Source organism: Salvelinus alpinus, chromosome 19, assembly GCF_045679555.1.
Source record: "Salvelinus alpinus chromosome 19, SLU_Salpinus.1, whole genome shotgun sequence".
NCBI lineage: Eukaryota > Metazoa > Chordata > Actinopteri > Salmoniformes > Salmonidae > Salvelinus > Salvelinus alpinus.
In genome coordinates, this window is record NC_092104.1 from 35803723 (window position 1) to 36090121 (window position 286399).

At 43.5% G+C, this 286399-nt stretch overlaps 14 protein-coding genes, 1 long non-coding RNA gene and 1 pseudogene across 22 annotated transcripts; 10 read left to right on the forward strand and 6 right to left on the reverse strand.

The window, feature by feature from the left end:
- The first annotated feature begins 21474 nt into the window (after window positions 1-21474).
- On the forward strand, window positions 21475-49138 carry LOC139545456 (serine/threonine-protein phosphatase 2A 55 kDa regulatory subunit B alpha isoform-like). 2 transcript variants are annotated; one of them, XM_071353243.1, is made up of 10 exons: window positions 21475-21885; window positions 22391-22468; window positions 40805-40902; window positions 41017-41182; window positions 42271-42383; window positions 42531-42708; window positions 42983-43147; window positions 43367-43536; window positions 43844-43935; window positions 46139-49138. In XM_071353243.1, exons 1-10 carry the CDS (start codon window positions 21879-21881, stop codon window positions 46413-46415), a joined length of 1344 nt encoding a protein of 447 aa, XP_071209344.1. In that variant the 5' UTR covers window positions 21475-21878; the 3' UTR covers window positions 46416-49138. The 2 variants fall into 2 exon arrangements, with proteins under 2 accessions (XP_071209344.1, XP_071209345.1); XM_071353244.1 differs by lacking the exons at window positions 21475-21885; window positions 22391-22468; window positions 40805-40902; window positions 41017-41182 and adding an exon at window positions 41320-41393.
- A 354-nt stretch (window positions 49139-49492) lies between these two features.
- On the forward strand, window positions 49493-65363 carry LOC139545458 (BCL2/adenovirus E1B 19 kDa protein-interacting protein 3-like). Its single transcript, XM_071353248.1, has 6 exons — window positions 49493-49629; window positions 60198-60453; window positions 60564-60645; window positions 60776-60882; window positions 61083-61232; window positions 63112-65363. The coding sequence occupies exons 1-6, from the start codon at window positions 49548-49550 to the stop codon at window positions 63158-63160; spliced, it is 726 nt and encodes a 241-aa protein (XP_071209349.1). The 5' UTR covers window positions 49493-49547; the 3' UTR covers window positions 63161-65363.
- Window positions 52375-56105, reverse strand: LOC139545457 (putative nuclease HARBI1). 3 transcript variants are annotated; one of them, XM_071353247.1, is made up of 11 exons: window positions 55719-56100; window positions 55359-55429; window positions 55095-55271; window positions 54943-55004; window positions 54774-54860; window positions 54645-54686; window positions 54403-54576; window positions 54288-54323; window positions 53635-54189; window positions 53242-53353; window positions 52375-53147 (listed from the first exon to the last, which is right to left on the reverse strand). In XM_071353247.1, exons 1-8 carry the CDS (start codon window positions 55874-55876, stop codon window positions 54288-54290), a joined length of 807 nt encoding a protein of 268 aa, XP_071209348.1. In that variant the 5' UTR covers window positions 55877-56100; the 3' UTR covers window positions 52375-53147; window positions 53242-53353; window positions 53635-54189. The 3 variants fall into 3 exon arrangements, with proteins under 3 accessions (XP_071209348.1, XP_071209347.1, XP_071209346.1); XM_071353246.1 differs by having other exon boundaries at window positions 54288-54576; window positions 55719-56105; XM_071353245.1 differs by lacking the exon at window positions 55719-56100 and adding an exon at window positions 53450-53565 and having other exon boundaries at window positions 54403-54686; window positions 54774-55004; window positions 55359-55432.
- Window positions 65364-67602: 2239 nt separating the features above from the next.
- On the forward strand, window positions 67603-87602 carry LOC139545455 (dihydropyrimidinase-related protein 2-like). Its single transcript, XM_071353242.1, has 14 exons — window positions 67603-68017; window positions 75564-75652; window positions 77247-77431; window positions 79092-79256; window positions 79436-79497; window positions 80277-80357; window positions 80654-80722; window positions 81010-81130; window positions 81361-81517; window positions 81719-81860; window positions 82110-82280; window positions 83046-83225; window positions 83372-83561; window positions 85346-87602. The coding sequence occupies exons 1-14, from the start codon at window positions 67976-67978 to the stop codon at window positions 85435-85437; spliced, it is 1746 nt and encodes a 581-aa protein (XP_071209343.1). The 5' UTR covers window positions 67603-67975; the 3' UTR covers window positions 85438-87602.
- Window positions 87603-92981: 5379 nt separating this feature from the next.
- Window positions 92982-93038, forward strand: LOC139546023 (U7 small nuclear RNA; annotated as a pseudogene).
- Window positions 93039-98693: 5655 nt separating this feature from the next.
- On the reverse strand, window positions 98694-120089 carry LOC139545460 (alpha-1A adrenergic receptor-like). The gene is made up of 3 exons (XM_071353251.1): window positions 119853-120089; window positions 106892-108624; window positions 98694-100643 (listed from the first exon to the last, which is right to left on the reverse strand). The coding sequence occupies exons 2-3, from the start codon at window positions 107793-107795 to the stop codon at window positions 100132-100134; spliced, it is 1416 nt and encodes a 471-aa protein (XP_071209352.1). The 5' UTR covers window positions 107796-108624; window positions 119853-120089; the 3' UTR covers window positions 98694-100131.
- Window positions 114033-117743, forward strand: LOC139545459 (myb/SANT-like DNA-binding domain-containing protein 4). 2 transcript variants are annotated; one of them, XM_071353250.1, is made up of 11 exons: window positions 114034-114393; window positions 114689-114759; window positions 114847-115023; window positions 115114-115175; window positions 115258-115344; window positions 115432-115473; window positions 115542-115715; window positions 115795-115830; window positions 115929-116483; window positions 116765-116876; window positions 116971-117743. In XM_071353250.1, the coding sequence occupies exons 1-8, from the start codon at window positions 114236-114238 to the stop codon at window positions 115828-115830; spliced, it is 807 nt and encodes a 268-aa protein (XP_071209351.1). In that variant the 5' UTR covers window positions 114034-114235; the 3' UTR covers window positions 115929-116483; window positions 116765-116876; window positions 116971-117743. The 2 variants fall into 2 exon arrangements, with proteins under 2 accessions (XP_071209350.1, XP_071209351.1); XM_071353249.1 differs by having other exon boundaries at window positions 114033-114393; window positions 115542-115830.
- Window positions 120090-141774: 21685 nt separating the features above from the next.
- On the forward strand, window positions 141775-143642 carry LOC139545462 (transmembrane protein 230-like). The gene is made up of 3 exons (XM_071353254.1): window positions 141775-142220; window positions 142516-142638; window positions 142777-143642. Exons 1-3 carry the CDS (start codon window positions 142125-142127, stop codon window positions 142915-142917), a joined length of 360 nt encoding a protein of 119 aa, XP_071209355.1. The 5' UTR covers window positions 141775-142124; the 3' UTR covers window positions 142918-143642.
- A 136-nt stretch (window positions 143643-143778) lies between these two features.
- LOC139545461 (uncharacterized) lies at window positions 143779-183989 on the forward strand. 2 transcript variants are annotated; one of them, XM_071353252.1, is made up of 22 exons: window positions 143779-144965; window positions 151932-152027; window positions 158344-158550; window positions 167778-167924; window positions 168923-169074; window positions 169202-169319; window positions 171411-171552; window positions 172065-172210; window positions 172322-172464; window positions 172560-172700; window positions 174134-174250; window positions 174355-174505; window positions 174622-174733; window positions 174835-175010; window positions 175122-175360; window positions 175535-175619; window positions 175866-176036; window positions 176787-176823; window positions 177092-180655; window positions 180812-180981; window positions 181116-181325; window positions 181599-183989. In XM_071353252.1, exons 2-21 carry the CDS (start codon window positions 151967-151969, stop codon window positions 181307-181309), a joined length of 6273 nt encoding a protein of 2090 aa, XP_071209353.1. In that variant the 5' UTR covers window positions 143779-144965; window positions 151932-151966; the 3' UTR covers window positions 181310-181325; window positions 181599-183989. The 2 variants fall into 2 exon arrangements, with proteins under 2 accessions (XP_071209353.1, XP_071209354.1); XM_071353253.1 differs by lacking the exon at window positions 181116-181325.
- A 255-nt stretch (window positions 183990-184244) lies between these two features.
- Window positions 184245-190772, forward strand: LOC139545467 (uncharacterized). Its single transcript, XR_011669074.1, has 2 exons — window positions 184245-184502; window positions 187210-190772. It is a non-coding gene; the product is annotated as an uncharacterized lncRNA (long non-coding RNA).
- Window positions 189666-192086, reverse strand: LOC139545466 (transmembrane protein 127). The gene is made up of 3 exons (XM_071353257.1): window positions 191843-192086; window positions 191584-191748; window positions 189666-191443 (listed from the first exon to the last, which is right to left on the reverse strand). Exons 1-3 carry the CDS (start codon window positions 192084-192086, stop codon window positions 191133-191135), a joined length of 720 nt encoding a protein of 239 aa, XP_071209358.1. The 3' UTR covers window positions 189666-191132.
- A 535-nt stretch (window positions 192087-192621) lies between these two features.
- Window positions 192622-195636, forward strand: LOC139545465 (probable cytosolic iron-sulfur protein assembly protein ciao1-A). The gene is made up of 7 exons (XM_071353256.1): window positions 192622-193153; window positions 193235-193383; window positions 193477-193588; window positions 193716-193804; window positions 193972-194164; window positions 194257-194329; window positions 194411-195636. Exons 1-7 carry the CDS (start codon window positions 193015-193017, stop codon window positions 194643-194645), a joined length of 990 nt encoding a protein of 329 aa, XP_071209357.1. The 5' UTR covers window positions 192622-193014; the 3' UTR covers window positions 194646-195636.
- Window positions 195362-226464, reverse strand: LOC139545463 (U5 small nuclear ribonucleoprotein 200 kDa helicase-like). The gene is made up of 44 exons (XM_071353255.1): window positions 226093-226464; window positions 225528-225691; window positions 225243-225414; window positions 224874-225066; window positions 224598-224752; window positions 224337-224489; window positions 224159-224258; window positions 223928-224064; window positions 223679-223759; window positions 223326-223499; window positions 223056-223193; window positions 222727-222882; window positions 222409-222579; window positions 222033-222226; window positions 221782-221905; window positions 219546-219695; window positions 219301-219411; window positions 219054-219185; window positions 218723-218911; window positions 211335-211532; window positions 211007-211159; window positions 210785-210865; window positions 210264-210347; window positions 208081-208187; window positions 207829-207947; window positions 207565-207719; window positions 207283-207472; window positions 206814-206987; window positions 206495-206655; window positions 205979-206206; window positions 205651-205842; window positions 205328-205506; window positions 205047-205198; window positions 204839-204947; window positions 204613-204721; window positions 204308-204497; window positions 201889-202053; window positions 201579-201700; window positions 201278-201421; window positions 197176-197352; window positions 196895-197055; window positions 196599-196680; window positions 196397-196489; window positions 195362-196206 (listed from the first exon to the last, which is right to left on the reverse strand). Exons 1-44 carry the CDS (start codon window positions 226135-226137, stop codon window positions 196057-196059), a joined length of 6414 nt encoding a protein of 2137 aa, XP_071209356.1. The 5' UTR covers window positions 226138-226464; the 3' UTR covers window positions 195362-196056.
- A 942-nt stretch (window positions 226465-227406) lies between these two features.
- Window positions 227407-234575, reverse strand: LOC139545468 (sodium-dependent phosphate transporter 1-A-like). The gene is made up of 11 exons (XM_071353258.1): window positions 234358-234575; window positions 232705-233410; window positions 232421-232561; window positions 232081-232166; window positions 231785-231881; window positions 229741-229860; window positions 229393-229605; window positions 228726-229197; window positions 228457-228642; window positions 228191-228275; window positions 227407-227923 (listed from the first exon to the last, which is right to left on the reverse strand). The coding sequence occupies exons 2-11, from the start codon at window positions 233054-233056 to the stop codon at window positions 227768-227770; spliced, it is 1908 nt and encodes a 635-aa protein (XP_071209359.1). The 5' UTR covers window positions 233057-233410; window positions 234358-234575; the 3' UTR covers window positions 227407-227767.
- Window positions 234576-253195: 18620 nt separating this feature from the next.
- LOC139545470 (transcription cofactor vestigial-like protein 4) lies at window positions 253196-258150 on the reverse strand. 2 transcript variants are annotated; one of them, XM_071353261.1, is made up of 5 exons: window positions 257468-258150; window positions 255753-255876; window positions 255416-255641; window positions 254784-254871; window positions 253196-254672 (listed from the first exon to the last, which is right to left on the reverse strand). In XM_071353261.1, the coding sequence occupies exons 1-5, from the start codon at window positions 257532-257534 to the stop codon at window positions 254362-254364; spliced, it is 816 nt and encodes a 271-aa protein (XP_071209362.1). In that variant the 5' UTR covers window positions 257535-258150; the 3' UTR covers window positions 253196-254361. The 2 variants fall into 2 exon arrangements, with proteins under 2 accessions (XP_071209362.1, XP_071209363.1); XM_071353262.1 differs by lacking the exon at window positions 257468-258150 and adding an exon at window positions 256821-257402.
- Window positions 258151-259524: 1374 nt separating this feature from the next.
- On the forward strand, window positions 259525-286303 carry LOC139545469 (synapsin-1-like). Of its 2 annotated transcripts, none has more exons than XM_071353259.1 (13): window positions 259525-260552; window positions 262710-262767; window positions 264252-264343; window positions 264909-265065; window positions 268532-268621; window positions 271150-271212; window positions 271334-271476; window positions 271659-271733; window positions 271821-271923; window positions 272048-272197; window positions 272386-272455; window positions 272610-273207; window positions 283528-286303. In XM_071353259.1, exons 1-13 carry the CDS (start codon window positions 260236-260238, stop codon window positions 283661-283663), a joined length of 2052 nt encoding a protein of 683 aa, XP_071209360.1. In that variant the 5' UTR covers window positions 259525-260235; the 3' UTR covers window positions 283664-286303. The 2 variants fall into 2 exon arrangements, with proteins under 2 accessions (XP_071209360.1, XP_071209361.1); XM_071353260.1 differs by having other exon boundaries at window positions 259528-260552; window positions 283566-286303.
- Window positions 286304-286399: the final 96 nt, after the last annotated feature.

The following is a 286399-nucleotide window of genomic DNA, read 5'->3' on the forward strand; positions in this document are numbered from 1 at the left end:
ACTGACTAACCTGTGTCCTCACCAAACCTGCACCTAACAAGTCATATGCTAAACTGACTCAAAAACTGAAGTAAATTACAGATTGAGAAATCACATTTTTCTATGCATATATCCATACAGCAGACAATTGAAACAAGTCTGTCAATCACTTTTTTTTTATTGTGTTTTGTTCTCCTTCAGTTTTTACCATTGTTGTCATACAAGGCCATGTCTGTTCAGTAAACAATCCAAAAATACATGAACAATGATGGCAAAGGGAAAAAGCAGTTGCCAGCTATAACAGAATCTCCAGGCAAATAACCTTAGCCAGCTCACTCAAAACATTTCTAACATCAATGCACTGAATCTAGCTTCCCGTTTTGCAGTATAAACTCCCTAATCCTAACTTCAGCACCATGGGCAAGACCTCCTCCCCCAACAGCATGTGCAGTGCCAAGTACAGAGCAGGTAAATGCCAAAGGCAAGTTGACCTAAGCTTCTTCTGTTACAAGTCAGCTGGCTAAAGTTGCACATAGCACAACATGATATAACTATTTCATTTTACTCTTTTACTCTGTAATATAATACATCATATTTGAAAAGAAGCCAAATCAGGATTAGGCACATACAGAACAATTGTGGCGTGAGCATATGGCAAGGGTGTTGTGTACAATTAACCCTAATACTGTACTGGCTGCATCTTCTGATGAGAAGGCTGTTAACTCCTGTGGTGTAAACGTGAAATAGTCCATGAAGATTGAGAGAAGAAGAGGGCATTTGTCTTTTAGGGAAGAGGGAGACATAAAAGTAGCAAGGACATGACTTTGACGTAAAGTAAATCCCACTGCTACCTAAGGCAGGCAGTCGGTGGTTTACTGTACATCGAGCTGGATATTAAAAACCTCAGATGTTCTGCTGTTCAGCTGACATTTTAATCCATTTAGAGCCACCAAGCGGGGAGTCATAGTAAGCTGACCCAGGGCCAGTGTGCACAGAGCTCTGTCATATGTCACAACAGGCACAGTAAAAGACTACTGAAGGATGAACTTCACAGATCACTAATCATTTCTTTATCATTTGCTCTTTGGTCATATTTTGCTCGACTCACCCTCAGGACAGCTTCCTTTACTGTTTCTCAGTAGCTGCCATATGACATTGGGGACCAAATGGACAGTGAGAGGAGTGCAAAGAGAAAATTACTGAAGATCCTTCTCTCTTATGTGTATCACACGGGCTGTTTACAGAAAGAGAACCAAGAGCATAGTTTAAAGAAAGATAATGCCAATAGATACATCTCTCCTTATCCACCTAGCATTTTGCAGCTGCAGATGACTCCAAATAAACCCTCTGTTTAACTATAACTGTTGGATAAATGCATTGGATAAGATCACTATGAGCCGTGCGTCTTCAACATACAGGGGTGTCATGCACCCATTATTTTATAGGGTGCACAAAGTATGTGAGGATGGATGGGGGGGGTTCTGGAATTTTGGATTGTGCATTTGCAAACACCTGAAACAACTTTTACTACAATGTACAGTTGAAGTCGGAAGTTTACATACACCTTGGCCAAATACATTTAAACTCAGTTATTCACAAATCCTGACATTTAATTCAAGTAAAAATTCCCTGTCTTAGGTCAGTTAAAATCACCACTTTATTTTAAGAATGTGAAATGTCAGAATAATAGTAGAGAGAATGATTTACTTCAGCTTTTATTTATTTATTCACATTCCCAGTGGGTCAGAAGTTTACATACACTCAATTAGTATTTGGTAGCATTGCCTTTAAATTGTTTAACTTGGGTCAAACGTTTCAGGTAGCCTTCCACAAGCTTCCCACAATAAGTTGGGTGAATTTTGGCCCATTCCTCCTGACAGAGCTGGTGTAACTGAGTCAGGTTTGTAGGCCTCCTTGCTCACACACGCTTTTTCAGTTCTGCCCACAAGTTTTCTATAGGATTGAGGGCACGGCTTTGTGATGGCCACTCCAATACCTTGACTTTGTTGTCCTTAAGCCATTTTGCCACAACTTTGGAAGTATGCTTGGGGTCATTGTCCATTTGGAAGACCCATTTGCGACCAAGCTTTAACTTCCTGACGGATGTCTTGAGATGTTGCTTCAATATATCCACATAATTGTCCTTCCTCATGATGCCATCTATTTTGTGAAGTGCACCAGTTCCTCCTGCAGCAAAGCACCCCCACAACATGATGCTGCCGCCCCCGTGCGCCACGGTTGGGATGGTGTTCTTCGGCTTGCAAGCCTCCCCCTTTTTTCCTCCAAACATATCGATGGTCATCATGGCCAAACAGTTCTGTTTTTGTTTCATCAGACCAGAGGATATTTCTCCAAAAAGTACGATCTTTGTCCCCATGTGCAGTTGCAAACCGTAGTCTGTTTTTTTATGGCGGTTTTGGAGCAGTGGCTTCTTCCTTGCTGAGCGGCCTTTCAGGTTATGTCGATATAGGACTCGTTTTACTGTGGATATAGATACTTTTATACCTGTTTCCTCCAGCGTCTTCACAAGATCCTTTGCTGTTGTTCTGGGATTGATTTTCATTTTTCACACCAAAGTACGTTCACCTCTAGGAGACAGAAGGCGTCTCCTTCCTGAGTGGCATGACAGCTGCGTGGTCCCATGGTGTTTATACTTGCGTACTATTGTTTGTGCAGATGAACGTGGTACCTTCAGGCGTTTGGAAATTGCTGACAAGGATGAACCAGACTTGTGGAGGTCTACAATTTGTTTTCTGAGGTCTTGGCTGATTTCTTTTGATTTTCCCATGATGTCAAGCAAAGAGGCACTGCGTTTGAAGGTAGGCCTTGAAATACATCCACAGGTACACCTCCAATTGACTCAGAAGCTTCTAAAGCCATGACATCATTTTCTGGAATTTTCCAAGCTGTTTAAAGGCACAGTCAACTTAGTTTATGTAAACTTCTGACCCACTGGAATTGATATACAGTAAATTATAAGTGAAATAATCTGTCTGTAAACAATTGTTGGAAAAATCACTTGTGTCATGTACAAAGTAGATGTCCTAACCAACTTTCCAAAACTTTAGTTTGTTAACAAGACATTTGTGGAGTGGTTGAAAAACGAGTTTTAATGACTCCAACCTAACTGTATGTAAACTTCCGACTTCAACTGTAGATACATAATTATGCCTAATTCTATGTAAAAAATACATATTTTTCTGTGTAGGTTTTCGAAGCATGCGTCTTTACCTGTTCAATTGTCATTTTAATTAATGATACACATTGATTCTTTAAGAACTTTTAGTACAATGGCCACACTGGTATATAGTATCATAACCCAAGAATTAAAGTAATTTTGCCAGCTAAGATAGTTAGACAAGCTACTCTAACTTAATTGATAGCCTGAAATGGCTTGGTAGCTAGTTATGAAGATGGGAGATCTACCTGGCTAATTGCTAGGTGGCTAGTATTACGGAGAAACAACAAAACATTTTCATTATATTCATTCATCAAGCAGGAATCAATGGAATTCATACAGTAGCTTGATCAAATAAATTTACAAACGTACCTCCTGGAAGTCCTGTCCATCACCGGCAGCTAAAATCAAATCAAACGGTCACACAACACTCTCTCTCATCCTCCACTGACAATCCTGTCTGCACACACTAGAGTATCTAACGTCCTGCCCAGCATATCTAAGGGGGGTAGTCTTTGTCTGGTCCAGTCAGTGTGCCTCCTCCACAACTACAACTGCTAGTGTCACGACTTCCGTCGAAGTCGGCCCCTCTCCTTGTTCGGGTGGTGTTTGGCGGTCGACGTCACCGGCTTTCTAGTCACCACCGATCCATGTTTCATTTTCGTTTTGTTTTGTCTGTATTACACACACCTGGTTTCAATTCCCATATCATGTTCCTTATTTAACCCTCTGGCATACATTTCTGTTCTGTCCGTGATTGTTGGTGTCTTAGTGGTTGTAGTAGGTGTTAGTTTGTATGTATTTTCCTATTTGGAATATTGCTTGTATTTTTGTGAGTAAACTCAGTTGTGCTGCTCAAACCTGTGTCCTGCGCCTGACTCCGCTACATCTCTGCATCCAAACGTTGACAGAATCACGGACCTTTCAAATGGAGTCAGCAGGTGCAGCCAGCCCTTCTCTCCCAGTAGAGGAGCGCGTCCAGCAGCATGCGACCATGTTACAAAGTCTCGGGACAGCCATGGATCGCGTGCTGCAAACAATGGACAGATGGGAGAGAGGAGGCTTTCCTGTAAATACAACATAATCACCTCCACCCGCACCTCAACCTACACCGATGTCCACCCCTCCGCCGTCAGGACCCAGTGGGATTCGGCTCTCGCTCCCGGGAGCGTATGACGGAACAGCTGCCGAGTGTCAGGGGTTCCTACTCCAGCTGGAGCTCTACCTGGCAGCTGTTCAGCCGGCCCCTTCGGGACGCGAGAGAGTGAGCGCCCTCATCTCCTGCCTGACTGGAAAGCCCTGGAGTGGGCCAACGCCATCTGGGGAAGGGAAGGCCCGACTCTGGATGACTACGAGGACTTCTCCCGCCGCTTCCGGGCAGTTTTTGATCATCCACCTGAACGGAGAGCGGCGGGAGAGCGATTGTTCCATCTGAGACAGGGGATGAGGAGCGCACAAGAGTTCGCACTGGACTTCAGAACTCTGGCAGCTGGTGCGGAATGGAATGAGCGAGCCCTGATCGACCACTACAGGTGTAGTTTACGAGAGGACGTTCGTAGGGAGCTAGCCTGCAGGGACACCACTCTCAACGTGGACCAGCTGGTGGACTTGTCTATCCGGCTGGATAACCTGTTGGCCTCCCACGAACGTCCGGATCGGGGTCCGTCCGTTCCATTACCCAGCACCTTGGATCCAACACCGATGGAGTTGGGAGGAGCTGCTATGAGGGGGGCCGGAGGGGGGACCATTCCCTGCACCAGCTGTGGCCGCAGGTCGGTGCTGGGGTGGTTCTCCAGGAAGTCGAGGTAGCAGGCGGAGCACTGGTGGGTCATCCCAGGTGAATAGGCACACAACTCACCCAGAGCCCCCTGTTGCACACATGTGGTTACCTATAGAATTTCCTGAGTTTTCCCCGCATTCCCAGCATAAGGCGCTAGTAGATTCAGGCGCAGCTGGGAACTTTATTGACCGCTCCTTGGCACATAGATTAGGGATCCCTATTGTTCCTGTTGATGTTCCCTTCCCTGTACATGCCTTAGATAGTCGTCCTTTGGGGTCGGGGCTAATTAGGGAGGTCACAGCTCCCATTGCTATTAGAACGCAGGGGGGTCACGAGGAGAGAATTAGTCTCTTCCTGATCGACTCTCCTGCGTTTCCTGTTGTGTTGGGCCTTCCCTGGTTGGTCTCTCATGATCCTATTATTTCGTGGCAACAGAGGGCTCTCAAGGGATGGTCCTGTCAGTGTTCAGGGAGGTGTGTAAGTGTTTCCTTAGGTGCCACTACGGTGGAAAGTCCAAACCAGGTTTCCACCATGCACATTCCCCCCGAATATGCCGATTTGGCACTCGCCTTCTGTAAAAAGAAGGCGACTCAATTACCACCCCATCGACAGGGGGATTGTGCGATAAATCTCCTGGTAGGCGCTGCACTTCCCAGGAGTCACGTGTATTCTCTGTCACAGGAGGAGACGGCGGCAATGGAAACATATGTCGCTGAATCTCTGGAACAGGGATACATTCGGCCTTCCACTTCACCTGTCTCCTCAAGTTTCTTTTTTGTGAAGAAGAAGGATGGAAGTTTACGCCCGTGTATTGACGATCGAGGTTTAAATCAGATTACGGTAAAATACAGTTACCTGCTACCTCTCATCGCCAGTATGACAGAGTCATTGCACAGGGTGCGCTTCTTCACAAAATTGGACCTCAGGAGCGCTTACAACCTGGTGCGTATCCGGGGGGGGGGGGGGGGGGATGAGTGGAAGACGGCATTTAGTACCACTTCTGGGCACTATGAGTACCTAGTCATGCCGTATGGGTTAATGAATGCTCCATCAGTCTTCCAATCCTTTGTGGATGAGATTTTCAGGGACCTGCACGGACAGAGTGTAGTGGTGTATATAGATGACATTCTAATATACTCCACTACTCGCGCCGAGCATGTGTCCCTTGTGCGCAGGGTGCTTGGTCGACTGTTGGAACATGACCTATACGTCAAGGCGGAGAAATGTCTGTTCTTCCAACAGTCCGTCTCCTTCCTAGGGTACCGCCTTTCCGCGTCAGGGGAAAAAGAAACTAGCTCCCTGGTATACAGAAAATACCCGAGCTCTGAAGCAAGCTTCCAGAAAATTGGAACGGAAATGGCGCCACACCAAACTGGAGGTCTTCCGACTAGCTTGGAAAGACAGTACCGTGCAGTATCGAAGAGCCCTCACTGCTGCTCGATCATCCTACTTTTCCAACTTAATTGAGGAAAATAAGAACAATCCAAAATGTATTTTTGATACTGTTGCAAAGCTAACTAAAAAGCAGCATTCTCCAAGTGAGGATGGCTTTCACTTCAGCAGTAATAAATTCATGAACTTCTTTGAGGAAAAGATCATGATCATTAGAAAGCAAATTACGGACTCCTCTTTAAATCTGCGTATTCCTCCAAAGCTCAGCTGTCCTGAGTCTGCACAACTCTGCCAGGACCTAGGATCAAGAGAGACACTTAAGTGTTTTAGTACTATATCTCTTGACACAATGATGAAAATAATCATGGCCTCTAAACCTTCAAGCTGCATACTGGATCCTATTCCAACTAAACTACTGAAAGAGCTGCTTCATGTGCTTGGCCCTCCTATGTTGAACATAATAAACGGCTCTCTATCCACCGGATGTGTACCAAACTCACTAAAAGTGGCAGTAATAAAGCCTCTCTTGAAAAAGCCAAACCTTGACCCAGAAAATATAAAAAACTATCGGCCTATATCGAATCTTCCATTCCTCTCAAAAAATTTTGAAAAAGCTGTTGCGCAGCAACTCACTGCCTTCCTGAAGACAAACAATGTATACGAAATGCTTCAGTCTGGTTTTAGACCCCATCATAGCACTGAGACTGCACTTGTGAAGGTGGTAAATTACCTTTTAATGGCGTCAGACCGAGGCTCTGCATCTTTCCTCGTGCTACTAGACCTTAGTGCTGCCTTTGATACCATCGATCACCACATTCTTTAGGAAAGACTGGAAACCCAAATTGGTCTACACGCACAAGTTCTGGCCTGGTTTAGATCTTATCTGTCGGAAAGATATCAGTTTGTCTCTGTGAATGGTTTGTCCTCTGACAAATCAACTGTACATGTCGGTGTTCCTCAAGGTTCCGTTTTAGGACCACTATTGTTTTCACTATATATTTTACCTCTTGTCATTCGGGATGTCATTCGAAAACATAATGTTAACTTTCACTGCTATGCGGATGACACACAGCTGTACATTTCAATGAAACATGGTGAAGCCCCAAAATTTCCCTCGCTAGAAGCCTGTGTTTCAGACATAAGGAAGTGGATGGCTGAAAACGTTCTACTTTTAAACTCGGACAAAACAGAGATGCTTGTTCTAGGTCCCAAGAAACAAAGAGATCTTCTGTTAAATCTGACAATTAATCTTGATGGTTGTAAAGTCGTCTCAAATAAAACTGTGAAGGACCTCGGCGTTACTCTGGACCCTGATCTCTCTTTTGACGAACATATCAAGACTGTTTCAAGAACAGCTTTTTTCCATCTACGTAACATTGCAAAAATCTGAAATTTTCTGTCCAAAAATGATGCAGAAAAATTAATCCATGCTTTCGTTACTTCTAGGTTAGACTACTGCAATGCTTTACTTTCCGGCTACCCGGATAAAGCACTAAATAAACTTCAGTTAGTGCTAAATACGGCTGCTAGAATCCTGACTAGAACCAAGTAATTTGATCATATTACTCCAGTGCTAGCTTCCCTACACTGGCTTCCTGTTAAGGCAAGGGCTGATTTCAAGGTTTTACTGTTAACCTATAAAGCGTTACATGGGCTTGCTCCTACCTATCTTTCCGAGTTGGTCCTGCCGTACATACCTACACGTACGCTACGGTCACAAGACTCAGGCCTCCTAATTGTCCCTAGAATTTCTAAGCAAACAGCTGGAGGCAGGGCTTTCTCCTATAGATCTCCATTTTTATGGAATGGTCTGCCTACCCATGTGAGAGACGCAGACTCGGTCTCAACCTTTAAGTCTTTACTGAAGACTTATCTCTTCAGTAGGTCATATGATTGAGTGTAGTCTGGCCCAGGAGTGTGAAGGTGAACGGAAAGGCTCTGGAGCAACGAACCGCCCTTGCTGTCTCTGCCTGGCCGGTTTCCCTCTCTCCACTGGGATTCTCTGCCTCTAACCCTATTACAGGGGCTGAGTCACTGGCTTACTGGTGCTCTTTCATGCCGTCCCTAGGAGGGGTGCGTCACTTGAGTGGGTTGAATCACTGACGTGATCTTCCTGTCTGGGTTGGCGCCCCCCCTTGGTTTGTGCTGTGGTGGAGATCTTTGTGGTCTATACTCGGCCTTGTCTCAGGATTGTAAGTTGGTGCTTGAAGATATCCCTCTAGTGGTGCGTGGGCTGTGCTTTGGCAAAGTGGGTGGGGTTATATCCTTCCTGTTTGGCCCTGTCTGGGGGTATCATCGGATGGGGCCACAGTGTCCCCTGACCCCTCCTGTCTCAGCCTCCAGTATTTATGCTGCAGTAGTTTATGTGTCGGGGGGCTAGGGTCAGTTGGTTATATCTGGAGTACTTCTGTCTTATCCGGTGTCCTGTGTGAATTTAAGTATGCTCTCTCTAATCCTCTCCTTCTCTCTTTCTTTCACTCTCTCGGAGGACCTGAGCCCTAGGACCATGCGTCAGGACTACCGGGCATGATGACTCCTTGCTGTCCCCAGTCCACCTGGCCTTGCTGCTGTTCCAGTTTCAACTGTTCTGCCTGCGGCTATGGAACCCTGACCTGTCCACCGGATGTGCTACCTGTCCCAGACCTGCTGTTTTCAACTCTCTAGAGACCGCAGGAGCGGTAGAGATACTCTTAATGATCGGCTATGAAAAGCCAACTGACATTTACTCCTAAGGTGCTGACTTGCTACACCCTCGATAACTACTGTGATTATTATTATTTGACCATGCTGGTCATTTATGAACATTTGAACATCTTAGCCATGTTCTGTTATAATCTCCACCCGGCACAGCCAGAAGAGGACTGGCCACCCCTCATAGCCTGGTTCCTCTCTAGGTTTCTTCCTAGGTTTTGGCCTTTCTAGGGAGATTTTCCTAGCCACCGTGCTTCTACACCTGCATTGCTTGCTGTTTGGGGTTTTAGGCTGGGTTTCTGTACAGCACTTCGAGATATTAGCTGATGTACGAAGGGCTATATAAAATAAACTTGATTTGATTTGATTTGAGATGGAAAATGACCGCATTTCAGCCGTGCGTAATTGGCCGACTCCAACCACGGTAAAGGAGGTGCAGCGGTTCTTAGGGTTTGCCAACTACTACCGGAGGTTTATCCGGGGTTTTGGTCAGGTAGCGGCTCCCATTACCTCCTTGCTGAAGGGGGGACCGGTGCGACTGCAGTGGTCAGCTGGGGCGGACAGGGCTTTTGGTCACCTGAAGGCTCTGTTTACCTCGGCTCCCGTACTGGCTCATCCTGATCCCTCCTTGGCCTTCATAGTAGAGGTGGACGCGTCCGAGGCTGGGATAGGAGCTGTGCTGTCTCAGAGCTCGGGTACGCCACCGAAACTCCGCCCCTGTGCTTTCTTTTCGAAGGATCTCAGCCCGGCGGAGCGAAACTATGATGTGGGGGACCGGGAGCTGTTGTCAAGGCTCTGAAGGCGTGGCTAAACACCCTTTCCTCATTTGGACTGACCACCGCAATCTGGAGTACTTCCGGGCGGCGAGGAGAATGAACCCTCGCCAGGCAAGGTGGGCCATGTTTTTCACCCGCTTTGTTTTCACCCTATCCTACAAACCAGGTTCCCAGAATGTTAAGGCAGACGCACTGTCCCGGCTGTATGATACAGAGGAGCGGTCCACGGATCCCACTCCCATAATTCCAGCTTCTCGCCTGGTGGCACCGGTGGTATGGGAGGTGGACGCGGACATCGAGCGGGCGTCACGTGCAGAGCCCATTCCCCCTGAGTGTCCAGCTGGGCGTCTGTATGTTCCGTTTGATGTCCGCGATGGTTTGATCTGTTGGGCTCACATGTCACCCTCCTCTGGTCATCCTGGCATCGGTCGGACGGTGCGCTACCTTGCTGGGAAGTACTGGTGTCCCACTTTAGCTAAGGACGTGAGGGTTTATGTTTCCTCCTGTTCGGTATGCGCACAATGCAAGGCACCTAGACATCTGTCCAGAGGGAAATTAGAACCCCTTCCCGTTCCACAACGACCGTGGTCACACCTATCGGTGGATTTCGTGACGGATCTTCCCCCGTCGCGGGGTAACACCACGATCCTGGTCGTTGTGGATCGGTTTTCTAAGTCCTGCCGTCTCCTTCCTTTGCCCGGTCTCCCTACGGCTCTACAAACTGCGGAGGCCCTGTTCACCCACGTATTCCGGCACTACGGGATGCCTGAGGATATAGTTTCTGATCGGGGTCCCCAATTCACGTCTAGAGTCTGGAGGGCGTTTATGGAACGCCTGGGGGTCTCAGGCAGCCTTACCTCAGGTTTCCACCCCGAGAGTAACGGGCAGGTGAAAAGAGTCAACCAGGATGTGGGTAGGTTTCTGCGGTCCTATTGCCAGGACCGGCCGAGGGATTGGGCGGTTTACATCCCCTTGGCGGAGATGGCCCAAAACTCCCTCCGCCACTCCTCTACCAACCTATCACCGTTTCAGTGTGTGCTGGGTTATCAGCCGGTCCTGGCACCATGGCATCAGAGCCAGATCGAGGCTCCTGCGGTGGATGAATGGTTTCGGCACTCGGAGGAGACATGGAACGCTGCCCATGTGTGGCTACAACGGGGTGTCAGGAGGCAAAAGGCGAGTGCCGACCGCCACCGCAGTGAGGAGCCGGTGTATGCAACGGGGGATCGGGTCTGGCTCTCGACCCGAAACCTGCCCCTTCACCTGCCCTGCCGGAAGCTGGGTCCGCGGTTTGTGGGGCCATTTAAAGTCCTGAGGAGACTGAACGAGGTTTGTTATAGGTTACAACTCCCCCCTGATTATCGTATTAACCCCTCGTTCCATGTGTCTCTCCTCAGGCCGGTGGTGGCTGGTCCGCTCCAGCAGTCTGAGGTGCGGGAGGTTCCTCCGCCCCCTCTGGACATCGAGGGGGTCCCGACGTATACCGTACGAGCCATCATGGACTCAAGGCGTCGGGCGAGAGGCCTTCAGTACCTCGTGGAGTGGGAGGGGTACGGCCCGGAGGAGAGATGCTGGGTACCGGTGGAGGACATCCTAGATCCTTCATTGCTACAGGAGTTTCACCGTCTCCACCCGGATTGCCCTGCGTCCCGTCCTCCGGGTCGTCACCCGAGGCCAGTGTCGGCGCGCTGCTGGAGCCGCGCGTCAAGGGGGGGGGGGGGTACTGTCACGACTTCCATCGAAGTCGGCCCCTCTCCTTGTTCGGGTGGTGTTCAGCGGTCGACGTCACCGGCTTTCTAGTCACCACCGATCCATGTTTCATTTTCGTTTTGTTTTGTCTGTATTACACACATCTGGTTTCAATTCCCATATCATGTTCCTTATTTAACCCTCTGGCATACATTTCTGTTCTGTCCGTGATTGTTGGTGTCTTAGTGGTTGTAGTAGGTGTTAGTTTGTATGTATTTTCCTATTTGGAATATTGCTTGTATTTTTTGTGAGTAAACTCAGTTGTGTTGCTCAAACCTGTGTCCTGCGCCTGACTCCGCTACATCTCTGCACCCAAACGTTGACAGCTAGATTTTTTAAAATAAATAATGATGATGAAATGTGGTCTTAAAAATGAAGTTTAGTAATTCATTCAACATTTGGATTTTTTTTTAAACAGAACAAATCTGAGGGGGTACGTGCCATTGTGCCTCCTATTGGCATGACACCTCTGTCAACAGAGATGCATACTCCTCACCCACATGAACAATATTGAATAAGCTATCTTCCAACACTCTCAATCGCTCCTTTTGTGCCATCATACTATTAAGGATTTATGGACATATGGACATACAAGATATGCCTCTTTTGTTGGAGAATTTTATCAATACTTTGTTTAATACTATGTCATCCCTGTTTGTGAACTGGGTTGTGGTATGGCCCACTTGAAAACAACATTCAAATATGCAAGAGAATACATTAGACAATTATAATTCCAAGGATGAGGTTGAGCACATGTCATGTAAGTTCTGCAACTCCAGGAAGTGATTGGATGTTTTAGCATTTCATTTCCATAGAGAGTGGCAAGTCTTTTCTGATGAATAGGTAATGCCATCCCTTCCAGGCACCGGTCGGATTGTGGAAGGATTGCTGTAAATTCTGTTTTTTAAATAACTACGTAGACTACACTTGCTTGCTCCAATTTCAAATTACCACTTTTTCTTGGGGCTACGGACAACCAATTTCACCATAAGATGTTTAGTGACTGTTTTTACTTCAGCAGTTCCATACAACATCTGTGGATGTGAAGAAGAAAAAAATCCAAAATGCATTTTTCAAGTCCTTAAAAAATGTCTCTAGTAGGACATTAACTATACATCACATGGACTACAAAGTTCTGCACAGGAAAAACTCTGAAGGTCAAAGGCAAAAAAATCTATTTTTATAAATGGAGTGACTCAATTGGGTAATTAATAAGAACATGTTCTAATATCATACAGTACAGTAATATTGGCTGGGAGCAAAGGAGTCTGGGGTGACCTTGATGTCGCCTTACATTCAGTATAAGCAAAGAAGGCAACATAAACCAAAACATATGGAAGAAGCAATAGATTTGTCTTTTATTAAAAACATGTATTCAAAAAGTAACTTTCATAAAGGAAACAGAGTCAAACAAAGGAAACTTATTCCAGAAAAGTCATTGATTTTCCTCTCCTTTCAAAATGACACAAAGACATCTTGTTTAACCATTAGCAGTTGCAGGGCTCACTGTTGAGTCTATGTTAAAAAAAACACAGGACAGGCAGATGGAATATCCAGAGGATATCTATTTGTAACGTTTGTCGTCGGGAGAAGGAGAGGAGGACCAAAGTGCAGCGTGGTACGTATCCATAATTACTTTTAATCAAGATGAATACACGAACAAAAACAACAAAACGACCAACGAACAGTTCTGACAGGTGCAACAAACACTAACCAGAAAATAACCACCCACAAACAAAAGTGGGAAAACAGGCTACCTAAGTACGGCTCTCAATCAGAGACAACGATAGACAGCTGCCTCTGACTGAGAACCATACCAGGCCAAACACATAGAAATAGAAAAACTAGACCTACAACATAGAATCCCCACCCACATCACACCCTGACCAAACTAAAAATAGAAACATACAAAGCAATCTACGGTCAGGGCGTGACACTATTTCAACGATTTTAATAAAACATAACATTTTGCCAAAACCTTTAACCTTCGGCAGCTTTTGCAATAAATGTTGGTAACTGTGAATATTTCACAAAAAAACATAAATTGATACAAAGCTTTTATATATTACATAATTGTTGCTTATGGATTTAATATCACTGATAGAAGAAAATACGTGAGCATGTGAAAAATGTTGTTGGCTACAATACTTTTACAATGTTGTTGTTGTAGTTGTTGTGGTAGTTGCTGTTTTTGTTGTTCTTGACAGTCCTTGGAAACCAACAGAACATATGATTTTATTCAGTAGAGATGGACAGTTTATGAGTTGCATCTTCTGATGAGAAGGCTCAGTGTTTTCTTGGATTTAGCCTATGAAATGTGCCAGAAAACAGCATAAAAGACAACAGCTGTGTTGTTACAACATCTTCATGGTGATTTTGTCTGGGGATGATATCAATGAAGGTTTGGCACATATATCTATTAATAAAAGCTGATTTTACAAGTGTTTTTGTCATCTCTGGAAAAAATAATCAGTACATTTGTGACTGCCTAAAATGTCAGATGACATATTCCCTTTGATTATCTGTTATGTGCCTCCTAAGAGGAGGGAGGTGCAGGAGTCAGGAGCAGGAGAGCAAGGAAGTCCCAGTAGAAAAATCGTTTATTAGAAGTCCCAAACTACACAACAACAGGTGGAGGAACACGCCCAAACGAAGTCGCCACACACAGGGAATAAACGCAACACACGGAGGAGAAACCTCTACTCCTAAACAGTCCAAAACGGTACAACGACCGTAAGAAAAAAAAAACCTGTGGCGCAAACCCGCACCTCTAACAGCAACAACAGCAAATAATCCCGCACAAAGAATAGCAGGCAGCGGAGGTTAATAAACCCACCAAATAAACTAATAGGACACAGGTGTAAGGAAAAACCAGACAGTGGCAGCTAGTAGGTGGCAGCTAGTAGGCCGGCGACGACGACCGCCGAGCACCGCCCGAACAGGGAGAGGAGCCACCTTTGGTGGAAGTCGTGACAGTACCCCCCCCCCCCCTGACGCCGGCCTCGAGGACGACCCGGAGGACGAGGCTCAGGGCAATCTGGATGGAGGCGGTGAAGCTCACTCAGCAGAGATGGGTCCAAGACGTCCTCCGCCGGCTCCCAGCATCTCTCCTCCGGACCGTACCCCTCCCAATCCACGAGGTACTGCAGGCCCCTCACCCGACACCTGGAATCCAGTATGGATCGCACTGTTTACGCCGGGGCCCCCTCGATGTCCAGGGGGGTGGAGGGACCTCCCGTACCTCAGTTTCTTGAAGCGGACCAGCTACCACCGGCCTGAGGAGAGACACATGAAACGAGGGGTTAATACGGTAATAAGGGGGGAGCTGTAACCTATAACACCTCGTTTATTCTCCTCAGGACTTTAAATGGCCCCGCAAACCGCGGACCCAGCTTTCGGCAGGGCAGGCGGAGGGGAAGGTTTCAGGTCGAGAGCTGACCAAGACCCCCAGACGTTCCATGAATGCCTTCCAAACCCGGGACGTGAACTGGAGACCCCGATCAGAAACTATGTCCTCAGTTACCACGTAGTGCCGGAAGACGTGAGTAAACAGGGCCTCCGCAGTCTGTAGGGCCGTAGGGAGACCGGGCAAAGGGAGGAGACGACAGGACTTAGAAAACCGATCCACAACGACCAGGATCGTGGTGTTGCCCTGGGACGGAGGAAGATCGGTCAGGAAGTCCACTGACAGGTGTGACCAAGGCCGCTGTGGAACAGGGGGGGATGTAACTTCCCTCTGGGCAGGTGCCTAGGAGCCTTGCTCTGAGCGCACACCGAACAAGAGGAGACATAAACCCTCACGTCCTTAGCTAAAGTGGACCACCAGTACTTTCCCCTAAGGCTTCGCACCGTCCTATCGATACCCGGATGACCAGAGGAGGGTAACGTGTGAGCCCACCGAATCAACCTGTTGCGAACACCAAGCGGGACGTACTTCCGTCCAGCTGGACACTGAGGTGGAGTAGGTTCTGACTGAGATACCCGCTCGATGTCAGCGTCCACTACCCACACCACCGGTGCCACCAGACAAGAGGCCGGAAGTATGGGAGTGGGATCGATGGACTGCTCCTCTGTATCATACAGACGGGACAGTGCGTCTGCCTTAGCGTTCTGGGAACCTGGTCTATACGATATCGTAAATCTGAATCGGGTGAAAACATAGCCCACCTTGCCTGGCGAGGGTTCAGTCTCCTCGCCGCCCGGATGTACTCCAGATTACGGTGGTCGGTCCAGATGAGGAAAGGCTGTTGAGCCCCCTCTAGCCAATGTCTCCACACCTTCAGAGCCTTTACCACTGCCAGCAACTCCAGGTCCCCCATGTCATAGTTTTGCTCCGCCGGGCTGAGCTTCCTCGAAAAGAAAGCGCAGGGGTGGAGCTTCAGTGGCGCGCCCGAGCACTGTGAGAGCACGGCTCCAATTCCAGCCTCGGATGCATCCACCTCCACTATGAATGTCAAAGAGGGATCCGGATGAGCCAACACGGGAGCCTCGGTGAACAGAGTCCTCAAGCGACAAAACGCTCTGTCCGCTTCAGCCGACCGCCGCAGACGCACCGGTCCCCCCTTCAGCAGTGAGGTAATGGGAGCAGCCACCTGCCCAAAACCCCGGATAAACCTCCAGTAGTAATTGGCAAACGCTAAAAACCGCTGCACCTCCATTACCGTGGTGGGAGTCGGCCAATTACGCACGGCTGCAATGCGGTCACACTCCATCACCAACCCTGATGTGGCAATGCGATACCCCAGGAAGGAGACGGCCTGTTGGGAGAACAAGCATTTCTCAGCCTTGACGTATAGGTCATGCTCCAACAGTCGCCCAAGTACCCTGTGCACCAGACACATGCGCAGCGCGTGTGGCGGAATATATCAGAATGTCATGGATATAAGCCATTACACCCTGCCCGTGCAGGTCCCTGAGAATCTCGTCTACAAAGGATTGGAAGACGGCTGGAGCATTCTTCAACCCATACGGCATGACGAGGTACTCATAATGCCCAGATGTGGTACTAAACGCTGTCTTCCACTCGTCTCCCTCCCGGATACCCACCAAGTTATACGCGCTCCTGAGATCCAGTTTTTGTGAAGAAGCGTGCTCCGTTAAATGACTCAATCGCCGTGGCGATGAGAAGTAGCGGGTAACTGTACCCCATGGAATTTAGACCTCTATAGTCAATGCACGGACGCAGACCTCCCTCCTTCTTCTTCACAAAAAAGAAACTCGAGGAGGCGGGTGAAGTGGAGGGCCGAATGTACCCCTGCCTCAGAGATTCAGAGACATATGTTTCCATAGCCACCGTCTCCTCCTGTGACAGGGGATACACGTGACTCCTGGGAAGTGTGGCGTTTACCAGGAGGTTTATCGCACAATCCCCTCGTCGATGAGGTGGTAATTGGGTCGCCCTCAAGACAAATTGGCATATTCTGGGGTAATGCGCACGGTTGAGATTTGGTCTGGACTCTCCACCGTTGTTGCACCTATGGAAACTCCCACACACCTACGTGAACACTCCTCTGACCACCCCTTTAGAGCACTCTGTTGCCACGAAATAGTGGGGTTGTGAAAGGCCAAACAGGGAATCCCCAGCACCACCGGAAACGCAGGAGAATCAATGAGGAAGAGACTAATTCTCTCCTCATGACCCCCCTGCGTAACCATGTCCAGTGGAGCCGTGGCCTCCCTGACCACCCCTGACCCTAATGGTCGACTATCTAGGGAGTGCACATGGAAGGGTTTGTCCATCTGAACCAGGGGAATCCCTAACCTATGCGCGAAACCGTGGTCCATAAAATTCCCCGCTGCGCCTGAATCTACTAGCGCCTTATGCTGGGAATGGGGGGAAAACTCAGGGAAAGAAATCAATACATACATGTGACCAACAGGGGGCTCTGGGTGAGCCTGGTGCTGACTCACCTGGGGTGTCCGAACAGTGCTCGGCCTGCCGTCTCGACTCCCAGACGAGCTCCTCCAGCACCGGTCGGCAGTGTGCCCTCTCCGACCACACCTAGTGCAGGAAGAGGATCCTCCTCCGATCGCCCTCACTGCAGCACCCCCTAACTCCATGGGGGTTGGAGCGGAGGCGCTGGGGGTTGGAACCAACCGGACCCGATCCGGACGCCCGCGCGTAGCCAGCAAGTTGTTCAACCTTATGGACATGTCCACTAGCTGGTCCGGGGTGAGGGTAGCGTCTCTGCATGCTAGCTCCCTGCGGACGTCCTCACGTAAACTGCACCGATAGTGGTCAATCAGGGCCCTGTCGTTCCACTCCGCGTCGGTGGCCAAGGTCCTGAACTCCAGAGCGAAGTCTTGTGCGCTCCTCGTCTCCTGCCGTAAATGGAACAGACGTTCACCCGCCTCTCGACCCTCAGGTGGATGGTCGAACACGGCCCGGAAGCGGCGGGTGAACTCTGGGTAGTGGTCCCTCGCCGAGTCTGGTCCATCCCAGACCGCGTTGGCCCACTCCAGAGCTTTGCCTGACAGGCAGGAGACGAGGGCGTTCACGCTCTCACCTCCCGAAGGAGCCGGGTGAACGGTTGCCAGGTAAAGCTCCAGCTGGAGCAGGAACCCCTTGCACCCGGCAGCCGTCCCATCGTACTCCCTCGGGAGCGCGAGCCGAATACCGCTGGGGCCGGACGACGCCGGAGAAGGTGGTGGTGCTGGTTGGAGTGTGAATGGTGGAGGGGTAGGGAGGCCACCCCTCTCCCATCTCTCCATCGTCGCCATCACTTGATCCATGGCGGTCCCCAGACGGTGGAGAACGGTGGTGTGGTGTTGCACACGCTCCTCCATGGAAGTGGAGAGCGCGTCAGCTCCTGCTGGTACGGGTGCAGGATTCTGTTATGTGCCTCCTAAGAGGAGCGAGGTGCAGGAGTCAGAAGCAGGAGAGCAAGGAAGTCCCAGTAGTAAAATTGTTTATTAGAAGTACCAAACTACTCAACAACAGGTGGCGGAACACGCCCAAACGAAGTCGCCACACACAGGGAATAAACGCAACACACGGAGGAGAAACCTCTACTCCTAAACAGTCCAAAACGGTACAACGACCGTAAGAAGAAAAAAAACAGTGGCGCAAACCCGCACCTCTAACAGCAACAACAGCAAATAATCCCGCACAAAGAATAGCAGGACGCGGAGGTTAATAAACCCACCGAATAAACTAATAGGACACAGGTGTAAGGAAAAACCAGACAGACACAAACGAAAAGGAAAAATGGATCGGTGGCAGATAGCTTGCCGGCTACGACGACCGCCGAGCACCGCCCGAACAGGGAGAGGAGCCACCTTCGGTGGAAGTCGTGACATTATCGAAACCTTATGGCCTCTTCATCTATTCTAATCATAGAGGGGGCTAAGTCTTCATTAGGATGAAGGTGGCTGTGTATTTGAAATTAATATTTCAGACAACAAAGCATAGGCTACAGGTACTGCTGTAATCTAAAAGGTTTGAAGGATTAATCCCTGCCGTACCAAACATCACACCTGAAAGTATTTTCTCACGCATATTGGAACTCGTTTCAGAAAGTCAATAACTTGGCTAATTAAGTGTACATACTCACAAACAGTATGCATATATTTAGTGACAAAACAGTAAACTAAATTATCTTTCAAGCTTTACTGAAGGAGAACCAAAACTGTGCTGTGAATGATCTAACCCTTCAATCCAGGGGTCCCCAACTACGTTTTTTCCTTGAGCGGATGGTCGGGGGCCAGAACATAGTTCTAAATCATTTGTACACTGCAAATTGACTACAAGAATCCCAAACAGATATAGAATAATTTATGTAATCAATGTAATCAATAATTCTTGATTACATTGGGATCCAATCAAATATGTCACTTTAAGCTGATTTCCTGGTGATTTTAGTATTTTATGTCCAACAACAAAAATGATTTGCGGGCCGCCTATTGGGGAACCCTGCTTTAATGAAATAACCATAGGCTCTGGGAAATGAAGGCTGGTTTTGGTGCACACCAGGTAGGCCTGGATGCTATGTGGTTTCCTGCACTGTCATTTTCAATTTTCTGCTGAATACACTCACTTAATGAGTCCTCTATCAAAGTTATCTATTTAACTTGTAAAGTTATCAAAAGTTCAATCAAATGTGATTGGACATTAATATTTAATTCCCAACATGCAGGTCTATCTTCACTCTCATTGACATTTAATGACTTGCATAGATGGGGAGATCAGGATAATGAATAGATTTGGCAACATGAGATTGCGGTATTGCAGATTACAACCAATCAGGGGTATTGTGCAGAAGAAACATTATGCAGCCCATTATAAGAGAGTAGGCTACAGGCAACAGTCTCAGTCATGTTATCTGTCAGACTTTACCACAAGGATAACATACATCACCACACTTTGAAGCAAACAAATAATATATATTTTTAAAAATCTTTATTTAACTAGGCAAGTCAGTTAGGAACACATTATTATTTTCAATGACGGCCTAGGAACAGTGGGTTAACTGCCTTGTTCAGGGGCAGAACGACAGATTTTTACCTTGTCAGCTCAGGGATTCAATCTTGCAACCTTCCGATTACTAGTCCAACGCTCCAACCACTAGGCTACCTGCCACCCTATTGGTGGAATCAAACTCATAAATATGATTTAGGCATATATTTTATCATTGTACAGCAAAGAGAAATTGTCCGAGCTGGAAATTAACTGGAACAAAGATAGATTCCACATATAAGTAACATGCTTTTCGAGTCTGTAGCCTACCTTTCTTTGATAACCTTAGTGAAATGGGATTGTTGGGGAGTGTAACAAATGATTTACATTTTTATCAAGAAGAGCCTCCTGGATTGAAAAGGTATATGACATATGGATAATGGCTGGCATCTATGTTACTATGGTACACACAGCTTTTATCTACTAGGGGAAGGTAGAGCTGTGTTGAAGTGTTGTTTTGCCCTCTTTTTTCAAATATGCAGGTTGCCTGCCAGGCATGGAAGAACCAGTTTGGAAACACAGATTACATGTTACATTATTGCCATCTTGTGGTTGAAGTTGTTCTATTTTCTCCCTGATGGAAATCAGGAATCAGGATACTGGGTTCATCGCATGAGATATATTATATAGAATACCTTTGACTAATAGTTAAACGTATTTACCCACATTCATTTAAATTAGCGGAATGTTTGGAAAGTTGTTGTTCACCACACCATTCTAATACCATTAATAACATTAAACAATAAAATAGGGTTGTTCCATTTGATTTCAAGAACTTTTTGACCACACCCCTTTTGATTGGAACAAAACTTTCCATACATTTTTGTCCATGGTAGAAGTGGTCAGAAAGGACCTGAATGCCAAAACATTTAGAAGATAGAGGTGCTCAAAGTTGACCCGTATGCCATGAGACATAATTGTCTTCATCACAAAGCTTGAGATTGATATAATTTAAAAGCTTAGAAACAGGGTTATCAAACTATTTTATAATTTATTGTTTTTTAAATAAAATGTGGTCATTTTTTGACCTTTTACATCAATTATCTAAAAATGCATAAACTCAACAACAACAACAAAAAATCTGCAAATGTTGTAGCTTAGACCCTATTATTTTCCATCATCTGAAGTGTTTGTGTTGTGCCCCCCATCGATAGAGACACAGCATACTCTTGAATACAGGGTGGGTGTCATTTCAATCATAGAAATAGAATTCATAGAATGGACATATCTATTCAGACCAGTGTAATTTAGCTGGTACATCATTGAATTTTAAATTGCATTAACATTTTAACTTCCAATTACTACCACAAAGATGGCCGCAGGTTATTTGGATGACCTGTTTGAATCATAGCTGGTATTATTTTTGAATGCTTTCGAATGCATTTTTCTGATTGGTGATAGCAAAGATGGTCGCTGCTCTTTCTGGTGATAGGCAACTATGTAGTGGATCTGTACTATAGGAGTGGATCACCGACCATTTGTCAGATCAGTGATTCCGTCAAGGAAAGGAGGAAGGATATTATTTAGTATTCGAAAGGGGCCTGTTTTGGATATGGAATCACTTTAAACTGTTGGGAAGCGCGCACCTGCCTCTCACTGACGTCAGTGCAGGACCAGGTTGCGCCATTTTGAAAGTAGAAGCAGTGAGAGGGAAATAATAGTTGCAAAGTGATCCGAGGAAGCGTTGCTGATTGTCAAAGCATTGCTTAGCAAGATAAGTGACAGGAGAAGTTGAAGAATAGCAGGGGAAAAGAGCCACACCCTCCATTGCTTCACTTGCACTCTCAGCGAGATTCTGCTTGTACACACCCTAGCCCGGCAAACTGGAAAGATAAGCAAGGGCCCCAACCAAGCCCTCGACAGAGATTCCCTCTCACCATGGCAGGTAAAGTTAACTAGCAAGCTAATAATGTCTGATGCATGAATTGAAGGGGCTTGTTTATCGCCCATACATTTGCTAAGTTGTTTCTGTGTATATTGTCCGCTTTCTTGCCATTTGGAGAGAAGCTAGCTAGCTAACATTAGCCTCCCCCGAGTTGGGCGTGTACTCTGCATGTTCTCCGGCGTATCGGATGCTTCCGCTAGATATAAAGTTATAGTAGTTAACTGCACCACCAACAACATTAGCTAGCTAGTTAATGTTAACTAACTAGCTAACTAACTTTCTATATTTGCTATCACTTTCTCTGTATTGAAGCTACCAAACAATGATGTCAATAAATTGCTTAATGGTGGTCTTCTCTGATTATGGAAAGTTAGTCAGTAACGTTACTAGATTAGATAAAAGCTTGCTAACTAGATATAGAAGATTCACATTCATCTTTGACATCAAAGCCATGCACGATGCAGCTTTTGAGTTCTAAAGCGTTGCTCTGTTTGTGGGGTTCCAGGAGCCGGCGGCGGGGGCAATGATGTGCAGTGGTGTTTTTCTCAAGTCAAAGGAGCGATTGATGACGATGTTGCTGAAGGTAAGACTGGTGATTCAGGCTCTCAAGACAGCTAGCTACGTTAGTTGATGTAGTCTAGCTAGGGTGTAGTCAACAATGCATTTAGCTAGCTACTGTACAGTGCCTTCAGAAAGTATTCACACCGGTACTTACAGTTTGGATTTAAAATTGATGAAATTGAGATTGTGTGTCACTGATCTACACACAATACCTCATAATGTCAAAGTGGAATTTTGTATGTAGACATTTTTTTTAAATTATTAACCAATTCCAAGCTGAAATGTCTTGAGTCAATAAGTATTTAACCCCTTTGTTATGACAAGCCTAAATAAGTCCAGGAGTAAAAATGTGCATAACAATTCACATAATAATTGGCATGGACTCATGCAATAATAGTGTTTAACATGATTTCTTAATAACTACCTCATCTCTGTACCCCACACATACAATTATTTGTACGGTCCTTGTCTTGTTTTGCATGCTTTGTACAAAATAATAAAATGCAGTACTACAGGATATGTATTTATTAGCTAGCTATAACTGGCATGTTCAGTGTCTCATACCATGATCAAATTAAGATGACCTCTCCACCTGGGTGGTCTTAACCAATCATAGCGCAGTATGATACGGGGGTAAAATGCATCCAATTACAATTCAGTATGTTTACACATTAATATTACATCCCCCCCCTTCTTTTAAAATAAAAATGATTGTTTCTTTTGAATACACGCTCTGTAGTTTGAACTCAAGGTAAGTAATCATTTATACTGCACCAACTGCACCAACTGAATCAACATAACAGTTTACAGTCTGGAACTCTTTTAGGGCAGCGATCTGCCAACACCCGTTGACATTTCACAGGTTTAGGACAGCTCTGGCCTCTCTTCCTGACTTTGTGTGATATGATGCTGAGCATGCTTCTGTGTCAGTCAACAGTTCTTGTGGTGTTGCAGGTAAGTATGTTGTATGTGTGTGTTTAGTCCATCACTTTCTCTGTCAGGGGAACAGTTCATCTCGTCAGTGTATTGTTCTTTTGTGTTAAGTAGGCGACGACGATTGCGGCGGTACACCGCTCCTCCTGCGGTGCGGACGTGATATGAACGTTCAGTGTCAGCTGGCTGGATGACGACTGATGGTTTCCAGTGGCCTTGCTCCTGGGTTCTAACTGACTCTCCGTCGATCAGTGGTGGCATTGGTCTCGCTGACCTGTCATAGTATCGCTTTTGTTGTTGTGTCTGTGTACGTTTTTCATGCATTTCCTTGTAGCTGGCGACCTCAGGTTGCAGCTCTTGGTTGGTGCTGGGAAGGATTGAACGAAGTCTGCGGCTCATCAAAAGCTGGGCTGGTGATTTGAAGTTGTCAACTGGAGTGTTACAGTATTCAAGGAAACTGAGGTAGGCGTCTCTCGTCTGCTTTTGCTTTGTCCTTGAGTGATTTAGCAATCTGCACCGATTTTTCAGCAAGGCCATTACTTTGAGGGTAATGCGGGCTTGTGGTGATGTGTGAACTCCCATGCTTTTGTGAAGGATTCAAACTCATTTGATTTATAACAGGGGCCATTGTCAGATATTAAAGTCTCTACAATGCCATGCCTGGCAAAGATTGCTTTCAGCTTGTGTATCACAGCTGCAGATGTGCTGTGAATCTTGTCGAGTTTGAAGTATCTGCTGCAGTAGTCCACTGTTACGATGTAGTCCTCGTTTCCATGGTTGGTCTGGGATACAGTGAGGTAACGTTGGCTCTTTGGTGTTTGAGGGGCGTCGTTCAAGACAGGTGGCACATTTACCAACAATGTTCTGTATTTGTTTGCACATTCCAGGCCAAAAGAGTGCTCTCTGTTTGCACTCTTCCAGGCCCATGTGTCCAGCATGGATCTTTTTCAAAATCTCTTCTCTGAGACTGGCAAGAATTATGATTTTCTCTCCTTTGAAAATTATTCCGTTGATCTGTGATAGTTCATCACGATGGTTCCAGAACTCGAGAAGCTCTGAGGGCATTTTTTCCTCTCCTCAGGCCATCCATCCTGTATGACTTTCCTCAGCTGTGTGAGTTGAGTCCTTTTCTGTTTCTGCTCAGATCTCCTTCAGTTATGGTTCACTATATTGGATCACTCCAATATATTGGTATCACTCTGCGGCGGAGGGATACATTTGAGGTGAGGATTTACAGATGTACTCCTGTGTACACCTGTGTCACGGCTGGGGTCCGCCACTATATACACACAGTGCCTTGCGAAAGTATTCATCCCCTTGGCGTTTTTCCTATTTTGTTGCATTACAACCTGTAATTTTAAATTCATTTTTATTTGGATTTCTTGTAATGGACATACACAAAATAGTTCAAATTGGTGAAATGAAGAAGAAAAATACTTGTTTAATTTTTTTTTATAAAAATGGAAAAGGGGTGTGTATGTATTCACCCCCTTTGCTATGAAGCCCCTAAATAAGATCAGGTGCAACCAATTACCTTCAGAAGTCATATAATTAGTTAGATTGCACACAGGTGGACCTTATTTATGTGTCACATGATCTCAGTATATATACACCTGTTCTGAAAGGCCCCAGAGTCTGCAACACCACTAAGCAAGGGGCACCACCAAGCAAGAGGCACCATAAAGACCAAGGAGCTCTCCAAACAGGTAGGGGACAAAGCTTTTTTTAAATGGAAAGAATATGGCACCACAACTAACCTGCCAAGAGAGGGCTGCCCACCAAAACTCACAGACCAGGCAAGGAGGGCATTAATCAGAGATGCAACAAAGAGACCAAAGATAACCCTGAAGGAGCTGCAAAATTCCACAGCGGAGATTGGAGTATCTGTCCATAGGAGCTGTAATTGCTTCAAAAGGTGGCTCTACAAAGTATTGAATTTGGGCGGTGAATATTTATGCACGCTCAAGTTCTGTTTTTTTGTCTTATTTCTTGTTTGTTATAAAATAAAATAAATGCATCTTCAATATGGTAGGCATGTTGTGTAAATCAAATGATAAACCCCCCCCCCCCCAAAAAAAATCTATTTTAATTCCAGGTTGTAAGGCAACAAAATAGGAACAATGCCAAGGAGGGTGAATACTTTCGCAAGCTACTGTAGACCCCATGGCTGCGACACACGTTCTCTTTCATTTTGTCGGTGGATGTCCATATGGTTTGAGGTACAAACTTTCTGATGTTCGCTTGGTAAGTGTAATATCTTGCGTGGAAGTATACTCACTGGCTGTTTGCAGCCTGGAGCAGCTGGCCTAATGTCCAGACCCTCTTGAGTGCTCCACCCGCTGCGCGTGGTTGATCTGTCTCTTCCGTCCGTGGTTTGTCTTACTTGTGTTTTGTTAGTGTTACACTATGACTCCGTGTGCATTCATTAGTATGGTGGCTCTTGCTTTCATAAACTGTAATTGACCATGCTCAACTTGCCGACTGGCTTGTTCTAGGTGTTTGTTGTGAATTGCTTTAACATGCTGCTAATTATCCTGCAGGTTTTTTTTCTTGTTCTTACCCCTGCAGAGTGTAAGTGTATTGTGGTGAGCTTCCACTATATTGAGACATTAACTTTGGAGTTTCTTAAGGGAGTTACTCCATCATATAGTGCTGTTTTTACTGCTTGAATATTAAAGGTAATATTGTAGTCAAAAAAACAACATATAAATCAAATCTATTACCTGGTTGCTGTTTTTTTTTGTGTGCCTGTTTATCCCACACGGGTCTTCCCCGGTTTTTGCAGAGTTACTGGGTAATTTATCCCTCACTGGGTTCCTATTCCTCCAAGAGGGTCACGACATAAGCTCTCCCAGGGCGTCGGACCCCTGCTCCGTGGCCTTGTTGGCTTGACTGAGCTTATTGCTTCCCTTTGACAGGTGTGATGGTGGCATTCCCCCTGGGGATCTGCATACTTTGTGTGTGCACTGCCTGGGTTTGAGCCACACGGAGAGGGTGGTGGAATGCCCTACTGGATGCCTGTTTTGTGTGGTCTCAGAACGCCTGCGCCTCGCACGATTTGGAGGCCATGCGCGAGTGTTAGTCCCTCTACTGGGCCCAGTACCCCTCCCAGGAAGCATGGCCGGAGCCACCGCAGGCCTCTACTGGACTGCTGGGACCACCTTGAATGGAGGGTGCATGCCCTCAGTCAGGAGGTTGCTAGCTTCGATGGTGACGACAGCTGTTCCCTGATGGCCAGTGATAGGCTGTTCCTGGGGGATAATGCTGGCGCTGTTTACTACCGTGAGCGAGGCTGACAGGCCATCAGAAGCTGGCAGCGGTGCTTCATCGCCCCCAGCAGCTTGAGAGGCTATGAAGAGCCTACTCACTTGGGTAGCCACTGCACTGGACATCAAACTGGTGGACAGTGATGACTCTCCATCTGTCCCCATCTCTGCTGAGATCTGCGAGGCCTTGCAGGAGAGCTGGGCCTCTGCCATGGGGTGCTTCCGACTCACAGCAGAGACTAGACCATGGAGTTATGTTGTGGGCGTGGAGTCACTCGGCCTCCTGGAGTTCCCGATTATGAATACCATGATAGCTGCCATGGTCCTCCCGGACTCGAAGATTATAGGGCGGAACCCGCGACTGAAGACGGGATCCCCCCCCCCAGGGGAGTCTTTGATATGGACTTGAAAGCCACATATGGGTCCCTCTGCTCTCTTGGAAGCTTTACCAACACAACCATGTTGTTGGCTTGGCTGAGCTTATGGCATCCCTTTGTGACAGGTGTGATGGTGTCAACCGTCACCGCCATAGGGGCGTGCCTGAGGGACCCAGGTGCTCGGAGCGCCAGAGGAGAGGTGGGCCCCGGCAGGACCTATAACACACCCTTCCCCACCCTTGGTCACTTCTCCCGGTCTTAAAGGGCAAAGTGGGGTACCCACAATGCTCGAGGGGTACCGACTCCAATTCCGGCGCCGGCCACTGTCCTTTAGGGGCCTTCGTGTCACCACGGTGGCCGACCCCCTGAAAACCCTGCGGCTAGAGATCTCCTCACTCCTGGACAAGGGTGCTATCCGCAGAATCGAGACATCAGAACGGCTAATTGGGTTCTACTCCACTTAATTTGTGGTCCCAAAAATAGACTGAGGGTTTTGACCATCAATACACTAGAGTTCTGAGCTGTACTGCTGGCTCTGCGGTGTTTCCTTCCACATCTGAAGAGAAGACATGTCCTGGTGAGAACGGACAACACTACAGTGGTGGCTTACATCAACCATCAGGGTGGCCTGAGGTCCCACCATCTCCATCTTTTGGCACTGGAGCTCCTTCTCTGGGCTCAGGGATGTCTAGCATCTCAACGTGCAGCACACGTACCTGGCATCCTGAATGTGGCAGCGGATATGCTCTCGAGGGAGGGCCCGCCACCTTGGGACTGTAGCCTACATCCCCAGGTCCCCAGCACCTGTGGGACAAATTTGGGAGGGTGCAGGTGGATCTGTTTGCCTCCCTGGGCAATGCACACTGCCCCCTGTGGTACTCCATGTCGGATCCACCAGGGCCTCTGGGCTTGGATGCTCTGGCTCACGATTGGCCAGGGCTGGAACTTTACGCATCCCCCCCCACCTTGGTATCTGCTCCTGAGACCCGACCTGCCGGGGGAACTCTGTGGCGACCGAGAACGGCTCCAGTGGTCCATGTTAGGACTACAGGAGTGAGTAATGAACACCATGCAGAGCGCAAGGACACCGGCTACAACCGTGGCATACCAGTTGCGCTGGTGGTTGTTCTGCTCTTGGTGCACAGGTATTGAGGTTGTGCAGTATGTTCTCCAATACCTACAGTCTCGCTTGGATGAGGGCTTGGCAGCCTCTACTGTGAGAGGGTATTTGCCCGCTATATCTGCCCGCCGTGTACCGATATAGTGGAGTGATCCAATATAGTGAAACATAACGAAGGTTACGTATGTAACCACGGTTGTGTGAGCTATATGGATCACTCTAATCGTCTACGGCGCTATAGATGCCTCAAATTATGTAGAGAACTTGTGTCGCGGCCATGGGGTCTATATATAGGGGCGTACCCCAGCCGTGACACAGGTGTTCACGGGAGTAAATCTGTAAATCCTCACCTGGGATGTATCCCTCCGCCGTGGAGTGATATCAATATATTGGAGTGATCCATATAGCTCACATAACCGTGGTTACATACGTTACCTTCGTTTTGTGTCATTAACTGGTAAGTTCCTGTACACAGTGTGCACTTGCATGTTCATGCCTTCACTGAGGCTGCTGTCCTTGTAGGTAAGAAACTTCCTGGAGAGTGTGTCTGTGACAGGGATGTCTTTGCCTAAACGGTGAGTGATTGTAGTCGTATTTGTGTAGTTACAGGATCATTCTCTGTAGCCTTGGCAGGGCTGCGGGCTAGCGGTTTCCTCATGATTGACTCGAGGGGCTTGTGGTTGGATTCCACAATGACTTGTCATTCATATACCTACTGATGGAAACGCTTACATCCAAACAGAATGGTGTACAGCTCCTATTCGGATTGAGCATAGTTGATTTCACAGTCTGAGATATTTGGAAGCGTAGCCCATGGGCTTTCCTTATTGCAGTAGCACTGCACTTAGTCCATACTTTGACGCGTCCACTTGGAGTCTGAGCTCTTTGTTGGGGTCGTAGCAGGCAAGGATTGGTCCTGGTAGATGAATCTGCTGTGCTCTTGATAGCCCAGTAGCCTGATCTGGCGTCCATGACACTGAAGTAGCATGCTCCCGCTAGCTTGTGATGCCATCTAGCATCGGTAAAGGCTAATGGGGGTGTTTGATAGCCTTGTTCAAGTCTCTTGGGTCGAGACATACTCTGAGCTTGCCTGTGTGTGGTTTCTCCAGCACCACAAATGCGTTTACCCAATCTATCGGTTCTGTAACCTTGGTGACTATGTCAGATTGCTCCATGCTATCCAACTCTTTCTTCAGATGGGTGTGGAGAGCAAGGGGAATCTTTCTCGGTGGGTAGACCACAGGGGTTGCGTCTGGGCCAAGATGAATGGCACATTCCCCTGAAATAGTCATATTCCTTTAAAAACATCAGCAAACTCCTCCATTACATTTTCTGTCTCTACTGGTGCTTTCACTAATATAACTAGCTTGATGAGGTCCATGTCTAAACATGCTTTAAGACCTAGCACTGCAGGTGCTCGAGTGTCAACAATGTAAAAGTCCAACATGTCACTTTACTTGTATTTGCATTTGGAAGTGCATGTGCTTTTTAGTAGGAGCTCTTCACCACCATAACCAGTCAGTCTGCAGCTCGCACTGATGTCAAGCTGCAGTACTTATTCAGAGGAATAATGTTTACTTGTGCACCAGTGTCTAGTTTGAACTTTAGCTCTGTGCCTTGTGTTCCTGTCTCAATGTCAGCAAAGGCTTGCTCTTTCTGATATTAGGTTTTACTGTGTCACTGAATCAAACAGTTCATCAGCATTTGACTCTTTGATTGACATTTCATCTTCACTCACTACGTGTACTGTTTTTTCCACGGTAATCTCTGCACACTTTTGCAAAGTGATATCATTTTCAACATTTAGTACACTGTTTGTCATTAGCTGGGCAATTTCCCTGTTCGCCATGCACTTTGTATCCACGATATCCACATTTTTTGAGTCTGTGTCGCTGTGTTTTGGAGTTCTCTCTCTCCGTTCTGAAGCGCGCTCTCTGGGCACCGGAGGTGTGCTTTGATGTCTGCCTGACTGCGTGCACTGCTTGTTCAAGTGATGTGCTCTTGCTGCCGCACTAAATGGTTTTCATCTGAACGTGTGTTAGCTCGTGAGATCTGGCTATGTCGATAACTTTGTCCAGCGTTAGCTCAGACCCAACATTCAAACGTTTCTCTCTCACTCGCGGTGAGTGTATTCCAAATACAATACTGTCCCTGACCATCTCATCCTTGTTTGCATAATCAGTCTTTCACAAGCACACAGCTCAGTCACAAACTGTTCAAACGATTCGCTAGCTCCCTGTACTTTCTCATGGATTTGTACCTAGTGAAAATCCTATTGGTCTATGGCACAACATATGCTTCAAAACGATCGTAGTATGTTGTCAGTACGTTTTTTTTTGATTCAGTCTCGGTAAGTGTCCATGTGTTGTAAATATCTCTCCCTTTTTCACCGATCCAGAGGAGCAGGTATCTGCACTTTTCCTCTTCTCTTTCCTTCAGCGGACCCGTGAGCATTAGCTCCACATGCTGTTTGAACTTACGCCATGCATCGGGTAAGTTTGTAGGCTCCCAGTCCATTCGCTACCTGCCGTTGGTGCGGCAGGTAGCCTATTGGTTAGAGCGTTGGGCCAGTAACCAAAAGGTTGCTAGATCGAATCCCCAAGCTGGTAAAGGTAAAACTCTATTCTGCCCCTGGACAAGGCAGTTAACCCACTGTTCCTAGGCTGTCATTGTAAATAAGAATTTGTTCTTAACTGACTTGCCTATTTAAATAAAGGTTAAGTTACAAAAAAAATTGAGGTGAACGAACTCCAGCAAAGTCCATCTGTTAGTCATTTTACTCTAACACCATGTCTTGTTTTGCATGCTTTGTACAAAATAATAAAATGCAGTACAACAGGACTGCATTTATTAGCTAGCTATAACTGGCATGTTCACGTCTCATACCATGATCACGTCTCATACCATGATCACCCGAAGATGACCTCACTACCTGGGTGGTCTTAACCAATCATAGAGCAGTATGATACAGTGGTAAAATGCATTCTATTACAATTCGGTATGTTTACACATGAATATTACAGTCCCTCAGTCAAGTATTGAATTTCAAGCACAAAGACAAGGGAGGTTTTTCAATGCCTTCCAAATTAGGGCACCGATTGGTAGATGTTTTAAAAATCAATACAGGCGTCCTTCCTAACTCCGTTGCCGAAGAGGAAGGAAACTGCTCACCTGTCAGGTGGATGGATTATCTTGGCAAAGGATAAATGCTCATTAACAGGGATGTAATCAAGTTTGTGCACAGAATTTGAGACAAATAAGCTTTTTGTGAGTATGGAACATTATTGTTCAGTATAGTTTTTCCACAATACGAACCTAAATAACAAAATGAAAAGAAAGCCTGTATAGTATACAAATATTCCAAAACATATACAGTGGGGAGAACAAGTATTTGATACACTGCCGATTTTGCAGGTTTTCCTACTTACAAAGCATGTAGAGGTCTGTAATTTTTATCATAGGTACACTTCAACTGTGAGAGACGGAATCTAAAACAAAAATCCAGAAAATCACATTGTATGATTTTTAAGTAATTAATTTGCATTTTATTGCATGACATAAGTATTTGATCACCTACCAACCAGTAAGAATTCCGGCTCTCACAGACCTGTTAGTTTTTCTTTAAGAAGCCCTCCTGTTCTCCACTCATTACCTGTATTAACTGCACCTGTTTGAACTCATTACCTGTATAAAAGACACCTGTCCACACACTCAATCAAACAGACTCCAACCTCTCCACAATGGCCAAGACCAGAAAGCTGTGTAAGGACATCAGGGATAACATTGTAGACCTGCACAAGGCTGGGATGGGCTACAGGACAATAGGCAAGCAGCTTGGTGAGAAGGCAACAACTGTTGGCGCAATTATTAGAAAATGGAAGAAGTTCAAGATGACGGTCAATCACCCTCGGTCTGGGGCTCCATGCAAGATCTCACCTCGTGGGGCATCAATGATCATGAGGAAGGTGAGGGATCAGCCCAGAACTACACGGCAGGACCTGGTCAATGACCTGAAGAGAGCTGGGACCACAGTCTCAAAGAAAACCATTAGTAACACATTACGCCGTCATGGATTAAAATACTGCAGCGCACGCAAGGTCCCCCTGCTCAAGCCAGCGCATGTCCAGGCCCGTCTGAAGTTTGCCAATGACCATCTGGATGATCCAGAGGAGGAATGGGAGAAGGTCATGTGGTCTGATGAGACAAAAATAGAGCTTTTTGGTCTAAACTCCACTCGCTGTGTTTGGAGGAAGAAGAAGGATGAGTACAACCCCAAGAACCCATCCCAAACGTGAAGCATGGAGGTGGAAACATCATTCTTTGGGGCTGCTTTTCTGCAAAGGGGACAGGACGACTGCACCGTATTGAGGGGAGGATGGATGGGGCCATGTATCGCGAGATCTTGGCCAACAACCTCCTTCCCTCAGTAAGAGCATTGAAGATGGGTCGTGGCTGGGTCTTCCAGGATGACAACGACCCGAAACACACAGCCAGGGCAACTAAGGAGTGGCTCCGTAAGAAGCATCTCAAGGTCCTGGAGTGGTCTAGCCAGTCTCCAGACCTTAATCCAATAGAAAATCTTTGGAGGGAGCTGAAATTCCGTATTGCCCAGCGACAGCCCCGAAACCTGAAGGATCTGGAGAAGGTCTGTATGGAGGAGTGGGCCAAAATCCCTGCTGCAGTGTGTGCAAACCTGGTCAAGAACTACAGGAAACGTATGATCTCTGTAATTGCAAACAAAGGTTTCTGTACCAAATATTAAGTTCTGCTTTTCTGATGTATCAAATACTTATGTCATGCAATAAAATGCAAATTAATTACTTAAAAATCATACAATGTGATTTTCTGGATTTTTGTTTTAGATTCCGTCTCTCACAGTTGAAGTGTACCTATGATAAAAATTACAGACCTCTACATGCTTTGTAAGTAGGAAAACCTGCAAAATCGGCAGTGTATCAAATACTTGTTCTCCCCACTGTATAAACAATTCCTGGTTACAAGCATCCTGTTTGTAACCAGGAATTTAGTAATACTCCAAAAAATGTGGCAAAAATTAAGTTTTTGTCCTGAATGCTCTCAAATCAAATTGTATTTGTTACATGCTTGGTAAACAACAGGTTTAGACTAACAGTGAAATGCTTACTTACTAACTATTCCCAACAATGCAGAGAAAAATAATAATAATTACACAGGGAATAAATACACAATGAGTAAGGATAACTTGGCTATATACACGGAGTGCCCGTACTGAGTCTGTGCAGGGGTGCAAGGTAATTGAGGTGGTTATGTACAAATGGGTAGGGATACAGTGACTAAGCAACAGGATAGATAAAAAAGTAACAGCAGCGTACGTGATGAGTAAAAATATATATATTTTAACTAATCATGTAACAATTAACTCATTAGGAATTTGGGGCACCACGGAAGAACGTGTTACCATCTCCCGAATTAAACTCAAGATATATTTAAGATATGTTGATAAATAATTTACTAATCATTACCTCATATATCAGTCTTATGAGGTAATGGGGGGGCCCCGGTGCACAACTGAGCAAGAGGACAAGTACATTAGTGTCTAGTTTGAGAAACAGACGCCACTCAAGTCCTCAACTGGCAGCTTCATTAAATAGTACCCGCAAAACACCAGTCTCAACGTCAACAGTGAAGAGGTGACTCTGGGATGATGGCCCTTTGGGATTTGGCCCCTTTAGATATGCTTTTAACGACTCCCACACAGTAAAGTGAGACACGTCAGGGGTGCGGTTGATCTGTAAAAGACATCAATTGATTTTTTTTTTTTTTTTTAAGGCACTACAGGATAGTAGTAGTGGGTCAAGTCGCCACACGCGTTGCGACACAGTACTATCCGGAAAGCAGATATCTAGCTGGACAGGGCTATGGTCTGAAATAACGATACTGTGATATTGGCTATTAGTTACAAATGGAAGAATTCTATTGTCCAGCAGGAAAAAGTCAACCCTAGAGTTTGAGCGGTGGACTGGAGAAAAAGGGAGTACTGTTTGCCAGTGGGATTCCTCCTCCTCCATGGATCAGACAAATTATAGTATTCTAGAAATGAGTTGATTACTGCGCCTGATTTTGAAATTAAATTGTTCAGCTTTGGTCTGGATCTGTCTAGACTTGGATGCAATACACAATTGAAATCTCCGCCCAATATCAAATGATGAGAGTTAAGGTCGGGAAGTGTTGCGATGAGGTCAGAGAGAAATTGAGCGTCATCCCAATTAGGACCATAGAGGTTGGCCAGAATAACCTGTGTGCTAAACAATTTCCCCATCACTATAATATATCTTCCATTAGTATCTGAAATTACTTTGGAGACAAACGGGGTGCCTTTTCTGATGAGGATGGCTGCCCCTTAGCACCAAAGTTGGAGTGAAATATTTGGTCTACCCATCCTCTTTTAGTTTGACGTGTTCACTGGACCGAAGATGCGTTTCTTGGAGAAAAACAATGTCCGGACTTAAGATGAGCATACACTCGGCTATGCTTGACCACCTGGTTAATTCCTTTCACGTTCCAGCTGATAAAGCATGTGGAGCCTAGAGTATGTGAATTAGGCAGTCATAGTAATCAGAAATGAATGTTAGTACGATCACATGGCCAGTGTGCTGAAAGGTCAGAGTAATAAAATATAAAGGAAATAAAAGATTTAAAAAAGAAGCTAAAAACACCCAGAAAACCTTGGACCCCTGGAAGGCTGCATCTACCTCTCCTCACACTAGCATTTTGCTCTAGTCCAGAAGACAACATGGGGTACATAATCAATTTTAGAATCTTAAAGGGGCGGTAGCATAAATTGGGTGTCAGTTTTCAATTACAGCATTATTTAATCTGCAGTTAATCTTCTGGTATTTATTCTGTTACCAATAATATTTACATGTTAATAGTATCTTCTGATTGCGTTTAGTTTAATGACAAATTGTAATCTATTAGCTACCAATATGTAACTACTGATGATAAATCATTTTGATGCAATGGCTTATCCTGCACTTTGTAAAAACCCAGAGTTCATTGGGTGAATGTTGGGAAAAAATCTTGGTTCCTTTCTAAACAGCAATGTGAATGCAAAGAGGACTCAGACCACCAAATAAGTGAAGTGGACTGGCAAAAGAGTTGAGTCCTCATTCAAAGGGAAGTGTGAATACAAAGATAACGCCGTTCTTTAGCTTTTTCTTACCCCAGAGTTAACTTTAAAGAACACTGAGATCGGTTATTTTAAAGAGGATGATATGTGAAAACACCCTATGACTTGGGTGGCTGGAGTCCCTGACAATTTTTAGGGCCTTCCTCTGACAACGCCTGTTATAGACGTCCTGGATGGCAGGGAGCTCGGCCCCAGTGATGTACTGGGCCGTACACACTACCCTCTGTAGCGCCTTGCGGCTGGATGCCAAGCAGTTGCCATACCAAGAGGTGATGCAGCCAGTCGAAATGCTCTCAATGGTGAAGCTGTAGAAATCTTTGAGGATGCCAAATCTTTTCAGCCTCCTGAGGGGGAAGAGTTGGTGTTGTGCCCTCTTATAAGCACAGGAAAAATCCTAGAGGAAAATCTGGTTGTCTGCTTTTCAATAGACACTGGGAGACAAATTCACCTTTTCAGCAAGACTTTTAACACAAGGCTAAATCTACACTGGAGTTCCTTTCCAAGATGACATTGAATGTTTGTCATCTATGTTTGTCAAAAATCTATGGCAAGACTTGAAAATGGCTGTCTAGCAATGATCAACAATCAACTTGACAGAGCTTGAAGAATTTTTTAAAGATTGGGCAAATATTTTACAATCCAGGTGTGCAAAGTTCTTAGACTTACCCCAAAAGACTCACAGCTGTAATTGCTGCCAAAGGTGGTTCTACAAATTGTTAACTCAGGGATGTGAATACTTATGTAAATGAGATGTCTGTATTTATTTTCAATAAATGTGCAAAAAGTTCTAAAAACATGTTTTCACTTTGTCATTATGGGGTATGGTATGTAGATGGGTGAGGGGAAAACATATATTTAATCCATTTTGAATTTGGGCTGTAACGCAACAAGATGTCGAATAAGTGAAGGGGTATGACTACTTTCTGAAGGCACTATGTTCAGACTGGCAATCAGTCACTGATTCACTTCTCCTCACCAAACACCATATACCCACCAAAACATGTCCACAAATAAAGGGGCATGACACTTTTTCAGATGTTTGAGGATGCATTAATTGTGTGGCTCAATGGAAAGGTAAGATCATGTTGGGTGATGCTCGTGACTGATCTACAGTCTCACCCACTACATGCGGTTTTGGCATGTAGCCTACTTCATCCCATGATGCAGGTAAATAAAGCATTGGTTAAGAGCCAATGGTAACTGTTGTAGTTTTCCACTTTTTAAGATGATGGTACCACCATGGAAATATGCTTTTTAAATTGAGAGCTTGTAGCCTACTTGGGTTTCTAGGCTGCATAGACGGTGCGCTTAGTTGCCCATAAGATAAAGGGTAAGGACTAGTAGGTTCCTTTTTGGCTGACCTCCGTTGAAGTGTATTAATGGCTAGAGCTGAGTGTGCTTGATTATGTGTGCACTGGAGGTCGACCGATTAATCGGAATGGCCGATTTCAAGTTTTCATAACATTCGGAAATCGGTATTTTTGGGCGTAAATTGTGCGATTTAAAAAATATATATATATATTATTTTATTTTAATTTTTTTACACCTTTTTTTATTTAATCTTTATTTTAACTAGGCAAGTCAGTTAAGAACACATTCTTATTTTCAATGACGGCCTAGGAACATTCTGCCTCGTTCAGGGGCAGAACGACAGATTTTTAACCTTGTCAGCTCGGGGGATCCAATCTTGCAACCTTACAGTTAACTAGTCCAATGCTCTAACACTGATTACATTGCACTCCACGAGGAGCCTGCCTGTGCCGCGAATGCAGTAAGCTAAGGTAAATTGCTAGCTAGCATTAAACTTATCTTATAAAAAACAATCAATCAATGACTGTCATTGCTCCAATGTGTACTTAACCATAAACATCAATGCCTTTCTTAAAATCAGTACACAAGTATATATTTTTAAACCTGCATATTTAGTTAAAAGAAATCCAGGTTAGCAGGCAATATTAACGAGGTGAAATTGTGTCATTTCTCCTGCGTTCATTGCACGCAGAGTCAGGGTATATGCAACAGTTTGGGCCGCCTGGCTCTTTGCGAACTAATTTGCCAGAATTGTACGTAATTATGACATAACATTAAAGGTTGTGCAATGTAACAGGAATATTTACACTCATGGATGCCACCCGTTAGATAAAATACGGAACGGAATAACGGAATCATTTTGTTTTCGAGGTCATAGTTTCCGTATTAGTCAAAGGTATATGGTTTAGAGAGAAATAGTCGACGCGTTATAATTCCTGTAATAACTTGCGGCTGAACTTGAAAGGGGTTCCTTCGTTATTTTACCGTTCATGTCTTTCATAGAGAATGTCTTGACCGCTTCGAAGTTTTGATACCCGTGTAAATCTCACTAGGATAAGGTAACGTTTGTCAACATATTTTCATTAAACCACTCTACAAAAAAAATGATCTTCGCTTATTTGGCCAATATTGATCAGAGTTACCTTGTCCTATGGATATCTACACAGTTATAAAATTGGCAAGGTGGTGTAAGCCTACACGAAACACAGACGTTATTTTAAGTGAATCTAAAAATATCCTATGGAATAAATGAAGGAACCCCTTTTCAGATTTTGCTAGAAGGTGTCATGGGAATTATGACTCGCACTTTGGTCGTCAATTCTTACCATGCCCATTATTAAAATAGGATTTCCTGCATATAGAAATGACAGTTTTTGTTTTCAACATTCATCACAGGTAACTTAAACTCTATTTTTATTCAAACAGTTGAGAGTATTTGTCTCCTAAGCAGACTCTTCAGTATCATTGTCACTTCAGAGCTGTGTGTGTGTATTTATGTATTATATTAAGTTAAAATAAGTGTTCATTCAGTATTGTTGCAATTGTCATTATTACAAAAATGTGTATGATATATATATTTTTTTAAATAAATCGGCCGATTTAATCGGTATCGGCTTTTTTTGTCCTCCAATAATCGGTATCGGCGTTGAAAAATCATAATCGGTCGACCTCTAGTGTGCACATTACAAGATTCTGTTTACAGTACAAACTTTGCCACTAACTTTGCCATAACAAAACAGATTAGATCAGAATCTGAGAACAAGCAAAACAAAATGGATTAGGTCAGAATCTGAGAACAAGCTAAACAAAACGGATTAGGTCAGAATCTGAGAACAAGCATAACAAAACATATTCGTTCAGAATCTGTGTGTGTGCCTGTCCCTTTTTGTTAATCACACACTTTCAGACATACAAAAGCAAGACTCAGACTGGCTATGTGGGTTCTTCAACGGTGTTCATGCTGCTGCAAAATAGTTTCTTTCTGCTTGTTTCCTTTCCCCTTTGTTTATTGGAGGTGTGGGGAGGCAGTGTGTGGCTGTGGCAGGAGCAGAGGTCAAGCACCTCCATAGAACTCCTATTATGTGGGGGATAGCACTGCACAACCCTACATTATCAGGCTTGTGCCAACCTCGGTCAACAAGGGAGAGATTGAGTTGAGCTAACAACTTCTATGGAAGTGGTTAGCTGCAGATATATATATATATATATATTTTTTTTTTTACATTTTCCCTCTGGGGTGGTTATGTACATCTTGCTTTCCACAACTTCACAAAATCATATACTTTAGTAGTTAGGCTCAGTAGTTGTGAAATCAGTGTGGCACAGCAGGGAGCTAGATTACAGTGCATTTGGAAAGTATTCAGACCCCTTGACTTTTTCCACATTTTGTTACATTACAGCTTCGTTCTAAAATTGACTAAATCGTTTCCCCGCCTCATCAATCTACACACAATACCCCATGATGACAAAGCAAAACGTATTTTTTGTTTTTTTTGCAAATGTATTAAAACTTTTTTTTTTTTTTTGTAGTCTTAAGTATTACATTTACCTACGTATTCAGACCCTTTACACAGTACTTTGTTGAAGCACCTTTGGCAGTGGTTACATCCTCAAGTCTTCTTGCGTATGACACCACAAGCTTGGCACATCTGTATTTGGGGAGTTTCTCCCATTCTTCTCTGCAGATCCTCTCAAGCTCTGTCAGGTTGGATGGGGAGCATCACTGCACAGGTATTTTCACTCAGACATGCAGAGACTTGTACCGAAGCCACTCCTGCGTTGTCTTGGCTGCCTACTTAGGGTCATTGTCCTGTTGGAAGCTGAACCTTCTCCCCAGTCTGAGGTACTGAACACTCTGGAGCAGGTTTTCATCAAAGATCTCTTTGTACTTTGCTCCGTTCATCTTTCCCTCAATCCTGACTAGTCTCCCAGTCCCTGCCGCTGAAAAACATCCACACGCATGATGCTGCCACCACCATGCTTCACTGTAGGGAAGGTGCCAGGTTTCTTCCAGAAGTGACGCTTGGCATTCAATCTTGGTTTCATCAGACCAGAGAGTGTTTCTCATGGTCTGAGAGTCTTTAGATTCCTTTTGGCAAAGTCCAAGCGGGCTGTCATGTGCCTTTTACTGAGGGGTGGTTTCCGTCTGGCCACTCGCCCATAAAGGTCTGATTGATGAAGTACTGCAGAGATGGTTGTCCTTCTGGAAGGTTCTCCCATCTCCACAGAGGAACTCGGGAGCTCTGTCAGAGTGACCATTGGGTTTTTGGTCTCCTCCCTGACCAAGGTCCTTCTCCCTCATTTGGCCGGGTGGCCAGCTCTAGGAAGAGTCTTGGTGGTTCCAAACTTCTTCCATTTAAGAATGATGGAGGCCACTGTTCTTCCCCAGATCTGTGCCTAGATGCAATCCTGTCTCTGAGCTCTACGGACAATACGCACTGCGAATACGCACCGCATCGATTATATGCAACGCAGAACACGCTAGATAAACTGGTAATATCATCAACCATGTGTGGTTAACTAGTGATTATGATTGATTGTTTTTTATAAGATAAGTTTAATGCTAGCTAGCAACTTACCTTGGCTTCTTACTGCATTCGCGTAACAGGCAGTCTCCTCGTGAGTGCAATGTAATCAGGTGGTTAGAGCGTTGGACTAGTTAACTGTAAGGTTGCAAGATTGAATCCCCGAGCTGACAAGGTAAAAATCTGTCATTCTGCCCCTGAACAAGGCAGTTAACCCACTGTTCCTAGGCCATCATTGAAAATAAGAATGTGTTCTTAACTGACTTGCCTAGTTAAATAAAGGATACATTTCCGATTGTTATGAAAACTTAAAATCGGCCCTAATTAATCGGCCATTCCGATTAATTGGTCGACCTCTAATGGAAACAGGATGCACCTGAGCTCAATTTCGAGTCTCATAGCAAAGGGTTTGAATACTTGTGTAAATTATTTATTTTACCCCCCAAAAATAAAAAACGTTTTTTTAGTTATGTAGATTTAGGGGGGAAATAATGTAATCCATTTTAGAATAAGGCTGTAACATAACAAAATTTGGAAAAAGTCAAGGGATCTGAATACCTTCTGAATGCCCTGTACCCCCAAAACATTACAAATGTTGTTCCTTCTATTATTTAGCAATAAGCAATTGAACCTACTAATTGCCATGTTATCTGTGACAGCTGACATCATATCCACTGTGGAATTCAATCACTCTGGGGAGCTACTAGCCACTGGGGACAAGGGGGGCCGTGTTGTCATCTTTCAGCAGGAGCTAGAGGTAAGTGGAGGTTACTGCTCAACACAGTCCACTGTATTTAAACACTGGACAGAGTCTCGTGTCAGTAGTGTATTTATTTTTGACATGACTGTTATGCATGTTGTCATCGAGCAGAGTAAGAACCAGCCACAGTGCCGTGGAGAGTACAATGTTTACAGCACCTTCCAGAGCCACGAGCCTGAGTTCGACTACCTGAAGAGCCTTGAGATCGAGGAGAAGATCAACAAGATCCGGTGGCTGCCTCAGAAGAACGCTGCACAGTTTCTCTTGTCCACGAATGGTCAGTAGAGCATTGTGTGCATGTAGCCTTAGCCTCCCCAGCCCTTTCCTCTGTTGGGGACGGGGCGCACCTGACAGGACTCTAGATAAGCTGTTCATTACGTTGACTCATTTGTATGTTTTGAATAGGAGAGGGATCAACGGAAATACAGACCTGCCAACATGCACGCATTTTGCGTACGAACTACGCACTTCTCTGTCCATGTACGCAGGTACGAGATCCGAGTTAAAAGTACGCAGAATTGAATAGAATTGAATATATATATTGAATTGAATATATATATATATATTTTTTTTTATTGTGTGTTTTAATAAATAAAAGATTTACTCAGCGGATTTTAACATCCTGATTCTCGACTGCAACACACATACATGTATTGTGTTTGTGTCTACGCACATGGAGATTAATACATCATTATTCGACGTAGCTAGTACCCGGTGTCTGCCCCTCCTGTTTGTTGTGACGCTGAGTTTGCCGAATGTCAGCTATACATAAACACATGGACAAATCCCTTTTTGACTCTGTGTGTTGTGGGAAGGTAAACACATTGTCTCAAGCTAACGTTATCGAACATAATATGGACATTCAGTGGGCTCTAAAGTGCCAGCAGTTCACTCGCATTTGCTAGTGAAAGAAATTAAATGTAAATACCAAAAATAACTGGCAGGGTTTGTGTGAGTGTGATATTTAATTCTGCGTCCCATTAGTTGAATTTTCCACGCAACCTGATAGACTGTAACTGTAATTATGATCTACTTCACAAAAAGCATTACAAAAGTATAATCAAAAACAAATATAAACATCTTGGCATTAAATGGAGTCGGGAGTTTAGAAGGCCGCGCGATGAAGAATGAGTGTCCGGTATTAGCTATTCGGTCCTATTCTGTAATTGAGATCTGACTCAAACAGCGTGCGGACGAGCGGGCGGGGGAAAGAGAACCCCGATTCGGCGTGTGCGATCCGTGCGAGTTGAATCTCCAATTTGCAGAGCGCGTCTGGGACTCTAAAAAGTTGGCCAGGGTTGGCAGGTCTGGAAATATATTGCTGGTGCAGAAGCAGCGTTGACATGCATATGTGCTCTCTTGCAGATAAAACTATAAAGCTGTGGAAAATCAGTGAACGGGACAAGAGACCAGAGGGGTACAACCTGAAGGAAGAGGATGGGCGTTATAGAGACCCCACCACTGTCACAACACTACGGGTGTGTAGACTTTCACGTACATATACCCTGCACACTCAGATGCCCCAACATTGACTCATTCTATACACCTCATCCTATACACTACGCACAACTCGTACACCTGGCTAGAGAGAACCTGATACATCTCCTCCTTCCTCTTCACCATAGGTCCCAGTGTTTCATCCCATGGACCTGATGGTGGAGGCCAGCCCCAGACGAGTGTTTGCTAACGCGCACACCTACCACATCAACTCCATCTCGGTCAACAGCGACTGTGAGACCTACCTGTCTGCCGATGACCTTCGCATCAACCTCTGGAACCTGGAGATCACTGACCGCAGCTTTAGTATCCTCTCTGTGTTTGGTTCCCATCACTTTTCCTTTCTGTATCTGCTGAGCACTTCAGAAGGTCTTCTTGGTGATCTTGTTCCATCTTGATTTAATGCTTTACATTTTTGTTAATTATGTGTTGAGTTTGCTTGAATAGCACTGTAACTCATTTTACTGAGACAGTTCAACAAGGCACAGTTAGTCATTTTTGGGTCGAGTAGTTCAGGAGCACCATTTCTTATCTGTGGTGTCAGAGCTGTTATGTTTGCCCTTGACCTCCCTGACCTCAGACATTGTGGACATCAAGCCAGCTAACATGGAGGAGTTGACGGAGGTGATCACAGCAGCAGAGTTCCATCCTAACCAGTGCAACACCTTTGTCTACAGCAGCAGCAAGGGCACCATCCGCCTCTGTGACATGAGGACATCAGCTCTCTGTGACCAGCACTCCAAGCGTAAGTGGCATATGACAGTGCAGTCCATGATATTAGTTTCAGACAGAATTCTGTGCCCTGTGGAGACAACTAGGTAAAGTTTTTCAGAGACAGATTAAAAGTACTGTTTAGCCCAGCAATTTCAGAGACCTCGGAAGCAGATGCTTCAACAGTCCATTGCTGTCTTTGACTACTCCAATGAAATGACTGAGCTAGCACACCTCTCGTTGTTTCATTCAGTGTTTGAAGAGCCTGAGGATCCAAGCAACCGCTCATTCTTCTCTGAGATCATCTCCTCCATCTCTGATGTCAAGTTCAGCCACAGTGGGCGCTACATGATGACCCGGGACTACCTCACCGTCAAAATCTGGGACCTCAACATGGAGTCCCGTCCAGTAGAGACTTATCAGGTCAGCTGGTGTCTGTGTGGTGGGATGTAGTGACATCATCATGGATGTTGCATCCAAAATTCAATTTGCTTGTCAGCTCTAAACTTCTAGTTTGATAAGTACATCCTCCACTAGGGGGAGATGTTATGTGTAAATGTGTCCTGTCCTGTATTGGGCCCTGTTGTATCTTTTATTTATTTATAGCAAAGATACATTCTCTTCAATGTTATCATTTGAAGGTATGCTTATATTAGACTGAACCAATGTGTTTTTTTGTGCAAATATTATGTATTCGTGTCTTGATTCACTATCATTTTCCTCCCAACAGGTTCATGAATACCTCAGGAGTAAACTGTGCTCACTCTATGAGAATGACTGCATCTTTGATAAGTTTGAGTGCTGCTGGAATGGAAACGACAGGTGAGGGTTGTCAAGTTTTGCCATCAATTCTAAACTTGATACTGGATCTATGAATTGAGCCTGACCGATACGGATCTGATTTTATGGTGAAAATATTCACGATAATCGATCATATCTGCCGATGTATTTATTATTATAGCTGGAATGGGGGGGGGCGCTTTCTGTATGCATTTTGCTTAAAACAACCCTACAAAGATGCTCTTAAATTTGAGGAAAGAACATTTGGAAGCCGAGCATTTATGAAAAATGGTTACTATTAACTTTTGTTTTTGACAAATGAGGCTGTGGTGTTTGCTTATGGTCATTCTGTGTATTCTTAAAGTAGATCATAAATAGTACGTCTGCACAGTATGAATGGATCATGATTTTTTTTTTCAGGTAACAGTGCCACTGCGGACTCATTAGGGGTCATTATCTAAATAATTAAACAGTAAGCCAAAATAACATAAAATACAGATAGCTGGACATAATAGAATTATGTAAAATGATTAAGGAAGCTTTGGATTTGTGCCCTAAAATGTTACGGACACCACATAAAATTTAAGAGCATCAGATAGATTAGGTTTTGTTATGGAAAAACTGTTACTCTAGTGAAAGGAGGATAAACTGCACTAATTCCAGCAAAACATGAGCTTCTGAGAACTGAGCTGCCTCATGCTAGCCAGCTGGACAACAATGACATAGCACAGATTTTCAATGTATTGCTATTTATCTATGTTTTTATTGATTGTAGGGCTGTAGCCACTGAATTCTGGGAGTTGTCACTTTAAGGAAAAACATCAATCAAAAAATGAACTGCTGGCACCGCGCTGCCTCTCGCTCCAAGCGTTGCCTCAGTGAATTGTCCTCGTTCTCCGGCATCCTTGGGACATCCCTACCCCATTGAAGTTGACATTTAAAATGGTTAGGGTAGGGATGTCCCAAGGATTCCAGATGGCACTAACCCTCAGTGAACGGCGTCAAGTACTCTCACTCAGCTAGTTAGTGCTTGTCGTAGAAATGGGGGTGGTGAAATGTGAATTTGGACCAGTCCTTGACAAGTGACAACCCATACATCAAAACGTAGCAACGAAGCGCTACTTTGTAACCTGATATGTTGTTTTCTTGGTTTCTGAAAACATTTGAATGACAAAGGCAGAGCTTGAGGAATTCCCTTCGCAAAGAGCAAATATAACACACCAGATTTTGTGTGCTTCACTAAGGGGCTGTAACGGTAACATTGCCATAGAGTTGAACGTTCTTAGCACATTTGGGCATAGCATCCGTTGTTTGTCATGACATCCAACACCCTACCATGACACTTCACGCAACAGTGTGATTTTTGGCACTTTATTGAGCTGGCGTGCTTCTATCTACTCACCGTAGAAGCAGTAGGCCTAACAGTTAGTTCACAGTATTTCACTCTCTTCTCCAACTGGTATAGTTGCTTTGTGAAAAGTGTCCAGTCTGTACCGCGCCAAGGCAAGATAGGCTTATAGCCATATAAAGAGCTCCCTCTTCGGGGCAAGTAATAAAATGCCCAAATAATTCTATCAACAGCTTTTTTACAGAGCGTTTTGTCCGCATCTTAAATCGGTCCTTTTCGGTGGATTAAACGCTGATACAAAAACATCCTCATATCGGTCAGGCATTAAATATTAATAGATGTCTGACATTTATCAGGAAGTTGATGCGGTACGATACATTAGATCAATGTTTGACATCGAGGACACTTACTCATCAAAGTAATAGTTGTATTAATTTATAAGTATATAGTCACTTTATGTTCGGCCTACAGAAGAAAGGCTGTAGCTACTGTAAGACACTATATTGGGATGTCCCCTCATCTGAACTTAGCAGCCCAGCGCTTATCAAAGGCTGCCTTTATCTCTGTCAAACAGAACTCAAGGCTGCCCCTTGCATTACGTCTGTAATGGTGGACTCAAGGTGGATCTGTCTGTATTAGCTTGTTAATACATGTTTTTTTTACTCATTCACCATACACGTTTAGGTTTCCCATCCTGCACAAACCACTGGATTGCCATTATACAGACTGTTGTTCCTGTCTCTTGACCTCATTGTATACATGCCACAGTACACTTGAATGTTATAAGGGCTGATTTAATGAATGTGTTGGTTAGATTCTGTGATTGAAAGACTCTAATTGAAACCACTAAGTCTGCCACTACCTCTGAGTCTCATTCCCCACCCTTGTCCTCCTCAGTGTTGTGATGACGGGCTCGTACAACAACTTCTTCCGGATGTTTGACCGAGGCTACCGGCAGGATGTGACCCTGGAGGCGTCTCGGGAGAGCAGTAAGCCTCGCTCTGTGCTCAAGCCCCGCAAGGTGTGCACAGGTGGGAAACGCAAGAAGGACGAGATCAGTGTAGACAGCCTGGACTTTAACAAGAAGATCCTCCACACGGCCTGGCACCCCCAGGACAACATCATTGCCGTGGCCACCACTAACAACCTCTATATATTTCAGGACAGACTGTAACTAGTATTCAATGAACCCTTCAGATCCCACTTTAGCCTCATCTGGAGAAGTGCAGAAAAACACATATGTTTTGATGGCTTTCTTAGTCTTATTTCCTGTTCAGGGGGCTCCAACAGTACCACACTTCTCCTGGCACATTGCAACTGATGTCCACTACATCCCAAAGGGAACACTTTTCTAACACTCTAGTCTTTTGGTGGGATATTGTTTATTTTGCTAATTTCCTATGTTGCTAATTTCACGGTTTTGGTGCCACAAGCATTTTTATATGAACAAGCATTTTTTCTTTTGATAGGGAGTTATTTCAACTGGGTTCCCACCTCCAACCCTCTATTGTTGACACCGATTACAAAATGCCATTCTGCATTGACCAAATTGGCAAGCTGTCAGCTCTCCATATTTGTCCCAGGCTGTTTGTCAAGTTGCCAAGTTTCCTCACCCTCATCTTTCACATACAGTACACACTCACTCTTAACATCGATGTAGACACACACAAAGCTCAACTCAGTTGGTGGATTGGTTTGGGGGTTATTTCGAGACAACTATGCCAAATGCACAGTTATCCAGTCTGAGACTACAGACAAGGCTTAACAGTCTGGTAAACACAGATTCCTTCTCCAGAGGTAACCTGCAGTATGAAGCCGTTGCTTTTCCAAGTAAATAGTAGTGGTCAGAGGTGCTGCAGGCAGCCTAATCTCACATGGAAGGGACTGGTCCCTCTTGCACTTAGTGCCACCATGTACAGCTCAGCACAGAGGCGCCAGTGCAGTTATTGTAAGAGAGTCTTCAGGCAGAGGCATGCCTTGGCCATATTGTGCTGACCTGCATGACTTGTCAGTTTAAATGTGAGAGGCACTCATTTGTACCTCTGCTGCTAAGTTCCATGCATGTGTCTTGGCTTATGTTTCTTATGAATTGTTTCCCTCTGGATCAAGTTTTTTGTTTGTATATTTTTTAATGATATTTTGTACTTCAGATAAATAATAATCACTATAATTAGTTTATTTTTGTATGAACTAAGACAGAAATATTGATAACATTTAACCCCCTTACACTACTTGGTTTAGTCTGATCACTGTTGTCTGTTAAACTGTAGGTTTTGGACTGATCTGTAGACTGAAAGATTACTTGAACTGGTGATATTTAATGTGACTTGTGTTAAATTCAAGTGGGCCGCTGGTCTAAATATGGAGTGCATATTAATGTACCATTAAGAAAGGCTTAATGCATGTTGATGTCCAAAGAGCAGTCTTTTCAGGTATCGGTGCCACTGCAGACTCATTAGGGGTCATTATCTGAATGTTTTTGTATTTAGGTTACTGTAACTGATATTGACTGGAATGGATTCGGTTGCTTCAGTTTTAGTTCATTTGCGCGAATTGTTTCAACTCCATTTGTGTGTGCCATGGCTATGTTTTCTAAACATTTGCACTGAGTGAAAGATAATTAATAATAAATAGGCCATTGTACAGTGAGAATGGGCAAGGCATTATCTGTTTTCTCTGCTTCAGTTTGACTGAAGAAACACTCTTAACCACATTCACTCTGAGGAGAATCAGGTTGATTGACTAGACAGGTTTACTGACATATTTTATAATGAGATGTTTTCTCTTCGATTGTGCATAAGTTCTTTATGCAGGAAACAAAGTAACTGTTAAGTGTATCATTGGATGAAATTACTGGTTAATGTCAGCTCAGGGCATTGGAGACAGTATTTCAAATGTATGGCATGTCCAGCATTTGTACTGTATTTAGTTGATGTGGCATTATTTGTTAAGGATGTTTTGGGAGGTTGTGTCTGTAGTACATTTGTTTATGTATACACTTGATTGACGAGATGCCAATTGTGAGCCATTGGATCATAATAAGTTAGCATTAAGCTTAAGAATTGAGGCTCACTCACAAGTAATGCTACCAATAAGCACGATTGCAGACTGTCTGCAATCAAGGTCATTAGCTCTACTGGTGTTGTCACTTCCTGCCAATGTCCTTGTTGAATACTTAGATTTTCTTATGTTTTGTGGACAGTTTATAATGGCTGTCAATTTGTTAGCTGTTGTGAGAATGTGTCATGACATGAGGAACAAGAGTAGCCTACTGTACATGTTTTGTCATGGTTAAGATGTCAAATGCTCCATAGGAGAAGCCACACGTTATACCCCTGACCCCATACCACTAACACACACTTGGCATCAGAAACATCAAGGCTCAGTTACGGTACAAATATAGTTGTCAAAATGGGCTTTTTTATTTTTCTTACATTTACTGTCAGTTATTCTAAAGCATCAATACATGGAGACACCTAAACAAAATAAATGAGTACTTTTCCCCCAACACACTCCTGTCTTCACAGCTCTTGTGCGAAGCTACCAAATGTCATTCAGAAGGACCTAATTTTTCATAGCAGAGGAAATAATGAGATAATCAAGTATGTTTCCTGAAGTGACTGGTGGCATTTCAGGCACGAGACTGCTCACGGGAACTTAAATATAATGTTTTCACAGAACTCGAAACAGAATGCACTTTTTTATTTTTGTGAATTTCATTGATTTGTATGTTTTGTTTTGAGGGGCTCTTGATAAAGATTGGGGGACATTTTGGGTGATTAAAAAAAATATCAATATAGCAGTTTTAAAGGTTTACTGTATAGGTCTGTTTGCCTTTGTCAAATGGAATAAAATATAGTTTAGATTTAATGAGTAATAAAGTATTTCAAAACTGAACTATGAATACAACACTTTTTATAATTAGTTTTGACTATTAGATGCTGAGTTACGTTGTAGTTGTATGTCCTCATAGTGTATTATCATACAGGAAATTATCTTGGCATTACATGCACAAGCAACATGACTATTTTTATATATTTTTAAGGATCAAGGAGACCAGAATATTGATATGTGAAATACAAGGAATATGCAATGCAAACATACATCAAATATGATTGGTATTTGTGCTAGGCTACACATACTCAAATAACTTGTGCCCAAACAATATGCATTATATTGTTTTCCCTGTTTTATTTGTTTTGTTGCATATTTTGGGACTAGAAATTAAAGTTTGTGAAATAATTGTGATAAATCTCCCTCGGTGCCATTAAATAATTATGCGCCTGCGCGCGCCATTGTTTGCGTCATGTTGACGAACACTAAGGTAGGGAACATGTCCACCACCACTGCTGCTCAGCAAAACATTAACGGGGAGCCTGGCCTCAACGGTAAGTACAATTGTAAACCTTTTTGAACAATCTCAAGAGTTTTAAATACATTTGCAACGAATGGGCTTGCTTTTCGTGGCATGTGTTTATAAACAGAAGGATATAGCAATATTGACCATACGTAAACTTTGCTACTCCAATGGATTGACTTTAAATATTTGAGTGACAGGATTTCAACCAATCATGGATAACTAAACGCTGGTTTGCCTGGAGGCAGGCTTAACCCATATCAAAATAAGTCCAAATAAAATGAGAAAAACACAAACCAATTTCGTCGAATCGGAGCCAATTCTTAGTTTTTAATTGTGTAATATATTTACTTAACTCAATTTCCAGCTATTCATAAAGTTTTTGGGTTTATATTGTCTGTTGCACTCTGCCTGCATTGTCGATTTTTTTTTTTATCCACAAGGCGAACGATATTCTTTGGAACTGCTTGTCTCCTGTGTAAAGAATGCAGTGCAACACCACTGACTACTAGACAATGTAGATTCCAGATTAAATATTCTAATTCATTCTAGAGTAAAAAATAATTTGAACAACTATAGGCCCATCAAATGCCCATAATACTCGGTGATACTGAGTGTCATCATACCATATCCTTAGGTTTTCTCATAAAATGTATACTAAAGATAGGCTATTCAATGTAATCCGTAAGAAAAATAAACTATTTCAAATGTATAGCTAGCATTGAATTATTTAACGCAATAGGCGTATAACCTACTTCAACCCCCAATGACAATTACTGTATGCTGAACAGACTCAATATTCATATGACCATCAGATGCAGTCTCAAAACTGCCCAAGAAGTCCACTTTGGAGGAAAAAGCACAAGGTTAAGATGGTATATGTTTTTATTATCGGTGTCCTTGTATAGTACTTTCTGTCACGGAGGCTCTGTCCCTTTACACGGTATGGCGATGCAGTCGGTTTCTAGTAGCATGCACTGGGAATTTCCAAGAAGAGGTTTAGTGAGTTGAATGTTGCTCAGGCTAAACTGGTTAACAGACAGGGGTGTGGGGAATGGAGCTTTGATTTGATGCTTTAGCTTAGCTTCCAGAGATTGCATAACTCTCCTCCCTCTTTCCTACCTGTCTGGGAGCAGTCTGAATTCCATTAGGGCAGGCTGCTGTGAGAGGCAGTACCACTATCATGAAATGCAGGCTATCGGCTGGATGCGCTGGATGGTGTGTTATTTATAGACAAACTGATAATGGTAAATTATGAATGATATAATAGGCATACTACTACAGATAATGGACCTTACTCCTGCACATTGATCTGCTACTGGGACTCCTTATATATAGCCTCATTCTTGTGTATTGTATTCCTTTTGTGTTATTTTTCTTTTTCTTATCATTTTTTAACTGCATTGTTGGGAAGGTCTGGTAATCAAGCATTTCACAGTAAAGTCTACACCCGTTGTATTCTTCTCATGTGACAAGTAACATTTAATTTGTTAATGGATATATATCCTCTGTATTAAATAAACACATTTTGTATGCTATGTCTACATTTGATAGAATATGCAGATTATGTAAGGGCCTATATTGGAAATTGAACAACATAACGTCACTGGTACAGTGGAATTTAGGCCACCCAATTACAATTGATGTCCCTCAAAGAGAGGAAATAAGGGATATTTTAGCTTAACCCTCCTGCTGTGTTCTGGTCGAATTGGACCGATTTACAAGTTTTCTCTCTGAAAAAATGTAGTTCATTTAATCTTATTGTTTTATGGTTCCATGACTTTGTCCACACAGGGCATCTGAACACACAAAATACATTTTGGTGTTCCCTGTCAAAAATGACCGATCATTAGAAATGAATGGGTGAGACTACAATTAGTGTATGAAATTGAGGTCAGGCACATGCCCATTCATCAGATGGACACACTTCCTCTCCCAGACCCTCACATGCATGTGTGTTTGAGCACACACACACACCTCACTCCCCTTCTTGGCTACCATGGCAACCCCCACGGGAAATAGAATCTTTCCCCCAAGGGATTCACACCTGAGGCCTGTTGCACAAAACTAGGATAAGGGATTAAGCCAGGATATCTTGGTGATCCTGGCTCAATTGATCCGTAATCCGGTTGCACTAAAGATGGATAGGGGGCAGAAGGATATGTTATGGTATAAATTACCATGGAGATTTATTCTGTGGAGCTAGCCTGCTCCAGACCAGGCTAAATTCCAGGATCTATTTAATCTCATCCCTAATGTCAGTCAGCAGTCACCACAAATGGAAACCAATAGTTATTTCACTGCTCACTATACATTGTTATCACATATAACTAGACCCACTGTTATTATTTAAACGTTTGTGATCATTAATTTCAATGATTTGGGATAAAAAATGATTTTTAGATGATGTTGCTATCATTAGATAATTTACAGTTTCCCATAGACTATAAGGCTATATATAAAATGATAGAATATTAGGGCCACAGAGGGGAAAAAAACACAAGTCATAATATTGTAATCAGTTGTTTTAAAGGAGGACAGTTGTTAAAATGACAGATGTGGGGCATTTCGTGAAATTGTACTTCAGTATGGTTTCATAAACAAAGACATGCTGATGTGCCAGAATATTAAGTATCACATTGTCATAAGTATCAAAACTGTAAAAACAATATGTAGCTTTTCTGCAGAAAGAACCAGCCTCATAAATTTATGACTTTATCCTTTTTCTTCAGTGTGGCCCTAGTACTCTGTCATATAAACAACTACACATTCCATATGAATATAAAAACACAATGTGTAACATTATGTTCCTTTATTGAATAAGGACAAAACAAAGCAGGTAAACCATCAGCTCCTTTCGAAACTGAAGTCACAGTGACTCTACAAGATGGAAAGCACAGAATCCAAGCATATTATACAAAATGATACATACACATTCAAAGGTCTGTATATAACACACCCTGCATGTCTGCACACTAAAATAAATGCAGGACAAATCCATACACATCAACTGAACAGACAAATGAATGGATGCAGTAGCCTCCCTGCAGCCTTGTATTACACACAGTATACCGCACAAACATCATAAGAGGCCAAATTCGTCAAAAAACGAACCCAAAAAAACCCAAATTCCTCTGCCACCGCAGGACATATTTAACCAAAATTGAAAGCACACATACTAACTAAAATAATTCAACACATATTGGTCCCTCAGCAGCCGACCACTGTCGTCATCAGGGAAGATTGCCGGATTGTCCCAGTCCATGGCTGGTGGCACTCTGGGGGCCCTCTCCTTCCTCAGGCAGGCCACATTGTGGAGGACAGCACAAGCCACAGTAATATCACATGCCCTAACAGGGCTGACCCTTAATTTGTGAAGGCAGTGAAAGCGTGCCTTCAGGAGGCCAAAGGTCATTTCAACTCTGGCCCTGGTCCTGGCATGGGCATGGTTGTAGGCCTGCTGTGCTTCCTGGGGGTCTGTGAAAGGTGTCAGGAGAAAAGGCTGGCAGCCATACCCCCTGTCTCCCAGCAACACACCAGAGAATTCACCTGTCAACACAAAATCTCATCATTACTACCTCATAAACACAGTGATATTCTTGACACAGCCATGATGGTTATAAATAGGGGTTGTGTGGCTTACCTTGTGATAGGCACTGATAGATTTCAGAGGCCCGAAAGATTCTGGAGTCATGGACTGAGCCAGGCCATTTTGCCACAACATTGCTGATCACACAGTCAGCATTGCAGACCATCTGAAATCATAAGATGAGGAATATTACACCAATCAATGCACATCACTGGCAATGCAGAGTGTTCGTCAATGGACAATATCAAAAAGTTATGTTCACCTGAACATTAATGCTGTGAAAGGATTTCCTATTCACAAAATCGGCCTCATGGGCACCTGAGGGGGCTTTTATCCTTATGTGTGTGCAGTCCACTGCACCAATGACATTGGGGAAACCTGTCACACAAAGTAATGAGTATCCTACTATGTGTTAACAGTTGTCCTGTAATTTGTAGATCCTCTTACCTGCAATCCTATAGAACTCCTCTTTGATGTCACAGAGTCTTCTGTGGCCAGGGAAGGAGATGAAGACATCTGCTAATGCTTTGATAGCCAGACACACACTCCTTATTGTGCGGCAAATTGTGGCCTTGTTCAGCTGTTCTGCATCCCCCACTGAGTACAGGAAGGCTCCACTAGCAAAAAAGCGCAAGGCCACACAAACCATTTGCTCCACACTCAGTGCATGGCTCCGTGCAGTGCGGTGCTTAATCCTGGGACCCAGTAGTCTGCATAGATACCTGATGCCATCTGCAGAAAACCTGTATCTTTCATATAGATGGTCATCAGGGAAGGCCAGTGGGTCCAACCGGTCCCTGAAGACCCTTTCTCGCCTGAAGGCTCTCCTCAGCACAAGTGCTTCTTCATCCACCACATCTCGCACGAATGGGCATGCCATTGTCAGAGCAGAAAGGAACACACAATTTTGGCCCTTCATATAGGCTAGTGGCCACACCTGGTGCTGGGGGGGTGGGCAAAAGAGGGCGATGCCTTATAACGATGACTTGGTTGTACTGATTGCTGGGAAAATAAAAAAAACCTTAGAAAGATGCCACCGTCCTGTGTGCTCACAATAAGAGCTCATATGTCATGGCTCACTTGACTTTACGAGAATATACCTAATTTTTATTTTGAGCTGTGTCATCTTCTTGGAGCTGGGGGAGGAAAGAAAAATAATGATTAATACATTTGTGTTACAGTTAGCATACAGTGTACATTGAAGGCATATCTCACCTCCCTCTCAAGTTTTTTTATTTCAAGGTCCAGTTTCCTAATTGTCCTCTTTTTTATTTCGGACTCCAGTGCAAGATTTTCCATCCTTTTCTTCTTGTACTGAATGTCTATGTCTGCCAGTTCTATTTGGCGCCGGAGGTGGTTGCCATACAACTTTCTGATAGCTTGTGAGCTCTGTGAACACAATACAATTAGCGCAGCTGGAATTTGGCAGGATGTGGTGTCCTTTTATTAATACGCACTATGTTGCCAGGCTGGTTTTCCCACTGTATAGCATCTGGGTCCTGTAAAATAAATTAGATTTTTTGATTTTGATGAGGACTCCTCACCATTGTAGAGTAAATAGTACTTTCACAGTCTTAACATGATACCTCATGCCTTCTGGAATCCAGAGAGATGGTCTCCTCCTCATCATCGTCTCCATCATGTGCTGTTGCTGCTGCACTGGGGCCTTCACCCTATCACATTTAATCGGATTCATATTGAAGCTAGTAGACAAGACATGCCAGGCCTACAGTATGCCTTTGATGGAGTACTCACTGGATCAGCATCGTCTGGTGCTTGTGCTGGTGGCTCTAACAGGAACACAGTGCTGCCAGACACTGCAAGGCAATAGGTAAACCAAAGTCAGACAGTCCAAATTGATTCAATATGAATGTGGTTGTATCCCATGTAGAGATGGAAGGACATACCTTGAATGAAGCGGGTGGCATCTTGGGAGGAACCTATGCTCGTCTCTTTCCCCCCAGGGATCCCCTCTAAGACGGGCCTGCCTTTATTTAGCTCCAAGGCCATGTCCTCTGCTGGGGTAAGGTCAGCCTTTGGTGACCCACCACCCGTGCCTTGTCTGTGGGTATTCTTTTTCACTGCTAAAACAGTACAGACAATGTGTGAGCAGGCACCTTCTGGGTACAATATATGCTTGTGCTTTGTTAAATATTAGTCAGGGACCATACCATTCTGCAGAATGTTCTTGTATTTGATTTTGACCTGCTGCCATGTCCGTTTTGGCCCGTTCATGTTTAATCTACACACACACACACACACACACACATTTAATGGAGTCACACTGCAAAAAATTACTTGGTATTTTTGTCTTGTTTTCAGTAAAAATAAAAAATAAATTATCATAGCTTTATACAGTGTGATGGAGTTACTTTACACAATTTCACTCATATCTGCAGTGCATTTCAATTAAAAATTTAACCGTTTCATAATTACAGTACAACTGCATTTTTGGAGATGTGAATTAAATATTTGAATTGTAATTGTGATGTTTCAGCGGAGCGGTGAGTGTGTAATTGTGCACTACTTACGCATTCAGGCGGTCTGCAATACTTTGCCACGCTTTTTCTCTTTGCTTTATCACTGTGGCGGTGTTGCCTTTCTTCTTAATTATATCTTTTACCTCCTCGTATGCCTCCATGAGGATTTGTGCTTCCGACGGGGAAAAGTACGCGGCTCTAGTTGCCATGGTAAATCAGTTAATCTGTGATCTGTGGCGGGGTCTATTTGAGTGAGCCGTGAGCGCGCACCTATCCAGGATTGGTTTCACCTGGCTTAATGAATCCGTGTCTGCTCATCCTGGCTTGGTCTTTGTGCAACCAATTAAGCCTGGACGCACATGTTTTGGCTTCATTGAGCTCAGCTGAGTCATTTATCCCGGATGTCTTAATTCTACTTTTGTGCAACAGGCCCCTGTTCGCATTCTCACAAACAATCGCAACATTGTTTTAATAATATATAGAACTTTTCTTGCAGCTCTGGTATATAAAGCTTTTTTGAGGCCTTGCGCACAATTCATTCTGTGGCAGCACAATGACCAAACGATATACTGTATGTGAGGATCTTGATCATATCTTTGATCATGACACTTGTGAGGAGTCCTTGTTAAACTTTGACACAAAGTAGTCTGAGATAAATAGCACTATGTTTAATCTGAGTATTTGTTATAGTCAAAATAATCCAAACATTTTTTTTTTACTCAAAGAAGTATGAGCTCAGGTGAATGAGCCCTACAGGCCACAAATAGAAGTTAAACACTTGTAATGTTCAAAATAACTTAAGTTGATAGAAAGATCTAACACAACATTAGGTGATAATATATGTATTATTATGGATTTATAATCAGCTATAATGGGGCGGTCATTTTGGACCGGGAACAGAATTAATTAACATGAAGCGAACACAACAGGAGGGTTAAAGGGCAACTCCACCACTCCACTTCTCAATCTCATTTTCATTAACTCCAGCACAATGCCAGCGTCTGCATATGTGAAAACAGCGCATTTCTACATGTTGTAGAAACTAATATGAAGGAAAAAAGTTTAACATCAAAAGTTAAAAATGTAAAGAGGATGCTTTTCAAACACTGAGATTCATGGTTATGTCGGGACTAAGAAAATACACTCACTCTGGCTAGAAACTCGTTGCAGGTTTTGAAAATCACTGCTTTTCTTACTTTTAATCCTGCCTTGAGATGTCACAGAGATTTTTTAGGACCTTATCTTTTTAACCACAGATCATAGAAACGCACCGTTTTCACATTTGTAGACACTGGTATGGTGCTGGAAATAATGAATATGAGATTGAAAAGTGGCGGAATTGCTCTTTAATAGGCATGGGAGCTTGTTTATGACTTGAGCAAAGACAGAGCATGCTTTGTTCCAAAGTTGCAGCTTAAAGCAGGCTAGACTTAGTCCAGGGCCATGTTTTAAACTGAACTCTCCTGAAGTACAGTATGTTTGTTTTTATTCATGGCGTCACTTGTTTCAGTAATATGCACATGCAGCCCTAAAAAAAAATAAAAAAAAATAATAATAAAATAAAAAATAAAAAAAATATGCACATGCAGCCTTTTTGTACAGAGAACCTCTACTGGTGTCTTTGACATCTAAAAACCTTGCATCCACATCCATTTTTAGTTTTACAAAATGATTCTGCTTTTGTGCATGTGCATAACTTCAGGGAAGTTAGGAACCAATATACACAGGCAGTTAGGAAAGCAAAGGCTAGCTTTTTCAAACAGAAATTTGCATCCTGTAGCACAAACTCCAAAAAGTTCTGGGACACTAAAGTCCATGGAGAATAAGAGCACCTCCTCCCAGCTGCCCACTGCACTGAGGCTAGGAAACACTGTCCCCACCCATAAATCCACGATAATTGAGAATTTCAATAAGCATTTCTCTACGGCTGGCCATGCTTTCCACCTGGCTACCCCTACCCCCAGTCAACAGCCCTACACCCCCCTCAGCAACTTGCCCAAGCCTCCCCCATTTCTCCTTCACCCAAATACAGATAGCTGATGTTCTGAAAGAGCTGCAAAATCTGGACCCTTACAAATCAACCGGGCTAGAGAATCTGGACCCTCTCTTTCTAAAATTAGCAGCTGAAATTGTTGCAACCCCTATTACTACCCTGTTCAACCTCTCTTTCGTATCATCTGAGATCGCCAAAGATTGGAAAGCTGCCGCAGTCATCCCTCTTTTCAAAGGAGAAGACACTCTAGACCCAAACTGTTAGAGACCTAAATCCATCCTGCCTTTCTAAAGTCTTCAAAAGCCAAGTTAACAAACAGATCACCGACCATTTCGAATCCCACCTTACCTTCTCCGCAATGCAATCTGGTTTCCGAGCTGGTCGTGGGTGCACCTCAGCCACGCTCAAGGTCCTAAACGATATCATAACCGCCATCAATAAGAGACAATACTGTGCAGCTGTATTCATCGACCTGGCCAAGGCTTTCGACTCTGTCAATCATCACATTCTTATCGGCAGAATCAATAACCTTGGTTTCTCAAATGACTGCCTCGCCTGGTTCACCAACTACTTCTCAGACAGAGTTCAGTGTGTCAAATCGGAGGGCCTGTTGTCCGGACCTCTGGCATTTTCTATGGGGGTGCCACAGGGTTCAATTCTCGGGCTGACTCTCTTCTCTGTATACATCAATGATGTCGCTCTTGCTGCTTGTGATTCTTTGATCCACCTCTACGCAGACGACACCATTCTGTATACTTCTGGCCCTTCTTTGGACACTGTGTTAACTAACCTACAGACGAGCTTCAATGCCATACAACTCTCCTTCCGTGGCCTCCAACTGCTCTTAAATGCAAGTAAAACTAAATGCATGCTCTTCAACCGATCGCTGCCTGTACCTGCCCGCCCGTCCAACGTCACTAATCTGGACGGTTCTGATTTAGAATATGTGGACAACTACAAATACCTAGGTGTATGGTTAGACTGTAAACTCTCCTTCCAGACTCACATTAAGCATCTCCAATCCAAAATTAAATCTAGAATCGGCATCCTATTTTGCAACAAAGCATCCTTCACTCATGCTGCCAAACATACCCTCGTAAAACTGACTATCCTACCGATCCTTGACTTCGGCGATGTCATTTACAAAATAGCCTTCAACACTCTACTCAACAAATTGGATGTAGTCTATCACAATGCCATCCGTTTTGTCACCAAAGCCCCATATACTACCCACCACTGCAACCTGTATGCTCTCGTTGGCTGGCCCTTGCTTCATATTCGTCGCCAAACCCACTGGCTCCAGGTCATCTATAAGTCTTTCCTAGGTAAAGCCCCACCTTATCTCAGCTCACTGGTCACCATAGCAGCACCCACTCGTAGCACGCGCTCCAGCAGGTATATTTCACTGGTCACCCCCAAAGCCAATTCCTACTTTGGTCGCCTTTCCTGCCAGTTCTCTGCTGCCAATGACTGGAACGATCTGCAAAAATCACTGAAGCTGGAGACTCATATCTCCCTCACTAACTTTAAGCACCAACTGTCAGAGCAGCTCACAGATCACTGCACCTGTACATAGCACATCTGTATAAAGCCCATCCAACTACCTCATGCCCACACTGTTATTTATTTTCCTTTGCAACCCGGTATCTCTACTTGCACATTCATCTTCTGCACATCTATCACTCCAGTGTTTAATTGCTATATTGTAATTATTGCATCACTATGGCCTATTTATTGCCTTACCTCCCTTATCCGACCTCATTTGCACACACTGTATATAGACTTTTTCTATTGTATTATTGACTATGTTTGTTTATTCCATGTGTAACTCTTTGTTGTTGTTTGTGTCGCACTGCTTTGCTTTATCTTGGCCAGGTCGCAGTTGTAAATGAGAACTTGTTCTCAACTAGCCTACCTGGTTAAATAAAGGTGAAATAAATAAAATAAAAATGTGGAGTTAGGTCTAATCCTCAAGAGCATAAGGCAGCCATCCACCATGACTCTCCTTGTTAACATGCACTGCTGTATGTTCCATACAGTGACTTTGCTTTACACTTACTGTGAGTGGCTGAGTGCCAGACAAAGCACAGGTCTCGTGCATCTGAGATAAAGGGTCCTAAACAGCAGAAGGGATGCATTGCTCTGCCAGGGGCTCTCTGCTGTAGACCAACCTGAAATGCAAATGTCTGCTGATTCAGGATCTATAGCCTAGATCTCCATTCAGGCTGAGTAAGTATTTTTGTGTCATGATGATTTCTGTCTTCGTTGACCACGTAACTTCAATTGCAAGCACTTACAGCAGATATTTGGCCTTTTCTGAAGTACCACTGCCTTCTTTCTCCAGCTTGCTCATTTGAATTACAATAGCCACATAATAAAACAGTGCTACAAGTTATCTTTTTAAAATGTCAATGTTTTGGTGCATTGAGTTTGAGAACTTGTCAATGCATCTTTACCATGGACTTATGTCACTATTATCAACATTTGTACTGATACCCACACTTAATCTGATCCCAATTCTATGCTTGTGTTTTCAGGGTCGTGGGTAGAGCTGGAGCTGAATGGAAACAACAGGAACCAGGCTCTGCTGCCAAACCCCAACACGGAGAATGGGAATGAGGGGGAGAGTCAGGCCCCTCAGGCTCTGGAGGTGGTGCCAGAGGAGGTGGAGGAGAGTCTGACAGGGGGGCTGGGGCACGTGCCCTCATCCTCCTCTATCCACAATGCAGACATGAAGAAGATCCTCCTGGATGCCCAGCACGAGTCCAGCCAAAGCAGCTCCTCCTGTGACAGGTAGGAAGGGAGTGTCATGTTTTTGGTGAGCCCCCTCCCTGAGCTCTTTTCTCCATGTTTGGGTGTTTGTATAATTTACGTGTTTATTTTCTTCCTGTGTTGTGCCTCAGTCCTCACAGACCTTCCAGTCCAGATCAGGATGACAGCCAGGTCACCTTTGACGTGGAGATGTCCAGTAGGCGAGGGAGCCAGGTACGTAAACCCAGTCTGCTCTCATGTGTCTGTTCCTCCATCCATGCCCCTGACATCACTGTTACAGTATAGGCCTACAGGACCTCTCTGCTCACTCACCTGTGTGCTCTCTCTTTCTCCACATCTACAGTCAGAGGAGGAAGGCCTAGAGAAAGACAGAGAAGATGATATCCTGATGAACAAAGGTGCGGACTGGGTTGCAGATTGGTCCAGTCGGCCCGAAAACATTCCCCCCAAGTAAGGAGACACTGCATACAATCTAACATAAATAAACTTGTAGTCTAAATCATAGCGAAAATAGACTAAACGTATTCAATTCCATATCAGTCCATGTAGAACGTTAAAGCATATAATAGAAATTATCATTTTCTGTAGGAAGCCAGTATAATTCAAAATTGCCAACATGTTCAGTGATATTTTATTTTCTTTTTTTGTAGGGAGTTCCACTTCCAACACCCCAGACACTCAGTATCCCTCAGCATGAGAAAGAGTGGAGCCATGAAGAAAGGGGGTGTCTTCTCTGCTGAGTTCCTCAAAGTCTTCATCCCCTCCTTAGTCCTGTCTCACATCCTTGCCCTTGGTATCGGGTGAGTGACTGTACCATCTTACACAACTAGCAAATCAATTGGATGTGTGAGTATTTGTACACTGAAGAAAAATATAAACGCTACATGTAAAGTGTTGGTCCCATGTTTCATGAGCTGAAATAAAAGATCCCAGAAATGTTCCATACGCACAAAAAATATTATTATTTCTTATTTCTCAAAAATGTTGTTCACAATTTTTTTTTTATCCCTGTTAGTGAGCATTTCTTCTTTGCCAAGATAATCCATCCACCTGACAGGCGTGGAATTTCAAGAAGCTGATTAAATAGCATGATCATTACACAGGTGCACCTTGTGCTGGGGACAATAAAAGGCCACTCTAAAATGTGCAGTTTTGTCACACAACATAATGCCACAGATGTCTGAAGTTTTGAGGGAGTGTGCAATTGGCATACTGACTGCAGGAATGTCCACCAGAGCAGTTGCCAGAGAATTGAATGTTCATTTCTCTACCATAAGCTGTGCCTCCGACGTTGTTTTAGAGAATTTGGCAGTACGACCAATCTGCAACCCAGTCTGCACCTTTGTTCATCAGGATATCATCTTGTCTGTCTTTCTCTGGGCCTTCCTCCTCTGACTGGCGGCTCCCGAGTGGTGCAAAGGTCTAAGGCACTGCATCTCAGTGCTGGAGGCGTCACTACAGAATCCAGGCTGTATCACAAGCGGACGTTATTGGGAGTACCATAGGGCGGCGCACAATTGGCCCAGCGTCGTCCGTGTTTGACCGGTGTAGGCCGTCATTGTAAATAAGAATTTGTTCTTAACTGACTTGCCTAGTTAAATTAAGGGAACATTTTAAATTATACATTTAATTTCAAAAAAGTCAAACCGGCCTCTCAACCACAGACCACGTGTAACCACGCCACGTCCGGCTTCTTTCCCTGCGGGATCATCTGAGACCAGGCCACCTGGACAGCTGATGAAACTGTGGGTTTGCACAACCGAAGAATTGCTGCACAAGCTGTCAAAAATCGTCTCAGGGAAGCTCATCTATGTGCCTGACTGCAGTTCGGCGTTATGCTCACCTTCGATGTCTACTGGCACGCTGGAGAAGTGTGTTCTTCAAGGATGAATCACAGTTTCAACTGTACCAGGCAGATGGCAGACAGCGTGCATGGCATTGTGCGGTCAATCGGTTTGTTGATGTCAACTTAGTGCCCCATGGGTGCGGTGGGGTTATGGTATGTGCAGGCATATGCTACGGACAATGAACACAATTTTATCGATGGCAATTTGAATGCACAGAGATTCCATGATGGGACCCTGACGCACATTGTTGTGCCATTCATCCGCCGCCATCACCTCATGTTTCAGCATGATAATGCACGGCCCCATGTTGCAAGGATCTGTACACAATTTCTGGAATCTGAAATGTCCCAGTTCTTTGATGGCCTGTATACTCACCAGATATGTCACCCATTGAGCAGGTTTGGGATGCTCTGGATTGACGTGTATGACAGCGTGTTCCAGTTCCCGCCAATATCCAGCAATTTCACACAGCCATTGAAAAGGAGTGGGACAACATTCCACAGGCCACAATCAACAGCTTGATCAACTCTATGCCAAGGAGATGTGTTGCACTGCATGAGGCAAATGGTGGTCACACCAGATACTGACTGGTTTTCTGATCCACGCCCCTACTTTAACAAAAAAGGTTTCTGTGACCAACAGATGCATATCCGTATTCCCAGTCATGTGAAATCCATAGATTAGGGCCTGATGAATTTATTTAAATTGACAGATTTCCTTATAAGAACTGTAACTCAGTAAAATCTTTGAAATTGTTGCATTTATATTTTTGTTCAGTGTAGATGATGTCTGCTGTTGAATCATTGTCATGCTGTACTTATTCTCTCCTTAGGGTCTACCTTGGAAAGAGACTCACCACGCCTTCCACCAGCTCTTTCTAAACCCAAACTAAAGCAGTGCCAGGAAGTTGTCCTGTCTAAAAAAAATACTTGTACCTCTGCATCCATTGTTTTCCTAGCTAGCTTCCTCCTCCCTTTTCCATTCTATTCATCCATTCTATTCATCCATTCTATATTCTGTTTACTCAGATTTTTTTCCTATGTTTTTACCACTTTATCTGACACTGACTCACCCCAGTTTTTTTATGTTGGGTGCTTTTGGAAGGTTCACAATTCGTCAACGTTTGGGACCCTTTACCTTTTGACACAGATTGGGCACAGTGCGAACTGTAGCATCGGACAGTAATGACCACTATCAACCCATAATAGTTCACAGCCCCTGCCTGAACCTGAGTGTGGTACTTTTGGAACAAATGATTCTCAATTCAGCTATTGAAATCCTATACTGCACAAACACTGAGGTGGCTGGTATTGGATGGCAGGGGGCCTGAACCTTTGGGAATCTCTTTGAGATTTCCATATAGATGCCTTAGCTTAGACAGAGATTGTGCTGTGAGAGGTCAAGTGTCTTGGAGTGTTTATCTTCCTGCTCCTTACTCCAAGTCAGTTAATTGCATAGTGACTTGCACCTGAACCAAAAATAAGCTCCATATCTGAAGTACACCTTTCAAGAGTTGCAGTGACTCTGAATCAAGTGGTATTATTGTTCCGTTTTTTTTTTTTTTGCATGGAGTTTTGATATTTTTTTTTAACCCAGACTTTAATTCAGCAGAAGTTTGGTTGTAATTCCACCCTATTCTAGTTATACCTAATTTTTGTCATATTTTAGTAGCTCCAATTTTCTCTAAAGAGGGTGGTCTCTTGGTGAAAGGATGTGAATATTTATGCTAGTGGCTACTGCAGGTTTCCATTGATTATCAGGAAAACAACTGAGCAAATAGTTATACAGATGGGGGTGTTGATGCAGAAAGAGTAGCATGTCTAAATGCTATGCAGTACATGGTGAAGTACTGCAGTAGTAAGGAGAAGGGGAAAGTTTGAATGAAGATGTCATTGTTTTATGTAGATATAATATAGTAGATACAAATATACACAACCTGCCTGCCTGCTGTTCAGTAACTCAAATGTGTCAATGCTACACATTCTTCCTCTCTTTTGTCATATCTTATTTGTTTTTTTCAAGCTGATTCTAGAAACCTTTGAATTGAAGTTTTCCTGTTTGGCTGCACACCCTCAGAGTGAGATCCAGTGTATAGGTCCAGCCACCATACTCAGTTGGATGTGTTAGCGGAATTATGATATAACTGGCCACAAATGACTACTGCATATTGCCAAATATAGATATATTTTCATCTCAGCGCTTTCATTGCATTGGAAAGGTACCACTGACACTGATCTCTCAACTATTGGAGAAGTTGAACTATAGGGTTAGACAAACTCAAACAGCAACATGCACTCCTATCTCCAGCAAAGTCATCTACCTTGTTTTGACCTGTCCTTTGGTGGTCTATTTTATGTAAGCATGGGCTCTATTCAGCCATTACCAATAGGCAGACATTATCTACCTTATTAGGGTAACGTAAGTAATGCTTTTTGTATATGTGTTTAACACTGACCTATTTTAAGAATTATGATAAATGACCCTTTTTTGGCAATGGTAAAAAACATGTTTTCTTTTCATCACACTAGGTAATTATCCCAGGAACTCCCGGGAAAGTGGCTATACAGAACCAGCACTCCTCCACTGTATTGGGTTGCTTGGTGATTTAGGGTTTTGTATTGTATCTTTAGGGGGAAGGTTGGTGGGCAATGGGGATAGGTGTGATGACATGAGTGGGGTATTTTTTTCTTCTTCTGAGTGGGATTTTTTTGTGTGCCTTTTCTTGGTTTGTACCAACTCAAAGTAACTCCCGTTGCATGCATGCCCTTAGTTTGTAATTGGCATTTACGTAGTATAATTCACGAGATGCCAAAGGTTGTTATAGCTTTCATTAAAATTGTGAAGTCCGTCCTTGTTTGTAAGGCAGAAGAAGTATGCACATTATCATTGATGTTTTTTTCTTCTGATAATCCAAAATACAAACTGAAAGATGCTTTTCTTGTTTGTATGGAGGGCAGGGCCCTCAGGAATTCATTGAACATGCTTGTAAAAAATTATTCCAGAAGCAAGAAGTTTCAGCCATGTAGATGGATTCATTGTAATCATATTGAAAAAACTGACATTAAAATGAGAAATTAACCACAATACTCTCAAGCAGAGTTTTTGAAAGGAAAAAACAGAGAACATAAATGTACTGTAAAACACAACATGTTGTACAACAAAATGATGGAAATAATATTGCTTGTTGTGAAACCCCCTCCTACCAAATACACACCCACAACTGCTTTTCATGCTCCCATTTTAGAATACCTTTTCCAGGGGAGGGGGGTTATAAGTGGGAAGAGCATATTACAACCTTTTGAATAGGAAAAAGCAGGAGGGCAAAATTCTGTGCTCTCATATCAAGTGAGAATGAGTGAGCAGTAGAGGATTGATGATTTCCAAATATTTGAGTTCCTTATAAATGCATGTCAACAGAAGAGGAAGGTAGGTGATAGATTAGTGTTAACGTGTTTTTTTGGTGGCTTTACATTGCTGACCGGGATGCATGAAAAGTACAAAGAATAGCAAGGACATGTGCAGAGGTCTCACATTATTAATTGGCTGATGTTATTGAACCTAGACAGCATAGACTGGGTAGATGTAACGGTGCCTTCTCTCCATATTTTCAAACAGTGATGCACAAAATCAATAATATGGGTCAAATGGGCCAGTAACCCAAAGGTTGTTAGATCGAATCCCCGAGCTGACAAGGTAAAAATCTGTCGTTCTGCCCCTGAACAAGGCAGTCAACCCACTGTTCCTGGGCCGTCATTGTAAATAAGAATTTGTTCTTAACTGACTTGCTAAGTTAAATAAAGGTTAAATAAAAATACATTAAAAAAATTGACCATTAAGCATTTATCTTAATATCTGTGAAAGGTTATAGATTGTTGCAAGGTATGTCGCCGTTTTGTCTGTCATGTAGGCCTAAACAATGTCAATTTCTCCCCTTTTACCACGTTACGGAGCAGTTTATGTTGAGGTTTAGAGGAATTATTATGTAAATAGAAAAGTACTGGATTTGGATGTGTCTGTCCTCTAAGCTTCAACATGAAATGTGACTAAATTCATGTTTACATTTCTTTGTGATTTTTTTTAAATCTGTGTGTATGCCGGAACAATGTTTTGTTGGAAAGAGATCCCTCTTGGTTCATCCCATTCATGTTTCCATTGATTATTGTATACTCCATTAAAGGGACAAATACCGGTCATGGCTAGCTGGGATACAGTTTATGTCAAATTGAAGTCAAAAGTAGATTTGTTTGCATTTTAGCTAACCATAACCTTTTCCTAACCATAAGTATCCTAACCTGCTACCTGCATTATCCTAACCTGCTGCGTAAGTTCTAACCTGCTACTAAAAGTCAACTCTGACATAAACTGTAAACCGGCACTATCTAGTCAAAACCACAAATCGTAAATCTCATCGTAAATCCATGGCAACAGAGGGGTTTGGGGATTTCAGACATTTTAATTGGCTAACCGCTAACCGTAGAAGTTCTGAGGTTGAAGTAGGTGTTATGTGTTGTGAGTATTTTTTTCCCACCCGATTAGACTACAAGGGTGTGATTTGTTATGATGATTTCTACCTTTTAATGGGGTAATTAGTCTAATCGGGTGTCTTTCCTGGGGTTTGAGACCAAGTTGTTTGGATTTGAAAATCCAACTGTTGTATTGGAAGGGGGCGCTCGAGGCTGTTTGTGCTGGTCCATGTTGGTGTTTGAGTGAGAAAGACACAGAGAACCAATCAGTAAAAAAGCACATCCTCTTCATTATCGATGCATCGTGCCGACAACATCAAAATAGCCTTTCCAGACTGAAGTCAGGAGGACTTCGAGTTAGGTGTTAGGCAGACTAACTGGGCCTATACAAGTGAATGGCCTCCTTGTTTCATTTAATTTGTAAGAAATAAATGAAATTGCTTTTTTTAAATTAAGGAATTAATTAAATCAACATGCACTTCACTTTCATATTGTTTAGTGAAAAATAACAGCATTTAATCCATAAGGCTTCCACACACAATATGTCTTACTAAATAAGCACAACATTGGTTTCGATCAAAGGTGGTGGTTAACTTTAAACCTGACAGTACCATGTCATAATAGTTGCTATAGGAACATCAGTGTGTGGGCCTTTTCCTCACTACATTAGTAACATAGTAACATTCATGTTGACCATGCACAACTTGATTATACAGGTTAGGGTTATTCGTAACACACAGCCCTTTTGACTTTGTTTGTCCTTTCTGAATAAAGGAAGTTGCATTGTTTCAGACAAGTCAAATCAGCATCAGTGTTACTGCTACTTCTCTCATGCTCCAGACTTGCTGGTAGCAGGTGAGCTGGAGAGCGAAGATGGGAGCAGGGTGGGGCGTTGCGCATGCACGGTGGCCATGGCCCTCATCACCAGTTATATTCTCGCTCCGTTTTGGTGACTGACTGTCTGGACAGGCTTGGCTCAGCATTGGAACGTGAGGAAAGACTGTCAGACCGTTTAGGTTCATTCAGCAAACCTCTTTGGACGTTGGAACGGATAGAGTTATTTCACGAATTTAGTCATTGGTTCTGTTGCAGGCGATAGCTGCAGACACAATTTTGTCTGGGCGTGGACTGGTCTCAACACATCTGAGCATCCATTCCTTTCATTGCTAGCGGTCTAGTTAACATAAGTGTGGTGACTACCATAATCGAGGAGGCTGACAACGCGCGGCTAAAATGTCCGGGTACCAGGGAAAGAAAAATATCCCACGCATTACAGTGAGTATTGTGTTTTAAATGCTCATACTTTTACAAAATGGTATGTAAAATCTAGACCGGCGATGCATGGCTGAACAAGCTAGCAGTGGGGATTACACAGTTAGCTTGCTAGCTACAGCCAGCATAGTCTGAGGAGGAGTGGGTCCATTTGTACAAATGCAATGTCACCACTTGCACTGCTATAATAAACAAAGGCACGGTAATTGGTCATACGAAATTGAACGCATTGTAGCTCGCTCTTGTCATTGGAATACTCATTGGGACGCGGATTTTGTGCATCCTATTTTGCAGCCATTCCATATCCTACCATGTTAGACGATTTAGCCTAGCGGCAGGTTTAGGGAAATAAATTGATGATTGGGACATTTTGTACTTCTTCCTCCTTATATTCAGATTGATTATATTATACTTTTAATGCAGTATTGGTAATACTGTAGTTATAGACGTTGGGAATACTATCATATAAAATCAAATGTGAGGAAAATCCCAGCAACAATAGCATTTCTTTTAGCTAGGCCTCATTATTTTCCAAATTGTTTGGAAATATATTAATTGAATAAATATGTATTTGTCACAACAATTCGTCTTATCAACCCTAGACAGCAAAGGGTTGATTTGCCATGATGACATTTGGGGACGGGGACAGTAATTGAAAGGGCAAAAAACATTTCTGTAAAGTAGGTCATTGGATGAAATCCATCCTTGCTTTTTGCTGTGATCGTGAAGGCCTGGCTTTTGACTATATGCTGAAATATACTGTAGATACAGTAATGACATTTAGGCATTTAATGGCTTGAATCAAATAACAAACCACACATTTGTGTGCGTTCCTCTCTAAAATATATGAATTATTGAAATAAAAAGGTTCTTGATAGCTGTCCATTTTTGTTTCTGCAAGGGCAGCATGGAGGGGAACTGGGATTGAGGGGGTGTTATTTTCAGGCAGCTGTCAGATCTCCCTCACAACTGGAGGAGGCCTATCTAACCCCCTGACATCTCAGGCATTGCATACAAACGGCTCAATTCCAGCAGCCCCCAGCCTTCAGATGACAGCATGGTGTGGCTTTAAAAGGGGGCCCTGTTATTTGCATGAACTAGGCTACTCTCTCACCCCACCTAAGCAAAGAGATATGTTATGGGATGCTGGTAATGTACATGGATTTGGCTGTGGGGAGGTATGCTGAGGAGTAGTTTTCTCCGCTCTGCTGAAAAGTAATTATTATTTTTATTGTCTTTATATTTTATTATCAGGGGGTTCTGCGTAACCTGATTAGGGAGTCCTCCCACAGAGCTCAGAATGAAAGAATCACATTTGATTACGATAATTCATATTAACAGAACATGCAAGTCGAGGATGCAATGATGTGCGGTCCTTCTTACCAAATTCTGATGTGCACATTGAAGATGCTAGAGTAACGGGCCACATTTACTTTTTCTCAGCCAACAACACGAGTAACGAACAGCAAAATCACTAGCCTATGTCAATCTACTATCCCCAATAGTAGAAAAGTTTACCTATTCTATTGGTCAGCTTGTCGAGAAGGAAATAGCCTATTCCAAACAGACTTTGGGACAGTTGTGGGATGATAGATCAGAATGTTTAGCTTAAAATGTTGATAAACTATTATTTCCTCACATTATAAGAGTAGCAATGTGCACAAGGCAGTAGGCTATGGATGAATGTTTGTTCCACAATGCAATTAGTGGGAAAACACAGATGTCAAAGGCACATGCAAGCGGTTTCATGTGACAGAGATGAAAATGTCCGTTAGAAATTTAGAAAGAGGGGAGTTCTAATATTTAACAACTAGCATGGGTTGCTAATATGACTAGGATTGTGCCTTTAGCTACTGGACAATGAAAAAAAGTTTATATAAAATAATTGCCTCCGGATATGGTCTGATTTTGACTGGGCTACTTTGAAGCAAGGTCAAACATGCCTCATAATATGTAGTAAAATGTTCAGGTTTCAGACAATTAAGTGTATGGTTTCAAAATGCACACTGTCTCCAGCCCAATGCAAAGCGGTGTGTGATGCGCTGAGGAAGCCTGCCTCCCGTTGCCTAGGCATTTTCTGTTTGAGATGCTGTAGCAGCTGCTCTCGCGCTGTCTGACAGATTTTCAGCTCAAAGCCTCTGTATCTGCATTTTGTACATGTGTGATAAATAAGATACTTAACGAATATACAGTACACATGCGCCAATTTAATTCCTCTTATGCAAATTAAGCTATAGACCAATAAGCATGACCAGTCAAATGTATTTACATTGACTGGTATTTCCATCAATGAATAGGTTAAAAAGCATTATTTCGAAACACGTTTTTTTTCCTTCTCGGACAATCGGTGGACGCCAATTTTATCGACTTTTCTCTTTTTTTTATCGTCCAAAAGCCGTCTATTATCGGCTAATAGAAACCCTGTGTTTTACCTCAATTAGCCACAAAATCCCTAGTTTGAAAGCAACTGTTTTTCTGGAAGCTGTGCGGTGCCATTTTCCCTAAATTTTCCCCCACATGGGCCAGCCCCCTAGCAATTTGAGTTCAACCAATGAGCTTCAGCCCCTCGCCATTTGAGTGCAGCTAGCCAGATGCACATCATTCACACAGCAGAGACAGCAGTGACATAGTTCACCTATCTGCACATATGTGACGTAGTACGCAATTTTCAGGGACCACATTATGCTTGTGAGCGCTACTTTCAGAACTACTGGCTAAAATGTATACAAAAGTACCAGAGAGAAGGTTCCATCCAAGTCACCAGAAGGGATCAGCCAATAAATTATACTAGTGAGGAAACATTCCATAACTGCAGGGGGCAGTAAATTGCCAACCTTGGCTTCATACCTATTCAAACAACACACTCTAGGTGGCAGTGTGCACCCTTTCAGTTTATTTGCCAACTCATTTATTTATTTATTTTCACTAGGCAAGTCAGTTAAGAACAACTTCTTATTTACAATGACGGCCTAGGAACAGTGGGTTAACTGCCTTGTTCAGGGGCAGAACGACAGATTTTTAACTTGTCAGCTCAGGGATTCAATCTTGCAACCTTTCTGTTACTGGCCCAACGCTCTAACCACTAAACTACATTTACATTTAAGTCATTTAGCAGACGCTCTTATCCAGAGCGACTTACAAGTTGGTGCATTCACCTTATGATATCCAGTGGAACAACCACTTTACAATAGTGCATCTAACTCTTTTAAGGGGGGGGGGGGGGGTTAGAAGGATTACTTTATCCTATCCTAGGTATTCCTTAAAGAGGTGGTGTTTCAGGTGTTTCCGGAAGGTGGTGATTGACTCCGCTGACCTGGCGTCGTGGGGGAGTTTGTTCCACCATTGGGGTGCCAGAGCAGCGAACAGTTTTGACTGGGCTGAGCGGGAGCTGTACTTCCTCAGAGGTAGGGAGGCGAGCAGGCCAGAGGTGGATGAACGCAGTGCCCTTGTTTGGGTGTAGGGCCTGATCAGAGCCTGAAGGTACGGAGGTGCCGTTCCCCTCACAGCTCCGTAGGCAAGCACCATGGTCTTGTAGCGGATGCGAGCTTCAGCTGGAAGCCAGTGGAGAGAGCGGAGGAGCGGGGTGACGTGAGAGAACTTGGGAAGGTTGAACACCAGACGGGCTGCGGCGTTCTGGATGAGTTGTAGGGGTTTAATGGCACAGGCAGGGAGCCCAGCCAACAGCGAGTTGCAGTAGTCCAGACGGGAGATGACAAGTGCCTGGACCTGCGCCGCTTCCTGTGTGAGGCAGGGTCGTACTCTGCGAATGTTGTAGAGCATGAACCTACAGGAACGGGTCACCGCCTTGATGTTAGTCTACCTGCCGTCCCAAAACTCATAGAAGTAGCAGAATAAGAAAATTGACTACTTCAAAATGGAGATGGCTTTAATGGCGCTGCCCATGCTCTCACATACACCATAATGGGACAGATACAATGATGCGAAGTCTATGGCTGTAGCCTAAATAATTCCAGGAGAGTGTTTGGTACAGAATAATTTCCGTGTCACAAAGATTACCCATCCACTCATCCACAGAGCCCATCCAGCTCAGCATTTTACTGGGCTGGGCTCACTGTACATGAGGCAGGAGGATGCCTTTTTAACTGAGGATATGGATTTTAATTACCTAACTAGTCATAATGCATGTTCTAAATGCCATTCAGTGGAGTGGTTGTGTTTAATTTCCCTCTCACTTCATCACTGTGTCAAGCATTTGCACAGCATGGAGTTGCTCAGATTTTTCACAATTATACCCTGGGCCCAATTGTTAACACCATTACCATGACATAAATCAGTTATATGCTTGCCCTTGAGGCTTTCAATCTCAGGGATGTTTATTTCTCTGAATAAATAGTTTACCTCCACTGGTGCTTTTAGGTGGGACAGAGATTCATGAAGTTATTCTGTTTGTGAGGTGTTTATTTAAAGATGCTTCAGTTATCACCTGCCTCTGCAGTGGCAAGACATAGATTAAAACACAATACATCAGTGTTTTGCCTAGATCTCCTAAGACTATTAAAGATACAGGTATTACTATGGATGATGAACAGAGGACGATAAGTAAGACAAGATCACTCATGGTTCTTCAAAGACATATAAAAGAGGATATTGGAACCAGTGGGCTTTATTCTCTGCATTCAGGCCTGTTATTAAAAAAATTCCAGTTTGAGCCCAGAAATGTAGCATAATCTGATGTCAATTGACCCACTTGACAATAGTATGTTAGATCATGATGGAAGAATGCCATTTTGGATTGCCTTTAATATTCTGAGGTTTGTCTAAAGTCTTCTCTGCGGCCATTAGTGGTTGGCTATAGGTCACTGTCTGAAGGTGGAAGTGGTCAGGTCAGGGTGCTAGCTAGGGGATACTAACATCCTACATCTTGTGTGCTGCTGTGCAGTCTGGAGAGAGCCTATGTCAGCCTCATTACAGTAGCTACCCAGCCCACACTCACCGAGGAAGGCCTGATGAGAAGTAGGCCAGCCCGAGCCTACACTAGCATGCTCTCCTTAGATGGAAATGGGATTATTTGTCCTACTCTTAAAGGTGCATTGTGCAGAATTCACTCCTCCATTTCCTTGTTGCTAAAATTGTAATATACTGAACAAAAATATAAACGCAACATGTAAAGTGTTGGTCCCATGGTTCATGAGCTGAAATAAAAGATCACAGAAATGTTCCATATGAACAAAATGCTTATTTCTTTCACATTTTGTGCACACATTTCTCCTTTGCCAAGGTAATCCATCCATGTTATACATGTGTGGCATATCAAGAAGCTGATTAAACAGCATGATCATTGCATAGGTGCACCTTGTGCTGGGGACAAAAGGCCACTCTAAAATGTTCAGTTTTGTCACACAACACAATGCCACAAATGTCTCAAGTTTTGAGGAAGCGCGCAATTGGCATGCTGACTGCAGGAATGTCCACCAGAGCTGTTGCCAGAGAATTGAATGTTCATTTCTCTACCGTGAGCCATCTCTAACGTCATTTTAGAGAATTTGGCTGTACTTCCAACCGGCCTCAACCACTGAACACGTGTAACCATGCCAGCCCAGGACCTCCACATCTGGCTTCTTCACCTGCAGGAGACAGCTGATGAAACTGTCGGTTTGCACAACCAAAGAAGTTCTGCAAAAGCTGTCAGAAACCATCCCAGGGAAGCTCATTTGCGTGCTCATCATTCTCATCAGGGTCTTGACCTGACTGCAGTTCGGCGTTGTAACCAACTTCAGTGGGCAAATGCTCACCTTCAATGGCCACTGGCACTCTGGAGAAGTGTGCTCTTCACGGATGAACCCCGGTTTCAACTGTACCGGGCAGATGGCAAACAGTGTATGGCGTCGTGTTGGCGAGTGGTTTGCTGTTCACAACCTTGACATCAGAATGCCCCATGGTGGCGGTGGGGTTATGGTATGGGCAGGCATAAACTACGGACAATGAACACAATTGCATTTTATTTATTGCAATTTGAATGCACAGAGAAACCATGACGAGATTCTGAGGCCCATTGTCATGCCATTCATCCGCCACCATTACTTCATGTTTCAGCATGATAATGCACGGCCCCATGTCTGTACACAATTCCTGTAAGCTGAAAATGTCCCAGTTCCTCCATGGCCTGCATACTCACCAGACATGTCACCCATTGAGCATGTTTGGGATGCTCTGGATCGACATGTATGACAGTGTGTTCCAGTTCCCGCCAATATTCAGCAACTTCGTACAGCCATTGAAGAGTGGGACAACATTCCACAGGCCACTATCAACAGCCTGCTCAACTTTATGCAAAGGAAATGTGTCGTGCTGCATGAGGCAAATGGTGATCACACCAGATACTGACTGGTTTTCTGATCCACACCCCTACCTTTTTTTAAAAAGTATCTGACCAACAGATGCGTATCTGTATTCCCAGTCATGTGAAATCCATAGATTAGGGCCTAATGAATTTGTCAGTTGACTGATTTTACTTATGAACTGTAACTCAGTAAAATTGTTGCATGTTGCGTTTATATTTTTGTTTAGTGTAGTTCGCCTAATGTAGAGAATCATTGTACCATCTACACTGCTGTGAAATATATTTTCAATAACCATAAATATTGTATTTTCAGTTTGAAGCTGGTGTACAAAACCAAAAGTAAAAGATGAATTTGGTCAGGTTGCCCAAAAAGTTACGTATTGCAGCTTAAGTGCATGCTCTTGGTCTTCCATTAACCCATGCTCTAGTCTACACAGCACTTTCCTCTGCATCTCAGACTGAACTAAGCTACCCCTCTGATCTAGGCTATTCTCCATGATCTGAGCTGTTTGTGATCGGGGTGGAATATCTTATGACTTAATGTATAAAGCCTGATTCTATATGAAAGATATTGCCTAGGCTAGTAAAAATGTACAGTCCGAGTGCTGTCTGAGTAGATTATGGATGTGGTTGCTTTAATAAGGCTTTTCTGTTGGACATTAGCCTAATCTTTGCACTCACATAATATGGAGACACGTTATGAGTATGTCTTAACTGGATCACTAGTTTGACAGAGAAAGAAACAGCTCTGGTTGGGAATAGTTGGTTATGAAAACTTTGCAGAAAGAGATAAAGAAAGAAAGATGTGGCCATAAACCTGTGTCCTTTTGTTTGAAATTATCTGTGTAAACAAATCAAACTTACATTTTTGAATACCGTTGTGTTACTTTGTTTTTGACTTAGCTCTGCTTATGCATTGTTGTTTGGGGTTTCTTGGCAGACAAGACAATGGCCATGTCTTGGCAAATCCCTAGTGCTGTTCTATACAGGAATGCGTGCTGAGGATTCTATCCTTGTGTGCAGCTTGTTCGTTAGCTACTCACGGAACACCTCTGTGCTTCTATTCAGTGTGGTTCTGTTAAAGCTCTCCTGGACGGATGGATGTGCCAGGGTTGAGTATTGGCTAGCTTACCTTTTCATGGCAAATTTGTTCAATGTGCAATATGCTTTTTAATCAATGGGTTGTGGTGCTCATTGCTATAAACACAATCAAGTCAAATGTAAATGAAATCCTGTCTCTTCCCACAGAGTGATCGTCTCCTAATCAAAGGTGGGAAGATTGTGAATGATGACCAGTCTTTCCTTGCTGACATCTATATGGAGGATGGAGTCATCAAGTAAGTCCTATTAGTTAGAGTGCCCTTGTCCTGCCTGCACCTTTGTTGGTTATATAAACTCAGCAAAAAAAGAAATGTCCCTTCTTCAGGACCCTGTCTTTCAAAGATAATTCGCAAAAATCCAAATAACTTCACATATCTTCATTGTAAAGGGTTTTAACACTGTTTCCCATGCTTGTTCAATGAACCATAAACAATTAATGAACATGCACCTGTGGAACGGTTGTTAAGACACTAACAGCTTACAGACAGTAGGCAATTAAGGTCACAGTTATGAAAACTTAGGACATTAAAGACGTCTTTCTACTGACTCTGAAAAACACCAAAAGAAAGATGCACAAAGGTCGCTGCTCATCTGCGTGAAAGTGCCTTAGGCATGCTGCAAGGAGTCATGAGGACTGCAGATGTGTCCAGGGCAATAAATTGCAATGTCCGTACTGTGAGACGCCTAAGACAGCGCTACAGGGAGACAGGACGGACAGCTGATCGTCCTCGAAGTGGCAGACCACGTGTAACAAAACCTGCACAGGATCGGTACATCCGAACATCTCACCTGCGGGACAGGTACAGGATGGCAACAACAACTGCCTGAGTTACACCAGGAACACACAATCCCTCCATCAGTGCTCAGACTGTCCGCAATAGGCTGAGAGAGGCTGGACTGAGGGCTTGTAGGCCTGTTGTAAGACAGGTCCTCACCAGACATCACCGGCAACAAACCTACCGTCGCTGGACCAGACAGGACTGGCAAAAAGTGCTCTTCACTGACGAGTCGTGGTTTTGTCTCACCAGGGGTGATGGTCGGCTTTGCGTTTATTGTCGAAGGAATGAGCGTTACACCGAGGCCTGTACTCTGGAGCGGGATCGATTTGGAGGTGGAGGGTCCGCCATGGTCTGGGGCGGTGTGTCACAGCGTCATCGAGCTTGTTGTAATTGCAGGCAATCTCAACACTGCGTTACAGGGAAGACATCCTCCTCCCTCATGTGGTACCCTTCCTGCAGGCTCATCCTGACATGACCCTCCAGCATGACAATGCCACCAGCCATACTGCTCGTTCTGCGCGTGATTTCCTGCAAGACAGCAATGTCAGTGTTCTGCCATTGCCAGTGAAGAGCCCGGATCTCAATCCCATTGAGCACATCTGGGACCTGTTGGATCGGAGGGTGAGGGCTAGGGCCATTCCCCCCAGAAATGTCCAGGAACTTGCAGGTGCCTTGGTGGAAGAGTGGAGTTAACATCTCACAGCAAGAACTGGCAAATCTGGTGCAGTCCATGAGGAGGAGATGCACCGCAGTACTTAATGCAGCTGGTGGACACACCAGATACTGCTTGTTACCTTTGACCCCCCCTTTGTTCAGGGACACATTATTCCATTTCTGTTAGTCACATGTCTGTGGAACTTGTTCAGTTTATGTCTCAGTTGTTGAATCTTGTTATGTTCATACATATATTTACACATGTTAAGTTTGCTGAAAATAAACGCAGTTGACAGTGAGACATTTATTTTTTTGCTGAGTTTATATGAAGAAAATCTGTATATTTTTTTGTAATACCCTTTGATAATTTCTTTCAATCCGTTTTTCCTTCTCTCAGGCAAATTGGAGAGAACCTGATTGTTCCTGGTGGGGTGAAGATCATTGATGCCCATGGGCGCATGGTGATGCCCGGGGGCATAGATGTGCACACACGCTTCCAGATGCCAGACAGGGGCATGGTGTCAGCAGATGACTTCTACCAGGGCACCCGAGCTGCTCTGGCTGGGGGAACCACCATGATCAGTATGTACTAATGAAATGCTTCATCCCCACTGGCACACTTGACAGAAACCCATAATACATGTGATGTCTAGGTAGATTCTGACTTACTGATACTTGGTACTAACATCCTAGATGGTAAATTGCTGAAGTTGGTAATGGAATAATTTTTTCCCCTGTTTGCCGCATCTTCAATTTAAGCTTAGAAGACGGTGTGTGCCCTCAGGCCTGGAGGGAGGCAAAGGTCATTCCACTGCCAAAGAATAGCAGATCACCCACTGCTGTTTGAACCATTAATCAGCCTGTTAATAGTGTTTAGCAAACTTTTGGAAAAATTGCTTTTTACCAAATACAATGTTATTTTACAGAAAACAACAGACTTTCAGCATGCTTATAGGGAAGGGCACTCAACATGCTCAAAACTGACATAAATGACTGATGATTGGCCGAAAGAAATTGATAATAATAAGATTGTGGGAGCTGTTTTGTTAGATTTCAGTGCAGCTTTTGATATCATTGATCATAACCTATTGCTGACAAAACGTAGGTGTTATGGATTTACATTCTCTGCCTTATCATGGATTGAGAGTTACCTATCTAATAGAACAGAGGGTTTTCTTTAATGGAAGCCTCTCTAACATGCTGACCAGACGGCATGCGTGTGTCCGTCCGTCATTGTGCGCATGTTGAGTTGAGGAGAGATTGACTGCATCACTATTGGTCTTTGTGCGAGGTGTTGGTGGGTTAAAGGTACAGAACTGTCTGTTCAAGCAGTTTGCACACATTTCGGGCACTCATCAGTACAACACAAGACATGCAGCCAAAGGTTTCTTCACAGTACCCTGGTCCAGAACAGAGGCTGGGAAACGCACAGTATTAAATAGTCATGACTGTTTAAACAACATGTCCCAGACCTGCTGTTTTCAACTCTCTAGAGACCGCAGGAGCGGTAGAGATACTCTTAATGATCGGCTATGAAAAGCCAACTGACATTTACTCCTGATTATTATTTGACCATGCTGGTCATTTATGAACATTTGAACATCTTGGCCATGTTCTGTTATAATCTCCACCGGCACAGCCAGAAGAGGACTGGCCACCCCTCATAGCCTGGTTCCTCTCTAGGTTTCTTCCTAGGTTTTTGCCTTTCTAGGGAGTTTTTCCTAGCCGCCGTGCTTCTACACCTGCATTGCTTGCTGTTTGGGGTTTTAGGCTGGGTTTCTGTACAGCACTTCGAGATATTAGCTGATGTACGAAGGGCTATATAAAATAAACTTGATTTGATTTGATGACTACATGGAACTCTCTGCCACCCCGCTAACAGTAAAATAGATAAAAGAACACCTTACGGCACGACAGGGACAATATTTGGACTGTATTTTTAATTGTGTTATGTATTTTATTTGTATTGTTTTGTTTCCTGTTTGGACCCCAGGAGGAGTAGCCACTGCCTTGGCAGCGGTCTAATTGGGGATCCTAATAAAATACTAAATACCAGATGTTCACGTTGTCTCATGATTTTGAATATATCTGGCCTCTGTAAAATGTGATAATGTTACTGCTAGTGTGTGTGTGTGTGTGTGTGTGTGTGTGTGTGTGTGTGTGTGTGTGTGTGTGTGTGTGTGTGTGTGTGTGTGTGTGTGTGTGTGTGTGTGTGTGTGTGTGTGTGTGTGTGTGTGTGTAGTTGATCATGTGGTTCCAGAACCTGGTGTGAGCCTGCTGGCAGCGTTCAACCAGTGGAGGGAATGGGCCGACAGCAAGTCCTGCTGTGACTACTCTCTGCATGTGGACATCACTAACTGGCACAAGGGCATGCAGGGGGAGATGGAGAGCCTGGTGAAGGACCACGGTACGCCGCTAACACAATTACACAACCCATTCTCCCTACATTCACTCATGTCAGGGGGTTGGGGCAGTTATTACTTCTACTAAGACTCTTTCTGGTTTATTTCCTTCCTGTGACTGTCCTTTCCTCTCCCTTTTCTATCCTTTTATTGCTACTATTGCTCATAAGTTTTCTATCTTTAGGTGTCAACTCTTTCCTGGTCTATTTGGCTTATAAGGATGTTTTCCAACTTTCCGACTCCCAGGTACGATTTGAAGCATTTCAGATTGGTATGATTTACTGGCGACGGATGGAGGAGTCAACATTTCTGGAGGCTTGTGCCTTTTTAAAGTAATGATTGCATTGCACTTTGTGTAACTAAATTGCATGACAGAATTATATTCTGTATTACATTTCTGATAAACTCTTTGAAGGCTGAATCCTAACTATAGATTAGCAGGCGTTAAAAGTAGTTGTTGACGTAAAATGAGAGATTTGCACGAGTGTTCAAGTTACGCCTGCGTATCTTGCTTGCTACAGTACGTCACTGCTCCAAAAATTCAGAGATTATTGAAGACCTCTTCACCTCTTCTGGAAAGTCTACTGCTTTCTGAATGCTAGGTAAAGGATTGTCTGTCTGGGGTGAAGGATCACTCCCATGTGCCTCATGTCTTTCTGTGAGAGCTTTGTTGTGGGCCAGTATTGAGTTTTCCCACTCAGCACAGGCTGGTTAGTGTTTAGGACTGACTGGGGATGACTCTTGCAACACGTGCTGAAAGATTGCCTGACCGTTTCCTGTGGCCTATTGCAGCTGTGAATACCTAGTTGATTGCCGTGTGAATTCGGAGTTGAACAAAGTGGTCCAAGCTAAAGAGAGAAGTGGAGTAAATGAACTGATCTGTGCATTTAGCGCTCTCCTTCTGATTCTCATCCAAGACGTGTTGCTCTGATAAAGAGATCTCCAGTCATCTTGTAAATGTCCTCATTGCTAAAGCCTCTGGTTTCCTGCCCTGTGTGTGACCGGCTGCTCTCCTCCTCCTGTAGATGTACGAGGTGTTCGGTGTCATCAGAGACCTGGGTGCCATCGCTCAGGTGCACGCAGAGAACGGGGACATCATTGCCCAGGTAACAGAACCTCTAATAAACCCTAGCACCTTGTCCCAGCTTGCCTTCTCCGCTGGCCAAGTGCAGGTAGCCTAAGGGTTAGAGCGTTGCACCTGTAACTGAAAGGTCGCTGGTTCGAATACCCGAGGTGAAAAATAGGATGATATACCATTGAGCAAAGCACTCTTATCCCTAGGTTGTTCTAGGGGTGCTGTACTACTATGGCTGACCCTGTAAAACAACACATTTCACCGTTTTATTGTATGTGACAATAAATTATATATATTTTTTAAAGCTGTTGTCTGATGTGTTTGCAGGAGCAGTGCAGGATCCTGGAGCTGGGCATCACTGGCCCTGAGGGTCATGTACTGAGCCGCCCGGAGGAGGTATGACCTCTGGCCAAGTCCTGTGCTTCTATCAGACTTCTGCTTGTATTTGATGTGTGCCTTTGTTTGCTTTACATGGACGTTAGGGAAGAGGCTGTATGATATTAACAGAATTCACTACAGATGTAAAGTAAATGAGTGAGTCAAGTGTCTGAGTGTTCTTTCCTATCCTTGCTGCTTCCAGAATGCCTAGAAGCATTAAAGCTAGTCTCTAACTCAACATGAAGGTCACTGAGTCTGGTCTGTTTGGACTGAAATCCCTCTCTCTGTGTCTGTCTGGTGTGTAGGTGGAGGCAGAGGCAGTCAACCGGTCAGTCACTGTGGCCAATCAGACCAACTGCCCCCTGTATATCACCAAGGTGATGAGCAAGAGTGCTGCTGACGTCATCGCCCTGGCCAGGAAAAAGGGTACTAGTAAAAAGGAGAAAGAAGTGTGGTGATGGACTACTGCAACACGTTTTTTTGTATTGATTGCTCTCTGGTTATAGATACACTAAATGTCAAATCCCACATAAATGATTCCACTTGTAAATCAGTCCTGCCTTGGAGACAGGGCACGAGCACTCTGAGGTGTATAGAACACTGACTCTCCTTGCCATGCTGACCTCGTGTTTTGCTGTGTTTCTGTGGTACTCTAGGCGCTGTGGTGTATGGAGAGCCCATCTCTGCCAGCCTGGGCACGGACGGCACCCACTACTGGAGTAAGAACTGGGCCAAGGCAGCTGCCTTCATCACCTCCCCACCCCTCAGCCCCGACCCCACCACCCCCGACTATCTCAACTCACTGCTCTCCTGGTAGGTACACCATTTACACTATGTACCTCTACTCAACACAGCTATGCAGTAATCATGTGTTACTTACACACATCTTCCACCAGAGGGCGGTATGTCATCCTAGCCTCCTGGAAAGTCATATCACTCAAGACAAAAAGATCAAACATAAGACCTGTCAGTAGTCTCTCTCCCTCTTCCCCTCCATCCTTTGTTCCTTTCCAGTGGTGACCTGCAGGTGACTGGTAGTGCTCATTGCACGTTCCACACCTCCCAGCGTGCCGTGGGTAAAGACAACTTCACCCTCATCCCAGAGGGCACCAACGGCACTGAGGAGAGACTCTCCCTCATCTGGGACAAGTGTGTGGTGAGGCACACTACTGACTTTTCTGCCGGGTCTCCTACAATCAAACATACCCCAATCACACATGCTTCTTTTAAATGTATCCTGTTATTGTAAATAGACACAGATATTGTGGTATTAACAATCAATCTACTTTCCCTGTTTGTGCCACAATTATTCATGTCATCAAGCGGTTGTCTCAGTTGGTGGTGAATGTTTGCAGCTGTTTTGTTAGAAAGGAAGTGACAGCGCCTTGTCTTCTGATTCCCTTAGGTGACTGGAAAAATGGATGAGAACCAGTTTGTGGCTGTGACCAGCACCAACGCAGCTAAGATCTTCAACCTGTACCCCCGTAAGGGCCGCATCGCTGTGGGTTCTGACGCCGACCTGGTCCTCTGGGACCCAGACGTCAGCAAGATCATCTCTGCCAAGAGCCACAACGTGGTAAGAGCCTGGCCAACCCACACTGTATTGACCATGTCATGGTATTTATACATGGTTTTAGTCACACCTACTGTATGTAGGACTCATTTTCATATGAAACATTGAAGCTCTTTTACCAACAAAGCTTTGATACAACCTAACAAGTAAAAATCTACTCACCTGAAATGACTTGTCACAGAACACCTCATGCAGACTGTTTGGTAGCCTAGCGGTTAGAGCGTTCGGCCAGTAACTTGTCGGTTTGGGTTTGAATACCCGAGCCGACAAGGTGAAAAATCTGTTGATGTGCCCTTGAGCAATGCACTTAACCATAATTTGGTCCGGGGCGCTGTACTGCTATGTCTGACCCTGTAAAACGTCACATTTCACTGCACCTATCTGGTGTGACAAACGATTAGTATTATTATTATTTTTATCGCTCACTGAGTCATCACTACTCTTCATTTAGAGGAGCTAGCTGGCTACATTAGCACTAGTTTCCCATTAAGATGTCAGCTGAATGTCAGTGACTCACTGTGTAACAGTAAGTCTTTCTCTCTGGGCATCTATATTGATGTGATTGATGGCCATCACCATGCTGGCACAAGTCATTGAAAGACTAAGGCCCAGACTGAAGTTCATATGGAAAAAGGCCTCAACTTGTTTAAATGTGTTGTTGTTGTGTGCATGTGAAAGTAGTCTTGGTGTTCTCTTTCTATGTTATTTGCCCTCTTGTACTGTGTCAGTCTATTTGTCACTGTTCTCATCAGAGCTGTTCTTCTGCAGGCTGTGGACTATAATATCTTTGAGGGCATTGAGGTGCGTGGAGCTCCCCTGGTGGTGATCAGCCAGGGAAAAATCGTGTTGGAAGAGGGCGACCTCCATACCACTGAGGGATGTGGGCGCTATGTGAGCCGCAAGCCCTTCCCTGACCATGTCTACAAGAGAATAAAGGCTCGCAGCAGGGTGAGTCTATAGTGCTGTGAACTTGACACAGAATAGATTGTTGATTGTTTATGACCATTCCCACTGACAGTGATGATCGCAGAACTAGAACAGCCGAACTGATGCTGTCATCTTGTCTGTCTGTCTCTCTGTTTGTCTCCTCCAAGCTGACGGAGCTGAGGGGGGTCCCCAGGGGTCTCTATGACGGGCCGGTGTGTGAGAATGTGACACCTAAGGTAATGACTCCGGTCACCTCGGTGAAGACCTCTCCAGCCAAGCTGCAGCAGCAGCAGCAACAGCATCAGCAGGGTCCTCAGCCAGTCCGCAACCTGCACCAGTCTGGCTTCAGCCTGTCTGGTGAGTACAGCTCAAAATGTCTCTCACAGCTCTTACATGGAACATCAGTAGGAATAGCATAATCCTAAAACATGTACAGTCATGGCCAAAAGTTTGGAGAATGACACAAATATTAATTTTCACAAAGTTTGCTGCTTCAGTGTCTTTAGATATTTTTGTCAGATGTTACTATCGAATACTGAAGTATAATTACAACCATTTCATAAGTGTCAAAGGCTTTTATTTACAGTTACATGAAGTTGATGCAAAGAGTCAATATTTACAATGTTGACCCCTCTTTTTCAAGACCTCTGCAATCCGCCCTGGCATGCTGTCAATTAAATTCTGGGCCACATCCTGACTGATGGCAGCCCATTCTTGAATAATCAATGCTTGGAGTTTGTGGGTTTTTGTTTGTCCACCCGCCTCTTGAGGATTGACCACAAGTTCTCAATGGGATTAAGGTCTGGGGAGTTTCCTAGCCATAGACCCAAAATATCGATGTTTTGTTCCCAAAGCCACTTAGTTATCACTTTTGCCTTATGGAAAGGTGCTCCATCATGCTGGAAAAGGCATTGTTCGTCACCAAACTGTTCCTGGATGGTTGGGAGAAATTGCTCTCGGAGGATGTGTTGGTACCATTCTTTATTCATGGCTGTGTTCTTAGGCAAAATTGTGAGTGAGCCCACTCCCTTGGCTGAGAAGCAACCCCACACATGAATGGTCTCAGGATGCTTTACTGTTGGCATGATACAGGACTGATGGTAGCGCTCACCTTGTCTTCTCCAGACAAGCTTTTTTCCGGATTCCCCAAAAAATCGGAAAGGAGATTCATCAGAGAAAATGACTTCACCCCAGTCCTCAGCAGTCCAATCCCTGTGCCTTTTGCAGAATATCAGTCTGTCCCTGATGTTTTTCCTGGAGAGAAGTGGCTTCTTTGCTGCCCTTCTTGACACCAGGCCATCCTCCAAAAGTCTTTGCATCACTGTGCGTGCAGATGCACTCACACCTGCCTGATGCCATTCCTGAGCAAGCTCTGTACTGGTGGTGCCCCGATCCCGCAGCTGAATCAACTTTAGTAGACGGTCCTGGCACTTGCTGGACTTTCTTGGGTGCCCTGAAGCCTTCTTCACAACATTTGAACCTCTCTCCTTGAAGTTCTTGATGATCCGATAAATGGTTGATTTAGGTGCAATCTTACTGGCAGAAATATTCTTGCCTGTGAAGCCCTTTTTGTGCAAAGCAAGGACGACGGCACATGTTTCCTTGCAGGTAACCATGGTTGACAGAGGAAGAACAATGATTCCAAGCACCACCCTCCTTTTGAAACTTCCAGTCTGATATTCGAACTCAATCAGCATGACAGAGTGATCTCCAGCCTTGTCCTCGTCAACACTCACACCTGTGTTAACGAGAGAATCACTGACATGATGTCAGCTGGTCCTTTTGTGGCAGGGCTGAAATGCAGTGGAAATGTTTTGGGGGGATTCAGTTCATTTGCATGGCAAAGAGGGACTTTGTAATTCATCTGATCACTCTTCATAACATTCTGGAGTATATGCAAATTGCCATCATACAAACTGAGGCAGCAGACTTTGTGAAAATTAATATTTGTGTAATTCTCAAAACTTTTGGCCACGACTGTAGGCACTCCAGTATTATCATTTGGCCTGCAATTTTACAATATATTTAATCTGTTACAAATAAACAACTTATCATGTTTTTTTGTCCGGGAAATCAGAGCGATGTCTCATTCAAATCCCCTTTAAGATTAGACTTTTTTTCTCTCTATCTCTCATGCCCAGGTGCACAAGTTGATGATAATATTCCTCGCCGCAACACCCAGCGCATCGCGGCGCCCCCTGGTGGGAGGTCCAACATCACCAGCCTGGGTTAAGCTCTCCTGTCAGCTGAGCTAGGGAGGAGATGAGCGGGAGAATCCACCCCAACTCCCAGAAAAACCTTCACAACCAACAGAGGGCGCTTCATCTAATGTGATCCTTCTCCCTGACTCAACTGCACCCTGGTCAAAAACACTTAATCTTCATCCATATTTAACAGCTCTGTCACCTCATTCAAAGAAAAAAAACAAGTGGTAGCACTCAATGTTTTGTTTTGTATGACCTACATGCCACCTTCATTTTTTTTTTTTAAAGGAAGAGTCAAGTGAATTTAGACAGCGCTTGATGTTTTACAGTTTTGTGACAAATATATTTATATCCAATTTAAGTTTGGGCTTTGTTTACATTTTGGCTTTTAATTGTACAAGAGGAACTGTGGATTGCAGTCGTGGCATTTGATGTATCTGATATTTAATGGGCCTTGACACGCATTGTTTCCAAGAAGTGATAAATGTCGTTATGAACTACGGAGACACTGAATTGAATCATTGTCAAAGACACGTGGCATTTTTTATTAAAATACATCTTTATTGTTTTCCTTCTATCCTATAAGTGAATGGAATGGTTTCTTGCATTTGGCATATTTTTAAGGCTTTAGAGTAGTGTTGTTTAAGTAACTGAGAGGACCTTTTAACCTCTCTGTCAGTTTGCAGTATTTGAATGACTTTAAACAGCTGTGAGTTCTTGGTATTATCCTCCCAGTCTTTCTGGTCAGCATTACCACAGAAGTTTCAGCTGGACAAATTCACTTTAATCTTCCTTTCTCTCATTGCTGCACTTTTTGTATTGTTGTAATATTTTTGTTGTTAATATTCTACATTTTCAATCGTGTCTAGAGCTAAAACACTACTGTAATCTCTGAAATATTGACTATTAGATCTTAGCTTGTTTGCTGATGGAATGCACAGAAGTCAAAGGTGAGAGTATTGTAGGGTTAAACCATTCATCTCCTCACTCAGAACACCTTTGACTCAAAGCATGCACAATATGACAGCAGGGAGAACCTTCGGCAAAAAAAACAGACGAGAGATATTTTGCCTCTTATTTCATCCCTTTTCTTCTCTTCTCTAGCTGTCCAAAGTTAAAGCTCGCCAAAACACCAGGCTTCCTATAATCACACTGCTGTTTATTTCTAATGACACTGACAGCCATGCTGGATAGAAGGTTGCCCTTAACAACCTCTCTGGTGCTATTTGATCAATGCTGTGTATGTGCAGATGGTGGTGCCTACTTTTTCCACTCAACCACACAAATTCAAGCTTTGTGAAAACCACTTTACGGGGGAAGCGGGGTTAGCTCTTAACATTCCTCTATCATGGTCTCATACGTCACAGGTCTTCATTTTCTATCTGCTAAAGTGCAAAAGGTGAATCTGTGAAAATGTTGATTTGTATTAGATGTTTGTTTTAGTTATTCTTCAGAATGTTTGTTCAATATCACTTGCCTGCCTATTCTATAAAGTATTGATTGATTGCACACTATATGAACCATGTATTTATGAAAAATATATCTTAAGCACTGTCAGTGACAAAGCTAGTACAAGTGGTGCTTTGAGATCCAGTGAAAAAAGCTATGATAATGAAATCCATTATTTACAGTGTGCCGATTATGTGGTTTGACTCCTGTCCTTATTGTTGGAGACATTAGAATAGCATCTCCTTGTAGCTCTGTGAGTGTTGACGATGGGAGCCACTTTTAACAGGTGCTCCATCATCACTCTCTTTACCCTCTTACCTATTCACATTAGACCCCACTGTTAGTGCCACTCATCAGGGTATGGACAATGTTAGTTAACCACTCACTAAGCACTCACTGTGTGAAAGGTACAGTAGGGACCTTTTACAGTAGGCTCCTTATTCATCTGATCAATTTTCTGTATAGCATTGTATTCTTTCCTCCTTGACTTGTTTAGGTATAGGTCATTATGCCAAGCTTGTATGTGATGTAAGTGAATTGCAGATGGAGAGGTTTCCTATAGTGTTTGTTTTTATTTCTGAAGTTTAGCACTGTCATTGCCCTCCCTCCCCTGCCATCTAGTGATAAACTGTTGACCATGTATGTTTTGTAGGCTACTGGGATTTTGGGGTACTTATTCCTTGACGGCATTGAATCCCATCGGTGTTGATGTAAATGGTTTTAAACATTAAAAAATTCAACAAAATTCTGTGTCTCTAACAGTTATTGTGCTAGTAGATACTGGTTTAGTTTTGGTCATAAAATAGAGGCGCAACTTTAGTTTTAGAATTGGGGGGGACATACACATATATATCAGTCAAAAGTTTGGACACACCTACTCATTCCAAGGTTTTTCTTTATTTTTACTATTATCTACATTGTAGAATAATAATGAGGACATCAAAACTATGAAATAACACATATGGAATCATAACCAAAAAACTGTTAAACAAATCAAGATATATTTTAGATTCTTCAAAGTAGCCACCCTTTGCCTTGATGACAGCTTTGCACACTTGGCATTCTCTCAACCAGCTTCATGAGGAATGCTTTTCCAACAGTCTTGAAAGAGTTCCCACATATACTGAGCACTTGTTGAGTGGAGATCAATCTCCCCTGACGTGGGCATGTTTTCAATACAGACTCCTTTTGTCTAACAGTATTCCATATAAGGCATCCAAACCTAATGAAAGTTGCACAGTGTACCCTTAATCTTAAAACAAATCTAGTGATAGTGTACATAACTTGACATTTCTTCCATACATTGTGGGAGGATAACATTCCTTCCAATTACTGACAATGCATTTATTAGCCACTGTAAATGCTAGGTTACACAGTTTCTTCTTTACTGTGTCCAGTATCAACATTTCCAAGTTAACAGGGAGAAGGGAGAATCTGTAGACATGCTGAGATAAAAGAACATACTCTTTGACAGAATTCAGCCAGCCTTCACAAGACCACAACATATGCAAAAATGTCCCCTTTTGTGCTTTACACCTCCAGCAGAATAATACAATTTCTGAGTGTATGATATTCAGTTTCCCTGGCATATAGTACGTTCTATGGATGTTCTTAAACTGCAGTAATTTATGTCTGAGATTCTATGAACATGACTGTGCATTCAAATATATCTGTATCCATTCATCATCATCAATAGCGTCTCCCGGGTCTTCCTCACATTTTTGCTTTACATGTTTTGTGTCATCAGGAAAAGCCTCTATCAACACTTGATACAGTTTGGAAATCAACTTTGGAGGTTTGTTAGACTACCTTAAAATAGCATCTGGCTTGTCCAGTGTTTGCTGGACAGAGAGAATAAAGTGTTGTGTCTGCAAAAATTAACCTCACCTCTGTCACAGACTGGTCTTCCCTGGCTGCCTTACCCTGCTGAGAAACCCTGTCACCATTTGATCCTCCTAAAAGTAGGCATGACAAAGAATTACCTTCGTGTACAATTATGCATTATATTATCCAAGAATATAATAAATGGTTCAATAATTGAAATGATGATTATACTCAGATCTCAGACTGTAGCTTTAAGCTTAATCTGCTGTCATGTAGCTACTGTAGATCTACCCATCAATTCAAGATGGAACTTTGTATCATTCACTAAACATACTGCGAAATTCACCTGAGCTCCATAGACTGGTCTTCCCTGGCTGTCTGACCCTGCTGGGAATTGTCCTACTCCTTAAAGGTAGACTATAAAAATAGCTCAAGATAAAGTGCAAGACTCCAACTTTGCTCTCTTCAAACTGCATCTATCATATTGGCTGATATAGCCCAGTAATACAATGTAAGGGCCATGTGAGAATCTCTTGTAATTTAACTTATTTCATAAGTTATTTGTGCGCATTTGATATTGCCTATAGGGAGCAAAATTGCTGGGACCATGGATGGCAAGTGAGCTGCGTCAGATATGCCTAAAATAACATTGCAGGACTGCGGTCGGTTCTGGGACCAGTCCTAGCGGTAGCGGTTGAGAGTGGGACAGAAAGCCAGCGGGTGGTTTCATCATTTGATTCAGGTCTAGTTGATTGAGGCCAAAATAATAGCTAATGAAAGCCAACTTTTGGTCAGTTCTCTCTCTAATGGTACATCAACTGGCAAAAGCTTGCCAAGTTAATTTACTCCTGAAACAGGACAAAACAAAGGCTACAAAACATTTACATACCAACAACTGCTGTTAGATAGTAATAATTGCCACCTCATATCGCTATCTGACAGATAGCTAGAGGCTAGAGCTAACCTGGCTGTGGTAGCTACTCACTAGCATAGCTTATTCATTCACCTCAGTCGAGAGGGGATGAAACATTAGCTAACATTACATTTCAGTTACAATACTAGCTCAGCACTCCAAATAAACACTAGTTTAGTTTTTTCTGTTAAGTTAAACAGCAGTTACCTTGCCAGCCTCATCAGTCAACTGAAGAGTAGCCAGTTTCTGTTCTGCTACCTTTTACAACTTGGTGAAAGAGCACTACACGTACACACTATACCATGCTCAACTCTCCTATGCTGGTCCAGCCAGCTTTCAGAAGCTTTGCCTTCACACAACCTGTCAGCCCGCTCTGTGGGGTCCGAGTGGTCCTAAATCCAGTCGGTTAAACACTCCAAACAGCCTACCTGACTGCTCGGAGGCGTCCGCATGGTCCTAAAGCAAATCGTTGCCGCATTTTGTATCACATTTGAATGCTAAACCTGGGGATGACAAAAATGCAATTTCAGAATGTGGGGAGGACATCCCCAGTGAAAGCTGCACCCCTGTTGCGCCCCTGATAAAACCAGTATGTATGTATATGAATATGAGAGGATAAATAAACACATACATTATATAAATATTACAATAAATAATGACAATAATCTCATGTTCCCATTGTAATGACTACTATTTCAAATGTATTTTCAGCGTTACATATAATCCTGTAATTATAAATCACTGTTCTCAATCTAAAGGCGAATAGTCAATGTTGTTCATTGTAGTAGTTTGCTGTTCATTAGATTTGTCTTGAATTATTTTGATAAATCATGCGCTTTAATTATATTTATTTGCTAATAACATCTCTGAGATGCTAGAGTTTCAGAAATTATGTAGAAAAAATGGAAGTGTAGGCTACAGGAAAGAACACTAGGTGGAGATAGTCCGCTTTGTGTGGTCAATCTCAGAATAGCCTCTCTACAAGCTCGTCATAGGGCTGCAGGTAGCCTAGAGTTTAGAGCGGTGGACCAGTAATCGCAAGGTCGCTGCTTCGAATACCCTGTACTACTATGGCTAACCCTGTAAAAAAATACATTTCACTGCACCTATCTGTGACTTTAAAACTTTATTTTTATTTTTTCAAGGGCGCAACTTTGTTTTTGAATCGGGGGGGGGCATATTTATTATTTTTGTCGGATAAACACTCCAAACAGCCTACCTGACCGCTCGGAGGCATCCGCATGGTCCTGAAGCACACCGTTGTCTCGTTTTGTATCACATTCCAATGATGAAACTGGGTGGGAGAAAAATGCAATTTCAGAATGTGGGGCTAAAACAACATGGGCTATTTACTCCACCAGCAGTTTCATGATTATCCACGACCATGCAGTTGTCCAATTACAACTGAATCTAGTTATGTGAGGGCACACTAATTGATAGTGTAGTGGAGAAGGGAGAGCATCAGGTCGATCAATCCACCCCCACAGACGAGAGGTTCTGAAAACAGACACTGTAGAAGAACTTCAATGGAATAAAGCTCCAGGGGAATCCTATATGTGCACATGTAGTCATCATCAGTGAGAACTGCAAACAGTGAGAACGTGACAGTCACTATTGACCAGCATGTTCTCTCACACACACATTTCTCATTCATTGCACATGCAGTGCCCATATGAAGATAGACTACACCGTTTACTATATAATACTACAGTACATACTATAGAATTGTATAGTAAACTAGTATACTGTAGAATACTATGCTACCCACTGTAGTAACCCTAGATCATGTGTAGTACTTACTATAGAATGTTGTAGTATATTGTAAAATACTAAATACTTCCATATTATCCCTCAAAAAACTGTTACAAAATACACTTCATTTTTTATATATGAATACTACAGTATTTAATTTGCATATACACCCCCACCAATGTTCCAGTTTGTGTCACCCATAAGTGAGAAACCTACATGCCAAGTATAGACCATATACACTACATGACCAAAAGTATGTGGACATCTGCTCATTGAACATCTTGTTCCAAAATCATGGGAGTCAATATGGAGTTCATCCCCATTTGCTGCTATAACAGCCTCCACTCTTCTGGGAAGGCTTTCCACTAGATGTTGGAACATTGCTGCAGGGACTTGCTTCCATTCAGCCACAAGAGCATTAGTGAGGTCAGGCACTGATGTTGGGCAATTAGGCCTGGCTCGCAGTCGGTGTTCCACTTCATCCCAAAAATGTTTGATGGGTTGAGGCCAGGGCTCTGTGCAGGCCAGTCAAGTTCTTCCACACCAATCTCGACAAACCATTTTTGTATGGACCTCGGTTTGTGCACGGGAGCATTGTCATGCTGAAACAGGAAAGGGCCTTCCCCAAACTGTTGCCACAAAGCTCAGAATCGTCTAGAATGTCATTGTATGCTGTAGAGTTTAGATTTGCCTTCACTGTAACTAAGGAGCCTTGAAAATCAGCCCCAGAACATAATTCCTCCTCCACCAAACATACATTCGAGGAACTGACTTGTTGGAAAGGTGAAAGTTTAGATTTGAAAGTAACTGAGCTCTCCAGTAAGGCCATGCTACTACCAATGTTTGTCTATGGAGATTGCATGGTTGTGTGCTCGATTTTATACACCTGTCAGCAACGGGTGTGGGAGAAATAGCCGGATCCTCTAATTGGAAGGGGTGTCCACATACTTTCGTGTATTGTGTTCCCTACAGATTATAGTAAAGAGCAGGAATGCTGAACTATTTATTCAGCAGTGGTGGAAAAAGTTCTCATTGTCATACTTGAGCAAAAGTAAAGATACCTTAATAGAAAATGACTCAAGTGGAAGTCACCCAATAAAATATTACTTGAGTAAATGTCTAAAAGTATCTGTTTTTAAATGTACTTAAGTACAGTGGTGGAAAAACTATTCAATTATCAAGTGAAAAGTACAAGTAAATGCTATTCATCAAATTCCTTGTATTAATCAAACCAGATGGCATGATTTTCTGGTTTGTTTCAATTTACGGACAGCCAGGGGCACACTCCAACACAGACATAATTTACAAATGCAGTATTTGTGTTTAGCGAGTCCACCAGCTCAAAGGCAGTAGGGATGTCAACATGTTATATTGATAGGTGTGGAAATTGGACCCTATTGCTGTCCTGCCTGAGCATTGGAAATGTATCGAGTACTTTTTGGTGTCAGGGAAAACGTATGGGAGTAAAAATAACATATTTTCTTCAGAAATGTAGTACATTTAAAATGTGTCAAAGATATAAATAGTAAAGTAAAGATACCCCAAAAAACTACTTAAGTAGTGCTTCAAGGTATTTTTACTTAGTTACTTTACACCACTGCCATTCAGACCCCAGTCCTACCTACCTACAGGTTATAGAAAATGTGCTCTTTTAGTATTTCTCTAGTAGGTTTCTTCAAGGAGAAAGCCTCCACTTCTATGTCAAAGATATATTAAATACTACAGTAATGTCCGCAAAAACACTACAGTAAATACTACAGTATACTACAGTCAGCAAAAACACTCCATTAATTACTATTATGTGTACTACATATTATTTTATTACAGTATTTATGCTATAGTTAACTATAATTACTACAGTATACTACAGTGAATACTACAGTTAAGTCTGTAAAAACACTACACTGAATACAAAACAAATTCAAATTAAATAAAAAATATTTGTCACATGCTTTCTAAACAACTGTCACGACTTCCGCCGAAGTCGCTTCCTATCCTTGTTCGGGCGGCGTTCGGTGGTCGACGTCACCGGTCTTCTAGCCATCGCCGATCCACCTTTCATTTTCCATTTGTTTTGTCTTATCTTCCTGCACACCTGGTTTACATTTCCACATTAACATGTGTATGTAGCCCTCTGTTCCCTCCATGTCTGTGTGGGGTGTTGTTGTTTTTTGTCAAGGTTGGTACGCTTCCGGCTGGTTTGCGCCGGGTTTTGTTTTATACCCGTGCTTTGTGGCAGCCGGTACTTTGTACTTGGGTTTTGTACTTTGTGCTGCCTCACTTGTTCTTTGGGCATTTGTGTTGTGATGCGGTTGCGTTCTGTATTATGATTGCCTAAGTAAAGTGCTTTTTCATCTCTGCTCTCCTGCGCCTGATTTCCATGCACCAGCTACACCCACCACTGACAACAACAGGTGTAGACTAACAGTGAAATACTTACTTAAGGGCACTTTTCAACAATGCAGAGAGAAAGAAAATAGAGAAATAATAGAGAAGTAAAACACGTAATAATGAATACATAATGAGTAACGATAACTTGGCTATTTACACGGGGTACCAATACTGAGTCAATGTGCTGGGGTACGAGGTAATTGATGTAGATATGTATATATAACTAGGAATAAAGTGACAGATAATAAACAGTAGCAACAGCGTATGTGATGAGTAAAAAAAAAGAGTCAATGCCGGTTAGTCCAGGTAGCTATTTGGTTAACTATTTAGCTAACTATTTAGCAGTCTTATGGCTTGGGGGTAGAAGCTGTTTAGGGTCCTGTTGGTTCCAGACTTGCATCGGTACCGCTTGCCGTGCGGTAGCAGAGAGAACAATTTTATGTCTTGGGTGGCTGGAGTCTTTGACAATTTTGGGGGTCTTCCTTTGACAGCGCCTGACATAGAGATCCTGGATGGCAGTGAGTTCGGCCCCAGTGGTGTACTGGGCCGTATGCACTACCCTCTGTAACCAATTTTCAATTTGGGCTGTAACAGAAAAATTTGGGAAAAAGTCAAGGGGTGTGAATACTTTCAGAAAGCCCTGTATATACTGTATACTATAGTATTTTTTTCATGTGGGTGAAAATGCTTTGGCAGTTTTTTGGAGTCTAAAGGTTATTTCAGGACCATGGCAGTTAGGCGTGTGTGTCTGAGTCTCAGTCTCTCTCAGAGAAGGAATAAATTATTAACAGCGTCTTTGCCCTCGTGGGAACTTCGTATCGAAGTATTTCTATGGAAGTCTATCCTTCGTATGTCACAAGCACGTCACATTGGGCTGAGTCAAAAGTAAAATCAGCAGGGTCTGGTTCACATGTCATTGCAACAGAGGATGGAAACTTCTATTTTTCCACTCTGATCCCTTTTCAGCCAAAGCTCTATTAGTGGAATTCATTAGAAGTGTTGTATTTCAAAGACCGTAGAACATTGAAAACCAGAAGCAGAGGGTAGAGCAAAGAGAGACTTAAAAATGTGTAATGCCTTTCTCAGTACTTATTTTTGGTATTATTTGATTGACGATACTAGTGTGCTACCTGCATGACTATTTTATCCTTCTTTGGAAGCTGCAGCCCACGCACCCACACACTTCTTATTCAGGAAACTGGGAGCATCTGCATAGGAGGGGTATCTACTCGGTACTGGTTGTAGGTTTTTACCCACAACTTTTCTATGATCAGAAAAAAAGCAATTGTGTGCTTTTAATAATGCAGGTTCGATTGAATTGGGCTCTTAGTCTCTTTGTATCTCTCTTTATATCTCTCTTTGTATCGCTCTTTGTATCCCTCTCTCCAGCCCAGAGAGCGAGAGACAGTCAGTTCATCATCAATACCATCTGTGTTTTGAGCCAATAGCCTCTCGATTACGTCAGCACTGAGACAGTATGACTCACAGAGAGAGAGGCACATTCATGCCAGCCAATGTCAATGGGGACAGAGTGTCTGCTGGCTCAATAAGTATTTCTGGCCACTCCCTCAGGTCAGCCTGTCCACTTGGCTGCCAGGACTTGCTGGAGATACTCATCTTCATGCCGGGAGTGACGATTGTCGTTGCAATGCCATTCACATTCCAAACGCACAGAGGAAGTACATTGTAACACCCAAGAGAAAATAACCATAGGAAAATCAACCAATACTGCCTGCGCTCCATCCACTGTTCACTACCATGCTTCTGCCTTGATGTAAATTACAGATAACCCCTCTGTAGACATTATTATTATTATTATGCCCACAATGTGGTCAGTGCATACCCACATGAGGAAACCTGGTTGAGAAAATACTCAGAAAGCAAATTTTCTGTATCAGGTAGGTGGTAGGCAGGTCAGAATGGAAAGTTCAGTGCTTCTGCTGTTTTCTATAACCTGAAGGGAACACAATATATGGTCTATACTTGTCATGTAGGTTTTTGACTTATGGGTGGCACAAATTGTGATATGGGGGAGTGGAATGGGCAAGGTATATGAAAATTAAAAACTGTGGTATATACTAGTAATTACTGTAGTGTTTTTGCGGAGATCACTGTAATATTTACTGTAGTGTTCTGCGGTCTGTAGTATACTGTATTATTTACTGTAGTATTCTACAGTATACTACACAATCCTATAGTAAGTACTACACATGATCGGGATACTACAGTGTGTAGTATAGTATTCTACAGTACTGTATATTACAGTTTACTACAGAGTTCTATAGTATTTACTGTAGTATTCTATACTAAACGGTAGTATTTTTTCACGTGGGTATCCATGCAATCACTTTTATTTGTGTGCTTGTGTAAGTGGCGGTCGGTGCTGTTTAAGATGAGGGAGGACATTATTTTTTCTTATGAGCATGGCCTTATTTCTATTACAGCATATTGGATGACTGTCATTCATATTCCATTCACCCAGCTCGATGTAACATCGATTGGTTTAGGCTACTAAATTATACTCTAATTTTCCCTATACCCATCATGAGGTTGCTACAATCTAGCCTATGAATGAAAGTTTACAACGTAGGTGTACAGGTCGAGAGAAAAATGTGAGTAGTCAAGGTGACAGACAGTGACACATTCAATACCGCCTTGCACGCTCTTGTCCGCATCTAGCTAATCTAGGGTGTAATCATTAGTCCAACAGTTGCAAACAAGGGTTTCTATTGGTAAAATTCAGATACGTTTTTTCCCGTTTTGTTCCGTTTGCTTCTGTTTAAGAAACGTTTTGCAACAGAATCGGTGGAATGAATACACCCCTGATCACATGCAAACACAGTTCACTTTCATAGCAGCCACACAGAAAGAGCATTATATTTTTGCTCGTTGTAGAATTCCTTCTCGCATCTACGCACTCTACTCCTCTCACCTTTTCCCTCCGCTTGTGGACTTCAGTGCACAACACATCAGCTGTCTGTCACCAGGCAGAAAAACTTTTCCAAGCAAAACATAGCTACTAGAACTAACGCATTAGTAAATCCGCTACAATCATGCAGTAAAGTGTACAGTCAGCAAGAAGTTTAGCAGTTACATCAAGGGGCCCTGTTGACAATAAATGTATAAAACCAAAAGCTTGCCTTGACTTGAAAGCGTTCCAGTGTTGGACAGCCATAGCGTTGGATAGCCATCCCTCTCCAGTGTTGGATAGCCATCCCTCTCCGTTTGAGGTGGGTGTTTGAGTAGTCTAAACTAGCTAGCTGCATTCACTAGCTAAGTGAAAGTGAAAGAAATTACAATGATATATACAGTGCTGTAAAAAGGTGTTTTGGGCAATTGGAAATTGCTAAATTTCTCTACTTTTGCATATTTTTCATACTGAATGTTATCAGATCTTCGAACCAAAACCTAATATTAGATAAAGGAAACCTGAGTGAACAAATAACACAACAATTGCATACTTATTTCCTTTATTTCATAAACAAAGTTATGCAACACCCAATACCCAATGACCCTGTGTGAAAAAGTAATTGCCCCCTTACACTCAATAACTGGTTGTGCCACCTTTAGCTGCAATGACTCTAACCAAATGCTTCCTGTAGTTGTTGATCAGTCTCTCATGTCGCTGTGGAGGAATTATGTCCTTGTCACGCTCGTCTGACGAAGAAGGAGTGGACCAAAGCGCAGCGTGGTACCTGTTCATAATATTTTAATAAGTTAGAACACTTGAACAAAAATAACAAAGAGACAAATGAACAGTTCTGTAAGGTAACTAAACTAAACAGAAAACAACTACCCACAAACCCAGGTGGGAAAAAGGCTACCTAAGTATGATTCTCAATCAGAGACAACGATAGACAGCTGCCTCTGATTGAAAACCACACCCGGCCAAACACAAAGAAATAGAAAACATAGAAATAAAGAAACTAGAATGCCCACCCTAGTCACACCCTGGCCTATCCAAAATAGAGAATAAAAACCTCTCTATGGCCAGGGCGTGACAGTCCTATCCTTCCATGCAGAACTGCTTTAACTCAGCAATATTTGTGGGTTTTCAAGCATGAACTGCCACAACATCTCAATTGGGATTAGGTCTGGACTTTGACTAGGCCATTCCAAAACTTCAAATTTGCTGCTTTTTAGCCATTTTCATGATTGTGTGTTTTGGATCAGTCTTGCTGCATGACCCAGCTGCGCTTTAGCTTCAGTTCACAGATGGATGACGTTCTCCTGTAGAATTCTTTGATACAGATTGGGTGGACAACATGTCAGTTCATGCTGCAGGAACTCTGATAGGTTGGAGGAAATCATCCAGAAGTTGTCATAATTACTGTGTAAGTCTATGGAAGGGGGTGAGAATCATGAGCCTCCTAGGTTTTGTATTGAAGTCAATGTACCCTGAGGAGGACGGAAACTAGCTGTCCTCCGGCTACACCATGGTGCTACCCTACTGTTGAGTACTGTTGAGTACTGTTGAGGCTACTGTAGACCTTCAATGCAAAACAGTGTGTTCTATAAAATTATTTGGTGACGTGAATATATTTAGTATAGTTTAATCTGAAAAGGATCACCTTTTTAATTTCACTATTTTTATGAAATTCACTGAGGATGGTCCTCCCCTTCCTCCTCTGTGGAGCCTCCACTGTGTGGATGCAATTTGCAAATGGTTCCATAAAACTGGAAAGCCTGAGCTACAGTATGAAGGCAAATTTCTCACTGGCTTATGGTGGATTTAGAGGCTTGGGAGCAGTTATGAGGTCAAAACCCATGAAATGATCCCTCAGAATTCCAAAGTAGGAAGTTAATCTTCTGTCTGGCAGTGGAGATTGGAAAGTGGTATCGTGGGAATGTTGGAGTACAAAGCAATACTGTTCATGCGTGTTTATGAAACATGTGTGTCCATGAAATCACAAAAAAAGGATTCTCAAAGTGATGTTTCAACTCCCAAACTGAGAATATCTCATACTCTTTTTATTGGAATACGTGACATGGAGGAACAGTATCCTCTTGGGTTCCAGCCTTCTGTGGACAGTATGGTGTGATTCATTTGTGATGGGCATTGTGCCTGCCCTCTGACTCCCCAGGGAGACTGGGAGTGATGTCACAGTATCACACAGTCACACACTATTCTCACAACGGGACAAGAGCTTGGTAAAGGGTAAGACACTGGGAGAAAGATTACAATTTTGAACAATTTGTGAGGTTACCACCAATTACATATGTACAGACTTCACCTATTATGCATTGGTAATATTCTTTGTAAGTATACAACTTGTAAACATTACACAAGGAACATACAATTTGGTCCTTCTTAAGAAATACCTTCACAAACCCCAATATCTTATCAGAAATATCTGGAATAAATAATACATATATTGATATAGCTAAAGTGTAGATCCCAGTAAAATTACTGAGCTCCCCATGGAAAACTTTTTTCTAACATGTATATTTAAAAGGGGAGGGGGATATATTTTGCTCTTGGGGAACTATCACTTTTGGCATTAGATTGGAATAATAATTTGGACTATTTTCTTTACTATTCAAATCAACTGGATGCTGAAGTGTGAAGAGTGGCAAAGACCACCTGAGAGAATGTGCACTTGTCTTAAAGGCCCAGTAAAGTCAACAATGTGATTTTCCTGTGTTTTATATATATTTCCACACTATGAGGTTGGAATAATACTGTGAAATGTGAAAATTATGATGATGCCCTTTTAGTGTAAGAGCTGGATAGAGTTGTGGCCTGTCTGGTGGCATCACCAGGTGGTAAATTAGTTAATAGACCAATAAGAAAGAGAGTTCCAATAACAGCTAATTGTCCATTTTCCCCTTCCCACTCAGACCACTACCAGACAGCCTTAGCAAAATTCTTGCTTGAGAAATTGCTCTTCGCCAAGAAGCTATTTTAGTTTCTCACTAGTGTAAGACGCTATGATTAAGAACATCTGCTAAATGACTAAAATGTAAATGTAATGTTACTTTTTGATCATTTTAATTTAAAACAATCACAGCAAGGTACTTAATTGTTACCCAGAAATGAGTTGATATGTAGATAATAACTGCTGCATTGGACCTTTAAAGAGTGTCAATATCTCAAGGTAAAACCTTGGTTTAGTGTGTAAAAACAAACAGTCATTAATTTAAACACTGCCATTGTGTATCTGCAGTCAGTGTATTCCAAATATTTGAGAATTTCATCGACCATCTCCACCAGCTATTATTAATGTTCCATCGTTGTAAACTCCACTGGGCTTAGAAATGTATTCACTATTCACTTTAGTTTCCTTTAATAGCACTGGACCTTGAGGGTAGACCATGCTTTGTTTAAGAGAAGATGAGATACAGTATTCATACCAGAGACATTCAAAATAATCTACTCCATCATTATCTCTGGTTATACGGCCTCTCCATTTTCACATAAAGACAGCTGGTGGATCTTAATGGTGGGCAGGGCCCCGTGTGGAGAGGGCTGGGGATGGCTGGGCTCCTGGTTGAGGCTCCCGTCTCTGATGCAGCAGCAGGTCTTCAGCAGACTCCTACTGCACAGTTGGGCCACCTTAGCCTGTCCTGTCTCTATCTTCCACTCTCTGTCATCCCTAGAGGAGGGTGTGCGGGACAGTGCTATGGAGGAGGAGGGGCTAAGACGGGAGGGGTCACCTCTGCCATCTACTCTCAGAGTGAGAGAATGACCCTGGACCTGGGCTTGACTGAGGCCTGGACCTAGGTGATGAGTGGCTCTGGGCTGGGCTCTCAGACAACGCACTCCCAGAATACTCTGGAAGGCCTTCTTAAACTCCTGGTTGGAACAGGGGTAGATGATAGGGTTGATGCAGCTGTTGAAGTAGCCCAGCCAGAAGGTGATCTTGAAAACGGTGTCCGAAGGTCTGTATGCCGGGAATATGGAACCTACAATAGGCCACACACACACACACACACACACACACACACACACACACACACACACACACACACACACACACACACACACACACACACACACACACACACACACACACACACACACACACACACACACACACACACACACACACACACACACACACACAGAGAGAGAGAGAAAGAGAGAAAGAGAGAGAGAATTAGACACGGACACACATGCCACACATACAAAGGGAAGAAAACTGATTAACATCAAGGTACTGACGTCAAGGTATCAGTTGTATTAAAATTGCCTTCATAAATCCTACTGCTTCTGATTACAGGGGCTCATGGGAGAAAGTGTGAGCTGCACACTTAATAGTGAAGTAGATTAAATGGTTTAACATGCACATTACATGAAGGACTTTTTACAGCCAATGCTCGACACATTAAAATAATTAAATGGCTAATGTCTTGGATGGACTTGAATTTGAGCATCTATCTTCAAAGGTAGGCTGGGTGAGCTTGTGAAATTCTTTAATGGAGAAGCTGTTGGAGAACTTTTAGTGATGTGGAGATGGATAGAGAGGGGGAGAGAAAGAAAGAGACCGAGGGAAAGAAAGGAGGTGAAGTTTGAGTAGATATGATTCCGTGTCAAGTACATCTCAGATGACTACTGTGCAACAAGCAACAGTTATTCTACTACTCTTCTTACTACTGAATTCATACATCCTGGAAACTTGATTGCCGTTACTCAGGAAGCCTAATTTTTCTATGAAAAGTTGACACAATAAAGACATTGGTGCAAAACATGTTTTTTTAAAGAAAGCTAAACAAATCATTTGGTGTCATTCTCTCCCTCTACTTCACCAAACAGAGGGTATACAGTGATGTATAGCGACGGAAAACAAGATAGAGTGAGCAATAAATAATGGATGACCAATAAATGTGCTCACTTCCCAAGTGAGACGTTGCCATACATCCAGGAAGACAAAGAAGCACACTACTGCTCTAATACTGTAGCTCACTACCAACACCCCCAAATATAATTCATAATGTCAATAATGATTTAAGATAACAATACCAAAGATGCATGGTAGGCACAAGTGCAACTACCGACTAACGACCGCAGCACCAGCAGACAAAATGTGAGTAAACAGTTGCTTAGCTCTTGGCCATACCTTTTTAAATAGCTACTGGAACAAACCAGTCTCAAAATAAACACACTGCCAAGACAGTGATAGCCCTCTTAACCCTTTTGACCCACTCAAATCCACACATGGGTAAGTTTCCCTCTTGAAGAAGAAATAAAGCCTGTCCCAATAAACCAAAGCAAACAATAATAACCATCCCCAGCCGAACACAATCAATCTTGACTTGAAAACCGTTCTGTGATTTAACAGGATAATAATACATAACATTGTGACATGTTGTCCAGACATGGTAAGGGAGTAGAATCACCACCCTAGCTCTTGCTATATTTCTGAGCATGAGAGTGTATAATAAATCGGAACCCTGAGGGGTTAGGAAGGAGTTGACTTGATCTTAAATTTGATTTGATTTGTATTTTCTTCCCACATTCATCCTATACTGAAATGATTAAACTAACAAGCAGACTGTATCTTTCCTTCCTGCTGTGATCACATTGATGAGAATGCCTCTATGTGCAGGAGAAACAGATGCCGAGAGAGAGAGATGGAGAGTGAAAGAGAGAGAGAGAGAGAGAGAGAGAGAGAGAGAGAGAGAGAGAGAGAGAGAGAGAGAGAGAGAGAGAGAGAGAGAGAGAGAGAGAGAGAGAGAGAGAGAGAGAGAGAGAAAGAGAGAGAGAGAGAGAGAGAGAGAGAGAGAGAGAGAGAGAGAGAGAGAGAGAGAGAGAGAGAGAGAGAGAGAGAGAGAGAGAGAGAGAGAGAGAGAGAGAGAGAGAAAGAGAGAGAGAGAGATAAAGGGAGAGAGGGAGAGAGAGAGAGAATGGTTGTCTGAAAAGTGTGTGAAATATGACCAAAAAAAAGTTTCCGACAGCATGTGCTCAGCACTCCTAACTTCATGCAGCTCACTCCACCCATCCCCCGATGTTGCCAGAGAGACTAGGGGATCATAAACTGGCTCCCCAAACTCCGAGTGACCTCTGCTACCAGGCCACCTATAGGTTGCTAGGGAGGTTGCTAGGGGGCAGGACAGCAAACAGTCCTTTTGCCTGCTCAGGTCAGAGCCTCATCAGTCTTTCTCCAAGTGGAATGCGTGGACAGACGTGAGTGATGTTGTTATTGAAACTTGTGTGCATTTACTGTTGGTTGTTACTAATGCCAGTCATTAATAGTAGTTACGTGTTAAACAGTCATTGTCATGTTATGTTATTATGTATAGTATATTCATTCATATTTCTCTTTGTACAGAACCACATACATTGCATATGTCCTCTGGAAATGAATAGTTTCATTCCAAAACGCTATACCAATTTTCAGAAATGTTGGTAAATTTGCTTGTATTGTTTAAAGACGTTATGAATGAGATGAATGTGTTTTTTTTTCACTATCAAATCATGGCATGGGGGTTGTTCAATGACAGATACGTATTTGTTTAAAATCTGTCATGTCATGGTTTAATTTCAGAGAGACAAATAATCGTGTTTTTTTCTTCTAAATGCTATATATTCACCTCACTCTCAGAGAAATAAGTAGTACTACTAGGTTTTACACAGTCACATGGAACAAATAACTACATCTTTAGTAAAGAAATGTACAAATTATATTTTTGCGACATCAATATCAAAAAAAAATAAGAAATATAATTAAAGACAGTAATATGAGATCTGTATGTAAAACATTTACATTTGACATTTTAGTCATTTAGCAGATGCTCTTATCCAGAGAGACTTACAGTAAGTGCATTCATCTTAAGATAGATAGCTGAGACAACCACATATCACAGTCAAATATAAAGGACACGAACATTCCATTACAGCTAAACAATGAATATATAGCGTTTAGCAAAAAAAACGTTTTCATACTCAAATCTATGAATAAAATATCTGACAACAGTAATATTTTACACACACATGAAGGTACCCATAAGAAATCATTTCTGGTGAAAAAATACAAATGTGTGGATATAGCTTTCAACTCTTCAAATACAGTTTCTTATGTGTAACTCTCTGTGAGGTTGCCTTATTCACAGACCAGCCAAACTGGAAAGCCGCTCTCTTTCAACCACAGCAGCTCTTTGATCACACTGAGAAGATGACTGGGACAGAGGCTGACTGAAAGTGACCACCCACCCATGCTGAGAGTATCTCTGTTGTCTGAAGAATCCTATGATGACCCAGTACCAGACCCGGTCAGACCCGGTCACAGCTTTTACCTTTGTTGCCTGCACTGCATCACTGAGACACCTGGCCCAAATTGCAGTAACTCCTCAGTGGCCTTCCGAAAAATCATTAAATTAACACCAAAAAGTATTAATCTCACAAGCACTTATGGCTGGATAACAAAAATCGACAATGGCGTCTTGGAAATTAATGAATGGAAATGGATGTTCCAAACGTACTCGATCTTTCTCTGTAGCTCTCTATCTCTATCACTTTCTAATGCGTGTGTGTGTGTGTGTGTGTGTGTGTGTGTGTGTGTGTGTGTGTGTGTGTGTGTGTGTGTGTGTGTGTGTGTGTGTGTGTGTGTGTGTGTGTGTGTGTGTGTGTGTGTGTGTGTGTGTGTGTGTGTGTGTGTGTGTGTGTGTGGTTGAAGTCTCTAATATTGGATCATTTCTTGAGACTGGTATTTTGGCTTGCCTGAAAATCCTCTCAATATTTTCTACACAATAGTGTTACGTAAACACGATAATGTCATCAAATGAAATGATGAGGATAATGGGCCTAATCTGAAACGTTCATCAATCAGTTTTCTTTTAAAAGAATACTGACTATTCAAAGATTGTGATAACATCAGTAAACATTTATGGCAATTATACTTGTTATTGGGCATTGTGTCCTCTGAAATAAAAGCTACTGAAATTACTTTTTTATTTCATTATTTCCACATGAAATACCACATTATTGGTAAGTGTATGTACAGTTGGGGTTGGACGTTTACATACACCGTAGCCAAATACATTTAAACTCAGTTTTTCACAATTCCTGACATTTAATCCTAGTAACAATTCCCTGTCTTAGGTCAGTTAGGATCACCACTTTATTTTAAGAATGTGAAATGTCAGAATAATATTAGAGAGAGTGATTTATTTCAGCTTTTATTTCTTTCATCACATTCCCAGTGGGTCAGAAGTTTACATACACTCAATTAGTATTTGGTAGCATTGCCTTTAAATTGTTTAACCTGGGTCAAATGTTTCGGGTAGCCTTCCACAAGCTTCCCACAATAAATTGGGTGAATTTTGGCCCATTCCTCCTGACAGAGCTGGTGTAACTGAGTCAGGTTTGTAGGCCTCCTTGCTCGCACACACTTTTTCAGTTCTGCCCACAAAATTTCTATGGGATTGAGCTCAGGGCTTTGTGATGGCCACTCCAATACCTTGAATTTGTTGTCCTTAAGCCATTTTGCCACAACTTTGGAAGTATGCTTGGGGTCATTGTCCATTTGGAAGACCCATTTGCGACCAAGCTTTAACTTCCTGACTGATGTCTTGAGATGTTGCTTCAATATATCCACATAATTTTCCTTCCTCATGATGCCATCTATTTTGTGAAGTGCTCCAGTCCCTCCTGCAGCAAAGCACCTCCACAACATGATGCTGCCACCCCTCGTGCTTCACGGTTGGGATGGTGTTCTTCGGCTTGCAAGCCGCCCCCTTTTTCCTCCAAACATAATGGTCATTATGGCCAAATAGTTATATTTTTGTTTCATCAGACCAGAGGACATTTCTCCAAAAAGTACGATCTTTGTCCCCATGTGCAGTTGCAAACCGTAGTCTGACCTTTTTAATGGCGGTTTTGAAGCAGTGGCTTCTTCCTTGCTGAGCAGCCTTTCAGGTTATGTCGATATAGGACTCGTTTTACTGTGGATATAGATCATTTTGTAGCTGTTTCCTCCAGCATCTCCACAAGGTCCTTTGCTGTTGTTCTGGGATTGATTTGCACTTTTCACACCAAAGTACGTTTATCTCTAGGAGACAGAACGCGTCTCTTTCTTGAGCGGTATGACGGCTGCATGATCCCATGGTGTTTATACTTGCGTACTATTTTTGTACAGATGAACGTGGTACCTTCACGCATTTGGAAATTGCTACCAAGGATGAATCAGACTTTTGGAGGTCTACAATTTTTTTTCTGAGATCTTGCCTGATTTCTTTTGATTTTCCCATGATGTCAAGCAAAGAGGCACTGAGTTTGAAGGTAGGCCTTGAAATACATCCACAGGTAGACCTCAAATTGACTCAAATGATGTAGCTTCTAGAAGCTTCTGAAGCCATGACATCATTTTCTGGAATTTTACAAGCTGTTTAAAGGCACAGTCAACTTAGTGTATGTAAACTTCTGACCCACTGGAATTGTGATACAGTGAATTATAAGTGAAATAATCTGTCTGTAAACAATTGTTGGAAAAATGACTTGTGTCATGCACAAAGTAGATGTCCTAACTGACTTGCCAAAACTATAGTTCGTTAACAAGTAATTTGTGGAGTGGTTGAAAAACGAGTTTTAATGACTCCAACCTAAGTGTATGTAAACTTCTGACTTTAACTGCATATACTACTAAAAAAATGTCTGGTAGTTAAGTTAGACAAAAGCAGTCATGTATGACAAGTAAAATAACATCAGGGTGAGGAGAAGATTGACATTTTGCACGGTTCAAACAAATACTTTGATTAGTGTACTCTTTTTAATGATACATTTGAGTTACTTCAGATGGTTTCTATTTGTAAACAAGTTTTAATTCGTACTTTCATCAAAGAAAGTAAATCTTTGCAGATGCAGCCCATTATTGATTAATGCGACAATAGACTACATTTTACATCATCCACATCCAACAACCTCACATAACCTAAAATAACTGATTTATTACACACATAAATAAACTTGTTCTATTTCTATGGTTGATACCGAATGACATAAGAAAGGCTTGCATGAGACTGTTGTGAACATCTATTTTGGGAGTCATCCCACACTCCCTCCTACAGCCATCTCTGCAATGCAATTTAATTATAAACCCTCATAAATTATTTTGCCAAGTGTAGACACAAAAGGTGGTGGCATTAACAGCATGACACAGCAGCTGTGGAGCACGGTCTACAAGGTAAGGAGCCTGGGTACAATGGGTAACACTCACCTATGGGCAGAACCAGGAAGAAAGGCAGCCAGCAGAGCACGAAGCAGCCAACCACAATGCCCAGGGTCTTGGCGGCCTTCTTTTCTCGGGAGAACTTGAGGAGGCGAAGGGCGAAGTGTGTGTGGCTGCGCAGGGCCTCGTCCTCAGACACAGCCATGTTGCCGCGGTGGATCCTCAGCGTGATGCTCTCTGAGTCTGACTTGTCTGTTTTGTGCCCCTCCCTCAGGCCCCGGCTCTCCTGGCGGGCCACCACATACACCCTGCAGTACATAGACAGTATGATGGCCAGCGGGAGGTAGAAGGAGCCCACAGCAGAGAAGATGGCATAGGCAGGCTCCTCTGTGATCTTACAGATAGACTCATCCTCAGGCGCCGGCTCCTTCCAGCCAAACAGAGGGCCGATGGAGATTGTGATAGACAGAGCCCATAGGCCCACCAGGGCTAGCAGTGCCCTGCGCTCTGTCACGATGGCTGGGTAGCGCAGCGGGTAGCTGACCCCGATGTAGCGGTCCACTGAGATCACACACAGGCTCATGATGGAGGCTGTGCAGCACAGCACGTCCACCGCTGCCCACACGTTGCAGAATGGCCGTCCGAACACCCAGTACCCTAAGATCTCAAAGGTGGCAGAGAAGGGCAGCACGATGGAGCTCAGCAGGAGGTCTGCCACCGCTAAGTTGACAATGAAGTAGTGTGTGACTGTGCGTAGGTGTCGATGACAGACCACCGACAAGATAACCAGGATGTTCCCAAAAACCCCAAATATGATGAAGGTCCCAAGTATCAGTCCCAGCGCCACAGCCTTGATCACATTGAGCTCTGGGACAAATGCCTGGCTGCAGTTGGAGCAGTTCTGTGTCGGAGGCTCTGGGGTCATGTTCATGTTGTCTGCTATAGGAACCATCTGTTCTCTATACAGTATTGATACACTGTGCTGCCCTGTACTGTAACAGTAGACTGATAAACAGACTGCAGACAGTTATGTTTGCTGAGAGAAGACAAGGACATCAGAGCACTTTCCTGAGAAATAAAAATAATGAAAATAAGGATCACATTAAGACTGTCATGTCAAATTATAATTTGACTGATGATGTCTCAATCTAATGAGCAATTACGATTAATCAAAAATAGTAAGCTATGTTCTTGTTTTAAACACTGAGCGAGACACACATTGTGTATGCAGAGGAATGCTATTTAACATAGAAATCATAATCCATTTTGAGATTGTGCTTGATGTTATTAAGCCACAAGTTATAATACAGTTGGAGACCACAAAAGATCTTTGATGGAGTGTGGAGTCGACTCTGACAGTCTGACCTGTCAGAGTCGTATTTGGTTACTGAGGATCATGATCATAGGCATAGCTCTGAGGTCGATCTCTCTGATCTTCCCAATATCTACTTCCAAGTGTCCAAGGGCAAGTCTGTGTCATATCAAAAATGTAGAATAGTGGGAAGAGGACAGTGAAGCATATACAATCTGCAATCTGAGTAGTTTGGTTTTAGTTTGGCTCAATCCAACTGGAAGAGAATACTGAAAGATATTGTCACTGAGCTTGAGCTCCAGACCAGACCGCTTGCCAGAGTAGGAGTTAGGAGGTAGGAGGGTTATTACAGGTGAAGAGACAGGCCAGTCCCAGGGCAAGTCTGGCCAAGCCTCCTGAAAGTGGGAACAGCCTCAGCTTGGATGTGGATGAGTTGAATAGTCACTGTGCATCTGTGGCATGACTCCCCCTGAAAAAAAGAGATACAGCCACAATGATGCTTTGGTCTGAGTAAGACTAAGTATACGCTGGTATGACATCCAACCACCACAACAGATCTCATGCAAAATCAAACCTCAGTAAGACAAGTCGCTATATCTTTTAAAACATTTTCAGACAGCCACAATTTGTATTCTGCCGCATGTTTCAATATCATTAGCTGCTTAAAATTACCTATCTGGCTCCTATCCAGTCCCATTGTAGGGGAGATACAATCCCTTTTCTCGTCCTGAATTAATTTCCTTTTTGAAAGAAAAGCAGGTGCAGACTTTGCACCTGCTGTAAATGCTTAACAAATCTGTCCCTTTTTCTCAATGTATCTGTGTAGCCTAAGAATAGAATAGAAGGAAAGCCTCCATATAAAATTGGATTTGATTGCTGACTTTTATGATGTAAAAATGTATTCATCTGTCTTAAGACATGCAGTGTGCTATATCCTTTCATGTATACAGTGCATTCAGAAACTATTCACACCCACTGAATTTTTTTCACATTTTGTTGTTGTGTTGGAGCCTGAATTTTAAATTTAGGTTTTGTAGGTTTAGGTTTTGTGTCACCCATCTACACACAATACTTCATAATGTCAAAGTCGAATTATGTTTTTAGAATTGTTAATAAATTAATTCAAAATGAAAAGCTGAAATGTCTTGAGTCAATAATTATTCAAACCTTTTGTTATGGCACACCTAAATAAGCTAAACATTTGCTTAACAAGTCATATAATAAGTTGCATGGACTCACACTGTGTGCAATAATAATGTTTAACATGATTTTCAAATGACTACCCCCATCTCTGTACCCTACACATACAATTATCTATAAGGTCCCTCAGTCGAACAGTGAATTTCAAGCACAGATTGAACCACAAAAACCAGGGAGGTTTTCCAATGGTTCGCAAAGAAGGGCACCCATTGGTAGATGGGCAATAAAAAGCAGACATTGAATATCCCTTTGAGCATGGTGAAGTTATTAATTACACTTTGGATGATGTATCAATACACCCAGTCACTACAAAGATACAGGTGCCCTTCCTAACTCAGTTGCCAGAGAGGAAAGAAACTGCTCAGAGATTTCACCATGAGGCCAATGGTGATTTTTTTGAAGTTACAGAGTTTAATGGCTGTGATAGGAGTTAACTGAGGATGGATCAACAACATTGTAGTTACTCCACAATACTAACATTAATGACATAGTGAAAAGAAGGAAGCATGTACAGAATAAAAAATATTCCAAAACATGCATCCTGTTTGCAATAAGGCACTAAAGTAATACTGTGGAAAATGTGGCAAAGAAATTAACTTTTTGTCCTGAATACAAAGCGTTATGCTTTGGGCAAATCCAACACAACACATCACTGGTTACCACTATTCATATTTATAAGCATGGTGGTGGCTGCATTATGTTATGGGTATGCTTGTCATCGACAAAGGACTAGGGATTAATAAAAAAAAGTTTTCAAAAATTAACGGAACAGATCTAAGCACAGGCAAAATCCTAGATGAAAACCTAGTTCAGTCTGATTTCCAACAGGCACTGGAAGACAAATTCATCTTTCCGCAGAGCATTAACTTAAAGCACAAGGCCAAATATACACTGGAGTTGCTTACCAAGACGACATTGAATGTTCCTGAGTGGCCTAGTTACAGTTTAGACTTAAATCGTCTTGAAAATCTATGGCAAGACCTGTCTAGCAATGATCAACAACTACCTTGACAGCACTTGATAAGTTGAAAAAAGAATAATGGGCAAATACTGTACAATCCAGGTGTGCAAAGCTCTTAGAAACTTACCCAGAAAGACTCACAGCTGGCTTTCTCTCCTTCGCCTTCAAAGAGTAAACTTTCATAATAGAGGACATAGCTATGTGTACTCTATTTTTCAAGATCTTACACATAAAAAACAACTGTCTGACTGATGTTAAATGTATCTAATCAGCTTTGTCACTACTGCTCAATGGCATTTGGTACATAGACGTCATCTATGGAATTTAGATTTGATCGAATGCTTAACAACACATTAGAATACTAAAAGTGGATGGAAACAGCCCTAGTTTGGTTTATATTGGGTTATGATAAGCAGCTTTGACTTAGATGATGACATTAGAAGTTCATCTGAGTGCAGCTCTTAGACTATAAATCCATCAGTGTCAAGGTTTATGTATTCTAACCAATTCTCTTGTACTTTGTATGCACACCACCCATTACCATACAGAATAGGTGAAAGTGGAATCAATGGGTGGAAAAAACACACACGGGTAGTAATGGGTCTAAATTAAAACATTACTTCGTTCCCTACTGTCCTCCTTCCCTCTCTCCTCCATCATATTATTGGTTCAGTCTGCTTTCCAACAGACACTGGGAGACAAATTCACCCTTCAGCAGGACAATTACCTAAAATGCAAGGCCAAATATACACTCGAGTTGCTTACCAAGATGACATTGAATGTTCCTGAGTATCCTAGTTACAGTTTGGATTTAAATTGGCTTGAAAATCTATGGGAAGACTTGAAAATGGCTGTCTAGCAATGATTAACAACCAACTTGACAGAGATTGAATAATATTTTTAAGAATAATGGGCAAATATTGTACAATCCAGGTGTGCAAAGCTCTTAGAGACTTATCCAGAAAGACACAGCTGTAATAGCTGCCAAAGGTGATTCTAACATGTATTGACTCAGGAGGGTGAATACTTATCTAATCAAGATACATTAGTGTTTTATTTTCCATAATTAAAAAAAATATGTTAGACTTTTTCTTCCACTTTGACATTAGAGTATTTTGTGTAGCTCATTGAGAAGAAAATTACAATAAAATCAATTTTAATCCCAAATTGTAACACAATAAAATGTGGAAAAAGTCAAGTGGTGTGAATAATTTCTGAAGGCACTGTAATTCATCTTGACTTTGTTGTATGGTGGTGATTCAACAATCTTTCTGGCTGTCTCTCCTTCGCCTTCAAAGAGTAAACTTTCATAATAGAGGACATAGCTACATGTATTTTTCACAATGTCCCACAGAAAACACCCACTGTCTGACTGATGTTAAATTAATCTAATCAGCCTTGTCTCTGCTGCTCAATGGCATTTGGTACATGGACGTCATATATGGAATATACTGTAGATTTGATCGAATGCTTAACAACACATTAGAATACTAAAAGTGGATGGAAACAGCCCTAGTTTGGTTTATATTGGGTTATGATAAGCAGCTTTGACTTAGATGATGACATTAGAAGTTCATCTGAGTGCAGCTCTTAGACTATAAATCCATCAGTGTCAAGGTTTATGTATTCCAACCAATTCTCTTGTACTTTGTATGCACACCATCCATTACCATACAGAATAGGTGAAAGTCGACGGTTAGTGATGGGTCTAAATTAAAACATTACTTAGTCCCTTACTGTCCTCCTCCGTCATATTATTATTACCGCAGCGTGACCTTTCCTCTGTGCCCTACAGAGTCCTGCTCCACACTGGCTGAGCAGCTGCTGAAGCAGCCTGATGAACTCCTGTGTACAGTCAGATGCCACTTACATTCACACCTCCAACTAGTTCCTGCGTGTGGTGTGCTGCTGGAGCGAACACTGGGATGGTGCCATAATATTACTCACGGTGTGGGTTATAACACACAACAGCACTTGGCTTGTGTCCTAGCAGGGCGAGAGTGCTCATTTGCTTTAAGGGCAATATAGGTGCTGAACCAGTATCTCTAGACCTCTCTGATGCCCAGAAAGCTCAGATTCAAACTCCCATTCACCAGCTCTGAAAGCGTTCTAATGTCTAAATACGTTTGTTGATCGCCAAATATGGAGTTTCGCTGAGCAACTATCTTCATTTACTCCCATTACGGCCAGAACGTACTTCCAAAAAAGGTCTAAATAAAAATGTACAAGCAGCCCAAAAAAATCTTATTCTGCACCTCCAATCACTCATTACTGCCCCTCACAGGTCGGAAGTCTACAACAGCTCAATAAATTGGAGGTGACGAAGAGTCATTTTGCTTCTACATTTTTTATTTCATTTTTATTTAGACCTTTTTTGGATGCACATACCAGCCGTGACAGGAGTAAATGAAGATAATTGCTCAGCAAAACTCCATGTTAATTTTGGTGATCAACAAACGTATTTTGACATTATAACGTTTGCATAGCTGGTGAATGGGAGTTTGAATCAGAGTTTTCTGGGCGTTAGAAAGGTCTCTAATGCACAGATACTTACTTGGGTAGTGTACTAGCAGGATGAGAGAGTGCTCATTTGATTTAAGGGCAATATATGGTGCTAAGACTGTGTCTGATTTTAGCCACTGAAGCGTGTGGGACAAATAAAAAACTGCCCATGGCAAAGTTATGAATAAACAACAATGACAGTTGCATCATTGTCACACATGAAAGCATTACTTAATGAGTTGCCCTCAGCATAGTGCCTTGTAAGCAACATCTGGATGTTAGAAATTAGGTGCATACCAGACTACGGTGCACAGGTAACCTGAAATGCCTCAATAAATTACCGCAAACCCAAACGGCAAAGACATGATACTCAAATCAAGAAAACAAGGATTGTTTGTGTCTAGCAAGCTGCACAGACAGCCAACCCCCTCTAAATGGTGCCTGTTAGAATTTGTTCAAATTAGGGATGGTAAAAGCATTACATTATGCCTGAGACAGTGTGTCCACATAACCGCAGTCATGACTGCCCCTAAAGCAACATCCATTCTGTCCAAGATTACATCACAATTACTGGTACGCTTTAATGAACAGTTATCACATTATTGTAGTAGTATGGTGGTATTCACTGTCTCTGACCATTAGCTCTAGTCAAGTCATATTGCCAGAGAAGCCGGTGTTTGGAGTATATATTGGCACGGGTGTTGTTAGGCCGAGACGAAGTCGGAGGCCGGCAAACTGTGCCAATATATCCTCCGAACACCGGCTTCGAGGGCATTATCACTTTTATACAACGAGTTACCAACATATTCAAATAATGATTTTCATAAAAAAACGTATTTTGCTTAATTTATTCATACTATTTCATCCTTCCACAAGATATAGTCCTGACACAAATCGAGGGTTGCTACCCAAGCTGGCTGGTCGTTTTTTCTATCGGTTCAGTTGCCAGAGACACGATCCAGTCGTTTTTGTTCTGTATCTATGGACACGACCCAGTCATTCTTTCTAAATGTTCTATTGCCATACTTATCCCTTGCTTGCTAGCTAGCCAACTACGGCTAACTGTGTCACGTCAAACAGCGCAGCCAGAATAAAAACAAAGTAGATGCATTTGCATTTGTTTAAGCTGTTTCCTAGTGGAATTTATTTGGATACATCAATAACGATGAGCTAATGATGCGCGATTTCACCTGGGGCCTGTTGCACAAAAGTAGAATTAAGACATCCGGGATAAATGACTCAGCTGAGCTCAATGAAGCCAAAACATGTGTGTCCAGGCTTAATTGGTTGCACAAAGACCAAGCCAGGATGAGCAGACACGGATTCATTAAGCCAGGTGAAACCAATCCTGGATAGGTGCGCGCTCACGGCTCACTCAAATAGACCCCGCCACAGATCACAGATTAACTGATTTACCATGGCAACTAGAGCCGCGTACTTTTCCCCGTCGGAAGCACAAATCCTCATGGAGGCATACGAGGAGGTAAAAGATATAATTAAGAAGAAAGGCAACACCGCCACAGTGATAAAGCAAAGAGAAAAAGCGTGGCAAAGTATTGCAGACCGCCTGAATGCGTAAGTAGTGCACAATTACACACTCACCGCTCCGCTGAAACATCACAATTACAATTCAAATATTTAATTCACATCTCCAAAAATGCAGTTGTACTGTAATTATGAAACGGTTAAATTTTTAATTGAAATGCACTGCAGATATGAGTGAAATTGTGTAAAGTAACTCCATCACACTGTATAAAGCTATGATACATTTTTTGATATTTTTACTGAAAACAAGACAAAAATACCAAGTAATTTTTTGCAGTGTGACTCCATTAAATGTGTGTGTGTGTGTGTGTGTGTGTGTGTGTAGATTAAACATGAACGGGCCAAAACGGACATGGCAGCAGGTCAAAATCAAATACAAGAACATTCTGCAGAATGGTATGGTCCCTGACTAATATTTAACAAAGCACAAGCATATATTGTACCCAGAAGGTGCCTGCTCACACATTGTCTGTACTGTTTTAGCAGTGAAAAAGAATACCCACAGACAAGGCACGGGTGGTGGGTCACCAAAGGCTGACCTTACCCCAGCAGAGGACATGGCCTTGGAGCTAAATAAAGGCAGGCCCGTCTTAGAGGGGATCCCTGGGGGGAAAGAGACGAGCATAGGTTCCTCCCAAGATGCCACCCGCTTCATTCAAGGTATGTCCTTCCATCTCTACATGGGATACAACCACATTCATATTGAATCAATTTGGACTGTCTGACTTTGGTTTACCTATTGCCTTGCAGTGTCTGGCAGCACTGTGTTCCTGTTAGAGCCACCAGCACAAGCACCAGACGATGCTGATCCAGTGAGTACTCCATCAAAGGCATACTGTAGGCCTGGCATGTCTTGTCTACTAGCTTCAATATGAATCCGATTAAATGTGATAGGGTGAAGGCCCCAGTGCAGCAGCAACAGCACATGATGGAGACGATGATGAGGAGGAGACCATCTCTCTGGATTCCAGAAGGCATGACGTATCATGTTAAGACTGTGAAAGTACTATTTACTCTACAATGGTGAGGAGTCCTCATCAAAATCAAAAAATCTAATTTCTTTTACAGGACCCAGATGCTATACAGTGGGAAAACCAGCCTGGCAACATAGTGCGTATTAATAAAAGGACACCACATCCTGCCAAATTCCAGCTGCGCTAATTGTATTGTGTTCACAGAGCTCACAAGCTATCAGAAAGTTGTATGGCAACCACCTCCGGCGCCAAATAGAACTGGCAGACATAGACATTCAGTACAAGAAGAAAAGGATGGAAAATCTTGCACTGGAGTCCGAAATAAAAAAGAGGACAATTAGGAAACTGGACCTTGAAATAAAAAAACTTGAGAGGGAGGTGAGATATGCCTTCAATGTACACTGTATGCTAACTGTAACACAAATGTATTAATCATTATTTTTCTTTCCTCCCCCAGCTCCAAGAAGATGACACAGCTCAAAATAAAAATTAGGTATATTCTCGTAAAGTCAAGTGAGCCATGACATATGAGCTCTTATTGTGAGCACACAGGACGGTGGCATCTTTCTAAGTTTTTTTTTATTTTCCCAGCAATCAGTACAACCAAGTCATCGTTATAAGGCATCGCCCTCTTTTGCCCACCCCCCCAGCACCAGGTGTGGCCACTAGCCTATATGAAGGCCCAAAATTGTGTGTTCCTTTCTGCTCTGACAATGGCATGCCCATTCGTGCGAGATGTGGTGGATGAAGAAGCACTTGTGCTGAGGAGAGCCTTCAGGCGAGAAAGGGTCTTCAGGGACCGGTTGGACCCACTGGCCTTCCCTGATGACCATCTATATGAAAGATACAGGTTTTCTGCAGATGGCATCAGGTATCTATGCAGACTACTGGGTCCCAGGATTAAGCACCGCACTGCACGGAGCCATGCACTGAGTGTGGAGCAAATGGTTTGTGTGGCCTTGCGCTTTTTTGCTAGTGGAGCCTTCCTGTACTCAGTGGGGGATGCAGAACAGCTGAACAAGGCCACAATTTGCCGCACAATAAGGAGTGTGTGTCTGGCTATCAAAGCATTAGCAGATGTCTTCATCTCCTTCCCTGGCCACAGAAGACTCTGTGACATCAAAGAGGAGTTCTATAGGATTGCAGGTAAGAGGATCTACAAATTACAGGACAACTGTTAACACATAGTAGGATACTCATTACTTTGTGTGACAGGTTTCCCTAATGTCATTGGTGCAGTGGACTGCACACACATAAGGATAAAAGCCCCCTCAGGTGCCCATGAGGCCGATTTTGTGAATAGGAAATCCTTTCACAGCATTAATGTTCAGGTGAACATAACTTTTTGATATTGTCCATTGACGAACACTCTGCATTGCCAGTGATGTGCATTGATTGGTGTAATATTCCTCATCTTATGATTTCAGATGGTCTGCAATGCTGACTGTGTGATCAGCAATGTTGTGGCAAAATGGCCTGGCTCAGTCCATGACTCCAGAATCTTTCGGGCCTCTGAAATCTATCAGTGCCTATCACAAGGTAAGCCACACAACCCCTATTTATAACCATCATGGCTGTGTCAAGAATATCACTGTGTTTATGAGGTAGTAATGATGAGATTTTGTGTTGACAGGTGAATTCTCTGGTGTGTTGCTGGGAGACAGGGGGTATGGCTGCCAGCCTTTTCTCCTGACACCTTTCACAGACCCCCAGGAAGCACAGCAGGCCTACAACCATGCCCATGCCAGGACCAGGGCCAGAGTTGAAATGACCTTTGGCCTCCTGAAGGCACGCTTTCACTGCCTTCACAAATTAAGGGTCAGCCCTGTTAGGGCATGTGATATTACTGTGGCTTGTGCTGTCCTCCACAATGTGGCCTGCCTGAGGAAGGAGAGGGCCCCCAGAGTGCCACCAGCCATGGACTGGGACAATCCGGCAATCTTCCCTGATGACGACAGTGGTCGGCTGCTGAGGGACCAATATGTGTTGAATTATTTTAGTTAGTATGTGTGCTTTCAATTTTGGTTAAATATGTCCTGCGGTGGCAGAGGAATTTGTTTTTTTTTGGGTTCGTTTTTTGACGAATTTGGCCTCTTATGATGTTTGTGCGGTATACTGTGTGTAATACAAGGCTGCAGGGAGGCTACTGCATCCATTCATTTGTCTGTTCAGTTGATGTGTATGGATTTGTCCTGCATTTATTTTAGTGTGCAGACATGCAGGGTGTGTTATATACAGACCTTTGAATGTGTATGTATCATTTTGTATAATATGCTTGGATTCTGTGCTTTCCATCTTGTAGAGTCACTGTGACTTCAGTTTCGAAAGGAGCTGATGGTTTACCTGCTTTGTTTTGTCCTTATTCAATAAAGGAACATAATGTTACACATTGTGTTTTTATATTCATATGGAATGTGTATTTGTTTATATGACAGAGTACTAGGGCCACACTGAAGAAAAAGGATAAAGTCATAAATTTATGAGGCTGGTTCTTTCTGCAGAAAAGCTACATATTGTTTTTACAGTTTTGATACTTATGACAATGTGATACTTAATATTCTGGCACATCAGCATGTCTTTGTTTATGAAACCATACTGAAGTACAATTTCACGAAATGCCCCACATCTGTCATTTTAACAACTGTCCTCCTTTAAAACAACTGGTTACAATATTATGACTTGTGTTTTTTTCCCCTCTGTGGCCCTAATATTCTATCATTTTATATATAGCCTTATAGTCTATGGGGAAACTGTAAATTATCTAATGATAGCAACATCATCTAAAAATCATTTTTTATCCAAAATCATTGAAATTAATGATCACAAACGTTTAAATAATAACAGTGGGTCTAGTTATATGTGATAACAATGTATAGTGAGCAGTGAAATAACTATTGGTTTCCATTTGTGGTGACTGCTGACTGACATTAGGGATGAGATTAAATAGATCCTGGAATTTAGCCTGGTCTGGAGCAGGCTAGCTCCACAGAATAAATCTCCATGGTAATTTATACCATAACATATCCTCCTGCCCCCTATCCATCTTTAGTGCAACCGGATTACGGATCAATTGAGCCAGGATCACCAAGATATCCTGGCTTAATCCCTTATCCTAGTTTTGTGCAACAGGCCCCTGGTATAGAAAATGTGCTCCTCGTCAGGACACTATTGTTCATAGGAGGTAGACAACAACACAGCTAACACAATTCCTTCAAACTGAAGCTGGAAAGACTGCAAACTAGCTGCACTTTGTTTCATTTTCTTTGTATATATCCATAAAAATTATGCTTATTCATGATTTCGACTGGCTGACAAAAGCTGCCTGCCTTTCTGTGTAATCCCGACTCGTGACAAGTTCATTACTATGCGACAGCTGAAGATCGAATATGAATATTGAAGCAATGTTGCAAATGTCGGAGAGACAAACAGCAAGGTTTATACTAATCTCCGCTGTTGAAAACTACATTTTAGTCTAAAAGATTAGATAATGGCTAGATGTTCTTTGTAGTGGAGATATAAATTGCCTGGCTGGGCTGATGAGACAGTGGATTGTGCAGTCAGATGGAACAGAGTAAATTGGCATTTTAACATCATAGATTTAGCAGGTGGTCATTTGTGGAATATACACCAGCTGGAATGCGGTTTTAGCCAATCAGCATTCAGGATTAGACACACCCATTGTATAATGCTCAGTAATCACACTGCTTGTTTTCACATACATTCATGGACTGTGTGGTGACCTCTCACAGCTCAATTCTATTACATGAAAAACTGATGGAAGAAAATTAATATACAGTAGGCCTATGTGGGAAAAATACATAAAAGAAATACAAATACACAATTTATAAGAACAACATACTATTTCCTCTGCAAAGAAAGAAAGAAAGAAGCCATGGAAGCCATGACCTAACAATTGACTGTTTCTCCTTACAGCTTGCTCTTCAAGGCTAATGCAAGGAGCAACGCAACAAACAATTAAACATATTATTTCATACATCGTTATAGCCTACTGTAGCAAGCAAATAGGCTTTAGGCTTCAGAATTTTTTCATTGTACAAATTTAAACTACACAATCTAGGCTCTGCAAAAGCGCCACATATCTAACGTTGATTAGGTTATTGACAGTATTGAAAATGACAAAGTTTGTTGAACTATAGACACTAGAAGGAAACATTATCTTTCTGTAAAGAATAAGAATAATGAGAGAATGAAAAAGTCGAGTAGATGTTCCGTGTTTTTGACCATAACTGTGATTCTCATAAATTGAACTGTTTTCAATATACTTGGATGTAATTTTAAACCAATACTAGTCGACATTTCGTTCTCCTTAGACTATTTTTCCAATACGGCCCAGTGTACATCAAAGTAGCCTATGCAATACATGAAAACATTAATAACATATCTGTTGACAATCAGCTAAAAATTGATTGCAATAAATGAGTTACTTCTTAAAAAATTAAAAAATCGATCCCATTGACCAAAGCAATCAAACATTTTCACCGGACCGTTACTCACCTAACTCTTTACACTTGTCCGGATGGTTTGAACAGCAACAAATGTCAAGTATACGGAAAAGCAAAACGAAAGATGAAAAAGGAGCATTGTAAGGTGTAAAAAGGACATGGTGTTAATAACTGCGGGCTTTTGTGATATGCTCCGCTTTCTCGACCGAGGTGAGGTATCCGATACTAATTCAGATAGCCAAGTGCGCTCCTAATGGAAAGCCCTGGATCCATTTAAGTGCTGCTCTTCAAGAGCATTTACTCCTTGAAACGATGACTACGAAATGAGTCATTGCTACCACCCCTTCACCCCCCCCCCCCCCCCCCCCCGCCTCCACTATAGCCTATACATTTCAGCTTCCTTTTACAGATCAGCATCCAATGCGTCATCAATATTTATACAAAACTTTAGATTTTCCCAGCGATTTCTCAGCGATGGAACAGCCATATTTCATGGTTTCCAGAAAATGATGATAACACGATCGAACTAAGGAATCGAATGAAACTGGTTTGGAGACGCTGTATATTGTTTATTCTTTAATTAATTGGTTTACAGTTATGTTACATTAAACTCAAAATTATTGCGGTGGAGGGTCCATAAAGAAGACGTAAAGTTCAGAAAAATGCCTGAGGCAGCCCCCCCCCCCTGTGTTTTCAATGCTAAAATAGATGTCTGCGGGTCAAAGAGTTTAGAAGAGCTGTAGAACAAAACATATGTTTATGTGTTGTGGATTAAATAGATTAGTCTCATATCCCCCATGGGCCTCAAACAAACACACAGACGTAGACACAAACACACCCAAACACACCCAATAAGCAACAAGACGATTGACACACATGGATAAATCCTCAAATAGTATAAACTGCCATGCGATTGAATCTTATCTCAAATGGTTCCAGATGTAAGATATTTATGGGGTGCTGGGAACTGTACGATATCTGAGCCTTACAGTGAGAGATGACTGTAGTTAGGGCACTGAAGATAAATTACTTTATCGGGGATAGATGTCCCTGAAAAGACCATCTGACCATCTTCGGCTTCAACAATTCATCTGAGGGTCATTACATTCATCGATATGCTGTGCTTTACTCCTAGTCCCCCCCCCCCCCCTCTCTCTCTCTACCATCCATTGTAAACTGTCCATAGCTTGTTTGTTTTCAAGCTCATAAAGATTCAACACCAACCCAAGCCTTTAGGATGCTACTGTATCATAGCAAAGAATCCTTTCTCCCCCACAAGCAGATGAGCAGCAAACCACCTCTCAGTACCTGCTTCTCCTGCCTGGGGACGATTCAATTTCCCCTCACAGCGCTTACAGTACATCACCATGACAACTCATAGTTGTTCATCATCATTTAAAATGACTAGCAATGGTACACTCATAGAAAAAGGGTTTCAAAGGGGTTCTTTGGCTGTCCCCATAGAATAACCCTTTTTGGTTCCAGGTAGAACTGTTTTGAGTTCCATGTAGAATCCTCTGTGGAGGATTTTACATGAGACCCAAAAGGTTCTACCTGGAACCAAAAAGGGTTATTCAAAGCGTTCTCCGAATTAGCCTTTTAGGTTCTTGATAGAACCTTTTTTTCTAAGAGTGTTGTTACAGATGCCGTATCTTAATTTGATCAACCTGTTGTTGCAGGAATGTTCCTAACGAAAAATGCATCAACCACTACAAAAAAATGTCCAATAACTATAATTCCCATAATAATTCCCATTTCTTGTCGCTGCAGGATTGTTTTCCTCCTGTAGCAAACTGGCTCAAATTAAGATCCTACATCTGTATGTAGAGTAAACATATTTAGCAGTGATGAAATTTGGGTTGCACAGAGGGGTTGGGTTAAATGCGGAAGACACATTTCGGTTGAATGCATTCAGTTGTGCAACTGACTAAGTATCCCCTTTCCCTTTTCCCACATTTGGGTTGCTGCAGAGCAAATCTGTTCTGACCCTTCCTTACTAAACATCTAACATTTTAATTCACTGATGAGATATTATCAGTGATTAAAAAACATCAAGGCCGTCATTAAATTGAATGATGGAATATGAACACGTAATTTTCTTTAAATAACTAGCTGTGCTGCGCTGTGTTGTGCTGTGCATGGATCAAGGTATATTATCTTATGAGCTACCGAGCCCAAATGAGATTAATTTGGTTAGAGATGAGAGATTTCTCTAAATGTTAGAACAAGAGCAGACTATTACTATAACAGATTGTATCTCTCTTTCCCTCTCTTTCCACCCCATCTCTCTCTCTCTCTCTCTCTGTCTGTCTGTCTGTTCATCTTGTCAAGTTCCATCTGTAAAAGACCTGTCAGAATGGCAATTATCAGTCTGAGCCTTTCAGTCTGCCTAGTTTTGATGTTTCTAAAATCAAGTTAGAGAACATTACACTTAACTGAGGGACATATCTTGTCTAAACATTTATACAAATTTTGCCATTTACACCGACACTCACCTTAATGACTTCCGCTAGAGATGTTATTGTTGTAGATCAAATATGTTCCTTGACGACAACTCCTCAAATTTCACATACATACATATTTTAAACACAGTTATTAGTCGATTGGAGCACACAACCCTCTTTGGATTTACTGACAAAAAATAATGTAGTTCAGTTTCAGCTGCAAGAGCCTTCAAAATGTTACAGTATGAGGAGATGACATCGTATGATCATGGACATCTGTCCAGCAGCCGCTTATAGATACCCGGGTCTTCACATTTACACAGGAAGTCTTAGTCATCCATTTGAACCGAGGATAAAGCCTTACGGAATCTGTTGAAATGTGTTAGCGCACCAGCCAATCCTCCACCCACACACACAAACATCTCAGGTAGAAAAAAAGACAGGCTTGATGCATCATTGGTTGAAGTGTGTTCAAGCCTCACATGGGCAGACAGGTTGAAGATGAGGAAGAAATTCTTGCATGCTTGAAAACCAACATTTTCTTGTCAGATAATATTCAACAGGTTAGAAGTACAAGAGCCAAAACAGTGAATATCTCATTCTCTGTGAACCCCTCACTTTAGCTCATTTCACCTTTTCCATCCATTTTAGAGGAATTGAAAACGTTCTATCTATGTAACGGCGGCTATGGGGAGCATCGACTAACGACCCCAGCTCGGTAGGAAGAGATGAACCCTGCTTGGGTAGAGACAAACGAACTAACACTGGCCACCGCTCCGTGAGTGAATCAACTGCAGTGTTAGTTTGGCCCGGTGCCCATAGTTAGCCTATAGCCCCAAATCCTATGCCTTTCGTATGTTTCTAATCAGGCCATAGTGATACTGCGTATTATTGTCATTGTTGTAAATGTGGAATTCCAAAAAATGATCTTTGATTTCACTTTGGCCTGCCTCTGCGGTTGTGTTTGCTGTGGGATTTTAGAACTCTGCGTTTGACATTTCCAGTCATGGCACTCTCTGAATTGCTGTAATGAAGTCGGCCCTAATTATTTTTTCCGATGGAACTCTGCCCCCAAACAGGACTCTAATTATGGCCCTGCTGCAGCTGCCTGACTGCTGCACATACACAAACATCCCCAGGGCTATGCACATCTGGTATTATGCTATAACTGACTGTGGGGGGAAAATGCTCTCGTGGTTATCATCTAAAATGACAACCCTTCATGTCTCCTTTGGACCAATGACAAACTATTTTAGATGTTGACAAACTAACTCTTGCGTGATTTAGGGCTTGGTTTCACACATGGTTGAATCATTTTACTATATTGATGTGTTTTACTGGCTTTAGTGACATGTCTTTTGAGTCTTAATGAGTGAGTTTTGAAAAGGAAAATCAATGCCTACACCCTGAAACAGAAAAAAAATACCAGTACTAATATTTTTCCAATTAAAATGGCCATTACATCTGTATGTTCAAAGTAACATGAAGGCAATGTAAATGAAGTATTGGTTGCCATCAAGTCTAACCATCTGTTATATCTGATCACAGAGTAATTATCTATCAGTTTCACATAAATACACCATTATTTAAGATTCCATTACCAAATTCCAGAAGGAACTGTTGGGCCATCATTAATTAAACAATACCGATACATTTTAGTAGCTTTGTTTACTCAAAAATTCTATACAAGGAAATAAATGTTTCCCACAGACATTTTTTTTGCGCTCTCTGCACTACCAGAAATCTATACCAGAAAATGGTTAAAAAGTCTACGCAATGCATCATTTAAAGTGCCTTCAGAAAGTTTTCACACCCCAAGAAAAAAATGAAACACTAATATATCTTGATTAGATAAGTATTGATCCCCTTGAGTAAATACATACTAGAATCACTTTGGCAGTGATTACAGCTGTGAGTCTTTCTGGGTCGGTCTCGAAGAGCTTTGCACACCTGGATTGTACAATATTTGCCCATTATAATTTTTTTAACGTATCAATCTCTGTCAAGTTGGTTGTCAATCATTGCTAGACAGACATCTTGCCATAGATTTTCAAGACGATTTAAGTCTAAACTGTAACTAGGCCACTCAGGAACATTCAATGTCGTCTTGGTAAGCAACTCCAGTGTATATTTGGCCTTGAGTTTTAGGTTATTGTCCTGCTGAAAGGTGCATTTGTCTCCCAGTATCTGGTGGAAAGCAGACTGGATCAGGTTTTCATCTAGGATTTTGCCTGTGCTTAGCTCTGGTCTGTTTCTTTTTATCCCCCAAAAACTCCCTAGTCCTTGCCGATAACGAACATATCCATAACATGGTGCAGCCTCCAACATGCTGGAAAATATGAATAGTGGTACTCAGTGTTGTTGTTTTGGATTTGTCACAAACATAATGCTTTGTATTCAGGACAAAAAGTTGATATATTTTCCACTTTTTTTGCAGTATTACTTTAGTGCCTTACTGAAAGCAGGATGCATGTTTTGGAATATTTGTAATTTAGGTTAGTATTGTGGAGTAACTACAATGTTGTTACTCCATTCATTAAACTCTGTAACTGTTTTAAAATCCCCATTGGCCTCATGGTGAAATCCCTGAGTGGTTTCCTTCCCCTCTGGAGTGACTTGGTGTATTGATACACCATCCAAAGTGTAATTAATAATGTCACCAATGCTCAACGGGATTTTCAGTGTCTGCTTTTTGTATTTTTACCCATCTACAAATAGGTGCCCTTCTTTGTGAGGCATTGGAAAACCGCACTGGTCTTTGTGGTTGAATCTGTGCTTGAAATTCACTACTTGACTGAGGGACATTACAGATAATTGTATGTGTGGGGAACAGAGATGGGGTAACCATAAAAAAAGTGAGTCCATGCAACTTATTATGTGACTTGTTAAGCACATCTTTACTCCTGAACGTATTTAGGCTTGCAATAACAAAAGGGTTGAATACTCAAGGCATTTCAGCTTTACATTTTATATTAATTTGTAAACATTTCTAAAAACGAAATTCCCCTTTGACCTTGTGGGGTATTGTGTGTAGATCAGTGGAACTCAGGCTTTAACAGACCAAAATGTGGAAAAAGTCAAGGGGTGTGAATTCTTTCTGAAGGCACTGTACTGTTTAAATGCTGTACTGCATTGTAAAAGAGAACATTTAGAACATCAAGACCAGAGGAACAAGATTGTATTGTTTTTCACTTCAAAAGTGTGATGACAATACAAATAGCAGCATGTATGTGTCGTATATGTGTATCCAGATGGATATGTGTTGTCTCAAGATTCTAATAACTTGCCAGACAAGAGATTCATTTATTTCATACAAAGCAACTCTATCACAGTCTATCACAGTAGCGGCGGAACGGGTCCTCAGATATTTAAATAAAATCTTCCTTGTTTGACTCACATTTAGCCGTAAGATAATTCATAATCTGAGCATTTACTCCATGAACGTTGTGTGTGACCCTGGCAAAGTGCTCATATCACTGTTTCCCCGCTAGCTAGCTGGAGGGCTGTACTGTGAGGACGCTATCAGACACTCCTTCCTAAACGGGGCTCTCTAGTTTGTCTGTGTTGATGGTCCAATTTTCCCAGGACCAGAGGGGCAATGTGGAATCATATAGTATTTTTAAGGGAAGGAAGACAATTTCCCTCTATCATCTGCAACGACATCAATTATTTATCAGTGTAAAAGTCGTGCAGTATTGTTATTCTTTGTGTGTTTGAATCATCAGGTAACCTGACTAGACTTTGTCTGCCTCTGCCCTGTTTTCTCTTCTCAGACAACACCAAGTGTATCTACTTTATTGACCTGTGCAGAGCGATCAGTCACAGCTCTTATTGCACAGACACCGGATAGATAATCAAATCATTTCTAGTCTGTTAAACACTGTCTGAGACACAGCCTTGGTCAACAACGGCAACATATTCTGGGAAGTGATGGCCTTTAATTGTTTTGTTGAGTCAATATCACCATTAATTGAAAAAGTTGACTTATCGTATCACAGTTAATACATTGACTAGAGGGCTAATTGATATTTTTACAGAACACAGAGCTCTGGACAAGATTGACCCTGCAAAGACTGGACTATTCTGAGGCAATTTGATGAGAACAGAAATACAGCGTGGGAGTGAATGGTGCACATGGAATGTACCTCAGTAAGTATGTGTATAAGGATACTGCGATGGAAACGAAGCCGTAAAACCATGTCCAGTACATAAAACATAAAAAAATATCAAAACATGCCACTTCAAAATGCACTGGACACAAAGATGAGAGATGGGGTTTGTATTTGTCTAACTGACTGAAAGCAAGATAAGTTAGAGACAAATATATGGGAGAAATATACAGAGATTTAAAAAAAATATATTTTAGAGAAAGGAGACACTGCCCTGAATAAGAGAAACAGTATATTTAAGCACATCAATCCATATCTGAGTACAAGCCTCAGGGCAAAGGATGTGATATAACCATATTAGATAACAATTACAGATAACAGTAATTGCCAATTCAATCTGACGTGTTGTCATCGTATGAAAATGAATGTCTAACATGGATTACTATGAAAATGTGCACCATTTCATGTTTATTGACAAAGACTGTTGAGGTGCAACTGATGGTGTGTGTGTGTGTGTGTGTGTGTGTGTGTGTGTGTGTGTGTGTGTGTGTGTGTGTGTGTGTGTGTGTGTGTGTGTGTGTGTGTGTGTGTGTGTGTGTGTTTGAGTAGGGGTGGGAGGTGATCCCTGCACAGTTTTGATTGTTATTTCAACAGAGCTTCTTAATTTTATTCGCACAAACAACAGGAAGTGACAGATGCAGTAGCTGGAGGTTCTAATACAGTTACCATCTGTTGATTTGACTTTTTTTCATACAGATCTAGGATCTTAATTTGAGCCAGTTTGCTACAGCAGGAAAATAATCTTGCAATAAAAGGAAATGAGAATTTTATGTGGATTATAATTAATGAAACATTTGTGTAGGGGTTGATACATTTTTTGTTAGCGCAAATCAAGTTTGAAAATTCAAAGTAAAAATTACAAACTTTAGGGAGAGGTCGAAATCTACACAATTGTTACCCAGAGGAAAACAGGGGAGGGTCATGCTTTTTCAATTACAGTCAGGGGGAGGGTTTAGTATTTTTTTATTAAGTCCAGGGGAGGGTCATGTAATTTGTAATCGATTAAATGTCATATTGCTCAGTGTTTGAGAATTAGTTGCTTGTTATATCTCGATGTGTGCCCATTGCTGCCTCTCATTCCTGATTCTCTGCTGGGCGCACAATATCAACTGCGCCTAGAGTGGTCGCAATCAAATGATCCATAGCTTATACTGTAGGCTATAGGCCAACACGAAGAGCATGCTCGGAGAAGCGCAGGGCAAAGTAATATTTCGAAGAAAATGTTCTTCCTTCCCGAGTTTTTGCGCTGCTGGGATGGTGTATATAAAACTAGGCTACACTGCATCATACACTGCAGTGATAGGCTTTCCCAATCATAAGCCCTGGCCTGGCCTGCCCTGGCTGTGCTGTGCTGTGTACCAGTGTCACTTCAGGGGTTTCTTATAACAACTTCAGGGGCTTCTTATAACAACAACAAAATATTGTGTCCAAAAAATGCTATATCTGTGGTGTGGACTAGGCCTACTGATGTCCTGTTCAGTTTGAGAGGGAGAGAGTGAAGATGACCGGAGGTAAGCTTGTTACTGCTGTATTATTAAACAATATGTTTTCTTTGCCCATAAGGAAGCTAATTATCAGAGTTATTGACCTCACAATAAGCCATGTTTACATCATTTACTATGAATTTGGCAGCCACAGAGATGGACAGCGCAGGTGCTGAAAGTAGGCCAATTTGAGATGGCTTCATTTAAAATGTCTTCATTTGAATTGTAATTTAGGCTACTAAGAACAAGAGGGGCTTTATGTTGGAACCTATTTCTTCCTATTCAAGAAAAAGATAAATAAGTTTGACAGACAAAATTATAGTCTACTATGCATATATTGTGTCTGCCAATTCCTTCAGTCACCATGCACTCCTTCAAATATCTCAGTGTCAGTGAATGGTTTGGTTAAGTGTTAAGTTAAAACCAGTGCTTGAATTGAGGAGTAATGTGAGGGTATTGTGGTCTTTGTTAAAGAAAATGTCTAAAAGCATAGGGCAACCCCTTGTTAGTTTAATATATATATATATATATATATATATATATATACAGTGGGGAGAACAAGTATTTGATACACTGCCGATTTTGAAGGTTTTCCTACTTACAAAGCATGTAGAGGTCTGTAATTTTTATCATAGGTACACTTCAACTCTGAGAGACGGAATCTAAAACAAAAATCCAGAAAATCACATTGTATGATTTTTAAGTAATTAATTTGCATTTTATTGCATGACATAAGTATTTGATACATCAGAAAAGCAGAACTTAATATTTGGTACAGAAACCTTTGTTTGCAATTACAAAGATCATACGTTTCCTGTAGTTATTGACCAGGTTTGCACACACTGCAGCAGGGATTTTGGCCCACTCCTCCATACATACCTTCTCCAGATCCTTCAGGTTTCGGGGCTGTCGGTGGGCAATACGGACGTTCAGATCCCTCCAAAGATTTTCTATTGGGTTCAGGTCTGGAGACTGGCTAGGCCACTCCAGGACCTTGAGATGCTTCTTACGGAGCCACTCCTTAGTTGCCCTGGCTGTGTGTTTCGGGTCGTTGTCATGCTGGAAGATCCAGCCACGACCCATCTTCAATGCTCTTACTGAGGGAAGGAGGTTTTTGGCCAAGATCTCGCGATACATGGCCCCATCCATCCTCCCCTCAATACGGTGCAGTCGTCCTGTCCCCTTTGCAGAAAAGCATCCCCAAAGAATTATGTTTCCACCTCCATGCTTCACGGTTGGGAGGGTGTTCTTGGGGTTGTACTCAACCTTCTTCTTCCTCCAAACACGGCGAGTGGAGTTTAGACCAAAAAGCTCTATTTTTGTCTCATCAGACCACATGACCTTCTCCCATTCCTCCTCTGGATCATCCAGATGGTCATTGGCAAACTTCAGACGGGCCTGGACATGCGCTGGCTTGAGCAGGGGGACCTTGCGTGCGCTGCAGGATTTCAATCCATGACAGCGTAGTGTGTTACTAATGGTTTTCTTTGAGACTGTGGTCCCAGCTCTCTTCAGGTCATTGACCAGGTCCTGCCGTGTAGTTTTGGGCTGATCCCTCACCTTCCTTATGATCATTGATGCCCCACGAGGTGAGATCTTGCATGGAGCCCCAGACCGAGGGTGATTGACCGTCATCTTGAACATCTTCCATTTTCTAATAATTGCACCAACAGTTGTTGCCTTCTCACCAAGCTGCTTGCCTATTGTCCTGTAGCCCATCCCAGCCTTGTGCAGGTCTACAATTTTATCCCTGATGTCCTTACACAGCTCTCTGGTCTTGGCCATTGTGGAGAGATTGGAGTCTGTTTGATTGAGTGTGTGTACAGGTGTCTTTTATACAGGTAACAAGTTCAAACAGGTGCAGTTAATACAGGTAATGAGTGGAGAACAGGAGGGCTTCTAAAAGAAAAACTAACAGGTCTGTGAGAGCCGGAATTCTTACTGGTTGGTAGGTGATCAAATACTTATGTCACGCAATAAAATGCAATTTAATTACTTAAAAATCATATAATGTGATTTTCTGGATTTTTGTTTTAGATTCCGTCTCTCACAGTTGAAGTGTACCTATGATAAAAATTACAGACCTCTACATGCTTTGTAAGTAGGAAAACCTTCAAAATCGGCAGTGTATCAAATACTTGTTCTCCCCACTGTATATATATATATATATATATATATTATGGACCTGATTATATAAAGCGATCTATAACAACGCTTTAGTCCGCAATGCTTTGTGCTAGAAACAAACTCTAAAATTCCAGGGAAAGACGTGACTCCGATACATATGGGATATCATATGGGTTTGTCTGTATGACATTCAGAGGCTGCGCTACAACCTTCTATACCTGAGGAGAGAAAACATTGACTATGCTTGGGAAGTAATGTGTGATTCTGTCACTATCAATCAGTTGCGGTGCGTGGGTAAAATCACTAGGGAAGCCGACATTTTTGGACCACTAAACAATTATTGATTTTGAACCACAGTTACCGCAAGTCGCAAAGAAAACAAGAGCTGCCTCCACTATTCCAGCACCATTTCAACTTCAACATTTCAACATCATCAAATCACCTCTAATTAGTCTAATACAGTGACAACTAAAAGATACCAAAAACAATTTAGTCCAATCAACTTAAGCTAAATATGTGGCTGTCCATGGTTCTGTTTTCTGTGTGCATGTGTGCGTGTGTGTGTGGGTGCGCGTTCATGCAAGTAGAAAAACATGTTGACTCACCCTACTTGTAGAGAAACACCAATGCCATCCTCCTCTCTTTCATGTTGACGAAACGGTCTATCACTTTGTCATACAGTACACGCTAATATTTTTTTTTACCTGGCTAAAACGCTTGCTCGTTAGCCTAACTTCTGTTCATGGGCATCGTTAGCTAGTTAACATTAGGCTTCTACATCTAGCTACATATTGAACTTAACTTATATTGAATCGCCTTATAATCATTGGCCAGTATGGAGAATTAAGTAAAACCACAAGTCCAAATCCCTATCTCTATCCATGGCTAATTTAGGAAAAGGTCTATTTTAGCTAGCTAGTCACCGGAGGACAACAACAGAAGGAGATGAAACAAATCAAGTTTTTCTGTCAATGACATATGCTCTCAATGGGATTTGATAGGAGTGATGCCAAGCTGGCTTCCCTTGACACTTTTTTTGGTGCGCCAGGACCATTCACAGTTGTTTAGCCCACAGCTGATTGGCTAATGTTTTATACCTTTTTATCAAGAAAGAACAAAAGCTCGCTGGCTTCCCTTGTCTTCAATGCTACAGGCAGCAACAATGTGATACTCGTTTCGACCAGACAGCATCAGATAGACGGCCTATACGTAGAGAGACAGAGGGGCGCTGTTTTGCTCGCGCGGATGCTTTCTCATGTGAGAAACATTCAGCCTCTTGCGAATTCAAGGAAAATTATGAAACACAGAGAGGAAAGTTCAATTATTTTTTAAAAAGTCAATATTTTATTGGTCCATTATTTGGGGAAGCCTAGCTTCCTTCGGCAACCATGAATACACTCCACTGCTATCAATTGATATTCAACATTTCAACAGGTGATTAAACAACATACTAACTCCAAATCAGTCAGGAGCAAGCCAGGTAGCCTAAGAAGGAACGGAAGTGAATTATTTAGGCAATATTATTCATATTTCAAGGCTATAGCGTGTCATTGAAGAAATAAATTGTGAAGGATTTGTGACACGCTACAGGCTGGATGTAACGGCTGATTTCCTCCTCTTCGTCTGAAGAGGAGGTGTAGCAGGGATCGGACCAAGACGCAGAGTGGTAAGTGTCCATGTTTTAATATAATCCACTGAACACGACAAAAAATACAAAATAACAAAGTAACCTAACCTTTTGTCCGCCTCCTTAACCGCCCCCGTGGCCTCTTACGAGCGGCGATCCTCGCCGCAGACCTTGGCCTGGTAACCCCAATAAATGGGCTCATAGGACTGAAAGGCACCTCTGGACTGAGGGGCAGTTCCGGACTGAGGGGCAGTTCCGGACTGAGGGGCAGCTCCGGACTGAGGGGCAGCTCCGGACTGAGGAGCAATTCCGGCATCGCCGGCGTGACAGGCGGCTCTGGCGGCTCCTGGCTGGCTGACGGCTCTGGCGGCTCCTGGCTGGCTAGCGGCTCTGGCTGGCTGGCTGGCGGCTCTGGCGGCTCCTGGCTGGCTGGCGGCTCTGGCGGCTCCTGGCTGGTTGGCGGCTCTGGCGGCTACTGGCTGGCTGGCGGCTCTGGCGGCTCCTGGCTGGCTGGCAGCTCAGACAGCGCTGGGCAGACGGGCAGCACAGACGGCGCTGGGCAGACGGGCAGCTCAGACGGCTCAGGACAGACGGGAGACTCTGGCGGCGCTGGAGAAGAGGAAGGCTCTGGCAGCGCTGGACAGGCGGGAGCAACTGTAGAGAGAAAACGGAGAGACAGCCTGGTGCGTGGGGCTGCCACCGGAGGACTGGTACGTGGAGGTGGCACCGGATATACCGGACCGTGAAGGAGTACAGGAGCTCTTGAGCACCGAGCCTGCCCAACCTTACCTGGTTGAATGCGCCCCGTAGCCCGGGCTGTGCTGGCGAACCGGGGACACCATGCGTAAGGCTGGTGCCATGTACGCCGGCCCGAGGAGACGCACTGGAGACCAGATGCGTTGAGCCGGCTTCATGGCACCTGGCTCGATGCCCAACCTAGCCCGGCCGATACGAGGAGCTGGAATGTATCACACCGGGCTAAGCACGCGTACTGGGGACACCGTGCGCTCCACCGCATAACACGGTGCCTGACCAGTACGACACCCTCTCTCTCCACGGTAAGCACGGGGAGTTGGCTCAGGTCTCCTACCTGGCTTAGCCACACTCCCCGTGTGCCCCCCCCAATACATTTTTGGGGCTGACTCTCGGGCTTCCAACCGCGTCGCCGTGCTGCCTCCTCATACCAGCGCCTCTCTGCCTTCGCTGCCTCCAACTCCGCCCTGGGATGGCAATATTCCCCTGGCTGAGTCCAGGGTCCTTTGCCGTCCAGAATCTCCTCCCAAGTCCATGAATCCTGTGTCTTCTGCCGCTGCTGCTGCTGTCCTTTACCACTCTGCTTGGTCCTTTGTTGGTGGGTGTTTCTGTAACGGCTGATTTCCTCCTCTTCGTCTGACCTAAACATAGAAACACATAACATAGACTGCCCACCCCAACTCACGCCCTGACCATACTAACTAAAGACAAAACAAAGGAAAATAAAGGTCAGAACGTGACACTGGAAGGAACACTCAGCATGTAACAACAGCACTTCAACAACATGCCTATACATTTCGCATTTAGACTACATAAAATGAAATGTAAAAAAATATGACTTAGAATGAAATAATCATGAAATGAAAAATGCCTTATTAGGCTATACAGTGCCTTTTGAATTCACTTTTAGAAACATGAGTTTGGCCAGTCAGGTTTGATGATCATGCGGTGAACTATGCATGCCTAGTTTGTTCATTTATATTCCCATGCCCTAATCACTGTCAACAGAAATCTATTTTTGTTACATCAATATCATGGAATAAAATAGAATACATTTGAAAATTATAGTTTCACCCTACCTGATGATATGCGCCTGCTGTGTTAAAAAACAAATGGCTTTTTCTCAAATTCATTGATGATCAGATACTTCAGTTGTAACTGGTTCTGTAAATAAGATCATAGTTTCATGTAGTGCTTTTATTATAATTGAGATCGTTTCACCCCTACCCTTGTCCGCAGTGGTCTGCATTATCCACAACCTTCTGGCTACTTTGCCATGTAATGCTTACAAAACAGTTTCTAAAACTGCATATCTAAGGCTCTGGTCTGTCATAAGAGTGAGGTTAAATGGCATGTTCTCTGCTATCCACTTTATGTTTTAATTGTTATTTTGGGTATAGGGGATGGTCACTAGATTTTTTTTCAAGCGTTCATGGAGGATCGAGTAAAGATATATTTTGCTGAAGGGAGGGCCATCCATTTTCACTTCAGAGAAGTCATAATTTCTCCAGGTATCATCATTATAAATAACGTACAGTCCCTTAGAAGCCTTTTTAAACCTTGAATGCACTGCAAGTTTGCTTTTCTGCTCTGCAGGAAAATTCCTGCAACAACAGGATGATCAAATTAAGATATGGCATCTGTATGCATACAAAATAAATGAGTCATGACTATGCACTATACTGCGAACATGTATAATCGTGTATGATTTGACAGCTACCTCAAGGTGAAGGTTATAAGTTAAATAATGCATGGGAAGACGATGTAGAGAAAGCTGTCAACTAAAACCAATAGTAAATCACAATATACTGAATATTTCAGCACTAACTAACTAATAACATCACTGACAGTATCACATTATGTAAACCTACATGTGATAGATCTATTGATTTTATGAAAAGACAGATAATGACATTGTCAGTAAGTGTCTCCAAGCCAGTAGGCTAGCATCTTCTGCCGAGAAGAATGCCAGGTAGCCTATAGCCTAGTTAATTTTGAATTTATTTTGAATTAATTTTTTCGCACCAAAGAAAATAAGTAAAAGACAAAACAGTACAGATAAAAAACTGGAAAAAACGGTGTGCAGGTGAGGTTAGAAGCCCAAAGGTAATATGAAAACCACACCACAAATATAAGTTTAAAAAATAATGTCTTCAATCAGTTGTACATAATGTACTCAGTAAACAAGAAAACAAGAAAAAACATATTTGATTGTGTGTGTGTGTGTGTGTGTGTGTGTGTGTGTGTGTGTGTGTGTGTGTGTGTGTGTGTGTGTGTGTGTGTGTGTGTGTGTGTGTGTGTGTGTGTGTGTGTGTGTGTGTGTGTGTGTGTGTGTGTGTGTGTGTGTGTGTGTGAGTTAGGCTACATGGTGGAGATTATTGGGTAGTTTGGTTCATAAAGCTGACCCCCAGTCTTCGCTTGAAGTTATTGAGAGATGATGAGGTTTTGGCAATGTGAAGATAAGAATTCCAGAGTATGGTACCTCTGTATCTGATAGAGAATTGACTATGTGAGGTGTGGCAGTAGGGAGGGTGAAGGTTATCATAGTGTCTTGTGTTATATAGATGGATTTCAGAAAGAAAGAATCTGGAAGAATCCATTGAAGGGTTTAGGTAAACTTGTCACGAATCCCGCCGAAGGTGGTTCCTCTTCCTGTTCGGGCGGCGCTCGGCGGTCGTCGTCACCGGTCTACTAGCTGCCACCGATCCCCTTTTCTGTTTTAGTTAGTTTTGTCTGATTTGTTACACCTGTTCCTTGTTTGGGTTTTGATTTGGGGTATTTAAACCAGGTATGCCCGCCTGCTTTTGTGCGGGCTTGTTTTTCTGTTCATGTGGTGTGTTTCGTGTCTACTATTTTCTCCGGACTGGTTGGTCCTGTTTTTGGACTGATTTAAAGTGATGCGCCTTAGTGTTTGGCGTTACCGTTACTTTTGGTTCTGGATTAAAAGATCACGATTGAACTACCTCTGCTCTCTGCTCCTGATTCCTCCACCCACTACTCCTCGAAGCCGTGACAGAAGCCCGCACCAAACCTATGGAGTCAGCAGGAGCAGCGACCACCCCTCTTCCATCAATGGAGGAGCGCGTCCTCCATCATACGGCCATCCTCCATCGGATGGATGATGATCGGTTCGGCGATGGACCAAATGATGGAGAGAATGGAGCGATGGGAGAGGAGTGGTCTGCCTACTTCACCACCAGCTCCTCCACCGACGACGCAACCCACTCCTCCTCCGGCGATGTCTGGTCCCAGCGCGTTACGTCTCGCGGAGCGCGAGATGCCAGGAGTTTTTGCTCCAGCTCGAGCTATACCTGGCTACCGTTCGTCCGACTCCCTCAGGTGAAGAGAGTGTGAGCCTCCTCGTCTCCTGCCTGGCGGGTAGAGCCCTGGTATGGGCCAACGCAGTCTGGAACGGCCCAGACTCGGCTCGGGACCACAACCCGGAGTTCACCTGCCGTTTTCGGGCCGTGTTCCACCACCCTCCAGAGGGCCGAGCGGCGGGTGAACGACTGTTTCACCTCAGACAGGAGACAAGGAGCGCGCAGGACTTCGCGTTGGAGTTCCGGACCTTGGCCGCTGGTGCGGGGTGGAACGACAGGGCCCTGATGGACCACTACCGGTGCAGCCTCCGGGAGGACGTCCGCAGGGAGCTAGCTTGTCGGGACACCACACTCTCCCTCGACGAACTCATAGACTTGTCGATCCGGCTGGACAACCTACTAGCTGCCCGCGGGCGTTCAGAAGGGGTCCTGTCAGTTCCACCTCCCAGCCCTCCTGCCCCAACTCCGATGGAGTTAGGGGGGGCTGCATCAAGGGGGACCGGAGGAGGAGGCACCTCCTGCACCTGCTGTGGTCGGAGAGGACTCACTTCCGACCGGTGCTGGAGGAGCTCGTCTGGGAGTCGAGATGGCAGGTGGAACACTTCTCGGTCACCCCAGGTGAGTCAGCACCAAACTCACCCAGAGCTCCCTGTTGGTCACATGTTTTTATTAATTTCTTTCCCTGCGTTTTCTCCCTCTCTCCAGCATAAGGCGCTAGTCGATTCAGGCGCAGCTGGGAGTTTTATGGATCGCGGTCTCGCCCGTAGGTTGGGGATTCCGTTGGTGCCGATAGATCCGCCCTTCCCCGTGCACTCCTTAGATAGCCGACCGTTAGGGTCAGGGCTGGTCGGGGAGGCCACGGTTCCACTGGACATGGTAACGCAGGGGGATCATAGGGAGCGGATCAGTTTCTTCCTTATCGATTCACCTGCATTTCCAGTGGTGCTGGGGGTTCTCTGGCTGGCCAGTCACAATCCCCGAATTTCTTGGAAACAGGGGGCTCTCCAGGGGTGGTCAGAGGAGTGTTCAGGTAGGTGTATAGGAGTTTCCTTCGGTGCCACGTCGGTGGAGAGTCCAGACCAGGTTTCCACTGTGCGCATTCCCTCAGAATATGCCGATTTGGCTATCGCTTTTTGTAAGAAAAGGGCGACCAAATTACCACCCCATCGACCGGGGGATTGCGTGATAAACCTCCAGGAGAACGCTGCACTTCCCAGGAGTCACGTGTACCCATTGTCACAGGAGGAAACGTTGGCTATGGAGACATATGTCACGGAATCTCTGAGACAGGGGTACATTCGGCCCTCCAGGTCACCCGTCGCCTCGAGTTTATTTTTTGTGAAAAAAAAGGAGGGAGGTCTGCGTCCGTGCATTGATTATCGAGGTCTCAATTCTATCACAGTGGGGTTTAGTTATCCGCTACCTCTCATCGCTACGGCGGTGGAATCATTCCACGGAGTGCGTTTTTTCGCGAAACTGGACCTCAGGAGCGCGTATAATCTGGTGCGTATTCGGGAGGGAGATGAGGGGAAAACAGCGTTTAGTACCACATCTGGCCACTATGAGTACCTCGTCATGCCGTATGGGTTAAAGAATGCTCCAGCCGTCTTTCAATCCTTTGTAGATGAGATTCTCAGGGACCTGCACGGGCAGGGTGTGGTGGTGTATATTGATGACATCCTGATCTATTCCGCCACACTCGCCGCGAATGTCTCCCTGGTGCGCAAGGTACTTGGGCGACTGCTGGAGCATGACCTATACGTCAAGGCTGAGAAATGTGTGTTCTCCAAACGAGCCGTTTCCTTCCTGGGTTATCACATTTCCACCTCGGGGGTGGTGATGGAGTGTGACCGTGTTAATGCCGTGCGTAATTGGCCGACTCCGACCACGGTAAAGGAGGTGCAGCGGTTTTTAGGGTTTGCCAATTACTACCGGAGGTTTATTCGGGGTTTTGGCCAGGTGGCAGCTCCTATTACCTCACTGCTGAAATGGGGGCTGGTGCGTTTGCGGTGGTCGGCCGAGGCGGATGGAGCTTTCACCCGGTTGAAGGCAATATTTACTGAAGCTCCTGTGTTGGCGCATCCGGACCCCTCTTTGGCGTTCATAGTGGAGGTGGACGCGTCCGAGGCTGGGGATGGAGCCGTGCTATCACAGCGCTCTTGCACGCCACCGAAGCTCCGCCCCGCGCTTTCTTTTCGAGGAAGCTAGGTCCAGCGGAGCGAAACTATGATGTGGGGGACCGGGAGTTGTTGGCTGTGGTGAAAGCCCTGAAGGTGTGGAGACACTGGCTTGAGGGGGCTAAGCACCCTTTTCTCATCTGGACTGACCACCGCAATCTGGAGTATATCCGGGCGGCGAGGAGACTGAATCCTCGTCAGGCTAGGTGGGCCATGTTCTTTACCAGATTCAGATTCACAATCTCTTATAGACCAGGATCCCTCAACACTAAGGCCGACGAGCTGTCCCGTCTCTATGACACTGAGGACCGGTCCATCGATCCTACTCCCATCCTTCCAGCCTCTAGGCTGGTGGCACCGGTGGTATGGGAGGTGGACGCGGACATCGAGCGGGCGTTACGGTTGGAACCTGCGCCTTCACAGTGTCCTACCGGTCTTAGGTACGTGCCGCTTGGTGTCCGTGATCAATTGATTCGGTGGGCCCACACACTACCCTCTTCGGGTCATCCAGGTATTGCGAGGACAGTGCGGGGTCTTAGGGGGAAGTAATGGTGGCCCACCTTAGCTAAGGACGTGAGGCTCTATGTCTCCTCCTGTTCGGTGTGCGCTCAGAGTAAGGCTCCTAGGCACCTGCCTAGAGGGAAGCTACAGCCCCTCCCTGTTCCATAACGGCCCTGGTCTCATCTGTCGGTGGACTTTCTTACCGATCTTCCCCCATCTCAGGGGAACACGACGATCCTGGTCGTTGTGGACCGTTTTTCTAAGTCCTGCCGTCTCCTCCCGGTGCCTGGTCTCCCTACGGCCCTACAGACTGCGGAGGCCCTATTTACCCACGTCTTCCGGCACTACGGGGTGCCGGAGGACATCGTTTCTGATCGAGGTCCCCAGTTCACGTCCCGAGTTTGGAGGGCGTTTATGGAGCGTCTGGGGGTCTCGGTCAGACTGACCTCTGGTTATCACCCCGAGAGTAATGCGCAGGTGGAGAGTGAACCAGGAGGTGGGTAGGTTTCTGCGGTCGTATTGCCAGGACCGGCCAGGAGAATGGGCGAGGTACGTCCCATGGGTTGAAGTGGCACATAACTCACTCCGCCACTCCTCCACGAACATGTCGCCATTCCAATGCGTGCTGGGCTACCAGCCGGTCCTGGCTCCGTGGCATCAGAGTCAGACCGAAGCTCCTGCGGTGGAGGAGTGGGTCCAGTGCTCTAAGGAGACCTGGAGGGCAGTCCAGGAATCTCTCAAGCAAGCTAGTGGACGGCAGAAGAAGAGCGCTGACCGCCACCACAGTGAGGCCCCTGTGTTCGCACCAGGGGACAGGGTCTGGCTCTCAACCCGAAACCTGCCCCTCCGCCTGCCCTGCCGGAAGCTGGGGCCACAGTGTGTGGGGCCATTTAAAGTCCTGAGGAGGATAAACGAGGTGTGTTATAGATTACAACTCCCCTCTTACTATCGTATTAACCCCTCGTTTCATGTGTCTCTCCTCAGGCTGGTGGTATCTGGTCCCCTTCAGGAAGGTGAGGTGCCGGAGGTCCCTCCGCCCCCTCTGGACATCAAGGGGTCCCCGGCGTACACGGTACGAGCTGTTCTGGACTCGAGACGCCGGGTGAGGGGCCTGCAATACCTCGTGGACTGGGAGGGGTATGGTCCGGAGGAGAGGTGCTGGGTACCGGTGGGGGACATTTTGGATCCATCACTACTACGGGATTTCCATCGCCTCCATCCGGATCGCCCTGCGCCTCGCCCTCTGGGTCGTCCTCGAGGCCGGGGTCGGCGCGCTGCGGGAGCCGCGCGTCAGGAGGGGGGTACTGTCACGAATCCCGCCGAAGGTGGTTCCTCTTCCTGTTCGGGCGGTGCTCGGTGGTCGTCGTCACTGGTCTACTAGCTGCCACCGATCCCCTTTTCTGTTTCAGTTAGTTTTGTCTGATTTGTTACACCTGTTCCTTGTTTGGGTTTTGATTTGGGCTATTTAAACCAGGTATGCCCGCCTGCTTTTGTGCGGGCTTGTTTTTCTGTTCATGTGGTGTGTTTCGTGTCTACTATTTTCTCCGGACTGGTTGGTCCTGTTTTTGGACTGATTTAAAGTAATGCGCCTTAGTGTTTGGCGTTACCGTTACTTTTGGTTCTGGATTAAAAGATCACGAATGAACTACCTCTGCTCTCTGCTCCTGATTCCTCCACCCACTACTCCTCGAAGCCGTTACAAAACTGTCTGGGAGGTAGGAGTATTTGTAGATGAATGTGCATAGTTGGCGTACATTAATGTTGTAAATAGACAAGTTTCTTAAACAAAGGTGCAGATGGAGCCAGGTAATTAGAGGAGGTGGCTAGTCTTGCAAATGTATTTTGTATGATGAGTAATTTGTGTAGGTACGAGGCATATGTACTGGCCCAGACAATATTATAGTAAATGAGATATGGGTCAATTAAGCTATAGTATAGAGTTAGGACACAAGCCTGATGAACCAAACCACTAATCTTTCTGATGATACCAACAGATTTCATCACTTTGCTACAGACAAATTGAATATGATCTTTCCAGGATAACTTTTCATCAATTAGAACTCAGAGGAATCTGGTGGATGTGACTTGTTCCATTTCATTCCCACCAATTGAAATTCGGGCTCTTTTTAAAAAAAACAACACTATTTCTTATTCTTACTAGTGAATACAATAAAGTTGCATTTTTGTAACATTTAAAGATAATTTGTTTATCTGGAACCATTCGGAAAATGTGGCCTTACCTGAGTTTGCTTCATTAATTAGTGAATCAAAATTATTGTGTGATAAAATCAAATTGGTATCCTCAGCAAAGAGAATGTGAAGTACGATAGAAGACACAGCAGCAAGGTCATTGATATAGATTAGGAATAACAAAGGCCCAATTGTAACCCTGTGGCACACAACATGATATCTTGGCCCTGGTAGATGCACAGTTATTTGCATAAACAAATTGTTCTCTATCATGAACATAACTATGTAACCAATTAAATGTATAATCATGAAAAACGTAATAATGCCATTTAGAAAGTAATATTTCATGATCAACCGTGTCAAACTCTTTGGATAAATCTAAAAAGATGCCAAGAGCGTATTCATTGTTGTTAACGACTAAAGATTTTATTCACAAGTTGCAGTAGTTTTTACGGAAACCATATTGGTGCTCATATAGAATACAGTGTTGATTTAAATGTTTCAACACACCAATTTTTCTAGTCCTAAAATTGGGCAATAATTTGTAAAAGATCTTGGATTCCCAGATTTATAGAAGGGGATAACTTTGGCAATTTTCAAATCTTCAGGAACAATACCTTTTTTAATAGATTTGGTGGAGATATACGAGGAAGACACTGATTTCACCAAAGAGTAACCAATCTCATCATGACCTGCTGCTGATATCTTTAAGTTACCAATTACCTCCATCACCTCCACTACATCAGGAGGATCAAACTGAAGCAGAGAAGGGAAATGCCACTTAACGTAATCCAAGGGATTTCCATCAGTTTTCTAAATATTCTTTGACAAAGAGGAACTCACACGCCCAAAAAAGTTATTAAATGCACATGGAATAACATCAGGACCACTATAGCCTATATACTATAGCCTATATAGCCTATATTTTTGTGATTCACTTGAGTGGTACAAAATTGTTTTTCAGCTGTGATACGGCAGCGCCCCTTAGTGGTAGGTTACTTCTAATACACTTTAGGGACCTGGAATGTATTCATTCTGCCCATTCTGATGCAAAACGTTTCTCATACGAAAGCAAATGGAATTTGTCTAATATAAACTTTAATTTAGCTCTGTTTTGCTTTGTTTGGTTCTTAAACGGTAAACAATTTCCGTAATGAATACACCTCTCTTATCTGGAGAAAAGAAACGCGCATTGCGCAGGCGTTGTACAGACGAAACAACGGAAGAGGTCACTTCAGCATGAGTAGCTAGGTGGACTACCGACCATCGTTTTGATTTCTACAGAATTAGGCTACCTCTCTTTTTAACTTCTTATCTGAAACGGCGGTACCCTTCTTTCTATTTACACTTGGTTGTAACGTAGGCTACAGTAGGCTAATTATCGAGAGAATAAACATTGTAGCTGACAAGGCGGGCGCCATCAGTGTAGCATTTCTCAATAGGAAATGATACAATCGGCTGCCAATGTAACAGAACAATGCAACATTTTTAAGCAAGAGTGATACTTTTGTTTCCTGTAATTTAAAGCAAAGATGACAGCTCGCAACAGTGTAACACATGGAATACCCAACACTAATGTCAGGTACTCCAAATTAGCCAGTGATGATGACGGCTACATTGACCTGCAGGTAAGGGCTTGAGTGCTAGAATGGGCCTGGTAGGGTTGAAATGGATTTCTCGAATCTATAGGCCATTTGAAATGAACTGCCCATGGCAATTATGGGAATCTATCATCATCATCATCATCATTATGTAACTATAGACATAGTCCAATATCGTTATTGCGTCAATCAACCCTGTATATGGAATAATGTTGTAATATCAGTATTGGAAAAAGCTTTTGGGATGGTTTGGTGAAACACAAATTACAAAATGTTTGATATTCTGTAGTATGTTGTTATTAAGTAATGTTTATCCCCCCAGTTCAAAAAGAGCCCACCCAAGGTCCCATACAAAGCCATTGCACTGGCCACTGGCCTCTTCTTGATTGGCTCTCTGTTAATCACCATTGGAGCCCTCCTATTGGCAGGATACTTTGAAGTCACAGTGAGTATGACAATTAAGTCTATTTGTACATTCCTGTCATGTTTTACAACAAATACATTTTCACACAGTTAACTTTGACACATTCTAATGTGTTCCTTAGAAAATCTATAAAATATTGATATCTGTCTTTTGTTTCAGCATGCTGACCGGACTATGCCTGTTCTCATCATTGGAATCCTGGTTTTCCTTCCTGGATTCTATCACCTGCGGATAGCTTACTATGCATCAAAGGGCTACCGTGGTTACTCCTATGATGATATACCAGATTTTGATGACTGAGCCACTCTTAACTGAGAGTCATGTGTTATTTTCATATAGCGTTGTTGAATACAGTAATAAGACAGGGATCTAGGTTAGTCCTAAAGCAGATGTCCTTTGATGTTTATGTTAATCATAGAATGTCTTAACTTTTTGTTCTTTGACTGAATTACCACCATAGTTCATTATGATTGATTACTATATTTAGTTTAGATATGTTTGTGTTATTGTTTCTAACAAAGAACATGTTTTTTAGTTGACGGATCAATTGGGAATGTGTTTCTAGGATGCATTTTTTTTCAACATATAAAAGAGAAGGATGTCATTTCTGTGCTGATAAAATACTTAGCTGTGCTGTGGGGGAGGCATGAGTTGAATTTATTGTCCAACTGATCACTGTAACCATAAACAGAACCATGAGTTTGAGACATTATGGCTGAACTTGAAAGTTGACTGTTTTTCTGTTGAAATGTCACTTGTGCTTTCCTGTAGGGTTTGCTGGTAGGAGTATCTTATGCGATTAATGCCAATCCTTTGATCTCCATATGCTGTGCTGCTAGGCCTGTGAGAGTCAAGAGGGAAAAGTAGTCACGCAACAATACAGAGCTCAAAGTGTCTGGTATAGATATCTACTGACTAAGTTTGAGAGGCATTGCCACTGGCAATGAAGCCAGGAGTGTATCCATATGTTGAAAAGAAAGGCAATTGTGGTTGTGCACCAGCTCAAATAAAGACTCATAAACAACCATCTTCACTTTTGTGTCAACTCACGCCCCCATGTGGTGTTCCAAAGTTTTCTCAGCGGGGAAAAAACAAACCCAATATTCTACAGACAACCATTGATGTTGTCTGAACCAAATGTTTCTAAAATGTAAGATCTGTGTTTCTTTGAGAGCTATTATTTGACATATTTGGGTAAATGATGCTACTGGTAGAGTAGATGAAGTTTTGCCGAAATCAAGCAGGTAGGGCGTTGCCACTAAACTAACCTCATCAGGCTATTGCGCACAGGCTATTCTGTGTTTGGGAACGAGATTACCACTAAATGAGGGCCTCTAGGACCAGTTTACCCCAACGACCTTAGACCCCAAACCATTAAAAAAATAGTTGTTGGAGGGACATCTATTCATATAGGAAAACTATCCCACCCATATTGATTTAAAAAAAAAAGTGATGTTGTGAAGGCATTTTGTTGTAACTTTGTGGGGCAAAGTATTTCCCCCTGTAATAAAGCCGTTATTCATCAGTGCATCACGGAAAGAGACATGAGAAGAACAGAAGCAAGGCATTTTGAATTAAATTTGGACCTTTATTAAAAAATGTATGACTGGGGGCATAGGCAACATTACATTGTCATTGTTTATGGACGTGTCCCGTTGTATAGCATGTGTCTTTTGTCAGGGTCTCCAAAACGTCCTCTCCCACGGAAAAGCGCTTTTGTCTGGAGCGCTCAAACGGAGTGCATATCTTAGGGAGGAGGAGGGAGATACGAGGAAGGAAAGAAACCGCGAGGAACGTGGTGCATGAATAGACGACTATACTATTACACGTTCTCCGTCGTTGTAGGGTAGAACTGAGAGGTGCACATCATTTGGGGATTTGTTTGAGCAACGCATTACTTAAATAAATGTGCTTAATGGATTCAGGTAGTATTTTTCTACTGCTCCTTTTTACTACACTTTGGATAACTTTGGACAAAGCTGCAAGAAGGAGAAAAATTGAAATATGCTCGGAAACGTTCAAATTATTATAAACCAATCTAGGCACTCCTTAAGTTTTTCTCTGTCGTTATATTGGATTTAATGACTTAGAATAGAATGAAATACTGCTACAGCTACATCTAAACGGAGCTTTTCCTATCTTCACTCTTGTTGAGTCAGCACCTATCAGGGGCTCGTGAAAGACAGTTTCACGCTGTTATAAAATATGCGAACACCTGCATTTTTAAGTCAAACGTATCAAACTTTAGAATAACCAATGAAAGCCTAAATACGTCAACTGCTGAAAAAAGCAAAGGACCCGATGGACTGATTGTATTCTGGTCAACTCAGAGAAGTGCCTCAAGCAAGGTAAATCGACTCCGCCACATCCTACATGTGAATAACAGTTTATGTGAGTTACACATGTGGTCCACTTTTATTGCAAATGTACATTCACTTATAATAGAATATACTTTTTTTTTCACAAACACACATTTCACCCTTTTTTTAGTCTAGACAAAGATTCCGTTGTAGCTTTCTACTTTTGTCTCAAGTAGCCTATTCAACCTACAGTTAAAACAGTCTGACAAGCAGAATATTCCCTGAAGTGCATTGTGTTGACGTCCGTTCTTGTTGATCATTTTGCTCTAGACATGTTGCTTTATGATTACAGGTTGAGGTGTGATTTATTTAGCGTGCGTTAGCTTTTAAGTGTACGTTTGGAACAAGGTAGATTATTCATAGCCTTTCGTGAAATTAAGATTAATTAATGCATTAAATGAATGCATACTGAGAACAATGTTCAATCACAGCAGAATGGTCATTTTGTATTCAGGTTGGGTCCCTTCCCAGTCCATGTCAGACAATAGAGGCACCTGTTTTTGTTGTTGTTGCCTGATATGGAGACTGACATGGGGCATCCTTGTAAACAAACCATCTAGTTACTCTAAAATAACAATGACTTTCAGATTTATTTTCTGATATATGATGTTATTCCTATTCTTTACTTATTTACTGCATTCAGATATCAGCCTTGATGCCACATATTATATTTTTTCTTTATGTTTGAAAACTGATCAATGAAAACAGCATCTGCTACTAAACCCTCCCATCCCCCAATGTGGATAAAGGCAAAAACCCAACAGAATATGATGCATATTTGCTTACACTACTCCATAATGAGTCACCAGTTCAATCCACACTTGGTTATTGAGACTGACTTCATTCTGAAAGACCATGTATTGTGTCTTTCAGTTCTTCTGTTTGATATGTTTATGAATTACTTATACTGGATATCCTCACTTGGACTGTGGCAATTCATGAGTCATGACACAAGGGCATCATTGATGCTAAATAGTTCAGTTATCTACCATGGCACTTATTTCATGATATAGTAAAGTGTCCATTGTATCAGTGATGTTTTTTTATTGCTGATTTTGTAGATTTTAATTGCTTACTCAGGTGACCAAAGTCCAACTGTAAAGCTCAGTTCATCCATGGGCCTTAGTGATTTACCGGACTCTGTGGTTCTATGTTCTGCACAGTGGAGGCTCCTCAGAGGAGGAAGGGGAGGACCATCCTCTTCAGTGAATTTCATAAAAATAAAAATAGTGAAACATAAAAAAAGTTATCCTTTTTTAGATAAAACTGTACTGACTATATTCACGTCAACAAATATCTGATTAAAACACAGTTTTGCAATGAAGGTCCACAGTAGCATCAACAACACCCTCTAGGGTAGCACAATGGTGTAGCCAGAGGACAGCTATTTTCCGTCCTCCACTGGGTACATTGACTTCAATACAAGAAATTATGACAACTTCGAGAGGACGTCCTCCTACCTATCAGAGCTCTTGCAGTATGAACTAACATGTTGTCCATCCAATGAAAGGATCCGAGAATTCATCTAGTACTGAAAGCATAAGCTACAGCTAGCTAGCATTGCAGTGCATAAAATGTTGTGAGTAGTTGACTCAAAGAGAGAAAGGACAATAGTTGAACAGTTTTGAAGAAAAAAAAAATCTTCAAAAATGAAGGAGAAGCAGCAGAGAGAGAGAGAGAGAGAGAGAGAGAGAGAGCTAACTATATTTTGTTGTATTTTAACTTCTTAGTTTACCTTTCACTTATGTAGCTAATGCAGCTAATTTAGCCTACTCAACAAGCTGACTCAAACAGAGAGGAATGCTACTTAATGTTAGCTAGCTGGCTAAAGATATCCAACACAGCAACTCTTCCAAGTCAAGGTAAGTGTTCAGTTTTATTAATTCATTACCACTGAGGCCCGGTGTAACTGCTGTACGGGTGATCAGGGGTGTATTTATTCCACCGATTCTGTTGCAAAATGTTTATTAAAATGGAACCAAACTGAATTTGTCCAATAGAAACTCTGTTTTAGTTGCAAAATGGAACGTTATTATTTAGCATCGAGGTGTAATAAAGCAAGTTTTTGTTTCTTGCTCGGATTTGATACAAAACCGCTTAGAGTTTTGAGGGAAAACCTAAAGGAGATTAGAAAAAGGGAGCAAATAAAGACCTATTCAGCTGAATGCAGTGTAAAAGGCACCATTGTATAGACATGGCCATTTCAATCTGCAGTGTTGTTGGAAACTATGAATGTATTTCTCAGTCGTAGATGGTAAGAGTTGACTTGGTGAGGTATAAATGAACCTCCAGAACCAAATGGGTTCTTTAGTGTTATTTTAGCTTTCTTTCGATCAACCAATACATTAGGGCAGCATCTCACTTTTGTCTCTCTCCTTCTTCTAACAAGGCCAATGTGGTTATTGGGTGTGAAGTATTCTAGCTCAGGTGCAGCAATCAGCTATCTATGCCTTGAGACACTTCATTTCACATCAATGCAGTGGTTGACCCTAAATGAAGGTTTGCATGGCCACCAGAGGTCATGGGGTGGGGCAAACTACTCTAAAGGGCTGGTTGAATTAATGGAGGATGTCAGTACACAAGATGTAGAGGGTGTATCAGAGGGAGTTTGGATATGAAAAAAATAATAATAATCCAATTCACACATGCGTACAGTACAATACACACAAATATAAGCACCAACCAAATTATTATTATTATTATTAATAATGGGTCTCAATGATGACAGACGTATCCATCTCTTCTCCCTCCCCACTACACTAAGTTACACCTTGAAAGAAGAGTTTGGTCTCTATACTCGCTAATTCGGTCAGTAAAATGTTGATTGTTGGTCTTAACCCTTTCCTTTTATGAAGTCATCTGGTGGGATGTGCAGTGGATGAATTCTTTATTTGCTTAGGATTTACTAGTAGGTGTGTTCTTTCTTTGCACCTGCAATAGGTCCATCAGTTCCCCCATCAAACACAGCAGGCCTGTTCTGAGGCCATGGCCCAAGCAGGATTAACCAGGATTACTAAGAAAGTAATACAGCTGCTTATCAGGTCCGTCTCTATCACCAACATCACAGATGGGCCTTGGCCGCTAGGCCAATAGGATATTCTTAGTATGTATTACCAAGTGTGTGAACGTAGAGAGTTAGTCAGATGGATAGTGTCGTGTTCGATTGTTATGAGTTTGATGTACACATTTGCGGTTTTGTCTGGGTGCGAATTCGGCAAAACTTTTTTGGGGGTGGTGGGGTTTACTCTCAGTGGGCTTACTACTGGCCTGGCCTGGCCTGGGGGGATAATTTCCCTCCATGTTTTCACCTCTTTACCTCTTAATGCAGGGCTCTTCAAACTGTGCTGCATCCTACCTGTGAGATCCAGCTCAGCCCTGTCCGTCATTTGCTCCCTTAGCGCTACTGTAAGTGTGTGCCATACACGCTGTGCCAAATTTAGATGGGATAAACCATCCATGTTATTTATAATGCCATCAAAATGGCAAGCATCCCTGTAAACAGAACAATCTGGCAGGTTATGGTACAGTATTTGCTGACAACTGTTTACTGAGGAGAAGACAACAGTCTTGATAGATTATGGATTTATGTATGATGGCTCTCTCACAGGGGATGGATGGAAGGTTTGGTATGGTATGGTACATTTGTCAGTTAGATCAATGGCTGTCACTCTGCTATGGCAAGCAGTGCTTAATAAACATTCCCCAACTGTTTGTAAACGCATATACAGGACAGCATGCTGCTGACAGATGCCCTTTATCTTTGATTTCTAATTCGATTACACTATTAAGGTTGGGAGCAGCAGTACTGGATTAGACTAGGTGTTCACAAGGGTGCAGTCCAAAGTCATTTGTCTCATTGAAGCCCAGTAAGAGATGCAACTATTCTTAAAGGTGCAATATGCAGAAATCGCTCCGCCATTTCCTGGTTGGCCTAATTTCAGTTTAAGTGGCAAAACAAGCAGTCATTGTGTAGAGAATAATGATAATAATAATAATAATAATACCATCTAAACTGCTCGGACGAATATTTTCCATTTCAGCTGTTTGAACTTAAGAACGGGAGCACATAGAACAGATCTACCACTTCTTAAACTTGCTTTCAATGGGAATGACAGGTCTCTAACTCACATTTCACGGGTCGCCCCAAAAAATGACATATTGCAGCTTTAACAGGTTTGAAAGTCTTTACACTGTCATTTCAAAGTAAAATGTCTTCTGTGTAAGTGTGTATTTGTCTACTGCATTGATTGCCAGACGTATGGGAGAAAAGGCCCAGACTATTTGAGTGTCTGAGGTTGTGTATCGGTTGTGTACTGACAGAACAGTCTTACTCAGTATGACAGAACGGTCCGGATATCCCTCAATGGCTTCTTTTGTGTGACTTAGACACTTATGTAACGTCTCCGTGTTCCCCTCAGATACCCTCAGGCTCAGCTCCCCTCACTTCCTAACCCGCATCTGCTCCATGTACAGTTGATCCTGGCAGAGCTGCATTTGTCTGCTGTTCAGGACTGTATAAGAGGGGCTTAGCTACCACTCCCAACCCTGTAAACTAAAGCCAGGTTTTAGTCAAATAAACTTAAATGATTGTTGGGCAATATTAACATAATCCAATAATTCATAATAATTGACTTGGTGTATTTGTATGCAACCAGCAACTTTTTCATTGAAGAAGCAAAATCAGAACCCTCCTTGAGCAGCTCCCATAATTGCAATGATTTCTCTTGACAATATGCTTTTAGAAAGAACACTGAGTCCTCTCATTCGTTTGAAGATAGAGAGATAATCATTCTAAAGGCACCCAATTTGCTTTTCCTTTATGAGATTAAAGGCACTTTGATATGATGCTTTGTGTACTGTGCATCTCCAAGCTCTGTCATTTAACATGTATACTATCAGTGACCTATGCAACCCCTCCTTACTACGTATGATGTAGCATCTTGAGATAAACTTGTAGGCCTCCTCTGTTTGCATTTAAATTAAAGGACTTCCTGCCCTGGGAAACAGGTCATACCTGAAGCCACATAATAGTGGTGGGTGCTGTCCTCTGTCTCTCCTGTCTACACCTATAGACCTGGAACCCTACAGGCTCTCTCTGCAGGGTTTGTAGTCTGGCTCTCCCCTCTCAACTGCCCTGTCAAAGCACCAACTATAAGGCTGGAGAAACTCTAAAGAATTTGACAGGTGATATAAGTACCTATAGGTGATAAGCATGTATAAAGAGCTATCCAAAATAAACATTTTAGCAGTTAAATGAGGTTTCCCTCAATAGCAGCAACATAACATGAGAGGGGGTTGGTTGGCTGGGTGCTCGATTGGATGCCATGTGGCTGAATGATGAAAACTGTTACCTAGGAAGACTATTTCTACCTCAGAGAATGATGCAGTGCTGTGCAATCAGCTCCAGTGACAAGTAATCGTGTGTTTCTGTCACTTTGCAGGGATGATGACACAATAGCTAGTGCAGTAGGGGAAAAAAACTGAATGGGATGGGCATTGTTCGATTTAATTTGGCATTTCAGGCGTAAGACAGGAACGAGAGGACATCATTATTCCTTCCATCTCTATCCTGTCAGAGCAAGTTATAGGTATCATGTATGCCTGTGAAACAATTTCTGTTGCTCCTTTTCTATTCAGAGAGGAGCGACTTTTGTTTTGGTTATGACATAGCCCATGTTGCCATTTCTGCTACTCTCATATAATAACATCATTGTTGCCTTGCCACCAAATCAGTGATAAATATCACACTGATTAAACCAACTCAGGACAGATGCCATGGCTAATTCCCAACAGGACTAAAGAGTCCCGCTGAGTCCCATACCCTTATCAGAAAAGTGCAGAGGATAACAATATCCCTAACCTATTCTTCCCAGATCTGTTTACTATGTCAGGTTACTACTATGAAACCAAATGGGTCACGTGAGTTGAGTTGGCATATCTGTTGCTATTACACTTCCTAGCTTTCTAAAAATAGCCTCCTTATATTAGTGTAATTAACTTACACTAGTGATAAGCTGGTATTAGTGACTCTGAATTACGTGTGTGGGAGGATACAGTGTATATGTGTGTGTGGAGGAAAGGTGAAAGCTTAAACTGTAGATGATTTTAAGTTGTATGCTGCTACTTTAACACATCATGGGCCAGACAATGCAACACAGATTCAGTTTTCAGAGCTTTATTGACCCTTTGCATTGTCAGGCTCCATCCATTCTTCTTTCTAGGAAGTGGATTATTGAGCAGTCTGGTTACAGTAATATCCAGTTCACATTCAGTGGGTCGGTGCAATAATGCACAATGTCAGAGATAGAAATTACATTCATGGAATTTACAGGGTTCAGTTTTTTTAATATATTGAAACACAAGAGTAAATATGAATTGAAAGTGCATTGACCATTAGACTGGGGTTGGGATGACGAGATAAACAAAGATGTCCCTGATGTTTTCCTCTTGCATGTGTCACCTGTCTAAAGCTGTTAGCCCAGTTAGCATGAGACAAGACCTACAGTATGAGCTGGACCAATCACAGGCAGAAGGTTCATCTTTTTGACCATATCAGTGACAGCACACACACACACACACACACACACACACACACACACACACACACACACACACACACACACACACACACACACATCAATATATTTTCACTCCCAAAGCTAGTTTGAATAAGCACGTTTCCCTTAATCCAAATCCAAATCACAAAACAGACATCCAATTTTGCAGTGGGCAAAGACTTTTTACAGAATACAGTTAGTTATCAAGCCATCAACAGACTGGAATACAGTTTGAAGTAGGGATTATGAAATACTTTAGGGTTGATGTTAACTTGGAGGATTACCTTGGTCTTGTCTGATGCCAGATGCAGTGGGAATGTCCTTGTACAGTATTGAAGGCTGTGTGTTACTTTATGTCAGAGGTTTGATTTGAATGTGTGTGTTTCTGTGTTTTCAGGTTGGGAGATATGTAAAGCAGTGTGAGGGACGGCGATGGGATTGGAGAGGCTGTGGCTTCTGGGTGTCACCACTGCTGTTGCCCTCTGTCTGCTGCGTAAGTATAATACTGCACAGTGCATTTGCTATGCTCATAACATTTTATTGGTTTCTCTCCTTACACCTGCCTTGCTCTCCTAGCTACCCAAGTAATTCACTTCATACATTTCTATTACAATGGTACATCAATATAGTGAAGTTATGTACTGTAAATCATATAAAATGTGCCTCTAGAGAAATCCTCTCATTCAATTCTCTATCTGCCTCTCACCATTTCTGTCTCTCTTCATCCTTTTCCACCCTTAATTACCAATATATTTTCCTCTGGAGTTTATACCACTCTCTTTACATTCCTTGTTTACATGGACGCTTATGTAATGGCAAAGAGTCCAAGGCCTTGGCTCTCATGTACTGGTTGGTGGACGTTTCTGAATGCACTCCCTAGAACATATGATTCAAAGCATCATACTGATAAGTCTCTGACATCAGCCACTATGTACACGTGACATAGATTGGGGAAAGTGTTGAGGAGGGGGTCGGGGGGTCTAGACACAAGTGTGTACAAGGGAATGGGGTGAAATCCTAATGTACAAAATAAATCTGATGGTGCGGATTTAGATTAATCTGGGATTTATACTGGTCCCATCCAAAAAGCACGCTTCTAGGGGGAGGGGAGTTTAGTGGAGCGAGGCCATGTGTGGACCCCAGGGGGTTGTGGATCGGGAGGGAGGGAGGAGTGAGGGGCCTGCTGCCCTACCATCTATCAGGGAGTGTCCCCTTTTGAGCAAAGCACTGCCGCAACGCGTTATATTTTACAGAGAACAGTGCAGCAGAAGCGAACTCCTTCCACTACTCTTTTGTCTGCGTGAGGCATACAATGCCTTGAATTTCCCTGGGAAGCTGTGAAGCGAGCTGTAGCCAATTGCGTGATTGTGTTTATGAGTCTGTTATTAAAGAATGTGAAGCAATGTTTATGTTTACTGCTTTTCATTTAAGTCACGTATGAATATAAATATTGTATATGCATTTGTTCATATGGGCAGAATATTGTATATAAATGAATTCATATGGTTATGTAAAGGCTGAAGGCTAAAAACAGCCTATACTATATCTAGGTTTTTTTCTAGTTTCTACAATGTGTTTTTGTTTTAAAGACTGCACTGGCGATTTTAGCATGGAAATCTTGGTGGGGCAAAAACATTTTTAGGTGGGATGCATGCCAGCAAATCCATTACACATCACAACACTAAACATTACATTAAAACATTACATTAATTGCACTATAACAGTGAAAAACGGTGCCCACAAACTGTTAGGGCCTACATAAAGCTGACCCAACAGCAGTCCCAACACCTGACCACTGCTACACCTGGCTATCAGCGGAGCCTTGTCTGGCAGCGAAACAGTTCATTCAGCCTCATTTACTGCCTTTAAAAAAACATAGCTGATATGGCTGACTTGCTTAAACAAATGTGGTTTCTACTGACAATTGAGATGTACAAACTATGGCATAAGGGGACGACAAGAGGATAAGAGGCAATCAGTAATTTCGATTAAGACATTACTGAGCGAGCTAGGACGGACGTAGTCAATATAACTATTTGTTCAGCACTTTTGAAATGTACAGCAACAGAATTCAGAACATGGGCCGTTCTTACAGTGTTCTCCCTGTACACCAAGTCAGAACCGTAGGATAAATAAAGGGGGCATATAAGCAGACAATGAAAGCTCTTACAATATTCAAAGACTACATTTCTCAAAAACAGGTTATAGGCTACATGTGCACCACCAAGTCAGAACAGTAGGCGAAATTAAGAGGTGAAAATAGACCAAATTATTAGGGTGAGGCACATGGGCTACTAACAGTTTACTACACAACATACACTTATTACTTTCTTAGCTACAGTATACATATCTTCCTGGCATATTACATAATTTATGCAGAAGCATACTAGACATTTTTGGACTCACCTTGTTGTGCTGTGCCCACTTGAACAGGAAGGTGGCGCGGCAGTCCTTCGTTGGCAAATTTTGTCATCAAACTTTGTCATCAAAGTCTGGCATTCTCTGGATTTATGGTGCTTTCAAGACAACTGGGAACTCTGAAAAAAAAGGTTGAATCATGATAATGTCAGTGATCTTCAGGTCGTAGCTCTAGAAAGAGGCCAGAGTTCCGAATTTACAATTCCGAGTTCAGTGAAAGTTTAAAACATACTTTCCCAGTCGTAGCTCATTTTTCCCGAGGTCCCAATTGTCTTGAACTCACTAAAGTCAGATTTAGCAGTTAACAGCTGTGTTGAGCGCAGCACAAATTGTGCTTCATTGACAGCATGGCCAATTTTGAACGTTTATCATTTTAAACTAGGAAAAGAAACCCTTAATCTTAGACTTTGGACCACACAGCTACTCCACTGAATAGCAGGCTAATAATAGCTTTGCAATGCTTGCAGTTAGCGACACTGATTCCTTCCAACCCACTCAAATCAAATTTTCAAATTAAATAACATTTTATTTGTCACATGCACTGAATACAACAGGTGTAGACTTTACAGTGAAATGCTTATTTACAAGCCCTTAACTAACAATGCAGTTTTAAGAAAATACCCCCCAAAAAAGTAAGGGATGAGAATAACAAATATTTAAAGAGCAGCAGTAAATAACAATAGTGGGGCTATATACAGGGGGTACCGGTACAGAGTCAATGTGTCAAGGTAATTGAGGTAATATATACATGTAGGTAGAGTTATTAAAGTGACTATGCATAGATAATAACGGAGAGTAGCAGCAGCGTATGGGGGGGGGGGGGGGGGGGGGCAATGCAAATAGTCTGGGTAGCCATTTGATTAGATGTTCAGGAGTCTCATGGCTTGGGGGTAGAAGCTGTTTAGAAGCCTCTTGGACCTAGACTTGGCACTCCGGTACTGCTTGCCGTGCGGTAGCAGAGAGAACAGTCTATGACTAGGGTGGCTGGAGTCTTTGACAATTTTTAGGGCCTTCCTATGACACCGCCTGGTATAGAGGTCCTGGATGGCAGGAAGCTTGGTCCCTGTGATGTACTGGGCCATACGCACTACCCTCTGTAGTGCCTTATGGTTGGAGGCCGAGCAGTTGCCATACCAGGCAGTGATGCAACCCGTCAGGATGCTCTCGATGGTGCAGCTGTAAAACCTTTTGAGGATCTGAGGACCCATACCAAATCTTTTCAGTCTCCTGAGGGGGAATAGGTTTTGTCGTGCCCTCTTCATGATTGTCTTGGTGTGCTTGGACCATGTTAGTTTGTTGGTGATGTGGACGCCAAGGAACTTGAAGCTCTCAACCTGCTCCACTACAGCCCCGTCGATGAGAATGGGGGCGTGCTCAGTCCTCCTTTTCCTGTAGTCCACAATCATCTCCTTTGTCTTGATCACGTTGAGGGAGAGGTTGTTCTCCTTGCACCACACGGTCAGGTCTCTGACCTCCTCCCTATAGGCTGTCTCATCATTGTCGGTGATCAGGCCTACTACTGTTGTGTCATCGGCAAACCTAATGATGGTGTTGGAGTCGTGCCTGGCCGTGCAGTCATGAGTGAACAGGGAGTACAGGAGGGGACTGAGCACACACTCCTAAGGGGCCCCCATGTTGAGGATCAGCGTGGCGGATGTGTTGTTACCTACCCTTACCACCTGGGGCGGCCTGTCAGGAAGTCCAGGATCCAGTTGCAGAGGGAGGTGATTAGTCCCGGGGTCCTTAGCTTAGTGATGAGCTTTGAGGGCACTATGGTGCTGAACGCTGAGCTGTAGTCAATGAATAGCATTCTCACATAGGTGTTCCTTTTGTCCAGGTGTGAAAGGGCTGTGTGGAGTGCAATAGAGATTGCATCATCTGTGGATCTGTTGGGGCGGTATGCAAATTGGAGTGGGTATAAGGTTTCTGGGATAATGGTGTTGATGTGAGCCATGACCAGCCTTTCAAAGCATTTCATGGCTACAGACGTGAGTGCTACGGGTCGGTAGTCATTTAGGCAGGTTACCTTAGTATTCTTGGGCACAGGGACTATGGTGGTCTGCTTGAAACCTGTTGGTATTACAGACTCAGACAGGGAGAGGTTGAAAATGTCAGTGAAAACACTTACATTGTGGAATATGCGATTTCCAACTTGTTTTGTAATGTTTATGTCCAATGGCCGATACCCATACCTTTTCACTATAGTTTCTCTTCATTATTTCTCTTCAGATGACGGAAGGATTAAAAAGGATTTGCCAGTAGATTATCGACTTGATTCATGATGATGACAGCTAGCTAAGATTTTGAAAGTATGATGTTGACATGATCAGTCCAATCAAAGCTACTGTAGATGTAATGTGATTTGACATCATTTTATCTGTGGCCAATGACCTTGATCCTTCTTGGATGGGCACTTCTAATGTAACTCTATGGCAGCACCCAAGGGGCTAGAATTTTCTAGCTCTACCCTTAGACTTGGCGGTGACGTAGTGTCCCCATGAGTGATAGAACACTGAGCCAATCACGGCGCATTGCTCCGTATTTTCTGCTGGCTTGCCCCACCACCACAGAAAGCACTGAGCTAGGCTGAAACACCTGCATTTTGGAGCTGCCTTACTCAAGAAAACAAAAAGAGACCATGTTTGTACACGGCTTTTGTATGCGGCTTAAATACATACGTTTTTGACATTGTTTGCAAACTGACATGTGACACGTATTAATGCCAAAATATCATGCAAAACAGGAATGCCCCTTCCTGAAAAAATGTTTGTTTGCTGCTTTTTTTGCAAAAAAATTGGGGCTCAAAACATGCTCTGCCCCACCTGCCCTGAATGACGGGTCGCCATTGAAAGAATGTATTTTCTCCCCAAATAAGCTCAAACCGTGTGTACCACGGTCCACAACTTGGTCGGTTTCTTCCTGGGTCTCCAGGCTGCTCTCCTTTAGGCCGTTCATCACCTTTCGGATCCGAATCCGAGCATTGTCTGGGATATAGTTGTGTTCTCCAGTTAAATTGGAGATAACCCGTCAACACCTAGTCCACTGTGCACAATTGTGTAGGCCTATTGCTATTGCCCAACAGCCAACGGTATTTTCCTTACCATTATTCAGGACATACAACAAATGAGTCGCCTAGTGGGCTTATTAACAAAATGAACTGGTTATGACATTTCATGACAAAGAGGTATTACATCATAGTCCTAGATCTATGGTGTTGTTAGACCCAATGTGTCTTTCCTTACTGATGACAATGAATGAATGACGGGCGATCGAATTGTGCATGTGACTTGATGGAATTTGAATTATGTGAAGTGCCTAATGATAATGATAATGATGGTGTGAGCCCAGTAACAGATTGACTGCAGTCCCTTTAATCATACAGTCGGCTATTGTTACTTTGAGTCTAAAATAGCCTAAAAAAATAGCCATACATGATTTAATGAAAAGCAGCGAACAGACACAACATTGTTTCACATTCTTTAATAACAGACTCAAACACAAACACGCAATTGGCTACTGCTCTTTCACAGCTGTTTCCCGCCCAAGTACAGGGAAACTCAGCATATTGTACAATGCATACATTGACTGCGCAGAGGGGTCTATAGTCTATGTAGTGTTGTACCTTCGCTGTCGTGTTTTGCTCGATATAAAGACTACAGGTAAGCCCTTTAAGATTAGTACTTAATCACCAGGCTAAACGAGGTGCAGAGACAACACAACACAAGCTCTGGCCCAAGTGTCATTAATGAGATTGCAGCATGTCTACAGAGCCGGTTGCAGCCTAGTGATCTTGTCACCAAATGGAGTACCATTGTTTTACATGGCCTGTGTGTGCCTGTTTTAAACAGAGCATACTCTGGAGATTTTCAGGCTGGCATCCAACTCATAAATATTTATTCACATTTAAATGTGTGTTTATGCTATCTACTCTAGTCTCTTTCCCCTTTGGCCTACTGCTTGTTATTTTCTCAATCTCCTTACACTTTTTCTCTATCCATGCCTTTTGGTTTTAGCCCTGTTTCTCCTGTCTTTGTCCTCCCCTTCCCTCTCATGAAGCGACGCTTTTGCGGCAAAACAGTTTTATCATCAGTTCTCTGCCCTGCAAAAAATAAATGGAATATTTACTCAATATCTTCCTGGAATGTGTAACCAGAAATTCCACTGAATGCATTTAGAAAAAAACTCAAAGTTTATCTGGTTCTGCATGACACTCAAACCTATGTGGAACAGATCCACATAGCTTATGGATGTTAAGGAGCTCTTAAATATTGATTTATGTTGTGGGTGTTGACTGTTGACCGTTCAGACATTAGCATGTTTTACTGCAGATTCACCAGTCATGCTCAGCCTTCCTCCATGGTATTATTGTTACCTGTGTGCTTTCTCCTCAGGTACGTCCCAGGGTGTGGAGGCGGTGGTACGAGCCAGGGTTGGGGGGACTGCAGAGCTCAGTTGCAGTCTTACCCCCCCTTCTACAGGAGCCACCACCCCAAACCTGTTCCCACTGCACGTGGTGGAGTGGGTTCGTCTGGGTTACAATGTTCCCATCCTCATCAAATTCGGAGTGTACGCACCACGTGTGCATCCCAACTACAAGGGTGAGTCCGCTTGTCCTAGATCTATGTCTTAGCACTGCTTCTTTCAAATTATGCAATGCACAGGAAAGGCATTGTGGTAATTGCAGTTATAGACCATGACTGAACATTTGAACCTTTTGGTTCTCACTTTCAGAGTCCTGGTGCAATTGAATCTTTTGTCCTGTTTGTTTATTGGGAGCCATTTGCCTGCACACAACAGCCCAGTGTTTTTACAGTTTTTTTATAGTGCAGCGTATGGGAAAAGGACAAAGGAGAGTTTAACCTCAATTACCTAGACGCGACGATAGCAGTTGTGGTATCTCAAAGGAGTGAAGAGAAGGACCTGACAAATGTATCTGATTATATCTGAAGAGATGGCGTGCAATAAGGTTGCATTGTCTTAAAACAACTTTCAATTACCTTCCTTTCAGCCTCCCTTTCCCCTGACGAGGAACTGTCTGGGAATGTGCTTTAAGTACAGCTGATTTGTTTTGAGTTGGGATGGGGAAGGGGGCTACACTGGTATTTTTGAATGCTGGAAGGTTTCAGTGGTGAGAATACTCCAAATAGGTAATCAATTAAGAGCCCTGTAATTAGACTGTGTGTGTGTGTGTGTGTCTGTGTCTGTGTGTGTGTGTGTTTGTGTGTGGTAGGGCAGGGCACTGGGACTAGGCGAGGACGGAAATATGTTAGTCAGGGGGGGTGGGATGACAGGCGGGGCTGTGTGTGGATGTGTGTTTGTGTGTGTCTGTGTGTCTGTGTAGGTGTGTGTGTTTATGTGTGTTTATGTGAGTGCAAGTGGAGTATGGATTGAAGAGAGTGGGGTTAAATTGAGACAGGCTTGGCTGAGGTGGGGGCTGGTGGTCTGACAGTTTGTTCTTGGTATTCAGAGGAGTGACCTTGTTTAGCTGTAAGGAGGATGGATGAAGCATATGGAATATTAGAGTTCTCTTTCATTGAGTACCATAATCTAGTCATTGTCTCTCGGAGAAATAAGACAAAGGCTATGTCTTATTTCCCCCCCCCCCCACCCCACGTCCTCTGACAGAGCCCATGCCAATACTCCAAAATCCCATACCCTCTCATCTAGGTCACTGAACTGGCAGGAAGCTTTTCAAGTCCACCTAGAGTTAGTTTTCATTTAAAAACAATCACTAGATACATTCAGCTATCACACTGAAGATCAAATGGACCCTGGCATGCACTGGACACACACCAGACTCTGACCACTCAGGAATGGCCTGGAGAGCACTGGCCAACAGATGTCTGGCAGTCTGTCTGACCCACCCATAGATAGGCCATTAACAGTGTTATTGTTTTAGGGCTATCATGTGATGCTCCATGACCCAGAATTCATCACTGAATCTATGGGGGTAAAAACAACAGAAAAGATACAACAACAGTCTAACGGTTTATTACTTCGTTTTGAGGAGGGATATTCTCCCTCTCTGTGTGTCTGGGCTCTGCTTAACCCCTGTCTGCCTCATATCCTCTCAGCTCCCCTTCCTCTGGAGGCAGATGGCAACATGTGAAGCGTATCAGCACTGCAGATCTAATATATTCTACCCTCAAATTAAAATGTTTTGGGATTTAACCACAGCCCCACCTCACTAGACAGTATGAAACACAACCACTTCCTGGTCTTTGTCTCAAGTAGTCTATGCTCAGGGATGAACAAAAGCAACTTTTTAGTAAGGAGAAGAATTGACTCACTGTTGTTAAACCTTATTTAGAGCCTATAAGACTGTTCTGTCATCTCTGTCTCTCATGTACAATCTTGCCCTGATGCCATCCCCCAACCTAAAAATGTCACAGAATGAGAGGAAGCGTTATCTTGGATGAGGACATAATATTGCCATGCGTTTAACGTCCAGTTGTTCCGGAAGGATATCAGGTGTATTTCTGATGACAGTGAGTGCTTGAGGAGTGTTTGCTGTGTCTATGTCTGTGTCTGTGCAACAGAGTAATGTTCTTCTGTTGACCCCATTAGAAGCCAATCCCTCTGAAACACAGACAGATTACTTGTGCAGGCTGCTCTGCAAATCTCTTATTTCTGGAGGGAATCAGAAACCCTTTTGAAGGAGGCTTCCCAGTACCACATCCTTCTTCCTCTGTGTCTATTTTCTAAACATACCCTGGAGGACTGAACATCAATCACCTGACAAAACAGAGGAACAGACAAATAAATAGTGACTGAATGTGCAGTCAACTTGACTGGTGAAGTCTGTTCGAGTTGTGCTTGTTGAGGAAATGTTTAGTCCAGGCTGGCCTGTGAGTCTCCCTGCACTGGATGCCCTGTCAGAGGCACTTACTCTAAAAAAGATCAAATGTGTCCTCTCTGCTGAAGTAAATGAGTGGAGACGGTGTGGAGGGGGTAGAACGACAGCAGCAAAAAAACCTGACTCAGCCCAGCAGGCCCTCATTACTCGGTCTCAGTGTGAGCCCTAAACGCTGGGGGAGTCATAGCTTTGTTTCACCTTTATACAAATACACACATTAAAGAACCTCAATAAATTAGCCTTGTTCCACCACAAATCTTAATTGGAATTTACATTTTCATTAGTAAACATAACCCGATTTGACCACCTAAGCCAGAACATAGGTGGCAGCTGAGGCCGATCCACATGATCCAGCTGCAGCCTGCATTTCTGCTGAAACTGGACCAGGGAGACGTTTGCCAAACAGTGACACAATAAGAGAAGAAACCAGGCTGGACCCGTGGATCTCATCAAATCAAATCAAATGTTATTTGTCACATGTGCCGAATACAACAGGTGTAAACCTTACCGTGAAATGCTTACTTTCAAGCCCTTAATTGACCAACAATGCAGTTTTAAGAAAATAGAGTTAAGAAACTATTTACTAAATAAACTAAAGTAAAAATAAAAGATCTAAAGAAGGAACACAGTAAAATAACAATAATGAGGCTATGTACAGGGGTACCGGTACCGAGTCAATGTACGGGGGTACAGGTTAGTCCAGGTCATTTGTACATGTAGGTTGGGGTAAAGTGAGGTTGTGGCAGGTTTTCCAGCTCTGAGGTGATCCGTCAAGACAAAGGGTCTGTCACAACGCTGTAGGTGTGTCCCATGGGACTGGGATCAGAGCAGGGGGAAGGAGATCAGGCCCAGTATTGTGCTGCCTGGGAGCTTTTGTATGAAAGCCTTCTCTCAGTCCCAAACACTTCCTGGGACGTTCTACCTTATCCCAGACCTGAGAGAAGAGAGAAGCTTTGGTTGAGCCAGGTCTCTGTTACCTACTGTTGGAAGAGTGATTTACAAGGATAGGGCCATAAGTTAAATTTAACATGTGTGTTATTACACACCGCTGAAAGGCTTGATTCATTATGTAGAATTCACTTAAAAAGGTTTAAACTGATGCATCATGTTAGTATGCAAGTAAAGAGGTTGGACTTGCCTGAATGAGCCCCAAAATATGCTGCATATATTTTGGAAAGTCAATCTAACTGTGAATCATTTACCAGCACATCATGTGTGGAATACAGAAGGGATTATGAGAGAACTCACATGTGCATGAACATATACACATGGTGATTTCTAAGTCATGTTTTAGTAAGTGTCAAATACAGTGTTGTTAAAAACAGCGATGACACACTGACACACTTTCGTGCTCTGTCACAGACCATGGTTGACTAGATTGCATGTTCTCTTGATTCAGGCAATGGCAGGTCATGCTGAAGTTGGCCAAGTTGTCTGAGTGCTGAAGTTTGGATGTGTCAAGCAGTGGCTTGAACATGTGAGCAGGGGTTAACACAGTCGGACAGAGTGTGAGGGACAGAGTTACCTGTAATCGTTTGACAAAGAGCTATTCATAAGAGGGTTAAAGTGATTAGGGGAGAGGAGGGTTGAAGAGAGACATTTTGGAGGAAGGGAGGGGATGGGCTGCCAGGGGCTGGGGTCCAGCCCCAGACTTATGATTGTATTCAAATCAAAACACATCCCACAATGCACCTCTGCCTTAAACACATACGGAACAGACAAAGAACAACAAAACTGAGGCCTCTCAGAATGATCTGTCTTGCTCCATAGGTGCCACTGTTATTGTAGCATATGAAATTCTGTATATCCCCGTGCATTACAACATTCAATTTTTTTGTTAATTATATATTTTTTACCCTTTTTTCTCCCCAATTTCATGGTATTAAATTGGTAGTTACATTCTTGTTTCATCGCTGCACGGACTCAGGAGAGGCAAAGGTCGAGCCGTGCATCCCCCGAAACACAAACCAACCAAGCCGCACTGCTTCTTGACACAATGCCCACTTTACCCGGAAGCCAGCCGCACTAATATGTCGGAGGAAACACCGTACACCTGGCGACCTTGTCAGCGTGCACTGCGCCCGGCCCGCCACAGGAGTCACTAGTGTGCGATGGGACAAGGACATCTCTGCCGGCCAAACCCTCCCCTAACCCGGACGACGCTGGGCCAATTGTGCGCCGCCCCATGGGTCTCCCGGTTGTGGCCGGCTGCGACAGAGCCTGGACTCGAACCCAGAATATCTAGTGGCACAGCTAGCACTGCGAGGTCACTAGAATTATGTGGGTAAAATTAATATGATTTTAACACTAGTTTCAATTAAGTAAGCATGGGAGCACAGTGATTTGAAATACAATGCAGTACACCACAGAGAGAGTCCTTGTATATTAAAACCCCCAGGCCATGGTTACATAAAAACGGTTGTCAGAGTACAGGCTAGCCAGTTCTCTGGCAGTGCAGTGAGCGGTGCAGCTCAGAAAGAGCTGAGTGATTTTTAACCTGCCACCCAGTAGGGGAGAACCTGACTCTGGCTAATGTGAAGAGGGTGGTATGTTTTAGAGATGCGGGTGGATTATAGTGTTTCCATTTTGCACCCTTCACTGCACACCACCCAGAATAGCAGCTCATTTAAAGGTAGACTGGAGCCGTCATGTGATATCTGGGGGTGGAAAAACAGTGAGGAGAACAGACAAGAGAAAGCAGCAGCTATTGTTTCTCTGCCTCTGTGTTGTGTAGAGACTAGTGTAGAGGACCTCTAGACATTGTGCTAATGCAGACGAAGGGGGAGTGATCAATGTCTCTGCCTCTGTGTTGTGTAGAGACTAGTGTAGAGGACCTCTAGACATTGTGCTAATGCAGACGAAGGGGGAGTGATCAATGTCTCTGCTGGAGTGTTGCAGGCTCACTGAGGTCATAGAGGTCTCTCACTCATTGGTAGCAGTCGGTGAATTATTGATCAAAATTCCCTCCATAACCTCTCATTGTATTCCTTGTGGAATGCAGCGATGGGACACTTAACCGTTTTGATCAATACTTGGTCATCTTTGATTAGTATTCAGATCCCCATATTTTTGTTTTGAGTTGGGATGGATTGGAAATTCTCCACAGTTTAAATTTGGAACATATTTTAAATAATGTGGTAGAGACCTGTCTGTCCATCTTAACAAAAGCAATCATTGACAGGGCACATATTTATTTGTATATTATCCTAATTGTATTTTTATGAATGGAAGCAATTTTTACCATGGCTAGAAAATAAATATTCAAATTCAAATTAAACTGCATTTGTCACTCTATGTCAAGGGCTATTGTCTGACCACAGATTCAAATGAAAACAGTCTTTCTCTCTCTCACTCTCTTTTTCCTCTCACTCTCTTTCCATTTCACACTGTTTTACCAATCACAAGCCATTTACCCATTCTTTAAATCCAAACATGTTTTCTTCCACGTGTCATTTTTCAAATCACAGGCACAAACCCCTGTCATCGACCCTCCCTTCCCAGTGTTTTGCCGCCGTCGCTCCCCGTTGCTACAGCAACTGAATTCAAATTTAAACGCCCAGCCTGGGGTATTCTTGGTTTCATCACTATGGTAACCTGAGAGAATTACGAGGGGTGGTGTGGGAAGGGGGTTGCAGTCCCTTTGTAGTGATGGACAGGCAGGAGGGGAGCAAGAAATGGTTAAGTGTTTGATGGTCAAATGAGAAATTCCCCATTGGTAAGCCAGTTGGCACTACACACTAGCACTCGCATGCATTTGGGTTTAATTAGCCATAAAAAAATTCCATGGTTTGTGTTTGTTTCTTAATCATTCTTAGAGGTGCTGGAAATCTTAATGAGCTTAAAATATCCCGCAATATTTAGCCACACAGGGATGTGGTGTGAGAGAGAGTCTATGTGGTGTTGCACATGAAAGTATTTTTCCTCCAGTTCACTCACTAGGTGTAGAATCAATTCCATTGCTGTTTGGGAAAAAGCCTACATAGGAAATAGGCAGCTCAGGGAGGATCCCTCACTTTGAGATATCAGCCAGTGGATGAAGTCTTTCATACACCTGTTATCATTTCAGCACACATTTCCTCTCTCTGAGTGCTCTGTCAGTTCTCCTGGTAACACTGACCTGGGATTAAAGGGACCTTTTTATGGAAGCACAAACTGAACGCCGCCCAGTAAGGGTTGGGTCTGTGTTTAAGCAGGTCAATCCCTACCTCGGCAAGCACACCTTACTATTAACCAAAGCAACAGCCCCAGTCAGGAATGTGGGGTCAATTGTTAGTCACTGTAATTCCTTTTTAAACACAGTGTGGTGTTTCACCCTGCACCCAGAGGGTGCATAATTAATCACAAGGCTACCTCTGTTCACTGCTGTCTGAAGGGAAAACATCCCGGAAAGCTGAATAGGGTTGCTATTGGGTTTTCCTCTGACGTTTTTTGGCATAATTTTAAGGTTGACATGAATTCAATAAATCTCTGTCATACAACACCCTGGAGAGATGACCGCAAGAGCTGAACTACAAGATTGTGTGGTGAAAAGATTCAATGATGAGGGTGCTACTCCGTTTCTTTTCTCATGGTTATTCAATGAACAGACCAGGTTTCAAATAGGGGCTTTTTACACATTGTGTTGTCAATCATAGGATTTAGTGTACAAGGTGCCTACAGTCTTTTATCCAGATTCTGTAGGCTCTAGAGTTCGATTGGTTATCTATTATAATTGCTTACTACAGAGGCTTATAAAGCCTAAGCATTTATCAGACCTAATCATATTCCTTGTCAGGGTTGATTGGTCCAACTTTTTCACCTTGAAAAATATGTGTAGCCCTTTCCACTCACAGCCACTGTCATCCCATATACGGGTTGTAAATGGCAGATTTTTGTCATTGATAAGCGCCTAAGTTGGAATGCAGTGGTTGTACAGTAACATGCTATACATGATATCAGAGCTCAGGTTCTCCGCATCACAGCGCTGTGTGGTTTTTGACTGACAGCCGTAATAAATTTGAGCACCGCGCCCGACAAGAAGATGCCCCCATCCCTCCCGCTAATTGGGCTACTTTTGCACATTTGTTGTTGTCTGAGTGAGGGAAATGCTGTAAATAAAGATAAATCAATGTGTTCTGAAAGATGAGACGTTGATCGCTATGTTTGATCCACAGTTACAAGGATGACATGCGTTATACCCTGGGTTATCCTGAACAGAATGAGACTATGTTTCTCTGAAGTGCATTTTGAAAGCCTAACACTGTAAGATCGTATTTTATAACTTAGCTAGCCATGTTGGCAATAGAAAAATCTTTCAAATGATGCCCACCTGACCCAGCTTGCGATTTATAACAACCAACAGTGTGATGGTGGGGACACAGGGCTGTTTTCCAAACAAAAAACTACAAGTGTGCTTGCTTAAATTCCTCAATTCGTTCAAATTCCTTCACCTTATAGTTGAAGGGTCTTTCATTGAGTCATAAAAGTGCAGTGAAATGACTTAAGAACTGTGCTGAGGGGTGTGGCCACTTGGAGACACCAGTTAGACCTTTCACTCAAACCCTCTTAATCGTTTTTTCTTATCTTGCACCTACTCCAAAATTACAATTAATATTTGTATTATGTTACTGAGTATTTTCAGATTTCATCATTGACAAATGCTGTGAAAAGTTTTTGGATTCAGTCTCGTGTCAGGTGAACTGTTGTGTCCTTACCTTCGGTCTGATAATTTCCCTATACTATTGCTCAGCCTGGTCTCATAGACTAGAAGTAACATAGTAAACGAAAATCCAGGACACTCAAATTAGTATGATATGTTATGTTTAGTATGGTAAGGTAAAAATGGAAGTAGGGTGGTTGGTCAGGGTGAATGGGTATATAACGTGAACATTTAGCAATCCAAAGGTTGCGTGTTCAAATTTCATCACAGACAACATTAGCATTTAGGCTAATTAGCATCTTTGCAACTACTTAGCATGTTAGCTAACCCTTCCCCTAACCTTAAGTCTATTTCCTGTTTTTAGAAGCCATGCACTTTCTCCTCTGCTCATATAAAGCTACACACGTTATTACAGTTATAGGTAACTGATTGGGTAGGCCTACATTTGTTTTGTTCTCAGGGGATGCATGAGGTTTCTCTGTGACTGCTCTGTTTATTTTCAAACTGCTTGGCAGTTGCCTGCTAAGTGCATGTGTTTTCCCCTGATGTACTGTACTATACACATCCTCTATCATTTAAAACCCTGCATTTGGGAGAAAAAATATATAATTGAGAGACAGAATAAAAGGGTGGGTACCCTGAAAACCAGGCTTCAGTCACCAGGCAACCACGAGATCATGTTTCAAAGTTGAAAGAAAAAGAGAGGGGTGTGAGTGAGAAATAGAGAGATGTGGGGTGTCTTCCGCTCTCCAGTGTTTGTTTCTCTCTGCCATATGCTCCTCCACGATAAACAAAAACAGGTGGTACATTTCATAAGAAATCTTGACATTTTGACATTGATAGGAGCTTCTCTCTATATGTTGATCTTGGTACCAAACTGCCTTCTGCACTCTTCGTATTGTAAACAACAAGAGGTCTAAATAACATAGTAAAGCTTCCTCAACTATAATCTTGCTTTACTTGTCACAAGTGAATCATGTGTTTGCACTTCCCTAACCCAAGGTCTCTGGCTTCTCTTGAAATTGTATTATCTCCCTGCCATTTTTCTCATTCCATTCAGCAGACCAAAAAGCCCAGAGTCCAAACCTCTTTGGGAATGGATATAATGCATCATTGAATATTTGATACTAACAGCAAACTTTATGGGACAGCATAGTTAATGTCCTCTTGAACCTAGCTGAAAACCCATGAGGTTGGACTTTGACTGTGGCCTTTTGTGAAACTGGATGCCTGTGTCTTCTGCTTGGTAAGCCCTCTGTTTGCATGTGCTGACTCTGCAGTCTGGTTGTGTGTTCTGACGCTGGGGGCTCCCTGTCTCTCTCTGTGCCCAGGCCGTGTGTCTCTGACCCGGGGGGCCTCGCTGCTGGTGGAGGGGCTGAGCCTGGAGGACGAGGGCTGGTTCGAGTGTCGCATCCTACTCCTGGACCGCACCACCGACGAGTTCCGCAATGGCACCTGGACCTTCCTCTCCATCACAGGTGCAGCTCAGTGGGACTCTGTGGCAGTCAGAGGAACTGGACTAGCGCTTACAGGACAGGAAATCCTCCAGCTGCTTACAACCATCAATGTTTTCCCTTTAAAATATCCTCAGCATGAGGCTGGAGCATGACAGTCCCTCTCCTGTTTATCTTCCTATGGAGTCTTATTGCGGTGTGTGAGCTGTTGTTGCATAATGCTCAGTGTTTTACACAGTGCTCACGTCTCATCTTTGTCTGGTTCTGCTGTTCACTGTGGGATGACGTTGACACAGGAGTGTCTGTTAGGAGCCACAGGGGACGTAGACACAGTGCATGTGACCTCACCAGGATAGTGGGGGCTAAAGGGAAAACAGTGATTTGTGTTGCAGTTTCTCTTGTCCTGAATCATCTCTCCCCCTACTATCATTCTCTCTTTCTCTTGTCCTGGATCATCTCTCCCCCTACTGTCACTCTCCCTTTCTCTTGTCCTGGATCATCTCTCCCCCTACTGTCACTCTCTCTTTCTCTTGTCCTGGATCATCTCTCCCCTACTGTCACTCTCTCTTTCTCTTGTCCTGGATCATCTCTCCACCTACTGTCACTCTCTCTTTCTGTTGTCCTGGATCATCTCTCCCCTACTATCACTCTCTCTTTCTCTTATCCTGGATCATCTCTCCCCCTACTGTCACTCTCTCCTTCTCTCATTTTCCTATTCTGTTTTTCCCATCCACACTCACATCAAAACACATGCCACTCCAATTTACTATCTACCTCCCATTCTCTCTTTCTTTCCATTTGTCTTTTTTTCTGCCTCCTTCATGCATCAAATAGGATATCATCAGGGCAAGTATTGTGTTATATCCAAGTAATGCACAAAGGCCATGACTAGCTTACAGATGTAGCAATAACAGAATTCATAGTTTGCCATTCGTTATCTAATTGTTACACATTAGTTAATTAACTAGCTAGCTAATTGTGATACATTTGTTAAAAGATCATCAATTGTTCCTCTATTACAGCCCCACCTGTATTTATCAAGACTCCGCCTACCTTTGTAGAAGTCTTGCAAGGGGATTCCCTGGCCCTCAGCTGTGGTGCCCATGGCAATCCTCGACCAACTGTTATATGGCATAAAGATGAGACCCCAATTGAGAAACATGAAAAGATGGCGGTATGTAAAATAATTTAAAAAAACATATGTTTGCTGTTGTTGGATGAAGTTGTTGGTTATGTTTTAAAGCATCTCTCTCTCTTGCTCTCTCTCTCTCGCTCTCTCTCTTGCTCTCTCTCTCGCTCAGGTGCTCAATGGCACCTTGTCTTTGGCCACCGTCACCAGAGAGACATCAGGAATGTATAAATGTCAGGTGTACAACTCGGAAGGGAATCTGACCCATACTACCCAGCTGCAGGTCAAAGGTCAGAGTCTGACTATTTTTTAACCATCTGGGAGAGGCAGAAAGGTCCTCCCTCTGCTGACACTTCAGCTCAGTTAGTGCAACCTTTCGGTTACTGACGCAACGCTATTAACCGCTAGGCTACCAAAAAGTTATATCAGCATAAACACAATGTTCTATCTGCAATCCAATAACAAGCCTGAACAAATACAGATGGACCAATCAAAACATACTGTATGTCTTTGCCATCTCACTCTAGGTATGGTCTAGGCTAGTCTAACCAGCAATAATGGCACACAAGCAAAAAAACAACACTGTCAAAAATCTTAAAGTAAATGATGTTGTCACATCGTTGTTCAGTGATGACAGAAGTTGGTCTGATGATCATAATACATTTCTTAATGTATTTGATGATGTGTTCTGACTCTATCTGGGTAAAATAGTGTTATTCTATCGTTTATGTATGAAAATAACAGTTTTCTTAAAAACGGAACATGTCTAATTCAGAAGTGTCAGATAGAACGTTATGGCTAAACCCAGATTGACATTTCAGAGCCATACGGTTTTATCTGCTTTTGCAACCCACTAAAATGTTTCAGTATTTTGATACTCTGTACTCTAGGTACCTTTATGGCAAGGACCTTAATGGTTTATGAAAGAAGCATTCACTACAAAACTGTTCTGAGATCTGGGATGTGAAAACTGGGATGCTCAATATCTCAGAACTATGCTTTGCGCAGATAAAACCTTATAGCCCCAAGATCACGACCTGTTTTGTAACATGATACGCTATGAAACACTGCCAGACAGATGCACACTCTGGTAATAGACTAGTTTTTCATGCACAAATGTGCATGAAAAACTATAGATTAGATTAATTCTGACTATTTTGAGGAAGTGGTAGTGGCTGTTTTGTTGTTACCGTGCCTCAAGAGGGAAAAACAACTCTAACTGCCAGGGTATGATAAAGTGAACATAACAGCCACATCGAACCACACCCCCAAGACTCAAATCTTAGTTTTTTCTTAAAGGAAATATATTCATATTTTTTTCATTAGTCCAATGTTGATATAGTCCCAAAATGTTTAGCATGTCAGCAGTCAAGAAGCTAATGCCATATTTACGTACTAGTCAGAACGCGGAAACATTTCCGACTAGCTTTTTTTTCTAGGTTAGTCAGTTAAGAACAAATTCTTATTTACAATGACGGCCTACTCCGGCCAAACCCTAACCCGCACGACAAACCCTAATTATGTGCCGCTCTATGGGACTCCCAATCACAGCCGGTTGTGATACAGCCTGGAAACTAACCAGGGTCTGTAGTGACACCTCTAGCGCTGAGATGCAATGACTTAGACCGCTGCGCCACTCGGGTGCCCAAAAGATAGCTAACTGGTTGAAGGCGACACGTGTATAACTGCAACACGGTTGCAGTTATAGCGGCAGGTAGCCTAGTGGTTAGAGCGTTGGGCCAGTAACTGAAAGGTTGCTGGATCGAATCCCTGAGCTGACATGGTAAAAATCATTCTGCCCCTGAACAAGGCAGTTAACCCAATTAAATAAATGTACATTTGATTATTTTAAACCAGTTAGCAAGTCAGAAATGTCTGAGTTTCTTAGTTCCGAAGAGCACGTGAAGGCTGCAAAAATGTAACTTGCCACATCATCACGATGATGCGTTTTGCATCATATGATGTGTTTTGCATCATATGATGATGTGGCAAGTGACACTTTGCTTTTTGAACGTCCAAATTCTTGACAACTGCTGACATGCAAAACATTTTGGGACTGTATCAACAGTGGACTAATGAAAAAAATACCAAAAGATAGTCTTTGAGTGGATTTGTCCTTTAATGAGCAGCAGAAAAACAAATGCGGGAATCTCTCTTTAAGAATAGGTAATAGAGTTCAGATCAGAGCTACTGTCATACTGCCATCTAGTGGTGTATGGTCTATAAATGCACTGCCCTTGTCACATCAAATCGTGATCTGATTGTGAAGCTTTTATTTGGCATGAGAATAACTGTATCATTACAGTTAATCAGTTGAATCACTTTTTTACAGCCAGATAAAAGCACATGCAGTAACTGAAAATCTCCCAAATTCAAAATAGGTCCTCCACTCATCATTATCGCCCCAGAGGACACCACCCTCAACATATCCCAGGATGCAGTTCTACAGTGCCAAGCTGAGGCCTATCCCTCCAACCTCACCTATGAGTGGTGGAAACAGGGACAGAATGTCTACCATATAGAGTGAGTTGACTACAACACAAACACACACAAAAAACAAACTATAGTAGCTACAGGGATATGTGAGAATCATACTGCACTCTTAGAAAAAAGGTGCTATCTAGATTCTAAAAGGGTTCTTTGCCTGTCCCCATAGGAAAACCCTTTGAATAACACTTTTTGCTTCCAGCTAGAACCCCTTTGGTTCTAGGTAGAACCCTTTCCACAGAGGGTTCTACATAGAACCCAAAAGGGTTCTGCCTGAAACCAAAAAGGGTTATCTTATGGGGACAGCCGAAGAACTCTTTTGGAACCCTTTTTTCTTATGTTGTGCATTTATGTTTTCAAGCATTGATTCCATGTAATCGTACAAAGCCATTGGCACTACAATTCAGGTTAATTGGATTGTTAGTAAATCAGTTAAATACCGGAAGCAGCATTGTCACCACAGGTAATCCCTAGACAATGGTGCATAATGCAACTAAGAAGATACTAACTCAAGGCCGGGTTGTGATGTGTGTGTGTTTTGTCCTCAGGTATCTTAAGACACGTGTGAAGATCCTAGTGGACGGCACACTCCTCATCCCTAGTCTTGTCCCAGAGGACACTGGGAATTACACCTGTATACCAACCAATGGGCTGATGACCTCACCCTCTGCCTCAGCACACCTCAAAGTCAAACGTAAGAATTGTGGTTGACTATGGCTATGCATGCCTTGATTTCCTGGCTTGTGTGTTTTAGTCCATCTCTGGGAGAGTGACTTACTGTATCTACTTCCTCTGTCTCTCTTAGACCCTGCCAGGGTGGGCCGGATGCCCAGGGAGACGTATCTACCTACGGGCATGGGAGGAGTCATCTTCTGCCCAGTCCAGGCTGAGCCCCCCATGATCTTTGTCAACTGGACCAAAGATGGGAACAACTTAAACCTTGACAATGTAGGCAATCAGGGCAACATGAATCTTATCACACCACCATTAATCTCTGTTGTATTTCATATTTGTTTTTTCTCCTTCTGTCTTTGCCTGCTCAGTTCCCTGGCTGGTTGGTGAACGCCGAGGGCTCTGTGTTTATAGCCACAGCTAATGACAATGCAGTGGGTATGTACACCTGTACTGCCTATAACAGCTACGGGACCATGGGACAGTCTGAACCCACTAAGGTTATCCTGCAGGTAAGGCTGTACCCCAGGCCTCTGTTCCCTGGTTATGGATTACAGTGCTACCTGTAAATGTGTACACAAAAAAAGGTACCGAATTGTACTTAAAGGGTTACAAACGCTTGTCACTGTAGGTACCCTGTAAGGTACCATTAGTTATAGGTACATAGTCAAATCCTTGCTGTTCGTACTACTAAGCTAACATATGGAATTGTTTTAAGATGGTCATACCATGGATTATTTAGCGATTTGATTTCGAATTTTAGGAACCCTTTAGGTATAAAACAAATATATTTAAAAACGATTTTATAAATTTTGAATGTGGCCTTTACTACTAAGCCCATAGCATTGAATAACACATTCAGAAATGGCAAAAAGACAGTCAAAAATCTATCATAAGCGGTAAGGTTTTGACATGTCTGTCCTATATCTAGGAGATATAAGAAAGCTCAGGAAATTTATATACAGTACCAGTCAAAAGTTTGGACACACTTACTTATTCCAGGGTTTTTCTTTATTATTTATTTTTTTATTTTTTTATTCTATTTTCTGCATTGTAGAATAATAGTGAAAACATCAAAACTATGAAATAGCACATATGGAATCATGTAGTAACCAAAAAAGTTAAACAAATCAAAATAGATTTTATATTTCAAATTCTTCAAACCCTTTGCCTTGATGACAGCTTTGCACACTCTTGGTATTCTCTCAACCAGCTTCACCTGGAATGCTTTCCCAACACTCTTGAAGGTGTTCCCACATATGCTGAGCACTTGTTGGCTGCTTTTCCTTCACTTTGTGGTCCAACTCATCCCAAACCAATTGGGTTGAGGTCGGGTGATTGTGGAGGCTAGGTCATCTGATGCAGCACTCCATCACTCTGCTTCTTGGTCAAATAGCCCTTACACAGCCTGGAGGTGTGTTGGGTCATTGACCTGTTGAAAAACAAGTGATAGTCCCACTAAGCGCAAATTAGATGGGATGGCGTATCGCTGCAGAATGCTGTGGTAGTTATGCTGGTTAAGTGTGGAGTGCTGCATCAGATGAAGTGACTTTGAACGGGATATGGTAATAGGTGCCAGGCGCATCGGTTTGTGTCAAGAACTGCAGCACTGCTGGCTTTTTCACTCTCAACAGTTGCCCATGTATATTAAGAATGGTCCACCACCAAAAGCACATCCAGCCAACTTGACACAACTGTGGGAAGCATTGGAGTCAACATGGGCCATCATCCCTGTGGAACGCTTTCGACACCTTGTAGAGTCCATGCCCTGACGAATTGAGGCTTTTCTGAGGGCAAAGGGGGGGGAACTCAATATTAGGAAGGTGTTCTTAATGTTTGGTATACTGTGTATGTACCTCTGAAGGTAATGCGTATTTTGATATTTTTGTACCCCAGGGAACATTTTTCTGAGAGTGTAAAGACTTAAAACTCTCTCCCTCTGCAGGACCCACCCTCATTCTCGGTGTCCCCTCGTGCTGAGTACCTGCAGGAGGTGGGCGGGGAGCTGGTCATCCCCTGTGAAGCTGATGGAGACCCCTCTCCCAATATCACCTGGAGCAAGGTGAGGTGTCCCTGATAGACATTGCTGAAGGAACCCCAGAAATCATAGCCCTCTCTCTCTCTCTACTTACGCTAATCTCTACATGTTGTCCCTTTCATTTGTAGGTTGGTCCCATTCCTCGCTCCCCGTACACTGTTCTCTCCAATGGCTCCCTCCTCTTGAAGCCTCTCAGCAAAGATCATCAGGGGGGCTGGGAGTGCCTCGCCACCAACCGTGTGGCCACCGTCGGCACTGCCACTGTGGTCTTGGTGCTGGGTGAGTGCCCACTGCATGGAGCAACATGGTACAAGACATGCTATACTATTTACGTAGACACTGGTGTGTACAGTTCCGCTGGTGTATTCTCATTGTTCTCCTCATCTTTCTCCCAGGCACCAGCCCTCATGCTGCCTCATCTGTATCAGTCAGTACTGGGATGAACCAGGCCAATGTGTCCTGGGAACCTGGCTTTGATGGAGGATACACCCAGAAGTTCACTGTCTGGTTAGTAACTCATCTCAATGTTTATCAGAATGAGACTCAACTCAACACTGCTCTCTGGAACATGGTGGTTGAATCTCTCTGTACCTCCTTCTTGCCCCCAGGGTCAAGCAGACTTCCAGAGGGAAACATGAGTGGGGATCTATCTCCGTGCCCACTTCCAAGTCCCACCTGTTGGTGACAGGGCTGCTGGCTGGCACCAGCTACCAGTTCAGTGTCCTTTCTCAGAACAAACTGGGCTCCGGACCCTTCAGTGAAATTACCTCTGTCAGGACGCAGGGTCAGTACAAATTTTAACTGACAAAGTACTCTTTAATTTGTCTGTATTGGACATTTATCTACATTTTTACTGTATGTACAAGTCTGATCTTATCCTGTCTCACTTTCACAGCCTTGCCAACATATCCACCGACAGTGGTAACCAGTCTACCAACTCTCAACCCTCCCTTGTTCCTGTCAGCCAATCGGACAGTGCTGGGGATTGTCCTGCAGTGGTATCCTCCTGAGTCCCAGGCCACACTACTCACTGGGTATGTCCTCCAGGCTCGGAGGGACAGAGGCCAATGGGTCATTCTCAACAGTGCTGTGAAGACCAACCAGAGTGAACTACTGGTGCAAGGATTACTGAGGGTGAGAGGCGATGATAATTTTGGACCTTGGCAGAATGAATGAAGACACTGACTATTTGATAAATGAGGTGTAATGAACTGTAATCTGAAGGCTATGATCTCCAAACTCTAATGTGTTTTCAGATACGTTGCCCAGCATTGTGGCTATTAAACAGTTGTCCTTCTCCCCTCTCAGGACTGCATTTATGATCTGAGATTGATGTCTCGCAGTAACAAACTACTGAGTGAGCCCAGTGAGTCTGTCAATGTGAACACCACAGGTTAGTATCATTACTGTACAGCCAGCTGTGATCAACTGCATGATGGAAACACTGTTTAGGTTCATAAATCCTAGACTAAACAGTCCTAAATATTATGTAGCAGGTATATCAATTGTGCTTGATAATAATCAATGGTCATGACACTTGTCATTATGTTGATAAATGTATTGCGTAGGTATTTCCGACAACAGCTGTCTACGCTGTTGGTAGTGTATTACTCAGACACTGTGCCTGGTATGGTTGCAGGGATGGAGATGTACCCTGTCCGGCCAAGCTTCTTGGAGTTTGTCCCTGAGCCCCTATTGGCTGGTGTGTTGGGTGGAGTGTGCTTCCTGTTCGTGGCAATCATCCTCTCCTTGGTGACAGCCTATGTTATGAGTCACAGAAGAGCCCATCGGCGCAGGAAGAGGAGAGATGGTAAAGACTGTTGTATCCTAACATTTTTCTGACACTAAGACAGAGAATTTCAAGCTTTTGTTTTATTAGAAGTTATCTTTAAGAAAGTATTTTCAAAGCCTACTAAGTTGGAGTTCCAAAGCCTTGGTGACTGGAGCAACTCTTTGTAACTGTCAAGTGGTTCCTTTGCATGCTATGCATGTTAATCTACACTGAGTATACAAATATTAAGGACACCTGCTCTTTCAATGACAGACTGACCAGGTGAATCCAGGTGAAAGCTATGATCCCTTATTGATGTCACTTGTTAAATCCACTTCAATCAGTGTAGATGAAGGGGAGGAAGAAGAAGGATTTTTAAGCTTTGAGACAATTGAGACATGGATTATGTGTGTGCCATTCAGAGGGTGAATGGGCAAGACAAAATATTTAAGCGCCTTTGAACGGGGTATGGTAGTAGGTGACAAGCACACTGGTTTGTGTCAAGAACTGCAATGCTGCTGGGTTTTTCACACTCTACAGTTTCCCGTGTGTATCAAGAATGGTCCACCGCCCAAAGGACATCCAGCCAACTTGACACAACTGTGGGAAGCATTGAAGTCAACATGGGCCAGCATCCCTGTGGAACGCTTTTGACACCTTGTAGAGTCCATGCCCCGACGAATTGTATACTCAGTGTATTTCAGTTGACAGCGTTTCTTTTCATCCCATCTATTTGTTTATTTTACATGTGCCATTGTTTGACCTTTTCACCCTTCCCCACCTTTTCAGATCAACCCTCTGCCTTCCAGAAGAGTCTTTCTCCAGAGTAAGTTCCCATCCTTACCAGCATGTTTTCCTCATTGCATTGGCTGTCTTCTCACCAACCCATGTTTCATTCTTGTGCATTTTTTTGAGAATCATTGCAAATGAATGTGTATTTATTTGATCTGCTACTCATAACAAGCATAACTATTTGTATCCACTGAATGCATCCTTACATATGGTTCTTCTAAGCTTGAGACAATAATGTAATAATGCATTAACCTGTACTGTTTAACTCATCTCTCCTCCTTTATGACTCTTCTCTTCCTCAGAGCTCGCTCGCCTTCTGACAGCCCCGACAGCATCCTGAAGATTAAGTTTTGTCCTACCCTGTCTTTCTTCCCCAACTCCTCGTCTTCCCAGGCTGATCGTTCCTCCTTCAATAAAGGCAGCCGTGGAGAGTACCAGGACCAGCGCAGGCAGCTCCTGTCCAGCTCTACTCCCCCACCACATTACACCCTCTTTGAGAGCCACCTGGGGGGTAAGGACCCCTCACCCTCTGCTCTGGAGTCCATCTTAAGAGGCCCAGATGGACGTTTCATTGTCCAACCCCTGCCAGAGGCGCCTACTCTTTCCAACATGAAGACAGTCTTCCTACAAACCCAAACCAATAGGGGAGGCAGCGGCACAGGGAGCAACCGGACATCTTTCAGAGACTCTCCAAAGTCCAGCAGTCTGAGCTCTGAGAGGGGAGAGGGAAAGGATTCCCCCCTGACAGTGGAGGTTACAGAACTCAGCAAGCCCCCTGCCTCCCCGGGCAGAGTGAGGGCAATGGCCAGGAACTTCTCCCGTCACGGCTGCTTCTACTCTGATGACGAGCAGGGCTTCTCAGAGGCTCTGCTGGAGAGAGCCAGTTTCCACTCCGATAGGAGTGAGAAGAGAGTCTGTGACTCCCTGAAAAGATACCGATCTGGGCACCCAGAGGACATTTTCCCCAGCCTGGGCAGGACAGCCAGACTGCTGGAGATGGACAGGCATCACCTAGCAGATTACCAACCCATGGAGAGAGAGAGCCAGCTGACTAACGCCAGCACACTGGTCTCACAGATTGACACAAGTGAACAAAAGCAGGATAACCTCAGAGAGTGTCTGCAGCTGGCCAAAGAGAGGGAGATGATGGAAAGGGAGCTGGATAACTATACTGCCAGCCAGAGGGAAAGGGAGTGGGAGAAAGAGGAGAACCAACTTGAAAAGGCAACAAGCCCTAACAGAGAACTGGGCAGTCCAGGGGCTGAGGATCCTATATGGAAGCCACAGGACATTACCTTACGTCCCAAAGCCCACCAGGCGTCCGGGCAGACCCATCAGCTGTCGGACTATAGGAGGGCCTGCTACTTTGGGAACACCAGCAGCCCAATGGACCGGCTCCCTTCCTCCTACATCCAATGGGACATCAGCCCAGTCACCTCTATCAGCAGCCTTGTCCCAGTGCAGAGCCCCTTAGAGAGCACCACACCAAGATCCCAACATCCTCACCAACGTCATGCTGGGCTGGCCATGGAGGACTCACTACATGTGGACTGCTCACGCTGCCCAGTCACTCAATGCACCTCTCCATCTCAGCTCTCCCCTACCTCAGAAAGCCCACCTATCAGTCAAGGAACAGACAGAAACATAGGCAGAGCCAGGTCAAGGAGTCCTGACAGAACTGTAGAAAGAGAGCAGGACATGTATCGTAGAAGGTCTATGGTTGAGGAGGGCTGGAGGGAGACAAAACAGTCAGGGGGAGGTGCCTTAAAGCCAAGATGGTCCTTTGCTTATGGTACACAGCATCTGGAGCCAACAGCTGAAAGATCTGTTTCAGCAGAGCGAGTGAGGGCCACAAGTTCTGGCCAGCCTTACCCAGGCACTGCACCATATAGTCTGTCTGAGAGAACAGAGACAATGGATGATAGGGAGAGATTAAATCAAATTCCCTCTGGTTACTCTACCTTGCCATATGAGCTCCACAAAGCAGGGGCCAAAGGGAAAGTGAGAGGTGATCAAATTGGGGATGACCCTCGGAGTTCACTGTCAAACCCTGAGCAGGAGAGAGAGGGAGTCAGGGCACGCTCCAGAAGGAGTGATAGGGCTCTTTTTAGTGACAGCCCTAGTCAAATTTCCCCCTTAACTCTTCTGGAAGCGTGTGAGAGCGATCAGTCCCAGTTCTCTGCTGCCAGAATAACAGAGTCTTTCAAGAATAAGCCGGCAACCCAGGCACCCAAAATGTCCCCACTGCAGACAAGTGCAATTCTGGAGTATTTGAGCCTCCCGGGTTTCATTGAGATGAGTGTGGACAACCCTGGGGATGAATCTGAACTCACAGACACTGCTTGCAAAAGCGTAGAGCCACAGACAGAGACGTCTCTGGAAGGTAAGCCAGACGTGGTTCCAAAAAACTGGGATGTGCAGGAGAAGCTAGAGAAAAGTTCAAGCCAAAACACGGTTTCTTTTTTAGAAAACAGACACTTTGTTGGTCCAGCAGGAACTTCAAAGGCAACTGAGAAGCCAGACTATAGATACTCTCTGCAAGTGCAAGCAAGAGATTCAAGCCACAGCGCTGCGATTCCAGACAGGTCACAAAAACTAGCACCCGGGTCAGAATACACAGGGAATTATCGTTATTATGAGCAGTCACAACCACTTATTAGTCAAAAGACCACAGGCTCAGAGAGACCACCAACGAGAATTGGTTTAAGTCCAGCCCAGACGTTGGCTAGTGCAGCTAAAAGCATGGCAGAAGTTGTGTTTAAACACACTAATACTTTTGCAGGGAAACCAGAGTCAGCTTCAGAACAATTCCAAAGACTTCATTCTCAGGGCAACAGGACTAATAAAATAGCCTCTAGGATCTATCAACACCCTGCACCGTTCATCAAGAAATCTCTGAGTATTGGCCCATGCAGAACACTTTCAGGCATGGGACAGCCTCGTCCATTCATAAAAAAGTCCATCAGCTTAGGGTCACAGAAATGGGAGCATTTTGAAAGACCAAGGACTTATGTCTCAGAGAAATGTTACTGGGATGAGTTCCCAAACCCAGACGTCCGGGTCAAATCGTATAGTTTAGGACGCACCCCTCCATCCTCCTTCTCCAGACCAGACCCCTCGTGGCGGGAAGGGGTCCAGTTTAGACAACCGAGTGTAGGAAGCTTGGAGAAGCCTCTGAATGCTGACAGATCCTTGGAGAGGCCTCTGTATGACAGATCCCTAGCCAGCTCTTCCTATACCTACCTCAGCCCCTCCATGTACCCACCAAGACAACCCCCAGTCTCTGTTAGACGAGACTTATCAGATCCATGTAGACAGGCCAGTGCTTATCCTGATGCCGCCACGTCGCCTATCACATATCAGGATGCTCTGAGGTCTGTAGAGCAAAGATATGTCTCTATGAACTCCTCAATACCCCAGTACCTACCTAGACTAGACCAGTACCTACCCAGACTAGACCAGTACCCACCCAGACCAGACCAGTACACACCCAGACCAGGCATGAGGGGAGACTACCCCAGACCAATGGAGTCCAAGAGGGGCCAACGAAGGCCCAACCTGCCCCGGATGTATAGCTGGCCTTCACCCTACCGTGGTGGCCCTTTCCCAGCCAGGGATGTAGACAGTCATAGAGAGGCAGAGAGAGGGACAGGGAAGGGGGCAGGGGCTGAGGCAGAGATGAGAGACAACAGTGAAGGAGGGAGGGCCAGTTATGCCAGTCAGAGCAGTGGGAGAGGTAGCGTTGGCCTCCTCCGTCAGTCCCTCTCTATCACTCCCATCCTTCTCAGCTCCCCGGAGACAACAGAGGAAAGTGAGACACAGAGACACAGAGCTGAGATGGATCTACGTGAGTGGAGAAAAAAAAGGTGAAACTACCGCACCAGTCCAACATCACACACAGGTGTCTTCACAGCTGAAGAAATTGAGGATATTGCCAAAATGTTATTGATTTACTGTTAAATTATTGCTATTGTCCCCTGTATGTCTGACTCTGACTACTTGTTTTGTGTGTCTGTCATTAGAAGGAACACATCAGTAGATGAGAGTTATGAGTGGGATTCTGCTGATGTCTGTGTAGATTTGGAAGTCCTGGAGGCCATGAAGCCACAGGCGGGGGTAGGGAAGGGCAGGGGGCAGGAAAGGCATGATCGAGTCCTTTCTGTGGCTGGCCTTCAGGACCTCTACAGGAAAGGTAAGACAATTGTATTTTATTATTCACCACACTGAATGTATCATATCATGTGCCTTTTGTTGTGGTTGTGGTGATGTGAGTTGTACCCATGATTCTTCCCATTCCATGCTGTTCCTCTCGATCCTGCCCCTCAGGCCTTCCTCCCTCAGTCAGTCCACCAGTTTCCAACCTACCACACTGCCAATACACCCGCTCCCTAAGTGAGGCGCGCTTCAACGCACTCCGCCTGGAGTACCAGGAGTACAGGCGCTCTCAGGGATCCTCCTGCACCAGTGATCCCTGCCTCCCCTCCGACACAGACTCTGACTCCAACTCAGCACTGCTCTAACTGCCTGCCCACCCTGGTCCGTTCCTCTCTGCCTGCTACTGTTACCCCCTCACCTTCTCTTTGACCTCTCACTGCCTGCCTCTATCCCTGCTAGTTTTCATCCATCTGTTGTGAAATTGTGCGTTCACTTTTTCTGTTCATTTTAAAACACTCAATTTTTTAAGCAAAGCACCACTTTATACTAGCTAATGGAATCCTAATCTCACAGTATTTTGATGTTTGTTTTTCTGAATCTTATATTGTTTGTCCTGTGAATGTGTTTAACGGTGTTTAACATTTTGTGTTTCAGATATGTCAAAGAAAGGAACCAAATAGTTTCTCAGATGCAGAGAACTGACAGTACTGTGGTCCTGGATGTATGCTGGATATCTTTTTTGAAGCTTCATGATACCTCAACAGCTCAAAATCCAAATCCTCGACAATCCAACTGGATCCTCTGTGGACGGAACACTGTCAAAAGTGTAACCAACTGAAAGAGAAAGGATATGCTTGATCATATGGCGCACATCGTACACACCAATTGCCACAGATATTGATACCTGTGTTGTGCCATCATTATTGACACAGAATAATACTTTGCCCTGATTGGAGCCTGTTATGAGATGCTGAATATTTACATTTCTTGTGTTTTGGTGAAACTGACCAGGGACCTTTCAAAGAGGCAAGTACAAATGTAAACCAAAACAACAAGTGTTTTATGGGCTTTTGGTAAGCTTGGACAATAAACACAGTTGGCCCTCTTTAAATAAGATATTGGAAAAGTCACTGGATTCATGCTTTTACATAACCACATGGCCAGCTAATGGTCATGTTATGAGTACGACCCTGCCTCACACAGGAAGCGGCGCAGGTCCTAATCCAGGCACTTGTCATCTCCCGTCTGGATTACTGCAACTCGCTGCTGGCTGGGCTCCCTGCCTGTGCCATTAAACCCCTACAACTCATCCAGAACGCCGCAGCCCGTCTGGTGTTCAACCTTCCCAAGTTCTCTCACGTCACCCCGCTCCTCCGCTCTCTCCACTGGCTTCCAGTTGAAGCTCGCATCCGCTACAAGACCATGGTGCTTGCCTACGGAGCTGTGAGGGGAACGGCACCTCAGTACCTCCAGGCTCTGATCAGGCCCTACACCCAAACAAGGGCACTGCGTTCATCCACCTCTGGCCTGCTCGCCTCCCTACCACTGAGGAAGTACAGTTCCCGCTCAGCCCAGTCAAAACTGTTCGCTGCTCTGGCCCCCCAATGGTGGAACAAACTCCCTCACGACGCCAGGACAGCGGAGTCAATCACCACCTTCCGGAGACACCTGAAACCCCACCTCTTTAAGGAATACCTAGGATAGGATAAAGTAATCCTTCTCACCCCCCCCCCCCCCCCCTTAAAAGATTTAGATGCACTATTGTAAAGTGGCTGTTCCACTGGATGTCATAAGGTGAATGCACCAATTTGTAAGTCGCTCTGGATAAGAGCGTCTGCTAAATGACTTAAATGTAAATGTAATGTAAATGTGGCAAGCTATAACTTGTGCCTGAGATCTGTATTTCAAGTCCAAGGAGTATTTCACATCAAGGACAAAGTATTTTTGCTTCCACCACCATTTTATAAAAATTGGATGAAAACATCAGTCAGTTTATGACAATGTATGGATCTGTATGTGAAAACACTGAATATGAAGATTTAGTACAGTACTAGCCACCTAAATGGCATGAGCTTTGAGTGAGCGAGCCTTCGTCTTTGTGTTGCATTGTTACAGTGAGTGGGTAGCTAGCTCACCATTACCTGAGCAGAAAAACATGTTTATTCATTTCCCAATTAAACAGGTAAATCTCCCTCATTGTTGTGTTTGTAATTATACTCAGTTTTCTCAGCAGAGTATTTCAGACTAACAGGAAAGTGTTGAGTGATTGCTGTAATTTATGTGTCAATGTTTTCATGTACTGTAGCCCTAGACAATTACACCTTGTATTTTTGGTAAGATAGCAACTCAACATCTTAATCCTTGATCATATGAAAAAGATGTTATAAAGTTGTCCATGACAGGGACAGGTTGGGTATCATCTTTGCTTTACCTTTGTCCAAAAAAATGGTAGTTCACCATTCCCAAATATGGTTGAACATTATTCCCAAACTAGGCCTATATTCAATTATTGGAATTCAAGAATAACAATATGGCTTGAGATTAAGTACTGTGTATAATGTATGTCATCACCTTTTGTACTACAAGCATTATTGAACATTATTGTATATTTATTAACATGAGTTTTGATATGCAACAATGTTTACATGCAAGTTCACATTATTGATGTGAAAAGCACACTGTGAATATACTCCATTAAGCTGAATTCTGCTGGAATAAGAAGTCTCCATTTATTGTTGTACATTTTATATCCAAAATTGTGTCCTGACATTTGTTATTTAATTTAAAAAACTGTACTTTATAATGGAACTGTTTTACAGTAACCAAGAGAGATATTTCTTATACAATTTCATAAAAGGAAAGAATTGAAGCATGTATTATACTTATGGAGCAGTTGTACATCTGTACATTTGGAGTACATTGGCATTTTTTTAAATAAGTTTGATGTTTTGTACAAACTGGATGTTTTTTCAATATCTGCTCATTTGGTTCTTGTCATTGTCGTTTTTATTTTTGTATTGAATAAATTGTTTTATTCTGAATGTACCAGAATGTGACATTATGATTTGACATTGAAAAGTCTTGAACAGGGTCCTGAACTATCCAGTTTGCACCCATGTTCATTTTATTGGTAACAGTGAGATAAAACTCAAGAGTGAATCATTCACAGACTTTACACCTTTACTTATTTCAGACTTTACACATGAGGTCACCATTCAGTGAACTGGGTTCAAAACTGAGGGAAGCATAATTTGTGATTATTATGTTGTGTCCTACAGCACCACTCTTCTCAGACGGGATTTCAGCACAGTTCGTTCCTTCTCTCTTCTATGTTGGAGTTTAGGCTCTGTTTGATGAGACCCAAGATCACTCTTTCTCTCATGCCAATCGGCGCTAGGGTATGAGGCGTAATGCGTGCTATACCTCGATTGTAAAATGTAATATTTAACTAACAACTGATAAGGCAATGCCGCAATAGAGTGATTATTGGGAGACTCGAACTGCTTATGCAACGAGAACCAGGAGTGACGACTTCTATGGGGAGGAGAGCGTACGATTGTAAGAGCAAACTTCACATCACACTTCTTTGGAAGAATGTTGTTGAGATGTGGAGGGAGGGAGGCAGTAGGGGGCACAATATGTAGCTACAGCTCAGACTGCTATGGAATGTTATGTTGAATAACTAGCTAGTAGAGTCCAGGGGACGGATTGGAAGAAATGCGGGTTGATGTGATCACGTGCTGCTACAATTGCCTATTATGTTTTGGTTGGTTGAGCATTTTTGTTTGTCGTTGATATTGCTAGATAGTTAGCTAACGAGCTAACTGCAGCAAGCTAGCGATATAATAATAACAGCAGCTAAACTAACTAGTTAGCTATATAGATTACATTCAATTCGGCTCCATTGTGGCTACAGGATCTACATAGCTCTCTCACTAACGTTAGCTAGCCAACCAAGCTAAACTCAAGTATATCGTAAATCGTTGAGTTAGCGGACGTGGCTAGCTAACTAGCTGTTTTAGATGCTGACCAGACGGGACACTTTGCTTTTTTAGCTAACCTAGGTTGCTAGTTAGCTATATAGCAAACAAAATGGCTAATGTTACGACACTAAATGTCCTCGGAAATGTCCCCGTTTTTAACTGTGCGTTAAAAACAGACCGCAACGTGAAATATTTTACTTGGCAAGAAAGACCGGGCAGCAGAGCCTACGGGTTGACGTCGCAATCGCGTTGTGCTTGTTTAGGCCAACAGAGGGGGCTGCTCTCTATAGCAGCTTCATTCACTCTTCTACTAACTACTTGCTCGCGATAGTTTTAGAGAAAACTGCTGTGGAAAACTCGGCCAGAAGCTAGCAAGTATCAAGTGAATCCACAACATCACCACAAACGTCTTTTCAAGCCAGGCAAATTACAATCGTTTGAGATACTAGCTAGTGATGTTATAATGTCACAATTTATTATATAGATAGATGATCTGCTCTATAAGGTTTTAAATAGGTTATGCTAGCTAACGTTAGCTATGTAGACTAACTAGCTAGGTTAGTTCACAAACGTTCACATGTAAACATGCAGTGGACGGGCTATTTTGAAAATATGATTATATTAAATGAATGCACAATTAATTCAGAGAATATTTTTGTAGATTACAATTTTAATGGTTTGGCATTATAATAAGTAGTGTGAAAATATATTTAGAAATGTTCATGGATAGCATTAGCAGTGGAGAGGAAGGAGAGGAGGAAGACTGGATAGGAAGAAGAGTGAAGGAGACAGAGGAGGAAAGGTAAAGATGGTTACAGAGCCTGCCAATTTATTATTCCAAACAATGTTTTTGAGATAAAATACAAACATGAAGCAAGCAATGGGAATCTGTTAAAATACTTTGGTTATCTAATAGTATGCTATTTATTAATACAGATTGGAGAGGAAGGAGAAGGAAAAATTTAAGGGAGTAAAAAGAGTGAAGCAAGGAGAGTGTAGAAGAGTGAGGTGGAAAGGAAGACGAGTGAAGGAAAGAGGAGGAGAATAGAAAGTTAAGAGAGTAATTAAGAGTGGCACAAGGAGAGTGAAGAAGAGCAGACAGAGGAGATACAATGACTCTTTCCAAGAAACGGAAATGCACTTTTTATGATAAACATGATGAGAGAATTTCCATTTAATACGCTCAGGTCAAGACGATAGAATGGTTCACTGCATCCTCTCTTTCAATTGGCAGCCGGGGAAGAACGGCAGTGGTAGAACATCAGCAGACGAAAAAGCCTCTCTGATTGCCCGTGTTGGTATGTCCTCTGTCACCACATTCTTCAAGAAGTGGTCCCGTGTGGCTCAGTTGGTAGAGCATGGCGCTTGCAACGCCAGGGTTGTGGGTTCATTCCCCACGGGGGGACCAGGATGAATATGTATGAACTTTCCAATTTGTAAGTCGCTCTGGATAAGAGCGTCTGCTAAATGACTTAAATGTAAATGTAAGGTAGAGCCTTCCCAAGAAGAATATGGTTTAGCTGTGCAGGAGGGTGTCTTTGCATACCACACTATGTGACACAATCATAGTTACAGATCTATGGACTGCACAGCACAACTGACATGGAAGCTTTATGAGCCAAAGTTTACATGTGCTAGGACAAAATGTGACGCCATAGTGAGTAATGTGTTAGTAACATGGGCAAGTACTTTGGTAACACAGGACCTAGACCAGGTTGAATTTGTGTCCCTGTCCATTGATGCATCCAGTCATGGACATGTAAAGCTGCTGCCAATACTAGTCAGATATGTAAGATATATGATGGCAGCACATCTGTGGAAACAAAACTGCTTGATTTTGTTGAATTGAATGGAGAAACGGCACAGGAAGTTGCAGCTGAGGTCCTGGTGGTCATCCAAAAATGTAACCTGGAAAACATTCTCTGCCGACAACAAATACCAACTTTGGAGGACTGAATAGGCTGGGGAGAGTCAATGTCCATACCAAAGTTAAAAATGCTCTGCAGTGGGAGGTGATTGGCTTAGGTTTTCCTGCCCACATCATTCATAACACGGCCAGAACAGCTTTGGATATGATGTTGAGTATCTGCTCACAAAGATATTTGAATATGTTCATATTTTCACCGTCAGAGTAGAAAGACTGAAGGGCTTTTGTGAGTTTGTTGGCCAGGAGTACCATAACATTTTAGGACACAGCAATGTTCGCTGGCTGTCCATGCTCCCTGCTCTAGAAAGAGTGCTGAAAATGTATGTGCCATTGAAATCCTTTTTTATTTCTGAAGACAAATGCCCTGTTGTCCTGCGAACAATGTTCGAAGATCCTCTGACTGAACTTTGGCTGGCCTTTGTCCATGGAAACTTGACTGTATTCAGTGACACGATCAAGATGCTTGGAGGCCAGGACCACTGTGCTGTGGACTCCGCTGCAATTCTGAGAAACGTTGAGGCAAAATTTACTGCAAGACGTGATGACAACTTCATTCCATTTTTGGTCAGAGGACTTCTGAGAGAGCTAGAGGAAAATGGAGCCATGTCTAAAGAGAGCTTTCTCAAAACATCCCACCACCTTAGGTAATGGTGGATGTGTACTGCACCGTTGAGAAGATCCCATGAGTAAGAATTTCACTGCAAGGTTTAGCCTAGTATCTTGCGCATGTCCAATAAACTTTGATTTGATCACATCTGATGTTATTCAGTATAAACCTTGATTTCCATCTTTCCATCGAAATCATCAAGAATAATTGTATTGTCTGTGTTTGTATGCTGTGAGGATGACACCCTAAGAACAGGTGGGTTCAAGAAGGATGGAAACCTAGAGTTCAACATGAGGGCCATTTTCTACAGGATACCCAGACACACACATCTGTATTAAAACTTAAACTGAGGGGGCAATAGCGCAGACTGAAGGGGTAACCCAGACACGTCACAGAGGCTATAAAGTTGAAGCATTCGTTTAGAATGTTTTCTCACCACCACATATGGTAGTGAGATGAAGTCCTGCCGCGGGTAATGGGAGAGGATGGAACTAGGTGAAACCGAGCCAACATTCTTTCTCATTGATTAAACATCTCAATACATTTTTATGTTCCCAAAACTAGAATCTGTTATGAACACAATGCACTAAGTTTTATAGACTTGACGCTTTGCCAAAGTAAAACATAAATAAAAAGTCGTTTAAAAGTGCAAGGTCGCATTTGTGCAGTCGTGCACTTCAGAAGAGGCGTTCCCTAACGGAATATGCAAATGTATGCTACAACGAGTCAATAGGATCTCGCGCTTGACTTTGACCAGCTCCTTGCTTGTTCGACCCACTATGCTTCCCACTTTGTAAACAACACAGATTAGTTATAAATGTCTTTGGCAATAGTTTCAATTTGAGGTGGCACATTTTTGGCGTTCGCATGCTTCCTAGCTGGAAGAGTTAGTACATATATATTTTTATTTAAACTTGATTTAACTAGGCAAGTGAGTTAACTAAGAACAAATTCTTATTTCCATTGATGGCCTACCCCGGGCAAACCCGGACGACGCTGGGCCAATTGTGTGCCGCCCTATGGGACTCCCAATCACGGCTGGATGTTACGCAGCCTGGATTATTTTACTTAATTATAAGGAATTCTTATCACTACAAGATCCCTGTAACACCTAAAGATGTGCAATTGTTTTAGATGCCATTCCCGCAGGTGTTGCTTTATTATTCAGGAAGGTGTCAAGGCCTGACCCTCGGAACATACCTAAGATTAACCCTGTTGACTCATCAGTAGGAAACATTTGTTTCTCTTTTGGTCCATCCAACAACAATACAAGCCTTCTTTCAGCAGGATACCTTATGTCATGCCTTATTGGAATGGTTTTATTGATCATATCTGTTGAAAAAAAGTTTGGGTGTTGCCACACACATACCCACTTACTGTATTAACAAAATTAAGGACGTTTAAAATAATATATATATTCATAAATATTATCCTGCCAACCACTATATGAAGAAAAAAAAAAAAAAAAGTTTAAGAAAAACATAAATTCAAATTGTAACTTTAGTAATGACCTCCCAGAAACGGTGTTGCATCTTTTTTGGCATTGTATTCATGTAATGAATCTGTGGCAAGACTTCAGTAGATGTATAATTGAACACACTTATGGAGAGATGTACTGCTTGGATTCTTTACCTACGATAGAAATAAGTTGAAACAATTTGATGTAATTAATTGTATTATTCTTTTGGCCAAATTTCATATTCACAAAACACCATATTTTCTTACCTTACAAAAATTTATTGAACGGTAAGACAACTATACTCTTCCAACAAAAAAAACGTAAGAATTATAAATGTGTGTGTATGTCCCTTAAGGTCCATGTGTAATGTGATATTGTACCCCCCTAGCCCAATTGTCCTTTGTATATTCTTTATACACATATCTCACACTTGTGTTCTCCCATGTACCTTTTGTATTGATTTGTTAATAATAATTTTAAAAAGGGGTTTTAATCTTAGATTAATTCTGACTATTTTGAGGAAGTATTACTGGCTACAGCGTCTCAAAATGGAAAAACAGTACAATTACCACTTTTTTCTCGTTTTTAAGCAAAGGACTTTTAAGGGAGTATGCGAGCACACTCGTTCGGTTCTACTAGGCTAGGCGCTAACCGAACTGAAGCATGCCCCTTTAGTACCCTCGTGGAGCCGGGTACGAGCCTACATTTACAGTTCTTACATGGAAAGCAATTATCTAAAAGAAAATTGGACAATATCTTTTTTTATTTTGAATATGACCTGCTTTTGTATAAACAGTCCACAATACATGTTTACAGACTGATGAAAGTAAAGCAACAATGAGGGGAAAGGCTAAAATAAAATAAACAATAGAGCAACAAATCACCTATGGTAAAACTATATTATTAATCACATTTATAAAAATAAAAAAAGTAAGCAGTACAGGGCTGAATCTGAACACAAGTTAAGATAGGTGTGTGTAAGATTCCATCCCAAATAATTACAATCAGATTCTCACTATCTTGAGGATCAAAGGGGAAGAACTCATGCACAGACAACATACAACTGTCACATAACTCAAGCCAAGTAATCACAAAGTACAATTAAGAGTTGTCAATCAGTTGTGTATATTTAAGTGAAATTACTTAATTTATGAAATTACCAATGCATTGTGGATTGATGATTCTACAATGACGTTCTACCCATTTTCCCCTATTGTTAAAATGAGAAAATAATGTTCCTCTAGTTGTCCAACATAGGAACATCTTGAATAATGTCCATTGCAAAATAATGAGACACTTCACATTTCTCATGGTTTTCCATCAATTACTTTCACAGCAATGAGTGCCTCAATCACTAGCCATAATCATGTAAAATAACTTTTTTTTCACTACCATGACGAACCAATCTTACAGAATATTGAAAACCTATTAATTTCCAAGTTCACAACTGCAAGACTAAATAAAATGCAAAACAGTGCCTTTCATACACATAAAAAGAAAAAACACATTTACCACACCAGGGACAGGCAGTTATTAAATAATGGTCCATTTCAATTGAAAAATAAATGTCCACAATTCAGTGTCTGTGTAATCTTGGTGCCTTTTATTTGGTTTAACTGATAAAATGTCAAATAATATTCAAATGGCAGGCAAGTCACCAAGTTTTGGATGTTCGGTGGGTATTTAATGCTTCAAACTAAGGGCCAAATACTACTGACACACTGTGGAAACTCAAAACTTTTGTTCAAAACTTGACCTTTGTCAAGCCGTGACTGTCATACACTGTCATATACCAAGTTGAGTCTCAACCCATATCTGATCATTCAATAACCAGGTGTAGACCCAAACCGCACAGTAGTGCATGAATTAACACCCCATATATTAACACTTTCTCTTGCTTTACATGTAAGGGTCAACACCTTAATGCCATTTACATGCAAATTACTAAAAGCTTCAGTGGTGAAAATAAGATTCAAGTATTGAATCTCTGCCATCATAAAAGGAAGCTTTCATGCACTCAAGCACCCACAATCAAGAAATAAGTGTGTTCATTAGTGTGTTGATAAAGGAAAGGAGAGTAAGCTATTTGCAGAGAATATCCATTTGGTACAATTATTGGATCACATATCTGTATATGTGTTTGTTACGAGGCCAAAAGTGGTACTCATAGAGAAGCATGGATGTAAGAGAAAAAGGCGGCTGTCTGGCAACATTAAGGCATGTATGCAGGAGGCGGCTGGAACTGGTTGGCAATGTCATAATCAGCAGGATATGTTTCACTGCTCTCCTCCATCTCTGAGAGAAGCTCCAGAGCCTGCTCTTCCTCCTCTGTGGGGTAGTGGCGCAGCAGGTTGGCAGCTGTGGCCAGAATAGAGGCTCCACCAGCCCCCGCCACCAGGTAAAAGCTGATGGCAAAAGTGACGTAGATGAGGGATCCGTGGTACTTCTTGTGCTGCTGCTGTAGTGACAAGATGAGCTCTGAGGCCCAGTAGCAGAACCCGATCACTGTGGCACACTGCAGCACTGAAAACATACAAAATAACAGCAAGCAGGAAAATAATTTTTTGATTTCCATTGTTTCTACCTTGCCTTGCAATTGTTTTCACACTCTTTAGCTGAAAAGCTAATTCCCTCCCCCTTCCACTGCCCAAACCCATTCATACCTGTGAGAATGTGTGCAAATGCGTATCTGCGGGTGATTTTGAGGGCAGGGTGCTTGGGCCCAAAGACATCCAACAGGAAAGCTGTCAGGCTGCACAGGATGCCCAGGAAGCAGAAGGCAGCAATGACCCTTATCAGTAAGATGGTCTGGGAGTTCACGCAGTAATCTTTAGGAAAAGTTCGTGATAGTTAACACAAACCACATGCCAACGTGATTTCACATTCGGTGCTCGAGCCAATGTTGACAATATCATTACTTACCCTCCATGAGTTTTGGGTCAATGTATCCCAGGACATCAGCCACTCCAAGCTCCTGCCTGGGACACGTCCCTCCATGAACTCGGACCCAAGCTGGTTCGGCCAATGCCGTACATAGAGCCGTGATGGAGAGTGCTCCGGGGAGGGCAGATGCCAGGCTTCGCTCTGGCTGCTTGGGTAGTGCGGTACCCCCTCTCCTTCGCCGGTTTCCAGGGACAGTGGCACCAGGTGGTGCATACATTGTCATTCAATTCCCGCTTTGTCTTCAACCAGGACTCAGTGCCTGATGTATATCTATGTTATGTCACTCAAAGGACGGACAGCTTTTGTTTTAACAATGCGCCCTTCCGCCTGTGAAATAATCAGCTCACCAAAACCGATAATGAAGGTCAACTGGTTACATTATTTGTAAAATAAATACGTTTTAACTGTTGGGTGTGATATGATAAATGACTAAGAAAATAGACCGATAATTTTCAGTCTAACTAGCTAAGATCTCGACCTAGGCCTGTTAGCAGCAGAAGTTAGCTATCTAGTTCGTTTTAGACGTATAACGTTAGCTAGCTAAGTATACAATCCTAATTGAATCACTTCAAACAAAACAGTAACGTGAACTGGCATAATAAATACAATCTGATGATATGATACTTACAATCTAAACCGCGAACATCAGGATTTATACTAGCTCTCACGCTAAAAACAAAAACAAAAGGCAGCCAATTCGCTAGCTAGCTTCCTGTAAAATTGTTTCCTTCCTTGTTATTCATCACAGACCAAGGTACTTTTGTGGTTATTACCGCCATCTACTGGGTTATTGTGCAGCTACACACCAGAAACACGTGCAATGTTCACCCTGTACTCAGGGGGGCGGTAATGAGCCAGATGGACGTTAGATTGGCAGCCAGCAGTAACTAAGATACGAAGAGGAAGAAAAAGTAGGAAGTTGAGGTTGAGCGTTTTTGGATTTGGTTGGTAAATGTATTTACATATACCGGATAACAATATCGTATTTTAAGTGGATATTAGCTATCTTCATTGTTAATGTCTGTATGATATTTGCATTATCTTCTTGGGGATACGGTTTTGTTGGTATCATTCATAGCTACGACTAGTTTGGTGGCTGCACATTGTGCTTATCAGTTGCCAGTAACTGCAAGATAGCAAGCTTGTTAGCAATGAAGGACACTTTGGCCCTTCTACAGAAATTCAACGCGCATCCAGATTCCCGCTGTTGGTATGTTGCATGGAACCCCAAGGGCACATTGCTGGCCTCGTGTGGTGGTGACCGGGCCATTCGGATATGGGGAAGGGAAGGTAAATATCCCAAATCCACTGTGTGAAATTAACCATATCAGAGGTGGAAAACAGAAACAATTAACCCCTTTGTCTGTGTAGGTGACTCTTGGGAATGCAAGACAGTGCTCCAGGATGGACACCAGCGAGCTGTCAGAAAGGTGGCATGGTCCCCATGTGGAAACTACCTGGCCTCAGCCAGCTTTGATGCCACAACCTGCATCTGGAAGAAGAAGAATGATGACTTTGAGGTGAGTCGTCCACAGACAATTGACCAAATGCTTTGTGATGATGATAGTAAGATATGGCCCGTGAGAGCATCACACTGTTTCTGTTTCTTTCAGTGCTTGACTGTGTTGGAAGGACATGAGAATGAGGTCAAATGTGTGGCCTGGGCCCCATCCGGTAACCTGCTGGCCACATGTAGTAGAGACAAGAGCGTCTGGATCTGGGAGGGTTAGTGCTGCATTAACATAGGAATACAATTCCTTGTATTTTTATCACATTACTTGTGTTCCACATAAACATTCAGCTGTTGTGTATCTGTATGTAGTTTTGAACAGTCTCTCTCCATCTTTCTCAGTGGATGAGGAGGATGAGTATGAGTGTGTGAGCGTGGTGAACTCTCATACACAGGATGTCAAGCATGTTGTCTGGCACCCAACACAGGAGGTACTGCCTATTTCATACTGTTTCACTCTTTGTACTAAATAGCAGCATTATATAATCCTTTCACACCCCAACACTATTGCAAGGCTTCTCTGGACTAATCGTTTCAGTATTCTGTACTCTGCATTCAGTGTGTTTTTACCCACTGAAGTTAAATGTTCTCTACGCAGCTCCTGGCCTCGTGTAGCTACGACAACAATGTGTGTGTCTATAAAGAAGAGGATGATGACTGGGAGTGCAGGGCGACCTTGGAGGGTCACACCTCCACTGTCTGGGGTTTGACCTTTGACCCAAGTGGCCAGAGACTGGCCTCCTGCAGTGATGACCGTACTGTGAAGATCTGGAAAGAATGTCAGCCTGGAGGTGGGCAAGATGCTCTGTGAATGTGTGGATGATGTAAGGGAAAAGGAAGATAAATGCCCATTTAACGCCTGATTTTTGTTTTTTTACTGAAGGCACAGACACGGCTTGGAAATGTGTTTGCACCCTTTCAGGGTTTCATGGACGGACAGTGTATGATATTGCATGGTGAGCATCCTCTTTATATAAAACATATATATTGATAAATGCAGCCACAGATCCAATTTAGTACTTATTTGTTGTACTCAGGTGTCCGCTGACCGGTGCCCTGGCGACTGCATGTGGTGATGACGGAGTGCGTGTGTTTAAGGAGGATGAGACGGCTGACCCAGACCAGCCTGTTTTCTCCCTGTCTGCCCATGTACCCAAGGCCCACAGCCAGGATGTCAACTGTATCGCCTGGCACCCCAAGGAGGCTGGGCTCCTTGTCTCCTGCAGTGACAATGGGGAGATAGCAGTCTGGAACTACCAGTCTGCGGTCTGAGAAAATGTACAGTATGCTGGGCCAGTTAGGACTTCGACATCCAGTGTTTAACAGTGCTGAATTTACCTTGTACAATTGAGGGTGCTACCAGTACTAAAATAGTCATGTATTTTGTTTGTCTCTTGGAATTTCCTGTTATAACATTAGGTTTCTTGGTCTCATGTGATACTGATAAGACTCCTTCCTGCCTGTGCACTTGTTCTGTGCTTCATAAATTGTGGTTTCAAGGGTCCCAAATGTGTATTGTCATAATTATGTATTTGAAAAACAATACAATTTACACATATTCCAAAGGCATTTTGTAATATCAATAAAATAAAATTGTTATAGCTATTTAATCAAAGTTGAGTGGTTCGGCACGTTTGGATGTCTAGGACTGGTGCTAGCTAAAATTTTCCAGAAACGTTGTGAGGGAAAGAAAGCATTTAATTGTAAGCGATGATGGAATACCATTGCATAAAAAAAATTACAAATTGTTCGTAAGGATTATTGTCCTCATATTAAAAGGTAGACTCAGCTATATGACAAATGCACAAAGTAAAATGCATAGTGAGTAAATTTCGGTCCTTTGGCTACCACGTAAGAGCATGAAGCAAACCCATAGACACCGTGTGAGAGCGAAGTCTAACACCTCGTTCATCGCAATATCTGCAGTGCTACTTGTGGCAACGTCATTACGCTAGTCTACCTTTAAATTGACAGTCAAAGCAGTCAGGTCAATTTGGATTATTTATTGTTTAAAAAAAACTGCACAAGCATTTTACAAAAAAAACAGGTAAATCTATTAATCATGTTGTTGAAACAGTTATAGTAGACACATCTTTATTCAATGACTGTTCACTAAAATAGTATGCTTCTTTCATGTACAATTCAAACCTTGTGGTTGACATCGCTAAATAGGTACTATATACATTATTCTCGACTGATCCAAATTCAAAAACTACTGTAGACCTAGAAAAAGTTTAACACTACCTCAAGAGCATATAAAGGGGGGAAAAAACGACTAGACGGTTTAGCAACAAAACCGACGCATGCAAAACTTTGGGTCAAAAAAGACAGGGTTGGCTAAGATTGTTGACATGTAACCTATATGAGCACTTGTCTCAAATAGTTAGTTGTTGGTTAGCTAATTATAGCCATATTAGCATAGACATAACACCTCAAAACAAGACATGGTATCAAGAACAAGATAAAACTAGCTGAAACGAGCCACCTACAATTCCCCATATGGCAGCTACTTGTCATTGTTGCTAGCTATCCAGAATCACAACGCTGACTTCTGCCCCATTGAAGCGTGCACATCGTTTTTGTGACGTTCTCAGCTAACCCGTGTATGCCTTACCTAAAACAAAACCAACAATCCCTACTGATCCCAGTCTGGGGAGACTTCTCTCCTTCTATAGATCCCCGATTAGTCTGAGTCACTGTCTCCATCACTTTCTGCCTCCTTCACGTCCACACTGAACTTATACTCCTGATCGCAGCCCATGTAGGCATCACTCATGAAGTACAGTGTGTAGTTGTGAATGCCCAGCACTGGTGCAACAAAGTCCAGCTTCACCTGCAGTGGGAGAAAGGGGCTCAGAGTGAGGCCAAGCACTGCTGACAGAGGGCATTCACTTTTAAGATTATTTGTCTACTTTGTTTTTACACCCACAAGCCATATGCAACAATTTTGTCAAACATATGCAGTTGCCTGCAGGTATTCATTGGCTCCACAAGATCAGATTGATGTGTGGTATTTAACTGACCTTGGCCTTCTGCTGCAGTGTCAGCCTCTTGATGGAGATCAGGCTGTTGGATTTGGGGTCTCCAATCACCACCCACCAGCCCTCCTCACGTTTCTGGAACAATAACACAACAATCAAATGTTAAAAAGGGCCATTGTTGAGTTTGTGCTTTTTGAACAAATCAGTATGGGAGTTCTGACAAGCTGGTGGTGATGATAGGTACCTGGGGGAAGAGTGGGGCAATAACAGGCCCAGTCACCTCCTCTTCTCTCTCCAACTGGACCAGAACCAAAACTGGACCTCCACTGTGAACCCAAAGATATGATCAGACACCTACTCAGTTTCTCTCTCATTCTCAATGTTCTATAGATTCACTGGGCAGTAGTAGTAACTAGTAAAAACATTATCAAACTCCTAAGCAAATTTACAGTTTCCTGTGGTACTGATCTCTTTATATTCAGTCAAGCTATTTCCCCACAAAGATTCCCCTATACCTCTAACAGCCCCCATTTAAATCACCTCTTGATATTCTCCTTCTCTGACACCTCGTAGGACAGTTCAATGTTGGGGTAGCGGTTACAGAAGCGAGCCACGTCAGCTATCTGTGTGTCTGAGAGCTGCAGCAACCCACTACGATCCTCATCCTCCATCTCCATGATGTCAAAGATACTCTCCACACCCTGAGAAATACATCGAGAGATCAGCTTCAAGATCCACACCCGAGCAAGATGTTCATTTCTTGTCTGGTAAATTAAAGTGTTACAAATGTATAGAGTAACAGGCAGTAGTGGATGTGTTACCTTGTCTGTGCAGCGTTTGATGTGCTCCAAGGTAAAGTAAGGCAGCTGTTTGAGGTAGGAGTCCTTGGACCACATGGCCTGGGTGACCATCTGGGCCAGCTCCATAGCAGCCAGCGCAGGGCTTAGCCAGCCGTTACTGGACAGCACATCTACACAGGCCTGGATCAGACGCACAGCCTGGACAAGACAGAACCATATACAGATTTTAAACACTACCATAACTCAATATGACCCACTGCTCTCTCAGCAGTTTAACACTAGGTCATACCACAGTCTTAAGGTGTAAGCATGCTTCAGTTTGGCTGGCGCCTAGCCGATCCCAGCTAGCCGAATTGAACGAGTGTGCTTGCGTACTCCCTTAAAAGACCTTTGATTGAAAAACGAGAAAAAAAGCAGCAATAGTACTGTTTGTCCATTTTGAGATCTCGTAGCCCAGAGTTACCCAACTGGTGGCCTATTTGGCCCCCCAAGTTTTCAAAAATGTTTATACAAATAATATATTTTTGGAGACATATGTATAAAAACTGTAAAAACATCAGGAAATCAGCTTCAAATGATTTTACATTTGGGAAATCTGCTCCCAATTATTTAATTATTTCCACGCATAATAGAGACACGTGATCATATACAGATAGATGTAAGCAAGGTTTGAAATTATGTTTTAGTCAAATATTATATACAATACCAGTCAAAAGTTTAGACACATCCACACATTACAGTTTTCTTTTTCCATTTCAAGACATCAAAACAATGAAATAACATGGAATCATGTAGTAAACAAAAAAGTGTTAAATCAAAATATATTTTATATTTGAGATTCTTCAAAGTAGCCACCTTTTGCTTTGACAGCTTTGCACATTCTTGGCATTCTCTCAACCAGCTACCTCAGGTGGAATGCATTTAAATTAATAACAGGTGTTCCTTGTTATAAGTTAATTTGTGGAATTTCTTTCCTTCTTAATGCGTTTGAGCCAATGAGTTGTGTTGTGACAATGTATGGGTACTATACAGAAGATAGCCCTATTTGGTAAAAGACCAAGTCCATACTATGGCAAGAACAGCTCAAATAAGCAAAGAGAAATGACTTTAAGACATGGTCAGTCAATCTGGAAAATTAACTTCTTATGGCTGCAGGGGCAGTATTGAGTAGCTTGGATGAAAAGGTGCCCAGAGGTGCCCAGAGTAAACTGCCGGCTCCTCAGTCCCAGTTGCTAATATATGCATATTATTATTAGTATTGGATAGAAAACACTCTGAAGTTTCTAAAATTGTTTGAATGATGTCTGTGAGTATAACAGAACTCATATGGCAGCAAAAACCTGAGAAAAAAATCTGAGGTCTGAAAATCTGAAATCTGAGGTTTGTAGGTTTTCAACTCATCGCCTATCGAATACACAGTGGGATATGGGTCAGTTTGCACTTCCTACGGCTTCCACTAGATGTCAACAGTCTTTAGAACCTTGTCTGATGCTTCTACTGTGAAGTGTGGCCGAAGGAGACGGGAATGAGTAAGGTCTGCCATGAGCTGACCATGCTCTGACCATGCGCGTTCACATGAGAGGGAGCTCTGTTCCATCGCACTTCTGAAGACAATGGAATTCTTCGGTTGGAACATTATTGAAGATTTATGTTAAAACACCCTAAAGATTGATTCAATACATCGTTTGACATGTTTCTACTGACTGTTACGGAACTTTGACATTTTGTCTGCTTTTAGTGAACGCGCTTTGTGACTTTGGATTTGTTTACCAAACACGCTAACAAAAGTAGCTATTTGGACATAAATGATGGACATTACCGAACAAAACAAACATTTATTGTGGAAGTGGGAGTCCTGGGAGTACATTCCGAAGAAGATCAGCAAAGGTAAGTGAAGATTTATAATGCTATTTATGACTTTTGTTGACTCCACAATTTGGCGGGTAACTGTATGGCTTCCTTTTGTGGCTGAACACTGTTCTCAGATTATTGAATATTGTGCTCTTGCCGTAAAGCTTTTTTGAAATCTGACACAGCGGTTGCATTAAGAACAAGTCTATCTTTAATTCTATGTAAAACATGTATCTTTCATCAAAGTTTATGATGAGTATTTCTGGCTCTCTGCAATTTCTCAGGATATTTTGGAGGCATTTCTGAACATGGCGCCAATGTAAACTGAGGTTTTTGGATATAAATATGAACTTTATCGAACAAAACCTATGTATTGTGTAACATGAAGTCCTATGAGTGTCATCTGATGAAGATCATCAAAGGTTAGTGATTAATTTTATCTCTATTTCTGCTTTTTGTGACTCCTGTCTTTGGCTGGAAAAATGGCTGTGTTTTTCTGTGATCTAACATAATCGTTTGTGGTGCTTTCGCTGTAAAGCCTTTTTGAAAATCGGACACTGTGGTGGGATTAACAAGAAGTGTATCTTTAAAATGGTGTGAAATGCTTGAGGAATTTTAATTATGAGATTTCTGTTTGAATTTGGCGCCCTGCACTTTCACTGGCTGTTGTCATATCGATCCCGTTAACGGGATTGCAGCCCTAAGAAGTTTAAGAACTTTTAAAGTTTCTTTAAGTGCAGTCGCAAAAACTATCACACACTATGATGAAACTGGCTCACAGGAAAGGAAGACCCAGAGTTACCTCTGCTGCAGAGGATAAGTTCCTTAGTTACCAGCCTCAGAAATCGCAGCCCAAATAAATGCTTTGAAGTTCAAGTAACAGACATCTCAACATCAACTGTTCAGAGGAGACTGCGTGAATCAGGCCTTCATGGTCAGATTGCTGCAAAGAAACCACTACTAAAGAACACCACTAATAATAAGAAACTTGCTTGGGCCATTAGACCGGTGGAAATCTGTCCTTTGGTCTGATGAGTCCAAATTTGAGATTTTTGGTTCCAACAACCATGTCTTTGTGAGATGCAAAGTAGGTGAACAGATGATCTCCGCAAGTGTGGTTCCCACCATGAAGCATGAAGGTGGTGTGAGGGTGCTTTGCTGGTGACACTGTCAGTGATTTATTTAGACTTCAAGGCACACTTAACCAGTATGGCTACTGTACCACAGCATTCTGCAGCAATACGCTATCCCATCTGGATTGCGCTTAGTGGGACTATCATTTGTTTTTCAATCGGACAATGACCCAACACACCTCCAGGCTGTGTAAGGGCTATTTGACCAAGAAGGAGAGTGATGGAGTGCTGCATCAGATGACCTGGCTTCCACAATCACCCGACTTCAACCCAATTGAGATGGTTTGGGATGAGTTGGACCGCAGAGTGAAGGAAAAGCAGCCAACAAGTGCTCAGCATATGTGGGAACTCCTTCAAGACTGTTGGAAAAGCATTCCTCACGAAGCTGGTTGAGAGAATGCCAAGATTGTGCAAAGCTGTCATCAAAGGGTGGCTACTTTGAAGAATCTCAAATCTCAAATATATTTTGATTTGTTTAACACTTTTTTGGTTACTACATGATTCTATGTGTTATTTCATAGTTGATGTATTCACTATTATTCTACAATGTAGAAAAAAATAAAGAAAAAACCTTGAATGAGTAGGTGTTCCAAACCTTTGATTGGTACTGTATGTTTGGGCTTCTTGCAGTCAACAAAATATTTGTAATTAAGTTCTGGCCCCCCAACCATCTGTTCAAGAAAAAATTGGCATGCGGCTGAATCTAGTCGATGATCCCTGCCATAGCCAAAATACACTTCCTCAAAAGTCAAAGAACTCAAGAAATCTGTAATTAATTTACACATTTTTGCAGGCGAGATCTTAGTCAACAATTTTGCTTCTGACTAGGATGTTTGGTGCAATTTCGGAAAAATTTGCATGAGGGCGAGTCGTCAGAGAAATTACAAATAAATTAATTGAAGAATCCCTACGGTTGACCAAATCGACGAACGAGGGGGCGTAGTCCTCGGCTTCGGCTTGTCTCTAGAAAAAAAGTTGTGCCCGAACAGCCGGAAAAACCCTTGCCCATGTCCAAAACGTCTCAAAATGTCATCATAATATATGTGGATTGCTCTACAGAGCCCATTTACCACAGCTAAGATTCCACCAAAGTATCTATCAATGTCTCATTCAGGGAGCTGTTAGCCATTCCTCCTCACCTTGCTGAGGATCTCCTCTGTGTCTGACTGCAGCTCAGCGCTCAACTGCATCCTGGACAAGTGAGCCTGCAGCAGCAGATTGGTCTTCACGTGTGGGTCGTTGAACTTGGGGTTGTTCAGTTTGTGTGGCACCTTCTGGGCCAGCTGAAAACACCACATATACAACTTGATTAATGACAAGTGTTTCCGGATTAGTATTCGTGAGCAATTTCCATTTTTTCCACGTCTACATGGGTATTTGAGTGGGTTGAGTCTGCTCATAATGCATATTATGATTATTGACGTGCATTAGTATGTTTACCTGTCTGAGCAGGTTGTCCTCATGGTGTCTGATGGGGATGTTCTTGTACTCCGCAGCATTGGAGATGATCTCAATCAATCCACGAATCTTGGTCTTGGCGTTCAGGGACATACTGAACAACTCTGATACAAACACAAATACAATGTCAGTAACTCCAGAACTGTTGTACATAGCAACACGTTATATACTCAATGATGGATGTATTCTATTTCAACAGTTGTTTAGTCTTTGCGATGGTTCACAGTATAGGTGATGTGACTGATACAGCCATATTTCGTGACAGTGGGTTGTTGGTTGTGGTAGTTCTCACCGATGGTGGTGTAGTTGATATAGTAGTAGGCAGCGATCATGCCCAAGTTAAGAGGTGCCACGTCCATCTCATCCTCGATGCTGATGCACTTGGACTGCTCTAGATCATGCAGGGTGTTCTCCACCAGCTCTGACAGGTGGTCTGACAGGTGACGGTGAGACATGCCTGCAGGGGAGATGGAAAGCAGCAGTTTAACAGAAGACTACACATATACTGGTAACTGCCAAAATAAAACAAACACTTGGTAAATGAGGGATACAAAGTATAGTGAAAGCAGGTGGTTCCTGAGTTAATTAAGCCATTAACATCCCATCATGCTTTGGGCCATGTATACAAATGCTGGGCAGGATGACAATGCCCCGATCCACAGGGCACAAGTGGTCAAAATGGTTTGATGAGCATGAAAACGATGTACAGTCGTGGCCAAAAGTTGAGAATGACAAATATTAATTTCCACAAAGTTTTCTGCTTCAGTGTCTTCAGATATTTTTGTCAGATGTTACTATGGTATACTGACGTATAATTACAAGCATTTCATAAGTGTCAAAAGCTTTTATTGACAATTACATTAAGTTGATGCAAAAAGTCAATATTTGCAGCGTTGACCCTTCTTTTTCAAGACCTCTGCAATCCGCCCTGGCATGCTGTCAATTAACTTCTGGGCCACATCCTGACTGATGGCATAATCAATGCTTGGAGTTTGTCAGAATTTGTGGGTTTTTGTTTGTCCACCCGCCTCTTGAGGATTGACCACAAGTTCTCAATGGGATTAAGGTCTGGGCAGTTTCCTGAAGTGGACGTGGAAAAAATGGAAATTGCTCACGAATACTAATCCGGAAACACTTGTCATTAATCAAGTTGTATATGTGGTGGACCCAAAATATCGATGTTTTGTTCCCCGAGCCACTTAGTTATCACTTTTGCCTTATAGCAAGGTGCTCCATCATGCTGGATAAGGCATTGTTCGTCACCAAGCTATTCCTGGATGGATGCTCTCGGAGGATGTGTTGGTACCATTCTTTATTCATGGCTGTGTTCTTAGGCAAAACTGTGAGTGAGCCCACTCCCTTGGCTGAGAAGCAACCCCACACATGAATGGGCTCAGGATGCTTTACTGTTGGTGTGACACAGGACTGATGGTAGCACTCACCTTGTCTTCTCCGGACAAGCTTTTTTCCGGATGCCCCAAAAAAATCGGAAAGGGATTCAGAGAAAATGACTTCACCCCAGTCCTCAGCAGTCCAATCCCTGTACCTTTTGCAGAATATCAGTCTGTCCCTGATGTTTTTCCTGGAGAGAAGTGGCTTCTTTGCTGCCCTTCTTGAACACCAGGCCATCCTCCAAAAGTCTTTGCATCACTGTGCGTGCAGATGCACTCACACCTGCCTGATGCCATTCCTGAGCAAGCTCTGTACTGGTGGTGCCCCGATCCCACAGCTGAATCAACTTTAGGAGACGGTCCTGGCACTTGCTGCACTTTCTTGGGCGCCCTGAAGCCTTCTTCACAACAATTGAACCGCTCTCCTTGAAGTTCTTGATGATCCGATAAATGGTTGATTTAGGTGCAATCTTACTGGCAGCAATATCCTTGCCTGTGAAGCCCTTTTTGTGCAAAGCAATGATGACGACACATGTTTCCTTGCAGGTAACCATGGTTGACAGAAGAAGAACAAGGATTCCAAGCACCACCCTCCTTTTGAAGCTTCCAGTCGGTTATTCGAACTCAATCAGCATGACAGAGTGATCTCCAGCCTTGTCCTCGTCAACACTCACACCTGTGTTAACGAGAGAATCACTGACATGATGTCAGCTGGTCCTTTTGTGGCAGGGCTGAATGCGGCGGAATTTTTTGGGGGGGATTCAGTTCATTTGCATGGCAAAGAGGGACTTGGCAATTAATTGCAATTCATCTGATCACTCTTCACAACATTTTGGAGTATATGCAAATTGCCATCATACAAACTGAGGCAGCAGACTTTGTGAAAAGTTATATTTGTGTCATTCTCAAAACTTTTGGCCACGACTGTAAACTAAATGGCCGTTTCAGTCACCAGATCTCAACCCAACTGAACACTTATGGGAGATTCTGGAGCAGTGCCTGAGCTAGTTTTTACCACCACCATCAACAAAACACCAAATTATGGAATTTCTCATAGAAGAATGGTGTTGCATCTCTTCAATAGTTTCAGACACTTGTAGAATCTATGTCAACGTGCATTGAAGGTGTTCTGGCTTGTGGTGACCCAACACCCTATTAAGACACTTTATTTAGGTGTTTCCTTTATTTTGGCAGTTACCTGTATGTCTGGAAAATAAATCAACTTCAACTAAAAGGCATATAGTCCGAAAACCTGTATAGCCCATCTGTAAGAATGCCAACAGTAGAGAGCAGTCGCAGTGCTGTGAGTGTCTGTCTCACCCTGCAGGTTGTAGTAGTTGGGGTTCTGGGTCATGCGGCGGTACAAGAAGGTCCAGGTCAGGTAGTCCACTGCGTCCTGTTTGTTCTCCACCGTCTTGGTGACGATCTCAGCGTTGAAGTGGTCATGCATACAGTGGTCCAGGTGAGATTCCACCGGCAGGGGCTCATACAGGAACTTCTTGAAGAAATCCTATATTTGAGAAAAAGAGAGTGGGTTATAAACGACAGAATGATGGAGTACGAGAGATAGAGAGGGACTGAGTGAAAATGGAGAGGGCGAGTAAATGAGGATATTGCCAATGTACCTTTTTGGAACCCTGACACATGATGACACAGCGTCCCTCATCGTCCTGCAGGGGCCGGTTGGCCTTGCCCACCATCTGGAGCACATCGTAAATAGGGTAGTCCACGTAGCTGGGGACAGAGAGGACATGGTCACTAACACACACTCAACCTGAGGCAGGAGGAGGTTCTGACGGGTATAAATTAGGAAATGTAGTCATCACCAAAACCAGTGTCGTAGCTACTTACGCATGGATTTTGCCGTTGTAATACTGGGTGTCCATGATAACGACCAAGTGAGCAGAGATGTTGGTTCCCCAGCAGAGGGAGCGTGAAGCCACCACAACCTGGACTGCACCTGCAGACCGAGGACCAGACACAGCATGTCATTTAACAACCATAGCCCATAATTCCCCTAACTAGGCATCAGCAGGTCTAATGGAGTGGCCAGTTGTACCTGAGTTGAAGAGCTGCTCCACGATCCTGCGCTCTGTGGTGGACAGGCCCTCGTGCAGGTAGCCCACCCCATTGGCCAACGTCTCCTTCAGGGTGCCGTCCGTCACCTTCTCCAGAAAGGGAGCCAGGTCCTTCTCAGTGCAGTGCAGGAACCTACAGGGAGACAGGTACATATGTTACTGCTTTGAGACCTCAGGTTACACCTATCATTACTGGATACCTATTAAGAGTTTTAACCCCTTGCACCCCTCAGAGATTAAAGGGTGAGGTTATGGGTCTGACCTCTGAGGGACCACGTCAGCAGCACAGAAGGTGAGGATGTCAATGGCGGTGAGGCGGGTCTGTCGGCGGGATGGGACGAACACCACGGCCGGTTTGGAGGGGGAGTGCTTCATGATGGCGTGGTACACTGGCTTGGCCATGGACAGCAGGCGAGTCTGGGTGTGACTCACATTGAAGCCCTGAGGAGAGACAGGCATTACAATGAGGTTCAATTGAGCAGATGATATTACCCAGCCAAACAATAACAGATTTTATGGCCAAATCCTTATTGGTGGCAGGTTGATGATGATAAAATGTTAAGACATTACAGTCATGGTTCAGACCTGGATGTGCAGCTCCAGAGGGACAGGCCTGACGTTGGGGTGGAAGTTGAAGGTTGCGGTGGTACTGCATCCCAGCCAGTGGGCCACGTCTTTGGCGTTGGACAGGGAGGAGCTGAGGGCCACGATGCGGATGGGACGCTCAATCTGAGATGAGATGTACCTCATTCTGGAGCAGATTACCTCCAACACAGGCTACAAGCAAGACAATGAGTGTGAATATCAATGTATTTTACTTCACATGCCAAACAAGTATTGTATAGTTTATATCTAATCAAAGCACTAGGCAGGTGGATATATAGGTTTTATCAGTTTGGATTCATGGCCTTACTCCATTCTCTCCTCCAATGAGGTGAGTCTCGTCCACGATGAAGAGGCTGACGTTCTGGACGTTCTTCCTCTGCTTCCAGCGGCGTGACAGGATGTCCCATTTGTCCGGGGTGCTGACGATGATGTCACCCTTGCCCAGCAGCTTCAGGTCAGTACTGGTCTCTCCCGTCAGCAACACCACCTTCTTATTCAGAGCATCCTGGAACTTCTGGTGCCAGTCAACAAACACCTGGACACACACAGGAAGATATTAAACGGAGGTGTAAGGAATGGGTAAACAGTGTGAACAATTAGAAGTCAGATGAAAACAACATTATGTTAAAAAGGGGGGCAATGTGCAGTTCCTACATCCAAATTAATGATATGTACCCATTGATTCTTGAGGAATATAATTTCTAAATGCCTCACGAGCATAGTTTTACTGTCCTGCCCCATCAGAACCCAAAATATAACCTTGCTTTAATCCAACGTTTGTAAACGATGTAAATGTAAAAACAGTCCATATTGATAACTGTACCTGTTCAGCCAGGGCCTCCATGGGTGTGATGTAGACACATCGGCCCTCTGCGTTGTGCAGCAGCATCCTCAGGATGGCAAACTCAGCACAGATGGTCTTCCCACTGCCGGTCGGGGCTCCCACAAACACGTTGTCGTCACTGTTGTACACAGCGTTGAACACTGGAGGAAGACGGACAATACCACACAGTTTACTCCCAGTGTAAGCACCAAAAGGTATAGAGGCATGTGCCTGATCGAAGTCATTGAATGGGCCACATTGGTCTTTGAGGTCAGATGGGTGCTGTTAGAAACTGTTAGCCAACATGGTGCCATCTTACCCTGCGTCTGGATGGGGTTGAAGAAGGGGAACTTGTTGTGGTAGAGGGTCTCGAAGGCGGCATTACGGAGGGCTGTCACAGGCAGGGGCTGCAGGTCCAGCAGCTCAGTGGGAGGGGGGTACTTCTCTGGCAGGATCAGGTGGCGGAAAGACACCGGCAGCTGCGTCTCACAGGCTGAGAGAAGGAGAGAGAGAGATACATTTTCAATGGACATCCTCTAAAGTCTATATTTTCTCATACAGTTTAATTAACTACATTCTACATATTTAGCAGACGCCCTTATCCAGAGCAGCTTACAGGAGCAATTAGGTTTAAGTGCCTTGCTCAAGGGCACACAGACATATTTTTTTTTTACCTAGTCAGCTTGGGGGATTTGAACCAGCGACCTTTTGGTTACTGGCCCAATGCTCTAAACCATAAAAAAAACACATATATATATATAATATCTAGCCAGAGGATTGTCACTCACATAGCCAACGGTCCGAGGCCACACGGATGAAGTACTGCGGGGGCAGGGGCTCAAACACGGGCACAAAGAAGGTGACCAGGTGCTCGTCCTGGGCGTACTTGGCCTTGAGCAGGAAGTACTCGTGGTGTAGTATGACCTCACTGTCCACATCCTCCACCAGTATCCAGAAGGCCTCCGATGAGCCATGCACCTGTATGGGCCACAGAGAGCAGTGTTAACGGTTTGTGTGTGTGTTACAGTAAGTGAATCCTGTTAAACTACTATAACCACTGAACCACTGACCTTGTCATCCCACTGGAAGTCTGGTGTGATGGTGAGTTCCACCTTCAGTGTGGAACGGGTGATGGGCTGCAGGTGGACGGCCAGGTCCAGTTTGGGGAACTGGTGCACGTACTTGTGGATGGTCTTCCCCATCTTGGGCATGCGGATCAACTCACCTGAGGGACAGAAGGACTTTAACAACCGGGGATGAATCAATGAGAATGTAGTGTTAGTGGGTGCAGGTCTGAGGTGGGGCATTTGGAGCAGACTGCAGAGCAGACTCACCAATCTCATTGTGGTTGAGGTCATAGAGGCGCTCGAAGGGGAAGTTCTTCTTCTCAATCTTCTTGATGACTTCCTCTGGGAGCTTCCTGAACTGACGCAGAGGAGACATGGACTGCCACCTGTGTAGGAGGGACACATCCACACAGGGAAGAACGTCACATTTCATGTATCATCATCATGTAATTCACTAGGACTGTAGACTAACGTCTTAAATCAGTGAAAACTAGGAATAAACAGCAATGGTTAACTTACATCCTCTTGTCAATCATCTTGCAGAGGTTCATGGTCTTGTCTGTGAGCTGGGCCCATCCCCTGCTCAGGACGATCTCAAAGATTGCTCGCATCAGTCTTCCAGCACTCTGAGGAAGAACACAGTTAAAGCTAGAATCAGAAGGTGAGACAAAGTTATCACCCAGCCTTTGTTTTGGTAAAAAAGTGAGGGATAGGCCGTGAGAAATGCCACCTTTCTCAAATTCATAGACAGAGCTATGGATGCAAGGACTGACCATCCATGATTTCAAAATCATAGTTAACCATGTTGAGGATATACAGTGTTTGTTTACATTTACATTGTTTACAATCATTGGAGGAAAACATGCTTATATTTTGGGTACTGATGGGGTACAACAGTTGAACTAAGCCCATGAGGCATTTCTAAGTTAAATTCTTCAAGAATTAATGGGTATATACAGTTGAAGTCGGAAGTTTACATACACTTAGGTTGGAGTCATTAAAACTCGTTTTTCAACCACTCCACAAATTTCTTGTTAACAAACTATAGTTTTAACAAGTCGGTTAGGACATCTACTTTGTGCACGACAAGTCATTTTCCCAAAAATTGTTTACAGACAGATTATTTCACTTATAATTCACTGCATCACAATTTTAGTAGGTCAGAAGTTTACATAGACTAAGTTGACAGTGCCTTAAGACAGCTTGGAAAATTCCAGAAAATGATGTCATGGCTTTAGAAGCTTCTGATAGGCTAATTGACATAATTTGAGTCAATTGGAGGTGTACCTGTGGATGTATTTCAAGGCCTACCTTCAAACTCAGTGCCTCTTTGCTTGACGTCATGGGAAAATCAAAATTAACAAGACCTCAGAAAATAAATTGTTGACCTCCACAAGTCTGGTTCATCCTTGGGAGCAATTTCCAAACGCCTGAAGGTACCACGTTCATCTGTACAAACAACAGTACCCAAGTATAAACACCATGGGACCACGCAGCCATCATACCGCTCAGGAAGGGGACGCATTCTGTTTCCTAGAGATGAACGTACTTTTGTGTGAAAAGTGCAAATCAATCCCAGAACAACAGCAAAGGACATTGTGAAGATGCTGGAGGAAACAGGTACAAAAGTATCAATATCCACAGTAAAACGAGTCCTATATCGACATAACCTGAAAGGCCGCTCAGCAAGGAAGAAGCCACTGCTCCAAAACCACCATAAAAAAGCCAGACTACGGTTTGCAACTGCACATGGGGACAAAGATCGTACTTTTGGAGAAATGTCCTCTGGTCTGATGAAACAAAAATGTAACTCTTTAGCCATAATGACCATCGTTATGTTTGGAGGAAAAGGGGGGACGCTTGCAAGCTGAAGAACACCATCTCAACTGTGGAGCACGGGGGTGGCAGCATCATGTTGTGGGGGTGCTTTGCTGCAGGAGGGACTGGTGCACTTCACAAAATAAATGGCATCATGAGGAAGGAAAATTATGTGGATATATTGAAGCAACATCTCAAGACATCAGTCAGGAAGTTAAAGCTTGGTAGCAAATGGGTCTTCCAAATGGACAATGACCACAAGCATACTTCCAAAGTTGTGGCAAAATGGCTTAAGGACAACAAAGTCAAGGTATTGGAGTGGCCATCATAAAGCCCTGACCTCAATACCATCGAACATTTGTGGGCAGAACTGAAAAAGTGTGTGTAAGCAAGGAGGCCTACAAACCTGACTGAGTTACACCAGCTGTGTCAGGAAGAATGGGCCAAAATTCACCCAACTTATTGTGGGAAGCTTGTGGAAGGCTTCCCGAAACATTTGACCCAGGTTAAACAATTTAAAGGCAATGCTACCAAATACTAATTGAGTGTATGTAAACTTCTGACCCACTTGGGAATGTGATGAAAGAAATAAAAGCTGAAGTAAATCATTCTCTCTACTATTATTCTGGCATTTCACATTCTTAGAATAAAGTGGTGATCCTAACTGACCTAAGACAACGGATTTTTACTAGGATTAAATGTCAGGAATTGTGAAAAACTGAGTTTGAATGTATTTAGCTAAGGTGTATGTAAACTTCCAACTTCAACTGTAAAATAATTATACAAAAAATGGATGTAGCAACTAAGGATTCCAGCTTTAACAGTCAGAGGCTGGTAACATACTTAAAACAACTCTCAAATCAAGCAAACAGACATGGGCTTACCTGTGTCACATAGACCATGTCAGCCATCAGAGCAAAGCCCTCCAGTTTGAGCTGAGAGATGTAAGCCTGGAGCAGCACGTTGATCTGTAATAAGAACACACACCTCCAAACTGGTTCATACCAACAGGGCTCTAGTAATACATACTGCAGTGGTGTACCATATCATTGATCAGTGTTAGACCTGGGCTCAAATATATGTGTAGTTGTTCATTAAATACTTATTTTCTGTGTATTTTAGTATTTTCAAATAATGTGGCCCGAATCAACTACTTCTATTGGATTTCCTCTAAATAGCCTACTATTTGAAATTATCTAAAAATACTTATTTCAAATACCTGGGTTAAATGCACAGGAGTGTATTTGAGTCAGTGTATTTGAGTATTTCCAAATACATTCCAGTATTCAAGTGCTTGTCTTTTCAACAACAACAAAAATGTAATGTCTTTGAAAGTAATTGAAATACCCTAAATAGTATTTCAACCCAGGTCTGATCAGTGACAACATTGACACATGTAGTATACCTTAGCACTGGGTTCCTCAATGCTCTCCTTCACTGGAATGGGAACTCTCTCCAGAAGCTTCTGCAGCTCCAGCTTCTCTTCCTGAAATAAATCCCCACATGTGAGTATTTATGTATCTGTAGCATTTTACTAGGAACTAGTTTTGTGTAGATCCAACCAAAAGCCACCCCCCAAAATGTGTAGGCTTTAGTAATTGATATAGTATCCCAGAGTGGTGCATACCTCTCTGACAGTGATGTTCCTGAACTCTGAGGAGAGGGAGAAGACGCGGAACAGCTCGATCTCACTAAGGGTGGGCTTCAGCAGCTGGTTGTAGGTCTGGATGGAGTTGTGGGTTATGTAGAAGTGACTGGCGATGCGACCCAGGTCAGTAACCTTCAGGGAGGGATGCGAAAAAGTTGCCCAAAATATAATCTATTATGCACATCAATTTGTCTCATTCATATCAATAGCATAATCTTTGCGTTCACCATCTTAAAATCTTGAAGAGAGTTCACAATTGGTCATTGATCCGCCTGAACAAAAATAACATGTGTAGAGCGGTGTGTACCTGGAAGGCGCCGGTCCTCTTGTCATACTTGACCAGGCTGTTCTTGTCCAGCACGTTGGCTGCAGTGTGGATCAGGTCCATCCTGCGGCGCTCTAGCAAGGGGTCAGAGCTGCGGTCGTCATGGGAGACCCCGTACAGGGTGGGGTTACGGAGCATACGCACATACAGATAGGTGTAGCCCAGCCAGTTCACTGCATCCTGATGAGGTGACAACGAGAGAGGAGTGAGCACTAATGATTCTAGCCGACCAGTTTCTGTACAGGTAAAGTGCAGTCTCAAGAGCACACCACAGCATGTCTGTATGGTTATTTGTGGTGAGTTGTGGGTAGGGTTGTTGCGGTGACCGTATTACCGCCACACCGGTGGTAATTAGGCTTCTCCAAGCTCTGATGCTGCTGTTGGTCATTAGTAACCTACCAAACTTGCTAACTGCCTGGTACTCAGCACTCTATTGTCTCTCTATCAATGAAAATGTATTTGAAAATCTAATCAAACACTTCATGGGAGCCATGAGCTCATGTTGCTCAACATTTCTATAGGCTATGAAATTGCGCGAGTGACGGCCTCTATTAAAAAGAGGAGGATTCCATCAGCTTTCTCTAGGCTAGGCCTACTATATTTATTTCTCAACTTTCCAAATATTAAGGACATCGTTTATATTTACAACAAGAGTCTAGCCTACCTGGCTGGCATGAAAATAAACCACAGGAAAAGCATTTTCCATTCGCTATTTAAGTGCAGAGATGACATGTATATTTCCCTGCTGCCCCTGTTTTGATACAGGCGCATGATAATTGTCCATTCTAAATCAAAACAAATTTAACACATATATTATTTTGTATAATATACGGCGCCGCCGTTCTCCTACCTAGTCAACACTGCTAGCTAGCTAGCCAGCTAGCCAACTTCTACCGAATAGCAGCACTGTAGAAACTATTACATTACAACGGAACGACCTGATTAGTGTAGTGTTAGCTAGCTACATAGTTGTCTTTGCTGTCTTTGTATCCAAGATAATTGTGTAGTTTAGAGTTTAGAGTAATTATCGAGGTTATCGAGGTTACCTAGCCAGTTACCTAGCCAGTTATCGAGGTTACCTAGCCAGCTACACTTTCAAACTTTCAAACAAAGTCAACAACGCAGCCACTGCTAGCTAGCCTACTTCACCAGCCAGCAGTACTGTATCATTTTAGTCAATAAGATTTTTTGCAACGTAAGCTTAACTTTCTGAACATTCGAGACGTGTAGTCCACTTATCATTCCAATCTCCTTTGCATTAGCGTAGCCTCTTCTGTAGCCTGTCAACTATGTGTCTGTCTATCCCTCTTCTCTCCTCTCTGCACAGACCATACAAACGCTTCACACCGCATGGCCGCTGCCACTCTAACCTGGTGGTCCCAGCGCGCACGACCCACGTGGAGTTCCAGGTCTCCGGCAGCCTCTGGAACTGCCGATCTGCGGTCAACAAGGCAGAGTTCATCTCAGCCTATGCTTCCCTCCAGTCCCTCGACTTCTTGGCACTGACGGAAACATGGATTACCACAGATAACACTGCTACTCCTACTGCCCTCTCCTCGTCTGCCCACGTGTTCTCGCACACCCCGAGAGCTTCTGGTCAGCGGGGTGGTGGCACTGGGATCCTCATCTCTCCCAAGTGGACATTCTCTCTTTCTCCCCTGACCCATCTGTCTATCGCCTCCTTTGAATTCCATGCTGTCACAGTTACCAGCCCTTTCAAGCTTAACATCCTTATCATTTATCGCCCTCCAGGTTCCCTTGGAGAGTTCATCAATGAGCTTGACGCCTTGATAAGTTCCTTTCCTGAGGATGGCTCACCTCTCACAGTTCTGGGTGACTTTAACCTCCCCACGTCTACCTTTGACTCATTCCTCTCTGCCTCCTTTCCACTCCTCTCCTCTTTTGACCTGCCCCCTACTCACAAGGCAGGCAATACGCTTGACCTCATCTTTACTAGATGCTGTTCTTCCACTAATCTCCTTGCAACTCCCCTCCAAGTCTCCGACCACTACCTTGTATCCTTTTCCCTCTCGCTCTCATCCAACACTTCCCACTGCCCCTACTCGGATGGTATCGCGCCGTCCCAACCTTCGCTCTCTCTCCCTCGCTACTCTCTCCTCTTCCATCCTATCATCTCTTCCCTCTGCTCAAACCTTCTCCAACCTATCTCCTGATCCTGCCTCCTCAACCCTCCTCTCCTCCCTTTCTGCATCCTTTGACTCTCTATGTCCCCTATCCTCCAGGCCGGCTCGGTCCTCCCCTCCTGCTCCGTGGCTCGACGACTCATTGCGAGCTCACAGAACAGGGCTCCGGGCAGCCGAGCGGAAATGGAGGAAAACTCGCCTCCCTGAGGACCTGGCATCCTTTCACTCCCTCCTCTCTACATTCTCCTCTTCTGTCTCTGCTGCTAAAGCCACTTTCTACCACTCTAAATTCCAAGCATCTGCCTCTAACCCTAGGAAGCTCTTTGCCACCTTCTCCTCCCTCCTGAATCCTCCTCCCCCCCCCTCCTCCCTCTCTGCGGATGACTTCGTCAACCATTTTGAAAAGAAGGTCGACGACATCCGATCCTCGTTTGCTAAGTCAAACGACACCGCTGGTTCTGCTCACACTGCCCTACCCTGTGCTTTGACCTCTTTCTCCCCTCTCTCTCCAGATGAAATCTCGCGTCTTGTGACGGCCGGCCGCCCAAAAACCTGCCCGCTTGACCCTATCCCCTCCTCTCCAGACCATTTCCGGAGACCTTCTCCCTTACCTCACCTCGCTCATCAACTCATCCTTGACCGCTGGCTACGTCCCTTCCGTCTTCAAGAGAGCGAGAGTTGCACCCCTTCTGAAAAAACCTACACTCGATCCCTCCGATGTCAACAACTACAGACCAGTATCCCTTCTTTCTTTTCTCTCCAAAACTCTTGAACGTGCCGTCCTTGGCCAGCTCTCCTGCTATCTCTCTCAGAATGACCTTCTTGATCCAAATCAGTCAGGTTTCAAGACTAGTCATTCAACTGAGACTGCTCTTCTCTGTGTCACGGAGGCGCTCCGCTCCGCACTGCTAAAGCTAACTCTCTCTCCTCTGCTCTCATCCTTCTAGACCTATCGGCTGCCTTTGATACTGTGAACCATCAGATCCTCCTCTCCACCCTCTCCGAGTTGGGCATCTCCGGCGCGGCCCACGCTTGGATTGCGTCCTACCTGACAGGTCGCTCCTACCAGGTGGCGTGGCGAGAATCTGTCTCCGCACCACGTGCTCTCACCACTGGTGTCCCCCAGGGCTCTGTTCTAGGCCCTCTCCTATTCTCGCTATACACCAAGTCACTTGGCTCTGTCATATCCTCACATGGTCTCTCCTATCATTGCTATGCAGACGACACACAATTAATCTTCTCCTTTCCCCCTTCTGATAACCAGGTGGCGAATCGCATCTCTGCATGTCTGGCAGACATATCAGTGTGGATGACGGATCACCACCTCAAGCTGAACCTTGGCAAGACGGAGCTGCTCTTCCTCCCGGGGAAGGACTGCCCGTTCCATGATCTCGCCATCACGGTTGACAACTCCATTGTGTCCTCCTCCCAGAGTGCTAAGAACCTTGGCGTGATCCTGGACAACACCCTGTCGTTCTCAACTAACATCAAGGCGGTGACCCGTTCCTGTAGGTTCATGCTCTACAACATTCGCAGAGTACGACCCTGCCTCACACAGGAAGCGGCGCAGGTCCTAATCCAGGCACTTGTCATCTCCCGTCTGGATTACTGCAACTCGCTGTTGGCTGGGCTCCCTGCCTGTGCCATTAAACCCCTACAACTCATCCAGAACGCCGCAGCCCGTCTGGTGTTCAACCTTCCCAAGTTCTCTCACGTCACCCCGCTCCTCCACTCTCTCCACTGGCTCCCAGTTGAAGCTCGCATCCGCTACAAGACCATGGTGCTTGCCTACGGAGCTGTGAGGGGAACGGCACCTCCGTACCTTCAGGCTCTGATCAGGCCCTACACCCAAACAAGGGCACTGCGTTCATCCACCTCTGGCCTGCTCGCCTCCCTACCTCTGAGGAAGTACAGTTCCCGCTCAGCCCAGTCAAAACTGTTCGCTGCTCTGGCACCCCAATGGTGGAACAAACTCCCTCACGACGCCAGGTCAGCGGAGTCAATCACCACCTTCCGGAGACACCTGAAACCCCACCTCTTTAAGGAATACCTAGGATAGGATAAAGTAATCCTTCTAACCCCCCCCCCCCCCCCCCCCCCCCCTTAAAAGAGTTAGATGCACTATTGTAAAGTGGTTGTTCCACTGGATATCATAAGGTGAATGCACCAATTTGTAAGTCGCTCTGGATAAGAGCGTCTGCTAAATGACTTAAATGTAAATGTATATGTAAAGACCAGATTAAATCAAGAATAGTCTGATGGGTGACAATATCACGTGAAATATATATTTTCACTTGTGAATGATGCCCTGCATAAGGAACAACGCCTTTTTTGGTGCAACTTTTTCAAATTATAGTAGCACACCTCATGTACTGTAGCCTAGCCCATAGGCCTATATGTTTTAATAAGGTTTGTATCACAACTAAAGTGGCCAAATAACTTCTTAAAATGAAGGACATTAATCTGCTTTACAAGGGGTGTAGAGCCTAACTGGCATACTTAAGAAGCAGGTGAGTTTCAAGTTTGGGGAAGATCATTTTTACCATAAAAATGCACCTTTATAATAAAAGCAGTACATGCATAATTGCATTGGCGGTCACTTTTGATAAATGCTATTTTCCGCTAATGGAATATCTGCGCTTATAGCCTACTGCCATGTGCGCATTGCTGCGCTTATAATGTGAAAAAGCCTAAGAATTTATCAACATTTTAAGCTAAATGTTCTGATCTGTTGCAACAGCCACATCGCGTAAAAAAGTTTTTTTAATGCTAGTGGTTGTATTCATTTGGGATCTATCGCATCCCACAACTGTCCCAGACTGTGTTTGGAATATTTATTTCTCGCACAGAATAGGTTGACTTTTGTACTATGTTAATTTCTCATCGATTCACAGCCTACTTCGCCAAACGGGTGATGATTTAGCACTGTCGTTGCACCAAACCTAACCATAAACATCAATGCCTTTCTTTAAAATCAATACACAAGTATATATTTTTTAAACCTGCATATTTAGTTAATATTGCCTGCTAACATGAATTTCTTATAATTAGGGAAATTGTGTCACTTCTCTTGCGTTCCGTGCAAGCAGTCAGGGTATATGCAGCAGTTTGGGCTGCCCGGCTCGTTGCGAACTGTGTGAAGTCCATTTATTCCTAACAAAGACCGTAATTAATTTGCCAGAATTGTACATAATTATGACATAACATTGAAGGTTGTACAATGTAACAGCAATATTTAGACTTAGGGATGCTACCCGTTAGATAAAATACGGAATGGTTCCGTATTTCACTGAAAGAATAAACGTTTTGTTTTCGAAATGATAGTTTCCGGATTCGACCATATCAATGACCAAAGGCTCGTATTTCTGTGTGTTATGTTATAATTAAGTCTGACTGAGCGATGGTAGGCAGCAGCAGGCTCGTAAGCATTCATTCAAACAGCACTTTCGTGCGTTTGCCAGCAGCTCTTCGCAATGCTTCAAGCATTGAGCTGTTTATGACTTCAAGCCTATCAACTCCCGAGATTAGGCTGGTGTAACCGATGTGAAATGGCTAGCTAGTTAGCGTTTCAATCGGTGACGTCACTCGCTCTGAGACTTGGAGTAGTTGTTCCCCTTGCTCTGCAAGGGCCGCGGCTTTTGTGGAGCGATGGGTAATGATGCTTCGAGGGTGGCTGTTGACGATGTGTTCCTGGTTCGAGCCCAGGTAGGGGCGAGGAGAGGGACGGATGCTATACTGCTACACAAGCAATACCTGCCTATAAGAACATCCAATAGTCAAAGGTATATGAAATACAAATGGTATAGAGAGAAATAGTCCTATAATTCCTATAATAACTACAACCTAAAACTTCTTAGCTAGGAATATTGAAGACTCATGTTAAAAGGAACCACCAGCTTTCATATGTTCTCATGTTCTGAGCAAGGAACTTAAAACGTAGCTTTCTTACATGGCACATATTGCACTTTTACTTTCTTCTCCAACACTGTTTTTGCATTATTTAAACCAAATTGAACATGTTTCATTATTTATTTGAGGCTAAATTGATTTTATTGATGTATTATATTAAGGTAAAAGAAAAGTGTTCATTCAGTATTGTTGTAATTGTCATTATTACAAAACATTTTTTAAAAACATTTTTTTAATATATTTTTTAATTGGCCAATATTCGGTATCGGCGTTGAAAAATCACAATCGGTCGACCTCTACTATGGAGGATAGTAGATTGACATAAGGTTGGTGCTTTTGCTGTTCGTTAGGCCTCTTGTTGGCATAGAAAAGTGAATGTGGGCAGTTCTTCCAATATCTTCAATATGCACCTCGGAATTGGATAAGGACGCGACAGATGCGTCCCCAATATGTCCGTCTTCATTTATAACCCGTGAGAAAGACCCAATCACGTGATGGAGCGCACAGCACTCAGGGAGAAGGGCACAACGGCCACAAGGCATGGATTTTTTTAGGATGCATTACGGCCACACAAATGGCATGCCGCTGTGAAATTATAGGCATTATCAAGTGCTTGTCAAATTGTGAATGAGAGACTATTGGAGTGTGTACAGTCTGCGCAAAAAAACAAAGCAGAGCTCATGCCTTTCAAGCAACTTTTTTCAAATCATCATTTAGAGTCGCATCACAGCCTTACAATGTATTACACATCTAAACATATGGCCCAACGTTTCTAGAACAACTAAAGTTACATGAATAACTCTAAGCAAATAGGAGTACCTATTTCTTTGTTAACCGCTCGACACAATAACCGCATGTGCGCACTCCCTCAAAATATCATTTTTTATTTCATTCAGTTTTGTTCAATTGTGTTCTTCATAATATAAAATAATGCCACGGAATTCTAAGCAAATCTTGTCTGCTAAATGAACTAGTGTAGCCCACATCCATTTGGCATAGCATGATCAGGACCTAACATAAGGACAACTCTATGCTATTCTGTTCTTCTGTAATAGACTACATTTTCTTCATATCATGCTTCTTTAGACATGTCTAAAGTAAATAATTGATTTATTGTGAAGGTGTAGGCTATATTACATGGATTCATCAGTGGTTTGTAGGCCTTGTGTGGAAGCCAGGAGATGCTAAATGTGTTTGTTAATTTGCGGCCAATTACCGTGAGACCGACAGTTATTTGCTTGACAATTACCGGCTGATGAAACTTCGTGACCGACACAGCCCTGGTTGTGGGGGGGTGAACCCCAGTTATACGCTCACCTTAGCATTCTGCACATTGCCCAGTACTATCTCAGCGTTGAGCATATCTGGCAGCTTGGACACCATCTGGCTCTCGATGGGCAGCTGCTGGTTGAGCAGAGACAGGTAGTACTGCAGCTCTCCGTGGGATGTGATCAGGATGCCCTCTCCCTTGGTGTCGTACTGAGGACGCCCAGCTCGACCAAGCATCTGAACACAGAGAGGTGTCATTCAAACTCACAAACACGGCCAGAGTTTGAGGATTATTTAGCTAACAAATTACACTGTGCTACAATGAAGTCTAGCCCTGTGTATGTATCTCAGTCATCTAATCCAGCCAATGCAGACAAACCTGTAGAATGTCCAGGGCTCCCAGCTCTGTCCATCGGCCTTTCTCTGGGCTGTACACCTGGGTGCCTTTGATGATGACAGTATGAGCAGGCAGATTCACACCCCAGGCCAATGTGGCTGTGGACACCAGCACCTGAAACAGACAGACAAAGCCTTTTCAGTGGGACAGGTCTAGTGACATTGTAACAATAACTCTGACTGTATAGGAGCAAGGGAAAGAGGTTAGTAGAGATTTAGAAGAGACTAACCTGGATGTGGCGATCAGCAAAGAGATCTTCCACCAAGGTACGGTCCACTCTGGTCATACCAGCATGATGGATGGCAAAACCATAAGGCAGCAAGTCCTTAAGCTCAAGGTTCTGGTGGATGAAAAAAATGTATGTACTGTTTAGAGAATTTTTATTTTACTTTTATAATCAGATTGTAAGATTTGGTTTTCAATGAAGTGCATAGATTGACAGCTAAAATCAGTCTCCAGGTCAGATGAGCTCACCTTGCACTGCTCTGCCTCAGTCCTGAGGACCTCGGTGGAGGCTGAGCCCTCCCTCAGGAACAGCCCCAGAGTGTCCTTCTCCAGACACATGTCCCTGATGGCCCGGGCCGTCTTCCCAGTCTCCTTCCTGGAGTGGACAAACACCAGCACCTGACAAACACAAGTTAGCACAGGGATACTAGATTGTGGAACTCTCTGTTGCTCTTCCTCTGATAAACAGACATTGGGATTTTCTAGAGCTCATGTTTTGTTTTGGTCGCAATGTGGAGTCAGATGATGGTTACAGAGCACGACTCAATTGGCCCAGCATTGTCCGGGTTAGGGAAGGGTTTGGCCAAAGGGGGCTTTACTTGGCTCATCGTGCTCTAGCGACTCCTTGTGGTGGGCCGTGCGCCTGCAGGCTGACCCTGGTTGTCAGTTGAACAATGTTTCCTCCAACACGGCTGGCTTCTGGATTAAGCGGGCGGGTGTTAAGAACAAGGATGCAAACTGGTGAGGGCCCAAAAAGGTGACACTTCTTTTGCACTGAAACATGTAAAAGAAATCCATCCTGGTGAAATGCAGGTTAACGAATTAAACAAAGAATATGATCTAAATGATCCGTCTCCGTGTGTAAAATAAAAAGTGGTTAATGTGAAACTAACTCACAGCTAAACAAATGTAAAGAAAGCAGTCCAATGTTATTTGTTGCCTAGACTTCACTGCAAATGACACTCAAGCCTTGAGAAAAAAACAATACATTAATATTGCAGTTAGTCATGACAGCCTTTATAATAGAACGTTTGTGACCACACACTTCTAAATATTACACTTGGGAAAAAAACATCTTAAGTAGAAATAGAATGAAACAAACAGGCATTCTATTTTTGCTCTAAGGCTAGATATGTGCAAAAATAAAGTTCACTGAGTAAAAAATGTAATAATCCCCCCTCACTCATACACGTGTTAGTCAAGTTCAACCCAACAAAAGCAATATCTTTGGCCTACACTGCATTTTACACTTTGCCTGTGTACATCTGTTCTACAATGTGCCAGCACAGCATGATACCCTTTGTTGGCATAATTGATCTCTTTCAGGCAGAGTACACCTGGCATAACCCTTTTTATCCACTGTATTGAAAAAGTGAGAAAGTGTGTGGTGTTCCTTTCACCTAGTGGCATCCAGTTTAAGCCAGGCCCAGCTCCAGCTACACTTGTTTAACAAGCAACATCTCATTTTTCATCTAATTCTCTCATTCTGAAAATGAACCACATACTGTAAAGGGAAAACATTAATTCACAGATTGTAGTTAGTTAGCTAGTTAACATGTCACAGATTGCCAGGGTCCAGTAAGCAACTAACACATAACTTGAGGAACGGCAAGGAGTCGTATAACATTACTAGTTAATATTATAGTGAATTGGTTAGGTTACTAACGTTAGCTCATCTGATGTAGTGTTAGTTAGCTAACGTTAGCTGTCTAACTTTATTAGTCTGATAATTTTCACACCATGAACTCAATTATTTGATCAGTAAAGTTGGCTAATGTTGCTCAACATTTCTCTGGCTAGCAAACGGATAATTTGATCCAGCTAGCAAGATACTTAACAATGCTAACAATACTTGTTCCACCACACTTTCTCCCTCACCTCAAACGTTCCAAATGGCAGTTGTTTTTCAGTTACAGCTCATGAAGTACGCTTCATCCCCTTCTCACCCCCGTCTCCATGGTCAGGCTTCTCACCTACCTTAGTTATCGTTCAGGGGACGCGCTGCTGTAAGTTAACTGGTAAACTGCCTTTCAACTCTCCTGCTGTCTTTCCAGAGCGTGCGCTGATGCTGTAACTAGCCAATCTCTTCAGTCGCGTGCTGCATTCTGTTATGTGAACGACTGGCTGAGCCTTGGATACAGCCAGTATTGCTCCAAACGCGCATCACTAGTTCACATACAGCCAGTGGTCATCCAAAGCCCGCCCCCAAAAAAACTTTTCTCATCGGATCTACACGAATCACATAGGTCACCTATTTTGGATTCAAAACAGCAAATTTCGCAGAAAGGTGACTAGTTTGTATCCCTGTAAGAAGTGTGGTTTGGCGGGTCATGTTGTTTTGGAGGACACATGACTCGACCTTCGCCTCCCGAGCCAGTTGGGGAGTTGCAGCGATAAGACAAGATCGAAATTGGGGAGAAAAGGGGGTATAAAAAACACAAAGAATTTAATAAAATAAAAGAACACGAGACTGAGCTGTCCTCACCTGGTTCTTCCCAGCATGCTCCATGATCTTCTCATAGACAATCTCATTCATGATCTGGAAGCGCTTGATGGCCTTCTTCTCAGTGATGCCCACATACGTCTGCTCCAGAGGCACTGGGCGGAAACTACCGGACAGAAAAGACTGTTAGCCTTATGCTGACAATGCAACCACTCACACGATAAAACCTGTTAAACTGAAGTGGGATTATGAGTGTGGGAGAGATTGTCCCTCCTTCCTGAGCCCTGGCTGACCTGTTGTCGAAGTAGAAGAGTCCCTTAGCGGGGTCCACACGCAGGCAGGTGGCCACGTCCTCGTAGTTTGGCAGGGTGGCACTGAGACCCAGCAGACGCACGTCCTCCTGGGTCAGCTCCACGTTGCGGATGGTCCTGGCCACCAGAGACTCTAGGACTGGCCCGCGGTCGTCATGCAGCAGATGGATCTCATCCTGACCATAAGAAACACTCCGTTACATACAGTACTTACACCCAATGAGTTTAGAACTAGTTTGAAAAATAATGTAAAAGAATGTAAATGCTTGGGAAAAGTAATAATGGGATGTTTGACTAAACACTCGAAGGATCATGCATGAGGTCCACAAGAGGGCCGTTTGAGAGTGTCTGTACTTACAATGATGATGAGGCGCACTAGCTGGGTGTAGGTGCGCTCGCCTCCTTTGCGCGTGATGATGTCCCATTTCTCTGGGGTGCAGACGATGACCTGGGTGGCATTGATCTCCTCTTTACACAGCTGGTGGTCTCCAGTCAGCTCAGACACTGTGATGCCGTAACTAGCCAGACGCTGGGATGGAGGGAGACAAGCAAAACTGATCAAACAGGACATTATGCCTTATGATTAATTATACAAACACAGCTTCCTTGGCAATTCATATCCTTGACAGCATTGAACACTGAGTTCTGACCCCATTGAAAGGACAACAAGTCTCACCTTACTAAAGTTCCCCACCATCTCCTGTACCAGCGAGCGCATCGGAGCAACGTAGATGATCTTGAAGTCGTCCAAGTTGATGGTTCCGTCCAGGTTGATGTGCTTGCCGATCTCCCTCAGCATTGCCATCAGGGCAACGTTGGTCTTGCCTGCCCCCTGGAGGCACCCAGGGGAAAAGACAGAGGGAGACCATACATAGTGATAAGTTAGAAAACATAACAGAGAGTTTGAAGGCACTTTCGAAACATATGCAACATGACAGCGTGCTGAGCAGAGAGCAGTGTGTTGTGGGGAGAAGTATTATAATTGACCGTGGTTTATTTACTAACCGTAGGAGCGCACACAAGCAGGTTCTCGTCGGTCTCCATAGCAGTCTTGAACAGCTTGCTCTGGATGCGGTTCAGGGTTTTGAATCCTTCGAAACCTGCCTGGGCATACTTGGGAAGCTTCTCAATGGCCAACAGCACCTAATAACACAGTTAATAAATTAAGAGGCTTGGCAGAAAGTTCTTGAAAACAAGAACATTCACTTGCTAGAAGCCTCAGTACTGACTACAGCAAAAAATAAAACATTCACAGGCGCGCACACAAACACACACCTCATCGTCAGCGAAGGGCTTGGGCTTGAGGGCAGGAACGTGCACCTCCTCGTAGCCTTTGCGCTGCTTGCGGAAGGACCCGTCTGGTAGCTGGCACCTCTTGTTGGCCATGAAGTGGCTTCCCTGGGTGAAGGCCAGGTCCTCCAGGTCCAGCAGTTGTTTAGGGGCCATGGACTGAGAGGGGGGGTAAATGATTCCAAGTTAGTATTTAGCATCAATGTATTCATATTAAATACGTGTGGAATTGCAACATGTGTGTCATGTTTGCAATGTATGTGCAAATCGTCTGTGTGCTACACAGTGGGTAGACGGGCTATATTAGTGTGTGCATTAATCATGGTTCTCCTCCTCACCTCTCCGTGGTCGATGTCCATAGACTCCAAGTCATTGTCCACACGAGACTTCCTCACTCTCTCCCTGCGAGATCGCTCCTCCTAAAGACATGGAACACCAGCCATTGTTTGAGACAAAGGGAACTAACATGAAATGTTAAGGCGATCATTTGTTTATTTATTTCAGTCTGTTCCAATATGTTTATATTACACAGTATAGAAACAATGATTTATCCAGTGATTAATGCAACAATGAAGATGGCATCTTACCCTAATAATATCCTCCTTCTCAGTCTCCTGCAGCTGGTAAAGAACCTTGGACAAGTCTGGATCTGCCTCCATCTTTCCTATAATCTTCTCCTTCTCTGCTTCGCTCTGAGCACTTGCCAACATGGTACAGTACTGGACTGTGAAGGAGGAGATAAATTGATTATGAGTGACCTTTCAAATTTGGCAACGCAGGCTGTGATGTTCGCCATTGTGGAAATGACAGGTACTCACTCATCCGCCGATGCTGCCGAAGGATTTTGATGAAGTCGAAAGTGTTGAATCCCAACAGTAAGACCAGCTGGTTCTCACATTCTCTGTCATCACTGGCCGTCTGTGGAATACAGAAACACAGAGTCAGTCAGAGACCAAGGCATCCGCACAGACACACTGAAACAAATAAAACACACACCTTGAGGATCTCCAGAACCTCATCTGCTTTCTTCTGAGAGATGATGGCATCGTCATAGAAACGGCTGAGCTGACGCTGGAGCCAGAAGGCATCAATGTCACGAGGGTGCAGCTCCTTCTTCTTGGCTGTCATCACATCACCTGTCACACCAAGCTACAGGGGAACATGGAGACGCATTTCATTAGTGCAATGGTTAAAAAATACATTGTAGTTTAGTATGAACACTGATGTGTGTGTTGTCATGTAAACGAGGGGTCTTACGTTGGCTGTCAGGGTGCAGCCCAAGTCTGCTTCCTCTCCTTCACTCTCTTCATCTGAGCCATCATCTCGCACCTCCCCAAACTGGTCCTCATCACCCTCCTCCTCATCAGATTCAAACTGGACATTCACCCCATATGTTTCGTCAATGTTGTCATCTGTGTGTTGAAACATTGATTCATTTGAAGTGAGTACATAATACTAGCCTGAAATAAAGGCATGTTCCAGTTGAGTGAACATAATGTTAACATTCCTTCATCATTGTGTTCATTTCCTTACCCATGTTCTGCAGCTCCTTGTCACCCCCGTAGTCACTGATCTTCTTGCCCAGGTTGACCAGCACGTGGTAGCGTGTGTCATCTGCAGGCCCTAGTAGCTGCTCCACTTCACGCCGTCTCTCCTTGTCCCTCATCTTGTCATTCTTCAGCACAGCCAGCACCTCGTCAGCTGCTCCACACAGGATGTCTCTTGGCTGCGGAGACACAGACACACATCACAGGCATATTCAAGTCATCAATTGATTTGAATAGAACGTTGTTAATTCCACCAGTATATATTGTCTGCATAGTGTTCTTCAATCTTTTCAAATCAGTGACTCTTGAGACAGACACATAATTGCACAAGTGCCTTATTGGTTGTTTCTCTGACCTGATCTCCCAGGGCAGCTTGGATGAAGCTGAGAAGGACCTCGTAGGTCTCCCTAGTCTCCTTGGTCTTAGGCTTGTACACAATGCCCACCATCTCATCAATGCCTTCTGACAGGAGGGTGAAGCCCTTCATCTTGTTCATGTCGTGCCCGTCCTCATCTCTCTTCCTCCTCCTGCACAGATTAAAAGACAATGGTGGAAGGAAGAATCATATGTGGGTTAGTTAGTCAAGAAGTGATTCAGACATGCACCAGGAAATAGACAATTTAGAGGCACTTGTAGTTACTTTGCCCGTTTCTCTCCTTGCATTGAAGGTTTGGTCCTCTGGGACTTGTCACCCATCTTGGTTCCCACCAACTTTCCCACCAGGGACAGCACCTCTCCCGTGGGCTCATCGCGCCTTGTGCGGTCAATGAGCGAACGGTCCGCTTGTAAGACCAAGTTGGAGTTCTATTATTGGACAAGAGACAAAAGGAGTAACTGTAATGCAATGTAAACTTCCCTACACCAAGTTATTCTTATGTTGGCTGGTTATACAGTTACTGAGGCACAAAAACAACATTTTGAGGAATTCGTGTTTCCCAACATTGGACAATCAACTGTCTAGCTAGCAGACTAACGTTGGTTCGCTAACTTGTCTCGCTAGCTAGCAACTGGGCGTGCAAGCACGGCTGGTTAGTAACCCGTAACTTTAGTCAGTTTTGGTTGTTAAAGTTAAGAGGCTGTGTCCAGCTACTCTAACTAAAGTTATATACTGCGAACTAGCTACATAGGCGCAACAAAACAATAGCCTGAGTGAACATATTTCCAAATAGTTAACGTTAGCTAACTTAGTTCAATTTCATACTCACCGCTTTGTATTCATACTGCAAGCTACGCGCAGTAACATCTGCCATTTTTGAATGAACGTAATAGCACTTTTGTTGTTCAACACTGGAAAAACGATGGCTAGTTTGCGGAGCAGCCCGCTAAGGTTGGCTAGCTCCACAGCCAAAGTTGGTGTGCTTTAGATCAATAAATACAGATAAGCAGAAATGCTCTGTATCTATAGATATATGTATATATACACTTAGCGATACGCGATGTACTTTTTGTAAATAAAAGCGTTGGCCATACGTCCCGACAAACACGATGTAACAACAAGAGTCATTACTTCCGCTTCCGTCCGTGTTATAGGTCAAATTCGACGCTACATTTTCTTCTACAATGCCCTCTATCGACTCGTTGAAGCATCACCGCTCCACCCAACTTTATTATTGCAACGATTTGGTTTTCTAGAATCTGAACTCTGTTAAGTGGGTTTAGCCTCCCCATATGTTAGTGCTGCGTCTGCTAAGAAATGATTTATTTTATTGCACATGCGGTATTGCACTCGCCACACGAACTCACTCAACACAGTGTTCCTGGTCCATACCCCAGACTGTTCATTCTCAACCAGCACTGACTGTATTATTAGCCAGACTGGGCTTTGGTGGCAATTATATAATTGCAAGAGATCATATAGGTTTGTGAATACTGCCCAGCAAAGGCATAGCTAATAATTGGGCTGCTGAGCCATTCTTTAAAAAATTGGTAATGAAATTGCCTGCAGTTGCTCAATTCGCTTTGTGATTGTACATACTGCAATATAATAATATAGTTGTAGTGTATAGTCTAATCTCTATTGCACAGCCTATTTCATAGTCAACAAAATGATGTATTGCATTTTAAATCTATATGTAGGCTAGTGTGTGTATCATCTCCTGGATCTTTTCCATCACTAAATACTTACATACCTGTGCGGCAGATCACCTCAGTCCCACTCACGGTCAAATTATCTGAACACACACACACTAGCCTACATATAGATTTAAAATACTGTCCAGTGGTATCCACTATTTCATTATGATCCTCTAGATGTTTATCACCCAAGTGCCGCACATAGCATAAATGTTTGTAATCTGGCAACCTTGATTAAGTGAATGAAAGACTAGAATAATCTACATTTTATGAGGATTACAATGTCTCTGTATTGTATGTGCCTACGCAAATCATGACAGAGGTTATTGATCTATTATTTCTTCAAACTAAATATAAATTGACTATTTAAAATGAATTGTCTACGTTTTTACTGCATTGTATTTTCTTGCTGGTAAGTGTCCTGACATTAGAACCCCAACAACAAATGGGTTAGTAATGTCATTTTATTTTGAATCAAATGTTTTATTAGAAACACCATTGGAGGGACACCTCCTAGTTCTTCTGTAAACTAGACATTTTACAATTTTTCAAACAATTCATTACATGATAGATAGATGATCAACATTACATAGTAATCAACTTCAATGATGCTGAATACATGTGTATAAAGAAACAAAGAAACAGAGTCAGGACTTGATATGTACAGATAACATAAACATGCTGAAACACACATTTTTCAACACAGTTTTAAACTATGGTCAGTGAGAAAACAACAGTATCCCCGGCTGCAGTGTAGTAGACCCTCGTCAGGGGTGAAGGCAATGTCATCCCAGGTCCATTTGAACCTCACAGGATAACATAGGTGAAGAGAGCCATGATGGCAGCACTGATGAGCCCAGAGATGGGGACGGTTACAAACCAGGCGATGAAGATGTTCCTGAAGAGACGCCAGTCAACAGCCTTCCTGGAGCGCAGCCATCCAACAGCAACCACAGAGCCCACCTGAGTGAGCATAATAGAAACAACTTTACTCAACACTATGCACAGGTTCACACTGGTTTCTACCGGCTCACACTGGTCAATGAATGAATGAATGAATAAATGAATGAATTATTACTTATTAACATGTCATGCGACTCCTCCGTTATGTTGTTATAAAACACACATTTTCCAAAATATTTTCTAACATTGATTTAGCACTATAGACAGTTTCTTGTTGTTAGGCTAAGAAATTGGACAGACTCATCTATACATTTAAAGTTGAATTACCTTGCAGTGAGTTGTGCTAACAGGGAGACCAATATTGGAGGCCACTACCACTGTGAGCGCTGAGGACAGTTCAATGCTAAATCCACTGGAGGAAGCAAATAAGATTCACAAGAGATTATACAGTATACTGTGTAATACGATACAAGAGTACAATGAATGATATTCATACTGAATAAACATTGGGAGTTTGAACAATGTGATATGTTGTTGTATTGGCCCACAGACTTACGGAAAACACAGATATTCAGTTTGAGTGCATGGCATACCTGGAGGGGGTGATTGGGGTGAGGTCCTTGCCCATGGTCTGGATCACTCTGCGTCCCCACACCCAGAGCCCAGCAGTGATGCCCACTCCTCCATACAACAGCAGCCAGATAGGTGTGGGGGCATTGGACACCACAGAGCCACTCTCAAACACCAGCCACAGGGCCACCAGAGGACCAATCGCATTACTGAGAGAGAATAACAGCCTATAATCAGCCTATGATAATTCACAGACAGTAATTATTTCTCTATATTCTCTATCCTAGCATACCTGACATCATTTCCTCCATGGGCGAAAGAGCCGAAACAAGCAGTGAGGATCTGGAGGAACCGGAAGAGATGTGTGACCTCTGGCCGGTCCACCTCCAGCTCATCCTCCTCTTGGAGTATGTCCTGGCCAGCCTCCAGTGTCAGCCCCACAGCCCCTGCCTCCACTGTGCCACCATCTGCTACTGCCGAGCAGTAGCTGTTGTAGCTGTCCAGCCGCGATCTCCTCCGCTGATCTGCTAGCTCTCCCTCCTTGTATCTGGGGTCCCCATGGATGCCATAGATGGCCAGGGTGTAGGAGGTGTAGCTGTTGTTCCGCCGTATGGGCCGTCCATCGTCGTCACCAATGCAGTCACCCACCTTAGCTAGGTGAAGCTTGTGCAGCAGGTCTTTGTAGAGCCCTGAATCCTTGTGTACAGTGTGAGCCTGACCACTGTGTGGGTCTGTGATGGTCATGGGGCCCATGCCATTAATACCTAAGAGGGATAACAAGCAACAATACATTCAGTTCAAACAATACAGATGAGTGTACAAATACTATAATACTTACTTTAGTAATGTAATAATATTATAATACTTTATCTATATAAAATGTATACATTTACAAATAATGTATTGTGCCCTAATTAAAATGGTCACTAGCCACTTGCAACAAAGTAAGGGGATCTCACCGCTGCTAGCGCCTAAGTCTTTGGTGTCCATGTTGCTGTCCAGATCAGCCTCCTCCGAACCTCCAATCTTAAAGGCCGCCCTTTTCTCATAGGCTGGTGGTGTCTGGGGAACAGAGTCACAAGGTTGAATTGTGGAGGGATGCTCCTGTAGGGCAGGTTTGGAAGGGGTCTTCTCCATCAGTGGAGTCATACAGGGGCTGGAGGCAACTTTACCTGGTTGACAAACAGGCAGAAAGGGAGCAATCAGGATTATCTTCATATCAGTCAATTCCCTTTAAATCAACACAAGTTTGAAGTCCAGTATTTATTTTTTGCAAATTAAAGAAAAAGTATAGCAATGCCACTTACGCCTGATCTTCTTTTTGAGCCGTGGACAGACGAAGAACCACACGACCAGGCCTGTGACGAGGGCGCAGCCTAGCGATATGAGCAGTGTTACCCACCATGGCATTTTGTTGAACCCCAGCACTATGTACACGACAAGGGAACAAAGAACAGAATGCTCAGAGGACGCTTTCACTAAAACATGTACCCTCCACATAATCCAAGGTCATCATACACAGCACCTGCCATGGGAATGTCAACATTTCCCACTGTATTTTATCACAATCATAGCAACAAAATTCTGCACAAAACATCGAACATATCTCAGTTTACATTCGTAGTTGGGTTAGATGCCTTTTCTAAAATTAGAAATTGTACATAACTCAGTAATTTGAATAAAATAGAAAGTGACCTTTTCATTTAAGTTATGCCAGTGTCCAGTACACTATTGAGTGTACTATTGCTTGTGCCTTCAAAGTCCTTTTTGATAATCACTAGGATGGTACAAACCAAATGACCCCTCTTGCTGTCCTTTCTTGGTAGTTTCTATGCCCCTGCTTACTTCATGATCACATGAGATGGGAGACACGTGGTAGAATTTCTTGAGAAATGTTTAACTTTCAGCTAAGCTGTTTGTGTACGTCCTCAGAGATTAGCAGTATCAGACAGAGGACATGCTCTGCACAACAGATAATGGGAGTCAGACAGGCGCTGTGGCGTAGTGATTATGTGATTTAGGGTCACTTTAAAATAGGCCAGTGCATTACTATGTACCAATCACTAGTAATTGTTTTTACTTTTTTGTTTCCTACTTATTAACATATGTTTATACTATATAGTTAGTAACACCATTTTCATCAAATACTTACCTGTTTAATCCGGTAGAGAATGAAATGTAACAGACTAATGTATGGCTAACTAGTAAATGTAATTAAGAGATGCTCTTTCAAAGTGTCTCATAGTGGTATATGAAGCAAAAGAAGATGTCTAGCTCTGCCTATTTTAATGAAGACTTGACAGAAGTAAAAGAGAGGGAGCCAAACACCAGAGACGAACAATAAAAATATACAGGATGGCAAATGCTGTAATGTAGTGACATTGAATCTCCTACTGCCATAGATACAGCAAGAGGCTCCCAAGAGAACACTTCTTATCTTCTCAATCAGGGTTCTCCCAACCCTGTTCCTGGAGAGCTACCCTTCTGTAGGTTTTCGCTCCAACCCCAGTTGTAACTAACCTGATTCAGCTTATCAACCAGCTAATTATAAGGTGCGCTAGATTAAGGTAGGAGTGAAAACCTACAGGACGGTAGCTCTCCAGGAACAGGGTAGGAGAGCCCTGCTCTCAATGATACTACATCCAATTGTGTGGTTCTGATTACGTGTGTCTGTTGGAATGAGTGAGATTATCAGCATCAGTGGTGATACTGTGATACTGTGAGTGTCTGAGAAACAGAAAAAGTGGGCAAGTGTATGTGAAAAGAGTATGTGGGCAAGCATTAAAATGAGTGTGGTAAAAATGATTATCCTGCTAAATGAGCAATACCATACAAAATAGCCTATATATTGCTGTCTATGTGTGCTGAATGTGTGCTGTGTGCAGGGGTTATGGTGTGTATTAATCCTTGACATACACCGGCCTGCAGCCTTCAGTGAAGGGCCCAGGCCAGTTGACTTCTTGAAAAGTTCAGCCCTGCAAGTGAAACACAAAGGAGTGGCAATGTCCCATTTAATATCCATATTTCTCTCAGTGGCTCATTCAACTTGAAAATAAAATTGTTTCCAAAACACAGTATAAGAAATGTCATTGCAGAGGTTCTGACAGCGGCATGCTTGCTTTTCTAAGATTCAGGTAGTTAAATATGCTGAATGACAAAACATAGGAGTGAAATATTTACAGATGTCATCAAAGCAGACTTCTTGGTGCCTCCAGTGACACTTTAATAAGGCATCAAGCGTGCTCCAGGGGTGTCAATGGTCCCTGCATTAGTGCTGTGAGAGAGCGTTTTGAGAGGATGAAGTAGGTGGTGTGTATGTGTGCATTGTGACAGAGTGTGTATTGTACTCACAGGGGGCTCCAGTGAACATGATGGAGAACAGGTTGATGGCCATGGTGATAGCATAGAAGACAGGGAGAGCTCTCAGGCCGTTGGGAACAGGGTCCTCCTGGGGAAGACAGGATGGGTAAGGTCTGACTCGGAGTACATAGCTAAGGATCTCTTCTTAAATATCACTGTTATTTCATATATTCCTCAGATACTCCCCATGTTGTGTTGAAACAGTCATTTCATACTACTACATTCACTCCCCAAGGGAAAGTTGAAGCACTATAAACAATAGTGAATTACAGGTTTATCCATCTTACCTTATTCAGGATGAATTTACGAACAAAATAGAAGAGAACTGCTGACATGATGCCTGACAGCAGAGGTGAGAGGAACCAAGATGCCACTACAGAGAGAAAATAGGGGTATTTTAAAAGAGAATCCTTTCAATGCATATTTCAATGAGTCTCTGACCAACACTATTCGTCAACACTTTCCTTAACACAGACATATACAATGCATTATGATACAGATATAACACATTGTAAGACTTGTCATAAGCAATGCATACATGTCACCCTTTTAATAGTCTTGTCATCTCACAATTATAATTTCTGAGCAAGTCCCTATTGCAGAATATCTCCACAGTCATTTAAATACCAATGCGTAGTAGCTCCATCCATTTGACCCCGTGATGACCTTTGGCTACCATGGAGAAACCAAGTGTCGCACCCACAATACAGTGGGTTCCAGATATAGGGAGCTTCAAAAATGAAGCGGTCAGTTGCCACACAGCAGAACCTGTAGAACACAAGGATGAACAAAATCCTAATTGGTTGCCCTTTTCAAAAGGATATCAACAAATTCCATTGAGACCTTTCGAATCAATATACCATGCAAGGAGTTTCGGAACTCCTAACAGTGACCATCATATAAGCACTCACCAAACATGGCACTGATGGAGCCTGCCATCAGCACGTGTTCGGAGCCATTGTACATGTTCACATCGATGATGCCCTTGCGGATGGTCTCGCTGACTTTGGCCCCCAGCAGCATGGAGCCCACTGTCTCAAAGATAGTGGCCAGGATGCAGGCCTGCCGTAAGGTGACCACGCCAGAGCCCACCGCCGTGCCAAATGAGTTGGCCACATCATTGGCCCCCACAGAGAAGGCCAGGATGAAGGCAATGACAAAGCCCAGGATCAGTAGCCACAGGTAGCCTGACATATCGCTTGAATAGGCCGCGGTAGCTAAAGTGGTGGCTGCTGCGAGAGATGCTCTAGTGGTAGACTCCATTGCAAAAAAACGTGTGTGTTTGAATCTCAAAACTAAATTCTAAATATTAGGATAGTTTCAAAATTACTTAACAATGCTTTCCGAGATTATATGATTAATAAATAATGAGGTATATTGCTTCTTTGGAATTCAATAAATAAATGTTTCAGGTATCCTGCCTCAAATCAAAGAATATAGCTATTTTCTTACTCCTTTCCGAGCTCTGTTCAATAAGCGGCTAATGGGAAGGGTAAAACAATATTTGTTATCTAAGTATACAAAGCTGGTTTGAGAGTTTTCTTAGACACTGCGATGATATGCAAAGGACATCCATTGTGTGGTAGCCTCAGCAGGTGGTTGATGATATACAATGTTCTGCAAAAAAACAACCAAAAAGATTAATCCACCACACTGAATCAGAAGATATAAAGCATTGTTTAATTTCAGCATTGAACACTAATTACATACTTGAAGTGACATAAACATATTAGACCAGGAGTTAACAGACAGGACCAAAACAGTCACTATGGATCAGCAGTGTTACAGCATGTCTGCTGACAGATCAAAGTCAATATGGATACAACTTGGGTGGGGTCAAATTAATGACCATTGTATGTGTGAAAAAAAAGCAGACAGAACTACTGTTTTGTAATTTTTGACATTTGATAGTAATCCATTCTCTCCACCATGCTCACTGGTGCAGTCTCTGTCTAGCTGACCTATTGACTTTAACATTAGTGAACTGTCTGGGCTTCTTTTACAGTGGCCTTTCATTTGTGAACTAAGAGCACATCCAAGAATTGGTGGGTTAACCATGGTGTGAATCATTACCCTAAGGAGTCTATGTTTTGTACTGTAATTTGAGAGATGGTACTTTAGAAATCATGTATGATGGCTCAAATTGAATTTAAATCGCTGAAATAATACAGTATAAAAGTAGTCTTTCTGGAGGCCTTCACAAGTTGTCAGTGAACATACAGTAACATACTTATATAATAAATGAGCACAAAAGTAGATTTCAAGCACTTCAAGAGCAGTGTTATTTGATTTAGTGAGGCCTTATCCATGAATGCTACATAAAGTTATTATAGACTAACACAGTAAAAGTGGTCTTATGCAATAGGCCGACTAGGCAACCAGAAAATTCTGTATCTTGCATAACCTGCAATGAATAACTGCCTGGTTAGGCTGCTTCACGTGTGCTTTATACTAAAACCAGTTATGAAATTAAAACAAGTGGAACATAAAACCATCTTAGAGTAGTAGCCTTTTAATTGTCCAATTCTGAAAACCATAAGAGGAACAAGTTGCTTGAAACTCACCAATAATGTGTTAAAAAAGTGTCTCTCCGAAGGCTGGCACTCCACTGTTCCTGTTGCAATAAGTAGGTGACATTGAAAAGACTGCGCGTAGCCTGTGTGTCTAGGAAGCAAGCATCCGCAGTATCCTGTCACTTGTCCACTTGTAGGCTAAACAGTCATCGGAGGAGAGGTCTATATCAAGTGGCGCTGCCAGTGTTGTTATATGTTAAATTGCTTGTTGGCTTATATTTGTTCGGCAATGGGTGGAGAGTAGCCTAACGGCTCATGCGCACGCACGTTCAGTTCTAATCATAAGACCGTAGCCGCCAGAGGCAAAGCTTAATAGCCTGTTTACAGGAAACATCAATTGCAGCTCCTTTAGCAAAAGGCACACCTTTTTCAGATAACTAGACCATTTTCTTCAAGGCGTTGTGTATCATCTAAATTAGGCCTATTACTTAATTGTTTGATAATCAAATCAGAGTTTCAAAGCATGTTCTACATCGTTTTTAGTGATGCTGCTCTCATGAGCACTACAACTCATGGGATGCAGAAAGTAAATATCATGGCCCATCTTCCAGTGTATGCGCATGTGTTTATGATTAGTGCTGCAAAATCAACCAATTTCGATGCATGTTGCTTTCTACAACAACAAAAAAACACTTTTATTTTACAGGCTAGGCTATACTCCTGGAGTTAACTAATCAAAATGAACGTGTCTATAGTGGTGTAAAGTACTTCAGTAAAAATAATTTAAAATACTACTTAAGTCGTTTTTATGGGTATCTGTACTTTACTTTACTATTTATATTTTTGACAACTTCTACTTTTACTTCACTACATTCCTAAAGAAAATAATGCACTTTTTAATCCATAAATTTTCCCTGACACCCAAAAGTACTCGTTACATTTTGACTGCTTAGCAGGACAGGAAAATGGTCCAATTCACACAGTTATCAAGAGAACATTCCTGGTCAACCCTACTGCCTCTGATCTGGAGGACTCAGTAAACACACAGGCTTGTTTGTAAATTATGTCTGAGTGTTGGAGTGTGCCCTGGCTATCCATAAATAAATAAAAAACAAGAAAATAGTGCCCTCTGGTTTGATAACTATAAGGATAAAATATTGTTTTTTATTTATTTGAGCAATTATCTTTACTTTTGATAGTTAAGTATATTTTAAACCAAATACTTTTAGACTTTTACTCAAGTAGTATTTTACTGGGTGACTTTCACTTTTACTTGAGTCATTTTCTATTAAGAGATCTTTACTTTAGTATGTGAATTGAAGTATGGATGTAGTTTTTTTCTAACAAAGATAAGAGGTTGAATATGTGTCCAAAACAATTAAAATATGTCCTAAATCTCCTAGATATAGGACAGACACTTCCAAGCCTTATTCCTTATTTATAATTTGAATGTCTTTTTTGCCATTTATGAATGTGTTATTCAATGTGTTTCTATGGGCTATAGTATGGCTTAGACTTTTAGAGGTTAAAGAAGGATTTTAAGCCTTGAGACATGGATTGTGTATGTGCCATTCAGATGGTTAAATGGGCAAGGTAAAATATTTAAGTGCCTTTGAATGGGATATGGTAGAAGGTGCCAGGAGCACCGGTTTGTGTCAAGAAATACAATGTTGCTGGGTTTTCCTTGCTCAACATTTCCCCATGTGTATCAAGAATGGTCCACGACGCAAAGGACATCCAGCCAACTTGACACAACTGTACGAAGCATTGGCCAGCATCCCTGTGGAACGCTTTCGACACCTTGTAGAGTCCATGCCCCAATGTATTGAGTCTTTTCTGAGGGCAATATTAGGAAGGTGTTCCTAATGTTTGGTATACTCAGTGTATTGTCTCTGCACATCAGCACTATGCGGTCACTTTAAAAGTCTAGGGGTCAGGTCAACCTCCAATTAACTATTAATCACCTTTTCTGTGAAATTCACATAGGAAGTCTGCAGGCCCATGTTAGTCAGCAGAATTTGCCCAGGTTTGAATTGCAACATTGCCCTCAAAACTGCTGATGGCTTCCCTTTAAACATCACTAATTATTTGGAACTCTGTGGTGTTAAAGTTGTGGTAGTTGAAGTGCATGTGATCTAAACCTTTTAGTCAGCATTTATGTGATCCGTTTGCCCCTCGGATGGAACTTTTTGACCCATCAAAAGCATTTGGAGGTGGGCCAGGAAGACAGAGCTGATGATTCTCTAACTGAAGTCCTGATAACCGTGTAATTTTTCTATTGATACTGCACATACAGTACAGCGCCTTCGTAAAGTATTCAGACCCCTAACTTTTTCCACATTTTGTTAGGTTAGAGCATTTTTTTTCTCTCTCAATTTCCACACAATACCCCATAATAGGGCGGCAGGTAGCCTAGTGGTTAGAGCGTTGGACTAGTAACCGAAAGGTTGCAAGATCGAATCCCCGAGCTGACAAGGTAAAAATCTGCCGTTCTGCCCCTGAACAAGGCAGTTAACCCACTGTTCCTAGGCTGTCATTGAAAATAAGAATTTGTTCTTAACTGACTTGCCTAGTTAAATAAAGGTAAAATTAAAATAAATAAATAACAAAGCAAAAACTGGTTATACATTTTTGCTAATTTATAAAAAATGTATGGAAATATCACATTTACATAACTATTCAGACCATTTACTTAGTACTTTCTTGAAGCACCATAGACAGAGATTACAGCCTCAAGTCTTCTTGGGTATGACGCTACTAAATTGCCACACCTCTATTTGGGGAGTTTCTCCCATTCTTCTATTCAAATCTTCTCAAGCTCTGTCAGGTTGAGTGGGGAGCGTTGCTGCACAGCTATTTTCAGGTCTCTCCAGAGATGTTCGATCGGGTTCAAGTCCGGGCTCTGGCTGGGCCACTCAAGGACATTCAGAAACTTGTCCCGAAGCCACTCTTGCGTTGTCTTGGCTGTGTGCTTAGGGTCATTGTCCTGTTGGAGGGTGATCCTTCGTCCCAGTCTGAGGTCCTGAGCACTCTGGAGTGGGTTTTCATCAATGATCTCTCTGTACTTTGCTCTCTGTACTTTTGCACCACCATGCATCACCGTAGGGATGGTGCCAGGTTTCCTCCAGACGTGACGCTTGGCATTCAGGCCAGCATTCAGGCCTCTGACATGCATTGTCAACTGTGGGACCTTACCAAACATCATGTCCAATCAATTGAATGTACCACAGGTGGACTCCAATCAAGTTGTAGAAACATCTCAAGGATGATCAATGGAAACAGGATGCACCTGAGCTCCATTTCGAGTAGCAAAGGGTCTGAATACTTATGTAAATAAGGTATTTCTGTATTTTGCTTTGTCATTATGGGGTATTGTATGTAGATTGATGAGGAACTTGTTTTATTTAATACATTTTAGAATAAGACTGTAACGTAAAAAAAATTGGAAAAAGTCAAGGGGTCTGAATACTTTCTGAAGGCACTGTAAATGTTCAATTAAAGTGATAAACAAATTGTGAATACACTGAAGACATGAGGTCAGTGTGCACTTACTAGTTTTGCTTCCTCCATTGTCCAACTGCCACATACTGGGCTAAAACCAGTGATCCTCTGCTTAGGAACACACGTAACTACCCTCCTTGACAACATTCCAACGGTTATATCTAATGTAATTTGATTTGATAGCTCCATCCCCAACATTTCAAGCTTGCTGTGGAATGAGCTTACGATACCATCTTATTAACTCCGTTACAGAGACAAGAGTGTGAACAAGTGTGTGACAGAAGCTTGGACATCTTTTGTGTGATGTTTCTGAAATGGAAAAGCATGTAGGGATTTATTTACCCCCTTTTACACAAAGAATAATCAAACACAGGAGATTACAGTGGGAAGATAGAAGAGATTACATTTGTAAAAGTTTTGCAAGTTATACTTTTTAGTGCTGCGTCTACTCCCTCTCCCCTGCTCCGGCGCTCGACATCACAGGTCTAGTCACCAGGGGTCCGGCAACCCATCATTACGCGCACCTGGCAACCCATCATTACGCACACCTGGCAACCATCATTACGCACACCTGCGCCTCATCATCAGGCACACCTGGACTTCCTCACTTCCCTGATTACTTCCCCTTTATCACTCTATCACTCTGTTGTATCACCCATCAGGCAGGATCGTCCCTGTGTTCATGTTCAGACACTACTCTTGTGCTTGTATTCTCGCTATGTTCGTTCATATTAAACTCACCGACTGCACCTGCTTCCTGACTCCCTGTGTCTTTGTTACAGAATACTGACTCACAAAATGGAAGCAGCAGCCAACCGAGACATCTCCCAGATGGTCAATGAACAGGAAGATCTGCTTCGCCAACACCACGACCAGCTGGCACAACTGGCGACGGTGATGGATGAGGTCCTCCGCGTTCTTCAACATCTAGATCTTCCTCAAGAGCCGTCACCTCCAACAATCGAAGGATCCTCTACCATGAGTCGAGCCAGCACGTCAGCCCATTCAGCAGGCCACCCAGACAAATGACTCCATCCAAATGTCGTGGCTTCCTCCTCCAGTGTTCCCTCTATTTCACTCATCAGATGGGAGCTACTACCACCGAGAGGTCCAAGGTTGCCACAGTTATTTCACTGCTGACTGGACAGGCGTTGGAGTGGGCTACAGCCGCCTGGGGGAGCGGAGAGGAGGAGCTGGGTTCCTATGAGAGGTTTATGGCTCTGTTCAACGGAGTCTTCATCACCTCTCTCCCTCCTTTGTTGACCGTTCTGATTCAGAGCCTACACGTCTCCCTGCGACTGAGCGACGCCGTTGGAAACAGCTGGGGCTCTGTCCGTATTGTGGTCAGGAGGGGCACCAGCTTCAATTGTCTGCTACATCCCAACTCGAGATCCACTGGAGCAGAGGGACGGTCCCATGATCATCCGTCTCCTGGGATAGGTGTGAGTATTCCATCACTTTCCACCAAACCCTTTTAGTACCGATTTTCATCAGCTGGCTTTCCCTTGTTTCTACAATTCTAGTAGATTCCGGGTTCCGCGGGGACTTTCATTAACCCGGCCTTGCTTCCTCCCTTAACAAAACCTCATACCCGCTCACCTCTTAATTTCCGGTTCAAGCTCTGTATAATCGACCACTGGGATCTGGGACAATCATACACATCACAGCACCACTCACCATCACCATGGGACCCCTGCACCAAGAAAGCCTTCCCTTCCTTAAGGCACCCGTACACAAAGTCATCCTTGGCCTCCCGTGGCTCCAACGCCATAACCCCTCCATCTCCTGGTGGAGAATGGAGATTACTGCCTGGGCACCTGGATGTCGGAAGACCTGCTTTCCCTTACCCTGTGGTTCCACGTCAGTTGAGTGTCCTGTGGATGCCCTTCAGGTCGACATCCCGGAGGTTTACCAGGATCTCCGGGAGGTCTCCCTTCACATTGCCCCTGAGACTATGCCATCGACCTGCTAGCAGACTCTGCGCCTCCGCGCAGCCGCATCTAACCCCTGTCGGTGGTTGAAACCAAGGTTATGGAGGAGTACAACCAGGATGCTCTCCAACAGGAGATGCCCATCCACCTCCCCAGCATCGGCAGGCTTATTCCTCGTGGCCAAGAAGGAGGGCGGTCTATGTCTGTGCATGGACTAGAGGTCTCAATTCCATCACCACCAAGTACCGCTACCCTCTCCCGTTGGTGACAGCCGCCATCAAAAAGCTCTGCGGGCCCGAATTTTTACTAAACATTCCCAACCACCATAAAGGGACTACAATAGTTTTTGGCGTTTGCCAATTTCTACCGCCGCTTCATTAAGAACTTCATCTCCATCGCCTCTCCTCAAGGGTCATCTCCGTAAGTTGGTGTGGAATACTACAGCCAATGAGGATTTCCGCCTACTGAAGGGGCGTTTCACCTCCGCCTCATTGCTGAAACACCCAGATCCTACGCTGCCCTTCGTGGTGGAGGTGGATGCCTCAGAAGTGGGCGTGGGGCCTGTCTTGTCACAACGCCAAGATAACCCACAAATTATATCCATGTGAATATAACTTTAAAAACTGTCTCCTGCATAGAGGAACTATGACGCGGGCGACCGGGAGCTCCTGACAATGAAGTTGGCACTAGAGGAGTGGAACAACTGGCTGCAGGGCGCCAAGGACCCATTTCTCATTCTCACCGACCATCGGAACCAGGAGTACATACGGACAGCGAGGCGGCTGAACCCAAGCCAAGTAAGGTGGGCCCTTTTCTTTGCTAGATTTAACTTCACTCTGTCCCAGGTTCAAAGAACATCAAGGCTGATGCCCTTTCCCAACTCCACGATTTGGGAGAGGTTCCTGTCCTGAGTGCACCCATCATTCCGCCCTCCCGAATCAATGCGCCGTGCATTGGGACGTGGACATCCGCCAGGCTCTGGAAAGGGAACCCGCGCCTGCTACCTGCCCTCCAAAGCGCACCTACGTTCCCACGGAGGTAAGGGATCGGCTGTTGACCTGGGCGCCCACATCCCTTGTCGCTGGATACCTAGGTATCACCTGCACCATTCAATCTATCTTCGCTAAGTACTGGTGGCCCACCTTGGTGCAGGACGTCGCTCATTACGTCAACTCCTGTGTCAACCAAATTTCCCCTGCATGCTCCAGCAGGAAAACTCCTTCCCATTCCCGTGCCTCAGCCTTGCTCTCATCTGTCCATTGGAAAGATTCTCTAAATCATGCCATTTTATCCCTGTCTCTGGTCTCCCTACCGCTCTCCAGGTCACTGTTCCAGCAGGTCTTTCGGCACTATGGCCTTCCGGAGGACATCGTCTCCACGTGGAGAGCCTTCGTCCTGTCAACCCATTATGCACACCTGGCAACCATCATTACACACACATGCGCCTCATCAGGCACACCTGGACTTCATCACTTCCCTGATTACTTCCCCTTTATCTAGCACTCCGTTGTATCACACATCAGGCAGTATTGTTTCTGCGTTCATGTTCTGACGCTACTCTTGTTTTTGTATTCTCAAAGGTCGTTCATATTAGACTCACCGACTGCACCTGCTTCCTGACTCCCTCCGTCTTCGTTACACATTGCTGAAGCTAATAATATTATCAATGGAATGTTAATACCATAAGGGTGAACAACTGAACAGACTAGATCCAGCAATGATTGCTGGATCTCTTGTAAAGGTGTATGTAGTTTTCCAAACAATCTGTGATCCAATATACATTTTGAAACTCCTTCAATTTGACCCTCATGTGTTTTGTATCGTTGTTTCTGCTTTGTGTGTGTGTGTGATGCATGTTTCTCCTCAACCTACAACCATTTTGTTGTGTATACATTATGTGTTTAGCTGGCTTCAGGCTCTTGAAAGGCTGTGATTTAGAGTGAACAGTGAAAAGATCTGAATGAAAAGCTCTCTACGAGTTTGTCCAATCTCTCTGCAAGTGTCAGACTTGTTCGGGCCTTTTCTTTTTCCAATTTAAGAAACTTTAGCATCACATAATGTTGTCTGTTATTCGTTACCACACTCAATTCTTAATTTGGGAAAATGTGGGACAAAACAGGAAGAGCATCCTTAAACTAAAATATTGTGGTTTGAAGAGTCTCACCCACACATCTTCAGTTATTTCTCTACACCAGGATTCCCCAACTGGTAGGCTGAATTTGGCCCCCTAAGTACTGAGCAAAAAAAACAAAAAAACATTTGGTGTGGAATTTTCGTAGTTGGACATAGGACTGTAATTAAAATTTAAAAACCACGCCAGGAAAACAGCTCCAAGTGATTTTCATTTAAGAAAGCTGTTCCCAAGTATTCCCACACAAATAGAATACAAATGTAAGCAAGGTTTTAAATTATTTTATTTTAGTCAAACATATCTGTTTGGGTTTCTTGCGGTCAATTTGCAGTCTACAAATAATATGTCATTATGTTCCAGCCCCCCGACCATCCACTCAAGAAAAAATTGGCCCGCGGCTGAATGTAGTTAATGATCCCTGCTCTACACTTAAAATTAAGTGCTTTGTAACACCAAAACTAGTGGCAACTGATCTGCCACCAACGCGAAGGAGATGAAACCTTAACTTTGCTGGAGTATTGAAACACATCATCCTGAGATGTTTTTGAAAGATTACATGGTATTGTAACTAAACTTAAGTGTTGTGCAAAACCTTGCCAGGGACTGGGCACACTACCGGAAATGGTTAAACACTTTTGGTCTAGTGCGGAATTAGATCCCTTATGAAGAACTTTAATGTTTAACATTGATCTGTCTAATAATTTGCCAGTTTAACCCATTTTGGCAGGCAATGTTGAGTACAGCTCTCTATCCACCAGCAATAATTAGATGTTTTACAGTAAGTATTCTCATGTTTAGATGTGGAAATTTTTCCTCTCATCATTGACCGTCATTTTGTCTGGCGGTTTTGATATCTGTTCATCATCATTACATCTCATATTAAGTTGGATTTATTCTTAAATGTTAAGGTAAAATGAAATGAACAAATCATTGAAATGACCTCAGTGAAAGTCAAATATTTTTATTAAGTATGTTATTTTAATTTTTTTGTACATTTTAATTCACCACAGAATATTTTTTCACAATATGGGTATGTGTTTGAGTGTGTATTTCTTATATAATATATTTTGTGTGTGTGTTTTGATGCTGCCGTTTACATGCACTGAATCTCCAAAAAGTGTTATCACAACATTTTCTTAAAAACACTAATATTCAGATTGAAGAACCACTTTGGGTGTTTCAGAGTACTTCTATTCTGTTTTAAAACACATTCTGTGTACCAAAACACTTACATTGGGTTTACATTCAAACATCCTCCAAACACCAGCTCTCAGATTAGCTGCACTACTTTCATGGTTTCATTACATCATAAGGGTTTGAGTCTTTCTATTTTTACAGTCTGGCTGTACAACTGCCTCATTACACTAGCTGGCACGGCATCCTCTAGATGTAAAAACACAATAAAACAAAATACTTTTAGAAATCATTTCTAAACCATTTTATGAACTATTTTATTGAATTAGCACATTAGTTATTTAGCCGTTGAAAATGTCTTACATTTTCCAGAAAATGTACAGTATAATCAAATAATTACATTAATGCATCTTTAATTAGTACTTCCAAACTAATAATTAGATTAATGTACCTTTCTATGGTTTTAGTCAAGCTGATGGCATTGTTGTTGAAAATCATAGGGATGTGCCATTTTGGTCTTTGCATGTTTTCTTTTGAGGCGTGAGAAATAACTTTGTGACAAGGGTAACTTGTGTGAGAGAACCAAACCCCCGGCCCCAACATATTGAATTTTTTTTCCCAGGCTTGGGCTTCACATTGACTATACAGGATGTACAGTAGATCCTTTTCCCACAGTAATTGTTAGTTGCGCTCTAATACCGTGGTTTCTCATTTCTGTTTTGTATGATCATACATACACACAATTTAAAGTATGTATAATACCGCCAACCATTATTGGTTGATCACATAATAAGCAGAATGGATCTTTCACAATGAGCAGGGCAGGCTGATGTTGAAATACTATACAAAGAGCCTCTACTAAAACACCACTTAGTTAGATTATACTGTTCTTCATAACTAAGAAACACTTGTGGGAGAGAGTGTGATGGAAAGTGTAAACATAGGAAACTTGAAGACACGAGTTGTAACAAGGCTGAGAAAGATACAGTGTTATTAACAATATTTCTCGGTAAGAAATCAGAGTAGCCTACATAATGAAGATATTGTTACAAGAAAAGTCTCGACATAACAATTGTATAGACAGCAAAAATTAGATTTCAAAAGAAAATGTCTAATGTTTGTATTGCCATTATGCTTTCCTGAGGCATTCCATGATTGTATTGTACATATGATGTTGAATAATGTCTGATCAAGGTCATGTGTCAAGTATTTCTTGATGCTTAATACTGTTACAGAAGTTTAAACAATAAAGATAGTAATAAGTCTGGACAGGAGATGTTAGGAAATATACTGCACAAGGTTAACAGCTAGTTTGGTTAGCTTAGAATGTTTGCATTTAGTTGTTGTGAGAGCATACTACGACACACATACACACACTGACAGTTGTGTTTACCAAATACAATGCTATTTCTCTGTAAACAAATTAACAACAGACTTTCAGCATGCTTATAGAGAAGGGCACTCGATATGTACTGCACTGACACAAATGACAGATGATTGGTTGAATGAAATTGATAATAAGAAGATTGTGGGAGCTGTACTTTTAGATTTCAGTGCAGTCTTTGACATTATTGACCATAACCTGTTGTTGAAAAAACAAATGTGTTTTGGCTTTTCAACCTCTGCCATATTGTGGATTCAGAGCTATCTATCTAATAGAACTCAAAGGGTTTTCTTTAATGGAAGCTTCTCTAATATCAAACATGTAAAGTGTGGTGTACCGCAGGGCAGCTCTCTAAGCCCTATACTCTTTTCTATTTTTACCAATGACCTGCCACTGGCATTAAACAAAGTATGTGTGTGTGTCCATGTATGCTGATGATTCAACCATATACGCATCAACAACCACAGCTAATGAAGTCACTGAAACCATTAACAAAGAGTTGCAGTCTGTTTTGGAATGGGTAAACTGGTCCTGAACATCTCTAAAACTAAGAGCATTGTATTTGGTACAAATCATTCCTTAAGTTCTAGACCTCAGCTGAATCTGGTAATGAATGATGTGGCTGTTGAACAACTTGAGGAGACTAAATCACTTGCCGTTACTTTAGATTGTAAACTGTCATGGTCAAAACATATAGATTCAATGGGTGTAAAGATGGGGAGAGGTCTGGCCATAATAAAGAGATGCTCTGCTTTTTTGACACCACACTCCAAAAAGAAAGTTCTGCAGGCTCTAGTTTTGTCTAATCTTGATTATTGTCCAGTCGTGTGGTCCAGGGATGCAAGGAAAGACCTAGTTAAGCTGCAGCTGGCCCAGACCACAGTGCCACGTCTTGCTCTTAATTGTAATCAGAGGGCTGATATAAATACTATGCATGCCAGTCTCTCTTGTCAAAGAGTTGAGGCGAGACTGACTGCATCACTTCTTCTTTTTATAAGAAACAAATCCCAAATTGTTAGCATAGTCAACTTACACACAGCTCTGACACATCTTCTTATCCAACCAGACATGCCACCAGGGGTCTTTTCACAATCCCCAAATCCAGAACAAATTCAGGAAAGCGTACAGTATTATATAGAGTTGTCACGCCCTGGCCTTAGTTATCTTTGTTTTCTTTATTATTTTAGTTAGGTCAGGGTGTGACATGGGTGATGTTTGTGTTTTTTGTCTAGTCTAGTCTAAGGTGTTTAGGTAAGTCTATGGTTGCCTGGATTGGTTCTCAATTAGAGACAGCTGTCTATCGTTGTCTCTGATTGAGAGTCATATTTAGGCAGCCATAGGCATTAGGTAGGTTGTGGGTAATTGTCTATGTTTGACGTTAGTAGCTTGTGTCTGCACTTTCGTTTGTTAGCTTCACGGTCGTTTGTTGTTTAGTTTGTATTAGTGTTCGTGTTCGTTTCATCTTCAAATAAATAGAAGATGTATTTATATCACGCTGCGCCTTGGTCCTCTCTTTCACCTAAAGACGATTGTGACAGAATTACCCACCATACCAGGACCAAGCAGCGTGATAAGCAGCAGCAGGAGCAGCGAACACAGGATTTATGGACTTGGGAAGAAATACTGGACGGTAAGGGAACTTGGGCACAACCGGGAGAATATCGCCGCCCTCGTGAAGAGCTGGAGGCAGCTAAAGCCGAGAGGCGGCGGTATGAGGAGGCAGCACGGAAGCGAGGCTGGAAGCCTGAGAGTCAAGCCCAAAAATTTCTTGGGGGGGGGGGCTACAAGGGAGTGTGGCGAAGTCAGGTAGGAGACCTGCGCCAACTCCCCGTGCTTACCGTGGAGAGCGAGAGTACGGGCAGACACCGTGTTATGCAGTAAAGCGCACAGTGTCTCCTGTACGTGTGCTTAGCCTGGTGTGGTACATTCCAGCTCCACGTATCGGCCGGGCTAGATTGAGCATTGAGCCAGGTGCCATGAAGCCGGCTCAATGTGTCTGGTCTCCAGTGCGTCTCCTCGGGCCGGCATACATGGCACCAGCCTTACGCATGGTGTCCCCGGTTTGCCAACACAGCCCAGTGCGGGTTATTCCACCTGCCCCCACTGGTCGGGCTAGGGGAGCATTCAACCAGGAAAGGTTGGGCAGGTTCAGTGCTCAAGGGAGCCAGTACGCCTGCACGGTCCGGTATATCCGGCGCCACCTCCCCGCCCCAGCCCAGTACCACCAGTGCCAACACCATGCACCAGGCTTCCAGTGTGTCTCCAGAGCCCTGTTCCTCCTCCACGCACTCGTCCTGTGGTGCGTGTCTCCAGCCCAGTACCACCAGTTCCGGCACCACGCACCAAGCCTCCTGTGCGTCTCCAGAGTCCTGTGCGCCCTGTTGCTGCTCGCCGCACTAGCCTTGAGGTGCGTGTCCTTAGCCCGGTACCTCCAGTTCCGGCACCACGCACCAGGCCTACTGTGCGCCTCAGCCGGCCAGAGTCTGCCGTCTGCCCAGCGCTATCTGAGCTGCCTGCCTGCCCAGAGCCGTCTGAGCTGCCTGCCTGCCCAGAGCCGTCTGAGCTGCCTGCCTGCCCAGAGCCGTCTGAGCTGCCTGCCTGCCCAGAGCCGTCTGAGCTGCCTGCCTGCCCAGAGCCGTCTGAGCCGTCCGTCTGTCCCGAGCCGTCTGAGCCGTCCGTCTGTCCCGAGCCGTCTGAGCCGTCCGTCTGTCCCGAGCCGTCTGAGCCGTCCGTCTGTCCCGAGCCGTCTGAGCCGTCCGTCTGTCCCGAGCCGTCTGAGCCGTCCGTCTGTCCCGAGCCGTCAGAGCCGTCCGTCTGTCCCGAGCCGTCAGAGCCGTCCGTCTGTCCCGAGCCGTCAGAGCCGTCCGTCTGTCCCGAGCCGTCAGAGCCGCCCGTCGGTCAGGAGCCGCTAGAGCCGCCCGTCGGTCAGGAGCCGCCAGAGCCGCCCGCCGGTCAGGAGCCGCCAGAGCCGCATGCCGGTCAGGAGCCGCCAGAGCCGCCCGCCGGTCAGGAGCCGCCAGAGCCGCCCGCCGGTCAGGAGCCGCCAGAGCCGCCCGCCGGTCAGGAGCCGCCAGAGCCGCCCGCCGGTCAGGAGCCGCCAGAGCCGCCCGCCGGTCAGGAGCCGCCAGAGCCGCCCGCCTGTCAGGAGCCGCCAGAGCCGCCCGCCAGTCAGGGGCCGCCCGCCAGTCATGAGCTGCCCTCCAGTCATGAGCTGCCCTCCAGTCATGAGCTGCCCCTCAGTCCGGAGCTGCCCCTCAGTCCGGAGCTGCCCCTCAGTCCGGAGCTGCCCCTCAGTCCAGTGGCGCCCTCTGGGATGGTCTTCAGTCCGGGACTCGCTGCAAGGGTCGCCGTTCCAGAGGCGCCACCAAAGCGGGTATTGACTCTGGTGGAGTGGGGTCCACGTCCCGCACCCGAGCCGCCGCCGTAGGAGGGCCCACCCGGACCCTCCCCTTCTGTGTCAGGTTTTGCGGACAGAGTCCGCACCTTTGGGGGGGGGGTACTGTCACGCCCTGGCCTTAGTTATCTTTGTTTCCTTTATTATTTTAGTTAGGTCAGGGTGTGACATGGGGGATGTTTGTGTTTTTTGTCTAGTCTAGGGTGTGTGTATTGTCTAGGGGGTTTTGGTAGAGTTCATGGGGTTGTGTTCAGTGTAGGTGTTTAGGTAAGTCTATGGTTGCCTGGATTGGTTCTCAATTAGAGACAGCTGTCTATCGTTGTCTCTGATTGAGAATCATATTTAGGCAGCCATATGCATTAGGTAGGTTGTGGGTAATTGTCTATGTTTGACGTTAGTAGCTTGTGTCTGCACTTTCGTTTGTTAGCTTCACGGTCGTTTGTTGTTTAGTTTGTATTAGTGTTCGTGTTCGTTTCATCTTCAAATAAATAGAAGATGTATTTATATCACGCTGCGCCTTAGTCCTCTCTTTCACCTAAAGACGATCATGACAAGAGTCCTAATTGCATGGAACTTCCTTCCATCTCATATTGCTCAAATAAACAGCAAACCTGGTTTCAAAAAACAGATAAAGCAACACCTCGAGACACAACGCCTCTCCCCTATTTGACCTAGATAGTTTGTGCGTATGCATTGATATGTAGGCTACGTGTGCCTTTACATTCTTTTGTATGTAGTTCTGTCTTTGAGCTGTTCTTGTCTATTGATGTTCTGTATTATGTCATTCTGTATTATGTTTCATGTTTTGTGTGGACCCCAGGAAGAGTAGCTGCTGCTTTTGCAACAGCTAATTGGGATCCAAATCAAATTTTAAAAATAGAATCAAATGCACCACAGGCACAAACACCTGGACACATGTTCACATGCACACATGCATACACACACTCGCAGAAAGCATACAGAAAGAAACCAGATGAAAATTATTATGAACCTTCCAGTCCCAGTTCTTGTTAAGCCCCATTGTTAAAGATCTGTGAAATGGATTTAGTGCTTGGGAATTAAATCCTAACTGGTATGGCTAAAATAGCCCATTGAAGAGACGCCCCTTGGTGATATGTTAAAGCACACCAGAGGCTGTAGGTCAGGCCCAATGATAGCAGAAAGTGTGTGTGTGTGTGTGTGTGTGTGTGTGTGTGTGTGTGTGTGTGTGTGTGTGTGTGTGTGTGTGTGTGTGTGTGTGTGTGTGTGTGTGTGTGTGTGTGTGTGTGTGTGTGTGTGTGTGTGTGTGTGTGTGTGTGTGTGTGTGTGATTTATCCTGTAGTTAGTAACCAAGATCACATTTATACAATCACCTTGATTATATAGTCAACACGTAACCCCTTTCTATTGGCCTTGTTTCAGATATTTCTACACAATTTACCTTCAAGTCCTCTAGATGGCAATAATATCTCTGTACAAGTCCTGGAAAGGCAGCATTTCGTTGGAACAGGGTTGAGTGAGTTAGTTTCAATTTCAGCAATTTCCAGTTCGAGAATCAGTTAAGAAACTTGCTGCCATCAGTTCTCAGAATATGCACTCCATCAATTTCTTCAGAGTCAAAGCAGATATGATTCTTGTCAGATTATTGATGAGTACTTTTGCATTGCATTGTTATTCAAATCAAATCAAATCAAATTTTATTTGTCAAAAGCGCCGAATACAACAGGTGAAATGCTTACTTAAAAGCCCTTAACCAACGATGCAGTTTTAAGAAAATACCTAAAAATTAAAAGTAAAAAAAAAGTAATCGATAAGAAAAACAAATAATTAAAGCGCAGCAGTAAATAACAATAGCAGGGCTATATACAGGGGGTATCGGTACAGAGTCAATGTGTCATCAATGTGCGGGGGTACCTGAGTCGAGGTAATTGAGATAATTATGTACATGCAGGTTGGGTTGTTAAAGTGGCAATGCATAGATGGGTGGGGGGGGGGGGGTGCAAATAGTCTGGGTAGCCATTTGATTAGCTGTCTTATGGCTTGGGGGTAGACGCTGTTTAGAAGCCACTTATTATATGGTATTGTCACAAATACCGTTTTGTAGATGCCCTCACATTGCAACCCATTCTGAAATGCAGAAAATATGGTCATTTAAGAGTGATTCTCTTTTTCATTAATAAATTATTTGTTTATAGTACAGATGAATTCAACAAAGCCATAGCGTGTATCACATCTATACGGTCTTTACAGTGGTCCGGCCTAGAATTCAAGAGGGAAAATCAACTTTTGCCCGTTTTATTGATTTTCAGAAGGCTTTCGATTGGGTGAATACAGACCTCCTTGCTTTTAGACGAATTAAAATGGGAATTGATGGTAGATTCTTTGATGCTATCAAGCTCTTTATCGGGCTCCAGTTGCCTGTGTTCAGGTCAATGACCTCAGGACTGCCTGGTTTCCAACCCCTTACTATGTAAAGCAGGGGAGCATACTCTCACCCACTTTATTTACACTATATGTTAATGATATAGCGCTACAAATCAAACATGCTAAACTTGGTGTTGAAGTTGAGGATATATTCCTTGGCATTTTGTTGGGCATCTGATGACATAGTTCTCCTTGCTGAGACATAAGATGACCTCCAAAACACACTGAGTGAACAAAACATTAGGAACACCTTCCTAATATTGAATTGCATCCCCTTTAGCCCTCAGAACAGACTCAATTCGTCGGGGCATGGACTACAAGGTTTCAAAAGCATTCTACAGGGATGCTGGCTTGTGTTTACTCCAATTCATCCCACAGTTGTGTCAAGTTGGCTGGATGTCCTTTGGGTGGTGGACCATTCTTGATACACACGGAAAACTGTTGAGCATGAAAAACCCAGCAGTGTTGCAGTTCTTAACACGCTCAAACTGGTGCGCCTGGCACCTACTACCATACCCTGTTCAAGCTTACTTAAAACTTTTGTCTTGCCCGTTCACCTTTAGAATGGCACACATACACAATCCATGTCTCAATTGTCTCAAGGCTTAAAAATCCTTCTTTAACCTGTCTCCTCCCTTTCATCTACATAGACTGAAGTGGATTTAACAGGTAACATCAATAAGGGATCAAAGCTTTCACCTTGATTCACCTGGTCAGTCTATGTCATGGAAAGTTTGTTTTGTACACTCAGTGTATTTTCATTTAAATATTGTTCATTTATGGTGTACTAAATGGAGATAAGACCCAGGTTGTTCATTTCAGAAAGAAGGGTGTGTAGAGAAGTACACACAACTTTTATTTTGGTACAACCCTATTATTCTACACTGGGCTTTATAAATACTTTGGCTTCACTCTGGATGAACACATTACTTTTGAAGGTGGCATTAGATCACTAGAAGATTCTGCAGGTAGAGCCTTGGGGTCAGTGTTAAAGAAAATTAAAGTGTGTAAGGACCTTGGTTAGTGTGCTTATTCTCAGCTGTATAAATCCTGTGTGTGTCCAGTGATGGACTATGCTGCTGGGGTATGGGGATCCAAAGTACGTACTAATTGTAACAATGTTCAAATCACAGCAATCCAATGCTTTCTTGGTGTGCATAAACTGACTCCGAACCTAGCCATCTGTGGAGATATGGGTTGGGAACCGTGTGTGGTTAGACAAAAGTGTCAAATGGTACATCTATGGAATAGACTGATAAATATACCAGAACACAGAATCACAAAAAAGTGCTTGACTGGGACCTTACTCATAACTATCCATGGGCTAGAGAATCTGTTTTTGTGAAACTGATTTGCAGCATATATTTTTTTTTTAAACCTTTATTTAACTAGGCAAGTCAGTTAATAACTAATTATTATTTACAATGACGGTCTACACCAGCCAAACCTGGACGACGCTGGGTCAATTGTGCGCCGCCCTATGGGACTCCCAATCACAGCCGGTTGTGATAGAGCCTGGATTCGAACCAGGGTGTCTGTAGTGATGCCTCTAGCACTGAGATGCAGTGCCTAAGTCTGCTGTACCACAAATTACCATGTGGTGTTAACCAAATCAGGTACAAGCTTTTTCTGATCCACAAGGAAAAAGGGGCAGCTGATATTTGGTTTAAACTTAAACTTAGAACGTATACTCTTCTCAAAGAGAACTAAAGGCCTGAACTATACGTAAATCTGAATGTAACAAAAGCCCAAAAGTTAGTTTGTGTCCAGCGAAGATCCGGCCCGCTCCCTGTGACACTACAGACAGGTAGATTCAACAGAATCACCGAAGAGGAAAATGTTTGTGTATTGTGTGATCTTCTGCGAAATAGAAAGTGAAGTTTGTTTTCTTTTCAGAAAGGGAGTTTTTGATATTGCACAATTTATTTTCAAAGCATGTGGGAGAAGGAGAAGTGTATTGTTTGTGTAATGTGACAAGGTGAAAACTATACTTTTTTTATGAGTGCTAATTATTCATTTAATTGTTAAATGCATTTACTTTGTTCAATGTAAAAAATGTGTTTAGTGTTTTGTGTACACAGACTTGATATCGTGTCTTATAAGCCCGTATGGGCTGGGCACCAATTGGTGTACAACAGAAATAAAATCAATAAATCTATAGTGTATTTCTTTAGTGACACATTTTTACTGAAACCAAACCTGCAGGATTTATAGTCTATTCTGTCAATAGTGGTTAACTTACACATTCAGTTTTTTCAGTTTACAGCTCTGTACATGTAGGTATAAAACTGCAAAGACACGTTGCTATAGAGTTCAAAGTCTTCATTTCTGGAAAATGTTTCAGAGTATCATATCATTACACTTGTTTGACAAGATAGAACATGTAAATAAGCAACTGAAAAGCATGATCAGTTCTGAAGCCAGGGCCTACATTAGACCTGCCCATCCTACCCCTATCCCTCCCTCCCTTCCCTTGCCAAACAGGATCTGTAGGATCTTTCAGAATAATTTTCTCAGGAGACAGGAATGTTTGAGTACAAGCCCTGCTGCCTGCTGGAACATGCTCCTGACATTCCCTAAAACTCCCAGAAAAAAAGGATGATGTACTGAGGATGATGTATTCACCTTTCCTTTAGTTTTAAACCCAGGAGGGATAGGGATTCAGCCCCCCCTGAACACTGCCATGACTAATTCACCAAAAGCTAAATAAACATTCCCCTTTCCCTAAAGAATCAAGTGCTGAATGCCATAAGGCCGCCATCTTGTGACCTGGTGTACGTGCATAGTATATTAGCCCAAACGCACAGCCCAGACACACAGTGACTCACCACTGAAATGAAGCCGTCTGGAACGCAACCTTGAATGGCTGCAGTATACATGAGGCTCTGACTTCTTTACTCAGATGTGGAAGTGACACACAACCAACCTCTCTGACCGTGTCTTCTTTAGAAGTAAGGTCATGAAGGATATCTGTTTTTGCGATTGTATTTTCTTCTACCAAATCAGTCTGGTGTAAGTCAGTGGTATTTTATTAAAAACTTATGTACAACAATTACAATCATAGACTCAAGGAAGGTAATGATAATGAACTGAATGAGTGTACAAAACATTAGGCTCTTTCCATATAGACTGACCAGGTGAATCAAGGTGAAAGCTTTGATCCCTTATTGATGTCACCTGTTAAAGCCACTTCAAATCAGTGTTGATGAAGGGGACGAGACAGGTTAAAGAATGATTTTTAAGACTTGAGACAGTTGTAACATGGATGGTGTATGTGTGCCATTCAGAGGATGAATGGGCAAGACAAAAGATTTAAGTGCCTTTGAACGGGGTATGGTAGTAGGTCCCAAGCGCCCCGACAAAGAGAGACTGTGGGTGCAATTCAATATTAGGAAGGTGTTCCTCATGTTTTGTACACGCATTTCAACCGTTTTCTAAACATTACATTTTTTTTGAACAAGTACATAACGTATAAATTGCACACACATTTTTTTTCTGAAATCTCCAGGTTTATTTTTTATACAATAATAAGGTTAGCTTAAGTTTTAATTCATAAAGCTAATGGAATAACTTGCAATATCCCAACACAAATAGGTTTTTCCTTTTGAGATGTCCATAGTTTATACAAAAACGTGAAGTTACTGTATTGAACAGATTTGGTGAATGTGTTAGCACTATATACAGTAGATAATTTATTAGACTGAAAATAGGATCCAGGTTCGTTAAAAAACATATTGTATAAATACAGTATCACGAAAGTAGTGGCATCTTCACCGAATGAAATGAAATATGGCACATTTAATGAAATATAATGGCACATTTCTTTTCTCCAACTATCATCCCACATCACCATCTATTCAGAGATAGATATGCTATTGAAAAGGCTGGGACAGGCTGGGATAGAAATTGAGAAATAAAGAATGCAACATTTGCTTGTCCCCTGAAATTGAAATAACTCCCCTTTCCACTGGCAGGGAATAGACTCATGGAGATGCACTCAATGGTTCAACCATATAGAGTAGCTTAGTAATCCTACATTCCTGTTCTCGAGTCTACACTTTCACCAACGTTATCTCCTTGGTGCTCTTATTCCTTGAAAAGCATGGATCTGCCGCTGTATCGCATTAAATGCTATGTCTCAAAGTTCACTCTTTCTCCAGGAAAGCTCTCTGTAGTTTTATTTGACTGACCAGAAGCTGGAGGTGGGAGTGGTGGTACTTGGAGACTCTTTGGGAGCTTGGTTTGGGCTGTGGCCGTAGCTGGGGGAGTGAGTGACACTTGGGCTGCTGGGTGGAGAGGATGTAGACGAGGAGCATGAGGAGGATTTTGATTTGATCTGAAACCACTTTTCTCCCAAGGCCTTGGCAAAATGGTCATCCACAGAGACGCTGATGGAGAGCTGGCGGGAGCTGGCCATTTGGTAGTCCATCCCCAGGCTTCTCTTGAAATGTTCCTCCACAACATGGTCATAGCTGTGCTTAGAAAACACTATAGTGGAAAGAATACAACAAAGGTCAGGCATAATTCTTAACAAGTCTGCAATATAACAGCAGCATTGTAGCACTAGTTTTGATGAGATAAAAGGAGTATGAGACTGACCTGTGGAGGAGTGGCTACTGCTGCCGACTTCAGATCTGCAGGTGGGCTTTCTTGTGGAGGACACACAGGTGATCACAGAAGGACGCATCTGAAAGAGGCAAAATCATTGGTACATTTCACAACGGTATATGACTCTGTACAGAACAATGTAGCTGAAATTCTCATTCCCCCCAAAACAATAGGATTAACATGTCAATGTAAACATGAAACGTTTCACCATCACTAACTATTTGTCGAGGGTTCAGTTTGATTTGGAAACAAAATACATTTGGTTATGGGATGGGACCTGAAAGCTGTTCACCCTCATCAGGGTGGCACAAACAGGCCAGAGAGAGCTGTCTGTTTGCTCTTACTGATGACCTTCCTCCCACCATTGCTCACATTTTATTCCCAAATCAGGCTGGATTGGATATCATGGACAAACAGAGTCCCATAAAGTCTCTTGGGAATAGAATGTGCCTGAGAGTTTAGACTCTCTACAGAGATCTCAGAGATATGTAGGCTCTGACTGCCTAGGGCTACACTGGGAGATTACAAAGGCACATACAATATGACTGACACAAACAAGAAATCCCATCCTTCAAGTTGTTAGCACCTGGACTGACTATTATAATTGTTCCTCTTGAAATTACCTGATTGATGGCTGTAGTGCTTTTGGTTTTCTCTTCTGTCCTCTCAGGCTGTTTCCTTGGTTTCTTAATTAGGTCCAGTGGCTCATCGATAGGTGGTGTGGGATACACATGGCAGGGCAGATGACCTGTGGGGCTGGGGGTTGGGCTCCAGGAGGATGTGGGACTCTGGGGAACACTAAACACAGTTGGCCTTCTCATGTTGCTCCTGCTTTGTGCACTTTCTCGCCTGAAACACAAAACCACACATTGAAACATGAAATCACACACTGGACATGGAGTTATGAAACCAGTGGTTGTCAATGATGATGTTATAAAGTCATGGGGAGGTTTTACAAACCTTTCTTCCAATGTTAGACCACACTCAAAGCTGTGCTTGCGCTTGACCGGATGCACTTGGGGCACTCGAACTCTCTCATTGGCCATATGCCTGAATCTATCTTCACTTCTTTGGTTGGGCTGACCTACAAGAGGAAAGATCAAGCACAAGTAAAGCTCAAGGTTACTATTTGAAATAATATACAGTATCAATATTGGTTGATATATTGGCACAGATAATGATGACTTACACTTAACTGTAACTGACTGAAAAGACGTTAGGTGTGGCAATGAGTAAATAGGTGACTGGTTGTTTTGGTCTGTGGCACTGTGACATATGGTTCATCACCTGTATGAGTGGTTCGTGGGAAAGCTTTCATGCCACCGTTAATTGTAAACTCCGTTAAGCTGTTGAACTAGACCAACCAGATTGGTGAGTATTACAACTCTTTCCAGCTGATTCAATGTGAACGGTAAATGTTGTTTTTCTACATACAGTGATGATGACACCCATCTCATTTACATATCTATGAGAGAAAGATTAGTTTCTACTCAAAATGTGATTTGAACTGGACGAAATTAACACTTCAGTTGCTAATGCCTTGATTGAAGTATCACTTCTTACTAAAAGAGAACTACATGTCTCACAACTGTCATTACAATACACACATCACACAGAAGCATTCTCCTTATTGTGAGAAACTAACTGAAACACATCAGCAGCTGCTAACATCCTTTGTGTTACTGACAGAGAGATCGATGTGAAGCTTACCAATACATTACACTGGTATTTGTATTTTGTAAAGCTAACAACAGCCCTCTTCATACCTCGCATCATGTTGTTTCTTTCAAGCTAAATTCAAATCAGTGTTATCAATATGCCAAAAGAAATCCACCACATTAGCATGCAATGCTCTACTACCACATTAGCATGCAATGCTCTACTACCACATTGAGATGCAATGCTGAATGATTAGGTCATGTTATTACATGATTGGTCCCTAACCTAACCTCAAATACTCCCCCAATCCACAATCCACAATCCAATCCACATCCCAAACAGTACTGTCCCTCAATCGCAACCTCTCACCTATGACCTCCCCTTCTGTCCTTTGGACAGCAGTGTCACAGTGGAGGCCTGTGGAAGGGGACTGGGGGAAAACCACACCTTGCCTGACTTTCTGATGCCTGAGGCGTGGTTATTTGTTTCCCATGCAGGAGTAGAGGTACAAGAGGGCAGTATCTTCAGAGCATCTCCATCTGCCACAGTTATTCTCAGCATCTGACCTAAACTCCTCTGAAATAATGCTTGAGTGCCATGACACATTTTAGGAAGTTGAAACTGCACCAAAGTTTATACAGTGAGGTACCATTATCACACTCGTCTACATTATCTAAAAGTGAACATTTGTCTTGGTTTCTTGAATGGCCTAAAATTGTTTTAGAATGGATTACAGATGTTTGTGTGTTTATACAACTCAAACCATCAGCTAAAATGGCTTCATTGACATTCACGACGACTTAGTAAAAGTTATTTTCTAATGGCCATAAACATTTGCATTTCTAAAAACATTGTGAACTAATTACTAACTAATAACAATATAACAACTGTGTCATCATACATGATAACAATGCAATATGCAGCTGTGAAGACCGCTATTTAAAGCAGCACAGATCACCGCAACACAATTATATTTTGTGAAACAATAGTATAAGAAAATAAATAACAAATATTACCTTCCAAGATGTAGACTTTGAAACCACTGCTCATCCGAGTTATGTATTGGAAATTTGCAACAGCCATGGCTCCTTAATTGTCTTTGTCTGTGAATAAAGCCAACTATAGAGGACCACCTTGTCTGTTCGAGCTTAGAGGACACAATGAGCCTAAGTTCTGGTTGGTAATGGAAAGGCAATGAGATGCTTGGCTAGAGCTTGCCCAGGTAACGTATCAGAAGGCTGTACAGAGCTGCAGTGTCTTTCAGGAAAATGTATTCCTGCATTGTCATTGGTTGTTCCGATCACAACCTCCCCCATTTTAGATGTTTTTGTTATTGTTGCAGGAAGTGTGTGATCACAGGTAGGTACCTCAGAGAAGGAAAATAATGGTAAATTGTTCTATGACTGTCCCTGCACCACCCAACCAAGCATCTACTTCACTCATCCAGAAGACTAGCTATTTCAGGAATAAACAGGATTGTAGTATAGATTAATCAACACACAAGTTAATTTAACAGAGACTCTCCCCTCTCTGGAAGTCAGCACCTGTCCTCAGCCCCTCCCTCGCTCCTAATCTACAATCTCACCAAACTGCATTTTTTCGAGTGCTTAGCCCACTGGTGCTCCAATCATTCCACTGACCTGCCCATACACGCACACAGCTGTACTGTGAGCCAGCCTCACCATTAATCCAAAGGCTTTTGTTGATGGCCAGACAAAGGCTCCTAAGTCCTGGAAATGCTACTGCCCTGAGAAACAATCTTGCCTGAGCATGCTGAAGAGTCTGGACACAAATGAGCACACTCAACACTCAGGACCTGACACATATAAAGTCACTTAAAAATAAATAAATAAAACTTTTAAATTCTCTCTTTAAAAATGAGAACATTTAGAATTTGTATTGATTGATATGCCTTTGAATGGGGGGACTCATTCGGTTGATTACATTTTGTTATAGCCTACATTTTATATTCCTTTTGTACCTTGATTAAAGGATGTAATAACTCATTGAAATATCTTATTGGGTTTATATGTTGTAAGAATGCATTCTGGAGTTATTGGTATATTCTATCTCAATTTCTTTTGTGGTGATGAACGTATGTGAAAGCACTCAACAAATATGGAGACTACTCGTGTCAGGATATGATTGGTGCTGCTTTGAAGCAAGTCAAGCTCAACAGTGACCCCATGAGGAATACACTGGAATTTCTAACATTTTATTCATAGGATTTTGTTAATTATAATGTATATATACTTCAAGAAATACTGTGTGCAGAGTAAAACTGACATTCCTTCATGATCACCAATGTTATACATGAATTACATTACATTTGGTTTTATCAACATTCAATAGAATAGGATGATTTAATAGGATTAATTTTAATAGGACATAGAATGGTCCTGCATTTTCAGACTATTTAGTGATGTTTTCTTTCCTGCAGTCATTGTCTCATTGCTTTGTTTTATGGGAATATTTCCTGCCATAATGTCAACCAATCAACATGCAATAGAGGCGTAACTTCATGTAGTGTGGATAATAGAAACAGCATTGTGAGCAGTTCCCACTCAGCAAACATTTACTGGGTTCTATGGGCTAGTAGTTAGTAGACCAACTGGTTTCTATTAGTGTTTTGGGTGAGTAGGCTAATTGAGAGTAACAAGAACAGGAGAGCTTTGCTGGACCTGTATTTATATAACATGAACCCACCAGTAAGAAATTCAACCAGTGAGTGAACTCAGTAATGGAATCAGTGATGGTGCCGTCCAGGGTTCTGAACTGGCAACAATTTAACTCAAAGAAGTCATATTCTCTGTAACAATCACTCGTTGCTGTCTATAAATTCGCAGCCTATGATAAAGCATCACAAAACTCTCTAAAATCAATTACTTTCTTTTAATACCAAAATGTAACCAGATGCCTCAACATATCGCTATTGTTACCGCTTTATTCACTTTTTTTCATTCATCTCGAGCATAGACAACATATGGCGCATTTCCTGTATAGATTGTTTTACCACATCACAATTATTCATTTCCTACACTGTCTAATGCAATGATTACAGTGTAGGAGGTGAAGTGTCTGTTTTATTTCTCAGAATGCCCGCATTCATTCCCCCGACACGAAAGCTACGCGCCTATCAATAGTCTCTCTTCAGCACCACCCTTCATCCCAACCTGCCCCGCTCGTCTCAAAGGATACAGGGGAGTGACGCAGGAGGATAGAAGGAAAAACTGCGCCGAACCTCGAAAGAAGGATTGGGTAGGGGGTGCTGCAATAAGACAAATTATGTACACCCAATTGTAAGTCACGGATCCTCCGTTCCCTAGAACTGAGACCGAAGCACGTCCTGTCTGGTCAGAGGACGTGGAAGCCAGACTCACCTGTTATCTATTTTACGCAGCCACCCACGAATCGTTTGATGGATGCGAATCGAATTTGGATAATTATTTGAGGTAGGCGAAGGTTAGATATTCGTGTTGACTTTTCTCGCCGTGACCAGTAGACATATCCTTCCTCGAGTCAATTGAACAGGTCTAAACCTTGAAGCAGGTACAGGCCACTCCATCGGTAGGATTAGAAAATAAACGAATTTAATTGATACCATTTTGACAACCAGTTTTTTCTTCTGCGACCCCGGATTGATTAATTTACAACTGATCCTTCTATTCAAATGGAAAAATAGGTTTGGTTATAGGCTATTGGTAGGTTAATTCATCCATTGTTAATTTGCATCAGAGGGGAGGATTCGCCATATACCTTTTCGTATACTTTTTTGATCTTCAACATGAATTACCTGCGTCGTCGGCTGTCGGACAGCAATTTTATGTCCAATTTGCCCAATGGGTACATGACTGACCTACAACGCCCTGACCCGCCTCAGCAAGACCCTGCAATAGTGTCGCCTGGACCACCAGAGAGGCGTATGTCTACCAACCAGCATTCTGAGGGCTCTGGAAGCGGAGCCGGAGCTGGTTTTTTATCCTCATTTACTAAAGCTGTCAAACAAACCACTGCCGCTGTCGCTGAGAAAGTCACCGAGGTAGCAGGCGTTGCCTCTGGTGCCAAGATACTCCTGGTTATTGATGACCAACAGACAGACTGGTAAGGAGAGTGATGTGTAAGGTTAGACGCCATTATACTCAAATGTGAGCCAGTAGCCTATGCTTCCAATAAACAGGTCATAATTAGGATATGCTTAATCTTTACTATAGTCATAACACACACGTATGCATATAGAGCGAGACAACGTGAGACTAATACAGTGTATATGTCAAAGACATGTTATCCACAGTCATTACCTAAACAGGACACAGAAATTGCCCGTTTGCACCAACAGCGCATTCCAGGTGGTCTCGCGTGTGCCAGGCATGGCAAACGAGACTATGCTACATATTCAGATGGTTCTGTCGTGCCAAATAAGCATGCATAATGTACACATTTTAGAGTTTTTGGTATGCTTAAAAGGATTGTTCACTCAAATTACACATTGGTTTCCTTTCCCTGTAAGCAGCCTATGGACAAGGTATGACCGTGTCACACCCTGGCCGAGAGCTTTGACTTAACTAATTTCACTACCATAGAACCGACTACAACACCCTAGGTTTACACCAAGAGCAAAGCGAGCAGGTTATTTGAAAATGGGCTTGAGTGGAAATACATGAAAGGTAAATCGAGGCATGTAATAGGTCAGACACACTGAGAAATGACTGTCTACTTAGCACCTCTGCCTAGCTTTGGAAGTTAAAGCTGCTATATGTAACTTTTTGGGTAACCCGACCAAGTTCACATTGAAAGATACGTTCTTGATTGTCATTCTCATTGAAAGCAAGTCTAAGTGGTAGATCTGTTCTATGTTAGCTATTTCTATGCTTCCCGCTCTTAAATTTTGTTTTGGTGTCTTTTAATTTCGGTTTTGTACACCAGCCTCAAACAGCTGAAAATATATTTTTGGTTATGGAAAATAGGGGGTTAGATGGTACAATGATTCTCTACACTATACTTGCTTTGTCCCATTAACTGAAGTTAGACGAACTATTAGAATTGTATCAACCAGGAAATAGCGGAGCGATTTCTACATAGTGAACCTTTAACTTTTTGTTATGCATATAGAACAGTTTTACCTCCAATTTACTAAATTGAAATACAGCAGGCCATAAGGTGGCAGTATCTTTTTTGGCTTGTGCCTGCTGTAACTAAAGTAAGCTAACTGGCAAGCTACGCTGTTGTTGCTAGCTAGAATTTGTAGTAAGCCTTTGTTGATACTTGGCATTAACTGGATAACTAGCAACATAAATAACAATGGATTTATTTTTGGAATGAAGCAGCTGCCTGTTAACTGTTGAGTCAGTGGAGTAGCTAGCTAGTTATGTTGTGCTAAATAGTGATGCTAACCATTTAGCTAACTTTAGCTAGCAAGCAAACTGGCAGTATGGGATAATGGAGAGCGAATGAAATTATTTATTAATCTTAAAATAGCTAGCTTGGTAAAGCGTTGTGTGCATTGTGCTTCACACCCATTCGTTTCATATGCCAGCCAACTAATGCGCAGCTCCACATTATCAAACTGAACCTAACAAGATTTTTTTTTTATTCAAGCCCAAAACTCCAATCCTCAATGTGAAATATGTAAAGTCTTGCTCTAGATGTTTATATTTATATGAAGCGTTATTGCTTGTTAGGAAGCTCATATTTCTTCCCCAATTTTGTCTTTTATCATCAACTATTTTAGCGTCGCAACAAAATGGAGGGATACATAAAACACAATCAAATTTAATCCAACAAAAACAGGTTTCAGTGCAGCGAAAGCATTTCCATGATAACCTTAATTTAAATAATCTCATGCAAGTAATACTTCTCGTCACAAAACCAACGCTTCGCTCACCGCAAACAGGGGCAGGGGCAGTTTATAAAGGGGCAGAGAAAAACAGTGAGCCAATCACATCACTCAATGAATCAAGCAATAAACAAGCTCTCAGTTAGGAGCATATGGACAGCTAGAATTTGCACATCATGTTCAAATCATCTATAATTGACCTTGTTGAGCTTCACACTCAATGTGAGATACTTGTGTAAAATACCATGATGATTTATTGTTCCAAAATAGTTAATGTTTTTCTGTTTTATTTGATGTACGTATATGTCACCATCATTTGAGTATGCTTGTGTGATAGGAAAGCATTAAAAACTGCTGTCCAAAGTAGGCCTAGTTGCTACGCAAGTCAAATATTTTTCTACCCCTCTTGCCTCTCTTCTCTATAGGGTAAAGGTCTTCAAAGGTAAAAAGGTTCATGGTGAATTCGACATTAAGGTGGAACAGGTGGGTTGCTCTTGCACCTTTGTTTTTTTCATTGTCTCTTTTCACTGTATAATTATTTTGGTGACTGGTTTTCCCATACAAGGCATTAAAGACGTGCTTTTTAGCTTGACATTTTTGTAGAATAAAGGGGTGTTTGCGTGAAATAAAGAAGGACAATTTAGAATAGAGTTGATTTTATATTTCAGTCATTTAATAGATGCTGTTATCCAGAGAACCATATAGTAGTGAGTGCATACATTTTCATATGTACTGGTAACCCATGGGAATCGAACCAACAACCCTGGCATTTTATGTGCCATGTGCTACCAACTGAGCCACACAGGAGTTGGAGAGGTGATTTGAGGTAATACAAGACCCAATGAGACTCACAGGTAACCTCATGATGGGCATTATTGAGTGTAGGGATTGAAGCCCACAGATAGACAACCCTTGCATCTAGTGACATTATCAGACTGTACATTGGTGCTGCAGACCTGCACTTACTATATGCAATAAACAATGAATCAAAGAAAACACAAGACATGAATAACATATTGAACTATGTTAAGTGGACTGAGAGTTGGATAATCATTAAGTGTGATAATATGTTGTCACTCTGAATCTGTTAACAATATCTATGGAAAATAAGATGATATTATGGACCCCAAAACATTTATACCCGGTGGTGGAGTTAATGCTACCATCTGTGCTTTGTAAATGAAGACTTGAAAATGTTTTGGGATTCTTTTTTCTGCCTTGGGGCATTTTCCATGTCTCCTATTTCTGTCTTCTCCTTTTATGTTGCATTAGAGTGTTTCCGCTATGTGTGCCATGAGTCTCTCAGCAGGAATAGCCCTGTGCAATGAATGTCTCATTATCTGCAGAGGTGATAGTTGTTACCTTGTACAATCTTCATAGTATTTGGGGACAAAACCATTGAATTAATACAGTACGGTATTCCACACCATCTGTCTTCTAGATCCATCTGTCTTAACTCTATCATCTAATTTAATCACGTCTGACAAACGTTGATTTCTGGAGTGAACTATAACCTTAGAATGTCCCTGTTATTAGAATCACAATGCTGTTTGAGCATTTCGTATTATCTCAGAGCATTTCGTATTATTCCGTACAATATGTTACGAATTTGCAAAACATACAATATGCTAAGAGTTAGGGTTAAGGTTAGGCTTAAGTTTAGGAGTTAAGTTAAAGGGTTAAGGGAAGGGTTAGCTAAAATGGTTAAGGTTAGGGGAAGAATTAGCCAACATGCTAAGTAGTTGCAAATTAGGGTTAGGGTTAGGGTTAGGGTTTGCATTATACGTACACTCATCCAGCCCTACCAACCACCTTACTTTAGTTTTTGCCTTAAGTAACCATATGTCTTATGTAACTATATGAAACGTAACATATCATACTAAATGGAGTATCTCAGATTTACATACAGAATAATAGAAAATAATCGGAGGCCAGGTTGGGGATTGACACTGATGTTTTCCATTCAGGCTGACTTCTCTGAAATCAACTTGATAGCTCATGCTACGGGGGCCTATAGTGTTGATATAGAAGCCATCCGGAATGAAACCAAGGTCACCAAGTAAGTCTACTGTACATCCTTTGAATACAGTGTTCTACATGCTGTTTAAATGCTGAGTGCATTCAAAAACATGATTTTCATGTGTTTATATTTCCACACTATGAGGTTGGAATAATACTGTGAAATTGTGAAAATTATGACAATGCCTTTTTAGTGTAAGAGCTGCTTAAAAAGACCACCTGACATTTCTGCCTGTTTTGGTGGGATGGAGTTTTGGTCTGCCTGGTGACAGTCCTAGCTAAATTCTTGCTTGAGAAACTGCTCCTTGTGAGGAAGCTATTTTTGTTTCTTTTTGGCCATTTTAATTGAAAACTGTCACAACAAGGTACTTAATTGTTACCCAGAAATTATTTGATATTGAGAAAAAAACTGCTGCAATGGATCTTTAAGATAGTTATAAAAAAAAAAACTAAGATCATCAGTGTGTCATGATTTCTGATGTTACAAGACATGCAGGATTTCTTGCAAGTTTCAAGTACAATACCAGAATAAAATGTTCATATGTCTGTCTGAATATAATGTATTGGTAATTTGTGGAATTGTTTTGTATTTTCTATTTTGCAAGATGTTTCAGGCCTGACTTTGTGCTGGTTAGACAGCATGCCTTCAGTATGGCCAAGAATGGAGACCACCGACACATAGTGATTGGGTTGCAGTATGCTGGTCTCCCAGGTGTAAACTCTCTGCACTCTGTCTACAACTTCTGTGACAAGCCATGGGTGGTAAGTAGTGTTGCCCGGTATACTGAAACTTATTTTTTGATGCTAGAACATAAAAAATGGTTTGGTACTAGAATTTTTGTTACTTTCGGTACTTCTATCAAATGTGTCTCACGTCGTCTAGTATTTGAGAGAGGATCAAGTCTGTCTATCAGTGCAGCCGATGTCCCCTTTTAGAGCATGCGCACCGTGCCTGCTCCACTTAAGGAGTCCTTATACATTCTGGCAGAACTTGGCTATGCGAAACGAACGTCTGTGCTCGCGTACTCCCTAAAGACCTTCGCTTGAAAAGAAGAAAAAAGCTGCAATATTACTGTTATTTGTCCCTCTTGAGCCACCGTAGCAATAACATACCCAGTAACACTTTCTCAAAATAGGTAGAATTAATCTAAAATAAATCCAAAATCTATAATTAATTTAGATGATTTTGCCGAGGAGGTCCTTTTACATCCATCTAAGATGTTTGGTGCAGTATTTCTCAAGTGGAAAAATTTCCATGAAAACTAGTCTTCTCTCGTTGAATGACAACGAGCACTTAATTGAATAATCCCGTCCATAGCTCCCACTCCTACTAGGAGTAGTACTGTTGACCAATCACCGATGAAGGGGCATAGACTTTGGCTACCGAACCTCAACTTGAGTCAAGAAAACAAACACTGCCGAAGACCAAAACTAACCAAAACGTCAGAAAATGTCATCATAATATATGCGCAAACTGTTTCGTCTTGGAAGCATACGGTAAGCTTAACTCATTGCTAGTTCTAGCCTGTCCCAAAGAACCACTGCACAATCTGGGCTGCATCATGTTAGCTCCCCACTCCATTGTGCTGCAGAAAAGTTAACACACTTGAATAATGCAACACGGCAAAATGTTGCAACTGTTAATTACTGTTCCCAAAACAATGTCGTTTACATGCTAAGAACACTTTCAATGCAAGATACCGGTTGAAGCTGATATCAATTCACTACCCTACAAGCTGATTTCAGTGGTGATGTTATCATGTACATTTTTCCGTGGGGCAAAAAAATATAAATATTATGTAGACGCATTCCAGCAAAGCCAATAAACAACACAACAGTAAACAATACATGAATTGCACTATAATGGTGACAAAACAGTGCCACAAACTGTTAGGGCCTACATAAAGCTGTCCCAACAGCAGAGCTTTCTTTTCAGCACCATGGAGTGAATTCTTACCACCGCTACACCTCACTATCAGCTGAGCATTGTCTGGCAGCAAAACAGTTCATTCAACCTCATTTACTGACTTCAAAAAAAATATAGCTGATATGGCTGACTTGCTTAAACAAATGTTGTTTCTACTGACAATTGAGATGTACAAACTATGGCATAAGGCAAAGAGGTAATTCGTAATTTCGATTAAGACATTAATGAGCGAGCTAAGACGGACCTAGTCAATATAATTATTTGTTCAGCGCTTTTGAAATGTACAGTGACAGAATTCCGAACATGAGCCGTTCTTACAGTATTTTCCCTGTACACCAAGTCAGAACCGTAGGATAAATACAGGGGGAATATAAGCAGACAATTTAAGCTCTTAAAATATTCGATGATGACATTTCTCTAAAACAGGCTATAGGCTACATGTGCACCACCAAGTCAGAACAGCTGGCTAAGTTATGAGGGGGAAAGGAACCAAATTATTAGAGTGAGGCACATGGGCTACTAACAGCTAACTACACAACATAGACTTTGTATTACTTTCTTAGCAACAGTATACATATCTTCCTGGCATATTACATCATTTATGCAGCAGCACACAATACATTTCTGGACACACCTTGTTGTGCCTTGCTCACTTGAACAGGAAGGTGGCGTGGACTTGTGGGCAAATTTTGTCATCAAACTTTGTCATCAAAGTCTGGCGTTCTCTGGATTTATGGTGCTTTCAAGACAACTGGGAACTCTGGGGGAAAAAACTAGGTTGAATCATGAGTCAGTGATCTTCAGAAAGAGGCCAGAGTTCCCGACTTGGAATGACCTTTCAAAACGTATTTTCCCAGTCGGAGCTAGTTTTTTCAGAGTTCCCAGTTGGCTTGAATTCACTGAAGTCTGAGATTTCCCAGTTCCGAGTTTCCAGTTGTTTTGGACGCGGAAGTCATGCTGGGATAGCATGGCCAATGTATTCAACCTTTTCTGGCCCGTGGTGTTGCATGTGAATGTTTATCCTTTTAAGCTTGGAAACGGGACCCTTTTACCCAGACTTGGACCACACACCCTCTCCACTGAATAGCAGGCTACCGATTGCTTTGCAACGCTTGCAGTTAGCCGCTGATTCCTTACAAACCACTCATTGTTGAATTTGCGATTTCCAACTTGTTGTGGAATGTTTATGTCCAATGGCCGATGAGCACCGAGCCAATCACGGTGCAACTACAGAACATTACCAACCCCTACACTCTGTATTTTCCGCTGGCTGCCACACCACCTCAGAAAGCACTGTGCTAGGCTGAAACACCTGCATTTTGGAGCTGACTTACTCAAGAAAGCAAAAAAGAGACCATGTTTGTATGCAGCTTTATTAACTCAATTATATATTTTTACATTGTTTGCAAATTGATATGTGACATGTATTAATGCTAAAATAACATGCAAAACAGGCAACGGCTAGCCCCACCTTCCCTGAATGACGGGTCGCCACTGGCTGATTTCAAAGCGGATTGTCACCAAAAACCATACAGTCATTGCAAAAAACGTTATTCATTCACTTCGTCTCCCTCGCCTCAGTCACATCTCTCCTGTTTCTCTTGCTGTGTGTGAATGACGTCATTTGATCTTAAAGAGACAGTGCACACTTTGATAAAAGAAGAGATTGCTTCTTCTATACAAATGTTTTTGATCAGTACAATAAAATAGGTCCCAAATAGAAAGGAAACAGAACATTTTTCATCTGTAGCCCCATGAAATCAGCCAAAATAAGCTCAATAACTCAATGCATGCACACATTCCTATTGAATATGCATTCACCTGCATTGTGAATAGGCCTAGTCTACAGCTTGATTTAATATTCAGATTAACATTATGTAGTTAGATTGGTAAAAACAAAGTCAAATTGTTTGTATGCTTGTATAATTGATTCATTAATACATACATGGCTGTCTCTGAAAAATTGACATCAAACATTTAAAATGTAATGATATTGAACTCAAAAGATCTGTCTGGATCAAGTGCCATTATGTGATTTAGGCTAATACGCCTTCTTTTTATGCCATGGTATCGTTTTGGTATCCTTTTTAATATTGTTTTGGTATCGAGTATCGTGATGGCATCGAGTATTGTGATACTAAACCTGGTATCAGTATCAAAGTCAAAATTCTGACAACACTAGTGGTAAGCATGGCAATATAAAGCAGATTAAATTGTTTTTTTTCTTGAGCTAGACAGATCATGACTATTGATTTTACTGTAAAGGTAACGTATTTTTTGTATTATCATGTCTTGTTTCAGTTTGCTAATATGGTGAGATTGTACAAACAACTGGGACCAGAGGAATTCCCACTGATCGAGCAGGTTTACTATCCCAACCACAGGGAAATGGTGGGTGTTCTGCCATCTGCTTCTCTCTACTCCTCCCCCACCACGGCATGGCCATGTCCTCACACTAAACAGACCTAAGCACAGACTATTAGGTTGCCCCTCTGTTTGGATGACACACATGCTTCTGTGGCCAGTAAGACAAGGACAAAGGAATAGTTAGTTCACATCTATTTTCTCAGATCTAATTACGGCAATCAATCTTAATACTGGCTCAGAGTGCATGTGTACAGGTCCTAGTTGAGCCAGAGTGGGTTTGATTATTTCTGTGCCCTACGAATCCCCTCAGTAGCACTGCACTGAGATCAGTGTCTGCCTGTGTTGCCGCAGTGCTGTCCCCCTCCATGACTACAGTCGCAGGCCTGCTCTCGGCTCAGCTCGCCTCAACGATCAACATGAATCACTCCATAATCACTCCAGTTTTACTTTACCTTTTTGGGCTCATGCTGGCCTCAGCATATTTCACTCAATGAAGTAGATGTACACTACCTTTCAAAAGTTTGGGGTCACTTAGAAATGTCCTTATTTTTTAAAGAAAAGCACATTTTTGGTCCATTAAATAACATAAAATTGATCAGAAATACAGTGTAGACATTGTTCATGTTCTAAATGACTATTGTAGCTGGAAATGGCAGATTTTTAATGGAATATCTACATAGGCGTACAGAGGCCCATTATCAGCAACCATCACTCCAACGTTCCAATGGCACATTGTGTTAGCTAATCCAAGTTTATCAATTTAAAAGGCTACTTGATCATTAGAAAACCCTTTTGCTATTATGTTAGCATAGGTGAAAACTGTTGTTCTGATTAAAGAAGCAATAAAACTGGCCTTTAGACTGGTTGTGTAACGGTTGTCGAAGTCGTTCTCCTCCTCAGACGAGGAGGAGCATGGATCGGACCAAGACGCAGAGTGGAAAGTGGTCATTATTTAATGAAAACGAAAACAATACACGATACGATACAAAACAACAAACGTGACAAAACCGAAAACAGTCCCGTGTGGCACGAACACTGACACGAGATACAAACACCCACAAAACACACGTGAAACCCCGGCTGCCTTAGTATGATTCTCAATCAGGGACAACGATTGACAGCTGCCTCTGATTGAGAATCATACCAGGCCGAACACAAAACCCCAACATAGAAAATCACACATAGACAGCCCACCCCAACTCACGCCCTGACCAACTAAATAAATACAAGAAAAAGGAAAAACAGGTCAGGAACGTGACAGGTTGAGTATCTGGGTTCGATTACAGGCTCAAAATGGTCAGAAACAAAGAACTTTCTTCTGAAACTCGTCAGTCTATTCTTGTTGTAAGAAATTAAGGTTATTCCATGCGAGAAATTGCCAAGAAACTGAAGATCTCGTACAACGCTGTGTACTACCCCCTTCACAGAACAGTGCAAACTGGCTCTAACCAGAATAGAAAGAGGAGTGGGAGGACCCGGTGCACAACTGAACAAGAGGACAAGTACATTAGAGTGTCTAGTTTGAGAAACAGATGCCTCACAAGTCCTCAACTGGCAGCTTCATTAAATAGTACCTGCAAAACACCAGTCTCAACGTCAACAGTGAAGAGGTAACTCCGGGATGCTGCCTTTCTAAGCAGAGTTGCAAAGAAAAAGCCATGTCTCAGACTGGCCAATAAAAATAAAAGATTAAGATGGGCAAAAGAACACAGACGATGGACAGAGGAGCTCTGCCTAGAAGGCCAGCATCCCAGAGTCACCTCTTCACTGTTGACATTGAGACGGGTGTTTTGAGGGTACTATTTAATGAAGCTGCCATTTCTCAGAACAAGAATAGACTGACGAGTTTCAGAAGAAAGTTCTTTGTTTCTGGCCATTTTGAGCCTGTAATCAAACACACAAATGCTGATGCTCCGGATACTCAACTAGTCTAAGGAAGGCCAGTTTTATTGCTTCTTTAATCAGAACAACAGTTTTCAACTGTGCTAACATAATTGCAAAATGGTTTTCTAATGATCAATTAGCATTTTAAAATTATAAACTTTTAGCTAACGTGCCAAAACGTGCCATTGGAACGTTGCAGAGATGGTTGCTGATAATGGGCCTCTGTACACCTAAAAATCAGCCGTTTCCAGCTACAATAGTCATTTACAACATTAACAATGTCTACACTGTATTTCTGATCAATTTGATGTTATTTTAATGGACAAAAAATGGCCTTTCTGTCAAAAATAAGGATATTTCTAAGTGACCCCAAACTTTTGAACGGTAGTGTACAGTAGATGTTTTAATTACAAGGGTTCTCACTCAGCTGATTTCACTGTATCATCTTATCTATATAGCCCATTAAAACTTGATGTGGCTTTCTTATTTAGCTGTATCCTGACTCTTTTAGCAAAGAACAGCAACTTTGAGTTTATAGTTTACTCAATTAGCAATTTACTAAGAAACTCTGTGCTGCACATTCCCTTTAGTCAAACAAACCTACATATCTGGAGACTGTGTAGTATGATGTTTGCCAATGGAGGATGTTGTGTTGTCTTTTGCTCCAGATCACCACTCCTGGTTTCCCTGTGGTGGTGAAAATGGGCCACGCCCACTCAGGGATGGGGAAGGTAGGATAGGCCTGCTCTTGTTACTGTTTTAAATAAGATAAAGTAGGCCTGGATCAGTGTTTATGCTTCACAAGTCATTACTATGAACATAATCTATTTCAATCGTATCTTTACCCTGTAGGTGAAAGTGGACAATCAATATGACTTCCAAGATATTGCCAGTGTTGTTGCCCTGACCAAGACCTATGCCACATCTGAACCTTTCATCGATGCAAAGTACGATGTCCGCATCCAGAAGATCGGAGACAATTACAAGGCCTACATGTGAGTGAGCTCCTTGTTGTGGTGTGACTGAGGTCAATCCATTCTACAAAGTTCCAAGCTATTTAGCACACGCTACAGATCAAAGACCAACAAGATCCATTTAGACTGCATATCCCAACATTGATGTGAATTAGATGATCAAGAGAGAACATGCTAAATGGTAGATCTTGTCTTTTTAACAGGCGGACATCGATTTCAGGGAACTGGAAAACCAACACTGGTTCAGCCATGCTGGAGCAGATAGCCATGTCAGACAGGTGAGTGCTATCACAGACTGGGCCTTTGTGCATCAGACAGACAGCCATGTGTTTCCTAGTTAGTAACAGTGTTCTCCAACATTGTAGGTATCGAATGTGGGTGGACTCCTGCTCTGAGGTGTTTGGTGGTTTGGATATGTGTGCTGTGGAGGCTCTGCATGGGAAAGATGGCAAGGATTACATCATAGAGGTAAAGGATTAGAAGTATTTTAAACTATTTACATTATGTTGCTCCTATACCTGTGTAGTAACACTGTATTTACACTGTTAACAGCATTGTATTAACATGTCATTTCCCCCTCTCGTTCCCTCAGGTGGTGGGCTGCTCCATGCCCCTGATTGGAGACCAGCAGGATGAAGACCGTGCACAAATTGCAGAATTGGTCGTCTCCAAAATGAACCAGACAGTCCCACACATTGCAAGTCCCTCTCCTGTCCGCCCCACAGCTGCACAGCCCGCACAGGTGACACACTGTTGCTAACCACAACTCAGTTTATTACACTTAAAATTAGTCAACAATTGTCAAAAGCCGTGTGTTTAGATGAGTGGTCTCTTTTGTTAATTGGCCAGTATATTTGGTCAATTGATCAACTAAAAGTGTATTTGTAACCCATTAACTCTGTGTCTCATTGTGATATGTTGGCCATTCAGAAAGCTGCATCCCCTCAGCCCATCTCACAACCCAAAGTGCCACAGGCTCAGCAACGCCCTCCTCCCCAAGGTAAGAAAATGGCTCTATATTAAGGCCCCAAATCCCAATTGACACTGTTTGCTTTTGTTCATCAGCTGGTAATAAGATAGCTACATAGTTGTTTTTAAATGATTGCTTGATAGGGACTCTGGACTCTGGATAAACAGTGCTCTGTCTCCTCCAGGTGGCCCACAACAAGCCCCCACCAGCACTACCGCCCCTCGCCAAGGCTCCCCCTCCCAGCAGCGCCCCTCACCCCAAGGCCAGCCCCCTGCCCAAAGCTCCAACACCCAGAACCCCTCTGCCCAGGCACCACAGCAGGCCAGACAGGCCAACCCAGGAGCTGGGGCCCAGCAGCGTCCCCCAGGGCAGGGGCAGAAACACTCCTCTGGTCAGGGCTCCCCCCAGAGATCCATGAGCCAGGGGGGCTCCCCCCAGAGCCAGAGGCCACAGCAGTCAGGTCCCCAGCAGCAGCAGCAGCAGAGACCCCCCCCTGGAGGCCCGGGCCAGAAGCCCACAGGGGGCCAGCCCCAGCAGAGGCCCCAGCAGAAGCCAGGTCAGCCCGCCAGGCAACAGTCCCAGGGAGGCAGTCCCCAGGTCCCACAGCAGCAGAGGGCTCCAGCCCAGCAAGGTCGCCCCGGGGCCCCTACCACTCAGCAGCCCCGCCCTAGTGCCCAGGGCCAGGGAGGCCCCGGAGGGAAACCCCCTCTGCAGCAGAAACCCCAGCCCCCACTGAAGCCCAGCCATGACCACCCTGCTATGGGAGCCACCCCTCCACTGAAGTAAGCAAAGCTTTCCTAAAATATTCCAAAACATTCAATACAATATAATTTGTGCTTAGTGTATCCCGACTGTATTACTCAATAGCTCAATATTTAAAATCAAATCAAATTGTATTTGTCACATGTGCCGAATACAACAGGTGTAGACCTTACAGTGAAATGTTTACTTACAAGCACTTAACCAACAATGCAGTTTTAAGAACAATACCTAAAAACAATAAGACATAAAAGTAACAAATAATTAAAGAGTAGCAGTAAAATAACAATAGCGAGGCTACATACAGGGGGTACAGGTACAGAGTCAATGTGCGGGGGCACCAGTTAGTCAAGGTAATTGAGGTAATATGTACATGTAGGTAGAGTTATTAAAGTGACTATGCATAGATAATAACAGATAGTAGCAGCAGCGTAAAGGGGGGGGGGGGCAATGCAAATAGTCTGGGTAGCCATTTGATTAGATGTTCAGGAGTCTTATGGCTTGGGGGTAGAAGCTGTTTAGAAGCCTCTCCGACCTAGACTTGGTGCTCTGGTACCGCTTGCCGTAGGGTAGCTGGAGGGTAGCTGGAGTCTTTGACAATTTTTAGGGTCTTTCCTCTGACACCGCCTGGTATAGAGGTCCTGAATGGCAGGAAGCTTGGCCCCATTGATGTACCGGCCCGTACGAACTTCCCTCTGTAGTGCCTTGCGGTTGGAGGCTGAGCAGTTGCCATACCAGGCAGTGATGCAACCCGTCAGGATGCTCTCGATGGTGCAGCTATAGAACCTTTTGAGGATCTGAGGACCCATGGCAAATCTTTTCAGTCTCCTGAAGGGGAATAGGTTTTGTCGTGCCCTCTTCACGACTGTCTTGGTGTGCTTGGACCATGTTAGTTTATTGGTGATGTTGACGCCAAGGGACTTGACGGTCTCAACCTGCTCCACTACAGCCCTGTCGATGAGAATGGGGGCGTGCTCGGGTCCTCCTTTTCCTGTAGTCCACAATCATCTCCTTTGTCTTGATCACGTTGAGGGAGAGGATGTAACATCCTCCTGTTGTTTTTGTCAGATGTAATATGACACCAGTCAGCCACACAGGATGCTCTATCTATCTCACTCTAGATAAAGATGGTTGTATAACTGATGAGAGGATTCTGTTTTCCAGATTTAGCTTTCATTTCTTTTTATCTCCACCATGGGGACTGATGTGCATGATCCTGTTATTCCTGTAGGCTAGATCTTGAGAGATAAATATTGAATTTGCAAATAATCTATGTTTTGTAATGGGATATGTTATAAGATCGTTGTTTGATCGACATTACAAATGTTTGGACTGGGTGTGCATGAATCACTCATATGCATAAGTCTTGTGGACTGTTTTTGTATTATGTAAAATCATGCTCAAAGGAATGTTTTTTCACACTTCGTGTACTGCACACTATTCAACAAGCCTTTTTCCAGTGACTGCCATCATCTAGAATTTCCTGCACTCCTTCAACCCTTTTTTGTTTGTTTGTTAAACCTTGGGAATTTGTTGTAGCCTATATGTTGTGCTCCCCTTTATCATTGCTCTACAATATAATTTGCAGAAGCTGTAGAAGTGTGTGTTAAAAGCTTTTACAATCAAGCATGCGTGATCAATGTGCAATGTGCATGGCTGATCAAGTTTTGATTCATATTATTCTTCACAGGATTCAACAATAACATTAAATGTGTCTAATTTCAGGAAACACTGAAAAAGTCATGAATATTTGTAATGAATGACATGGTGACTATTACTTTTCCATTGAGGATCAGGAAATTACAACTATTTTTGATCATGCTAGATTTGATGGTCTCATTGATGAGAGGTTGGTATTAAATACCATCGGGTATGACCATGTTGAATTTCTCAGTAATTCTCTGGTGATGAATGAAACATGAAGTTTAGTTGATACATCATTTAAAATTGGAGCAGTGTTCGCAGAGAAAGGAAGAGAGGATTTGCTACTAGGATACCCAACAGTAGGTGTTTGTCGTTCGAAGGTGCTCTTTGGTATAGGGGTTAATTGGTCATAAAAAAAAAACAAGGAAGACCAAGGCACTCGTCATGTCTGTCACGTTCCTGACCTGTTTTCTCTTGTTTTATATGTCTTTATTGGTCAGGGCGTGAGTGTTGGGTGGGCAGTCTATGTTTTCTATTTCTATGTGGGGTTTTGTGTTCGGCCTGGTATGATTCTCAATCAGAGACAGGTGTGTATCGTTTGTCTCTGATTGAGAGTCATACTAAGGCAGCCAGGGTTTCACTGGTGTTTTGTGGGTGTTTGTTTCCTGTGTTAGCGTTTGGGCCACACAGGACTGTTGCAGGTTAGTCACGTTTGTTGTTTTGTTAATTTGTTAGTGTTTGTTGGTTTGTCATTAAAATCATGAATACCTCCTACTCCGCATCTTGGTCCGATCCATGCTCCTCCTCGTCTGAGGAGGCGAACGACATTGACAGCCGTTACAGAAACACCCACCAAACCAGGACCAAGCGGATTGGAGAAGGACGGCAAGAACAAAAGCAATGGAGAGAAGAGGAATGGACATGGGAGCAAATACTCAACGGAGAAGGACCCTGGGCTAAGGTGGGAGAGAATCGCCGCTCTCGGGAGGAGGAGGCGGCAGCCACAGCCCAGGAGCGCTGGTATGAGGAGGCAGCACGTAAGAGAGGCTGGAAGCCCGAGAGGCTCACCCAAAAATTTCTTGGGGGGTGGCTAAAGGGGAGTGTGGCGAAGCCGGGTTGGTTACCTGAGCCAACTCCCCGGGCTTACCGTGGAGTGAGAGGGCGTCGTACTGGTCAGACACCGTGTTATGCGGTAAAGCGCACGGTGTCCCCAGTATGCGTGCTTAGCCCAGTGCGGGCTATTCCACCTTGCCGCACTGGGAGGGCTAGGTTGGGCATCGAGCCGGATGTCATGAAGCCGGCCCAACGTATCTGGCCTCCAGTACGTCTCCTCGGGCCGGCGTACATGGCACCAGCCTTACAGGTGGTGTCCCCGGTTCGCCTGCATAGCCCAGTGCGGGCTATTCCACCTCGCCGCACTGGCAGGGCTACGGGGACCATTCAACCTGGTAAGGTTGGAGAGGCTCGGTGCTCAAGAGCGCGTGTCCTCCTTCACGGTCCGGCATATCCGGCGCCACCTTCCCGCCCCAGCCCAGTACCACCAGTGCCTACACCACGCACCAGGCTTCCAGTGCATCTCCAGAGCCCTGTTCCTCCTCCCCGCACTCGCCCTGAGGTGCGTGCCCTCAGCCCGGTACCTCCAGTTCCGGCACCACGCATCAGGCCTATTGTGCGTCTCAGCCGGCCAGAGTCTGCCGTCTGCCCAGCGGTGCCTGAACTGCCCGTCTGCCCAGCGGTGCCTGAACTGCCCGGCTGCCCAACGCCGTCTGAGCCATCTGTCTGCCCAGCGCCGTCTGAGCCATCCGTCTGCCCAACGCCGTCTGAGCCATCTGTCTGCCCAACGCCGTCTGAGCCATCTGTCTGCCCAACGCCGTCTGAGCCATCTGTCTGCCCAACGCCGTCTGAGCCATCTGTCTGCCCAACGCCGTCTGAGCCATCCGTCTGCCCAGCGCCGTCTGAGCCATCCGTCTGCCCAGCGCCGTCTGAGCCATCCGTCTGCCAAGCGCCATCTGAGCCATCCGTCTGCCACGAGCCATTAGAGCCGCCCGTCTGTCAGGAGCTGCCAGAGCCGCCAGCCAGTCAGGAGCTGCCAGAGACGCCAGCCAGTCAGGAGCTGCCAGAGACGCCAGCCAGTCAGGAGCTGCCAGAGACGCCAGCCAGTCAGGAGCTGCCAGAGACGCCAGCCAGTCAGGAGCTGCCAGAGACGCCAGCCAGTCAGGAGCTGCCAGAGACGCCAGCCAGTCAGGAGCTGCCAGAGACGCCAGCCAGTCAGGAGCTGCCAGAGACGCCAGCCAGTCAGGAGCTGCCAGAGACGCCAGCCAGTCAGGAGCTGCCAGAGACGCCAGCCAGTCAGGAGCTGCCCTACAGTCGTGAGCTGCCCTCCAGTCGTGAGCTGCCCTCCAGTCGTGAGCTGCCCTCCAGTCGTGAGCTGCCCTACAGTCGTGAGCTGCCCTCCAGTCGTGAGCTGCCCTCCAGTCGTGAGCTGCCCTCCAGTCGTGAGCTGCCCTACAGTCGTGAGCTGCCCTACAGTCGTGAGCTGCCACCCAGTCATGAGCTGCCACCCAGTCATGAGCTGCCACCCAGTCATGAGCTGCCGCCCCTTATCCCGGAGCTGCCTTCCCTTATCCCGGAGCTGCCGCCCCTTATCCCGGAGCTGCCGCCCCTTATCCCGGAGCTGCCGCCCCTTATCCCGGAGCTGCCGCCCCTTATCCCGGAGCTGTTGCCCCTTATCCCGGTGCTGGCCCTTATCCCGATGCTGCCCGTTCATTTAGGTGGGTTGAGTTGGAGGGTGGTCATTGGGAGGGGGATACGGAAGCGGGGAGTGACTATGGTGGGGTGGGGACCTCGCCCACAGCCTGAGCCACCACCGTGGTCAGATGCCCACCCAGACCCTCCCCTAGACTTTGTGCTGGTGCGCCCGGAGTTCACACCTTAAGGGGGGGGTTATGTCACGTTCCTGACCTGTTTTCTCTTGTTTTATATGTCTTTATTGGTCAGGGCGTGAGTGTTGGGTGGGCAGTCTATGTTTTCTATTTCTATGTGGGGTTTTGTGTTCGGCCTGGTATGATTCTCAATCAGAGACAGGTGTGTATCGTTTGTCTCTGATTGAGAGTCATACTAAGGCAGCCAGGGTTTCACTGGTGTTTTGTGGGTGTTTGTTTCCTGTGTTAGCGTTTGGGCCACACAGGACTGTTGCAGGTTAGTCACGTTTGTTGTTTTGTTAATTTGTTAGTGTTTGTTGGTTTGTCATTAAAATCATGAATACCTCCTACTCCGCATCTTGGTCCGATCCATGCTCCTCCTCGTCTGAGGAGGCGAACGACATTGACAGCCGTTACAGAAACACCCACCAAACCAGGACCAAGCGGATTGGAGAAGGACGGCAAGAACAAAAGCAATGGAGAGAAGAGGAATGGACATGGGAGCAAATACTCAACGGAGAAGGACCCTGGGCTAAGGTGGGAGAGAATCGCCGCTCTCGGGAGGAGAAGGAGGCAGCCACAGCCCAGGAGCGCTGGTATGAGGAGGCAGCACGTAAGAGAGGCTGGAAGCCCGAGAGGCTCACCCAAAAATTTCTTGGGGGGTGGCTAAAGGGGAGTGTGGCGAAGCCGGGTTGGTTACCTGAGCCAACTCCCCGGGCTTACCGTGGAGTGAGAGGGCGTCGTACTGGTCAGACACCGTGTTATGCGGTAAAGCGCACGGTGTCCCCAGTACGCGTGCTTAGCCCAGTGCGGGCTATTCCACCTTGCCGCACTGGGAGGGCTAGGTTGGGCATCGAGCCGGATGTCATGAAGCCGGCCCAACGTATCTGGCCTCCAGTACGTCTCCTCGGGCCGGCGTACATGGCACCAGCCTTACAGGTGGTGTCCCCGGTTCGCCTGCATAGCCCAGTGCGGGCTATTCCACCTCGCCGCACTGGCAGGGCTACGGGGACCATTCAACCTGGTAAGGTTGGAGAGGCTCGGTGCTCAAGAGCGCGTGTCCTCCTTCACGGTCCGGCATATCCGGCGCCACCTTCCCGCCCCAGCCCAGTACCACCAGTGCCTACACCACGCACCAGGCTTCCAGTGCATCTCCAGAGCCCTGTTCCTCCTCCCCGCACTCGCCCTGAGGTGCGTGCCCTCAGCCCGTTACCTCCAGTTCCGGCACCACGCATCAGGCCTATTGTGCGTCTCAGCCGGCCAGAGTCTGCCGTCTGCCCAGCGGTGCCTGAACTGCCCGTCTGCCCAGCGGTGCCTGAACTGCCCGGCTGCCCAACGCCGTCTGAGCCATCTGTCTGCCCAGCGCCGTCTGAGCCATCCGTCTGCCCAACGCCGTCTGAGCCATCTGTCTGCCCAACGCCGTCTGAGCCATCTGTCTGCCCAACGCCGTCTGAGCCATCTGTCTGCCCAACGCCGTCTGAGCCATCCGTCTGCCCAACGCCGTCTGAGCCATCCGTCTGCCCAACGCCGTCTGAGCCATCCGTCTGCCCAGCGCCGTCTGAGCCATCCGTCTGCCAAGCGCCATCTGAGCCATCCGTCTGCCACGAGCCATTAGAGCCGCCCGTCTGTCCCGAGCCGTTAGAGCCGTCCGTCAGTCAGGAGCCGCTAGAGCCGTCCGTCAGTCAGGAGCTGCCAGAGCCGCCAGCCAGTCAGGAGCTGCCAGAGACGCCAGCCAGTCAGGAGCTGCCAGAGACGCCAGCCAGTCAGGAGCTGCCAGAGACGCCAGCCAGTCAGGAGCTGCCAGAGACGCCAGCCAGTCAGGAGCTGCCAGAGACGCCAGCCAGTCAGGAGCTGCCAGAGACGCCAGCCAGTCAGGAGCTGCCAGAGACGCCAGCCAGTCAGGAGCTGCCCTACAGTCGTGAGCTGCCCTCCAGTCGTGAGCTGCCCTCCAGTCGTGAGCTGCCCTCCAGTCGTGAGCTGCCCTCCAGTCGTGAGCTGCCCTCCAGTCGTGAGCTGCCCTACAGTCGTGAGCTGCCCTACAGTCGTGAGCTGCCACCCAGTCATGAGCTGCCACCCAGTCATGAGCTGCCACCCAGTCATGAGCTGCCGCCCCTTATCCCGTAGCTGCCGCCCCTTATCCCGGAGCTGCCGCCCCTTATCCCGGAGCTGCCGCCCCTTATCCCGGAGCTGCCGCCCCTTATCCCGGAGCTGCCGCCCCTTATCCCGGAGCTGCCGCCCCTTATCCCGGAGCTGTTGCCCCTTATCCCGGTGCTGGCCCTTATCCCGATGCTGCCCCTTCATTTAGGTGGGTTGAGTTGGAGGGTGGTCATTGGGAGGGGGATACGGAAGCGGGGAGTGACTATGGTGGGGTGGGGACCTCGCCCAGAGCCTGAGCCACCACCGTGGTCAGATGCCCACCCAGACCCTCCCCTAGACTTTGTGCTGGTGCGCCCGGAGTTCACACCTTAAGGGGGGGGTTATGTCACGTTCCTGACCTGTTTTCTCTTGTTTTATATGTCTTTATTGGTCAGGGCGTGAGTGTTGGGTGGGCAGTCTATGTTTTCTATTTCTATGTGGGGTTTTGTGTTCGGCCTGGTATGATTCTCAATCAGAGACAGGTGTGTATCGTTTGTCTCTGATTGAGAGTCATACTAAGGCAGCCAGGGTTTCACTGGTGTTTTGTGGGTGTTTGTTTCCTGTGTTAGCGTTTGGGCCACACAGGACTGTTGCAGGTTAGTCACGTTTGTTGTTTTGTTAATTTGTTAGTGTTTGTTGGTTTGTCATTAAAATCATGAATACCTCCTACTCCGCATCTTGGTCCGATCCATGCTCCTCCTCGTCTGAGGAGGCGAACGACATTGACAGCCGTTACAGAAACACCCACCAAACCAGGACCAAGCGGATTGGAGAAGGACGGCAAGAACAAAAGCAATGGAGAGAAGAGGAATGGACATGGGAGCAAATACTCAACGGAGAAGGACCCTGGGCTAAGGTGGGAGAGAATCGCCGCTCTCGGGAGGAGAAGGAGGCAGCCACAGCCCAGGAGCGCTGGTATGAGGAGGCAGCACGTAAGAGAGGCTGGAAGCCCGAGAGGCTCACCCAAAAATTTCTTGGGGGGTGGCTAAAGGGGAGTGTGGCGAAGCCGGGTTGGTTACCTGAGCCAACTCCCCGGGCTTACCGTGGAGTGAGAGGGCGTCGTACTGGTCAGACACCGTGTTATGCGGTAAAGCGCACGGTGTCCCCAGTACGCGTGCTTAGCCCAGTGCGGGCTATTCCACCTTGCCGCACTGGGAGGGCTAGGTTGGGCATCGAGCCGGATGTCATGAAGCCGGCCCAACGTATCTGGCCTCCAGTACGTCTCCTCGGGCCGGCGTACATGGCACCAGCCTTACAGGTGGTGTCCCCGGTTCGCCTGCATAGCCCAGTGCGGGCTATTCCACCTCGCCGCACTGGCAGGGCTACGGGGACCATTCAACCTGGTAAGGTTGGAGAGGCTCGGTGCTCAAGAGCGCGTGTCCTCCTTCACGGTCCGGCATATCCGGCGCCACCTTCCCGCCCCAGCCCAGTACCACCAGTGCCTACACCACGCACCAGGCTTCCAGTGCATCTCCAGAGCCCTGTTCCTCCTCCCCGCACTCGCCCTGAGGTGCGTGCCCTCAGCCCGGTACCTCCAGTTCCGGCACCACGCATCAGGCCTATTGTGCGTCTCAGCCGGCCAGAGTCTGCCGTCTGCCCAGCGGTGCCTGAACTGCCCGTCTGCCCAGCGGTGCCTGAACTGCCCGGCTGCCCAACGCCGTCTGAGCCATCTGTCTGCCCAGCGCCGTCTGAGCCATCCGTCTGCCCAACGCCGTCTGAGCCATCTGTCTGCCCAACGCCGTCTGAGCCATCTGTCTGCCCAACGCCGTCTGAGCCATCTGTCTGCCCAACGCCGTCTGAGCCATCTGTCTGCCCAACGCCGTCTGAGCCATCCGTCTGCCCAGCGCCGTCTGAGCCATCCGTCTGCCAAGCGCCATCTGAGCCATCCGTCTGCCACGAGCCATTAGAGCCGCCCGTCTGTCCCGAGCCGTTAGAGCCGTCCGTCAGTCAGGAGCCGCTAGAGCCGTCCGTCAGTCAGGAGCTGCCAGAGCCGCCAGCCAGTCAGGAGCTGCCAGAGACGCCAGCCAGTCAGGAGCTGCCAGAGACGCCAGCCAGTCAGGAGCTGCCAGAGACGCCAGCCAGTCAGGAGCTGCCAGAGACGCCAGCCAGTCAGGAGCTGCCAGAGACGCCAGCCAGTCAGGAGCTGCCAGAGACGCCAGCCAGTCAGGAGCTGCCAGAGACGCCAGCCAGTCAGGAGCTGCCCTACAGTCATGAGCTGCCCTCCAGTCGTGAGCTGCCCTCCAGTCGTGAGCTGCCCTCCAGTCGTGAGCTGCCCTCCAGTCGTGAGCTGCCCTACAGTCGTGAGCTGCCCTACAGTCGTGAGCTGCCCTCCAGTCGTGAGCTGCCCTCCAGTCGTGAGCTGCCCTACAGTCGTGAGCTGCCCTACAGTCGTGAGCTGCCACCCAGTCATGAGCTGCCACCCAGTCATGAGCTGCCGCCCCTTATCCCGGAGCTGCCGCCCCTTATCCCGGAGCTGCCGCCCCTTATCCCGGAGCTGCCGCCCCTTATCCCGGAGCTGCCGCCCCTTATCCCGGAGCTGCCGCCCCTTATCCCGGAGCTGTTGCCCCTTATCCCGGTGCTGGCCCTTATCCCGATGCTGCCCCTTCATTTAGGTGGGTTGAGTTGGAGGGTGGTCATTGGGAGGGGGATACGGAAGCGGGGAGTGACTATGGTGGGGTGGGGACCTCGCCCAGAGCCTGAGCCACCACCGTGGTCAGATGCCCACCCAGACCCTCCCCTAGACTTTGTGCTGGTGCGCCCGGAGTTCACACCTTAAGGGGGGGGTTATGTCACGTTCCTGACCTGTTTTCTCTTGTTTTATATGTCTTTATTGGTCAGGGCGTGAGTGTTGGGTGGGCAGTCTATGTTTTCTATTTCTATGTGGGGTTTTGTGTTCGGCCTGGTATGATTCTCAATCAGAGACAGGTGTGTATCGTTTGTCTCTGATTGAGAGTCATACTAAGGCAGCCAGGGTTTCACTGGTGTTTTGTGGGTGTTTGTTTCCTGTGTTAGCGTTTGGGCCACACAGGACTGTTGCAGGTTAGTCACGTTTGTTGTTTTGTTAATTTGTTAGTGTTTGTTGGTTTGTCATTAAAATCATGAATACCTCCTACTCCGCATCTTGGTCCGATCCATGCTCCTCGTCTGAGGAGGCGAACGACATTGACAGCCGTTACAATGTCATTAAAATACCTTTATCATTACGGCATGTTCAATAGAACAAAGATTTAAAAGAGCAGTGTTCCTTAGTGCATGTGATAGAGGGCCCAAATGTGGAAGGAGTAAGAGAAAGTGTTATGTAGTAGATTATGACTGCATCAGGAATATGGCTTTAACAAGCTATTAACAGTCAAAGCTGCAAACAATTCCTTCAATTCATTTCTCTTTGTGCCCTCCAGAACTAGGAACCCTGGTCAAAATCAAAGTTGAAAAAGGAGCATGCCATTTGTCATTCACCGATCAAGTTGAGCTGATCAATGCACTGAATCAGTTATGTAATTAATTATATTACATACTGAAGGAACTTGTGTGTCTCTCTCTCTCTTTCTCTCCTGCCATGCCCTAGTCTTACCATTCCATGAGTTTGCTGCATGACGTTAATAGCCTCTTCCTCTCCTCTATTGCCATTTCCTCTCTTTATAGCAAGTCCCAGTCTCTTACCAATGCCTTCAACATTCCAGAAACACCAGCCCCGCAGGCCAGCCTTAGCCAGGATGAGGTGAAGGCTGAGACCATACGCAACCTACGCAAATCTTTTGCCAGTCTCTTTTCAGACTGAGAGATGGAGTAAGCCCCCCTCCCACACCGACAGAAAGACAGACAGACTGAAAGACAGACCCTTCCCCGCCAATGCGCAAAGGACCAACAGGACTTCACCTCCCTATTATGGACATTGATGTACATTGATGTGAACATTCATTATAAAACATCCACTGCCTATACATTTCAAGACCACACATAGAATATAATACAGCTAGGTTTGTTGGTGTCAGTCTGAAACATTCCCAGTCACCTTCACATTCAAAATGATTTACACACACACACACACACACACACACTTCTCTTGTTGTTGCACGTGTGTTTAAATCTCTGAAAAAAGGTGAAGATTCTTGTCCCTTTATAGATTGTGTTGTTATATAATGGGACATTACATTTCAATAGGTGGCCTGTGTTACTACAGTGGCTGTTTGTATGGTATGTATTGAAAGATATCTGCTTGGTCATCCTTTGATCATTTTGAATGTTTTTTATGCTAATAGTGGGATCAATACACTGGTAATCTTCATGAAAGTGTTGCCAGTTTTCTGTTGTTACTGTAAAATCATAGTGACACATTTGACCAACTTTTGGTTGGCTCTCAAATAAACCATCACTAAACCATCACAGTAGGTCACTTCATTGTTACAGTAAAGCAACACTATAGCTGTTTGAGCTACCCATTTATTCTAAGTGATGTTGCTTTAGATGCATGTCAATAAAGGAGGTATGGTTGCAGTTTCAACCACTCACTTTGGCGCTTGTAACCGTGTTGTCACATGTAATTAGCTAGAGTAGTTAGCATTGCAAAAGTATGTGTTGTTTTTGTGAGAATGCCGTTGCTGCCTCCCTCTCCCTTATCCTGTTACATTAGGACAAAACCCCAATAGCACTCATCTTGGAAAACATGCCTTACACAGACACAGAGTTCAGTCAGATCAAATGGTATTGTCTCAGGGATGTCCTGGTGATTGTGACACACGCGTGTCAGGAGTCAGGTCTTCCATACGTTGCACTGTAATTAGGATAATGATCTACTGCAAATGATAGCAAAAGCATATGTTTTTATTGAGGTAGAATGTATTTGTTATTTGAAATGTATTTGCACATGAAGTATAACAAAATTATACTTGAATACATGAACCAAGAGATGTTTTTTTGATTTTAATGTCAGTTTGTCAGATTGCAGAGACACAGCCATCTTAGTGCTCTATTTTACCAGCCCACAAGGGCCTGGAATGCTGCTGTCTCTGTGAGTGGAGAGTGCCTGTGCTGTCTGTCCCCTGTTTCCCAACAGGGTCACAGCTTATGAGCAGGAGGCCTAGTCCAATGAAATGAAAAATACTTCTGTTTGATTTTCTACTCATAACACTTTCTCCCCAAAATATCAATCAATGACCCCTTTGATAATTGGTCAGAAAAAGAGCCCATTGCTGAGACCTCTTTCAAGGGCACTAAACATGTCTTCCAAAAAGAGTGTGTTCCATGTCAACATGGCAATATGTTGTTTTGGAGCCAATTCGGAAAGTCCCAATCTCCTGGCAGAACCCCTGTGCATCGGCCCCTTTGTGTATCCACAGTGACCCCTTGTGATAAGTGGTGCATAAACGTATTCATGTTGTTCTGTAAAACTGTCAAACCAAATAGAATTGTCGTACAGATGGTGACATACAAAATATGCAGATTCGTCACGCCCCCCCCCGCGCTGCTGGCTGTGCTTGTTAATATTTTGTGTGTTTTCAATGAATACTTGTGGATGTTGGTTGATTTTTGGCATTTCTGTCATTCATTTTTGGGGATTAAGCCCTTTTTTAGTACTGGCATTTATGGTCATGGATTATTTCTACTTTTTGAAGAAGCTTTTTTAACTTCAGTTTCTCTTCTATTCAGGATTACATGTCTTTGTTTTTTGAACGTCTATTAAACTTCTTATAATAGGACTCAATGTAAATCATAACTCAGCAAACAGAATTGTCATGGTATACCATTTTGTGTGGATCACAGAAACCTCAAATGATACCTCCTACAAATCTGTGAAATTGACTTGTCTAGATGAAGGTGTGATTGGCATGAATTGTTACTGTTTTACTCTGCTCTCTGCCTCTGCTTGTAACAGAGTGGTATGCTTTCCCTCCTATAACTCATAGCTATGTTTGGAGTTATAATCCTCCTGTGGATTATACATTGGGGGGATAATTACAACAATCTTGATGAATCATATTTGTTGATATTCATAGACGTGTTTGTTGACGTGGTACATGTTTCTTTTAAATGTTTACATTCTTTTTAATGGATATATTTGAATGTATGTTTACAATTGGTAGGCTATGCCTTTTTCCTTTGGTAAAGTGGTTTTCCTGTTTCTAAATGCAGATGTTTTGTTTTAGAAAGGTTTTATCTGTTATCTGCACTATGAATTTCTGTGAAATTGATTGTCAATATTGATGCCTGCCAGATGTATAAAATAAGAAATCTATATATGTATCTAAAATAAACAACAATCAAGAGGAAATATTAAATATATTGTAAATCATGGTGGAGTGTTAAAATACATGTAGAAACGTATAGTTGATGTTATTTGCAATGTAGCTGAATAATTATGTGAAAATTACTATGCTATCAACATGTGCACATATTCAATAAAGTTCAAGACCAATAGTAACATTGATTAACCATTTTCTTTGTTATGTTCAAATGAGGAATGATTCAGATAAAGAATAACTTATAATTGAGTAGATATGATATCAGTAAAGCCCAG

What these genes read in the sequence shown, in the direction of transcription:
- LOC139545456 (XM_071353243.1), top strand. An exon ending in CCACTGTCACAACACTACGG is followed by an intron (nt 42,384 to 42,530) that starts GTGTGTAGACTT and finishes TCTTCACCATAG; the next exon opens with GTCCCAGTGTTTCATCCCAT. An exon ending in TGCTGGAATGGAAACGACAG is followed by an intron (nt 43,936 to 46,138) that starts GTGAGGGTTGTC and finishes TGTCCTCCTCAG; the next exon opens with TGTTGTGATGACGGGCTCGT.
- LOC139545458 (XM_071353248.1), top strand. Translation starts at nt 49,548, where the DNA reads ATGTTGACGAACACTAAGGTAGGGAACATGTCCACCACCACTGCTGCT. An exon ending in CGGGGAGCCTGGCCTCAACG is followed by an intron (nt 49,630 to 60,197) that starts GTAAGTACAATT and finishes TTGTGTTTTCAG; the next exon opens with GGTCGTGGGTAGAGCTGGAG. An exon ending in CCAGTAGGCGAGGGAGCCAG is followed by an intron (nt 60,646 to 60,775) that starts GTACGTAAACCC and finishes CCACATCTACAG; the next exon opens with TCAGAGGAGGAAGGCCTAGA.
- LOC139545457 (XM_071353245.1), bottom strand. Translation starts at nt 54,106, where the DNA reads ATGAAGGGCCAAAATTGTGTGTTCCTTTCTGCTCTGACAATGGCATGC. An exon ending in GGAGTTCTATAGGATTGCAG is followed by an intron (nt 53,566 to 53,634) that starts GTAAGAGGATCT and finishes TTTGTGTGACAG; the next exon opens with GTTTCCCCAATGTCATTGGT. An exon ending in TTCACAGCATTAATGTTCAG is followed by an intron (nt 53,354 to 53,449) that starts GTGAACATAACT and finishes TTATGATTTCAG; the next exon opens with ATGGTCTGCAATGCTGACTG.
- LOC139545455 (XM_071353242.1), top strand. Translation starts at nt 67,976, where the DNA reads ATGTCCGGGTACCAGGGAAAGAAAAATATCCCACGCATTACA. An exon ending in TGGGGGAACCACCATGATCA is followed by an intron (nt 77,432 to 79,091) that starts GTATGTACTAAT and finishes GTGTGTGTGTAG; the next exon opens with TTGATCATGTGGTTCCAGAA. An exon ending in TCATCTGGGACAAGTGTGTG is followed by an intron (nt 81,861 to 82,109) that starts GTGAGGCACACT and finishes TGATTCCCTTAG; the next exon opens with GTGACTGGAAAAATGGATGA.
- LOC139545460 (XM_071353251.1), bottom strand. Translation starts at nt 107,795, where the DNA reads ATGGTTCCTATAGCAGACAACATGAACATGACCCCAGAGCCTCCGACA. An exon ending in CTTCCTGGTTCTGCCCATAG is followed by an intron (nt 100,644 to 106,891) that starts GTGAGTGTTACC and finishes GGCCTATTGTAG; the next exon opens with GTTCCATATTCCCGGCATAC.
- LOC139545459 (XM_071353249.1), top strand. Translation starts at nt 114,236, where the DNA reads ATGGCAACTAGAGCCGCGTACTTTTCCCCGTCGGAAGCACAAATCCTC. An exon ending in CACCAGACGATGCTGATCCA is followed by an intron (nt 115,176 to 115,257) that starts GTGAGTACTCCA and finishes TAAATGTGATAG; the next exon opens with GGTGAAGGCCCCAGTGCAGC. An exon ending in AAAACCAGCCTGGCAACATA is followed by an intron (nt 115,474 to 115,541) that starts GTGCGTATTAAT and finishes TTGTGTTCACAG; the next exon opens with AGCTCACAAGCTATCAGAAA.
- LOC139545462 (XM_071353254.1), top strand. Translation starts at nt 142,125, where the DNA reads ATGACAGCTCGCAACAGTGTAACACATGGAATACCCAACACTAATGTC. An exon ending in ACGGCTACATTGACCTGCAG is followed by an intron (nt 142,221 to 142,515) that starts GTAAGGGCTTGA and finishes TTATCCCCCCAG; the next exon opens with TTCAAAAAGAGCCCACCCAA. An exon ending in CAGGATACTTTGAAGTCACA is followed by an intron (nt 142,639 to 142,776) that starts GTGAGTATGACA and finishes CTTTTGTTTCAG; the next exon opens with CATGCTGACCGGACTATGCC.
- LOC139545461 (XM_071353252.1), top strand. Translation starts at nt 151,967, where the DNA reads ATGGGATTGGAGAGGCTGTGGCTTCTGGGTGTCACCACTGCTGTTGCC. An exon ending in TACCTCTGTCAGGACGCAGG is followed by an intron (nt 175,011 to 175,121) that starts GTCAGTACAAAT and finishes TCACTTTCACAG; the next exon opens with CCTTGCCAACATATCCACCG. An exon ending in TGGTGCAAGGATTACTGAGG is followed by an intron (nt 175,361 to 175,534) that starts GTGAGAGGCGAT and finishes CTCCCCTCTCAG; the next exon opens with GACTGCATTTATGATCTGAG.
- LOC139545466 (XM_071353257.1), bottom strand. Translation starts at nt 192,086, where the DNA reads ATGACAATGTATGCACCACCTGGTGCCACTGTCCCTGGAAACCGGCGA. An exon ending in TGACCCAAAACTCATGGAGG is followed by an intron (nt 191,749 to 191,842) that starts GTAAGTAATGAT and finishes CTTTTCCTAAAG; the next exon opens with ATTACTGCGTGAACTCCCAG. An exon ending in ATTTGCACACATTCTCACAG is followed by an intron (nt 191,444 to 191,583) that starts GTATGAATGGGT and finishes GTATGTTTTCAG; the next exon opens with TGCTGCAGTGTGCCACAGTG.
- LOC139545465 (XM_071353256.1), top strand. Translation starts at nt 193,015, where the DNA reads ATGAAGGACACTTTGGCCCTTCTACAGAAATTCAACGCGCATCCAGAT. An exon ending in AGAAGAATGATGACTTTGAG is followed by an intron (nt 193,384 to 193,476) that starts GTGAGTCGTCCA and finishes TGTTTCTTTCAG; the next exon opens with TGCTTGACTGTGTTGGAAGG. An exon ending in GAAAGAATGTCAGCCTGGAG is followed by an intron (nt 194,165 to 194,256) that starts GTGGGCAAGATG and finishes TTTTTACTGAAG; the next exon opens with GCACAGACACGGCTTGGAAA.
- LOC139545463 (XM_071353255.1), bottom strand. Translation starts at nt 226,137, where the DNA reads ATGGCAGATGTTACTGCGCGTAGCTTGCAGTATGAATACAAAGCG. An exon ending in TGGACATCGACCACGGAGAG is followed by an intron (nt 223,500 to 223,678) that starts GTGAGGAGGAGA and finishes CCCCCCTCTCAG; the next exon opens with TCCATGGCCCCTAAACAACT. An exon ending in TATCAACTACACCACCATCG is followed by an intron (nt 201,701 to 201,888) that starts GTGAGAACTACC and finishes TGTTTGTATCAG; the next exon opens with AGTTGTTCAGTATGTCCCTG.
- LOC139545468 (XM_071353258.1), bottom strand. Translation starts at nt 233,056, where the DNA reads ATGGAGTCTACCACTAGAGCATCTCTCGCAGCAGCCACCACTTTAGCT. An exon ending in GCTCAAAAAGAAGATCAGGC is followed by an intron (nt 229,606 to 229,740) that starts GTAAGTGGCATT and finishes TTTGTCAACCAG; the next exon opens with GTAAAGTTGCCTCCAGCCCC. An exon ending in AGACTTAGGCGCTAGCAGCG is followed by an intron (nt 229,198 to 229,392) that starts GTGAGATCCCCT and finishes TATCCCTCTTAG; the next exon opens with GTATTAATGGCATGGGCCCC.
- LOC139545470 (XM_071353261.1), bottom strand. Translation starts at nt 257,534, where the DNA reads ATGGCTGTTGCAAATTTCCAATACATAACTCGGATGAGCAGTGGTTTC. An exon ending in CAAAGTCTACATCTTGGAAG is followed by an intron (nt 255,877 to 257,467) that starts GTAATATTTGTT and finishes TTCCTCTTGTAG; the next exon opens with GTCAGCCCAACCAAAGAAGT. An exon ending in GCACTACAGCCATCAATCAG is followed by an intron (nt 254,872 to 255,415) that starts GTAATTTCAAGA and finishes TGCCTCTTTCAG; the next exon opens with ATGCGTCCTTCTGTGATCAC.
- LOC139545469 (XM_071353259.1), top strand. Translation starts at nt 260,236, where the DNA reads ATGAATTACCTGCGTCGTCGGCTGTCGGACAGCAATTTTATGTCCAAT. An exon ending in CAGATAGCCATGTCAGACAG is followed by an intron (nt 271,734 to 271,820) that starts GTGAGTGCTATC and finishes CCAACATTGTAG; the next exon opens with GTATCGAATGTGGGTGGACT. An exon ending in GCAACGCCCTCCTCCCCAAG is followed by an intron (nt 272,456 to 272,609) that starts GTAAGAAAATGG and finishes TGTCTCCTCCAG; the next exon opens with GTGGCCCACAACAAGCCCCC.